General features: G+C 39.8%; 6 protein-coding genes and 1 long non-coding RNA gene across 14 annotated transcripts; 5 read left to right on the forward strand and 2 right to left on the reverse strand.

Moving 5' to 3' along the window:
- Nucleotides 1-42760: 42760 nt before the first annotated feature.
- LOC109143730 lies at nt 42761-53513 on the reverse strand. The gene is made up of 2 exons (XR_002044068.3): nt 44436-53513; nt 42761-43333 (listed from the first exon to the last, which is right to left on the reverse strand). It is a non-coding gene; the product is annotated as an uncharacterized LOC109143730 (long non-coding RNA).
- A 655-nt stretch (nt 53514-54168) lies between these two features.
- CPSF2 (cleavage and polyadenylation specific factor 2) lies at nt 54169-70370 on the reverse strand. Its single transcript, XM_039552534.1, has 15 exons — nt 70268-70370; nt 69537-69722; nt 67921-68080; nt 67732-67837; nt 66092-66221; nt 65648-65763; nt 64906-65093; nt 64203-64493; nt 63009-63109; nt 62484-62684; nt 61734-61886; nt 60954-61179; nt 59066-59365; nt 57962-58096; nt 54169-57822 (listed from the first exon to the last, which is right to left on the reverse strand). Exons 2-15 carry the CDS (start codon nt 69683-69685, stop codon nt 57730-57732), a joined length of 2349 nt encoding a protein of 782 aa, XP_039408468.1. The 5' UTR covers nt 69686-69722; nt 70268-70370; the 3' UTR covers nt 54169-57729.
- A 14-nt stretch (nt 70371-70384) lies between these two features.
- On the forward strand, nt 70385-73322 carry NDUFB1 (NADH:ubiquinone oxidoreductase subunit B1). Of its 4 annotated transcripts, XM_039552535.1 has the most exons (4): nt 70464-70491; nt 71534-71590; nt 71748-71892; nt 73006-73322. In XM_039552535.1, the coding sequence occupies exons 3-4, from the start codon at nt 71753-71755 to the stop codon at nt 73040-73042; spliced, it is 177 nt and encodes a 58-aa protein (XP_039408469.1). In that variant the 5' UTR covers nt 70464-70491; nt 71534-71590; nt 71748-71752; the 3' UTR covers nt 73043-73322. The 4 variants fall into 4 exon arrangements, with proteins under 4 accessions (XP_039408471.1, XP_039408470.1, XP_039408469.1 ...); XM_039552537.1 differs by lacking the exon at nt 71534-71590 and having other exon boundaries at nt 70385-70491; XM_039552536.1 differs by lacking the exon at nt 71534-71590 and having other exon boundaries at nt 70415-70491; nt 71751-71892.
- Nucleotides 73323-73750: 428 nt separating this feature from the next.
- Nucleotides 73751-90924, forward strand: ATXN3 (ataxin 3). Its single transcript, XM_039552807.1, has 11 exons — nt 73751-73847; nt 77315-77479; nt 77991-78035; nt 79327-79412; nt 79793-79859; nt 82242-82329; nt 82579-82711; nt 83769-83944; nt 84366-84489; nt 85193-85281; nt 85912-90924. Exons 1-11 carry the CDS (start codon nt 73824-73826, stop codon nt 86004-86006), a joined length of 1092 nt encoding a protein of 363 aa, XP_039408741.1. The 5' UTR covers nt 73751-73823; the 3' UTR covers nt 86007-90924.
- A 2147-nt stretch (nt 90925-93071) lies between these two features.
- Nucleotides 93072-122433, forward strand: TRIP11 (thyroid hormone receptor interactor 11). The gene is made up of 20 exons (XM_010394265.3): nt 93072-93532; nt 95944-96020; nt 96996-97106; nt 98195-98470; nt 99303-99371; nt 100071-100236; nt 102079-102441; nt 103111-103151; nt 104096-104299; nt 105247-108276; nt 108486-108626; nt 108857-109050; nt 110393-110556; nt 110882-110985; nt 111224-111323; nt 115861-115942; nt 116741-116855; nt 117448-117570; nt 118850-118997; nt 120345-122433. The coding sequence occupies exons 1-20, from the start codon at nt 93394-93396 to the stop codon at nt 120551-120553; spliced, it is 5856 nt and encodes a 1951-aa protein (XP_010392567.2). The 5' UTR covers nt 93072-93393; the 3' UTR covers nt 120554-122433.
- Nucleotides 122434-134642: 12209 nt separating this feature from the next.
- Nucleotides 134643-183224, forward strand: FBLN5 (fibulin 5). 2 transcript variants are annotated; one of them, XM_019294017.3, is made up of 11 exons: nt 134643-135109; nt 137221-137275; nt 139691-139739; nt 140887-141129; nt 166307-166429; nt 169195-169311; nt 170241-170360; nt 173129-173251; nt 173795-173921; nt 176749-176944; nt 178805-183224. In XM_019294017.3, the coding sequence occupies exons 1-11, from the start codon at nt 135018-135020 to the stop codon at nt 178964-178966; spliced, it is 1407 nt and encodes a 468-aa protein (XP_019149562.1). In that variant the 5' UTR covers nt 134643-135017; the 3' UTR covers nt 178967-183224. The 2 variants fall into 2 exon arrangements, with proteins under 2 accessions (XP_019149562.1, XP_010392561.1); XM_010394259.4 differs by having other exon boundaries at nt 134645-135109; nt 139688-139739.
- Nucleotides 183225-194262: 11038 nt separating this feature from the next.
- On the forward strand, nt 194263-229228 carry TC2N (tandem C2 domains, nuclear). Of its 4 annotated transcripts, XM_010394247.4 has the most exons (14): nt 194263-194361; nt 195469-195591; nt 196552-196657; nt 210191-210308; nt 211004-211237; nt 214570-214734; nt 216503-216594; nt 217198-217273; nt 218435-218535; nt 219194-219310; nt 220167-220358; nt 222230-222344; nt 222815-223014; nt 225335-229228. In XM_010394247.4, exons 4-14 carry the CDS (start codon nt 210251-210253, stop codon nt 225443-225445), a joined length of 1461 nt encoding a protein of 486 aa, XP_010392549.1. In that variant the 5' UTR covers nt 194263-194361; nt 195469-195591; nt 196552-196657; nt 210191-210250; the 3' UTR covers nt 225446-229228. The 4 variants fall into 4 exon arrangements, with proteins under 4 accessions (XP_010392549.1, XP_019149546.1, XP_019149548.1 ...); XM_019294001.3 differs by lacking the exons at nt 194263-194361; nt 195469-195591; nt 196552-196657 and adding an exon at nt 196809-196933; XM_019294003.3 differs by lacking the exons at nt 194263-194361; nt 195469-195591; nt 196552-196657 and adding an exon at nt 196809-196929.
- Nucleotides 229229-243793: the final 14565 nt, after the last annotated feature.

Raw genomic sequence — 243793 nt, forward strand, 5'->3', positions numbered from 1 at the left:
CCTGAAGAGCAGATCCTACCTATACCCAGCTGGCTTGGGAGCACATGGAAGTGAACAGCCAGGCCAATTCACAACTGGCTGGCAGAGCACTGTGGCATCAGACAGGTTGTAATGATCATCATAAAGTATATTCACTCCACAGCTTTTGAGGAAAGGTAATTTATACAATTCTTTCTATGCACACACATCTTCAATTATAGCATAAAAATACAGCTAAATAAATGTTTATGTGGAGAAAACTGATCTGCTGTCCCTTTCACAGTCATTTTAAAAAGTTGAACTTAGCCTTGGGACTGATGGAGTCTCACAGAATTGGTTATGCTGTTGGCATTGACTGTGAAAAAGAAGAGAGGTGGGGCTGTGTTTTATGCAGTATTTTGTTCTTGCTGTTGGAAATGTATTGTAATTTTCCTGCCCAAGCTATCAAGATGGTTGATAAGCTGGAAATAGATCATGGAGGTAAATGTTTCATAGCAAGCTATTGTGTAACTGAACTGTTTCCTATGTTAGCCTTACAAACGCTAACAAATCAATTTAAAAAGAAAGGCAAGAATTCTGGGAGATTTAACTACCCTTAAAATTTGTTTTCAGTTTTTAAATTAACCCTAATTAATGAATTTTTAATTATATGCAAAGCAAACCCACAAAATCTCCAGAGGCTTAGCTGTGCCATTGCCAAGAAAACCAAGTGAAAGGGCACAGCTTTGTTTTAGTTGTTTTTGTCCCCCCAGAACATATCAGAAGCTTCAAGAGCGAGGCTGCCTCCTGCTTTCTCTTTGCTCTGTGCCTGGCACAGCCTACTCTGCCGTGTGCCATGGCTGTGTTAGCTGCCATGGCAGACATCCTGTAACACCACTTGTTAGAGGTGGGAATGCAGCAAGGTCCAGCTTTTGGGATTTGCCCTGCTGCACGGTTTGTGGTGGTTAGGAAGCTAATGTGAAAAACGAGGTTCTAATAAGCACAAATATCACTCTTTTCCTAGTGATGGACCCTGGACTAAGTCCTAAGATAAGAAAACTCTTCCAGCTGATTGTCAAGACTCTGAGTAAGCCAGTCACCCACAAAAAAATACTTTAAAAGTCACACACACAAAATAATAATCGTGTCCAGGGCCTGATACTTTTTCCACATTTGAACAGGCGGGTGAACCAATTCATGTGAGTAGAGTTACATAAAATCCAGACCATTTTGCTGTCCCTGAGACAGTGCACCTGACTCAGAGCATTGTGGAGGGCATTACACTGAGTTACTTGTGACCAACAGACACCAAGCACTGGCATGCTCACCAGTGATGTTCAAGTGCTAACTTACAACAGGTAAGTATCCTAACTGCTATTTTTCTTACTTTTAGGCTGTTGGAAAAGCCTCAACCAGAAATCATTGCAACAGAATCCAAAATGCTGAACACCTTTTCCTTGCCTTGATAAAATATCTGTCTAGAATGAATACTCATGATTTCTCTGTTGAACTCAGGTACTAAGATACATCACACTTTTAAAAATTTAATGCTATTTAGCAAGTAAAATATTTTACAGTCTCAGACTTCACTGAGAAGCAGACTTTGAGGGAGGGAGAGAAAATGTTTTAGCTCTAGCTCAGCAGTACTTTTAAACTTCTCATTCATATCTCTTGCTACCTGAGGAATTTTAAAGAAGTGGAATCAAATCTGTCTGATTTTAGGTGATGTGCAATATTTATTCTGTAGGCTCATGCAGCTTCTTTCACTCTTGAATTATTTACAACATGCACACAGTGTCATGTCATTATAGATCACTCTGTAACTCCATTAAGTAAAATGAAAGCAATTGCACATTTTATATGTATGTGTATGTGTGTGTGTATGTAGAGGCTTAGTAAGAATCACTATTAATGATCATCCGTACACACAAAGGATTAAATAATTTATTGAAGATAGAGAGAGGCTTTACTGATGAAAATTAATATAAAAGCCAGCTAGTCCACCATGTATCTTGAGCACCAATTAGTACTGGAGGTTGCAAAACAAGGTTGAAGAAATTGAGTCTCAACAAAAAGACTTGTTTTCAATGCCAGATAGCTGGTGACTAGTTTAAATGCTGATACTTGGAGGAGTTTGATCCTTCAGTAGGATGTTTCAGTGTTTGTTTATGAAAAAGAAAGTATAAAGAAACCATTTGCCTTTTCTATAGTTGTATTTTCTTTTGATGGGCTAGGCTGGCTGTGCTAAAAAAAAAAGAAAAACAAAGAATAGCCTCAAGGCAGATGTGTTAGTGTCTGCATCAGTATCGGTTTCTCTGTTTCTCCAAAAGTGATTTCACAGTAGGAATTCCAAGAGGAATTAAAACACTTTCCTGCAAAAGAAATATAGAGAATGATAGCTGTGTGCTGCAGAATACAGATGGGACTCAGAGTCCCTAACAAGGCTGATAATTTTCTTTGGCCCATACCATTATGTATACGCAACCATAAAACCATAAAAAGCTCTCATTAACAGCAAAACACTGAAACTTTGAATGGCTCCCAGCCCTATAGTACAGAATTTTTGAAGAACATAAAAACTGAGGATTCACTTGTTAGTTAATCAACTATTACAACTCTCAGCATTCAAACTGGTTTTGTATTGTATAATGCACTAATTGTTGTGATCAGGACCCTAACAAGGTTATGACTAAAATGGGGCACAGAACCTGAATAAGAGGCTAGAGAAATCAATGTGATTTTTTCTTTCTTTTTTTAATAGGAAACAGATCTTTTCCTTACACCATAGTGAGCCATAGAAAAGAGATGACCATGCAGAAAAGAATAAGAATAATAAATGAATTCTGCCCAATCATCATTATTCAACTATTCCTTATAGTCATTCCAGCAATAGCTGCTTTGGATCAATTTGGAAACTGCTGTCTCAGGACAAGCTAAGAGAGATGAAAGGAAAGACTGCAAACCTCAGTTGATGTTAACAACTGTGATGGATCCAGGCTTCTGCAATCACCATCTGATTAGATAAACTTGTGTGCAGGGCAACAGAAAAAATCAAAGATAATATGCCTCACTAAGGCTTCCCAGAGCATTTTTTAGGCTTGTATAACAAGATTATTTCAGAGAAGTAGGAATTAAGGAAAACCTTTACATAGAGCCCTGGGAACATATTTCTGGGTAATAACCCAGTAATGTAATTTGATTTTTTATTTGGAGAAACCCCAGCAAAACCAATAGAGTGTGCATGGAGAGAAATTGCAGAGTTTTGTTCTCTTTGTATATCTGAAGAATCCCCAGACAAAGAGTTTTTTCATATCTGCATAAGAAGATACTGCTTGTTTATACAATGGGTTTCCCTATGTACCTCTCCAATGCTTGTTTCATACTTTATCTAAGAAAACAAAAGTTTAATGAAGGTAGTATTTCAGAAACAAAGAAATAGAAATCACATTGAGATAAGCTTAGCTACACAGGGACCAAAACAACTGCTACAGAGCTTACACAGTAGGGATAGAAAGTCATTTAACCCTGGCAAAGTTAAATGGAAAAAGGTGCTTAAACCAAACAGCGATATCACTGCAGCCACTATTGTGAATGATTTACAAAATGAATTGAATTTTTTAATGCAAAAAGAAAAGAGTAATAAAGAACAAGCTAGGACACTTACAACATGAGTGTGTGTTAGAAGGAGCCTCAAAGGAAATGTAGCAATTCCCCTGATAACTGGACCTCTTTTATAGGATATGCCACTGTGTCAGCAATTACGATGCATGAGGAGAACGTTACTTTGCCAGTTGTGTGTATATAAACAGTAAGAGATAAGGAATTCTCTTTGGAAGGCACATCAGTTTCTGTTTCTCCATTCCAGCAAGAGTTATTAAAAGTAAGAGAAGGATATATTTTAAAACCCTAGGAAATAATCACCATGCACCAGCGTGCTCAGCAGTGCAGAAAACACTTGACAATTCTCCAATTATCAGGGCAGGCCTAACAAGTTAACCTTTTGTATTCACATGCTGACTACCAGGCAGTAGGTAGGTCCATGGAAATATGGGTTGTATGATTACAAAGTGAGAACAGTGTACCATCTGTCTATCTAATACTATCCATGTGGCAAGCACATCACTATTTTAAGCCTCAAACTTCTCAGTACCGGGGAGGCAAAAGACAAGTGTTGCCATTACACTGTAGTTATATTTCTGATGTGTGTACATTTTGCCTGGGACTGAAAATCCAAGACTAGCAACCAAAAATATTTGGAGAGTTATCACAGTACCAGTGCATTTGACTTCTCTACACCAGATGATACTTCATTGTCCCAGAAAGAGCTAAATTGTTACCTAAAGCTGGCATATTTACAAGACGTAAAATGCAGAAAAATTCTTTTCTGTGTCTATGAAGACTGAGTTAAAGAAGAAACATCAGTAAGAACAGCCCAGTGGCTAAATATCATCTGCACAAGAAGCCAGAAAGCAATCCCTATCAGCTGTCACCAAACTGTCTGCTGGCTTGCTAAGAGTATCCAGTGCTCAAAGGTAGAGAAGGAACATCTCCACACACTGTAATCAAGAATGGCAGTTACTAGAATGTAAATAGCAAAACTAAATCTGAGGATCATGTCTATGAAAGGAGTTAATCAATTCACATAGCGATCATTCCATGAATGTGCATCATGAGGCATATTCTGTACTCATATATATGTGTATCTGCTATGAAAAAGGTGATGAATTAACTAAGCCCTGGCTTCCCTTAGCAACAGAAAATGTTTCCTTCTTAGTTTAGAACAGTAGCTCTTTCATGCTTTATTACCGTGTAGTTTTCCAGAGAAGGTAAGAGTGCAAGTTGTTGCAAGAGTGCATGTCTCCAGGAAATGCAGGACATCCCTGGCAGCTGGTCCTGCTGCTGCAGTTCAGGTTTGAGTGCTCTCTCCAACAGCTGTTCTTAGATCTATGTCTTTTCTAAGAGCTGATGCTCAAATCTCAAGATTTGAATATTTCACCATCTTTCATCATTGTGATTTTGCCTCATGTTTGCACTGACTGTACATATTCATGTACCCATGAAATAGAAGTCTGCCCTTTTTGCCCCAAAACAGTTAGATCCTTATATGGCCCCGCAGTACTCAGAGTTCTTGAGTTTGCTGGTTGGCAAGTGTCTCTCTTCCATTTTTGTGAGCTGGAGTAGTGCTGGTACTGCAAAGCCAGCTACAGTATCAGACGTTGTGACAGGTTACTTTTACCAAGAACTATTCAAAATATTTTATCTGGGAACAACTAATTGCCATTTTCTTTGCTTTTTGCAGACCTCTTTTTAAATCTTAGCAATTTTATCTGTCTGTTCAGCTTTCCCCATTCTTGTAAGGTGGGGGTTTTTTTCTGATTCATCCTTTGCAATTAAAGGTCCTTAATATTGTGTCAGATATCCATAACTAGCTTGTTATATCTCTGCTGTGGGGCTGTGCTCATCTTGTTTCAGTTAAGAACTTCCCTCTTTTTCTGGGTACTGTTGTACCAATGTACCTGGAAAACTGATAATCTTATTTTCTAAGTATCAATGTTTGAGTGATTTGGAGGTGTATTTGAAAGAATGACCTGGGTGTGAATAGTCAGCTGTATTTGTACAGATGTGTTGCTTGTCTGACTGCTTCATTTATGTTTCACAAAAAAGTGGTGTCTGTATTGTTTGCATAGTTTATTTTCTGTTGCTGCCTTTTTATACTAGAAGGCTGCTTCTAGATAAGGCAAGAGTTGTATGTCTGCCCCGTCATTCCCTTTCTTGTAATGCAGAGCAGATTTGCAGTTTACCAAAACTATTTTGGGTTCCCTGTGGCAACATTGAAGGGCTTTGAATTGCTCCCCATCCTTAGATTTTTGAATCGAAGTCCTTCCATGTCCTTACAGTCCTTACGTTGAGGACACCCTCCATTGTGTCAAGGGTGTTTTTTTTCTGTTGGCAATACAGAAGCTGATGTCTATATCTTTCTGCTGAGATCACACAAGATTCTGAGCATTCCTAAGAGATTGCTTTTACTTGAATTTAATGAGAATGCTGCCCGTCTCTATTGTGGTTCAAAATCTATCACACTCGGTTCTCTGTATTACGTGACTCATTTTTGCTGGATGACAGCTCCAGTTTCTCCTCTTGATCATAAAGGAGCTGTTCACTCTCTTTTGATGTTACATTACTTTTACTTACGTGTCACAGTCTGACCTCTGCAGTTAAGGCCAGTCATATGTTTGAAAACGATTTATCTTCTATCATGTCATACACATATCGAATCTCACATTTGAAGTTGCTGCTTTTTGTTTTAGTATAGCGCTATTTATTTTTCATTTTATTTATTTGTAAACTCTGCAACAATTGTTGCATGTGAACAAACACACAAAATGTTTTCCACTCTCCATCACTCTCCATCACTCTCCATCATATCTTCATGTTTTCCTTTATATTCATTTTGTTGCCTCTGCCATTTTCATTGGCACAAGTATTGGTGTATTTTGCATGCTTTTCATGAGCAATTAATTATATCAGTCTCTTCACCACTTATGTCCTGTATTTGCAGATTGATGTGTTCACATGTGCATGTCTATGGCTGTTAGTAGTTAATGTGAGCTCCCTGAACAGTGTTAGTAAAGCACATTTGTCTTGTTCCCATAATTTCTTACACTTTCACCTCTTTAGAAATGACAATGCAGGAGCTGACTGTTTTGTGATATGCTGGTTTATTGTTTTTCCAGAGCTTTTCTCACAAAGAAACCTTTTATTTATGACGTCTTTTTGAAGATTAAATGACTTTTAAAGCATCACTGGGATTTTACAGTTTGTCTTGTTTTGATGTTCCTGCTAACATATGTAGCTGTTTTTACCAGTTGCGGCTGCTGGTGTGGCTGAGTTTACTCTGATTTGCATCACGTCTATAGACAAGTGCTACTAAACTGATCCTCCCTTAAGTCCAGCACTGCAAGGGTAGAGAATGAACAGTGTTGCTATAAATACGTTTCTTTGATTTTATTTTTTTCTTATTTTCCTGTATGCTATTTAGTGTTATGAAAGACAGACATCCCACACCATGCAACAGACAAGTCCTTTCTCCGCTTACTCTGTCCACACTTCTAGCACTTCCAGAAAGTAGAATTCCTTGAACTTTGAGGTATAATCATTCGACAGCTTCACCTATGTGGAATAATGTCTACTGCAAACCACTGGTCAGTACCCTGCTCAGTTCTACACTTCCTGCATGACCTTTGAGGGTTCACTCATCTTGTCTGTCCAATATGACTAAATATTTAACTGCTGTATTTATGTCAAACAGGGCTGGTCTGTAGCAATACAAATGCACAGGGACCATTATAAGACTAATAAAGTTTGCAGCAGAGAAGTCATCAGTATCTTGCTCCTCAAGCTGAAATAGATCTATTGCAGGACTGTGGATACAAAAATGCTGCTAGCAAGAATTTTCTTGCTTCTTTCTAAGCCCGTGGGATACTTTTCTCTCTCACGAAGAGATTAGCAGAAGTTCTATAAACTATGAACACCTGCGACCTTGCAGAGCTTTGTTTATGGTACCGTAGAAAAATATTTTGACAATGGATGTTTAGGATTTCTAACCAATCCACCCAGGGGGTGGCTGATCCTTTGTCCAATTAGACTATGAAGAAAAAAGTCTATAAAAGAGTTTGTAAAATAGTTACATAAATCAATCTTGCTGCACAATTCCTGCCTGCTGGATATCTCTCCTCCTCCATACGGCTGTGGGATACGGTAATATTTACTACAGTAATACAGGACAGAAAAAAATCTTCCCATTTTTTCCCCTTCTTGCTCCTCAAGGTTGCACAGAGATCAAGCCAGTTTTGCTCTCTATTATGTTAAAGATATTTTCAAAAGAATTGTAATAAAACTCTAGTCATGCTAGGATGCAATCCCTGCGTGGATATATGTAAGAATGCTCCATACATATGGGATTGTGTTGGCACATTGTGTGCTCTTACCTGGCTGAAGATGCCAACATTAGCATTGCAGCCCTTCCCTTCCTCTTCAGTAAAAACACTTCTTCCTTGAACTGTAACCACCCTGAAGTAATGGCATGAAAATAACCTCTCTGCAAACAAGGTATGGGCTCCTGTCTTAGCAAGATCAGTGGAGAATGACCAAGAGAGGTGACACTGTAAAGGTTTGGTTCAGAATCCAGGTCTACACATGAACTGCCACCCCAAAACAGAATGAGGAGGATATAGGGTCACCTGTAGCTTCAAGTATCAGACTGGCTTTTGTGGGATGAGCTGCTTTTCTCTATTGGAAGCTTAGTTTTATATGAAAAAGCTTGATTGGCCATATTCAAGGAATTTTCCCCTGGCCAGTATGCATTTTCAGGGTTTAACCCTAAGCAATGCACAGACATCTTGAGCAAAACCATGCACCAATTTGTCCTTGCAAGTCTTTTCAAGTACTTGCAGGGATAAAGTACAAGAACTTTCCAAGCAGCCAAATACACAAGGAGTTCTCTTTTCCCCGGCAGCTTTACAAACCTAAGCTAAATTAAATCTAGTGGAAAACCTGACAGTTTTTAGGCACTTTTGCGAGATTTGTAGAAATCTCAGAAGAATCACAGCCTGATGGGATAAGGATCAACTCATACCCAGTCAGCCAGATAATCGTGACCCACATGGAAAGTCATTTCATTAATCAGCCAAGTAGAACTCAGAAGAATTTTTTTTAAAGGAAAAGCAATTCTGTTTTATATATCATTTTCTTAAACATGTTAAGAGAAGTTGAAAGGCACTGAAAATGTAGGTTTTGGTGACGTCTAGCTTGTATGTCACCTTTAATTTTAAAGTGAGTAGCAAACACAATCCTATCTGCAGATGATGTTAACAGTGTGAACCAGACCTACAATTCTCTATCCTGTTACCTTTAGATTACCTAAATTCAATCAGGATTTGTGCTCTAATGCACACTCTCATCCAGCTGATTTACTAGATATGAGTTAAATTACGTCCAAGTTTGTATCCAAAGATTTGCTGGCCCTTAGCCATTAGAGAGAGAAAGCTACCACCTGAATGAAAGCTCAAGTTAGCAGCACTGTACAGAAGCACGTTGCACAGGGGAAGGGTGTGTGACATTTGTTCAGTGACACAACAATGACATCAATATTGCTTAAAATGCTGCCTCTGCATCTGGGTATTTGGCTCAGGGATCACAAAAGACAGTTAAATTGGACTGAGAAGAGATGAGGCGTTTTTAGACAGAAGAACAGGTCTCAGGTGGCAGGTAAATGGGACTCTGTCAGAACTGCAGAATGATGGGACTTTCAACTGTACAGACACCCACCAAGAAGCCAAATGGGTGCATCAGAGAGATAGTGCACATGGACAGTAGGGTCACTGTTGGAATAAGAGCCACAAAATAAAGAGCATGTCACCTTTCCTGAGAGATTTATATTCATGTGGCTCTCTGTAATGGTAATTTGTTACTGACAATAGCTCTTTCATATGTTCCAGACAGTTGTTTCACTGACACCATCAGCAGTAAAGAATCTTTGTCCTTCATTAACTTCTCATGCAAGCATTAATTATCCCACAGATTCTAGTAATAATAGGCTTATGAAACTCATGTTTGAATGTACCAATAACCTCTGCAGTGAGCTGTCCCATCCATCAGATGGGACATCCATCCAGGAAAGTAACTGGGAAGGGAATATATTCTTTGAGAGTTTCTGCAAAGATCCCTTTTCCTCCTTTCAGGGCAGTTGAAAAATGGAAAGAGGAAGCCTGCTGTCATTTTCCAAGATCGTCTTTTCATTCAGTAGCTTCTAATCACTATGAAACTTAGTTGTTAATTTCTCTGAAGTCAGACACTTCAGACATATACTTCAGACTCTAGATATTTGGTGTATATTGCTATGCAGTTCTTTTGAAACAGCACCAAGCACAGAAGGTACACTGTTCCCTCCTGCCTGTTTCTGTTGCTTCTGTTAATCTGTGGTAAGACTGTGCTGGAGTCTGTGGTGTTGGGCACTATTAAACACTGACCATCAAAGCTGCATGCCCCTAGGAGCCAGAACAAGACAGCTGGAGAGACACCCCCAGGGAGCAGAGCACAGGGACCACTGAAGCAGCAGGAGTTAGTATGACAAGCGCTGATTCTAGCAGATGAGCAGTCCCAGCTCCTAGTCTGATTGCTGATGGCCCTGGTCCTCGGAAAATGCTCTGCATGTCTGGAATGCTGCATGTACAAGGTGGCCACTGATCCTGCTGGAGCTCTGTGCAGACTCTGTGGTTTTCCCGCAGGGAGCACCTTTCAAGGTCAGGTCCTGTGAATGCATAAAAATGCAGAAAATCTCCCCAGTCTCCGCATGACCTTGAAGTAGCACATTTTCACGTAGCTAAAGGAGATATTTCCTTGGAGTAGGGTTGGGAGAGTGCTAAGGGTGCTTATTTTCTGTGATTGCATCCTTGGGTAGGTGTCTTAGCCTGCAGTGCCTGTTTTCCAGCAGTCCCTCAGGCCTCAAGCCATCCCCCCCGTAGCTGGAAAACTTGCCAGCATGCATGTTCTAGAAGGAGAAGTCCAGCAGAATGTTCAGCAAATCAATCCTCCCCACATGTGGGTATTTATTACAGTGGCTGTTAGATGCCATAAGCTTGAAAGAGCAGCACCTTACGCTGTGAACTGTGGATTTACGTGCAGTCCTTTATGCCAGCTCTCCTATTTCTAAAACTCCCATCATAACACGAGTTAAAAATACCTGAAGTACCAGGGCCTGTCTAGTATTCTGTATGAGAAGCGAGTTCTCTGTCAGCACCATGCAACAATGAGACCTGCATTGTACTTACTTTAGTGTTCTTCCTGGTCTGCTGTGATACAGACACTAATGAACTGTAACCTGGGAAACCACTGCAAGTCTCTTGGCTTAATGCATGTGAGATGTTTGGCTAGATTAAGGTGTCTTTCAGAATGGAAACTGAAGAGACCTTCAGCCCCCACAACTTCATGGTCTTCAAGGCTGCTCCTTTAGATTAACAAAGTTTCTTGAAACTCATGGACCTAGTTTTGGTGGGGTTTTTCTTCTACCTGCAATGAAGCTAGTGCAGGTGTCTGGAAGTCACCTAAGCAACTTATGAAAGAAAGAATGTATTTTCTAGATTGGGGTAAATAATATTTTGCACTTTGATAACAGAGTCATGCAGAGGTTTCTAAGCACTGTACCTGTTTCTGTTAAATCTCATACCATCCAATTAACACTACCCTTACCTTATACAGGTAGCTGAATGACAGGGAGTGTAGAGGAGGGTAAGACATTTACTCAAACTCACTATGAACTGCATTTGGACTAAAACTAAGAGTCCCCAACCTCTTCTGGCCTTTTGTCCATAAAAATGCTGCCCTCCCTCACCTGGGCCTGTCTTCCACTTGCGTGCAAATCTGTCTGTCTGATAGCTCCTTATACATGTGTGATCTCTAACACAGAGTCAACAGGGCTACCATCTGTCCCACCATCTCTCCTTTCTTTTCTCCAGCTCACTTGGGAAACACTGCCATCCTTTCACCCCTGCCATTCTGTGTCTCATCCTCTGTCTCCATGGCCAGGCCAGGTCGTTTTTACCAGTATCCCTGCTATCTATTTGTCTCCTTCAAAATTCTTCTAGAAAATAATTTTCCTGTGCTGCTATTTGGATCCTTCACTTTATCCTCTCCTTGAATTGCATTAATGTCTTTTTTTTCTCATCTTTTCACTCCCAGCTCTTCAAACCTCTACCCCTGTCTAGTTCTTGTCTTCTAGCCATTCTCACAGGGATTAAAATACGCTTCTAAACAGACTGTGGCAGGACCCACTTATTTGGAGTCCTAAAACATGTCATCTTACTTTATCTTGCCCTTGCACAACACAAGTGGTCAATGAAGTTCCACAGACGTGCTTATGTGTACCCTCAAACATTTCTTAAAGTCTCTTTAGCCAGGATGTCACCAAAATGTCACCAGCTAGCCAGGCTGCTGGTAGCTGGAGCAACTTGCCTCTGACAGTGAGCATAATGTCTCCACTGGATCCTCCGTACTCGTACTAAGCTGTCTGCATTCTGCTGCGTTGAATCTTATTCTTAGATGGCAGGCTTGGGGTTAGAGGCAGAAATTGCCTTTTTGTTCTGTGTTTGCAGAGCACCTACCACACTGGGAACTGACTCCATCATTGCTGAGTCTTTGAGATTAAGGTGATAAATAAGAAATCAGTCACAGAATTGTCACAGGGAGCAAGTGACAGCACTGACAACAGAGCAACAGTATCCTGTCTCCCCTTCTTGCTGTTCATGCCTCACTATTCATTGCAGTAGCTCTGTGATTCTACACCTGCACACGTGCAGCCACTGGAGCAGTAGGATTTGTCACTATCTAGAAGTCTCCTGCGAATTAGATGAGTAAGATCACATGGCTTTCTGCCAGCCAAATAGTTGTAAGCTCTTCATTTACAAGAAGCTTTCACTTAAACTTAGCCACCACAATCCAATTTGCTCAATTTCAATGCGGTTTAAATTGTTCTCCCTGCTCTTTCTACACTAGCAGCCCCAGAACAGTATGTTAAGAAGATATAGATAACATGTCTGGGAGAGATTTTCAATTGGATGTGTTAAAATCTTCTATTTTTGCCCCTAAAAATGTCCTAGCAAGAGAAAATTACTAGTTGCAGACACGTGTTTCTGTCATATTTATCAGCAACCAAGCTAAGCTGATTTGCAGCCTTGGACACTAACCATCACTCTACTTTCAGGTTGCTGAGGACTTGATTTATAAACATGCCAAAAAGCTAAGATGCTTCCAAAATAGAATATGCTTTAGGATTCAGCATAGTTAAAGCAGAACATTAAGGTGAAAAAGCAAAGAGTTGATCACATTTAGAGTGGAGCATAACAGCACACTCGAAAGAAAGTAAGTCACCTAAATGTTGTATAAGAGGAGATCACTTGGATTTAGTGAAGATGAGGGGCAGAGAGAGAGGCAGAACTGAGAGTTAACTGGTTGTGTACAGGATAGGAAAACAAAGTGCGCTTTTCCCAGCTTGAAGGCTGTGCCATAGGTGTTAAATGGCCTCTTGAGCCTAAGTAGACTTTATGTATAATGAATATTTCCTTTTGATGTTTCTTCATGTAGTGCGCTGGCCATCATAAACCTGTTAAATTTCAAGTGCTATTTTTATGGCCTCTGTATGATTGGAGTAACCTCACTTAAAGGATTACAGGGGTTACTTCATGTCTTTGTAGCCAAATGCATTCTGGTAAAGATCAGATTGATCTGAAGTCAGCTGTTATCTTTAGCTTTGATTGTTAATCATACCCAAGACCTTTTTTCTTTGATTGTCACTAGGGAATCCTAAGTGCAGGGTATGTTAATTAGTACCTGCCTTATCAGCAAATGTGCATCATCAAATACAAGAAATATATCCCTGATATTATTAGGAAAAGTACCTGAAAGTAAATTTAAAATAATATTATTCACCTGATGATTCCCACAATATTTTGCTGGTTTGACTTTAGTGTTTGCAACTGTTTTATAGCTGAGGTATTTAAAAGGGAAGGCAAGCAGTGTGCTCTATTTTGAAAGGGATGAATGCTCTCTAAGTAAAAGAATTCACAACCTCGATTGAAGCATTTAGACAAACTAAAGTCAAATTAACAGTTTAATATATTTGTGAGGTTATTCAGTGCCAATCTGCAGTAGAAATTATGCATACACTGCTTTCATATTAAATAGCATGTTCCAGCTGATCCTCACAAGCATCAGAAAACACAGTAGTGATTGATTACAGTCTTGTTGTAAAGCTTAATAGAGCTTTTCAATGAAAAATACAGCTATGCAGAGTGTACTTTGAAAAGCACAGTCCAAGTACTGTGTGATGGGACCTTTCATAGTGTAAAGAGCTACTTCATGTCTGTGTACAGCTCTGCTCTCTGTGACACTGCCTCTCAGCACCCTGTTGTACCTGGGCCTGCCTGCTCACCAGCTGCCTAAGAGTCACCTTTTGCTGAATTGCTTCACACCTTTTACTTTTGAAGAAGGATGCAAGATCCCCAGTGCTGTTTTCATGTTGCCCAAGCCAAAAGGTGTATCCAGAGGAAGTTGTGGGTGGCAAAGGAGGACCATGAATGACATGTAATTTGGCATCCAGATATGCTCAGTTTCACCTGTCACATCAATTTTTAGAAATTCTTCCTGTGGGTCCTTCCTTTAATCCCAAAGGTCTCAGGGGAACGATCCCTTTAATACACTCTAGCTCAAGCTATTTGATTTCAGAAAAGAATTGCACCAAGAAATTGTTCTAATACATTACATTAGCTAGAGCAAAGACACTCAGTATTAAATTTGAGTGACAAGGTCATCCTCTGCCTTACAGTCTGTAACCAGAAAAGATCACTGAATCACAGAGTGATTGAGGTTGGAAGGGACCCCTGGAGGTCCTCTAGTCCAACCCTCTGCTCAAGCAAGGTCACCTAGAGCAAGTTCCTGAGGACTGTATCCAGACAACTCTTGAATATCTCCAAGGAGGGAGACTGCATGGTATCTCTGGGCAACCTGTGCCAGTGCTCAGTCATCCTCATATGGAAAAGTGTCTTCTGACGTTCAGAGGGAACCTTCTGTGTTTCAGTTTGTGCCCATCTGCCTCTGTGGACTGGACACAGTGCTCCAGGTATGGCCTCACCAGTGCTGAGCAGAGGACCAGGATCAACTTCCTCAACCTGCTGGCAAGGCTTTGCCTAATGGGTCCCAGGATATCATTAGCCCTTCTTTCCAAGGGCACATTGCTGACTCCTGTTCAACTTAGCATCCATCAGGATGCCGAGGTCCTTTTCTTACAAGTTGCTTTCTTTCCATCTGGGGGGTCCCCAGTATACACTGGTTCCTTCTCAGGTGCAGGACTTTGCTCTTCTTGTTGAACTTGATGATGTTCCTGTCAGCCTATTTTTCCAGCTTGTCAAGGGCCCTTTGGATGACAGCATAACCCTCTGTTATATCAGCCACTCTTCCCAGTTTGCTGAGGGTACACTCTGCCCTACCATCTATTAATAAAAAAGTCAAATGGGAATGGATGAATACTGCTTTCCATCTTGAGGCTAATGCTAATGCCAGTGCCAGCCATTGCCTTCTTCCCTGGCATTCCAGATCAGTGGTGCAATTTGAAAAGTAAATTAACTCGTTAACACCAGGAGCTTGGATATAACTGGAGCTTTATGTTTTAAAGAATAGAGAGGAATTCCAGAAATGTAGCCCTGGTATGTGAAAGCCCTAGGAAGTAAATGGCCTGAGCACATGCATCAACTTACTGCTTCATTTTGGACTGGGCAGTGGTAAGTGAAAAAAGTAAGAAACTGAAATGTTCCACACTGGATACCAAGAGCTGAGTAAGTTCTGCTTGGAAGTGAATAAAATTCTGCTTCCCTGCTGTTTACACTCAGCTCCAGGAAAGTCTCCAAGGTGTAATTATTCAGGCCTTTCTCATGTGAGCTGAACAGACTAAAGCTGCTCAAGCTCCCAGAGTGGGAAAAGTAGGCACATACCCACAACACGACGAGACAGGACAGGGACTGGATGGGGCAGGGACCAAGGGAGGCTGAGACATGAAGCACAGAGCAGTGCCAGCAGGCACGGGCTCATAGCACAGAGGTCTGGCTACAACCCCTTCATTTATTCAAAGCAATTACTTTGCTGCTTATTAAACTGATGTCCTGGGTTGCAGTGTATTCTATTACCATCCTCAGGAGCCGTTGAAACCAGGTGGGGCAGTGTTTTCCTTGCCTCCTCCCCCCAGACTATCTTTCTGTTAATTGCCCATCATTGTCCTGCCACCTGACTCAGAGATAACTCCCTCCGGACTATCTTCTGTTAATGAGCCTAATCAACACTTGGCCTCATGACTCATTACCCCATTGTGAGATGCTCCACCCAGAGGGAGGAACCAAGCATCCCATCGTGGATATAATCTGAGGCTGAACATCAGAGACACTGGCTTCCCACTGGATTTCCAGAGGACAGGAGCTACACAGCCACCACTGGACTTCCTGAGGAAGAGCAGACTGTTTTACTACAGGATCACTGCTTCAGAGGACTGCAGCCACCATTCTACCAGACTGCTACCACCACCCTGCCTAACAGGGTGTCAGGTTGTACCTTGACTCTGTCAGTTTGACAGTGTTTTCTTTTACCTTTTTTTTCCCCTTTTCTTTAATTTCCATTAAATTGTTATTCTGACTTGGTGCCTCCCACTGGTTTGTCTTCAAACTAGTACAACTGATTAGAATTGATTGCTTTTTAACAAAGTTATTGCTTTGATCTTAGGCTCAATCCAAAGGAAATAAAATAGAAAAATAATTATTATGAGATAAAATAGAAGATTGGTTGGAGCTCAATGAAAATGTAAAGGCTTCTTTCTCCTGGTGTTTAATTAGGGGTTGTTTCAAATGGAGGTTCCTACATAAACAGTACATTGAGAGTTAATAAGATAGTCAGTGTATCTATTTAAATAATGAATTTAAATCATCCTAATTCTTCACTCTCCAGGTCCTCAAGCTGTGTTTACAAGGTGTCACTGAGGAGCACAGAATGAGGACTCCTGGTTTCCTGTTGTAAGCAGTATGAGTACCAACAACCCCCAGCCTCAGGTCAAACCCATTAGCTCTGCTTGGTTAGACAGGACTTGGGCACAGCTGTGCACCCTCATGGCCCTTCTCTGCCTCTTATTCACCACTCCCTCTCTATGGCAGCTACACTGGAGTTCTCCACTGCAGGTTTGCCATTGGTTATTTGGGGTAAAAGCATTTCCTTGAGTGGTGAGAACTAAATCTCTGACATCCAAGAACAGCATCTAAGAACTAATGCTTAAATCTGAACAAGATTTAATGCAGTCTTTTTAAGATAGAAGTAAAATTGGGAAGAAGTTTATGCACACATATGTAAGGTGTATGTGGTTAGATGAGGTGGACAACATTGTCACAGGCTTAATGTTTTAGAGGAAATGCCAATCTCTAGAGGCTTCACTCCGCCATTTGATATATAATTACTGTTACAGCCTAAGGAACAGTAAACAACATCCACAAGCTTCATGTGGATGTGCCAAAGAAATTTTCAATCATCTACTGAAACTTGCAGACCAATAATAGAAGTTTTCAACAAAGCCAGAGATGGAGAGGATGGAAGAGAAATATTACTATCATTTGAATCAAATCTGTGTTTCCACAAGATAGCTGTAAGTCTTACTTTCTCAGTATCAACTGAAGATGCAGTGGGTCTAAGTTACCTTCAAGGAAGGTACAGCCAAACAAAATAAATATAAGCAAAGTATTTCAGCTGTGAAGTTTCAATTCCAGCTTATTTCTGTCTCTCAAGACAATTCAACTCAAACAAAAGTTTAATTCACCAAGTTAATGCCACAGAGGATTTGGTTTTCTCTGAAATTAGAAGAGAACAGAACTTTGAGCTAACCGTCCGAATGGGGGGTGTTTGCTTATGTAGGAGCACATGTGCCTGATCAGAGTCAAGCAAAAGAGTACAATGACCTCAGAACAGGTATACAGACCATCAGGACAGTTTAGGATGTAGGAAAGATGACTAGATTCATTGGGAAAAATTAGCTGCATTGCTCAACACTGTGCATTCCCAGCGAGACAGACTGAAGCCATACTCAAAACCTGAGAACAAAGTTTTCAGTAAGATGTAGTACTGCTGAGAAAGAACAACCACAGAGATGGACCAGCTGCTTGGGCCTATCTGATCTGTCACCAGTGACTGAAAAGTAATGTTTTTTGCACTGGTTTTCACACAGTCTTTCTAGGTTTATAGGTACAGAGAGCCGTGGATGCTGAAAGAACAGAGAACTCAAAACTTTAAAATATATTTTATGACAGTTTTCGTATCTGAATAATTTATAATTTCTAAAAAGACAATTTGAAAAATTAATCTGAAGAGGCTGTAAGTAGCACCTGGAACTCTGATTATTTTTTCTAGCAGCATTTCCAGCAGTGCTAGCTGCTCTTGTCTCCAACACTTCATGACTCAGAGGAGAGTCACACAAAATAGACACTTATTACTCTAGCTAATGGTCTACAATTAACAACTAAACCAGACTAAGGAACTTGGAACCAAGGCAGGAAGAAGGTAAAAAAAATCACCTGAAAAACCCAAACAAGCCTTTCAGGTAGAACATGACCACATCCTTGCCAGACTTGGGTTCACATCTGATCAAAGACGAAACCAGGACCATAACAGCCCACACTGTAGAGCTTCACAGAAACTCATGATTTATATCCTCGAAGGGCTACTGCTGGGCTTGTCTGTCTGGAGAGGAAAACAGCCACATATGGCTGCTCTGCAGGAAGAACTTATCCAGTTTAACCCTTCCACATACAATACAGCCTTTTCCCAAACCAAGTGCTTCTCTATATGCGATTGTGAGTAAATGCTATAGCCCACTGAGCTAATTAAGTAGAGGTATTTCCCATTATAGACATGACAAAAGTAGTTTATTAGCATACTTTGTTTCCAGGGGAGGTTTAGACTCAACATTCAGAAGCATTTCTTTACAAGAGGGTGGTCAAACATTGAAACAGACTTCCTAGAGGGGGGTCGATGCCTCCAGTCAGTGTTTAAGAAGCATTCGGACAGTTCCCTTATTAACATGCCATGAAGTGGTCAAACAGTTGGACTAGATGATCATTGGCATTCCCTTTCAATTGAAATAATTTTATTCTATGTTCTATTTTCCAGGAGTGATGGTAATAAAAGAAAAATCTGCCTTTTCTCCATGAGAAAACAATTGATCAGATAGTGCCCAGAGTATTGAAATGCAGCAGAGTTAGCAGTGTCTTTTTGGGATTATGAAGAGTAAAAGCCTCTTGACTTTTTAAAAGAGGGTGTTTGGATTAACACAGGAAGAGAGGACTCAAGGGAATGCTAAGAATGTTGGGTCTTAGAAGAAGTTTGTCTCAGATTTGTTTAGCTCTGACATGCAGTCTCCAACCTGTCCCTATGTGGTGTGCAAAGTTAGAGGATACAACACACTAATGTTTCAGCTTTCTAAAGGCCTTCTTTAAAAATTAGGATCAATCACAAAGTAGAGAAATTCAATACTTTCACCTGAGATCTCAGTCCAAAGGGGACCCGAATTTGTCAGAACCTGAGAGAGCTCACAGATCTGGGTAGGGTGTTTGGGGCTCCCCAGGGAATGCTACGGGGCAGTAGAAAGCGGAGCTGGCTTCACTGTGAATGGGCACACCAAGCAAAGGGCTGCCTGAGCCAAGCCAACAGGGAAGGCCACCAAGGAGAACATGCAGTTGTGTCTGCTTAGAAATGTCAGCTGTGAGCCCATTTCTGAAACTGACTGTTTAAAGCCAGAGAGAAACAGGTCCAGCTAACGGTTAGATAATTCCAGATCCTCACTTTTGGCTGGTTTGGAGAAAGGAATTGAACTCTGTGATGCAAGCCTTCATGATCCATTTGAGCTCTGGAGACCTGCTGCATGCCAAAGATACTTTGGGAAATTCTAGTCCCTAGAAGAGAGTCCTTTTTCACCAAATAATTTCCCTGCACTATTCGCTCTCAAACTAAAGACTGACATCCTTGGATCCCCCAGAGACAAAAAGAGAGTCCAACTGTTTGATGCCCCAGATCCTGATTCCTGCTCCGTGGGCTGTTTTTACGTTTCCAATAACATATGCACATTAAACAGTTGGTCAGGACAGTAGCCAGTGCCAGCCTGTCAAGTCAGTGCACCACTTACTCTTCCCTTCTATCTCTGTTCCAGCCAACACTTAATCTTTTTTTTCCGAATCACAGCTATAATAGGGAAGGAAGAAAGCCAGAGTAGTACACAGCCAACAGGGCAGGGTGGTAAAATTTGACTCCTTTTAAGCAGAGAAAGGGGCTGGAAGTGGGTAATAGGCAAACACTCCACACAAGAACAGTCATTTTGGAAGAAACATGTTCTATATTTGTATTTTAAATGTGCTTCAAGGATGCTAACTCGGGTGGGTTAGCTTTGGCTGACAGTCAAACTCCCACCCAGCTGCTCACTCTCCACTCTCACACACCCAAAAGGATGGGGTAGAAAAAGAAAAAAACCCCAGGAACAAGAAAGCTCATGTATTGAGATAAAGACAGGGAGATCACTTAGCAATTCCTGTATTTGGCAAAACAGATTCCACTCGGGGTAAGAAATGGAAAATGGGCAAAAAACTGTCAGGGGGCTGAGAGTTGGGGTTGTTCAACCTGGAGAGACCTCATTGCAGCTTTTTATTAAGGAGGCTTATACAAGAGATGGAGAAATGTTTTTTTTATCAGACCCTGTAGTGACAGGATGAGAGGCAACAGTTTGAAAGTAGAAGAGGTTAGATTTAGATTAGCTATACGAAAAAAATTATTTATGATGAGGGTGATGAGACACTGGAACAAGTAGCCTGGAGAACTTGTGGATGTCCATTCCTGGAGGTGTTCAAGGCCAGATTGGAAATGGCTATAAGCAAACTGACCTAGTGCAAAGAAGTCCCTGCCCCACATGACTCTGTAGACAGAGTGCTTTGTCATCAGTGAATGTTTGTCTAAATGCAATAAAACTTCAGGCTGTGGCATTTGCTATCCCAGCAAAGGTTAGGGCAGAAGTTCTTGCAGGTGAGGCTCAAAAATGGTGGCAGAACTGAGGGGGGAAGAGTAGCTGAGTTTTTCTTGGCCTCATGAAGTGCATCCTGCACTGGTGGAAGGGAACCAGAGCACCCATCAAACTCCCTGCTCTTGCCCGGGGCCTCCACACTGGGAAGCTGCAGGGCTGGACCCGGAGGCTTTGGTACAATGTTTGAGCTACAGAAGGACCATGTCTGCATTCCATGCATAACCCTAGTGTCCTATGGAAACCTCTGCTTCTTACAGTCCTTTCTGAGAGCTTGGAAAGCTTTGTGGCTGTTAGTAAAACCTAGAAAGAAAGGTTGGAAATGTGCAAAAGTCAAACTAAAAATGAAACTTCATCCCTCTTGGTGGGTGAAATGGAAAGCTATTACTTTTTGTGCTCCTGGAGGATGCATTTCAGAAAAGATCTTCATTGTCTTAAAGGGTTGCAAATAGATTGCTCCATTTCAGGTTTTATTATAGTCCTGAGGGTCAGTAGGAAGCTACTAAAATATTTGAGTAATGCTGATTAAACCTAGTGAGTGAACCTAGAGGAATTCAGAGTCCAGATGAACGTCACATAAATATTACTTTCAGTTTCATAAAACAAGCAAAAGAAGGGCACTGGCTTCTGCTTGGCCATTATGGCCCATATTCAGAGGGAATGGACTGCTGCTGTACATAGACAGTGACGAATGCAGGGCACACCAGAGTCCTCTGCTGAGCCTGCCACTGGGCTGACTGTAAACCCTTGCAGAATCAGCTAACAGAGGATACTCAGCACAGGAATACAGGTGTCATTGAGGTTATCTCCTACAGCCCTTCCCACTTGGATCCCTTTAGAGGAATGCCACACTCAAGGAAAAGGGGAGGACAAGCAAAAGGCCATTGCAAAACAAGAACAAAGAAGAGGCTTGCTCAGCCTGTGGGCAAACAACCATATCTCCAAGTTATAATCTCCTCATCAGTGGATCTTTTCTGCAAACATGATTACCCACTGTCCTGTTTTGGAGACAAGGAAATGGAGTTCGAAAAGTTATAGTAGTTACAGAAGGACCTTTATGACTGCACAGCATTGCAGTGTTAGCTTTCAGTGAGCTGCTAACTCTGCATTCATTAGTTGATAACACTCTTCATAATTTCCAGCTGTTAGAGCCTACAGATAGTGGCTTACTGAAAATTCCAGACTCATGCCTCCTAGTGAGCCTTAGGAAATGCAGCCACTGGGTTTTGGTACAGGTTGTGATCTACAGATGTCATGTCTGGCTTACTTGTAAAACCTGTCACCTCAGATTTGCTGTTAACACACTGCAGACACAAACACCCAGCTCTTGACAGCATTACCAGGTACACCACAGCTTAGTGCATGAGCCTGACTTCAGCAGCTGTTTTCAAAACACTGAAAGTTTGAAGCACTACACTATTTTGTCCCTTCTGCTTTTATTGCACCATTTATATCTTAAGTTCTAAAAATAACAATAGAAAACAGTAATCACTTGTTGCTAGTCAGCAACTGCAGTTATAAGGAGCACAAACCACAGAATTTAGAGGACATCTGACCAAAAAGTACTTCCCATTTTCTATTTCTAAGGGAAAAAAGCCTTGCAGACTTACATGAAGGAAATTATCAGAAATAACTATCTCTTTTTTGTGATTCTGAAGGACTCTGATATCTGATAGGTAAATTCACATCTGTTATCTATTTCATTCACCCTACCTTTGTTCTAATAGTCAGTGCCAAACCTCAGTAAGGTGTCAAATGTGCAGAAGTTCCCAGTGGGCACAACTTCTGCTGCATTTAACTTGGGTATCAAATAGCATTTCAGGGAAAAAAGTAAAAAAAAAAAAAAAAAAGAAAAAAAACCCAAATCAAAACAAAACAGGCTTAGTCTGTCAACTTTCCCCAGAAGCCCCAGCCCAAAGGGGAGAGTCATTCATGCATGTGTAGCTATCTACCTGATTTCAGGGTGTGCTTTATTTACTATGATTTAAAGATCTTTTAGAAACCTAAAATGGGACACATAAATAATTTTAGACTTTTGCCCTAGACTACTGGCTGGAGACCTGGACAAACAGCACAGATAAATCCCAACAGACAGAGGCTGTTTCAACCTTCTTTTCAGGGCAATGTTTTTTGGCTGCACTATCAGCTTTCATAAATCCCAAAATGACATTACTTTTGGCCCAAAAAAGAGCCTTTTGCCAGTGCCTCTGTGTTGCAGATGTCTCTTCCCCATTTTTCCTAAACACCAGGAGTTTCCTCAGATCCAGGCCTTGCAGTCAGCACCCCTGTCATTTGCCCTTCCCACACAGAGGTACCTGGCTCCAGACCTCCAGCCTCTCTGCCTATGGCTGTGCTGCTAAATAGCAACAGGACCGAGACTGGGGCCAAGTGAACCACAGTGAGTCATAGAATCATAGAATGGTTTGGGTTGGAAGGGACCTTAAAAATGACCTCATTCCATCTCTCCTGCCGTGGGCCACACCTTCCACTAGACCAGGTTGCTCAAAGCTCCACCCAACCTGGCCTTGAACACTTTCAGGAATGGGGCATCCACAATTTCTCCTGACAACCTGCGCCAGTGCCTCATCATCCTCACAATAAAGAATATCTTCCTAATATCTAGTCCAAACCTGCCCCCCTTCAGTTTGAAGCCATTCCCCCTGTCCTGCCACTACATGCCCTTGTAAAAATTCCCTTTCCACCATTCTTGAGCCCCATTAGGTACTGGAAGGTGCCTTCTCTTCTTCAGGCTGAACCACTTCAATTCTCTCAGCCTATCTGCATAGGTGTTTCAGCCTTCTGCTCATCTTCACATCCACACAGCATAGACCTGGCTGTAAATGTCCTCTGCAGCCTTTGTAATGCTTTGTATCCTTAAGAATTGGGACAGGGGATGGTGTTTAATTCAAAATGCCTGAAATAACATGACTTAAACACATTATGTGATTTCAGCAGAGTGATGATTTTATAGCAAGTGCAGAGAAATACCTGTGCCATGCCTCAGGGCATAAGGGCATGCAGGAGTGCTGGAGGAAGCAAGGCTTGCTGGAGCCTGCCAGGGGACAGAGGAGGGGTCAGACACTGCACAGTATTTTCCATCCTGACTGTGAGGGGTGGTCTCCGGAGCATCATCTTCCCTTAGCCATGCCAACTGCCAACTGGCATAGCCCAGCCACATAAGGCAGTAACCTGCCAAATAAGTGACATGGATAATTACTGTCCAGTGCTTAAGCTCACTAGCAGGTGTTGGTTTATTTAGCTATATGGACACACAGTCTTATACCCAAACACCCTCCCAGAAAAGGACTGTATGTCAGCAAAAGAGGGACCAACTCTAAAAGCGCAGATAACCTTTTAACCCCAAGAGCCCAAATCTTACAGATATTTTTGCCCTTTCTCGCTCCCTCAACTTCCTATCGGCAAAAAGCGAATAATAGCAAATCAGGGATGAAGCAATCAATTCACTGCAGTCCACAGAGCACGGAGAGGGCAATAAGCACTAGGACAAAGCCCGTCCAGAAAACACCAGTTCTGCTTTCAGAGAGGACTCAAAGAGCACACAGGAAATCCTGCTGCAAACCCTACTGTGAATAACAAGAGCAGCCTCCAACACACGAGACTGGGTCCTGTGCTCTGTGATGCTGTTTTTAACTCCACTACAGATGGACAAAGGGCAAGGGGCAATAACCTGGATTCATCCCACCACACTTCTGTATTCAGACATGTAACTTTAGTCAAACAAGTTAGAAGCTCTGCCACCCCTGAATTCTACTGCTAACAGAGAGAAATGAGATACAATTTTGTAAGATCCCCCTAAAACCTCAGTTAGGTTAGTTATCTACAGTGGAGAAGGATGAATCTACAAGTGAGTGGTTGATTTTGCAGTGGAAATTATCCCTTCAGGATGTTTTCTGAGATGGGCCATTGCTGAGCTATGCAGAGCCAGCAGCGTGCTGTACATAAAGGCACCAGTGTATATGGCCCTATAAAGAAATGAGGCTTCAGAGAGGCTGTTTCAAAAAAAATTTTAATTGATCAGATTTTTTTCCAGGCAAAATTTAAAAGATAATCAGAGAAAAGGAAGTGAAAGTTTCTTACACAGTCACATTTTTTGTAATTTGAAGAACTATTAGCAATTGTAGGCAAGTAAGGCATTTACAAAACCCAACACTGCCTCTTTGATAAAAAAAAAAAAAAAAGTTACTGAATTTTGCAAAAAGTTTTGAGCAGTCCTTTACTTAGGACCACAAAGCAGAGCTAAGTAGGTTGCTCTGTTGCAGGTCGGCACAGATTCCTTCACCTGGTGTCGTTTATAAAAAGACCAAAAGAGAGTATTGGTATTAACAGCGAATAATACATGTGGATGTTCCCTGCCATCTTTTTGATACTGTTCATACAAAAAGGTTTCTAGAAAACAACAGAAATCTTTTCAGATGCCATCTCCACTGAACTGGGGCACTGAGGAGCTAATGGCTGTGAGAATGATCAGGGAGGCAGAGCAGCGCTTTGGGTGTGAAGGCTTTTTACATTTTTCTTTTTCTCCAAATGTTCTCAACAGCTTTGTGATAGATTAAAGAAATTATTTACCACAAGATGATACAGGAGGAAGAATAAAACAATTACTTCAATTATCATAAACAAGCCATCATTTGTTAGGAAAAATATCTAGCTACTAAATTTGTTTCAAAACATATGTAAATGTCTTCAGGGTGGTGTTAGAGGATCTGTTCATCTATTCAAAGATCAGCTGCAGAAAATGCCCTTTTTGAGATCAGCAATGCAAGACCTTCATCACCAGAGACATCACAGCTCAACAAAGACAGGATTGTTTGTTGAGATTCCATAAGCTAAATGTGCCCTTTCACTCTAAGTCACATAACACAAACATTAAACAGCTCACTAAAGAGAGAAGCTGACCTCATGACTCTCTTACTGACTTCCTCTAGACTAGATTGACAGCATCTAGGCTGTCAAAACAGTGCCCATGCACAGCTCCAGGAACACAAAGACACCACAAAAGTGTTCCAAGAAGCAGGTACACGTTGTCTCTGCATGGAGACATAAATCTTCAGGTAGTGTTGAGAAGACAAGACAAACTCTGTGAGCTGTTAATGCCCAGAGTACAAGCCCTGCAGAGAGAAATTGCCTGCAGAAGGGCCCCAGGGAAATCTAACCAGGGTAAACGTGCTGCCAAGCCAAGCTGGGGGCTGCTTTAACACTTGCCAGGAGAACATCAGTACCCTGGGAATCACAAAGCTGTGCTGGGCTCTCTTTATGCGTGTTAGATCCCTGAACTGAGTACAACGCAGCCTGATGCCCGGGCTTTAGGTTTTCATCCTCCCAGGCAGCCTGCTTCCCTTTGGAGAAGCAGCACTTGCAGCACCAGCTATATACAGCACAGGAGAAGTGCATGCAAAGCTGCCACACGCCAGGAACTACCAAGTCAAAAATATTCCGTCAAAAAGGAGCAACTTTCAGAAACGTTGGAGGAAGGTCATTTGCAGCATGATTACAATCTACATTCCACTTGATTTGAGGCTGCAGACCAGCTGCAGTGCTGAGTACAAAGACTGAGGCTGGCCAGAAATTTTATTCCAAAACTTATTCAACAGAGAGAGAATATACACTATATATGAAAGATTTATATGATCTGAAGAGAAGCTAGAGTATGTTTCAGCCAAATATTTTTCTGAGTAAAACTCTTCTAAAAAAAAAAACGTTTTTCTTTTGGAAAGCAAAAATATAGATAAACTTGGCTAAGGTGAAAAACTGAGTTTTCTGGAGTTCATTTGCTGAGAATGGAAAAAAAACCAACACTGATGTTTATGAATTTTATTTTTAATTAGCATTTTCCATGTAGAGAAAAGAAGATTTCACCACGTCTGAGTAGGCATTTGCTTACCCAGCAGTGTTCTTGTCCTGTTCTCCCCAGTATAGCCCCTCTTTCTCTTTGCCTTCCACAGCTCAAGTTGTCACATAAACTTGTAGAGAGTAGAGACCAGTAAGAGACTTAAGTGGGGGCTTTCCTCTGAGAAGCCATGTGTGACCAAAAGTAATACTGAAAATAGTAAGAATAATGGGAAAAGAAGGAAAAGTACTTGCTTTGGTCCACATTTCTTACATGCCTCTGTTATCAAGGATCACCACGCTAAACTTTCCTAGGTCATGTAACTATTTGCAGCTAGAAACATTGCAGGTTCCTGGTGAATACATCTAACTTCCATTTCTATAATTACCATTTTCAGGATCTGTGAAGGCATTCTGGCACAGCTTCAGCTCTCAAAAGTGTAAGTACAGGGAACACTTCAAGTTTTTTTTTCAAAGATTCAAACAGTGAAAGCTATATTAAATAGGAAGGATTTAAAATTCTGCAGCAGTTGAAAATATGCAGAAAGTTAAAAAGTGCCAATGGGGCTAAATATTGTTCAGATGACAAAACACATTTAGAGCAGTTTACCTAGTTTGAAAAAATATACTCTGATTTTGTAAGAACAACATAATAACATACAGCATGATGTCTTTTCCTATGTTTATGGGGGTAAGCAAGCAGATAGCTTTTGAAACACTACACAAATCTCATGATCTTTCAGTGGCCATTCTTTCAGCAGCATCTGCAGTACCACATCCTGACCAAGGTCAGGTCCCTAGGTACATGCTCTTCCTTGCCCTTTCTTCAGAAAAGCATCTTCCATCTGATACTAAACTGTAAAAGAAAAAGTGAGCACTTTCTCAGTGGCACTAGTGAAGAGGAAGAACATTTGCTCATGACCTGGCTCTTGAAAAATTAAACCAGATGAATCCTACAAGACAAGTCCTCTCCCTTGGGAGCAGGGTGAAGCACATGCAGGGTTAAAGGCTGTTCCTGCTGCAGGCAGCTTGGGTTAGACCCATGGTATTGTAGATTACCCTTGGGCAGCAATATTGAGGAGGGATAAAGCTCTAAAGCACAGCATCAGAGTGGTAACATTTGGTACTACCTTCCCCACAGAATTTATTACACAACGTCCAAGACAAATCTCAGCCTTGAACATATTAATGATCATTTTTTCAACAAGATTTTATTATCCTGATTTTCCAAAGTCTGCATTTTTTTCAGTTGTGTCTCTCTGTATCATGGAGCGGAGTGAAAAGCAAGACTGTCTTTTTCCATCACTTAGAAGATACCTGTATCTTTGAATGTGCTTTCATTTAATTCTCATACATAGCACTACTAGAACAATTACCTAGCTTAGTATTAGGAAGGCACTGTATCAGACTGCAAGGTGTTATTAAATACACACAATATCAACAGTGGGATGAAACTCATCAGTTCCCAATTCGCAGCAGCAGAACATCAAATGGAAACCAGCCAGCAAAGATGAAAGCCCATTTAGGGTGATGAGGTTCCAGTTAAAGGATGTCAAGCCTCAGCAATGATACAACCTGAAAAGATTTATGCAGCCTCTCAGCACATAACTGAAAAAGGTACATAGCATGCAGGGATTAGCAGGAGCTTTGGGGCACTAAAATAAATTTCCTTTACTTGATCATGTGAGAATCCAGAGACCATCCTGTGACTTACAAGCTATGACACAGCATTCATCACTGAAAAACAGCAAAAAATAACTCAAAGCAACAAAAATCTGACTGAATCTGTACGTTTGAAAGTAATTGCGCATACAGAGCACAGACTTGGAATAGCAAAGGTGAAAAACAAAATCGCAAACAGCTATTTAACCCCTAGATTACAGTTTCTCAGTTACAAATATTATTGATAAATATTTTGACAGCTCATAAGTATAATAGATTTCAAAGGGGAGACAGCAAGTGCCTGTCATAAATATCAGATCAGCCAGAGCTCGCAAACAAGGCAGCAGAGTCAGCAAGTGATACCATAGGAAGCTCATGGGCCAACTTTGGCACTTTATGACAGCGGTGGCAGTGCTAAGAGATTCCAGCAATTGATTTCCACAGCCACAAGACAAGAAGTCCCTTGGAAGATCTGTACTGGGAACACTGCTCTAACCTTCCTTCCCCTTCTCTCTTTTTCTGATGGAGAAGAAAAGAATGAAAAGAGTTAAAAAAAGAAATTCAAGCAGATATAACTAGATCCAGGGTGGAGGCTGGTGATGAGAACCTGCCGACAGTGAAGAGATTTAAGACATCTATTAAACAGAAGAGGAAGATAACAGAGAAGTAAAAAGAAGTTTGAGGTGTGAAAATCCGCACGTCTCTATATTTATATAGATGATATTAGTAAGATCTAAAAGGAAAGAGCGGAAGCTGGAAAATCCTGCACACATTTCAGAATATGGCACGTTCCCAAACATTATACTATGTGTGAGGTTTTGACACCTTTAGCATTTTCAGCAGGACAGAAATTTGCCATAAGTGTTGGAATCTGCTGAAGATCTAGTCAACTGACTAAGAGCAAATGACAGCTGGTTTTCTTATCAAACATTATGTAAAACATTAACACATAGGTCTGCCGTGTTAAATCCTCCCTTGGGGTTCTCGGCCACACATGTATAAGCCTAAAGCAGCTTTTGCTGGAAGCAAATGAAGCTAGCAAATTTATCCCACAACTACATCCAAAAGCTAAAACACTAATGAAGCTCCAGCAGATGCTGCAATCAGCTACAGCAATCATCTGGCTGCTTGGCCCCTCTTCCACTCAGGATATGTTTTAGATGTAATGAATTTATGTGACTGGGAAAAGGTGGCAGGAAAAGCTCAGGGCACTTGTCTGCAGCAGCTCAAGTTTTCTGAAGGAAGAGTCCTGCTGCACTGGGGATTCAGCAAGGGGGGCAGTATTGGGATGCCTCCCATCCTGCACAGGTCTGGAGCTGACAGAGGGGGAAGAACGAAAAAGGGTAGCAATCTCAGGTGCTCAGGAGGTGAGAACAGTGCTAGGAGATTCACTGCAGTGAAAGGGAAGAAGGTGAGAGGAATATTCCAGCTCATTTATTGAAATAGAAGGAAAATAGGTTAAAGCCAGGTGTTGAGGGAGGGAGCAGCAATGTGCTTTCCACACATTCATAGCAAAACTGTGATCCCAATCACCTCTGGAGGTACTGGGGAAGAGGGTACAGGTCCCTTCTGGGAAACACCTATGAAGAGTCAAGATAACCTGCACCAGACAACTCACCAGAAGACTGTGGGGTCTCCAGTCATTCCTTTGAGAATTAAGGGGGTCTTACCCTTATTCCTCCTTTGTTACAACGGTGTTTATGCAAGGCCACAAACACCAGCAGCAGAGATAGAACAGAGCCTCACTCTCTCATTTGAATTTCCCATATTAAACCATAACAGTCAGATTATTAACTTGCATATTTTTCATCAACAAATCCCAAACCATCTATTCTCAGTTCACAGGTACAACCATGAATTGTTAAGAGACTTTCCTAAAGCCAGAGGGGAAGTGAGGAGACTGTGGATGAGCCCTATTTGGGGACTGCCAGGCTCCTTCCTCTTCAGCTGGGGAGGAGGCCACAACTCCAGGGGGGCCAGAACCCCCCCCTCTTCCACTTCTGTTTTCAGGCCAGTTTGCACATCAGAAGTGACCAAATGTGGCAAGAGGAAGCCAAATTAAGCCTAAATTGGTTTCGATATCAATGATACACCTTCTGCAGTGAACTCATGCTACTTCTTTGCTGATTAAATATTTGAATGGAGATGAACCAACTGGCAAGTGTCATATGTTATTTGCAAGTGAATACACCAGATCTTATACTGCACTGAGAAAACAAATAATCAGACCCCCAAATTCATGTACCTTCCCTTTAGCAAGAGTCACACTGTGTTGTTACATCAGCAATTGAAATATGACAGAGTGCTTGTGTTTATACTCAGAGAAGTCATATACAGATTCCATCTGTTCAACATTTGGAGCAAATTTGCAGTGATTACTCAGGCTGAAAATTGCTTTGGAGTTTTGTCTGTTGTTGCTTGATTTGAAATAAATCAGGGTGTGGTGCCTCACTTCTGAACACAGACACATGTCAAAGTGACAAGACAGCAGATGAACTTTGGCTGTTCTGATTTGCAAGACATTCAGGTGCTGTTGACTCACACAGTGGTTTTCTCAAACATAGGCTTTGGGGAAATCCAAGAACTAAAGCTGCTGCTGAGGTGAGGCATTAATATTCTGGATCTTTGCCTCTGCAAACTAAGAGTCATTCCCCCTTGGACAAAGTCCATCCCGTGTCATGGGTTCTGGGACAGAGCCATCAATAGCCAATGTCACATTCCAGAGCTGCAGCTGCACTGCTAAAAGCAGTTGCCCAGGAGTCTGGTAGAGCTATCAGTTAAACTGCGGCACAGATGATTCGCAGCTGTTTGAAGTCATCAGGTCCAGACTTAGATCCAAGCTTTGAAGCAGCAGTCTCTTGCTGAACAGGACAGCCAAGACTGTGGATCTCAACAATATCAAGAAGAATTAAGAAACTTTGGAGTTTCCTACAGCTTTGCTGATTGGGCTCTAAGTCAGAGCACTAGAGAGATGAATTTCAAACTCAGTCCTTGATATGACCAAAGAGGAAACCACAAAAGAGAGAAATTAATTTCAGTCATTCAAATGTAGTTGAATATGCTCAGCTGCAACTTCAGGGAGAAATCAGAGAGGAAGAATTTAGCTGATTGGATTTTGAACCAGAAACAACTCCCACTAAAGTGCCAGATGTTCAACAGTAGTCACAAATAATAAGGGTTAAGCCCTACATCATCATTATCCAATCCTTAAAAATCCTTGACTGATGGGAGGCTTTTTACATGAAGGTAGGCTATTCTTCCAGCCCTGCCTAGCTTGTGAGATCAAGTGGAGTAAAGCAAAAGGACTGGTTACCCCAGCTAACAAATTAGTGGGATGAGAGAGTGAAAGCATGTGCTGCTCAGAGAATCAGGCTAACTATGTGGGTGGCAAAGAGATGGGAAATGGGTTGGAGGGAGTCAGTATGCATTACCAGCCCCTGATCCTCTGAAAAACTTGTTGACAATGGTGCTGCAGCCAGGGAGCTTTGGAAGATGAACAGCTTGGCTGGTGGAAAAACCTGTTCTCTGGCCACCCACGCCATGGAAACCAGCAAGCAGTTGGCTTCAGAGGGATAAAAGGTTATTTCTGTGGATGAAACACACTCAACAATTAAGGGTAAAGTGGCAAAGTTAGGCATCGAGTGAGCCCTAGCTAACACCCGGTGACTGCAGCATGACTTGTGAGACACTGACACCATGACACCATCTGTTTATGATTTATGCTGAACAGACTGCATATAGAAACAGATGGGAGGTGTCAGCTCTGATCAGAATTGTTATGCTGGTGATTCCACAGCACATTATATAGCCGACAGCCTTACTTTCCCACATACTTCTATAAAGAGCAAAGTGTTTATATTCATGTTAGTCAGGGAATCATCCTTGCTGAATCCCCCACTGGACAGAATCCTAAAGTTATACAGCTGGGACAGATCTTTATTATTGTATTGGATGTCACTTTGTCTTTTCAATATTCCTAAATTAAGGTCCCAAAGTATCTTTTTCAGGCTAGTTCTCAAGGTTAAGCCAGAAACTTGCTGAAACTGCCTTCAAGTTTGTTATGAAGGCACTCTCAGGCCCTGATGTTCTTTAACACTGCCATCCCTGCCATTCCAAGTCTCAGCTTTAGAAGGTTTCCTTTATGACTTCATGTAGTTGTAAAAGTTGAGTTTTCATGACTGTGCAAAAAGATGATAAATGTAATTCAGATTCAAAATAACAGAAATCTCCATTGGGAGGAGACTCCTGGGCTGTCTAATCTCTCCCTTGAAGGAGAATCGTTTCCAACACTGGAACAGGTCAACCATGGCTTTGTTGAGCTGGAGCTTGAAAACCTCCAGATTAAAAGACTGTATAACCTCCCTGGGCAGCATGTTCAGAAGTCAAAATCCAGATATAAAAAAACTAAACCCTGTGTTCTCCAAGACTGATGTATGATTTTTAACACAAACACCTGGCATGAATACCTTCAAGATGATTTGTCTAATATAAATAATAGACCATAAGGCACATTTTCTGCATTATCACTGTCTATGGACTTCCCTTCATTATTAGGAGATTCGAATCAATAAATATTAGCTCAAAATAGCAAAAAAGAATAGTACAGGTGAAGGCAACTGTTAAAAACTAAACTGTTTCAAAACTTAAATTTTGTCGGAGTGCAGAGGCTTTCTAATATTTTCAGTTAGCTAAACTGGAAAGATATGGTTATGAAAGACTTTCCATCAGTGCTCAGAAGATTTTTTTACCTGATTATCCACAGGTGTTCTCTAAGCAACAGTGCATTCACAACTAATTTCAAATAATAGCAATAGCAATAATACTAATACTACTACTAATAATAATTAACTATGTCCTGAAATGACCAGGCCACAAAACTACTGTGAGAAACCACACCAATGGGCAGTGTGATGCCATGCATGGTCTGCCATTGCCTTCCCAGTTTCTGATCTGGGTACAAATGTCACTGAGTGATGTGGTGCAGAGCATAAGTCCCCATGTCCACTCACACACAAATCTGGGATAGTCCTACCACAACCAGAGGCACTGAATTTATGTAACATGGGTGCAAGAGTGAGACCAGCCCTCTCATCTCACTTCCACTGATCTCTGAGAATGTAAAATGTCTGTCTGTGGCTATCAACATCTTAAACTATATGCATCTTTTTGCCAGTCAGAATAAAACAGCTTTCACTGATTCCAAGGGACTTGAGCCGGTTGATATCAGCAGGGTGCTGTTCACTATATTTTTAAGCACGAATGTATGTACCAGACCCTCAAAGTACAGGTAAGTAAAATGACACAGATATGGATTGTGTAGCACAGAGAAATCTGGCCACCTTTCCCTGGAAGCAAGGGGATTCTGCCAGTGCTGCTCCAGGGCACAGGACCACTGGTGTTTAGCTGCAGGTCCCACTGCTACTGCGAAAGCAGGCACCTGAGCTGCTGGCTAGCTGAGTGGCACCCAAGAATAAAAAGCAGCAGATGGAACAGCAAGTCATTATAGAAACAAACCAAAAAACTTTTTTACTTGTTCCTTAAACTAATCAGGTTTTCAAAACTACAGCAAAATGGAGCATTGTACCACTCTGAGCTGCCACATCCTTCTTGGGTATTGTGCCCTGGGGCAGTGCTGCAGTGGGATTCACCAGTGCTGCACATACCAGCCACTGCACTTCCAGGACACCAGCAGACACAGAGATTGTTTGTAATTATATAGATAAGAAAGAGCAGATTAAGAAGCAGCCACGTTTAGGCTGAAGGAGTTTTCCACAATTTTCCTCAGGCCCTGGAGAAAAGAAGCACTGTAATTCCCACATATGTGGCTTCTCACAGCCTGTCCTGCGTTACCTGCCCAGCATTATCAGAACTGATCCTGGAAATCACCTGCCAGATCAATCGCATTAACTTCCCAGGGCAAGATCCAATTTTGCTCAGTAAAGATGCAGAACCCAGCTGGCCTGAAGGCAAACAGGTACAGTGGAAGCACAGGGTCTGGCGAGGAGGACACTCAGTAAACTCTCTAGGAGATGCTGCTTCCTCATTAGTCAGCACAGTGAATGGCTTGCAGCTAGGGACAGAGCCATGGGAAGAAGCTACTGGCAGAGAAAGTTTCCCCATGTGTTTAGGGCAGAGGAGGGAGGCTGTGACCTTTGGAAAGATGCCCTCCCTGTGTCCTGCTTCTGTGCTTGGTGCTGCTGCTAGATTGATTCCCCTCTGCTCAGCCACAAGACTCCTTGTGCTGGTGGGCTTGGAAAAGAGAGACGTTCAGTGCTCTCACTGGACAGAGCTGGGGTGTGGGGTTATGGTAGCACACCCAGTTTTTGGTTCAGGGAACAAAGCAAGCTGCCTTTTCTCCGGCATCATCCAGTTCCCTCTGCAGTTTTATGGGGCTTATACACAGGCATAGAGGTACAGCACACTCCCTGGACACCTAACACAAGGACAGCCAACATTACACTGCAAGAACTTTTCCCAGCCTCATCTACACCTGTCAGGCATCTTGCAGGCAGGTCAGCAGAGCGGGAACCCAACTAGGAAGGATTTCAGACTTGGCCAAGTGTTCGAGTAGAGGGGAAATGCTTTCATTTCTTAACTTTCCCTTAAAATAATGTGCACGATCTGTTCTGGGAACACCCACCCAGTGAAAATCCCTCGGGAGACTGCCTGCCAAAGCCTGTGAAAATCCCTTCTGGGAGCCGTGGCCGCTATTTCAGACACAGCCTGTTCATAGGAACATAAATCTGCTGTCCTCACTGATGAAGATTATTCGAGCTGGATTTAATGTGCCTAGGCACATCTTTCTTAACTTAGCTCAGATAACCACCTGCTACTTCACATGCATTTGTTGCTCAGTACAGATCTCTAACAGAGTCCCCACTGCTGCCCACAGCACTCGCCTTTTCCCCGCTACCTGGCACAGTCTAAGCAGAACTGGCGCTAGGGAGGAAGCCACTGATCTCTGCTCTGCCCAAATACTTTACCTTGGGATTCTCTTCTATTGCAGCATTTTGCCAACATGTCAAATCTGGAGAAGAGAATACCTGGTGTTTAGGAAAGAAACAGAGTGTAGCACAACTCCCTAAAAACATAATAGAGATGACACTTATGGAAACTTAACAACATCTGTAAAAAGTTCCCTATCTATATGATTTAAAAAAGAATGGGTTTCTTTGCTGAACCTCTGACTGGAAGACCATATGGGAGATGTTCTGCCACTAAAATTTAATTTGGGGGTCAAAACCACTGAAGGAGGATTCTGAATTCTATAGGTGATCTCTCTCCATTACAGTAATTCCTATAGTAAAGAAGGGAGGTGGGGAGAGCAGGAATAAACCACATATTTCAGCACTTCTACGGGCAGCTTGTTGAATTGTTTAAAATCAAAGGAATCCCCACATTTTTTTGGAATGTCAGAACACTGGCACACAGAGACCTTTGTAAGATTTGGCATAAGACAACGCTTTCTTACCCACGAGCAGTTCGTACTGCCAGCCACTCCAAGCACACTTCCATCTCAACATGCTGCTGGCACCAGCTCCACCCGCTGGAAACAACCTCACGTCCCAGCTGGATTCATGTTCTCAGAACGCGATTGTTATATTTGAGAATTTGACTCTGCTAACATCCGTGGTGATTTCTCAGTATTAAAACCTTCAGAATCAACAAGTGCTTGGTGCTTTCATACCTTTCTGAATTAACTGATCAGAAGTCAATCCTCATTCTAATGCAAAGGTTTAACTCTGTCTATGTTCTTTGTAATTCACCCCTTTATCCATGTATATCAGAAAATTAAATGTAAGAAACAAAGTTTATCCTGTGCTTTCATTTTTTAGATAATTTACATACAAATCAAGTCGAGCTGATTTAGTTTATCTAGTTTGATAAAAAGTAGATGAAATAATCGCAGTGAAAAATTATTTTTGTCTCTTAGCCAAGGCTCCTAGAACATACTACAAGCATTAGGCATCAGACTTCATGTTCACAGATCCCTCCTCAGGGATGATCAGATACCCACCATTATCTTATGTACACGTACTCAGAGGATTTCACATGGCTGGTCCAGTTCTGAAGCCACTATTTATAAGGCTCAGAACTTTGAGTTGAAACAAGACTTTCACCTTCAATCTTCATAAGACTTCCACCTTCAATTTAAAATTCTGCCCAGTGGGGAAACTACCCTGTCAGCTGCTGTTGCACTCAGTTGCTAATTACCCTCACTCTTAACACTTTGCTTCTTACCTCCAATGTAATTTCATTTCCCAGAGATGATGGGCTTTTATCATCCCTTTGGCTGCCAAGCAAAGCATGCTCTATTAGTATAAGTGTCACAATGTGGATGTTTATCAGCTGAATAAATTATTGCTCAACCTTTCTTTTAAGCCAGCCATATTTTTATTACTCTTGCATTCCTATTTTCCAATCGATAAAGAGGAAAGAGGAATATAGCTAATACCTACACAAGGCAATAAAGTCAAGCATACCTTGCAGGATCTTGATACTCAAACCTCTGTCCCTGATGCTTTCCTCTAACTGACATTACTTTTTCTCTCCTAATACTATTTAACAGCAGCACAAGCTGGCATGTGCTGTAAAATCCAAGCATACAGATTGCAAGGTGGTAGAATACATGTATTATAAAACCAGTATTTTAAGGAGCTAGACATCTGTTCACTCAGATGATTCAAGGGATAGGAAATTGTCATTATGAGTTTTACTGAATATTATAGTCACATCAAAATTAATTATTTGCAAAAAAGTTTGATTCATTTAATCTGGGAATCAGAAGTTACATCAGGATTTTGTTTTTAATCACCCTGTGTAGTAAATCCACAATTTTCTAGGTTTCTTACACATTTGTGAAACCAAACACATTCAATTCTTGGAAATATCTGGAAAATACCTAACTTTATTTTTTTGTTCAGAACTTTCCAAAATAATCTAAATGAACAGTCAATGCTCAGATATGCCCAGATATAAACAGTCACAGGAAAGTTCATGTAATGCTGTGTTACTGAGTTCACAATACCGCTGGCATTTTTCCCAGTCAGTGATTTTATTATGCTAGTACACTTTTTTGCAACAGGCAGATTAAACTCATTCTTTCTGAAGATACATCAAAACACTTTCATTAGAATTCTGTATGATTAAAAGTTTTTCTCATTAGTATATATCACTAGAGTAGCTATGATGGTCTAATAACACCAGAGATAAAATTTGTTGGCAAAACCAGAACCTGTTACTAGAAAAAAAAGTGATATTATGAAAATATTTGTATTTTCAAAACATATCACCTAATCTAATAAAAGAGTTGCTTTCTTTCTACCAAATTTTGAAAATGTCTTGAGTCAATTTTGGATCATTCAAATATCACAGATTTGTTTTGTTGTAGCAAAACAAAAAGGTAGTTGCAAACATAGTCCTCACAACATTTTACTTCTATTGGCATCAAACATTGCCTTCAAAATTATATGGAAGTTCCTCTAATCTTATACTACTCTCAGTGTAATTTCTCCTAGAAGACAGAGGCTGTAAATTTGACTCAACACTAGGACTGATTATCTACAGTTGTAGTGCTCTTTCATCAACAGTCAAGATGCCATCCACTTACTATGTGAGTAGAACAACTAGCTTTTTTTATTAAAAAAACTCAAAAAAACCCCCCAAAAACTAGAAATCTTCCAAGAAGAGCTTTAAAAAATAAATTTCCTTTTGATTAGTCTGTCACTTCTGGAAAGGCATTTAATCATTATCAAAGTGTGTCAAGTGATAATCTCAGATGTGGGAATCAAGGGCAGGCACAACTTTGATGCAACACCTCATATGCACAGCAAACCGTCTTTCTGGAGTTTTTTCCAACAATTAAAATCTTCAGCCTTTTGCAGGAGCTGAACTGCTGTGTAAGCTCAGAAGGACACAAAAACTCAGCTGAAAATGCACTTGAGATCTTCAGTGAGCTTCCTCAGGTTTTACGTCAAGTCAGGACTGTCCAGCCTATGGTTTTGTTGAGAGCACTGTACCAACACTTGCCATAGCAGAGTCTCTATTACTGCTTCTCTCTCAGAGTGGGCATGAAATAATGCTTCAGACACTGCTGGGACTTCTCCCATCTCTGGAGTCTTATCAATAGTGAGAAAATGTTGACAATTTGATAATGAACCATTATCATTTGAGAAAAAGAGAGAAATTAAAAGCAAACATCTGGTAAATAGAATTAAACATACTCTCTCATCACACATTAGACGTGCTCAAATCTCAGAGTATCTGCTGCAGGTCTGCTGCTCAGCATACACCTTTACACCACGGATTACAAAACTTTTTTCTCCTTTTAGATCAGCATTTATTCTGATGCAACTCTCATAACTGCTCCAAAATTACTTGCTTACTAGCCACTGCAATACTGCATCACGAGCATGTAAAAATCCTAACATCCTGTGGCACTGGATGCCTTCATATTTTTTAACCTCAAAATCCTTTCCCTTCCCTGCAGTGCTCACCTAGTGACTTTTGTTTACAACTCCAGCACCAACCCCTCCCCCTAACTAGGCCAAGATCTTGAGCATAATGATCCATACTTCATGACTGTGGAAATTCTGTCATCTTATTCATACCACACCTACTAAAATCAGTCTGCACCAATGTATGAGGACACAAGAATAGGCATTTGTTGAAAAGACTTTAAAGTATCTATTTTTGCACCCGACCATCACATCAAATTCTTTCATACCAAAAGGATTAGTTTTTGTAATCCTAAATTATGTTATCAACCTTACCTGCTAGGTAAGTAGAAAAGGGCTATGTAATTTTTCAAACAGCTGGTTTTTGCCAAGCAATGTACTTGGTGAGTTTTAAGTTAGTTTATTTATGGAACTATCATGAAGTACCCACTCACTTCTTAAAGAAGTCCTTAAAAATCCCTCAAACAAACAACAAATAACAGAAAGCAGAAAATTTACATTTTTTTGCCTTCCTTTTATTCCAGAGGTAACCTACCTGATAATAAGCTTCCATTAAATGTTAATAAAACAAAGGTTACATAATTCACTATCCAGCAAGGACTAAGCAGGATAAATCCAGATACTAATGATGGTTTGTTTGGGATTAATGGTAAGCATTGGATTAGTTGAGAGCTTCTTGGTATCTGCATTTCCCAGCTCACAACAAAAACTCCAACAGCAAAAGGCTAGTGCCACCTTTGGATGAAAATTCGTATTAGATCCCTCAGTCAATCTGATTTTCTAATCTGCTATTTGATTAGATACTTTGTCGTGCTTTCAGAAAGTTAAGTAAGATTTAATCAGAAAGTTGTTTTTTCCTTCTCTCTCACCTCCCTTTTTCCTACTTTCTCCCACTCAACTTTAATTTTTAAGCAATAGAGAAAGAGTTCTTCCCTCTTCTTAGTGCTCATATGATAGCTCTTCGGAGTGTATTCTTGGAAATGTATCAGAATGTCTATTAATTGTCATGGTACTTGATTAAAGTCTATTTGTAAGATATTTCCACAAAACTGTTAAGCATTTGAGGGAGAAGAAAAAAAATCAGTGAAACTTTTAACCTAAGTTTAGGTAAAGGTTTACATAACTTTGATTCTTATTTTGGTACTTTACCCATTTCCAGACTTATCCTTATTTTACCTTGCTTCAGATAGCCAGAAATATCCTCATCAGTCATCAGACCTGCAGCACCTCATTCATCTAAGAAAGAAAGGACTGCTTCATTTTGAAAGGCTGTATCCAAATGTGTTATACAGGCTCTGGCTGAAATGGAATTCACTTTCTTCACAGGGGACCACGTCCTGCTGTGTTGGAGTTTGTGACTAGAACAGCGTTGCTTAACACCCCAGTGGTTTTGTCTACTGCTGAACAGTGCTTGCACAACATCAAAGCCTTCTTGTTAGTCTCTCTGGGAGTGGGCAAGGATTTGGGAGGGAACAGAGGTGGGACAGCTGACACAGACCGGCCGAAGGGATATTCCATACTGTGTATCTTCATGCTCAGAGATGAGAATCTTGGGGTAGGGGATAGAACATCTTCCAGCACAGCCATTGCTCAGAGTCTAGCAGGACATCAGTCTGATCGTGAAAGATGGCAAGTACAGCACTCTCTCTCTACCCTCCTTCCTTCACTTTTGAACTTTCCTTTGATCCAGGCATTTTCTTGCTTTTGTTCTTCCCGTTGTGTGCCCAGCCCACCGCAGGAGGCGTGAGCAAGCAGCTATGTGGGTGCTTAACTGCTGGGTCCACCTAGCACACCAGGGTTTTCAAAACTTGTGTCTCCGCAATAGGCACATGGCAGCATCTTATTCCTTAAGGCAAAATAGTATAGCATTACTGACAATCAAATCTACAGTCGTGGTTGGTATCAACAAAAAGTGGAGACTGTAAGCAAAAAATCCCAGAGAGGCAAATGATACCATTTGCTAATTGGCTTTGGCTTTTCATCTCTGAGTGGGTTTTATAATTACATGTGAGCTTTATTTGATTTCAAGGGCTCTTCATTTATTTCTAATCGTAGTACTTTCCAGTTTTTATTGGATGATCCCCTGGAGACCTTGTACTAGGGAAAAAATGTGATCAACCAAAAACTTTACTTCCTATGTTCAGGCATACTTCTACAGCAATGTGAAACATATGCCATTTAACCTACCCCACACACAGGCAAGTAACAACTTGAGAAAGACTGTCTGGAGTGAATCAAATCAAAAGAAGGGACTTTTCTTGATGATTTCCCAGTGCAACCAATTAAGTCCACTCCCTGCACACTATGTGGCCTTGTTTTTCAATTTTTTATGATTCCTTTTCCTTAACAATTCCCTTTGTCCCCTTAGGGATGAAAGGACAAGTGTTTGCTTTCAACTGAGGAAATGCTCTGACATCAATGCCCCTCTACGGCCATTCTATTTCTAAAGCTTCTGTTTGCAAAGCTGAGCAAAGTTTGGCCGGCTGACTTCTTTTGCTCTCTGCAAGTACCTCCTATACTTGAGGAGAAAATTCAGGATCATCTGAAAAAAAGTTACACGCATCACACATCAACATGTAGCTGAAGTGATACCACTATTACCATGTGAGTCATTACACAACCATTTACTGGAGAAAAGGCTCATGTTTCCAGTTTTTTCTTATGCCCCTACCACTAATGCCTGAGTGTCTGTACCTCACTTACCACTTGAGTCAAGGTCAGGTGAATATAAGAATGGCGTAAGTCAGAAGATTCCTGAACTCCTGACATGCTGGGAAGATTTAAAGAGTACCTAAAATCATATCTCATATGACAGCATTTCTTATTCATGTTTTATTGAAGCGAAAGTCAGTCAATGAAGTAAAGTGCACATGCAACTCTACTACTATCTCTTACTTTCTACCATTTTTATCCAATGAATTTAGTACATATCCTAAAGGGAACCCTGGAGCTGCCAGCATGTCTGTGTACATTTAATAAAATGAAAGTAAACCAAAGTAGATAAAACCTAGAAAAACAAAGAGCAAATGCTGCTCTATTCTCAGTTCAATCCACGTTTCTCGGCCCATCTGGCACTTAAAGCCACCTTTATGCTTCCACAAACCGAAGGCCATATGAACAAGATTATATCCCAAGATAAAAATGCACATCTCCAGAGTGTGAGACCTAGATTAAACCATTCAACAGGTATTCATCCCTGTCCTGCCAACATAAAATGCAGCAGCAAGCAGGCACTTTCTGCCAGTATAACCCATTTATTCTATCACTAACCCACCACATGTCTGCAGTCCCTGTCCAGGTTGCTTACATTGGGGCTGACATTCACTCAGACCTTGACCATACCCAGCTTTAACACCATGGTGGGACACACCCAGTGACCGAGAGCTGACCACTTTAGTATTCACGGAGTGCGGACCATCACTAGGTTTTACTTTTATGACTGCAGCCAACTAGTTTTAAAAGTAGTTACCTGGTACCCAAGTCAGGATTTTAATACAGAACATAAATCCCAGCAGATGCTGGAAAAATGCACCCAAAAAGCTGGATAAATATTTGGCCAGAGGATCCAACCTCCCAGGCTGGCTACTTTAAAACATCAGCTGCAGCAAGACAAAAACAATTTGCAGATTCTCATGAAGTAATTCATCAGAGTATGTAGCTCACAACTAATAAGCAACACTCTGCTAGACTTAGCATACCTCAAGCCTAAGCACACATGATTTCAAAACAATGAGCTTGTGACCATATCAGGGTATCTAAATTTCTGTACTACCCTGCCTACAAAGGCATCCATCCCTCCCAGCCAAGATGCTAACATTGGCAGAAGCCAATAGGCTGACAGTGAGTCTTGCCACTCTTTTCATTCCCTGACCCGGTGGGAGCCTTCCCTTTCTTCAGCAAGCAGCAAGAACTGATGTGACTACTCAGATCTGAGAAAAAGTAAAGAAAGAATTCTGTTCAGAGCAGGGGTGTGGTTGGTGTCACAGCCAGCACCATCTCACCTTGCAGTCTCCCTAGGGCAGACTCTGGCTTTCCAGCAGCCAGATTAATACCTCCTAACCCACATTAACCTATACATTCCCTCATCCATCACCCCAGGAAACTATGAGGCCCTTGTCCAACACATTTAAAAGTGGCACAGCTGCAAAGGGTACAACAATACCAAAGAGCAACATCAGAATTGTGAAAGATACAAGTGATCGTAGATAAATGTATTCCAAAGTTTAATAACATGGCAGGCAGTACAACTCTAAATAGTCAGTTAGGCCCACTGTAATAAAAAGTTAGGGACACAGAAATGCAAGTTGACTCCTCATGTGTGAGGCTGTAAATACCACCTGAAACAAAAAAAGACCTTTCTCTCACAATGCTATCAGAAATCCCGTGTTACCCAAAACTTCAGCATTAACCTAACGCAGGGTTTGGACGCTCGAGGCACGAGCTCTGGCGTGCCCCAGGTCAGAGTCAGTCCAGCTGCGTTACCTCCACGCGTCGCTGAAGCGGCTTCGGCATCAGGAAAAGGGCTGCTTGCCGGGCTAGCTAGCTGGCTTCTCGGCAGAGGAAACACAGCATGAGCCGGTGGTATCAGCTCACTTAGCTCGGAGACAAAGGAAGAGAGAGGCTGTTCAGGTCTGACTCCTAACAGGTTTATTGTTGGAAGTTTCGCAACCCAAACGAGCTCGGAAGGCTGGAATGTGATGTGATGGGAATGATGGGATTATGACGGGATCCTCCCTTGAGGCTCATCCTCAGTTTTATAGGGAATTTGAAAACCCTGGTGAAAGGGGAAAACAACCAATGAGTTACAAGCCAGGGGGAGGATACAATGTAACAAGAACCACTGTGGGGGGGGGGGGAACCGAGAGGCGAGAGTTACAACAGAACCAATGAACAACCGAGTAACTGAGAATTTTCCAGAACCGGGGGAGGTGGCACCGCCCAGGCGGGGTGCAGCTTAGGCTTCTGAGCCGCCCTTCGACCCACCCTCTGAGTCTGCCTCTTCGGGAAACTCAATCCAGGGGAGGGGCTGGGATTGATTGGCATCACGCAGCCCCAGCCCCGCAGCGAGCTGGGTTGCACCAACGCTAACCCCCGATTTCCAGTGCTGTGTTGTAACAGCTTACCCAGCCAGGCCCTTCCTATGTGCCTCCTCCAGAGCAGACAGTGCCTCACAGTGCTCAGCTCAACAAGAGCAACCAGAAAGTCACGACTGACACCATAAAGATGTTTGTTCTACATATGGTTGCAGCTCACACTTCATTAGTGCCTGTTCCTAAAGGACAAATTTATCTGCTGCTCTGACGCTCTGCTGCTCATGCCTGCCTAACCATATTGCAGGCAACACGACTAACCCAACAGCACTTTGGTTCCAAGAAATTCCATGCTCCATGTAATTTACTTATCTGGTGAAAAATCATACGCTGGCAAAACCCTTTCAAAGGCATTCATAGCAAATGGGAGGTCTCATGAGGTCTGTAATATTGCTAAGCACTAGTGGCTGACACCATCGGATGTCTACACAAGCCTGGAAGTCGCCCTCCCACTTGCCAGGTCCGTGGGCCCAAAGGGACACTCTCAGGGTGGGCAGTCACAGGCCTCTCACAGGCAGAACACCCTGAGAACTTGGGTATTTTTTTCCTACTGTAATTTATTGCCAGTTAACATCAACTTCTGATTACTCATCTGAGTGCTGGGGGGTGGGTGGGAAAGCATAAACACCTCCTTGAACAGCTCTCCTCCCCCTTTCTAATTTCAGCTTCTCATGGGTCACAGACCAGCTACAGTCAGCCCGTGCCACTGCCCTGCCGAGCCAGTGGATGAGGCAGGGGCTTGGGGTTGCATGGTAATGATCCCACCTCCTGCTCTTTCCTTCTTACTGTTTTTCCATTGCCTCTCCGTGTCTTCATGTTTCCAGCTCAGTGTGCCCACAGTCACTGTTCCTCAGATGGGTCCTCACCCTGGTGTGAGATGCCCACAGCCATCTTCCCGCAAAGGATCCCTCCTTTGGCGTGGGTCACCTTCCAAGAGCAGCAGCCCTCACAGCATGGTGCCTCTGGTCCCCCGCAGCTGCCATTCCTGCTCAAAGGCATCAGTGCTGATGGCCACAGGCTGCCCACGCCACGGGCTGCCCATTCCAGTCAGCAACACCACAGGGCTGGCGATGGCCACCTGCCGGGCAGGGCAGCCCACAGCCCCCACTGCCCACACACAGCACATGGCCATGCAGCGCCCAGCTGTTCTGCACCACACAGCTTCAAAGTTAGAGACAAACTATTAAGAAAAAAAAAAAAAGAAAAAGAAACAAAAAGCAATCTCAGTCTACCCTTGCTCTTACACCACTAGATAAGTCAAAAAATTGAATACTAAAGTAGAACAGCACTAATACTTTAGCAGTCTTTGACATGAAATTGTGGAAAATCCTCTCATGATTTACTTTGGATTTGTTTATCTGTTCTAGATTTATTCTAGATTTCTCCCCCTGTAGATTTCCATTTGTTTTAACACATATACTAAAACTGGGCTGCTATTGCTATGCAAATTGTTTAATTCAGATTTCTTTTTATAGTAGCTTTTGTTTCAAAGGCTTGCATAACTTGCTAAGGAACTCATGCTTTAAAAAGATACATACTGAAAACAAATTAACATTTTCTGCAGGAGGTTTCAAATAACTGTACAGAGGGGAACTAAAAAGGAAAAAATCAATTATTCTTTTAAGTGGGGTATCAGAAGTGAGACTTTTTAAGTTACTTGAAGGTTATAATGGATGAGTTTGTTCAGACACAGAATGCAATTTCAAACACAATGCAATTTCAGAAGCAAAAGTTTCCTTGGTTCCAATAATGTACTTTCCTGAAAAGAGACTTTATTTGGACCAGAGACACACAAACATCCCACGTTTCCAAAGAAGCTTCCTTAATGTCTACAGTGAACTACATCATCAATGTTGTTTGGCTTTCAAAGCCCCAGCCTCAGACCATCCTGAGACATAACACGTGCCCTGCGGCCACAAGTGCAGACTTTGAGTCTTCATGGTGCTCTATGTTCTAGAGCACAGAACCTGGAACTAGGCAGGCAAGTGAACGTGGCAGGCAAGACATCACACAAACACATGGCATAAACATGAGTTGGGTTTGTAGGACAAAGAATTGGTCTTCACTAATACTAGCCATACCAATTCTGATTTCTGGCCAACTTGTATCCCAAACTCTGCCTTTTCTTCTTTTTTTATTTGCTTTTTTGTCTAATCAAAATGGCTTGCACTTGCATTTATATTGGGAATTCTTTTCAAGCACATAACAGGCACAGAGGAAGTGTTTGCACTGAAATTCATTGCTTACTTTCATCTGACCATTGCAGGAGAATGTACTTTTCATCTCCAAACTACAATGTGTTCTACCACGTTCTTTTAATGATGTAGCTAGTAGTAACTAGCCAAGAGGATTCTGAAATTAGTTATTTCTGCAGTTTCTGGATATGATGAAAAGCACTCAAAAATATGTAGAACCTCCTTGATATTTTACCATTCAAGACAGCATTATCATCTTCAGGAATGCAATATTCTGAAAAGACAGTTCTGCCCATCAAATTTCACCAAAAGTCATGGAAAATTAGACATGTTTTTTATTCCTAGAAGACTAGAACCAAGGAAAAAACTTCATGCTTCAAACAGTGACTGACAGTCTTTGTAGCTTCCACACATTTTGTGACTGTATTATTGAGATGTTTATTCCATGAATTGCAGAAGTTTAATCAGACAGTAAAGTTAAAGAACAAGCAGCAATGCAGGGGCAGACAATTTCTATTAGGCTAATATCCCATTTCTTGACTGAAGCATTGAAATCAAGGACAGCCTTGCCTCATATGGGCATCCACACATCCCCAAAGAACAGCAACTCCTCTCTCAATAAACAGTCAATACACCACAAGTGTTACGAGATAACCCCCAAGCTTTCTGAGCTACTGAGACTCTACATCCTAATTTTGGCTTCATTTCAGAACTGCCACTGGCACAAACTGAAAAGACTAGAAAAGAAAAACAACAAAGCATTGAGTTGACTAAAAGAGCTCACAAAAAAACCCCCAAAAAGCAGAGCTTCTGAGTGTCCCAAGAGAACCAAGGTGTCTGAAAGAACCAGAATGTATGGAACTGTAAACTGGAGCAAGAAATTCAAGGATGCTGCTTTAATGTACTCTTCTCTCGAGCTTAGTCTCCCTAAATAAAAAAATAAATAAAAAAGGGCATTTGAGACAACCACCCATCCACTGTATCCATGAATAAACAGAGACTTCTAAGGGGAAGAAATGCACGGAGAACTCTGGAGATATGGTGCAGAAATCCAGAAGATACCAAGGGAAAATCTCAACTTCTCATGTTCTGGATCACATCCTCCACTTTCCATAGGCAGCAAAGGAGCACTAGGCTTCTATTCACCTGCATGATATACCTGGTGTTAGTAAAAGCGTAAGTGCTCTTCTATCCACACACTGCAGCAGATGATAGAGTAGAAGACTTCTACCCATCCAACTAAGAGAAAAAAGCCCAGAGGAGGTAGTTAGGCTAAAGCAGAGTATTATAAAAATACATCACAAATAGGCTGAAGCTGACAATCCAGAAAGTAATTCTTAAGTATATGCCACAGCAGTATAATCAGACAGCCAAGCAGGAATCTGCCTGTCTTCACCCCTTCCATCTTTCCCCCTCATCTTCCCTGAAGCATACCATTTATCAGCATACAGAGATACCCAATCAGACTAGATATTAGAGGTGTCTTGCTACTAAATTTCAGCTGCTTGCATAGTGACAAAAGCTACTTACCAACTCCAGGGCAACAAATTTGCTAGACAATCAAAAAAAGAAAACTTGGAGTCAAAACCAAGCAGTTGACTTGACAGTTTTCAAAATAATGTAAACAACGCTATATTTCAGCTGTTCTCATCAGTCACACAAAAGAAGCCAAAGCTCTGTGCAATAAACAGTGTGTGGCACTATTAGGAGAGAGATCTTACACTTGTACATACATCAGTAGACAGCAGACTTTCAAAGTGTAATACCCTATTCAGAGATTTCCCTGCATCTGCCCTCTTAGAACCACAATACATAGAAGATGTGGCAGAGCATTTGCAATCAGAAATCAAGGCTTACAGAAGTACACACTTAGGAAATTAGTACTGTTTTAAACACTGTTTCAGAAAGCTCACGGAATTTAAAAAAAGGCAATACCATAATGAAAATCCATTTAACACTAAAAACATTTTTCAGTATTGAGCAGCCCAACTATAAAAATTCTCTCTAGTTCTGGATTTCATAGAATTACATATGATTGAACTATCTAATGAATAATTAAGTGAAAGAATGGTATGATCAATATAATGAAATAAAAAGCAGAAGTAAATATCTGTTAGTCCAACAAGTTACACAAAGCTGTGTATTCAAAACCACACAGACTAACACTTTGACCAGTGACAGTGGAGCGCTGCATTTGCTAGAACTTTATGAATAGACAAGAAACAAAGAGTCTTGTAACTTCTTGTTGTTGGTGTCAACCCAGTATCAGTTGATAAAGTGGAAGTTTCCAAGAATAGCCATGATTTGCCTTTAGTGCTCTTCTCTGTATCGATACCAAGCCTCATTTTTGCTTCTCTCACCATGAGACCGTACAAAATTTCCATTTGCAACCTGGTGTCCCTAGCCCTGCCCTTAGCCATAACCTGAACTATGAATCAAATAAATCACCCGGCACAGAACACTTCATAAACAACTTGCAGCCATCAAACCTAGACCTGCAGACTCTGCTGTGTGATCAATGAATTTAATTCTTTATGATGCTGTTCATAATCCTAACCTAATCTCATCCTGGAAAAAAAACATACACCATTATCTTCTGACATGACAGGCCTGAAGAAGCTGAAAAATTAGCCACTAAAACTTTCCAATGCTTAAACTCATGCTTAGTTCTATGGGGAATAATTGACAAGACATCAGTAACTCTCTCAAGCAAAGCAGAACACCATGTCCCTAGAAAAGTCATCACAGTTTTGGTTATTTCTCCTTCCTTCCATGTTGCCTAAAGCTCTTTCTTCACTCCATCCATACTGTATTTCCAAACCAAGAACACCAAGGCAGATATCCTTTCCCAGTCTCAAAGAAATGCTCAATTTCAAAGAAAACATATTGCCCCCTGACTAGATGAATTGTTTTAGAACCACTTCAGCATTGTAAGAGCCTATGTTCTGACAAGCAAAGGAAAATTCCATTCACAGATCAAAAAATAACTGTATAATTTGGAAGCTATTTATTTCTTAGAAAACAATCAATGGAACAGTCCTGCCAATGTAGGAGTAAAATTACCAGAAGCACTCAAGTGCTGTACTCCTAGGTATGTAACTATTGACTTGTATATACGGCTCACACAATGCAGTCTCTAGCTGTTTCTGAGATCATGCACACATGCATTAGAAATACGATCTTCGATTTTGTGTTCTATAAAAACATAATGTAATTACCCATTTCCATACATGAGCTTAAAGGCACTCATTTTTGTATGTAAATAGCAGGAAGGCTACTACTCATGTTCAAAATGTTCAATCTTTCCAACAGGCTCCTTGAACACAGAGCTATGATTTCCTTCATTGGATATTCTCATACCTCCAACACCAGTAGTCTTTTTTTTTTTAAAGTGACTTTTTGCATCAAGCTGTCATCTATGACATAAAACTTGTGTGCGTGTGAAATTAAGACCACACATTGTCACTGGCCAAAGGCAATGCACAATATTGCAGGAAATAAAATCTGTGATGTGATGTGATGCCATGTGATGGCATGACTTTATTGCTTTTTCATAACTGGGTTCTTAAAACAGTTAGACCAGACTACACAGAATGGACAATTAAGTGTGGTTTTGCAGGATGAGACTGTCATGCAGGCATTTTACAGCTATTCAGCTTGGAAGGTATGGGCTACATACATGCTATCTAACATTTTCCAGTTTAACACTTCCTTTTCTTTTTGTCTCTCCATACAAGAACCAGAATAATTTTACCTGAGGAAAAATATTAACAGTCCTGTCCTTCCAACCAATGGAGCAGTAACCTATGGGCTACTCAAATAACTTTTTAAAAATTCAAGAATTAAATAAAAACCAATTTTTTATTTACAGAAGTAAATAAAATCATATTTCATACAACAACACAAGTAGTATTTTGACACTCCTGGAAGAGAAATCAGAACTATGGGAAGTCACTACTGAACTTCTACAATAAACACAATGTTAACTATTCAAGTCATTAGTACACAGAAACACAAAAGCTGTGCTGAAAAACTGTTACCATCAACTCCAAAAGGAAGCACATTATGTTTGCAATATCAGAGTGTTTTTGGACTGCAACAGAAACTAAATTTAGACCCAGTTACATAAAAAATACTAATAGCCTTAACACTTTTAATCAGCATAAGAGGTTTAGAGATACACAAATGATTTAAAGTCTGATGACTAGTTTTATACTGCTTTTGCAATATTGTGCATTAGTAAAGTCAGGGAGATTATGAAAGAAATACTAAAGCATAATAAAATTACATAAAACATGAAAAGCAGGCTATACAGAGCGACTCCAAACATTGATGCTAAGAGAAATTTTACCAGAGTATTTCAAAAACATAACTTCTCTATAGATTCTTGCAGCATAAAGATTAATCTAACCAGGTAATGCAAACCAAGTACTGGTAGGTTCAGAAAATAGGTTGGACGCTTTATAAATGCAGTATTAACTTGTGTGATCCTCCAAAGAGCAAAGAATAAAACACTTACTATCTTCATACTGTTGCAAACTGCTGATCCATGACAAGCACAACAGCACAAAGCAATCTGGCAGCCTTTCAAATGCCGAGTCTGGCATGGTGACGGGCAATATGTTCCGCCAGCTGTGCAACTCCTTCAGGAGCTGCAAAACAGCAGAAGAAGTAATTCCCTGATGATTTGTCAGAGCAGTTCATTACCATGTCTTGCAGAGCACCTGCCAATAATTTATGAAGTATTGATTACATCACACTCAGGGGTTTTTGCTCCATGAAAGTTAAACAAGTTCTCTGAAAACAACCAAAGATACAATAATAGTGCACTAACAGAAATAATTACTTGGATATGGTATATCTGTTGCCCCAGACACATGGTAAAATTACAAAATGATTGGCAATGTTATCGCACCCAATCTCACACTTTTTGATATGTAATCCACACCATGAAAACATTTTCAGGTTCACATCATGAAGCATATGCAACAGGCTAGTTAGGTAATTGTGGGTAACATTGGTTTTTTTTTTGCTGACCATTTTTTCTTTATTTGACCAGTTCATTGCAGTGGCATCAGAAAACATTCCTTAGAAGGCTGTTCCTGTCGCTGTGTCCTAGGCAGATACAGAAATTAAACAGTGATGATTAAGTTCTAACTACATCCTTTCCTTTCAAGGATCTTTCAAAATCCTCTTGTACAATTTTACTGCAAAATTTGAGTGTTACCACTGATAACAACGTATTACCTACCTTCTTCAGAATTATTGCTGAAAAACTTTGGCAATAACAGCTGAGATGAGCACACTATAAAACTTATACAGATGGATTTAAAAGATTAAACACCCACAATTTGACACAACTACTGTAAAATAAGGTATACTGGAAAACAACGTATGATACTTGTGTGGTCAGTCACATTTTTGCTCTTTCTACAAAAATATAAAGAGCTGGAGAAGAAGTAGTTCTCTGGATTAGATTAACTGCAACGGTTTTACATAAAACTGCAACCTTCAACCCCAATAAAACCTTATCTTTCAACCTCTAGACTATTACTGATTTTTTTTTTTCTTTGCTAGAACTCAGTGATCCAAACTGCCTCACTCCAAATTAAGAGTTCTTGTTCTGATTTACAGAGCTGGAAAGCAGTTGAGTAAATGACTGTGTATCACAACGTAGTTCAGAACTGGTGAGACAACTAAACAAGACTTCTTGCAGACAAGGTAACTGAGTTAAGTGACAGCTTTAAGAAGGTACCAATGAAACCACCGCTTGAGAAATCGATCACTCCAAGAGCTGTTGCTTAACAGCTGTGTTGTTAAGAGTTCATTCTTCACACCTATATATTCCTATAAACTAATTAGCCACAAACAAAGGAAAAAATAATTTGTTACATCTAAAAATAAAAACCTTCAACATTTTGAAGATGGAATTTTTATTTACTTGCAAAAGTTCTGACATTGTTCTTGACATTAAATGTTATGCTTTATTTTCTACATCTTAAATACCAGCAAGGGCATAGCAGCCACCACTACACAACATGATTAATTCTCTCCATTAGTTTACCATGTAATTTTCCAGAGTCAGTTTTACAAAAACGGTATCAGCCTTGGGCCAAGTTCAACAGCAAGCTTGTGGTTTGGGTTGTATTATTTTTTAACTGAAATGACCACCATTGCAAATTTCTTTAGACTCATTTGTCAAAAGTAGCTTGAGAAGTTTTCATCACTTCCAAAAAGCTGCACTGAAAATGAAAAATATTTAAGAAAAGCCTGCACAACCAAAATAATGTATTTTCTCATTACCAAAATTGGTGACTGCCAGATTGCAGTTACAAACTACACTTTTTTGCAGATGTTTAGCTCATTATCATTCAGCTGTTGAATCACAGATGCAGCTTGCATCACCTAAGAGGATTATGCAACAACAGGCAGGTTTTTACTGCTTAAAGCTCATACAGCAAACTTGCTTCTTCTAACCTTTAGAGTTTGTATGGATCCTTCTCTTCCAGGAAAACAGTTAGAGAGTTTACTGGAAGTTCTACTAAATAATGCAGGAGGTGAGGTTGTTTTTTGGATTTTTTACTTTTTGTCACAGTGGTAATACATAACCTATCAAAAACAGTAAAATTTGAAGTTCACTGCACGAAACAATCTTGTTTTCCCACATACTCATAACTAATTCCTCTTCTACCACTGTGAGGAAGTGTTATTGAGCTGAAAGGAATGATCCATTCCCTTACCATGGAACTGCAACCACTCCTCAGAGTTCCTCTGCCAGAAAACTCTAAGACAGAATTAAGAATTTAATTAATGTAATGAATGTAGTTGATCTGAAACAACATGCTCTTTCATCCCTTGGTTAATACTGGTCCAGCAGTGTGATGTACATTAACAGTTCACAACATATACTGTTTATTATGCCATTTTATATCATCCAAACCATTCAATGAAGTATTTGTCCTTCCAGTACCCTTCATGGAAATGAGTTTCTACAAAAACTTGTGTTGTTATACTGGAAGCTTTCAACTTCATTAGAAATAAAAAAAGTACTCTTAAAAAGATGATTAGTGCTCACTTCAACTTTGGCTAACCACCCTGGTCTGTACTTGAAGGAAACAAGCCATGCAACAAGACTCCCAAAATAAATGCTGGTGATGTAGGATAGACATGATCTGGCAATGTGCTCTTGCAACCCAAAGAGCCAATTGTATCCTGGACTGCATACAAAGCAGCGTGGGCAGCAGAGTGAGGGAGGGGATTCTGCCCTCTCCTCCACTCTGGTGAGACCCCACCTGAAACACTGCATCCAGCTCTGGGGTCCGCAGCACAGGAAGGACATGGACCTGATGGAGCAACTGCAGAAGAGGGCCACGAAGATGATCAGGGGGCTGGAGCACCTCTCCCATGAAGGCAGGCTCAGAGAGCTGGGGTGGTCTAGACTGGGAAAGAGAAACCTCTGGGGAAACCTTAGAGCACCTTCCAGTATTTAAAGGGGTCCTACAGAAGAGCTGGAGAGAAGACTTTTTACAAGGGCATGAAGTGAAAGGACAACAGGGAATGGCTTTAAACCAAAAGAGAGTACATTTAGATTAGGTACTAGGAAGAAATTCTTCAGAGTGGGGGTGACGTACTGGCACAGGTTGCCCAGAGAAGTTGTGGATGGCTCATCTCTGGAAGTGTTCAAGGCCAGGTTGGATGGTGCTTTGAGCAACCTGGTTAGTGGAAGGTGTCCCTGCCCGTGGCAGGGCGCTGAAACAAGATGATCTTTAAGGCCCTTTCCAAACCAAACCATTCTATGATTCTATGAAATTTTGATCTTTGTATTGTATCTCTTATCCAATCAAAAAGAGTCTTAAGAGAAGGTAACACTTAATACTGTTTAAAATATTTTTAAAAATGAATGTCAACAGGCAATTTTATAGATTCTTTTGATCTAGTTTCATTATCCCAGTTTGAACTACCACTGGTTTCTTACAGAGTTTTCAGACCAAGTGCTAAAATTCTGTTTACTAGATACATTTCTTTATCAGATTTGACTATGAGATCATCTTCCCCAGCACTTCCTTTTCAAAACTATGAAAACAGCTCTAAAAACCATGAAACAGAATATCATGCAACATTCAGACCCTTACAGTAAGATTACTTTTGACAAAGACTCAAAAAATGTTAGTAGTTTTCGTGGTTTAGGAATGGTATTCTCCCATTTAGCGTTCCCACCAAAACGCTCCAAACCATGTGCCACTTGTTTGCTCCTCCCTTCCCCTCTCCCTCCCCTGTTGGGGTTGAAGAAAAGAACTGGAGTCACAAAATGTGAAGATCATGGGTTAAGATAAGAACAATTTACCAGAAACAGCAATGAAATAAGAAAATGAACAGTAATAGCAACAACACCAGTAACAAAAGTGTATGAGGGAAGCGAACGATTCCCATGCAAATGCTCACCCCTACACCAAAGGGAGCCCAACAATACCCGAGCAGGAAGCGACCCCTTCCCCATTCTTGGAAAATGACCTGAGGTGGCACAGAATAACCTCTGGGTCCTGGCCACGCCCCTCCTGGCTGCTGCAAAAAATTAACCCTGTCCTGCCCAGAACCATGTTTAAGTGTTTACCCCAGGCAAAACACTCCCCCTTCCTACCTGTAGTATTAATACATGTCATGCCTTATCAAAGAAATCTTGATTCTGTACAAAACAAGTGGTTTAGGGTATGACCATCTATAATAATTATTTAGATTGGAGGGTGGGGAGGAAGGCTGTCTCTGCTTGTTAATTCCTAATGAATAGCATTTGACCCCAATTAAAAGCAAGCAGAGATATGGGAAAATCCCTACATTTCCAAGCAAGTTGTAGCAGCAAGCAGATCTCAAATGCTGTCACAAGACTGTTAACTCTGACAGAATGCTGGGCATCCTACCTTTCCATTTAGAGCATATTTTAAGAAGTGGATCTGGTTAAGTCTAAATATTGTTGAAGGATGGAGAAGATTTTCAGCTTCACTTCATATTGTCGAAGTAAAATGATTAAAAATTAAACTGTCACAAACAATGTTATTTAACTCAGGGTTATAAATTAAGCTATGTTTTGATAATAGGAACAGCATAATAATTAATGCTAGAATTATTTTTTTATCATTAGAATTCTGCTTCTGCATTCCCTTAATCTTTTAAAACATGTCTTCACATTCTACTACAGAGGTACAGGAAGAAGAGACTACAAGAGCTAGGATTTACCCACAAGTACTACAGACTTTGGGGATGGAAGGCGGCAAGTTTCCACCTTTCCTGTGTCTCCACATACCCTTGGCTCTTCTTATCTGAGGAATTTGAACTATCCAGGAGCCTTGGAAGGAAATATTTTTAACTGGTGAACACCAAAACTAGGTTTGACGGTAATGTTCTTACCCTCAAGGGCAACAGATTAGCGAATAAGAAATGGTACTCCTAGTCACGTTTTTACTGTTAATGAAGAAAACACAGAAGTCAGAAAATACAACTTACAGATCGTGGCAGCACTGACATTTTGTGAAGGTAAGCAGAAATTAATCTTTTAGTTCAAATACAAACAAGAACCTGACTAGTAACTCTGAAAATTATACAGAGAAGTTCAATTACTGTCTAAAGCAAATCATAGTTAAGAACGTATCAGGGAACTGACAGCAGAATAGGCAAAATTAATGGGCATTGGCTTCAGCTGCACACTGCTTACAAGCACTGCATGCACAGCTGAGGAGCACACCTGCCCCACAGCACCAGTACAGCCTGTGATACATTTTCTACAGATGTCCAGAACTCCAGTCCCAGCACTCAGCTGACTACTGTCACCTTGCATGCCAGCTTCCTAGGTGTGATTTCACACTTCAGCCACCCTTATGCTGAATAGACTAAAATAAGCAGTTAGCTGTTTTGCTTATACTTGAGACTTTTCCTCAGTGATAGCACTAATTTGGGGGTCTCTGTCAGCACACACTAGAATTTAGTGACTGATAACACTAAAATTTTGTTGACCGTAGCTGGATTTGTATCAGTAGGTTAGAAAAACAAACAAAACTGATAGAAAGGTTTATGATCACACTGTGTTGTCTTTATCTTTTTCTTAAAAACAGCACTATTTTTTACTTCCTAAGGGGTTTTTTCTTTATTAGTATATTCCATGCAGGTGTATGTAATCCCATCCTAAGCCCTCAAGGTAAAAGTCCTAGGCCAATATGATTATGTACAAAGTAACTCACTTTATAAAAGTTCACTAGTATCAGCAACAATAGTAATACAATAGTATTCAGCAACAAGTGTTCAGCATCATATAGATTTACATAGCATTGCTACAAAACGAGAGCATTTCTAAGAGGTTCTGGTTACCAATATAAGGGAAATACACATTTTTCTAGACTGTTAAGAAAAAAACCCAGAAAACTGAGCCATCTAGTTATCCTTAGCTTTTCTTTGTGTAAGAAAATACATTCTCACTCCACATTACATTTTCAAGTTTTTTACATTTCTAGTATATAGTTCTACCAGATGTTTAACACAGTCTTCACTTTTAAGTTACTATTTTAAACAGAATAGTCTGTAGATCAGATAGAAAATTTTTGTTGAGAATGAATGACAAAGTAAATTAGCTTTCCATTGATAGCCCACAGGGCTATTTTTTGCCACTTTTTCAAAAGGTTTTATTTAAGCATACACACAAAGAGCATATATTACATTGCTGTTTGATATAAAAAAGCAAACAACCCTCCACTGCCAAAGCTGGTGTTTCACACATGGACAGGGAAGAAAAGGATTAAACAAACTCAAGAGGCCATTTGTTTTCATAAGTTAATTTCTGAGAAATTAATGAACTCAAAACTGTGCTTATCCTCACCTAAAAAGGAAGGTCAATTCCTAGCATCAGCAGCTACAATAAGTCTCACTGTCAACTAGAACAGAACATGGCACAAAATTATTAAATACATCACATGAATGCAGATTTCAAGAGAAAAGATCTTCTTGAACTTGGGTCATGGGACTCTGAACAAACAGCAGTGCATGGATAAAGGCTTTAGACTTTGAAAAGTATTAAAATCAGAACTTGGAAAATGTTTTACAATTGGCATAATTTTGCAAGAGCTAGGAGTTACAAATTCTGTAAGTTTGTGCAGAAGTTACTTTGAAGCACAATTACTGCACTTTAAACTGCCTGAAAATATCATCCAATCTTCCTAGAGTAATTGCCCAAGTAATTTTTTTATCTTGCAGATTAATACTTTCATATAGAATATGAAATGCTGTTTCAGAACAAATCAGTAAGATGGAACAGATACAGCATTAAGATGCAGCCAGATTAACACTGGGGAAACTTTAGGTACTCTAGCTTTAAGTGTGCTGTTAATAATGTACTTCAACTAACCTCAAATTAAAAACAGAAGATGAAAATATTTGAGACTGTTACCCAAATCAAACTTACTAAAAAAACCCCCAAACAACCGAAACCAAAAACAACCACACAGAAACCAAAATGAAGAAAACCAAAGAAACCAAAGTTCTTTATCCCATCTTATTTTAGAACAGAAAAAATGACTTTTACATATTTTGTACTCTTTGGCAGGAAATCTGTGAAACCAAAACATGCCCTCACAAATTGAACCTTTCCTGAGAAGTGTTCATAGATTCATTTAAAATGTGTTATGTGGGAGATGCCAAGTTGTAACAGTTTAAGAGTCAACTACATGGAATGTACCAATAGATTTATGAACAACAATAGCAGTTACTTACATGTTCATGGCAGCTAATTTTTCTTTATGAATTAGATTTCCCTGTATAAATTAGAAAACTACAAAAAGTCAGAACTGGGAGAAACCTCCATTGTCTGTAAAAGTTCAAGTGAAAACACCTTTGCAGCACTTTCCTTAGACAATAGCGTATTGTTCATATAAAAGGTCTCTTATCCTATAGAAGTCCTGGCAGAGGCAGCCTTCCAATCCAATGCGCCCTGTTTCAGTCTGAAACAAAAGACATGTTTCAATTTATTATCTTTACACTAATGAGGAACTTATTATTAAAATAATATTTTAATTTATTACTAAAATAATACATATTATAATATTATTTGCCGAAGAGATTAAGATAGAGAAGACCTACCCTGCGGACAGCCACCAGGTTGTTGCACACAAGCACTCCTCCTACAAATTCAGCTTGTATACCTTCTCGCAAGAGAACCTGCTTGAAGTCAGACAGTCTTGGCTCATTCATAAACACAGACTGATGTCCAAGAACCTTCAAAACAACACACACAATTTTACTACTTCTATTTAACACCTTACATTTTGCCAAAGATCTCATTATTGCATAGGCAGCAGTGCGGCCTCAACTAAAGGACTCTAAATTAGAAGATTGGCTCTATTTCTGTTCACCTGCAGCAATACATCTTCAGGATTGAAAGGCCTTAGAAGTTACCCATCAGGCAAAGCAAAAGTTTTTTCTTTGCGCACATATTGAAGACAAATGGAAAGCTGACAATGAAGATCCCTCTTCCAAGCCATGCTATGTCAGGGACTGAGCTGCAGTGAGCTGTACTGCTGATCAGTACAGGGTGCTATGATGGTTGTCATTAATCTGAACAGGCTTTAGAGTTGTCTCCATAGTTGTCCAGCTCCCAGAACAGACTACATTTAGGACTGTGAAACAGAGAATCTTAAAAAGCAACTCTAGGATTAAAAAGTACTGGAATCATGCAAGAGAAAGATAAAACAATATTTCCTAAAATGCAAAATATTTTAAGAGTAAAGGTAAATTTGTAGAAAAGATAAATGTAATGAACTCTCAAATCACTACTATAGAAGCAGACATATGAATGTCAAAGATCTGTATCTCAAGTATATGAAATATTTTCCATAGCATTAACAAAACATTATAAAATCCAAAAGCGACTAACACCAACTAATTTCTCTGTCTGCAAGTACTAATTACAGATATGACACGCTAATTAAAATCTTATCTTCATAAATATATGATACTGTATGCTAGGCACTGTTAATGCATGCAAAAGATCATCCTCACTGAAAAGCATAAAAGCTGAACAAAGAACAGCAGTGGGTTAACAAAGAGAAACCCAAACATGAAAACCCAGTTTCAGTTAGGCTTTCATTTGAGTAAGATCACAGTATCAGCTTCTAAGCACTAGCAAAAGACAAATGAATACAGAGGTCTTTGTAAAAGAAATCCAGACCAGCATCATTTCTGTACCTCATGAGGTGGCAGAGGTTCCAAAGTAGGAATGATCTCACTCTCCTCACACATCTCCTTGTCATCATCACCAAAGAGGCTTTTCATGGCCTTCTGTTGTGCAATCACACTCGAGTCTGAAGAAGGCACGTCCACTTGCATCTCTAAGTCTTCGTCTTCCCTCAACTCTCCCTCTTCCAGAATAACTCCAGTATCCACTTTTGAAACCCTCATGTCCAGAACACCATCTATCCAAGCCAACTCAGCATCCTTGGCTTTACAGAACTGAAGAGAGCTGACAAGAGAATCTTTCAACCTGACCTGGGTTGCACAAAAATAAAAGTACTATTAGTTTCATGAAAAATACAGAGTTCTTACTTCAAGCATTAAAGATTAGCAAGTTTCTCTTCACTGTCTCTCCAATGGGTTTGGTTCATGCACTCTTGTGGAGAGAAAGGAAGGAACTGGTATCACCGAGGCAAGATACTTTAAAATTTAATATGTGTAACACTCGTATCACAACTTAAAAAGCAGCAGAGATCAACACCTCTCTCATCTTGGCTAAAATAACAAAAGAACCTACAGAACTGCAAACCTGAGTCAAATTTACAGCAAGAGCAATCATTTCCTTTTAAAAACCAGGAACCTTTTTTCCAGCCAAGCTGTCCCTCGGTTGGCCTTAGCAAATTCAGAGAAAGTTTCTATAGCTACAATTAGGTTATTGATGAATAGTTCCAAATTTCAACCCTTAAAAAAAATTATCATTCATATTTTATTGTAAGAGAAGATGTTGTAAATATGAGACTTTTAAGTGTCCGTACCCTGATTCCTCTGGTGGACTCTAGGACTTTAATCCTTTAAATAAAGCTCTACTCTTAGAGATTGTTATGCACATTAGAAGGTCCATGATTCCCACAGTGCAATCAAGGCTGCAACTGTGTGAAAGACACAACTACCAACGACCCACCCATCTACAGCACAGCCCACTCTCTTACAGTTTTAAAAAGCAAAAAAACCCCAACAACCAACAAACCAAACGCAGAAAACATGCTGTTTTAAGGCTCTCATAACTAGATGATTTTTAATATTGATTTTTTTTACTTCCTAGAGAGTAACACTTTTCTCTGGAAAGAAACAGAAGTACCTCTTTCAACAATTCTACCAATGTTCTTCTACTAACTTTAAAAGAACAAAGGAATAAATGACTACTGCAAAAGTGCTTGTGAAAGACTTCCCTCTGAACAACTTCAAAAATTTAATTGGGACCATACACAATTTTCACACAATTCACACAAGTTATTTCTTATTCATAACTTAATATATTGCATTTAATTTTCATGGCAAATACAGAGCAATACATCATCATAACCTCACTTTCCAAGAATCATCACATTAAGTTTTTGGGGGTATGCGTGTCTTGTTTTTATCATTAACTTGCTCCTAACTTTACATGTTCAGTCTTAGGTACTATTTAAGTATCAAGAATTTTTATTTTCTAGCTCTTTAAGGCTCCATTTCAGATTCCAAAGAGAATCCTGAATTGCAGCTAGTATACAATGGTATTCTAAATTTAGGTATTATAAATTTATAAATCCTTCAACAAAGCAAACTGATGTCCCTGTGGACATGAACACTGCCTTCTGCACTACACACTGATCTCACATTCAAGCTTTCAAATGAATAATAAGCATCAGGAGAATGAATATGAATAATAAGCATCAGGAGAATGCTTGTCTAGAAGACAGAAAAACACTACCAATGCCTTGATCACACAAAACTAACTGTACACACAGGTAGTACAGCTAGTACCACCTCTCCCCTCCCAAAGAGCAGAGGGCAAATTACATTCTGCCCATACAGCTCTACTACAGTCCACAGTAGTTACACAACTAAAATTCCAGCACCTTACCTGGTAAATATGAGTTTCACTTGTAGCATCTACAGTTTCATGAAGTTTGGGCATGTAAACTTTAATATCTTTTCCACCAAAAGCTCTGCAACATTCTGCAAGGTCCTGACTGGCCTCAGGCGGTCCATGGACAATGACCAGTTGTCTTGGTTTCATTTGGTTAATAATTTTTTTAATTGAGTCCCCATCTGAACGTCCTTCATAGTCAATGTATGTAACTCTGGCTCTAGTTTGAATTGAGAAATCCAAGAATAATATGTTTTAGTTTAAAAGATTAAACCTCTTAGTGCTCCAAAATACTTCATTAAGACATTTTTTAATTATTCTACATCAACAAAAGCTGTCAGTACAAGGTATATTACGGATCTGTAAAATACAGCTGTCAAATATTAGTGTGCGTGTATTTAACACTATACATTCACAAAATTCACTTACACAGTTTTCAAAAAAATAAGTTATCCATGAAAGAAGCATATTTGAATATGTTATCCTTTTAACAAAACATATGTATCTATGCTAACACACTATTGTATTATTTCTTCTACTTCTTCCAGTTGTCTCCACAAGACAGGGAACAAACCACATTTCTTAAGAGTGGGGAACCATAAGACTGTTGTGTGCTCCCAGAAAGACTAGTAAAATTCAGCTTAGCTTGGGGAAAAAAAATAAACAAAAATCAAGACCTTTCCCACTTTCTTAAATCCAAGCTAGCCTTTTACCCAATTTGCACTGTAACCATGACACCATTCTAGGAGAACTGACGAGAACAAAGTCACTCACTTAATTTCCATAGATTCTGTTGCAGAAATACATTTGGTAGGAACGTCTGATAAATCCTGGTCCATAGGCTCCTCTCCATTTGTCAAACCAGACTCTAATTTGCTTTTTTCTTCTTCTGTTGCTTGAAGTTCTGGAACTAGAAAATCCTCAGGTCTAAAGAATGAAAGGCATTTTGCTTTTTAGAGTAAAACTGAAGCACTACCTAATATAAAAACAAACAGTGCTGACTATTACTACTAAGATCCTTTTGTAACAACAATGTTACTACATCTGCCTTCAGTATTTCCATACTTGAACACAGCTGATTTGGAAAATATGACTCTCCTATCTTAAAAAAAAACTTGAATAACTTATGAAATACTAGCAAATCAAGCATTTCTAGCAAGTATTCCTTATGCAAAGGAATATCACTAGATTTTGCTAGGATGAACAGTGTTTTTTCACCTCACAAATTTAACATTAAGTGTAATTTAAAGCACAAAAAAGTCAGGTTAAAAGAATTTTAAATCTTCTATCTCATACGATTTAAAAAAAAAAAAAGCCTGGAGTAAAAATGCATCCTAAGAGGTGTGAACACAACAGTGGGGATCAGCACTCTGCAGCTTCAATTCTATCATAAGCTTCCTGTAAGACTTAGCAGTTTGAAGAGCATATAACAATGCTGCAAAAGAGACAAAACGTTGATTTTAATTCCTTCTAGTTTTTGGTTATTTCAGAGATACTACATTAGTATACATTACCACCACGTACTTGATAATTTCACCATATTCATCCCATTTAATTCTTTCTTCAGGAGCTGGAAACATTGGGTAAGATTTTTTTGCCTGTTTGAAGAAACTTCCTTTCCGGCTACCTTCACCTTTCATCATCAAATCATGTTTGGTCTTATGTAAAGTTGGCTGATCAATATCCTCTTCAGCATCACTCTCATCACTGGAATCGATATCTGCCCTGAAATGACATTCCAAAAAAACCTAGCACTTCTTCTTTTTTTTCAAGTTTCACATTACATAAACACACTGACCTGAAAGTAACAGCTGACATAACACTAACCAAGGCCAAGGGCAGTTTATGTGTCTGAAAAAGAGCTCACAGACAAAAGGCAGATGAAACTGGGTCTATCAGAACAACAGATTAAAAACAACCACTCCTGATTCCTTAGTGCCCTCAGAAAAGTCTACTGAAACTATAATTTTCATTTATCCCTGTAAAGAGTTGAAGGAGCAGAATAATCTCAACTCTGATCATAACAGCCGAATGAGCAAACACACTTACTCTTTAGACTGCTCTAACTTCTTAGCTGCTTCTTTCTTTAGTTTCTCCTTTTCTAGGTATTCTTCAAGTTCTTTTCCTTCCAACTTGACACGTTTTCTCAACTGCAGATAGAATTAAAATTAATTTTATTGTGAGTAGCTGACACAACTTTAATACTTCTCTGACATGCTGTTGACAAGAATGTACTTTGGTATCAAGGGCAAGTATAAATTGTATGTCACATACAAGACAAGACTATGACAAACATGCGGCACCTTGGCATGGCAACATCATGATAGTGTTAATTAGTATAGTCTACTTTAAAAGGAAAGCATTTCTAAAAATACTAAAATCAACTAAACTTCCCAGAAATTTCTGAAAATGTCTTCGGGAAATATCTCTTCAGTAAGTGAAGGCAAATACTCTTAGATGAGCAGCGGTTTTTAGTTTTTCTATCATTAACATCAACCCAAAAGAAGCTGGAAAAGTCATCCTAGCTGGCAAAACAATAGTAGATTTTGTCTCTTGTTTTCTGAGTACAGGTCACTCTGAATAAACTGAATTCTAGTGATAATCTAACACTGTAATTCAATGCTTTCAATCCAATCTAAAACTAAAATAAAGCTGCGTCATCAGTATTGAAATAATCACTGCAATCACAGGGACTCCCATATATTAACAGTGCGTACCAGAAAGAAGTAGATACAGGTGTAGAGATTATTAAAAACAATTTGAAAGCATGAATAGCAATTCATTGTCTCCTAATTTCCAGCATTTACTTATCTTTCTAATCCTGGTGGCATGTATTATACTAACTTGACTTGCTTCTCCCCTGACCCAAACCTGGAGTATTTTCCAGCAAGACTAACCCATCATATGTGGTGATCCGTACATCAACTGCAAGCAGATTTTTTTCTATTATAATAAAAACACAAAGGTAAGGGTTGTCTAAATATTTAAAAGGAGCTTCATGCTCAGGTCTATGGAGTATTAATTTTGCCACACTATGAAAAAGCATCTTACAGTTCTCACTAAGAGACCTATTTTTATGTAAATTTATCCGCAATTTAATAAATATGCCATACACTGATTTCAGGTTTCTCTCCACCACTAGAAGAATTTTCAGAAGATCAAAACGGAAACTATGTTCAGTTTTGCCCATATGACCCCAGATGGCCCACAACAAAAACTTAGAGCTATAGAGACAACTCTTACCTCAATATCTATAACTTTTTCAGAAGGATTATCAATCAGGAATCGTGCTAACGTTCCAGGTGTAGTGCGGTAAGTTAAAATTATAGAGTTTTTGGAATCCTGGCACCATTGAATGAAAAGATCTCTAGAAAACCCACACTCCAAGTCAGGCTGACTGGCAAGAACAACTTTTGGACTAGGCACTCGAGCGAGATCAGACAGACTGTGACATAAGGAGAGATGGCGGAACTGAAAAGGGTTATTTCTTTTGTCTTCAAAGCACCTCATCAACTTGTCACTCATCCATTCAACCTAAAACATGTATTAGAGAAAGTTACCTATATGAATACAAGTTCTTCAACAGTACAAGCCTGATATGAAGTACAAGATGCAATATGCCCATGATTACTTCAGTATTTCTCAGCAGGTGTAGAAATAACATTGAGCATAACCAACACCAAAACAAGTACTTTAAGTTCTCATTTTTAACAACTAAAAACTATGCTAACAAGTCTTATCATAAAACCAAAAATCAGTGTCAAGAAACATGCCCACTATCAGAACTGGACTCTGTGTTACTTGATCAAAAGAGCTGAGACACAAACATGCACTACAGAATAAGGACACTCCCCCAGCACTTTGCCATTTTTTACCATTAAAACGAAATGCTTTTGCATAAATGTTTCATTACACTTCATAATTGGATTTTAAAATCAAAACAAACCTGAGATTTAGAGAACTCCACCACATTGTAGCTGACGTTATTCAAAAGAGCAAGAGAGTAGACTCCTAATCCTGCATCTTTTGTTCTCCAGATCTGATCAAGAAGCTGAGCAAGCTCCAGAACTCTGCCCGCTGTATCCACTGCTATTAATACATTTCCATCACCTCGTAATGTCTCCAAAACATTAGCTAAGAAGAATTAAGAACAAAACAAAAACCTACTTATACTTTGAACCAAAGTTAGGTTTGTGGTGTGGCTTGGGGCTTTTGTTTGTTATATGACACTAGCAATCATATTCAAAAGCATACTGAATACCGAAACAAATGAAACTTCAAAGGAGATCCAAATCCACACTTCCACCAAAATTAAAGGGAGCTGGAGTTTCCTCAGTAGCTCTGAAGATCTCTCTGCCTTGGTACTTATTTCTTTTGTCTTTTTTTAATTAAAAAAAAAAAAGTAAAATGGAGTTTTAAAAAAGAAAGTGCTGCGGAGAGTAATTTAAAAATCCCTGAAGAGATTTACGGATACTGGGTAAAATATCCTGTTTTCAAATACAGTTCACTGTTGTTAGGAAAACATTTAACTCACAGGATCAGGATCATCAGAAAAGAGTAATTCAAAACTTGTTACATTTTAATAAGGGTTCTTAAGTTTAAATGCTGATGAATTTCTCATAGAAAAATCATTTATAGTGGCTAATAAACCACATTACTGATATTTTTGAAGCCCAAACAATACATACTCAGCAGCTGTTCATCCCTTTGCTTCCTCCTGGGTTGTACATAAGTAGCATTAAATGAATCTGTAATAAGCAATGAAGGCCTGCTCAACATTTCCAAGGAACATCCATTCAGATGGCTGTGGAAAAAAGGCAAAATCTCAGTTTTTTGCATTTCTATTTTAAAAGAAAAAATAAGGCAGCTAGCTTCCAGATATTTGCATGTACAGAAATCAAATTACTCAGCTACTGAAAGCTTCCTGCTTCAAATTTACAAATAAATAAAAATGAATGGAATAAAGAAACCCAGAGCTAATGCTTGCTTCAAACTGATTAATCTAGATGCACATGAAATTAGTGGTCTTATTAGAACTGGAAATGCACTTCTGCTTCCACACCTCTTTATCACCCACTAAATGATACACACCTAACACAGCTAAGAACTATACATTGCTATGTTGAACTTACATCTCCCTCTTGTGGTTGAAATCAACGGCATAAACAATTTCTTCCTCCCCATCCTTGACAATCTTCCAAATTGTGCCTCCTATCATGTGACCAGCTGGCAATGGTGTGATTGACAAACCATGTCCTTTGCCTACAAAGGTTTTCAGTATTTTAGGTAGATTACACATATTATAATCCATTACTCTGAACAAGAGATAGTAACTTTAAACAACTGAATGCCTAAATTACTGCTGAGAAAAAAAAGTCAAATGAAGTATGAAAAAGCAGTAATATCTGTCCTTCTCATCTAACCAGTAACGTCAAAACAATTTGCAATTCACTTTTATATTTCCTCCAGAATAAAGAAACTAAAGCAAAGATCACTTCTTCCCTCCATCTCACACTGATACTCAGAGGCACTGTAAAGTAACACAACAACACTGTAACGTAAACAATAAATTATATAAAAAACACATCACAAGAAAGCAAGCACGCTGATGAAAGCCAGGACCCTCTCTGGGCCAACTCTAAATGTTTATTGTATCATTCACTTTTGAGGTACTTAGAAAAACTTATATAAATTACACAACCCGGAAGCTTTACTGAATGACAAACACAAGCCAAACCATAGCAGGAAAGGTGTTCATGTGCTGCAGTCAGGGATAACAGAACTTTTCAGCACCTGATGCACTTTTAAAATGCACTGTTGCTCCCTGTCACTGATACCAGCCTGTATCTTTGTCAGATTAAAATGAGACCACCCAAGACAATTACTCACTGACTCTGCTGCATGAAGTGCACAGTAATAATTAATAATTCAACATACATTATCTTCTTAAATGCCTCCATCGAGTCTTTTCAAATCACCTCCATTAAATATAAAAGAAGTAGGTTGTTTTAAAAAAGTTGTACACTAAAATGACTCTTTAGATGTAAAAATTGCCAGCACAAACATAGCCTTGCTACAACTATCTTGAAAAGGGGCCTACAGTCTTTCAAGGGTAACATCCTCTTTCTATTTTACAAATAAGAAGGTAAGTATTTTGGCAGCACTATTCATGAACCTGTGAAATACTTCAGAGACAAACTGCTGGTGGTCAGCTTGTATCTGTCTCTGTTCAAGAAGAGAGTTTTTATTTCATTCTGATCTTTACATTCAACACGAGTGGAAAGCTGCTGATTGTCTGGTTGCTACAGGTCCCAGCAATAAGCTATACTGAATATGATCTGAGTCAGTGAAGATCTCCCCATTAAATCCCCATTACATGCTGTAACTTCATCTCTGCAACCTGCTCTAGAAAGTTTTCCCTTGTGTTACTGCTTACGAACAGTTCTGAGGTATCTACCACTAGACATAAGTAAATGCTTTTAACAGACATGAGTAAATTTCAAGAAAAGCTACAAAAACACATAAGAGAAACAAACATCTAAACATTCTTTGGCATTACCTCCTCCGCATTAAGTGAATATTCTATCCATTTCTAGATACAATTGCTGAGGCAAACAATTCAGCTGATACAGGCTGATATGGGCTAATGAATTCAGCACTGCAAAACACAGTATTTCAGAACACACTCCCTTTAAAAAAGTTACTTTAACTCTTAACTACTCTATTGCCTTTCACTAGAAGTAATTTCTTGAGGCTTTGGTGACAACTTTACCTTTCAAGTTCACAATCTGAGAAAACTTCAGCTGTTGTATCTTATCAAAGGCCGCATCTACATCATCCAATGTAAAGAGTGTAAAATCTTCAGTATTATGACGGGACTAAAACAACAAAGAGGTACAGAGCATTCAAACACTCCACCATAACAAAGATGTTGTGTATGAAAATATCAACTTAAACATACCTGGTAGAGATCATACATAAACATCTGTCCCATTTTATATACAGGAATAGTTGCATAAATGGCACAGTTCAATCCCATTTTTCCAACTGCATAAGGAAGTGCACCAAGGTGTAGAGGATCCGGGTGGGAAAGAAGAACAGCATCAACCTGGTGTACATGCCTGTAAAAAGAGGGCAAACAAAAGCCATTGAAAGGAGTTCTGTATGGTTTTGCGTATCTCCTGTTAGGGCTATTTTGAGAATACATACACAGTCTGAATGCCAAACAATGAAACTTCAACGTTTCAAGGTTTGGAACAGTTTTAAAAATCATAATTAAAAGTTACAGGTGTTTCCTAATGTTCAAGTACTTAAAAACACAAGTGATTTCAGAAAGCATAATTTTAAGATCTGGAAGACGTTAAGTTTCACATCAAACTCCTAATGAAGAAGACCTTAGCAAGTATGTGGACACCAGAAAGTCACTGAGGGACCAAAAATCCTATCAGCACAAATGTGCTACAAATTGTTTATAATACTGAAAACAGACTACAACTTTTTCTTCTCATGAGAAAGAACCAAGTAACAGGACCAAATACACGATAATCCTCAGACTAATAAACATCAAATCAAAATATATTTCTTTAAACATAGAAAAGATCAAACATATTGTTTAAGAAAAGTAGCATATCCATTTGGGGGATTTTATTACTTTTGAAAACAATTTTTTTTCTTGCAAAGTGTTGCATAAAATTAGAACTCAGACTAAAACCTTTCTATGTATCATAATTGAAAAACTTGAGGGCATAAACCATATGTATTTCACCAATGAAAATACAAGTTGGTCTGACAGCTTTTTGTTCCCTTGCACAGGAAGTGGGGCACACACATTCTTCTCAATGGCTGTTATGAAAAAGGGAATTTTATCTAATTGCTTCTCAGATAAGACACTTGAAAAATTTTATAAATTATCCTTACTACCTAACAATCCTCAGTTAAAAGATTCCAAACACTGCAAGTGTGTCAGTGCTATAAAACTAGTATCAAAAAGCTTAGTTTCTTTCCCAAATTTCTGTGTATCGGTTCTAACCGAAACACAGCTCCTTGCTGTACACCTGCAGACATCCAATATAAAAGTCTAGAGAGATTTTGGTTTATAGGGTTTTTTCACTTTGCAGGGCTGGTGAACTGACAGAAGGCATTTTCCTGACAGTCCATTCAACTTGAAACAGGAGGCAAGAGTTGAACCGCTTTGCATTCAGCCTACATACACTAAGGCTTCCTCTCCCATTTTAAACTTAGTTAACTGTTCTAAATTAGTTGAGAGCCAGTCTCCCACAAACTGTGTCACATTTACGACGGTAAAAACCAAACAAACTATCCAAGCCAAAACAAACATGGAACAGTTTGAGAATTACAGTTAAGAGACACAACTCACTGGACCGACAAGAAAAAAACCCCAAGTTTTTGCGGGAAATGTTTCAGCAGTGTGATTCCCTTCAGGTAAAACACACACAAAACAAAGAACAATTCTGGATTTAGCAACACCATACATTATACCACTGCATGGAATTTCTACAACTTTCAAGACAGGCCAAGACCTATTTTAAAAAAAGGTGCACGAACTGAACTACTTACTTCCTCAGAGAATCAATAATATCCATAGAAAAGTTTTCATCCCAGCCACAGTCCAAAAGAAAACGAAACTCATCTACTTGCAACAGATAGCAAAGGGCAGATTCCTCCTGCACCCCCGAGAGCGTAGTCAACTTGATAATCGATGTCATTTTCCTCTCCAAGTGCTTACTCTCCAAAAGAACTAATCTGTATGGGGGACAAAATGTTTCATTGACTAACACAAAGAAAAAGTCCATTTACTTAGATCTAGCTTTACATATTCCTGAAAATACGCAGGCTAACGGTATTAGTACTGCTCAATAGAGCTGCTGGATACCAAGTAAGTCCCAGATGTTAACATTCGACCGTTGCAGGTCTTCTGTTTTAGGAAGTGGTGGGGTTGTTTTTTACAATATACATTAAGAATAATTAAAAAGAGGATCCCTAGGAGCAGCACAGTTAACAGCAGCTTCACAGAGCTGGATGGGGACACCCAGAGATGGCACATCCAGGGCCGCGACTCTCAAACCCAGGGCCTGCCCGACCAGGGGCACAGCGCGGGGCGGGCCGGGGCCTCCGCGCGGGGGCTCCGGGGCTCCAGCGTCCCACCGGGCCCCGGCGCCCAGGCCTGGCCTGACGGGGCGAGCCTCGCCGGGCGGGGACAGCGTCACGGGGGGCGAGCCCTGCACCCACTCCAGTCCGAGACGAGGAAAACAACGGGGAAGAGGAGAATGGTGTGAAAGAGCGGATACCTGCTGCCCTCAACCACCCCCAGCCCGTGCCGCGCTCGCCGCCATTTTGCGGGAGGCGGGAAGGAGGGGCAGCAGGCGGAAGGGTAGCGGGAGGCACCACAGCGAGCCCGCCGGGGGGAGGGCCTTCCTCCCCCGCCCTTGTGCAGCCCGTGGTCTCTCCCGGCCCGCCCGTTCTGGTGCCCTTGGCGCGGCCGCTGCGGGTCCCGGCGGCGGCGCGAGCAGCGGTAATGGCGGGGTCGCGCGTGGGGCGGGAGCGGCGTGGAGGGCGGAACTGCTGTCAGACCTCCCTGGGAGCGCCTTGCCCTCTCCCCTACCCCTCCGACCGGGACGCGGCAGCGGGCGGAAGCGGCCCTCAGCCGTGGGGCTTTATGGCGCTATTGCCCCTGGAGGGGCGGTCGGGGTCCCGGGCAGGCCGGAGGCGGCTGAGCCGGGCGGTGGCGGGGCCGTGTCGCCGGTCAGCGCCCGGGCCCGGGCAGCTCCTCCCGCCGCTCCCGCAGGGAGGGCTGTGTGGCCGCCCCACAGCGGCCGCGGCGGCAGCGGCGGCGGTGTCCGCCCTCGGGGCTCCGAGCCCGCAGCAGTGTGTGACGGACGTCTTTGGTGTCGCGTGTAATTCCCTAATCTAGAAGGCTTTGGTTGGGTTGGAAAGGTTTGCTGGGCCTCTTTAGTCTGGAGAAGAGAAGGCTGAGAGGGGATCTCATTAACGCATGTAGATATCTCAAAGGCGGGTGCCAAGAGGATGGTGCCAGAGTCTTTTCAGTGGTGCCCAGCGACAGGACAAGGCGCAATGGCCATAAACTAAAACACAAGAAGTTCCGCCTCAAGACGAGGAAGAATTTCTATAAATTAAGGGTGGCTGGGACAGGCTGCCCAGGGAGGTCGTGAAGTCTCCTTCTCTGGAGACATTCAAAAGCCACCTGGACGCATTCCTGTGTCACCTGCTCCAGGTTACCCTGCCTTGGCAGAGAGGTTGGACTGGATGACCTCCAGAAGTCCATTTCAACCCTAAAGATTCTGTCATTCCGTGATTTTAGAAATGTTTTCCTTATTTTAGAAACGTTCTTCCTTATTTTAGAAACGTCCTTTCTTATCTCTCAGCTTCCCACTAAACATACAACTTGTCTCTGACACTTGAGGCAGGTAATAAACTGTCCATCTACAGGAGTTCAGGTTATAGAAGTGTTTTTAATGTTTTACAGAACAGCAGACTTCTGTAGAGTTGCTTTAATGGGTAAGTTAAAGAGATGTTCTATTTCTCTCCTGTTTTAGGATGAAAGACTTTTCCCAGGGCCAAGAGCTGGTTAGGATTATTCCTAAGAAACCCAGGTATGGGTTTGAGAACAGTATGTGTCTCCTAGGAAGTGTTAGATAGCCCTCGTGTATTATGTCGTAGAATCCTAGTAAGTGAGAGTAAAGGTGCTAAGCATGCAACAGTTTCCAAGTGCAGATTTATTAGTAACACCTGGTATGCTTTCCTTTCTAGCAGTCATGGTGAATTTCGCCCAAGCTGTGCGTGACCACTGGGTTCACATCCTTGTTCCCTTAGGATTTGTGATTGGATGCTATTTGGACAGATGGAATGATGAAAAATTGTCTGCCTTCAGAAACAAGAGCTTATTATATAAAAGGTCTGCTTTATGATGCCTCTTATATACACGTATAGTTATTTTTCAAAGTGCTTCTTGGTTCTTTTCTACAAAAAAGTTATAAGTATAGCCAAAAAAAGGGAAGAAAGCCCTAAAAATATCAAGCATTCATGAAATATTTGAGGTCAGTAATAACCTCTGAAAATTGAGTCTTTAGGAGCTATCTTCATGAAGGAAAGGATCATTAGCTGCTGTCAAGTTCTTGGTCATGAAATGTGGAAACCATTATTTTGACTAAAACTTCAGCAGGAAACACCGTGCTTGAGTTTTAATTTTCTCTCTTAAATTTAAAATGATCACAGCACTTTTTAACAAAATCTTTTTTATGAATGTGTGTTACTTAGAAATAATAACTGAGTTCTTGAAAATTAACATACATACTGGCAGCTCTTCACTGAATTATGTGATTATACGCACTGATCAGTTTGGGTTTTCTGGCTGTGACTTCTCAGGGAGAATTTACATCAGAGGACTTCAGGCATGGACTCATCTGTGTCAGTCCTAATTCTGTATTAGATTGTCAGATTAATAAAAGAAGAGGGGGGAAATCGTGTTGCATAGACGGATGATAGGACTGTTACTATCAGTTTGCCGGTGGATTTTTTTTTCTGCTCTAGCCTCATCTAAATAATTTTGAGTAAGAAAGAAAGCTTTTGACATAATCCACCTCACTGGTACATTAGCACTTTTCTTAATACATTTGTTAGTGACGCTGGGCTGCTATGTCAGCATCTTGTAAAAATCCTTTCTGCTTTCACACCTCTCTTTCCACTGAAGGTACTGAATTATGTTTAAAAGAACTAGAATTTTTCATTTTGGATCCAATTAAAAGTCTATTAACTCCTTAGAAGTCAGCTGTTCTGTCTTCCATTTAAATGAATGGAAATTAAGAGGACTCAATCCACTGAAGCTTTTGAAAGAAAAGAGCAAAATACTGAAAGATTTTTAAGTGACAGCAATTGCACAGAGAGTTAAATTTTTACATAAATCTCAAAATTAAGGTATTGTTGAATAAATGCATTTATTAGTAGTTATTCTAAAGAGAAAGATACTAATTTTAGTATCTTCTCTCTTGTTTTTTTTTTTTCTACACAGGGAGTTGAAGCCTGGTGAAGAAGTGACGTGGAAATAAAAGCTGATGATGAAATGGAAGACATTTTTGTTTGATTCATCATCTTATCTCAGCTATTGAAAGAACAGGAATATGGTTTTTACCCTGAGAGGATATTACAGTAAAGGATATCTGCAATTCATCAGTGCTAGTTTAATTTCCAGTGTTACTTTTTGAAGTTGATTTAATTACATGACTGATATGTGTTCAGGAATTCCATTAGTCCTTAAGTGTTGAGAAAATTTTGTCCCCTACTCTGGAAAGGAGAGGAAGAATTATAGAATAAACTATGCAAAAATCATTTGTGTTGTTATTGATGTGTATGGTGTGGAATCCATGTGTTGATAGCTAATTCATTAACTCGCCTTCAGAGGAATACTTGCATAGACTCAGAAGGTGATTGACAGTTGTTTCGGTTTTTTTATTGAAACTGGATAAGTTTCTTTTTGTATTTCCTCTGTAGGCTTGGTACTGTGGCTTTGTGAGCAGAGCAGGAAGGTGTAAGGGACAGGCGGCCGGTGAGCCCACGGCAGGAGCGGGCGCTGCCGGGCGCTGCTCAGCGCGGTGCCGGAGAGCCGGGCCTGGGGCCGCTGCGGAGCAGGCGGCGCGTGCGCTCCCTGCGGGCACGGCCGCCGCCGCGCGGGGGCGCTCGCGGCCAGCGGCGGGTCAGCGCGCCGGCCTCCTCCCCAGCAGGGGGCGCCAGCGCGGCAGCGGGGCCTGCCCTGAGCCGCGGGGGGGCGACGGGCGCTGCGATTGGCCGGACCGGTCACGTGGGGCGGGGGCTGCGGCCGCCACAGTAAACATGGAGTCGATCTTCCACGAGCGGGTGAGTGAGGGAGCGAGTGAGGGCTGGCCGGGTCCCGCCGCCCGCCCTGCTGCCCGCCCCGCCTTCGGTACAGCGCTGTCGGTTGTGGCCGTCCGGGCCGCTGAGACGGGGGAGGCGTGCGAGCTTTATCTGAGGAGCTGCCAGGGCGGTGGCTGGGCCTCCCGTCCCCGCGCTGACCGTGGGGCAGCCCCCGGGGTGCGCTCGGGCTGTGTCGGACCGGGCCGCGCGGCCCCTCCCGGGCATCCGTCCAGCCTGAGGGAGAGCCAGGGCCCTCGCGCGACGGTGCCGGTGCTTATGGCCCGTCCCAGCTGGATTGTGCCAGCCTTGCAGGAAAAGGAGAGTCAGGGCTGAGCCTCGGTGTCCGCTTCGGCATGGGGACTGTGTTCTGGGGACTGCAGAAACAGATTCCACGTGTGGGGAGGTGTAGGCTGCAGCTACTTACGTTTTTTAAGAGGGAGCACGCATAGCTGAGAAATGAGTTTGAGGATAAGCAGCGGCAGGCAGGGCTGGTCCTGTGCTCTCAGACCTATCTCTTCACCGAGCTTGGTTGGGCTCGTGTAATGAGTAGGGAGTGGGAGACCTGCCAAAGAAATCTCAGTTCATAAACTATGCTTCTGTGTGCCGAGCAGTATTTCCTGGTTTGGAGGACAAATGCTTCTGTGAACTGCTGTGATTTATCCAGGTTCCCAAATACGACATACTTCTGTTTCAATGTCGTTCAAATTATAATTGGCTTTTTTTCTTGTACTTTGCCAACGTCTCTTCAACTTTATTGTGTTAACTAGTTCTGTTACTTTGTTTTGATGTGTGGGATTGGTTTCCTTAAGAAATCAAGTAAGATAGCTGTGTACCGTCCTTAAAAAACATTATAAAAATTGTTCTGAAATCCATAAAATCTGGGGAGTGTTCTTTCTGAGTAGGTTTGGGTTACAAAATTTGGCAAGTGTTGCGGTGTTAAGTAGCTGCTGTTCAGAGGGTGAGTGTTGGATTTCAGTCATGATGGCCTCTGTTTCAGTGACCTTTGGTCTAGGTTTGAATATAGTTTAACAAAATGTAGTCTTTTCGTACGTGGCCTAGCCTATTGCAGTATGAAATAACGTCTTTATTACTAAGTTGCTTTCTAGTTTAATAACAAAACTGCTGAAATTGAAGTGACAAAGCATAATACATTCAAAGATACGAGGTGATGGTAATTTGTAGTTGCTACGCATTCTGGGGAAGGGGGAGTTGGTAGTCTCTCATGTGAAACATACGTGCTCCCTGGTGAGTTAGTTACACAGTTAAAAAGTTGCACCTGAATGTATTTTAAGTTGGAAGACCAAATATTTTTATTCTGTTATTATTTTAAGGAAAATCTAACTGAATCTCTGTCTTTTTGTCTTAAGGAGTATTTTTTCCCCCATCAAGTGCTGTCAAAATATTTTGAAGTGCTGCATGTTGCTGTGTCTGCACACCCCAGTTGTTTTGATAAAAAAACATGAGAAACATGGTATTTATAAAGAAAATTTAATAAAACCAAGCAATTTTTAGAGAGAAATGACAGTTGCAGAAAGTAGGATTTAAGGATGGATGGGGCTTCAGGAGTCCCTGTCTTAGAAGTTTGTCCTTTCCTTGATAAGATACAGATGAGTGAAAACACTGAAAGCAGGGCAGCAGTTTATGTCAGGAGAGGTTTTAATGAGGGGATTTCAGGTTATGGAAAAGAGGCAATATTCTCTGCAGAAAACAATGGAAGTTCATGTCAGTTAAAAACTGTAGGATCTGTTTTCTGCATTTGGCACTTAATGTGTATAGCTTTTACATATGAAAATTAAGATTTATTAATTTCAGATAATACTGTACAGATACAGAAAGGTCCTTTTCGTGAAATTAAGATGTAACCCTGTAATACAACTAATTTTCAGAAGTATTTTAGTATCCCTCTGTTTCTAAACCGGTTTCATATAATTCTGATGGGGAAACTTGTGATTGTTGAGCAGGTTCTTCTGTTACAGTTTTGTCATATGACCAGCAGTAAGGATGTGGTCCCAGAGGGACAGAAGCTGGTGTCTAGTCTTGAGTTTCTTGTTGCAGGAAGGGCGTGAGCTGGAGGAGGTTTCTGGATTCCATTGAAGCCTGGCTGTACAGCCAGTGGAGCTTTAATAACTCTTTGATCAGCTGAGTGATGAAACCATAGGAACGTTCTGGAGTAAAGGGAACTTTGGAGGTTTCTGCTGTGGGGAGATCATGGGAGAGTTCTACATATGATTTGTATGATGCTTTTATGGAATTTTAAAGAATATTGCTCAAAGGCATACTCTTGTATTCTTAGTTTCTGTGGGTCTGGTACAAGGGAGGGATGTTCTGTATTGTTCTTGAGGGGTTTTGTTTTTAACGAAGAGCATGTATAGTAGAGTTCTTAGTGTAAATAAAAATGAAGACTGATTAAAACAAAAGAGAAAAGCAAGATTTTAAAATTTATGTTGCTTGTCTTGCACCTGGAGTTATTTGTTTAAAAAGGATTGCTTTTCATAGGAAACTGCTTTGGTTGGTTTATGTTGTGAGGTTTATTTAATGAGGCGGTATTTTATCTCTCATATGAAAATTACAGAGCCTGACATGCATTCATTCAGATTAGAGATTTTTTAAATTTGCACTCCAAAATCATGACTGACATCGTTATTTAGCTCTTTTAAAATTTGTGCTGGTGTTCTAAAAATGTTACACTATACTTCTATTATCTGTAGTATGCTGGACATGTAACAAATTATCTGAAATGGTTTTTATTTAAATGGTCTATCAATAAAAAAATATTTTCATTGTTTAATATGCTGAATTTAATTATTTTTTTCTTGTTTCCCCATCATTGTTTTCAAGATTTTCAAACTAGTGGTATGAGCTTATTTTATCTACTTCCTATATGTAAATTTCATGTGGAAAAGGAGCTTTACTGCTCCTTCAGCTGCTAATCACTTTGCCAACAATAAGATGGAGAGCGGATTGTCAATAGCCACATCCAGAAGGGAAGAAAAGTTAAAAAATAATGAGAGTGTCTGTTACAGAACATGCTTGCTGCTAGGAAATAGATATCTAAACTGTTTGATTTTCATGTATTGATGATTTGAAGAAGATAGAATCCATTGTTCTGATGGTTGCAGAATCTCTGTGTGATTTTTTTGGGTCATTGGCAATTTTTATGGTGTTTTCAAAAACAATTTTTACATGAAATTTATTTCCTTTGAGGAAATAAAGTAGTATGCATGTTAGGTTTTTTCCCTTCAAGTGGATGGGAGGGTTGTATTCTATAGCTTGCAGTGTAATGCATTGAAAGAATATATGGTATTCTGCATGAGTGGGGGGGGGCAGGAAATTTGCCAGAATGAAATGGCTGAGTCATTTTACAGAGTTTACATTAACCTGATTTTCTTCTCTTTTTTCCCCCTTTTTTTTTTTCTTATCATTGATATTTTTTTCTCTTTCACAATTAGCAAGAGGGCTCATTGTGTGCTCAACATTGTCTGAATAATTTGCTGCAAGGAGAATACTTTAGTCCTGTTGAGTTATCCTCTATTGCACAGCAGTTGGATGAGGAAGAAAGGATGAGAATGGCAGAGGGAGGAGTATCTAGTGAAGAATACAGAACATTTTTACAGGTAAAATCATCTTCATTTGAGGTTGCTTGATATTTGCCTGAAATGTAATATTGTCTGGCACAGACCTGCTAGTCTTGTGTAGCTAGACAAGGTTAATTTTCTAGTGCTAAAGCTTTTTAGATTTATAGGCCTTTTCATTCATGCATCTTGGATGTGTCATTTTCAAGTGTTACTAGTACAGCTTTACAATAATTCATCAAAAAGCTACATTACCTTCGTCTTACAAGTAGGAAGATCAGGCATGATCAGGAGGATCAGTATCAGTAAGCCACTGTCAGACAGGAACAGAAATTCCCATGTCTGTCTGCCCTTTAAGCACTGAACATCTCTAAAGGTTTGAGTTTTAAATTAACATGCCTATTTTGGGCATTGTAATCAGCCTTACAGACAAGGACATAAGTTGTTGCTTTAAGAATCTGCAGTTACATTTATTTTCAAAATTCAATTATTTTTGACCTTTTATGCTTACACCATTTTTCCCTTTTCTCCCTCCCAACCTCACTTCAAGCAGCAGCCTTCTGTAAACATGGATGATAGTGGATTCTTCTCAATTCAAGTAAGCACAGCTCTCCTCTGACACCATTTCCTGTTTATGCAATATATGTTCTCCTCTATAATTTAAATGGCATTGAGCTTTTTCATCTAGTTACCAGTTTATGGGCTTAATGGGATTAAGTGCTGGACTTCCAAGTGTTCAGTGTTTTCCATTAAGAGCAGTGACTTGCAGTTCTTCAGTTCATGGGCCCTCAAACACATAGGAGAAGCATGGATTCCAGAACTGTGAAATGACATCTGCTGGCAATAAGCTTGACTTCTAAGCTGTTTCTTATGGGCATTTCAGGTGTAGACCTTGGTTCCTACAGACTGCAGTTTAAAAAGCAGAATTCAGATTGCTTTCTCAAGTTAAGAGACTGGAAGGCCCTTGGCAATGCTTACAGGGTTATTACAGTGATCTGCAGATTTTTCTTGGGTTTTTTGATTTTGTTTTTTTAGGGCTGTAGGGGTAAAGTAATTAATAATAAATACTTAAACCAAAACAACAACAAAAAAAGCTTTGAACACCAAATTGGGGCTTGTGTCTAGATTAGAGCTCTAGGCATCTTTGGCTGTCTCCCAAGCTTTCAGTGGTGCTTGCCAATGCTCCAGACTTCTTCAAGAGCCTCTCTTCATTATGGCAGACTAGGCTGTTTTTCTATTTAGCAAGAAACCATTAACAGTTTGGCTTTCTTTCTATCACTGATTGGGCTGCTTCAGTAGCTGAAAAAATGCTTCCTTGTTCTACTTCTTTGTCCTGTCATTGCTTTGCCATTTGCTGCACAGTTGGCATGCTGAAAGGAAGTTGAATTGTTAACTTAAAAATTCTTACAGTGTTATTTTGTGTAGCTTTAAACAGTTTTTGTAAAAGAGTTGGTGCTCAGATCAATAAACTGATCCTGTGATAATCCAGTGGTACAAAATTTCCAATAGTTACTGTGAAGAAAGATTGAGATTGTATGGGGCGGAAGGAAAGTAAGGGCAGAGCAGTGCATTGCAAGTAGAGAGATGACAACTTAGGAAGTGTCTATGGAAGGTGAAATTACACCTTTGTTTGGGGGAGTAAACTCATTAACAAGGCTGAGTTAAATCTTAGTTTTGTTACTTCTCCTTAGGTAAGATGAGAGTGTTACGTTGCATGTAGATTCATGACAGCTGCATTTTGAGTAATGTGATTCCTAGGTTTCCTGGCAATGTTTTGAAATCTAAGTTTTATGAAAACAGTATAATTGTTTAGTGTAGCTAAGATGGTTGCATTGCTTGAATTTAGATTTGAACTAGTTTGACTCACGAAAAGTGTTATTTTTTGACAGGTTATAAGCAATGCCTTGAAAGTGTGGGGTTTAGAACTAATCCTCTTCAACAGCCCAGAATATCAGAGACTTGGGATCGATCCTATGTAAGACTTTTAATCTATGATTTAAATAATGTTTCTTTAAAATTGCTGTTTCAAGCTGTGCTGCATTTTGATGTTTGTATTATCCCCTGACTTGGACTTTTTGTTTTGTTGTGGGGGTGCATGAGAACATCTGTCCTCTTTGCCTTCATGATATTTTAGTATCTGTGGCATCACAGGTATATGGAAATTTCAGTGATATTGACAACTTCCTAAATATTATAAAAGCAGTATGAGTATTCGGTAATGTAACATAAATGGTTGTATTACTGAAACTTTATTATTATATAAGTTCGAATTAGTGATAACATCTTAAACATTATTATGTACTCTGATTTTAGAGTATTTAATTTTATTTATACCTCTTGTTTTTCTTTTTACAGAAATGAAAAATCATTTATTTGTAATTATAAGGAACACTGGTTTACAGTTCGAAAGTTAGGAAAACAGGTGACACTGTCTTTTTTTATTTTAAAATTTACTTCAGAAATCGGTGTGGAAAAGTGGTTGCAAGTAGATTGTGCTTCCCTTTTGAAGCTTTTGCTGCAGTTTGGTTTAATAGTATCCCATGTTTTTTAAAAAAAGTAAATGTTTGTTTTATTACAAAAATGCCAGGCAGGTCATTGTTAATGTTAGCCTGGGGAAAGATGGTAGTATCAATTCCCTTGTGAATCTGTCCTGTAGAGAGCTGCAGCTCTGGTAGAGTCTTATGTGACTTCTTAGACTACTTTCTTTTTTTTTTTCTGCATGAAGTACTGAAGAAAAATTGTTTGAGGGGTGGGAGGGAGTAGGGAATCCTGAACAAGGATTGGGATCCCTACAGAATGCAAACTTATTATAATGCAATAAGTTACTGACATGGTAAAATAATTTTGTTTGTTTAAATAGGCAGTAGATATAAGGAAAAGTTCAAAGTTTTGATGGATAATAATGGATACTCAGAAGACTATCCGTTAGAATGAGGGTTGGGAAAGTAGAATCACAACTTTGTAGTATTATATAAAACTTTGAAACAATTGTATTCTGAGCAGGAAATAGTTATTAAAGGTAAGGGATGGCCATGTTAGTATGTGGTACCTATGTACCAACTCAGTTCATATCCATGTCCCTTACAGCACCAATGCAGTGTTTTATTTCAATAGCCAGTCATTGTTCTGGATCATCCTTCATAAGCTTTTATACAACATGAGCTGATTTGGTGTTTGGCTTTTTTTAGGGCTTTTTTTCATAGAAAACATTCATGGAAAACAGCTTTTAGATTCTGTAATAGTGGGACAGGGGTCTCTTTGCCCATTCGGTTCATTTTTGTAAGTTCTGGCTATTTATGTTGTCATCCAGATTTAAAAAAATAAAGAAAAATCACCCATGAATGAGAAAACTAAACTCTACTGTTCTGCTTTAGTTTAAAAGTATGGGTAATGTTTACAGACAATTTTTGTTTATTTGATATCAAAAAGGCTGGATTTTTTTTTTAAATTATGGAAGTGCTCCTTATTATACAATGCAACCGTGTTGGGTGGAATTTTATGAGAGAGCATTCTAACCCAAAGCATTCTAAGTTGGAGGGGAGATGTCTTTTGTCTTTTTGTATGTGTGGCCTGTAACCACATGAAGACAATACTAAGTTTCTGTTATCTAGAGGGTAATGAGAAGACTTTACAAAATAGGTGGACTTAGATTTATTTGACCTGCTTCTCTTCTGTTACAGTTAAAGCAAAATTAGTTTCACAAAACTTTCTCCTCCATAATGCCTTTTAAAAGTTGCCATAGTCTGTCCATCATATTTTTTACCCAACTTTTTATTTCTGTGTTTTTCTACACTGTTGGTCTTCTTACCCATTCCTAGTGGCAAAGAGTGTTTTTGGCAAACTGATTGCATGACAGGGTGGTAGATAGTAATTTATATTATTGTATGGGCCTGGCTGCAAGTGTATGGGTGCATATATGGAGGTTTGGGTAGATTAGGGCATTTCTGTGAGGATGGAGATAGAATTCTCCTTCTTCTATCTCAAATGGTGCTTCCTGGTTAAAAATGGATAATATTGAATGAGGAGGTCTAAAAAAAAGTTCTTCAGCTTCATTGATATATATGGGGGTTTAAGGGTGGAATATTTTGTTTCACATTGAATGTATTTTCTCTCTAGAAGTTTTATGTAAGTATAATACGGTTTCTCTCTTAGAAGTATTATAAATTACTAGTTATGGTCTTTGGGGAACTAGAAATGAGTTGTGTATGTTTATATGAAGTGTCCCTTCTTGTAATACAGTGCTGTACTCTCAGCGTATTAAATTTGAGTAAATTTTTCTTCATTTTTAAGTTTAAAAATTATCTGAGAGAAGGGTAAACACTAGTTTTCAGCTTCACCCGCTATTAAAGGTGGAATGTTCAATGAAAGTATTTAATGGAAGTAATGTCTATTTCCTGTATCTATTAATTTCTTAACACACAGCATTAACTGATGATGGGTTTCTTGCTTCATTAGTTTCAGGTTTAAAACTAGGATTAATCAGAATTTTAGAATGATGTCTGAAGTAAATCAAAATACAATGGTTAAGGATTATCTGTTTTACTGTGTTTCCCTGGTACCAGTATTCAGTAATGGGAGAGAGCATGTGGTAATTTCCACACTTCAGATGTCCTGTTAGAGTATTTGAAGGGTAACCTTTACCAGTATAGGTATTATGCTTCAAAAAACTTTTATTTGGTAATTTATTTTAATAGATTTATTTGGATATTCCATAATAGAAAATTACCACAATGTACAGGAATGGATTACCGAGTAATCTTCATGCTAATTTGTTCTCTCAACCTTCTTTTTTTCTTAATTACAGTGGTTTAACTTGAACTCTCTCTTGATGGGTCCAGAACTAATATCAGATACATATCTTGCACTTTTCTTGGCTCAATTACAACAGGAAGGTAATAGTAACTTGCAGATGTTAAATCTCATTAATTAAAAGTAGGTAATAACCATTATTTCTTAGAACTTACGTATTCAGTTAACTACCCTTAGTTTTATGATTGAAATAGTGAAATAACCCAACTCCTTATAATGAAAGGTGGAGTCTTACATCTTAAGTTGCACATGATTGTATTCCATATAGTGTGCATTTTAGAGTGTTTATATCTGCACTTTAGTGCTGTAGACTTATGATTTCTTTTTCTCAGGTTATTCCATATTTGTAGTAAAAGGTGACCTGCCAGACTGTGAGGCTGATCAGCTACTGCAGATGATTCGGGTACAGCAGATGCAGCGACCAAAACTGATTGGAGAAGAGGCAGCACAGTCAAGAGATCAGAGGTAAGGTAAATAAAGATTTTATTTTGATAATGTTCCGTATGATTGATTTGCAATTTGGAAGTAATAAGAAGTACATTTAGTTCAATGTTTACTGCTGTTGCACACAGTAAAAGCAAGCTGATTGGCAACAAATGGTGTATTTTTAAGTGGGTAAAAGCTGCCTTAATAAGGATTCCAGTCTTTCCATTGAGTCTAATGTGCATAAGCATATTATACTGTAGATTTTTGACTTGGGGAGGAAAATGGGTTAGCATATCTGATAAACTACTGTTAATAGTAATTATTCTATAATTCAGACTGGTTTGTGCATTCCGTCATAAGTAGAAAAGAATGAGAAACTGATCTCTGATTTCCACATCATATGAATCATTCAGCCTTCCCTTTTGGAATAATTTTGCTGTAACATTGTGGTGCTGCTCATTTTTGGTGCCTTCTGCTAATACAAAACATCGTTGAAAGCATAGAAAGTACTACTTCTGCAATGATTTCATTGAAGTTGCATAGCGAACAAATTGCATACTGATAAAAAGGCTTAAGGCTTCTCAGAGGAATTCATTATTTTTCCGCTTTGTAAAGTTAAACTGATGTTGTAAATCGGTGGAATGATTGGCAGTAACATAGAAAGTGTGTACAGTTTACATGGGTTGCTTTAGTGTGGTCTTCCAGGCCTCCTGAGAAGGAGACCATATGCGCCATTTTCTGCTGGTATAACTGTTTCAATAGCAGTAGGTTTGAATAACATGTATCATGGCTTTTTGTGGGCTTATAATTTTTGACGATTTACTATCTAACAGCTTCTTGTCACCATGTGCGTTGTTTTAGAGTGCAGTATGTGGCAGATATATGTTAAGGTTGCACTGCAGTTGCTTGCAGCCCTTTTTGTGCTTTTTCATTTTTCAGGAAAATATTTGTTTATATAACAGACTTTCACAGGAGAAATATTTTTTCCAAACTTAAACCTAGAGTTAAATCAGCAGAACATACTAATTTTAAACCTCATGATAAAACCTAATGTGATTTCTGTCTGAATTTTGCGATGAATGTATGGATTTCACAGGCTACCCAGAAGTGATGTGGACCAAGGAATAGAAGTTAACCATCCCTTTGATGGAACAGGCATGTTAGACGAAGATGAAGAGAATTTTCAGAGAGCCCTAGCTCTAAGTAGGCAGGAAATTGATATGGAGGATGAAGAAGCTGATCTTCGCAGAGCCATTCAGCTCAGCATGCAAGGTGCAGTGCTCATCTAAATTTCTTACAGTTGCTTGTGTTGCTTATGCTTTAAGCAACTACTGGAATCAGTTTGTCAGGCACTCTTTCCAGCATGCGTCAAGCTCTCTGGAAAGACTGGTTTTAGGCATGGAAGGACAATCCAGAATTGCCTGTAGCCATCTCCCTTCTCCCTTGAAAAGTTGTAACTTACATGCTGGCATTGATTATTAGGAAAGAAGAATGAATTGGCAAAGGGTGGCAGGAGGAAACAGTTCTAAGGTGAGAAGGAAAGAGAGTATCAGGCAAAGTTACTCTAGGTGCTTAGCTCTCCAACAAGTCTCTTTCTTCTTCTCCTCAAGTTTGAAGACATTTTTTAAGCTGTATTTAATTTACTAACTTCATTTTACTATAATTAGTAGGTTATGGCATGTTCTGGTTTTAGGTAGCCGTCGAAGTGAGCTCTCAGGCTCATTACCACAGAATGTTCCTCAGTCGTCGCACAGCAGTCAGACAGACTCCCTTTCCTCAGAAGAACTGCGAAGGAGAAGACAAGCATATTTTGAAAAGTAAAGTAGCTGATAGAAAACTGCATGTGGAAGTACATGTTGTATTTTTCAGTGCTTTTTGGGGTGTGAATGGGTTTCTTACTAAGGTCCAGCACACCTTTTCTGTCTTAACATGATTTCCTAACATAATAATGCAGTAGTCTTGCTGCTACTGGAAGTCTTGTGAGGAAAGAAAACAAAACATACATTATAGAAGTATTTTAAATGAAATCCTGTAAATTTCTGCAATTACCTTCCCAACAAGAAGTATTATTTCTCTAAGACTTTGCTTCTGGTAGTGATGCTTCTCATGTGCATCACACAAAAGCATTGTACGTATTTTATGTTGCTGTTCTGGTGTACCTTCTTAATACATAGCTGGGTTATTGTAGTTTTTCCTGATCTCGGTCTTACAGTAATGGAGGAAATAAAGACCAGGGAGAAATGGTATGGATGGGAGGAGTTAGACCTGGCATGATAGGATAAGAATGCAGAGCTTCCAAATCCTGGGAAAATAGTCATGTGGCTTGGAATGTAATACTGGGAAGATAGGTGTCTGAAGGTTAGCAGGGTGAAATGATGAAAGAGATTTTGGGCACAGGGGTGTTACTGTACCAAACAGCTTCTACTTCTGACTCTTGGCCTTCCTTGCAATGAAATGAACTTGATTGAGGTCTCATACTGATGTTAATCTTATTCTCTTATAAATTTATAACACTTTCAGACAGCAACAACAGCTACAGCGGCAAGATCAGACCCCAAACCTACAGGATAAGGCAACTGTCAGCTCAAGCACTCCAGAAGCTGGCCCAGGTATTGTTTTTTAAACTTGCATCCAACGCTGAAATGTGTCCTTTTTATCTTTGTATTGTTTCTTAATTTTCCTTGTCTGCCTACTTTGTCACTTCAGCAGCCATTCCGACTGCATATCACAGCTGTTACTGTACTGGCAGTGAAGGAAAGGATCACTTTCCTGAAAAGCCTGTTTCCCTTTGAATGGCAATATTCTGTTTCAAAGTGAAGAGCATTGCTAGCAGACCACTTAAGTTCTAGCTTTGCTTTTTGTTGTTTTGTTTGTCTTGAGCATTACAAATTGGAATCTTTGATGGTATTTGTGCCAACTATGTGTTTTCTAAATTACTTTTAAAGTTGTATGACAACTTGGAGTAATATCTGACAAAATTATTGGAACCAGTTTTCAGAAGAACATGTGTAGACCTTACCAGTGTTAGGTATTGATGATCCAAAATTGGTGTGTATGGTTGCAAACTGCCTTTTGTCAGTAAAAAACTATTTGCAAAATGTTCAGTGATTATAATAACAAAGCCAGTTTTGTGGGTGGGGTGGGAAAAGGGGGGTGTGGACAAAAGAAACAACAAAAACATTTAACTGAGATTAAGAACTGTGAATTTATTACAGCTTGTATGCATTTATTGTCTTTAGGAGGTGATATGAGCGAAGAAGACATGCTTCAAGCAGCCATGAATATGTCTCTGGAGTCTGTTAGAAACCACTTGAATTCAGAAGAGGAGAAATAACATCATTATTCCCCTTGTATTGTCAAAATGCTAAGTCTCCATTAAAATTCTACTGTGTGAATGTTGCACAAACAGGGTTCATTTCAGAGTTCTGGAAGCAGGAATAAAAGGGGGCCTGCTGGAGGTCAGTTTAGAGAGGGTCTGCAAATACAAAAAAGATTGCACTAATTTAGAGAACTGTAGCACTCCTACTACAAAACATCTGCTCACAAGAGTAGTGTTGTTAAAATTAATAGAACTGTTCACACAAACAAAATTAGACAAGGGTAGCAGCTGTAACTTGCATTTAAAAAACAAGTTTAAATTGTTTTGAAGAATTCTATAGAAGATACAAATGATGCTGAAAACAGCATCAACTGATTTTCTTCAGTACTAATGGAAAAACAGATACGAGTAGTAAGTTATGCTCATAAATTCTTTTTAATAGATCACTCTAAATTGGGGAGAGTAATTAAGTTCCATTCATCTTAAATAATTTATCTTGTGATTGTTTATTATTAATGACTTAATGTCAACTTTTTGATCCTGCTGTCCACTTCTGAAATGATCCATTCTGCAGGAGAAACAAGAATCCCTAAATTTAATGCTTTTCAATTCAAGACAAAATTTTCAGTGTATTGTTGATTATCATGTTATTCCTGAGTCTTTCAGTGATTTCTGACTTTTTAACAGTTTTTGGTTTTAATTCCAATTGTAAAATTTTAGGTTCATCTTTAACATACTGTCTTTTAGCAGATAACTTGCCTTATTTGGCTTGGGGTTTTTTGTAGTTCTTGTTTGTTTTTAATTATTGTATTCTTATGTTCTTTCTTGTTAAGCCACTGTATTTTTACTACAAAAGCAGCATATACTCAATTGGGTTGAACAGGTTTTCTTTTCTACCTCTTCCAGAGTCTTTTCCTCTTCAAGCTCAACCCTTCATTCTGGCCTTTCAGTATGAAAGAGCTGTAACGGAGTCTAGGAGAAAGTAGGAGGGGATTTAGGTGCCATAAAGTCAGTGCCACACACGAGGTGCATTCCTGCAGTCTGAAATGACCCCTGTGCAAGTAGCTCTTTTAAGAATGAATATTTATGCCTGTGTGGATGTTCTTTCTGAAATGCTTTCTATGAGTGTCTGTCAGAATGTTGCAGTTTTTTCAGGAATGGCCTTTATTCACGCACCTTAAAATTTTTTATCATGCTGTTTCTGATCCTGAGAAAAATTGGGAAGTGCAAAGTATGTGAGAGAGCTTATGGTATGTATTGTAAGACATTTGCTTTGATATCCAGGATGAATGTGTAACAGGGTGACCAAACCTGACTTTGAACTTCAGTGCAACAAAAGAGAGATGTTTCATTTTCCTAAATGGTGCTTGAAATACAAATTCTGTTTACATATAAATTATATGGAAATATGTTGTAGATAGAGTATATAAGCTGTAGTCCAGTTAAAGCATTAACAGTTAGCACAGGCATTCTAAGAATCTTTCAAAAATAACCCCAAATTTCTTTATCAAAATACTTCGAAGTTACATCTTTGCACAACAGTAACATTTAATTAAAATTAGTAGGAAATTAATGGTAGTTAGATGGAAATACACATTCAGCATAAAGTAGTACTGTACATGAAAGGGCTCTTACCTCTCAGTAAAGATTTGTTTACAGCAATGGTTTCCTGATCGCTTAGGATATTATTATATCATACATAATTGGGCTAAATTTTGGTTTTCTTATCTGTGTGCTGGATTTTCACCAATGTCACCAGAACCACTGGTTTGTGTTACACAATATGGATTATGACAAGAGACAGCACTACTTTTTAAAAACTGCATTTTGTCTTTTTCAAATAATAGTCATGCACATTATAATTATTTGTAATGTGTTAAATTAATATAGCTGAAAAGTGACTTTAAAAGTCCATCTGTGTGTATGCCATTTTGAAATGCTATACTTTTCAGGATGTGATTTTCTGCTTTCAGTTTGAAATTTCTATGAAACTGAAATGAAGAAAGGTGTCTAAAGCACTAAATTTTTTTTTTCTCATCTGTCAGTTAACCACAGCTTAATTTTCCTTTTTTGGTTGTGCCATAAACTAATTCTGAAATAAGAGTCATTTTTATAAATAGGTGTAGACTGGCAATCTGATGCCAGTACTTGGAACTCAGACCTTTTATCCTCTATTATGAAAATATAATCAAAATGTATTATTTCTATAGCTCTAGCAGCCCTATATAAAAAAAAAAAAAATCTCAGCCCCTTAAATCTCATTGACTAACCCAGGCCAGCTACATGATTTTATAATCACTAAAACATGCAGGCTTGCTGTTGAACTTTCATGTCACATCAAAAGACACTTACCATTAACCCAGCCAAGTCCACCACTAAATGTAATGGTCCTAAGCACCACAGCTACACCTCTTTTAAATAGCTCCAGGGAGGGAGGACTCAACCACTTGCCTGGGCAGCCTGTTCCAATGGTGGACAACCCTTTCAGTGAAGAAATACTTCCTGATGCCCAACCTCAACCTCCCCTGGTGCAAATTGAGGCCATTTCCTCTCATCTTGTCACTTGCTACCTGGGAGATGAGGCTGACACCCACCTCACTACAACCTCCTTTCAGGACTTGTAGGGAGTGACAGGGTCTCTATTTGAACTGTACCTAAGGAAAAGACTAATACTAGTTACTGACAGTACATATTTTATAACCCAGGTCCCAGGTTCAAAATGTCTGGACCTGCCAAGACACTGTCAATAAAACACTGATGTCATTTTTTGGTGTGCATTCTTTCAGTGGTAAACAGTTCTCAATGTGGCTTAACTACGCTTCTAAGGTGTTTACTAATTTAGAGCATCCTCCTGGTGTTATCTACCCTGTCAAGCTGAAGGGTTGGGTTTTTTTCCATGTTACAGCTTTAGGCCAAAGTCCATTGTAAGGGAGCAGACATTGATTTTTTTTTTTTTGATTTTTAAAAATTTTTTTTAATTACAAAATTATATTCGAGGGAATTTCAGACTTCATTCATTCAACAGATTTTTACTGTTTTCCAGTGAATGGTCCATGTGACATAATTTATGGTTTTCTGCCAGTAGAAATCAAAGGAGCAGGGGGAGTGAGCGATACAAGAAATATCTTCCAAAATTGCTGCTCTAAGTATAATTCTGCAAACTCCTTTCATGGTCTTACAGTGAGGGCAGGAGGAACAAGAGTTGTAATGCAGTCGTGCTTGTATGCAGTTCTTGTTAGGCGCAGCAGGTACAAATATGAGCTGTTTAAATGCTTACATTTTTCTAGACTTGAAACTAATCTGTTACAATTCTGGCGTACTTTAACATTTGGTCTTCCTGTGCCCTTCAAAAAACTGCAGCAAATTTAAGTGTAATTTTCAGCTAAGGTACTCTTCTTACTTGTCATACTTTATTCCTTTGCAGACTACTTGAAAATAACCAGTACAAATTTAAATCTATGATGTGTTTTAATGTTGGACTATTGCTTCTATTACAAACTTACAGAATGGTAGGGGGGTTAAAATGGTTTCTGCGGGTATCTAGTAGACAAATATCATTTGCAAGCTGCTCTGTCTTTTACAAAATCGACAGATTTTAAAGATGAACAAGAACATGTTACAGTTCTAAAATGTGAAATTTTCTAGAATTAATTATTGGTTCAAATAATGATGAAAACATAAAAATGGTGGCCTTTATACTGAAAAATACAGTATAGGGGAATGGGATCAGAGAACTAGAACTCTAGTTACAATACTTATAATACTTACAAAGAAGTATTATTTTGCAATTCGTGTTACCAGCACATCACTTTTAAAGGATTGAAATAAGAATCCAAGGAGAAGAAAAATTGATGTGGAAACTTTTTTTAAGGGCTTAGATAGAAAATGATGTTGTTCGGTTGGTAAGCCATTACTGTCTTGCATAAAACAAACTTAAGTCCTGGAAAATCTTTTATTCACAAATCATTACAAAAAAGAAGGAAAAGAAGTCTAACAGGTAATATGTACATATCTATTCTATACACACAGAATCATTTGTTCAAGTGAGAATAATACTTACTACATTCAAACTGGCTTGGTCCAAATACTCAATTCTTCAATGTAGAATTAGTAGCTTTGTCTCGTATCCAGGTTTTCATCTTAAAAGCAGGAGTTCTTTTGCAATAAACTTTTCTAATCTTCATACACACATTTTGCCTTATTTACATTTCAGAGATGGAGGGAATGGTGTAGTATTTAACTTGCCGTAGTCACCTCCTTCCCCAGTTACAGTTCTTCAGACAGTTAGTATGTGTGACTTTTCAACTGCTTTTACCAAATCAAAATATTTATACATTATTTTCTTTGTTAAGAAAAATAATTATAACTACACTTTTCTTTTAATCTCCCCCCATCCTCAGTACAGGCACTGTGTGAATTCAGGACGGGACTTTTATAAGAGTTTGAACAAAGGGATGTAATATTTAAATGCCATTGTCCAAAAGCAAAATGAAAAAAAAACAAGGTAAAAACCTTGATCTTGTCTTTAAAGCATGTAAGCATTGATAAAATTTTATTTTTTGCTACATGAAACCCCCTGTGTACAAATCAGGGTAGAGTTAGGATTTTGTAAGGGAATAATTTTTTTCATCTCTTGCCTAATAGTTGTGTATTTTAGAAATCATTTTCAGTAATAGATTTTTTTGTCAAGACTGTTTTCATATCACATCTTTGGCTCTGGATTCCTGTGTAATTTTTGTCTATTTTGTGTATATAAAGCATAGAATACTGAAAAGATTTTAAAAGGGAAAGCTGAAATGCTTTGTCATTGTTTTGACTGGAAAATGGCAGCACTGTTCGGTATTTTGAAAATGCTCTCCAAATAGGCATGAATATATATGGTTGTATTTGATATCACTTTTTTAAATAAATATGATTATAGCTTCTAATGTTTCTCTTGTGTTTGCACATGTGCTTTCCTGTATGTGCAGATTGGGCACAGACTCATCAAACATTGAAATCTCATCCCTGGTATCAGTGGGCTTTGCACCAGAGGTGTGTAGACATCAGCAGTGGGGTAGTTTTCCATTGCTGACATTTCATCATCTGATGTCTTTGCATCTGTTGATACTCCAAAAGTTGTGTAAAGAGGCTCCTGTTAAGGAAGGAAGTTGGTGCCAATTATAGTTATGTTACATCTTTAAAAATTGTATGCTTTGTAATTTTTAAAGTAAGATACAGTTTCCTCCCTTGCTGCCAGGATACTCACTCTTTTTGTGCATTGCTTTTGTAGCTTAGTCAAAACAGAGTATACTGGATGATTTGTGTGCCCTTATTAACAGTGGATGAAGTCAGACAGCTAAAAAAATTACTTGCAATGCTAAATAGTCAGTTTCTAGTTTTGCAGGAGTAGTAATTAAAAAGAGTGGACAAGAAGCCTTCTGTGCTACTTTATTGACTACATGCCTTACTTGGCATTATAAAATTACCTACAATAGAAGACATTTTTATCATCCCTAAATATTTTAAACATCTGCAGGATGTCCCTGGTCTTTGTTGAAAAAATGCTAGGAGAGTTTCCCATAAAGATTATTTAGCCCAACACTAAATGACACATCTTTACTGTCATGAGGACCCATATGGGTTTTGTTAAACCAATGATAAGGGGTCTTTTGAGCATTGTAAACTTTTCATCTCCATTAAACCCAATATTGCAAATTAATAATACTGATAAAGATTTATCTACATTCCATGCTATGTCACAGCACTAGTACTTCCTACAATTTTAATGCCTCTTTTTTTCAGCCAGAAATGAATTTGAAGTGGTGTATGATTGGTTTTATTATGGATAATTGTAAGGGTGGCAAGTATGCCATTAAATCAATATACTAGTAAAATCAGGTATAAACCTGATAGAAGAATTGTTCAGTGAAGAAGAGTGAGAACAATCTTTATTGGAGAACTTTTAACTTCAAAACTCCTGGACCATACACCATGGCCAGCCTTAGGGTTGCCTGTGAGTGACAGAGGACAGTAAAGCTAAAAGGTAATACAGTATTGCAGGCCAGCGATCAACCCTTCACCAAGGCTCTGCAAGATACTGTTTGGGAAGCAACAAGCAGATTGTTCCCCATCTGGCTCGTTATGTTTGCCAGCTTGTAACTCTAGAGCATGTGTTCTGTGCCTGCTGCATTCTCAGACCTCTAAAAATCTAAGATTTCACCTGTGAAATGCTCTCCTCAGCTTCATTTTGCCGTTGATGTGGTGCTTTAATTACGCATCTTTTTATGTAGTTGTCAATTTGAAACGGGCAATGAGCCAACTGCCCTGTATTTTATTCCCGGTATGCACATTTTTTTATAGCAGTATCATTCTGACTGATACAAAACTGCTTTTTTTCTGCACAGTGCAGTACTCCTTGTAGTCCCAAATAATTTTAAATACCTCGCTTGATCAAAAAGAATTTTGAATTGGACCAGTGTTGGAGTTCTGGCTGGAAATCCAATCAAGAATCACAGAAGAGACCACAGTAGGTCATCTGGTCCAACCTCCCTGCTCAAGCAGGGTGATCCCAGAGCACATTGCACAGAATTCAGATGATTCCTGGATACCTCCAGTGAGGGAGACTGCACAGCCTCTCTGGGCAATCTGTTCCAGTGTGCAGTCACTGCACAGTAAACAAGTTCTTCCTGATATTCAGGTGGATCTTCCTGTGCAGCACTTTCTGCCCGTTGCAGAAACGTTGTCCTGTTGCTGGGAACCACCGAGAAGAGCCTGATCCAGCCTCTTGGCACCTCTCCTTGAGACGCTGATAGACATCGACTAGGTCCCCTCTCAGTCGCCTCTTCCCTATCCACTCCATTTACATCCAAAGCAGCCGGAGTTTCAGGTCTTGTGTGTTTTGTGAGAACACATTCGAACACAAATCGTGTCTGTTCCCGTGCGCAGCACACTGCTTTGCTCACGGCCCGGCTCCCTCCCGCCGGGCGCGTGCCCGTTGATCACACAGCGCTCCACGCCGCCGCGCCCCGCCCGCGGCTCCGCCACAATCCCGGCATCCTCTGCTTCCGCGGACACGCCATGTCCGCCTCCGAGGGGGCGCTCTAGCCCGGGCTGCCGCTCTCGATGGTGTTTGGGAGGGGTGTCATGGCTGCCGTTGAGGTGGCAGCGGCCGAAGCCGCCGGGAGGAGTCGCTGAGCCGGGACGAGACAAGACAAAACAAGCCGGGAGGAGCAGCTGAGCCGGGAGGATGCGCGCGGCGCTGGCGGAGGAGTTGCCGAGCCCGGTGTGCTGAGTCCGCAGCAGGAGCCGCGACCCGCTGTAGCAAGGAGAAGGGAAGCGGAGGCGGCCCCTTGGCCCGCAGGAGCCGGCTGCAGGGGCCGCCCGGCGGGGCCGAGCGAGGCCCGGAGCCCTCCGAGCCGCGATGGCGTCGTGGCTGGGCGGGCTGGGCTCGGGGCTGGGCCAGTCCCTGGGGCAAGTGGGCGACAGCCTGTCCTCGCTCACCGGGCAGATCTCCAGCTTCACCAAGGACATCCTTCTGGAAGGAGCGGAGGAAGTGGGCGGTAAGAGGGGCTGGGGACGGGCCTGGTTCCGCGAAGGAGCTCTTCCTCCGGCCGCCGGTCCCCTCCGGACCGACAGCGGCGGGGCTTGCGCTGCCCGCACTGGCCGGGAGGGAGCTGATCCCGGCCTGGTGCTTTTCTCGAATGCTGCTGGCTTTGCTGCCTTTGTTTTTATTCTGCTCTTGTGATCTCAGGATCTGGAGAATACACAAATATATTCCCGGGCTCTAATAGCAAATGTGAACCTATTTTAGGCTTATTATTCAGAAGTTTCTGAATTGCGTGAAGTGTTATGTTGCTCCGGAATGACAGCACTCAAACAACACTCTTTCTCCTTTCTGTTTGCTTAGTTTATCTAAACTCTCAGTTAATTAGCTGCTTTTACACTGGTTCCATAAAACTGCAGAGTTGTAGTACAGAGGTTGTTTTGCTGCTGGTGTGATCTAAGTCTGACGTGTCACACAGGCAAAGGTTCAGTGTTTGTCATGTTTTTGTTTATATTTCCGTTGGGCCCAGAGAAACCTGTCGAGTTCTACAATTCCCTTACAGCCAAGTAGGAAAATATGGCCCTTGCTTTATAAGGATTAGAGGCTAGAACGATTTATCTTTAAAACAGAAAGTTAGAACAAAAAAGTCAGAGACATCAGAGTAAGATTTTCTATAAACCAATAGTAAATCTATTCTAGAATATAGTATTTTCTTCATATTTTTAATAATGACTTCTTGTTACAAATTTTTGAAAAAACTTTAGTAAAGCAGTTGTATAATGTGATAATAAGTATCAATAGATTAATATCCCTAGTATTGTTTACGATCTTGTAACTACAGATTATTTTAAAAGTTAGCTTTCTCAAAACAATGTTAAGAATAGGAACCACAAAGAACAGCTAAGACTTCTGAATAGTCATCTTAAATGTGAAATTAAGCAGTTCTACTTCATTTACAACCTGTCATCTATTGTGAAAGAATATTACAGAAACATATGTTGTAGAAACCTTGTTGGCAAGCTGATACAATGGGTTTCATATGGATGGCCTTTCTGGTACACAGGTAGAATGCTCAGAAGAGAGAAATTCTGACAACTGTGAAGTAATTTTTTTTCACTTTTCTGGAAGACTTTCTTAGAATGGTTTTAAATTTCAAAATCTGTAGTAGTTTAATTTGGAAAGCTATTTTATGCTCCTGAGCTGTGCAGTCATCAAGGGTGTTTGTTTTGCTTTTTAAAAGATAATTTGTAAACTCACACATTTGTGCATGAGTTTGTGCAAGAGAGATGTACTGATGTTCAGTAGGTATTTCCAGGTGTACTTCACTGCTAGATACTGCTGTCAACATCTTAATTTTCCTAAAAATTTCAGAGTAGTGTATTTGTATGGGTTACTAGACTCCAGGGTGTAAAAAATGTAGTGTCATCCAAGTATTCTTCTATAAAGACCTTTAAATACTGTGTGGCCTAAACAAAACTTTTCAAGTACTTCCTTACAGTTTGGGTTTTTTAAATTTCCTAGTTGGTAAAAGTTTCCTAGTTTTTAGTATTACCCTTGCATTCAGTGTTTTGACTGCCATCAGTTGTTTGTGGATTATGGACCTGCACATCTTCTGTTTCGCAGTTTTCATGTGTAAATTGTTGCCTCTGCAGTGCTTGAGCTGTCTCAGTTTTAAACAGCACGTAGGAAATTATGAAATACAGTATTTACTTGGAAATTGTACTTATTTCAAATTTTGAAATATTGTCAAGGTTGCTTTATAGTCAGTTCGGGATATTTCTCATTGATAAAAGGAAATGTGGTGTTTCTGTCCGTTAAAGGTGGGACATAGGAGAAATAAACATAGTCAATTTGAGGAAGATTGGTCATTAAAGTATATCTGGAATTATGTGCTTTTTCTATTGCATTAACTGGGATAGTAGATGTATCACCTTTTTAAGAGACAATGAGTCTTACAGGGTTGATGTTTTGTTGTGTGGGTTTTGTTGGGTGTGGGTGGTTCATTTTTTATTCTGAAAATTCAGTCACTGTTATGTGTATTTAATGGAATTAATACTTGTTTTGAAACTTCACACGGCATTACAGAGAAACACACAACTCTCAGGTCAGGAGCAAGTCTGAAATGAGAAACAGATTCAGGGACACGAAATAGTCAAGTAAAACATTTTTATCTCCCTTACTTTAAAGCTTAAATCCATACTAATCTGTTAGGGTTTTGATTTGGTTTAAAGCCTAAATATGAGTGAACTAAATTACATTCAGAAAGATTGTCTGAAAAATAATTCTTACAGTGTTCTGATGAAAACAACTTTTGATATTTACCTAGGAATGAACATTAAAGCAGTCTGAAGTAAGATATGTATTAATAACTGCTCTTAATAGATTGAAAGGATTGTAATTAAAATGAAAATTTTCACTTTCTTTCAGATGCAGCAACAGAACTCCATGTGTCCAATTCTAGACTCAGAGAAATAGAAAGTATTAATGCAGCACAGAAGTTTGAAGTAAGACATTTTGAAACACTATTGTAATTAAGAGCAATGCATAGAATTTGTTTTGTATAAAGTTGAAATATTGCACTGAAGTTGCTTGTCCCTGGGTAAATCCAGAAACAACGGTGACAGTGGCATTAGAATGTGACTTTTTGTGACAAACTGCCATCACAGTTAGGGAGGCACATTGGTTTATTGGTGTATGCATGTGGTGCAAGTTTTCATGTTTTGCTAACTGCTGCATGCTGTGACTGTTCCTGCCTATCGGGTGGACTAGGACTGCAGCAGTAGGCTTAGCTCTGAAAAGAGTGGGCGTTTTCCCTGCTTCTGTTCTCTCTCTGTTGTCCTACCGTATGATCATTTTTGACATAGCTATGCCTGCTCATGCTCCTCCAAAACCACTTATAAATCTCATGTGTCCTCATGGAAAGTAGCTTTGTGTGCTCTTATAAGAGACTTGTTGGTCTTGAGACTTTATTTATGTCTCTAAACAAACAACTTTCATGTATGTCTTCAGCCCTTAAGAGCATTGTGAAGTTAAGATACTATTTTGGGGCCGTAACTGTTCCTGCTTGTCCTCTTTCTAGTTTTTTGCCATCTGCTATTGGCTAAGGTCAGAGAGAGAACACTGGGTATTAGCTCCAATTTGTGCTTTGTGGCTTAAATTCTTAAATTCTACCTGTGGATCTTGCTAAGATCCAAGTGATTCAGCCGTGAGTTTTTTAAACCTTGGCATTTATCTCTGGTCATCACAAAACTTTTTCTGAGAATGAGTTGGAGTCCATGCTATGTAAAAATGGAAAGCTTGGATGTGACCATGATTTTGGGCCCACGCTTGAACATTGCTGTTACTGTGTGTTTTGAATTAAATAGCATGAGAAACCTGTACAATTTAACTTACTTCTTTTCTGTTCAGTAGCCTTTTGCTTTTCTGATTCTTTAAGGAGTGCTCTGAGTTTACCAACATTCATTTCTCATTTTTGATAGAATGATAGACTGAAAAAAGTCTGTACTGACTTAGAAGAAAAGCATGAAGCAGCAGAGCTGCAAATAAAGCAGTTGTCTATTGAGTACCGCAATCAGCTTCAACAGAAAGAGGTAGGATACAGAGTAAAATTTCTCAGTATGTTTGTCAAATAAACTTGCCTGTTGTCCTGTTTAATTCCTTTGTTGCAGTGTCTGTTCTCTTCCAGTGGAAATACTGGTCATAGCTATGGTTTCTTGGTTTGTTAATGTAGGCTAAGATATATTTCACTGAATCATGTGATGCAAGCCAAGCTTCCAGGGGATAGTTGAGGCAAGAGAAAATGCTCTGGGAATGTCATGCAGCTGTCGGAATTTCTGTTGTTTCTGGGATCACTGTGAGAAAAGACACTATATACTGCTTTGTATTTCTGATTCAGTTACTTCTAAGGAAGGCAACAGGAACAAATTCCCATTTGAAGCAATTATTTTGTCTTTAGATATCATTATTTATCTTAACATATACAATTAAAGAGAACAGAGCTGCCTTTCAAAATTTGTGAAATGTCTCTTTGTGGTGGAAGCATCAGCTTTATAGCCTACTGTATAACATGAGATTTCATAGACCTAAATGAAGAAAGTTGCCAGCATGCCAAGAGTTACACAAAAGGGAGTTTTATTTCTGCTTTATTCACAAATTCATGTGGGAACTAGAGGAAGCAGAACTATGAGATGTATAAAATTCTGCTTGTTAAATACAGTAACAGAGTTGTTAAAAGAAAATTACATGTAGCTAATTTCACCTTATTGTAAATGAGTAAATTTTCAATACATTGAGTTGTTAAACATGAAAGAAATCAAATGTAATAAAAATAAGTGGAAAAGCATAATATATTGCTTAACTTTCATATCTGAATACCCTCTTTATATATTTAAATTTTTTGTATAATCAGTTAGCCTGGATAGTGCTATACTATTTGTGTACCTTGGCTGCTAAAAAAAACGTGTCTCTGTGTGAGGTACTTTATAACACTTGAGCTAAGGATGTTTTTCTCCATTATGAGAATGTTTAGGGTTGTTTTTCTTTTTCTAGTGAAAGTGATCCGTTATTTGTGCTGGGGGGAAATTGCTTGGTTCACATTTCATAAGGCCACAAAGGGTAAAGTAGAGTGTATTTTGATATTCTTCTTATTCAAACAATGCATTTTATTTTGTATATTCAGGTGGAAATCAGCCATCTAAAAGCCAGACAGAATGCACTACAGGAACAACTGCAGAAAGTACAGACAGCTGCTCAGACTGCCCAGTTGGGAGCTGGTGTTTTGCCAGCAGCCACTGCATCAGCCTCCTATGTTCCAGTGGTCAGACATTCCTCAGGTTTTGAAGGAGATGACATGGATTTTGGAGATATAATCTGGTCACAACAGGAAATAAACAGATTGTCCAATGAAGTTTCCAGGCTCGAATCGGAGGTTGACCACTGGAAGCAGATTGCAGTGGTGAGTGGTTTCTCTTCTACCCTGCTTTTCCCTCTCCCCTCCAAATTACTGCTCTCATTGCATTTTGTGGATTAGGAGTGGATCTTTTGGAAGTTCATGCTAAAAAATGTCCAGAAGCAACATGTTTTGATGGAAAAGCTGAAACCTTTCTTGCTGTCACATGATTAAGGACACATTCAGTGACCAACTTCCAAATGCTTTTTTGTGATGGTTTTATGCATGATTTGTCAAGTTAGATAAGGGGTTTTGTGAACATTCACCTAGAATGCTACTTTAGGGTTTCACTTTTGTTCAGCTTTTCAAAAAAATACTTCCTTTCCTCCTGGCTATGATAATGATTTTTATTGATAGCACAGTACTGTTCAAAGTAATAGCTGGATACTTGCATATTCTTTATACTTTCTCTTCTCTGAGTCCTTGATATGTCAGTTATAATTCATGGTCTGTTGAGACAAAAAAGTACAATCTTTCAAGCTGCTGCTGATGTGAGTTATAATTTTTCAAGTAATAGCCTGATTTCAGAGGTATGCTTTTCCCATATGAAAAAACTCAAAACTAAGCAACCCTGTTGTCTTACTATGAGCAATAACACCCCCCACTCCAAACTTTTTACCCATTTATATGTAGCAATGTAATAATAAAAATCCATGGAAAATTAAAATGTTTCTATTAAAATGTATTTTTTTAAAAATCAAAATTACAGTGGATTTTTATTTTGTTTCATGATAGCTTTGTTGTTTTTACTTTTGAGTATCAGTAGAGGAAGCATTTACATAAAAAATACATGTATTTATCACAATTTTCATAGGGATATGGTTTGGGTTTTTTTCAGTCTTCCAGAGTGCAAGGCACAAATGATGCTGAACAAAGTGAAATATGCAAACTACAAAATGTTGTTAAGGTAAGATGACAAACTAGTCTCCTTCTGCTTTACTCTTCGTGGTTTTGCATATGGTCACATGACTTGTAAATATTTTAACTAGCATTGTTACAGTATTATTAAAAATGCACAGGGGCATGTCATAGCACAGCAATATTTCAGTCAGCAGTACAATATTTTAAAATGGTTACTCTGAGAAAGGGTATTTGTATAATTTGATAATTACAGTATGTTAGCTTGGAACAATGATGTTAGTACTTATTGGGGCAAATCACTTTGTGAAGCTGTTGATGACTTATGAGACTGTATTTTAGATACACAGAATAATTTCTCCCTTCTCAGAAACATCTGGCCTTTCTTTGTTGAAGATGCAAAATACCGATTTTACATGTCATCCTAGAAAGTCACTAAAAATGCATCCTAGTGTATCCACTTTGTATGTAACACTTGTAACTGCTTTACGTTGGTTTAATATTTGCTGTTGTGTAGGGCATACTATGTGTGTAAGCATATGTTTTAAAGGAATTTCTTTCAACACGTTTAAAAACTCCAAATCAACAAATGTCAAGAAACTTGACTTCTGCTGTGAGAAATCCTTTAATAAATCCTTTAATTAGACTGGGGAAAACTTTCTTTCTTTCTTTTGTATTGTGTTATTTCTTTCATAAGAAGACATTGTGCTGTATTTTGCTATTTTGTTTCTCTAATGATATTTTTTAGGAGCTCAAGCAGAATTTAAGTCAAGAAATAGATGAACATCAGCATGAGCTGTCAGTGTTGCAGGATGCACACAGACAGAAGTTGGTAGAGATAGGTCGCCGACACCGAGAAGAACTGCGTGAATATGAAGAGCGAATTGAAGAACTCGAGAATCAGTTACAGCAAGGTCTTTGTTACCACATGCTTTCTATTTTAGTTTATGTAGAGTGAATTTTGGTTAAAGTGTTGAATATGCACGTGGCAGTACAATAGGTATCAAATATATGATGTTTAGAATTTGAATTTCAATTTCAGTTCAGCTTCATGCTTAAGATGTGTCCTGTATCTTTTATTCACTCTGATTGGCTTGAACACTGGAATGATAGTGTTTCATCTGTGACATGTATTAGTCTGGAGGGTCATTTTCTATACATACCAATTGTTGTGCTCTGAATTTTACACTTTCTGGGTTGGTTTTTTTAACTTACACTGAATATAGGTGTGGATGAGACGTACCGAATTGAAGATACGAAAGTAACAGCACAAAAATATCTTTTATGAGAAGTAATATGTGCCAGTTGAATTACTTGACAAAAGCTCAAAGATTGGGTAGTGGGACACTGGAACAAGTTGCTCAGAGAAGTTGTGGATGCCCAGTTTCTGGAAATGTTCATGGCCAGGTTGGATAGGACCCTGAGCAACCTGATCTAGTGGGTGGCACCCCTGTCCATGATGCAGGTGTTAAAACTAGATGATCTTAAGGTCCCTTCCAACCCAAACCATGCTGTGATCCTGTGATTGCCGTAAGAACCACACCTAAGAATGTGGCCTGACTACAATATAGAAGCTCAGTAGTTCCCACAAGGAGCTTTTTGTTGCCTTTTAAGTATTTCATATTCCCTAAAAATAGTCGTGTCAGTTAGGTTTCCTCTAGAGGCTTCTTTGCACAAATACATCAGCTTTGCCTGTAAACCTCTATTTACCTGGTAAAGCTTTGACTTCTGAAGAGTATATATTCTCTGTTTGCAATGAGAAATCTGTTCCCTTCTTGGAAAGAAGGGAAGTATTTTCACAGCTTCTCTAACTTGTAAGGTAGTACTGATAGGGAATTTATTTCTTAAAATCAGATGCCTGTTAAGATGTAATATGTTTTTTCCCTTCATGTATGTACACCAGCAGGACAAATTTAAGGAAGTCAAAGGTAGAAGCCCCTTATCTTTTACCTTACGAGTTATCTGCAAAATAAATACCATTAGTGACTTTTTAAGAACTGGAGTATTTTATATTTTTATTTTGTTCATTCTGTCTGACAACATGATAGGGACTAGGGCAGGGGCAAGTGTTTGAGCTGACACCGAGGTGAATTCACAAGTAGTGTGCTTTCATTTTTTTCTGTACTCTCCTGATGATGATTTTTGGATTCTCTAACTTACCTGGAAATTATAGGAGATTGTACAGAAATATAAATGTCAGTATAGTATGATGGATCTGTAAAAAGATTAATTCTGAAAAATGTTTTTCTTCAGCTGAAAAGCTTAGTGCATCATTTAACCAATTATTTGTAGCAAATTGTTTCCTGTAACAACCATTTGGCAAACCTTTGAAATATAATTAATTAAATTATAAATGGATTTTGCATCAATCTGAATTAGATGGGATTTGATAAATTATTCTTAGAAAATTGAGAGATTCCAAATCCTGATAAATTAGATTGTCATCTCCTCACCAAGAGAGGTGGGGATCAAGTCTATTCTAATTAAATTGCAAACAAATGATGTCTTGCAACACTTAGCATTTAAAGTTATTTTGAGCCAAGCATGTGAAAGTATTCAAAAAGATACTTATCAAATGAGTAATGTGTATAGCACAGCTTCAAATGTTAAACCTATTTAACTAAACTTTCTGTTGATGACGACCATGTTTTTGTTTTAGGCTATCTCCCTCTGTCAGAAGAGGTGAAAGAAGAGAAATAAAACATCTAGAGTGATGGTTTTGGTTAATATTGCAAATAATCTGTTTTGTCTTTTAGATGGTGTGAGCACAGATGCCGTGGATGACTCTAAAATTACTGAACAGAAAAAAAAACCTCAAAGTCTAGATGGAGGAAAAGTAGAAGAGTTGCAGATTGTAAAGAACCTAGAGGATGAAATAAGAAAATTAAATCACAAATTGTCTTCTGCCAAAGCAGAAAACAGAAATCTTCTGAAAGAGCAAGAATTTGCAAAGCTAGAAAAAATTCAAATAGCACAAGATTATGAAAAGCTTAAATCTGACTTTAGTGTGCTTCAAAGATCTGTGGCAGAGCAAGATGCTCTCCTGAAAGAACAGAAGCAGCTCCAATCAAAGACATCACAACCACAAGATGTTGTCAGACTACAGCAAGCATTGTTAGGTACTAAGATTATTATTTTTTTATTATTTTTTAATAGTTTGTTTTCGCAGGTTTTTACTTTTAAAACTCAAAATTTATTTTATGAATTTGAAACTGAATATGAGAATATGTACCTTTTAAGTGTTGCTGCTTTAGAAAAGCATTGTCCATTGAAGTACGGTGAAGCAGAAAAGAGAACGTTGTTAGGACTAGCGTGGTTATCGTAGGGGTTTCTCATTAGGGAAGTAATCATGTCTGCCAACTGTTTGGTAGGGGTTTTTTTCTTTAAAAGTGAGTAAGCCTCAATAGAAGTTGTTTGTTTAAATTCAAAAAGTACATTCTTGTGTATGTGTGTATGTATGCTAATATCTTCCTGAGGAAACACTAACATACCTGTTTAAGGAATATATCTGAAGGTAGAAAATATTTTAATATTGCATAACTGATAAACTGTAGTACCAAAGTCCTCCTAATGTGGGATCAGTTGTGAAAGTAATGCTCTGCTTTGTGGTAGTGACTGATGGTATGTTTGAATCTTTCATGGCCCTGGTGCTTGTCATCACAAAATGCTGTGAAACTATTCTCTTTTGAGCAGCAGCGTTCTGTTTGGGAAAGGTGGGAGAATGATTTTGTTTTATTATTGTTTGAAAGGTAGTAAAATTATCTATTTTATTTCATTTTCCTTTATAGAAGCAGAAAATGAAATAGCAAGACTTTCCAGTTTAAATCAGGTAAAGCAATTTCTAAATTAAGCCAACAAAAAAACTCATAACAATAGTAACTGGTAGAAAACACACGTTTTGGTAATTTTGGGGGTTTTTTTGAACATTCACACTTCTACATAAATAACATTGTAATGTAAAAGGAAATAATTGTAGTTTAATTCTATAATTACATGTGGAATTTATAGAAACAATACATTTTTACTTGTGAAACTCCAGTGTATTCTATTAAGGAAAACCATTCAAGTTCCACATATCTTATTGTTACCTAGAAAGCTATAACATACATTTTTAAAGTACTAATAGTACATTTTGTAGAATACATCATTTTTCACTTCTGCTTTAGCATATTTCAGTTTCAGCACTTACCAGTTGGGAAATACTTCTCTTCTATGTAGTACTTGTAATAATAGTGCATTCCATCTTACTGATGAAGTGAAGCAGTGGAACATAACACACCTTTAGTTTTTGGTGTGGTTGACTTGGTCCTTTATAAACTCTCCAACTCGAGAGATTTGGTTTATTTTACTTTGCATCCAGTAGTATTTTTCAATTGAGGATTTCTGTGTTTCGCTTTCATTCAAGGGTTCCCATAGCATTTTTCAGAATGATGTTATTTAGATGTGCTTGATTAAAACTTCCTGTCTCACCATGCAGCCTGCTGTGTTTAGGGTGGCTCTTGCAGTTATAATAGTTTATCCCAGCTGTCAATCCATACCTCACAGGCGGATGTAACTTCTTACCATACCATGGCTTTTTGTGCAGAAGTTTATAAACTGCACTCCTAAACCAAGCGATGAGGAAATAAATGTGTATGTATGAATAGTGGAGACAAATACTTCACACTAAAGAATTTTTAACTGGGGAAGTATTCCTGTAGGCTTAGAGATTCCAACATAATTTCAGCAAGATAAAGTCTGATATTTACAATTTTATTTTTTTTTTATTTTGAGGGACTTGAGAAGGAACTGACAAGTGCACAACATAAACATGAGAATATTCTTTCTTCGAATACAGAGGATCAGAATTCAGAAATAAATCAATTAAGACAAGATTTGGAAAGGAAAGAACATGAATTAGATGAAAGTGTTGCTGAAAGGGAAACATTAATAGCAGAGTTGGAAGAACTAGACAAGCAGAATCAAGAAGCTACTCAGGTAATAAATACTTCAACTAATTATTGAACTGCTGAATAAATGTTTAGAGTTGATCTTTGAACATAGATAGCAGGGAAATACAAGTTATCCTCTGAGGTCTAAAAAGAAAACTGGGGCCAGTATTTCTCCATATCTACCATCTCAATGAGAAATTCTGAAGTGCAAGTAAAACCCACTTGTTACAGACAAAGGAATAATACAGTGTGTCAGCTATCCATAAGGGATGTTACTTTACGAAGTCCAGTTAAATAGTCCCTGATTTTTCATTGCAGCATTTCTGATTAAATTTATCCTGGTAGTATTCTGACTGTTTTATGACAGTAAAATCAATCATAATTTGAAACTTTTTTCCTTTTAAAATTTTTAATTATGTTGAATATTTAAGTTACTTTATTGCAAGTTCTGTATAATATGAGCATTTGTGGAGTAAAAAAAGTCACCAACTACATATAATCAGAAACTTAAGAGTTGCAAGCCATGTGTTTTCAATTATTGTTTTACCAATGAATCACCTATGAAATGAATCCAAACAGGTATGTTGAAACAAGAAGTTGAAAATAGAATATACAGATAATTTAAATGTAGTGCCGCCCTTTTTTTAAGCAATTTTGTTTGCTGAATTCCAACTGTCTTGAGAAATTCTGACAGTTCTTTTTTTTTAAGCAATTTGGTTTTTATTTCTTGATTTAGGTAGTTTTAAGGTTCTTTTAGGGGGGGATGGTGTTCTTTTTTTTTTTTTTTTTTTGGTAGTGAAATGTCATCTGTCCCTGTTTGATATTTGGTTTTAATTAATTTGACTAGGTGATACAACTTGATAACTTACGTTGGCAACTAAGAAACATTTTTTCCTCTGAATTTTTTTATTGTTTAGAGGATAAAAGTGAATGAAATGCATAGTTCAGCTGGTTCTCCTACCCTAATGAATTCTGTTTTGTGTTCATTTCCAGCATATGATTACACTGAAAGAGCAGCTGTCAAAGCAACGCACAGAAACTGATAGTATCATCAAACAGCTGAAACTTGACATAGATTGTGAAAGAAACAAAGTATCAGAATTAGAAACTGAGAAGATGAAAACTATTAAAGAGTTGGATAGTCAGAAAGAAAAACTAAACCAATGTTCATATGCACTTAATGATTTGCATATAATTAAGCAGCAGCTACAAGATAATATTAAAGATCTTCAGGAACAATTAAGGAAAGCCCAGGACTGTAATTTGCATAGTAAAAAAGAAATTGGAGAATTGCAGCAGAAACTAAAAGAAAGAGAGGAGGAACTTTGTGTATCCTTGAGCCAGTTAACAGAAAAAAGTAATGAGGAATCTAACAACACTTGTCAAGATCTGATTCTGAAAGAAAGAGAAGTTGAAATTACAAAACTACAGAATGATGTTTCAGAAAATAAACAACTCAATGAAGATTTACAGAAATCTCTGTCTAATCTTAGAACAGAAAATGCAGAGCTGATAGTAGCCATTGAAGACCTAAAACAGGAGTTAAGTGATGCCATTTCAGAGAAAAAGAAAGTTTATTTGGAAAAAGACACTGTTGTGGAGGCTTTGAAAATGGAAAAAAGACAGTTAGAGAGTGAATTAAATGAGACAGAGAAGAGGCTTTTGGAACAAGCACATAATTATAAGCAAACTATCCAGGAGTTATCAAATGCCCGTAGTATGGATACCACTGCACTGCAGCTTGAACATGAGCGCCTGGTTAAGCTCCATCAAGAGAAAGACTTTAAGATTGCTGAGCTTAAAAGGAGCATTGAGCAGATGGAAATTGACCATCAAGAAACAAAAGAGATGTTAACTACTAGCTTAGGAGGACAAAAGCAGTTGACAGATCTCATAAAAGAGAAAGAGTTATTCATTGAAAAATACAAAAATCAAGCCTTACAGGTGAAGCAGGAACTTGAGGAATATATGAAAGTTTCAAAAAAGCAGGATGTCTTAAAACAGAACTTGGAGGAGAAAGACAGAAGTCTTGCAGTCATGAAGGAAGAAAATAATCATTTGAAAGAAGAAATTGAACGCCTTAAAGATCAGCAAAGTAGATCTACACCTGTGGTTGAGCCTAAAACTTTGGATATTATTATTGAACTTGAAAGTGAGGTAACACAGTTAAAAGTGATAAAGACTAATCTTGAAGAAGAAATAAAAGTTCACAAAAAAACAATAGAAGATCAGAATCAAACAACAGTGAAACTTCAGCAGTCACTGCAGGAGCAGCGAAAGGAAATAGATGAGTCCAAATTTCAGTGTGAGCAAATGAATGTCACACATGAAAGACTCTTTTTAGAGAAAGATGAGGAAATCAAAAACTTGCAGAAAACAATAGAACAAATTAAAACTCAGTTGCACAAAGAGAGACAGATTATTCAGACTGATTCTTCTGATCTTTTTCAGGAAACCAAAGTTCAAACCCTTAATGGAGAAAATGGAAATGAAAAACATGACTTATCTAAAGCTGAAATTGAAAGACTAGTGAAAGGTATCAAGGAAAGGGAGATGGAGATTAAGCTCTTAAATGAAAAGAATGTTTCTCTAAGTCAGCAAATTGATCAGTTGTCTAAGGATGAAGTTGGTAAACTTACTCGGATCATTCAAGAGAAGGATTTAGAAATACAAGCTCTTAATGCCAGAGTTTCCTCAGCTTCCTACAGGCAGGATGTTCTGACCCTTCAGCAGCAACTGCAAGCTTATGTTATGGAAAGAGAACAAGTACTAGCAGTTCTAAGTGAAAAGACAAGGGAAAACAGTCAGTTAAAAACAGAGTATCGTAATATCATGGACATGGTCGCTGCTAAAGAAGCAGCTTTGGTGAGGTTGCAAGAGGAGAACCGAAAATTATCTAATAGATCCGAAAACAGCAGTCAAGACATGTCTAGAGAAACTATTCAGAATTTGTCCCGTATCATTCGAGAAAAAGATATTGAAATAGATGCCCTAAGTCAAAAATGCCAAACCTTATTGACTGTCTTGCAGACATCCAGTACAGGTGCTGGTAATGGGGCAGGAGGTGTGAATAGTAACCAGTTTGAGGAACTTCTGCAAGAACGTGATAAACTAAAACAGCAAGTAAAGAAAATGGAAGAGTGGAAACAACAGGTAATAACCACGGTTCAGAACATGCAGCATGAGTCGGCTCACCTCCAAGAAGAGTTACACAAGCTGCAAGCACAAATTTCAGTTGAAAGCGATAGTACTTCAAGACTGCAGGTAGATTATAATGGCTTGATTCAGAGTTATGAACAGAATGAGAAAAAGCTGAAAAGTTTTAGTCAGGAATTAGCACAGGTTCAACACAGCATAGGACAGCTTTGTAACACTAAGGATCTTCTCCTGAGTAAACTGGATTTGGTAACACCGTCTGTGGCAGCAGCTCCCACTGTTTCACAGCTTTCAGATGTTCAATGCAGTCCTCCTGAAGCACTCAGTGAGGAGTATAAACTCCTTCAAATTGAGTTGGAACAACTGAAAAAAAAGTTACAAGAAAAAGATTCAACTATTAGGACTCTTCAGGAAAACAATCAGCGATTATCTGATTCTGTTGCTGCAGCATCAGAGATTGAAAGAAAGAGTCAAGAAGAGACCGAATCAGAGATGAGGCAGATCAAAGAAAAACATGATGTGTTACAGAAATCACTTAGGGAAAAAGATATATTAATTAAATCTAAAAGTGATCAGTTACTTTCTGTGAGTGAAAATCTTAGTAACAAAGAAAATGAAAATGAGCTTTTGAAGCAAGCTGTAACTAATCTAAAAGAAAGAAATTTGATTTTAGAAATGGATATTCGAAAACTGAAAGAAGAAAATGAAAAAATAGTTACAAGGTGCAGGGAAAAAGAAACAGAATTCCGTGCACTTCAGGAGACTAATATGCAATTTTCAATGATGCTGAAAGAGAAAGAGTTTGAGTCTCACTCAATGAAGGAAAAAGCTCTTGCTTTTGAGAAGCTGTTGAAAGACAAAGAACAGGTACGTAAGTTCATACTTAGGACTATCTCTTAAAACTAGACAACTTCAAAATAATACTCTTCCTGGATATTTTTCTGTGTTGCAAAGCCATAGATGTGCTAGCCTTTTCCTTGTTAGATCAATAGTATCTTTACATTCTTCCTGGCAAAGACTATGCCTCTGGTAAAACCGTTGGCCATGTTTGAAATACTTGTCTGTGTCTTCAACAGGGCAAGACAGGAGAATTGAATCAGCTGTTAAATGAAGTTAAATCAATGCAGGAGAAGGCTGTTACTTTTCAGCAAGAGAGAGACCAAGTCATGGTAGCACTCAAACAAAAGCAAATGGAGAGCAGTGCCCTGCAGAGTGAGGTACCAACAAATAATTTATAGTTGCAAGAAATAAATGAAAAAAGAATAACAAATTGCATCCATAATATTTTTTGGATTATCTTAGTAGCAATCACTTGTTAAAAGCACTTAAAATCAATACACTTGCAATGTGCTTGAATGGGCATGTGTTACGTTTGCTTAATTTTTTTTTATGAGAAGTAACAGATTTTTTTTTTATGTCCAAGTAACTCAAGGTATGTTCTACACAGGTACAGCATTTGCATGAGAAGGAGCAGCGCCTAAATCAGGAACTGGAGAGGTTGCGGAATCACCTTTTAGAAATGGAAGACTCCTACACCAGAGAAGCTTTAGCTGCAGAAGACAGAGAGGTCAAGCTAAGAAAAAAGGTTTTGATTTTGGAAGAAAAACTTGCATCCTCATCTACTGCAGTAGAGAATGCCAGGTAGTCTTTTAAATACCACAGTTAACTAGACTGGTGCTGATGGTTCTATTATACTGAATTGCCATCCTGTAACTTACTAAGCACTTGAGAAAACAAAAAGATACAAACTTTTGTTACTCAGAATCAAGAGGGTGATTTGAAATATACTTGGCTACTGTTGAGAATTTAATACATTTCTCCTTTTAATAGCAACTATTGAAATCTTATATGGTTAACAGTGCTTAGAACTAGGAAAAAAATCCTCAACCCATCAGTTTAGTTGTGTGTTAAATCAAAAAATAAAGTGACTTAACTTACTTTGAAGTCAAGGCTTCATTCAGTTTGAAAGAGTCTTATTTTATACACTTCAGTGCACAGATGTGACTGTCATGCTTTGTGAATTGCTTTCGAGACACATGCACATTCTTACTTTGTCCCTGATGCCATGGAAAGTATACACTGCTGAGAACTTCCTTCTTCTTAGTGTAAACATATAGATAGAGCAAGATGCATTGAATTTCTCATGGATAGCAGACTCTGGGACGCTAGAACCAGTTGTTGGGTTTTTATTTATTTGCCATAAACAGTTTTTTCAGCCAGAACAATGAAAGCCCAAGTATTAAAATTACTTACTGCTTATCTTGACTGCTTTAGTATCTTATTTAAGCAAATTTTGGTTGCTTCAAGCAAAATAATTCTTCTTTTCATGTTATTACAGTTGTCCAAATGAAGAAGTATTTTAATTAAAAATATGTATATAGCTGCAGTCTTGGGTTTTGAGGTTTTCTAAGCACTAAAGATGGATTCTGCTCTTAACTTTCTCAGGAGATCTCCAAGTTGAGCAGAATTTTTTGTGAAAAATTCTGGAGAAAGTGTAAGTGTTGGGAGAAGGTTTTGTGAAATCTGAGTGTTTCTTAATTCTACATCAAACTTTTCAAATACCTTTCAAGAAATACTGCCTGTTTCCCAGCCAAGTAAATCAGGTTCAGAATATTTTTGCATAATGGGAAAGTAAATGGAGCATTCCATTGTTAGTATGTAGCAAGCTATATGGAGTTCTTGGAGACCAGGTTAGAAAGTAAGAACTGGTAGAAAGACCTATTGATTCATAGTCATTGAAGTAGACAATTAGCAAGATATGGATTCTTCTTTTTTTTTTTTATTGTCAAGATTTTGTTGCCAGACTTCATTAAAATATCTTTTTAGGTTGGTTTTGTTTGTTTGTTTTTGAAGAGGAATTGGGGACAAAAATGCCATAATTTTTTTAAGTTGAGCTGAAAAATTCTAAGCTATTGTTTGCTGGGATTTGATTTTCTCTGTGATAATTTCTGTTATTTAAGTAATGTATCTTGTTTTCATTAAGTCATCAGGCTAGTCTGCAAGTTGAATCTTTGCAAGAACAGTTAAACCTGGTTACCAAGCAGAGAGATGAAACTGTTCTGCAGCTGACCATCTCCCAGGACCAAGTGAAGCAGTATGCACTGTCTCTGGCCAACCTGCAGATGGTACTAGAGCAGTTCCAACAGGGTAAGGTTTGTCAAGAAATAGCAAAGATTGCAACAAGTATTTTTTAGCTGGGATAGTTATCATATATTGATGCTTTTGAAATATTATTTACCTGGTTAACTTTTTGATAGCCTGAATTTAAGAATCTGTTGTCCGTTTAAAAACTTAAAAAACAAATTCTGTGAAAACTGTTGATCCATATCACATTTAAGAAACTTGAATTCCACCTCTACCTCATGAAGACCAGATATGATAATGCTGAGGTTTTGCAATTGCATATCTCAAGAAGAGTTACATGTTGCAAATTAAGATTTTTTTGTTTTGTCTCTTATTTTTTATCGTTTAGAAGAAAAAGCTATGTATTCAGCAGAACTGGAAAGACACCAGAAACAGAGTGCAGAATGGAAGAAGAAAGCAGAAAACCTAGAAGAAAAAGTTGTGTCACTGCAGGTGGGCCGAATAATGAAATTGAACCTTGTCAAACTACTTTTTAATTCTTGACTGAGTAAGCAAAGCAGCATTCTTCTGCTGACCCTCCATTTTCTGAGGGTGTTTACAATCCAGTTATTTGAAAGAACAAGTGATTGGAGTCTCTTCATATGTTATGTCTGATGTGTGTTGTGTTAGTGTCATTGTGATAGCGATCTCCCTTGCTTCTCTTTTTGTCCCTTTCCAACCCTCTATTTAGGAGAGTTTAGAAGAGGCAAATGCTGCCCTGGATGCAGCATCCAGGCTTACTGAGCAGCTTGACATCAAAGAGGAGCAGATTGAAGAACTTAAGAAAGAAGGTAACAACATTTTCTTCATTTCTGCTTAAAATATTTCAAGCAGCTGAGGAGACTATGTAGTATTCCTAGAAACTTATTAAAATTCATATCCTATGAGAGAGAGACTAATTCTGTGCCACATTCTGAGGACTTCCTTGTTTATAAAGCAAATATGAAAAAGTATGTTTACCTTCTGTTAGGGATCTTTCTCAAAAAAAAGTCCTGTAGACGTTTTCTGGGTTTTGGGGGTTTTTTCCCTGTAAATACCAGGACACTTGATTTAGCTCTGTAAATGTCTTTTTTAAAAGTTGGAGAAATACCAAATGTTGTCAGATTTTCCAAAGTAACTACCATATTTGACATAGATATAGGAATACAGTGAGGTAGAGATAAAGGGTGTGCAGTGGGTCAGAGATGTAGAGGCAGCAGCTCTTGCACAGATGTGACTGCCCTCTCTGCTGGATATAGTGATAACTCATGCTTTGAACGTATGCAATTAATTATTGCTATTCCTTTTTAAGTGATAATTAGTCTTACTCTTGAAATAAATGATGTTTTCTTGAAGCATACTTGCTTATGATCAGAGAGATGGTGTGAAATGTCATTTGAAAGTCTTCAAGATTCCAGCAAGAACTTTACAAAAAAGTTATTCCTTTTCTGCTACATATTTGAATGCGTACTTACTTAAATTTAGTTCTCTCTAAGTGCAGTTTGGCATCCAGGTGGGCATCACAGGAGTTCACATACAAATTTTACAAGCTAAATTAAATTTCAAACTGCTACAATATACAACTCATGATCTGTTTTTGAATTGACTGATCTGTATATCTATTTCTCACTACAGACATTCACAGCAAAAGTTCACAAACACCCTGGATTGAAATTAGTTTTGACATAGGCAAATACTGCACTCTTAAATGGGAAGTTCTTCATTACTGTTTAATTTTGATGTCAAACCCTTGCATAAGAAAGCAGGAGGGGTTTGAACTTGGAGAGAAAACTAAATCTCAGTATCAAGCAGTGTTGTATTGGCAAGCAATTTACTTGATAAAAAAATTGAAATGGAATTGTTGCATAAAGGAAACAGCATTTTAACGTTGTTGTAAAGTAAATAATGATTTTTATAAAAAAAAAATATCACTTCATATTCTCTATTTATACAAGAAAACATATAATGTCTTATTGAAAATTGGCCAAATACATTCCCAGACACAGTTTTGTTAGCCAAATCTTTTGAAGGATTTCTTTATGGATTTTTTTGGCAGGAGAGGTGATTTTAATAGAAAAGTATAAGATGTACCAGATGCAGTTTTCTGGATTGCCATAAATGGTTAATAAATTATTGGAGACTGTAAATGTCTGGTTTACAGCAGTCCATGCTGAATTTTGGCTCAGGACTTTTTTGTTACTTAGTCTTTTCATACAGCCGAAGTATGTGTTTAAGTCCTTTTCAGCTGTAAGATTCTATTTTAGAAGGAAATGTTCCATTTAAAAAATATGTTTAATGGTAAATTGCATAGTCACTGTGGATGGAATATAGCAAAGTAGTGGTCCTGAAAAGTTGATCCACTTTGTTATAGAACCTTTTTTTCATTTAAATTATTAATACTTTTGGTTTAAAATTCATCATAAAGGGATAAATTAAGTGAATAAAAATGGAAAAAGCAACTCATACTGTCTTGCTTTGTAGAGAAATAGCAACAGTGTAAGATTTAATTGAAATTTGTTTTCAAATGCTGTTTATCTTTTTGTGGTGTTAGTAGTTTATTTCCCTTTTTATTCCCTTTTGTTCTGTGGACATCCAAATAACAAGTCACCTATGTTTGCTCCTGCAACTGTATCACTGTGTAATTATACTGCCAATGTTTTCCTTCAAGTATTGATGTCCTATTTAACCGTATTTACAAAGTAGCATAATTTTAAGTAAATGTAAAACTTGAAACCACAGATCAGTTCTCCTGTGCCTCACCCTGATGTGTTGAGAGAGGAGTGTTGAAGAGCAGTCACATTATTGGAATGGATTTCGATGCATATGGATGTAGTTGTTACAAGATAGTGTTGTATAATACATGTTTTGCTTTGGTTAACTTGCTTTGAATGAGGAGTTTACTCTGTGTGTTCCTTGAATAAGAACTTTCCCAGCATGACATTAGTTAGTTTGTTCTATTCTGTACTCCTTAAAATTCATATTTGTGAAGTAAAATGTTTGTATAAAGATGTGGAGTATTTGAACAGGGCATATTAGGTTGTATCCATTTCACAGACTGGCTCTTTGATGTGTGTATATACAAAATCTCTGTGTGGATTCTCAGGGAGTTATTGGTGTTAATTGAGAACCATGTTTTGTCAACACAGTTGTGGCATGCACTTATTAAAGATTGAAAGTTGTGGAAACAAGAGTGGAATGCTTTCCATGCATCCCAGATGATTTGAAGGTTGTAAAAATTCATAAGTCACTTTTCTTACAAAGATGTTGAGGGTTTTAGAAATTAAGATAGATAAACCAAGAGTGTATATTTTGTGGGGTTTTTTTAAATGAAGCATTTTCAATTAACACGAGCCTAAAAATTGTTAAAATGATAGGAAAACTAAGGTGATCAGCGGTTTTTCCAAAGGATTTGGAGATAAGCATTAAACCTTATAGAGGGAGAGGAGCAAAAGTTCATCCTGTTATCTTATACATCTGTAGGGTAGAGGTGGTCTTCACATGGACAGTCCATGTTATAGTGTGTTTGTCAAGCTTTTGTGTATGAATAATTGTACTTTTATTAGGCTTCAAAGGCAATATCTTACAGAACCCCTTTGGTTTGAGAATTTGGTGCAATATTACACTTTGGCAGTCTTGAGGTGAAGCCATTTGAGGTTTAACTTCCAAGAATTCTTAGTACCTTGTATGTAATTACTTGCTTTCTTGTCTGAGAACAGTTTACTGCCAGTGTTCTAAAATCCTGCATTTGGGGATTTAATGAAGATAAATTTTTCTAGCAAGTTATTCTGTGGGTTTTATAGAAACTCCGCAGACCTGAACATCAGAGACTTCAATCCAGTTTTTAGTATTTCTGCATTTTTATAAAGAGAAAACTTTCTGCCTTGTTTCCTTACAATTGGAATGCTGTACGATATTTATGGCAAGTAAAACTTCTAGGAATTTTTTTTTCTTTATTATGAGCTTTATTTTTATGAGCTTTATGGGAAGTTAGAAGCAGCCTGAGTTACTGGCACAGTGTGGTTGGGGTAACTGGTGTATTTCAGTTAACAAGTAATTTGTATTATTGGAATTTTAGAATTGTAGAGAAGTTGGTGCTGTGAAATTGTTGGGCAACAGTGAATATAACAATATCATGCCATGGCTTCTTTTAAAATCATGGGTTATTACATTTGTCACCCTTGTTACACAGTCCAATGTTGTGAGACTCAAGTGTGTAGATAGTAAACAAATCGTTTATTAAGTTCAGGAATTTCAGGAAGCTGAAATGTTTACAGCACTGGTAAGTGCAGAATCTAAACTCTTCTCTTACTCTTCTAATAGTTCCTGTTTTGTGTTTATGAAGAGGAAAAATAGTGTGTTTGTGCAGGCCAGGAAGATCATTCTCAGTGTTGTGCTATCCTAGATGAACAGATTCATTGCAGCCACTACAGAACAGTATCAGAACTTGGAGTCAGCATGCAAAAGAAGGCAGAAAATGTGTGTAGTGACTCCTAGCACACTCTTAGGCTACCTCACATTCATTGACTTATAATTCTGACCTATTTATTCAGTTTGCAGGTCATGATGCCTGACTGAAGTGTTTACCATTTTTCTCTCAGTTTTGTCTTTGGTTAATAGTAGCTGTGGCATTTAATGTCTTCCATTCATATTTTTGTTCCCAAAGTATGGGTAATCTTGCATCTCTCTGCCTCTCTTGCCAGTATACTGAACTGTGAAGTTCAACACTGTTTCTGTGATGCATTAGTGTGTCCCAGTATGCCGTTTCCAGAGCTTGCATCAGTTACAGGAGTGAGAAAGGTCCTAGCAGAACAGACCCACAGCAAGCTCCTGATGTTGCTCTGCTAGCCAGTAATTCATCTGGGAAACTTGAGAACTTCTTGGTGCTTCAAAGGCTTTAGCAACCTGATAGTAGGGTGTACAGAATACCTGGGCTTGGGTAGTATTGGAGGTTAAGGGCAGAGATGAAAAAGACCTGATGCCAACATGGAGTTTGCTCATTATGAAAAAGATTGCCACCACAGAACTACAGACCTTGCTGTAGAGTTTCTTTCCAGTTCTGTATTATTTAGATGAAACAGAGCAGTTCATCAGACCTTCTGCAATGGATTTATTTAATGTGTGCTCCTGTACTTCGGTATTGAGTATCATTCCTGAAATTTAGGTTGTGGTTTCAAATAGTAATGATGTAGTAGACACCTTTTTATAAAAAAATCACATAGATTTTATGGGTTTGTTTTTTATTTAAAAGCACCATAGCAATATTTATAGAAGTGTGTATTATTGATAAATTTTGCAATAATGTTTCAAAGTTTTGATTTTTGTTAATTTTGCTGTGATATCAATTTATAGGTGAGATCAGAAGAGAAATGTTAGAAGATGTACAAAATAAACTAATGAACCTTATGAACAGCACGGAAGGAAAAGTGGACAAGTAAGTCTTTGCTGAAAGATTTGACTTAAGTTTTTGGGTTTTATTCCTCTCAGTGTACAGATGTGGCACTCACAGTTGCAAGAGTAGTGCAGGACTGTACTTCTGTATGTTATCTTGTAATTACAGTTTAATTATTTTGACATTTTTCAATTGCTTGGTGGTTGTAAATAGTCATTTTGATTACTAAAACCAACAGATTTGGATCAGTGATGTGTTTCTTAAGTAGAAAGAAGTGCACTTCTGTAGCATGAGCTGTGCAAATGGAGATAAGAGTTCTTAATGAACGTATTTTATAATGTTCAAGGTGTGAACAGCAAGCCCTTTCATGTATCTGCATCACCTGGATGTCATGTAAATCTCTTCCTTGGTCATTTTTTTCTTCTCTACCCAGCAGAACTGAAACAGGGATAGGCAAATGGGCTCCCCTGTCCCTTTCCTTACATCTTGGTTTGGGACTACACAGAGCTATCTCTTTAAATGCTCTTTTGAATCAAGATCTTAGAACAAGCATTTTCCCTGACTGTAGTATGTGCATCAAAATTTGCTCATGTACCCTTCAGTTTCACTTTACTGCATACAATATTGCTAATACTGTCCAAATTCACACTTACTATGTAAGAAATGTGATAACTTACAAAAGGAGGAAATTGGTGAGGCACCTTTTTAGTTATTTGTATTTGATGTGTTTATTTGAATTACTGTAAATTAGTCAAGAGTATGAGGAATAAATGCATCAATATTATGGTATCAGCTGTTACACAATAGCAGCTTGTATAAGTAGCTTCTTTTGTTCTGCAGACTGTTGATGAGAAATCTCTTTATTGGACATTTTCATACTCCAAAAAATAGACGTCTTGAAGTGTTAAGGTTAATGGGAAGTATCTTGGGACTAAAAAAGGATGAACTTGATCAGGTAATACTTTGCAGAAAACTAGGCTTCTTTTTTTCCTTTCTTTTTTTTTTTCTTCTTTTCTTTTTTTTTCTCTTTTTTTTCAGTATCCTTACCTGAAAATAGAATCACTTGCTGCTAAACTAAATGTGACTGTCCCTGCACATCTTGTGGGGAAAGTATGTTTTTTCTTCTTTCATCTCACTTTTTTTTTCATGTGGGACATGCTGATCTTAATCTTTCGATAACGTTGTTTTAATAGAGTAGATTTCATTTTATTGATGAATGCTAATGCATAAAGGAAAGGATTTAACTTAGTGCTGTTGTGTATAGTAGCTGTAATATATCAGTTACAGAAAAGTAAATCTGTTATATATGTGCCAGTAGTATTGTGAAGAATGTGAGGCTTATATTTTTAAGTAAAGAGCCAGCTTTTTAGACTGCCAGTCTAAAAGTGAGAGGCGGAGAATATGGTTTTGACAATAATAAAAAATTTTTATTTATCTCTTTGAGTGCCACATTGTTATAGTGCAGCTCATTATATTTACTCACTTTCTTTCATCTGCTGCTTTATTTTATTTTGTTTCCTAACTGTTTTCTTTAAATACTTCTCTAGTTACTATCTGAAGAGCAAAGAGGAGTTACAAGATGGGTGACTGGCTGGCTTGGTGGAGGAGCAGGGTCAAAGAGTGTTCCTAGTACACCTTTGAGACCAACTCATCAGAACATTTTTAATAGTGTAAGAATTAATCATTCATTCTCTTTGAGTGCAAAAATGGGGAAGTTGCATATTAATGCTCGTGTTTGGCTCATCAGTATATTGAGCTTCATTTACTGATGCTACTGTATCTTGCATTAATTCTTTTGTGCAACTGCATTGGCAAAAGTTTTTTTCCTGCACTAAGGAAATATGTAGACATTGAAAATTATACAATACTAAATCTTGTGCTAATACAGAAGGCAATTACTGTTTCACTGGTTCCTGGCATCACTCTTTTCTTACACTATGGACTTCATCTTGCAAACTATGAGTACTGGAAGTTAAATATATGTGAGAGTATGGAATTCTGCAATACTCAACAGTATGGAAGACCATGACATTGTATTTTGATGGCTCTGTTCCCATATGTCCTTTAAATTTAAATTGAAAAGCTTTTTCAGCTGCTGCAGCTAGTGCCTCTTCTGTGCAGCATATAAAACTGGTATTTTAAGTTTTCAAATGCTGTAAAGCAACAGATCTCATAGCATGATCCATGGGAGCAGTTTATCTATGGAACTTTTCATTTTGCAGGCCAGTAAATAATGTACTCAAGGACCAAGTATGAGGGGTTGGGGTTTTTGGATTGACTTTAGGTTTTTGCTCAGTTATGCTAGAAATGTTGAGAATGGATTCCTGTAAATCATCTTGAAGTGTAGGGATTAGTTTTTCCCCCTAAAATAGTGCAGGCACATAAGCCACTAAAGGACTGTGGCCTATGTGGTTTATAGATGTAAAAGAGAAAAATTAATCCTTTTGTGTGAATAGTACAGGCTTTACTAAGTCAAATTTTATCTTGTGATGCTACCGACACCTTAATCATTCCATGCTTCCTTTATTTGAGATTCTTTGTGAAATAAAGCATACATGGGCTTTAAGAGAAAAGATTGGGGTCTATGTTTTTCTGGAGGAGAGATTGGTTGAGCAAAAGACAAAGGAAATTACTGTGATGTCAGTACTAGCATGGGATTCTTGAAACAGCTGGCTTAAATCAATAATGGAACCATGGTAGAAGTAAGTGTGTTATCTTTAGAGTTTATCAATTTTACATAAATGCTTCTTAGTGAGACAGCAACAAAGAATGTATTTTGAAAATAAATTTCATTGTCACTCACTGAGGACTGCTTAGTACTAAGTACAAGTACAAAATTGATTGCAGGCTGTTGACAACTTTTTGTTTTATGTATGTATGTATGTATTTTTGGCTTAGTGCTTTTCACCAGAGCATCAGTGAAATATAATAACTAGTAGCCTCTTACAGTCTTTTTCAGAACTGTTTGTGAAATTCCTTGAAACGGAATCTCGCCCAAGCCTTCCCCCACCCAAGCTCTCTGTTCATGGCATGAAACCTTTGGGAGCAGCAGGAACTGGTAAAACTAACAGTACTCCATCCAATAGTCAAATGCAAGGTAATATTTGAATCTTTACATAGAATATAAATAACTAAAGGTAGAATTTTCAAGAGGACTTTAATGATTCTGTGCTTCCTCACTTGTGAATTATGAATTTGATTTCTTCTGCCCCAACCATTTCCTACTTTTCTCTTTTTATTTTTTTTAATTCTCCTATCTCTCCTTCCCACTGCATCTATACCTCACTTTCTAAACTCTCAGAAGATTAGAGAAACCAAATTCCCTTTGATATGGAAAGGATTTAACAGCACCTGTTAAAGCCAAATGGATGCTGTGCAGACAACTTCATATGGTGTAGTAGTGAGCACTGTCCTGATTTTCAGCATCCCTGTTGATCAGCTTGTGTTGAAGTGAGTGAAGAATGCAAGTAATACAACTTTGCAGTGTCTTTCTGGTGTGGAGAACTGGTTGCTCAGAGAGGACCAAAATGAAATCAGTTAAGTGTATGGCCTGGTATGAAATCTCTGTAAGCTGTGCAAGAGTGTTTGATTTTTCTAAGGCAGAGAACAATTAGGCTTGTTAAATTAATGTACTTTTGTCTTAAGTAATTTAAGGTTCAAATCTTCAGTTTAACTGGTCCAGTTTGTTCTTAATTTTTTGTGTTTAAGACTTCACCTTAATATAAGCCTGCTGATTTGCAAAAGCTTGTTTTGTTTGAAACTTAGCTGTAAACTCAAAAGAAAATAAAAACAAAAACCCCGAACACCAAACCCCGACATATTATACATGTGTACAGAGAGAGAGAGAAATGCTAAAAAACCCTCTTTCAATTCACCTAAAGTAGTTGGATGTTACAAAGTGCTGTTTATTTATGGGGGTTTTCTTGGGGCTGACTCTGGGGAATCTGTGCTATGTGCTGGGAAACTTTCCTGTGGTCTGCATTGTAGTGCATGTGCCAGGGCCCTTACACCTCTGCACAGTGCTGGAGTCAGTGTGACAGATATGTCATGCCTGGCATTGCAAAGGTGAAGTGAACTGCAGAGGGGGTTCACGTTGCCTGTCAGATGTGCACGGTTTTTTGGGTAGCTTGAGCTGTTACAGAATTTTGGTGGTGGACTTGGCAGTGCTGGGTTAATAGTTGCACTTGACTTTAAGGGTCTTTTCCAAACTAAATGATTCTATGGTTCTATGAGAGAAGTCAGAGACAATAAAAGTCTTTGAGGGTGTCTACTGTCCATGGCAAGGAGATTTTCAAGGACTTACATGTTGCAGAAGTGATAGGCAATTTTAGAACGTCTCTGTGAACAAATGCTGTAAAATTGGATAGATTTAGGAATGCTTTTTAACAAAGTGTTTTCATTGTTGGTTTAGGTTTTTGGGGTTTGTTTTTTTCTTATATTCCAGATTCTGCAGTCTCGGGAATGGGTAGAAGACCAGATGCAAATCCATTTATAGCACCTCGATCTGCAGCAGTGCCTCTCATAACACCAGCTACTAGTTCTGGACATCTGCTTATGAAACCTATTTCTGATGCATTGCCTACTTTTACACCACTGCCAGTGTCCCCTGATGCCAGTGCTGGTGCTGTATTAAAAGACCTCCTAAAACAATAGATCATCTTGTATCAGTATGATGAGCACTTTAAGGAAAATGAGAACACTATGTTGTATATAATTTATCACGATGAGGCCTTCTGTAAAAAGTCATGTATTTGACTTCAATTGTACTTTGCTTTTCTTGTACTTACAAACTTATCAGTGCTTCAGAAATTCTAATGGTGGAATGAATAACTGCGTTCTGTATAGCAGGCATTCATTTTGGGCGTGGGTTAAATATTTAACTGAGGAAAAAATCTATCTTGTTGCTAGATTGTCACAAGACAAATTAAAGGATTTTTAAACCTTATGTATACTGGGTTGTTTCAGATATGCATAAGACAGCATTAACTCTTTGGTGTTGAGATCTGTTTTTCCATTAAAATGATCTGCCATCTACCTTACAGAACCAGAACTGAAAGAAATACATAAACCACCCAATTAATGTTGTTTACTTAATGTACTTTTGGACTTATATCTCTTATTTACAAGTTTGATTCTATTTGGGGGGCAATTTGAGGCACATTAATCTCTTTGCACAATGATTTGATATACCCCCCCAGACTAATAGGTGTTTTCAGCAGTCTAATCCATCAGCACTAAGGAGTTAACTAGGGAAGTGAGGCTAGAGATATTCATGTGAAGAGTGGGTAATTTAGCAAATGATACATTCATATATATAAAGACATTGTGCTTTAATGGTCCAAGGTGTATATTTGAGAGACTTTTTATCTTGCAAGATTTTGTAGATCCAAATATAGACTTAAAGCTTGAACACATGTATAGAATTAAAAGGGAGGAAGGTGTTTGCTTATCTCAAATGTGTAAATAGGTCTTTGTAAAGCCAAGGCCAAAGTCAGTTACTGTGTAAATTTTGTTGTGATAACTTGTACGCTTTGTTTGGCAGGTAAAGAATGAAGTTGCATACTAAAGGATAGGAGTCATCCTCATAGTGAATCTGAGATAAAACATCTTCAGTTTAAAATGTGTAATTTCTTAATCTTTTTATATGCCTCTCCTTGTTAAGTCAGTGTTAAGATAACTGTTGTGCAAGTTCTATATTAGAACTGTCAACCTCCTTCATTTTCATTAAGGTCCTGGATGAAAGAGTTATATTTAAATAAAATAATTACTGAAACTTGTACAGAACCAACCAAAATAATGCAAGAAATCTTTGCATTTATTTATATAGAGGTCAAATAGTGAATTTCTTTTGTTGCCTTGAAACCTTGCAAAGGTTTTTTTAATTGCTGTACTTAATTTAAGAGCTGTTTGAATCCTTTGTCTCCAGTATATTAATGTTTCATGGAAGACTTAGCAAACTTGTAAGTGGATTGACCATATTGGGGTTTGATTTTAAATTTTTTACCCCATTATGGACAGTTTGGCAGATTGATTTCTAAAAAGATAGCAGCCACATATTTACCAAAATAAATTCTGTGTTTTGTAATAAATGTATTGAGAATCTCAAATTACCTCAGCTGAGAATATCGCAGTTAGGTACTTCAAATGTAGATCTTCATTTAAACTGGACTGGAACAGCTACCTTTTTTTTTCCATAGCAATTATAAAGTAAAGTGAAATCAGATGGCTTCTGTGCAATCTCCCTTGGTCTTGTAGTCATGGCTGTTCAATGATAAATAGCTGCTTCGCAATAAAATTACCTTTTGGTGAGCCAGAGCAGAAGGAAATGTTTAGTTTTTAAAAATTATGTGACTTACATGTTGTAAATTACAAATGGAGTCATGCTGCTCACTATTCTCTGAAGATACTAATGGAGCAGTTCTTAACTTTTTTTTATGCATTTTTTTCTTCTTCAACTGCAGAGAACTTAATATGTACACATTTCTCTTTCAGGAAGCTTTCTAAATGCCAATAAAGAAAACATAGTAAGACCATTTGTTTCTGCATGCTGTAAATCAGTTCCATTTGTACAATAAGCTGTGAGTTTGAGGAGGGAAGTCTAATACCAAGCAAAGGTACTGAAGAACTTCAGAGTTCCTCATTAAGCTCCTTGAGGGAGAAGAAAATCTATAGCAGAGATACAAAAGGCTTCAGTCCTTAAGTCCTAGGAGGTGGGCTCTGTTGAACTATGGAGAAAATTCTTATGCCTTAGAGGTTTCTGTTGTAAGGCTTGTTCCACAGGTACATTGGTGGGGTTTGATGCTTTGTTAGAAATCAGCTGGGCTTTGTGTTCCAGGCAGTACTTTTGTGCAGAGAAGTGTAGAACAACTTCATTACTTTGTTTCTTTCTTCCTTCTTTGAATGTTTCACAGACCATTACAAACATTCAAGCTTTGTTTTCATTGAATGATTAGTAGATATATTTTTTCCTCTAATTTTTCTTCTATGTTTACTTTGTTCTTGATAACTGTTCCATATATAGTTGCCTTACCAGTTTCCCACGTGTACATACGTGACTCATGTAGTCTGTCCTGTTAATTGTGTGGGTCTTTCACATAGCAGCATGAGGAAAAAAAATCTCTGGAATTTATTAACAAGGTGCAGTAGTTGAAAATTTTCATTCTATCATTTAATGTAATTGTTTTCTTTTCTGTGGCTTTTGCAAGGAAAAAATGGTGTCTGGTCCTCCTAGTTTTGGTCTAACAAGTTATCAGTTATCTTTAGTGGTAAGGTCACAGAATTCTATTAACAGATTCATTTTGCAAACTTGATATAAGGGGGGGGGAAACAAAGGTTAATATTTTCCATTGTTCTCTTTAGACTTTCTCTCTTTTTTTTTTTTTTCCCTGTTCTTTGCTTATCCTGCATTCCATGCAGAGAAGGAAGTAACTGGTTGATCTTTCTAATTGTGAATGTGGTTTGGGGTTTTTTATTGGGGCAGGGCAATGTTGGGGGGTTTTTTTGTTTGTTTTTTTTTTTTTTTAATTAAACTTTCCTGCATTACACCAGTTAGTCACAGCAATATAATTTCACACATTATAGTGACCAGTGTAGAAATAACTTTTTTTTTTTTTAACCAAATGTCAATCCCCTGCATTTTAGTATTTTTTCTTCCTGTCATTCTTGACCATTTTGCGTAAGTTGTTACCAATAAGGCAGGTGATCTGGACTATGTATAGGAGTGACTGACGGCTAAAGTAGAAGAGACAGAATGGAAGATACTTGCCTTGTAAGTATTTCACATTGTCACATACCTCATGAAAGCTTTGCAGTTAATTAATGTCTTCTTACTGCTGATGTCAATATTGATACACTGCTGGGTTTTTGGTATTTTCATAGAATCATGAAACTGCCTTGTTTGGAAAGGGCCTTCAAGATCATCCAGTTCCAATCCCCCTGCCACAGGCAGGGACACCTTTCACTAGACCAGGTTGTTCAAAGTCCCGTCCAACCTGGCCTTGAACACTTCAGCAGATGGGGATCGACAACTTCTCTGTGCAACCTATTCCAATGTCTCACCACCCTCACAGTCAAGAATTTCTTTCTAATATCTAATCAAACCCTACCCTCTTTTAATCTGTAGTCTGTGGAAAAAGTGAAAAAATATTACAATATTTGAGTTATGGTCAACTATTATTAGAGGGTTTTGCCAGTTATTGATAGAAGAGAGTTTAGAAGCGCTGTCACATGTGGTGTTGTAACAAGCACTGACAGACTACAGACCAATGGTATCAGGGAAACAAACTACTTATACCTGTTTTGTGTGTTTGTTAACAAAGGGAGCAAGCTGACCCTTGTACCAGCAACCAAGAATGTTCTATCTCCCTTAGTGTAAAGGACATCTAACTCTTCAGAGAGCTGCCTGGATACTGTTTGAATATTAGCCAGTATCACAAAGGTAAAGGGAATCTTGGCAGTACTGAGTAGTTAGCCGCAAGGTTTTCTTTTTGACATTAGATGCTGCCTGCTTTTCCTCCCAGTGAATTTCCAGATGGTGATGCAAGGTGGATTGAATTGCAGCATGATCAGGTGTGGGAGCACAGACCAAGGAGATTTTACAGATTTGAGGCAGCTAGGAACTATTTATTTCATGTCACTTATGAAATAGTAGCTCTTAGCCAGCACTCTAGTACAGCCACTTAGTAACTAATGTTTGTTGATGGAATAGTCCAAGGGGTTAGGAAAAAAAAGGTGTGTAACACACTCCAAGTGGTGCCTATTTTGTCATTTGGCAGCTTTCTGCCAGGGCTCTCCTACGAGGTGAGCAAAGTCAGATGGTTGATTTTGAGCTAGTGAAAACCGACCAGTGGTATCTCCTGACTCCCTAGAATGGGAAGCACTGTTAAACACAACCCTCTGAGAACAGAAAGCCAAGAGTTATAATGCTTCAAATGTAACTTTTTGTAAATTGGGGGTAGGGAACTAAGGACATTCTAAGGTTTTGAAAATTATTTTGACCTTTTCAGGGCTGCAGAGAAAGACAGCAGCCCACATTAAGCTGGATGTTTAGAACTAAATAAAGCTACACTCATTTGTACAACTTAGCCTGAATCCATGAGTTTCCTGAACAGTTAATATAGTATTACCAACAAAATATACTTACTCTAAGCAACAAAGTTGCAACTGGATGTAAATAGAGCAACAGTAAGAGGTAGTAGCAGTTTTGAGTAAATAGGGATAAAAAGTTCCTAAATGGGAACAAGTATAAGAAATGTAAGCTGCAAACATTATTTCACAGAATCCATTAGAAAAGACTTCTGAGATCATTGAGTCCAAGCTTTGACCAAACATACCTTGTCAACGAGACCATGGCACTGAGTGCCACATCCAGTCATCGCTCAACAACCCTTTCTGTGAAGAAATTTCTCCTGATGTCCGACCTGAACCTTCCCTGGGGCAGCTTGAGGCTGCTGTCTTCTCATCTGGTTGCTTGGAAGAAGAGACCGACTCCTGCCTGGCTACATCCTCCTTTCAGGTAGTTGAAGAGAGCGGTATGGTCACTTTCTCAGGAGAATAAATAGAGATAATGAGAGTGATTCCAGACACTGTTTGGGTGCAGGTGTCTAAGAAGCTGCATAGGGAAAAGGAAATAAGGAATTCAGGTTTCAGCTCATCATGAGGAAAGCCAACCACATGGTGATTGTAAATTTAACCTTTATGTAAAACTGTTTCCTTATCTCCTGCAGTAGTTTTCTTTATTGTTATAAGGTATTAAAGTATTTGAGTGATGCTTTTGTGTGTAATAAAAGGGTATTTTCAGAATTACAAGCAAATTACCAAGTTGATTCTGGTTCACCTGTGTGTTTTGGTTTACATGCTGTACCATGGATACAACACTAAATTGTAGCAGGAGTAAAATTGTAGTAAAGAAAGTGGTTTAAATGGTAGACTGGAGCATTGAAAAATAGTAATCAAAATTGAAACTTTTTCTGGAAATAGATTCGGAAAATATTTAGACTGCACTTTGCTCTATGTTTAAGTAGTAGCTGCCAATAAAAATGAAGACAAACAGAACACTACCTTATTTTTGACAATAGGAGCAGTAACAGATGTATTCAACAGTTTTCAGCTAACATAGAGAAGGCTTATTATGAAACTACAAAAATTTGAGGAGTACAGGATTCTAAAGAAAATGAATGAGTCATAACTAGGGTTGCCAGATCTGTCTGGCCGCAAATGCAGACTGAATAGCACATTGTCTGCAGAGTGCTCTGGATGAAGGACCTGCAGAGTGCCACTGCAGGCAGAGGGGTTGCAGGTGCTACCTCTGTCCTTACTGGACTCTGAACAGAACAGCAACTATGGTGTGCTTCCCAGAACCTGCCAAGTCGGCGGGGCTGGGGATCCAGGGAGCCTGCTGCACTCTGGCTCTGATGTTCTTCTCCTGAACTCAATCAGTGGTTCCAACTGCCTTGTACAGGCACTTAAATAGCCTGATGCTTTGCTGGCAACCTGAAGCCTGCACTGCCCTGGCCAAATGGGACTGGGCAATCTAGTTCATGAAGAAGATTTTCATTAGAAACTAAAATGGAATAGGGAAACATCAGAAATTACTGCAATTGATCGAAGCTGGAGGGCCAACCCTCCTGTTGCAAAAATATGAAGGAAACTCTGGCAAGACACCAAACTACAACTTAATTGAGCCTGTGACTCATAGGGGGAAGGCTACGTGTACTCTGCCACAGCGATGTGGTCTTGACATTGTGCTTGGCACTGAGTCCCCGCATTGCCCAGGGTACTGATGCATCTCTCACTGTTGCCACAGTGCAGAGAGGCAATGTGCTTAATACTGAGAAGTTCCACTTCAAAGAGCAGTTGGACTTACCTTCTTGTGTCCTTCACTCTTTGATCCCCCATCCCTGGTCTCTTTGTAAGTATCTTGGCAGACCTCCTAATGTTCCATGCCCCTGTGCCAAGTCCCCTGGGAGTCTCAGCCACACCTAACTAAGCTTCAGTGCCCATTCCATGGTCCTTTTCTGGGTTGGCCCAGGGTGGCTAAAAAGGCTATAGATGAAGTTAAAAACTTTGAAATGGCAGCTGTTATACAAAAATTCCCAAGTTTTGCTGAAAAAAAAAAATCACATTTGCTATTTACAGGTGCCAGTTAGGAGTTGGCTGGAGCCGGTTTCAATTGCGCAGAGCTAGAGTAAATTTAAAAATAAACTTCTATACCGTGGAGCAGAGCTATTTTTCTGAGGTACGTAGTTCTTAAGGATAGTCTCCAAGAAAACCTATGCCTAAAAGATCACAGAATCATTAAGGTTGGAAAAGACCCTTAAGACCATAAAGGCCAACCTTTGATGGATCATCACCACATCAACTAGACCATGGCACTAAGTGGCATGTCCAGTCATTTCTTGAACACCTCCAGGGATGGTGACTCTACCATCTCCCTGGGCAGTCCATTCCAATGTTTAACAACCCTTTCCATGATGAACTTCTTCCTGAATTTCACTAAATCTCCTGTGCTGTACTACTGATTTCCAGATATTTTGGATTTACTGTTCCATATTTTATTAACAATTATATAGAAACCTATGAAATATAGGATTGTATTTGGTAGTTTTCTTCTAGCACCAGGGCAATTTTGTGAGAGATTGCACTTCAGATAAACAATTCAGCTGTTGCTAACAGTCATATTTAATTCAGTTAACAATTTCTAAATGTCAAGTGAGTTCTGATTAATGGTTTTTCTTCATTTTCTTGATTTTTTATGCAGCCTCTCCTGCTGACATTTCAATTTAGACATATCATTCCAAACAGGATTTTTTTGTTTGTTTTTACTTACTTCTTTTTCTTTTTTTTCTTTTTTATTTTTTTTTTTTTATTCCACCATGGTAATCTCTTGAAGTTTCTCTAGCAAAAACAGATGAAGAAGAAACACTTCACCTTCTACAGTGGTTTTAAATTTTCTAAGCACTATTTTTATACCTTGTTCATCTGTTGGCTTTGCAGACTGGCAGATTTCCTGCTTGTGGTGTGTCTGAAAAAGAATTTATTATTAGCTTTTATGCTTCTTATGATTTGTTTCTCAAACCTTCTTGGCCTGACTTTCTGTTTTTCACATTTAACCTGTCAGAGTTTTTGTTCTTTTCTATTTTCTTTATCTGGCACAACTTCAGCTTCTTGAATTTTGTTATGGAACTGTAGACAAAATGGGGACTGATTGATTTGTCAGGCTCTGGCTATGGACTCTGTTACCTGTACAAGTGCCTCCATTGGAAGAAGGGTCCAGTTCCACTGACCTTTCACATGGCTGCTTGAGGTTCTGGTACCCCACAATTCCCAAATGGATGGGAGCCCTGGGCATGGCTGGGCTGCTTCTGAACGGGGAACTCCTCGTACTGCTCAGCTTCTTCTGCAGTGGCAACCAGTGCAACTCAAAGCAAAGGCCAGCAGATTTAAAACAAAAAAAAGAAACACTCTGTGTTAGAAAATGCATCCTGTTGGAAGATTTTGTATGCTCTGCAGCACACACAGCACGACTAGGAGATGGGAGTACAGCCTGCTCAGTGGAGTTTCTACATTTAGCACACTAAATCACTGCCTTACAGCAGCACTTGTTGCTGCAGACCAGTGAATAATGAGTCTGAAAACAAACAGACAACACACATCATGTTTATCACCCAGTTTCATAGCCAGTTCTTATGAAGCATGGTTAGGTCACAAAAGTAAACAGGTAATTTGTGAAACGGTGTAATCCCTGCTGTGGGAATAAGTAAATTAAGTGTAGTAGTTCTTAAACCGACAAAAAGTTTATAAATGTCTTCTGGGGTTAGGAAGCAGTTGAGAAAGTACAGAACAGTCAAAATTATCTCTCTCCTCATAGGGAAACTTTCTGCCACTCCTATATTTGACTAACATATAGCCCCAAAAATCTTAAGGAAAAGACCCAAAAATGTGCCGAGTGTTTTACTGGAAAAAGAAACCAGAAGTCTTTGCTTACATTGTATTCATTCACCTATGAGAGTGAAACATGTTTTTAAAAAGGGAATGTTTTCCACCACTTGGAAGAAGAGAAGCTCTGGAAAAGAGGGTTGATGTCAAATATTGTCTACTCTGGATTCACCACCAGGGTTCTGGCAGGTGCCCTTACAGAAATAGTGCACATACTTGTGAACATTCAAACACCCCTGTTGAGAGATGGCATTTCCACAGACTTGTTTTGGTTTATTCAGAACCTGAAGTGTTTTAATGGAAAACAGAGAATATGCTCAATGCTATGGTGGCTAATCTTTTGGATAAAAACAAAGTGAGTTGCCAAAGCAGACTAAAAAGGAGAAAGGATGCTCAACTAAATCTGAAAATAAAAACCAAAATCAAACCAACCCAGAACACAAAACCCACCTAAAATATAAGTTCTGTGTGATGGAATTGAAGTACCTGGGAGCCGAGGAAGCACAGGCGAAGCTGGTGTTTTACTGGCACTGATGCCCAGCAGCCAGGGAGAGCTGCCAGGGTAACCAGTAAAGGTGAACCACTGTCTCCAGTCAGCTGCTCTGAGGTGCCACCCAATCCTGCTGTGCCAGATGTGCCCAGTGTGGTGCTTGAGTTAGTAAAGGGCTTGGGAAACTGTGAAAGACACAGCAGTCTTGAGGCATTTTAGCAAAAAATAAATCTGTCCTGAATATTTCTAAGGGAGGTTTTAGTACATACTTCTAACTGTCTGGTCGTAATTGGAGACCAATGGTTTATGTATCCCAGGCACTTGAGAAGACTGAATGTTGGCTTGCTCCAACAGTGAAACAGACTTTAGTCTTGGTCCAGGAGTATGAAGAGTTTTAGGTCTTTATTTATGGAAGGTCATTATTAGCTGAAATTGGCCATAAAGAATTTATGCTTGCTATTAAAAGGGGCTGGTAAACATTTTGTCACAAGATTAAAGAGCATTGTTTTCAACCACATTGTCTAGACCATTTGACAAAAATGCAGGGAAGGCTGCAGCCCAGTTTATGTACATGTCAATCTTATAAAATAAACAAAAACAAACTAAAATATCTGTCTAGTTTCAGGCAAAATGTGAACTGCAGTTACCAGAGCTATGCTGAGTGTCAACAGAAAAACAAGTATAAGTATGAACAGTGGGCTGGGGCACCTTGTTCTTGGATACTCAGAGCAACCAAGGGCGAGAAGGGAGTTCTCAAGTCTATCTTTTGTCTTTAGGTACAGGATTATGTTCCATACACTTTTTACAGGAAAATATTTTAAAAGTACAAATGTCAGTCATCTAAGGATTGAAAACCCAAGAAGAATGTTGCAGGCTGTTGCAAACTAATGCTAATTATAATTATTACTCTCTGCTGGGTGTTGTCACATACACCAAAAATGCTGTGAAAGGCTTTCCTGAGGAAGTTACACTAATCATTTAGTTTGCTTGTTTACCTTACTTTTATTGGGTTAAAAAAAACCCTGAACAATACTGAAGAATTCTTCCGAGAATATTACTCTTTTTTGCCTCAGGCGTCTTCCTAGACTATCCTAGAAAGTACTACGGCTCGACAGGTGATCATGAACATCACATCTGATCTCACTAAAGGGAATATTCCTGAAATAGTTCTGTCTTACAGTAGATGCAGTTCACTGGGCTATTTAAAACTGTTTCGGTTTTGGTATGTACCTGCTAGATTCTAGCACTGCTCATCTAAAGGGACAATTAACGTGTTTTCAAAGCAATAAAGTGGAGTCAGATACTAGTCCTTGTTTAGAGTTGTTGCATTTCAGAATGGATCCAGTGGTGCCTGGGCTTTCCACTGGTGCCTGGGCTTTCCACTGGTAATTTCTATCCTAAAAGAAGTTGTGCTATTAGAAGCTGGTATCAGAGTGACCACTGACCTGTAAAGAGAGTAATAGCTATGAGGTGTTTAACCTCAGCTGAAACCAGGACAAAGATGAAGAGCTGGAGTACACCAAGGACTTCAAGTGTTTATTCCATGTGGTTGGGCACTGTGAGTCCACCTGGTACAACACTGAATGGGGCTCAGCGCGTGGCTCTTTGGAAGCAATATCAGCAGTATCCTCTTCCCAACGGAGCCCGTGCCTCAGACAGACAGGTGATACCCTTGTACAGGAGGAGGAATGGGTGCTGTATTGGATCTGTTTTGCATGGATATCCCATGCCGGTGGTAACTGTACCACATTGAGGCAACTGAGCCCCAAGAGATGGCAGCACAACAGGAACTATTACATTTTCTCCTTCCTAAAAATGATATTGTGAGCTGCAGATCAACACACCACAACATCTCAGGGACCCTACATTCCCAGTACCTTTTAGTTAGCACTACTGATGTCTTTACAATTACATATTGTGTTAATTTTCACTGTTAATTCTAGCTTGTGTTACGTTTGGCTAGGAAAGGAAAATATATGTAGGGCTGTGCTTTTGAGCTACTGGCCTGAGCCATCTGGAACAGGTTATTGCATCATTCATGTTATGAGATGGCAATTATAATTCAGACACTGAATAATCAGCTGATAATCTAAGGTAGTCTTTGAAAAATTATAGGGAACCCTCCCCAAACACCAGGAATTTGCAACTGAGATTCTTTCCTGGGAGGTGGAAGAAATGAGCCCTACTCTTTCTCAGGTGGAATTAGGGTTTGAGACCACATTTCCCGTGTGCTTGGTGTTTGGCAGTAGGATGAGATGTGTGTATGTCAAATCACTGCCTGTCATGTTATATCAGCATGTGACAATATCAAAAGCTTGCTTATTTGGCAGTCTTCAAGAACACTTAGATCAATCTCCACAGTCAGGCAAAAGCTCAACTTGTGAATCTCATGGAGCTTAGATGCTATCAAGACACAGTTGTTTCTGCAAGTGCCCAGCAGTTTTGCTCTGAGTGTTCTACCATTTTTGCTGGTAAAAATATTTGGTTCCATAAAATTTGGTAGGAGCAATATGAAACTTGGACATGTGAGGCCTTAAAGGGCCAGTTATTGACAGATTCTTTTAATGAATTTAAACCAGTCTGTGTGGCTGGGTAAAAGATGTCTAAGACCTGGCATGTAGAATGACTTTGGGCTCACAGACCTACCACCATACAGACTTGTGTGGTTCGACTCTTCTCACAGTCTGACAGTTGTTGAAGATGTTCAGAGTGGGGGAAATTTAAAAATGACAGGAACATCCAAGAAGGGTGTTTGACTGATGTGGTTCTGGAGAAATGTAAGAACAATATCAGAGTTTAAAAAGGAGATCAAATGTTGTAAAACTTAGAGGATGAGGACTTGTTTCTGTGAGGAAGATTTTCTGTTCAGGTGTGCTGAGTGTAATTAACTCTTCTTAAGTTCCCTGACCTATTTACAACTTTTTTCTTAGCATTTAAAATCTGTCAGATTATGTTCTCCAGTGCTGAGGGCTCCTGTTCATCCAATCCTGTGCTTTATCTGCAGGAGCATGGCTCAGTTCATATGTGCAGCTGTCTCATCCAAGGAGAGTAAAGTTATGCAACACTGTTTATGTCCCCCTTATGATTATATATTACACAATTTTCAAAATCCAAGTCTTAATTGGAGATATAGTTTCAACCCTAGCTATACACAAAGCAAACTTTGAAGAACATGATTATTTAACAGAGTCCCATTTTATACTGGGGACTGTTCCACACCTTCTCACAAAGACAAAGGAAATGTCAAGCTAATCTAAATGAAGTAATGGATTTTATAACACAGAGGGATATTTGAGACTACTGAAGTGAGAGCACTGCTAGAGAGGAAATTTAGCCACCATCATAAGCATAGATGCTGAAGGTGTCAGCACAGGGTGTTGAAAGATGCTTTGAATTGTCCACTTTTATAGGTATCGTGAACAAAAGGGGGTTTATGCCCTACAAATTCCTTCCTTTATGCAACTCTTCATACCAAAGGGAGTTGTGAGAAGGCTGTGGCTGCATCTCATTGTTTTGTGACTGATGGTAGTTACAGAAAGGTACTGCAGAAATTCCATTTAGCTGCAACATCAAATCCTTTTATTTTGGAAAAAAACAGTCACCATGCTGTAAATGAGCCCAGGTTGTGGTTTGGTACACTTCTTATACTCTGGTTTTTATCCACTTCAGCTGTCAGATGGAGACAGGCAAAATCAAAACATTTGTACAGTATTTCGTCTTAAAGGAGCCCCTTAGGTGGTGAGATTTGGATTCACCTCCTGTCTCTGGGGCTGGAGCACCTCTGCCAGTTGGCTGATTGGATCAGAACTCTGAGGCAATTATTTGGGAGCAGACTGGTGCTGCACTCATACAGTGATTCTGGCATGTGTGCAATGATTTTACCATGTGATTGTAGAAAAATTCAGTGGATTAGCAAGTGAAGTATCATCAGATGAAGCAAGCTCTTCATCCACACAGCTGGATGCACAGACCGTTTGCTTTCCTGTAAAGCTGTTTCTCATTGTGTCGGTAGATTTTCACTCTTCTAACATACAGTAAGCACTGCTACTCTTAGGTCTGTTAGCTCTCCAGGTTATTGAGTGTATTGAGAAACTCTGGTGGTATGGAGCAATGAGAATACTCACTGTTAACCATTTGCCACAATGAAAATTTCCCTGGTCTTTGCTTGCTATCCTCTCTTGCCTGTTTTCTGACCCATGGCAAAACTCCTTCCATGCCCAGCAGCTTCTTCAGAAGTCCCTTGTGCAAGTATTTGTTAGGCTTTTGGGAACTTTATTTAAAATAATTAAATTGGTTCTTGTTTGTCTGCAAATGTATAGACACTCTTTGAATAATTCTAGGTGAGTGTTTAATTTTTCATGCAGTGCAAGCGATGCAAGCAAGCCAGAGAGACAAACTGTCAGGAATGGCCCAAAGCCTCTGGTGCTGTCATTTTTGAAAGGTAATGTGGACAATTACAGCCAGTTAACAAGGTACAGAGCTCTTGAGCTTCCCATTGGCTCCAATACAACTTGTGGGGGCTCAGCACCCCTAAAGCAGCTCAGTCTGTGTATCTCAAGCTGGATGTCGATGCTTAGGGGCTAGTTTTATTAATATCTGTTATATCAACTGTACTTCTGTTTCTCAATCTGTTACACAGAGATGTATGATAATAATTTCAGGTTCCTTAGAAATAAAGGGTTTTCTCAAATGGGACACTCAACAGAAATTCAAAGTTAGTTGTTTAATGTCCATGTCTGTGTTTAATTTCAGTGTTCATCTTTGGATCTACTATAATCTTTGCTGCATCTGATTGCTTACCTTTCACATCTCATAAATGTTCTGCTTGACCTACTAAAGCTCTGCCTGTGGCAGAGTTGCAAAACACCTGAAAAAGTACTTTATTTCCTTCCTCTTCAGTCATAACTGGAGATCTGCAAGTTATGCTTTTCCTAAGAAATACTTCATATCATAAACTGCTCCCTTAAGCATGGGATCAGTTTAAAAAGGGCCAGTGTTTGCAGACAAGCCATTTGTTTTCCTTTGAATGTTTAATTTGTTTATTCCTGTTTTCAAATAATCCCCAAGCAATATAGTTCCTGTAGCTGTGATCATCGTGAATTTGAGTTATTCACCTCCCAGAGGGTCAGACCTTTCATCAGTATGCCATTGGCACAGAGCAGCGAGTGTTGCATATTCATTGTCCAGGACACCAGCTAGAGGGCCTCCAAAAAAGCCTGACTTTTTTTTGTTCTCAGAGCAAGGAAAACAATCCCTTCCCTTCTCCAGTCCCTTGATAAGGGTTTCTGTCCAATAACGGTGCTCTCTGCTCTGAGGCACATTTAACTGTGAAGTTTGCAGCGGGAGAGGCTTTCCTTCAAGCTGTTAGTGTTTTATCCTGGCAGGCTCCTCGAGGTTGTTGTGAGGAGTCTAGCCAGTTGGTGAGCTTTGTAATCTAAACCAGCTGTCCCAGGCTGAGGCCCCCATTTGCATTGTTTAACATACTTAGAAAATGAAGTGTTCATTTTTAACATTCCTCCTCCAATTGGTTTAATGCTGAATTACAGAAGAGAACTAAGCAAAACCAGGTGCTTTCTCTGTATTCTCTCCAGTGTCTGAGGAGGTACAGACGGCTCCCGATCTTCTCCATTACTTGCCATTTCATTCTTTGGACTATAAATGACGGAGGAACTGAAGTGCTAGCAGAGGGTAATGTTTGGAAAACTTTCTAGTTATTCATCAGCACAGACTCTGGGTTTTTTCCACCTTTCCCCAACGGTTTTGGACATGCAAGGATTAAGAAGGTAAGTGGTATGCATGAAACTTCTTTACTTACTGACGGGAAACCTACTTGTGGAAAATAGCTGTGGCAGGGACACATTATGCCAATCCACTTGCTAAAGCCATTTGCAAAGAGACAGGATCTCAATGGTCAGAGGTGGGGAAAGACGATCTGCCTGTTATTAAAGCTGTGCTGTCTCTGACGAGTTCCTTCTTGATCTGTGCTTATACTCTGCGCATCTGCGGGAGTGCTGAACTGCAGCAGCAACGATCCCACTGGCTACAGTGATTGATTGAAGTTAATTAGTTACTATTGCAGAGGTTAATTACTAGTTTAAAATATTTTGCCTGCTGGGCAAGGTACTGTGACCAGCTGCATATAGTGTTGATAGGTTATGCTGCATGTCTGTTATTAATTCTTGAGGGGATTTTAGATCTAAAGTAAATTGAGATCTAAAGCAAATTGAGATCGTGGGTGCAGACAGAACATGTACGAGGCAGTAAGGTCACCCCCCCACCAAGAGGAAAGAATATATCATCTTGTAACAATGGAAACTAAAGACTGTCTAAAAACATTTGAGTTTTGTCTGACTGTTTTGTAGGGGATTTCATTATTGTGCACTGTCCTGCAGCAATGTGCAGCATTGCCCAGTTGCTGGGTATGTCAGCCTTCTGCTATAACCTGTTGTATTCCCTCCCAGTGCTGTTCTTGCTATAGGCAAAGAACAGTCTTTATAGCACACTTTAAAATCTCTTCAAAAAGGTTTGAGGAATCACTAAATTAAGTGCAAGCCTGGGATAAAATTGTAGTTTGAATGCTATACATCAGACTCTGAGGAAAACTCTGTGCAGAATTTGCCTTTCCTTGTCACTCAAAAGTTGCCAACAAGCACAATCTGTCTCCACAGCACTATGAACAACCATTTTAGGGTTTGTGTTTACTTTTCAGAGCTTGTCTCCATCTCCTCATTTAAAACAAATCTGTTCTAATGTGTCAGTCATTGTGTGTGGTTTTGTCTGATGCATTTGTAGGTCTTGCTCAGCAGCTCAGTTTGCACTGGAAATCAGAGACAGCTCTAAGAGAGAAAGCTGGCAGCTCACATGAGTAGCAGAAGTAAGGCTACCTCAAATATCTGCTGCTTCCTGTACTGGTTTTGTGGGAATGTATTGTATCCAATTGCCATTCAGAATTACAATCCAAGATAAGCAAGGTGTGGGTCTAGTGGTATTGGGAAGTTTTATATAAAGCAGCAGCAAAACACTGAAATCCACAGTACTTAGAAAAAAATAACTTCTGACTGTGCTTTCATGGTTTTCTATCTGTTAGTAAGTATTTGGAGGTGGGAGGTTACTTGACCATAACTTTTATGCTCCGGGTAAGGAGCTCCAAAAATAGCTGTAGGGCTCTGTCAGTGAAGGATCCTCTTCTTTCAGCTGCAGTGGAGAGAGACCCAGTAGGGACCACTAGATGTAAAGATGATACACCTAGGGAAGGCTCCATTGAAGATAACAGCTTCTAGTAGTGGGTGACCTGGCACAGTGTGTCTCCTTCCAGAGCAATTACTCAAGACTGAGTAAAGGTACAGAATCTGGCCCCAAGAAAATGGATTCATCTCAGATAGTCTCCTGGGGATGAAACGCGGTTTAGCGGTTGGAGCAACTGGCTTGGATTCAGGACCTCCTGCAGCCCTGCCAACATGTCACACTGTGAGCTTAGGCAGGGCCTTGCTCTGGTTTACCCATCTGTAAAACGTGCACAGTGTGCAAGAAAAGCTTTCATTTTTGCAAAAGAAAGGTGTCAGAGAGGGGCAAAACCTCTTTATTGAATATTGCACACTTGTTCATTTAACAGCTGCTGTTTGGGGTGTCATAAAAATTAGATTAGTCCATAGACATGTACAGTCTGGTTTCAATCCCAGTTGCATAAAACCATAGCACCATCAGAGTCACTGACTCTGAGACCTGAATCTGGCCCACAGTTGTATTACTCCTTCTCCAGAGGCCAAATTCATGTTAGCAAAACTGTGGAATACACTGAAGTGTCACTAGAAATTAATTTGTCCATGTATATTTAATTCTATGTAATGAGCCTGGATATCAGAAGATTTTCAGCCATTTTTTATGTACATTACAGGATACTGACTGCTTTCACACTGGCTGTCTGCCTTTCAAGCCTTGGAAAAGCACAGGTGAGAGGTGCACACAGAGATGTATGTACTGTTTTGTACTGAATTGCTATATGGCATGCAACTTAACTGGCTAGTAGGTGGTAGGAAGCTCTGTGGTCTGGGGTTTACATGAAAAGGAAGTTGTGTGGTCTAGGGGTTTAGAGGGGAGAACTTGGAGCCAGCAGGATTCTGGAGTTGAACATGGATTGAGCTTACTGACTCGTCCTTGCCAGCTCAGCAAAATATCCCTGCAGAAACCTGGACCTCACCAAAAACCTGATTCTGCCTCTAAACTGAACACTTCTGGAACAGAAAATAAGAAAAACTATCCCATGAGACCAGAGACCACTCAGTTCTATTGTGAGAAACATCCACACTTGGAAAATTCATTCATATAAATACACATTTTCTGTGTACAGCAGGTTCATGTCTTAAGACCATTTAATTTTGGACTGTGATCCTGAATGACTGTATCCCAGTTTTCATTTTCACTTATGCCCAAACCCATTTATGTTCAAGAGGGGGGTTGGAAATAAAGCACTCCAGTTCTTGAAACAGCAGAATCATTAGTTCTTTGTGTGCTTGGGCTCCAAGTAACTTTAAATCAGGAAAAACTGTTCCTAAAGGCATGCTGTTTAGATTTCTAGTTGATAGTCCAGATATATTCAGTCTCCAGAGCTGTGTTTCTAAATGCCTTCACCAAAAGTCCCTGAAATGTAGTGGTTTTTCTTCTATTACATTGAAAATTTCCTGCACATGGCATGCTTATCGATATTTTTGTGAATATTGGATCTGTATGGGAAATGCTTTTCATGCCCCTGGAGAATTTTTGAGATATCTTTAAGGGTTTGTTTTTATAATTTAAAAAATATTGTTTACATTATAATTTTTATAAAAACATCTTGTAACATAAATTGATTTTTGAAGTTGCTTTGAAAAAACAACTTGAAGTTGAAATTAAAGCAATGAGTTATTTCTGAAAATACTGAAACTGGTACTTTTGACAATACTGGAATCTTTTCTAGAATAAAGTTCTAGAAAGTTGTTGAAACCAGTTCTACGGTAGTTCAGTGTTTCTGAATCATCATTTATTGTCTGGAACAAAATAATTTTGTTAAAAACTATCTCAGCTTTTCTGGCTAACCTAGGTGTAGTGTATGTACCACACTCAAAAAGGGGAACAAAAGGTAGAGTACACACATTCTTTAAAACATGAGGGTGATTATACATTCTCCCATTAGAATATCTTGGTTTTCCACAACATGATACCAAAACGTCTTGGATTGCCAAAATAAATAAAGGCAGAATTTCTCCGTATTTGTCTGACACTTCTAGCAGTGGTTTTGTGCATTCATATGTGCAAGTGGCAGGTGCAGTCCAAACAGTGCCATGTGTTTCACTTCATGTCCTGTCTCTAGGTCCTGCAATGACCCACTTCCACTGACTCACCCCTCTAACCCTTTGTCCCCCATCTACAACTTACTACTTTTCCAAACATCAACTAAGTACTTTATTCCTCCACTCATTTCTTCCATAAAGTCCAAGAATAAGTGTCTTTATCATTAAGAAACAACAAAAAAGGAAGAATCTTGAACACACTCCATCCCTCTACCCTCTGGTTGTTTCAGTGGTTCCTGTTTCCTGGATATTTCTTGTTTACACTCCTTAGTACAACCTATTTACTGGAAGATCCTGTGCTTGTGTCAATTGCTGAATAGCTGGAGGCCCATTCAAAATCTAGGAAGAGCAGGGAATAATTTTAACAGGCTTTGAAACCATCATCACCAGGACTTTCACCGGTTTAGAAATGCTGAGGTCACTGAGGAGGTGCTGAAGACTCAAGGCTGCAGCCCTAATAATGACCAGGACCACAGAATAGGAAGGGACAAGGCTTCCAGTAACAGTGAATGCCTAGAATGTCTTGTCTACAGATTTATCCTCTAAAAATTACAAGGTTTGGTAGAAAGGAAGAGCCTTATTTTTATTTGTTACATTTCAACTGTGGCTACAGATCAGTCAATGGCTAACGTGTCGTGTGCTGAATGGGCTGTCTGGGGAGCTTTAGAGCCTGTGAGAGACGTAGCAAGTACCTTTGAGATGAACCCCCCTGCTCTGGCAAAAACAAGACCCCAAACTAGAAGACTGCAATTCTGTGCTAACAACTCATAACACATTGCGCATTGGTGAGCCTTGGGCAGAGGAACAGCCTGACACTGCCACCACCTAAAGGTGCCACTCCTGGGCTAAGGGGCTGGAACACATGCTGAGGCCTCAGGTTCATGCTTTGCTGCCTGTCCTCTGGGGAAGGGACTTTATTTTGATGTACAGCATCATGCTGAACAATTGTACTAATTATAATAATCCAGATGAGCATTTGATTCTGCAAACCTCTCATTTCACAGTCACTGAGTGTCCTTTTTTCTCTCATTTTAGCAGCAATGCACTAATGGGTTTGACCTGGACCGTGCCTCTGGGCAATGCTTAGGTAGGACTTTCATTAAATCAATACATTTAAATTTGGGTTCAGAAATTCTGAATTTATTGAGTTAACATTGTGCTGCTCTTACTATGTTTTAGTTGAAAAGTTCTTACTGTGTGACAAATATGTGTGTTTGTATACATGTACATACAACAAATATGTGTATATATAAATATGCGTGTGTGTGTCTTTACATATCACTGATCTTTGACATTGTTGAGATACTAACAGGCTGTCAGGGCTACTCAAACAACAGTGATGCATTCTGATAAAGAGCTCAGTCTAGTTGCCAAAGGACGAGGATACTCTCCTTCTCTTTCTCCTTCAAAGTCAGGATTTATTGTCTTTGGTGCCTGTCTCCACCTGCAGGCTCAGAGAAGTCTTCCATTCTCAGCACTGAAACCAAGTAAACTGAGTTGAGGTAGTGTAAGGAAATCTGCTCTTTGCCCAATAGCATCTTTTTATCAATGGCGTTCAGTCTCCTGGCCAGCATCTTCTACATGCAATAAAGTCATTCAAACAGAAAGGGAAAAAACTGCAGCAGATTGTTTGCCCTGCCATAGCCTACTGCTTCTGTGGCCCAAGAACCAGGGGAATGCTCAGTTTGGCTAAACCAGTTGTATCTTTCTAAATTTAATTCAGCAACATTCTCAGCCAAAGCAAGAAAGAGGCCTGAACTTTGTCCCCAGATCTGAACATCCCTAACTTTTTCTGTGGGAGGGAAGTCGAGACTTCTAAAGCAGCATCCAAATTTCACAGCTGGGCAGACAAACCACCAGTTTCTGAAATCCTGATCTGCATGTTGTGGTTTGGACAGACTCTCTAGCAGGAAGAGGCAGTAGCATGCTGCAGCCATGTGTAAATCAGTGTTCAAACCAAACTTCTATGGAATAGCAAAGCAGTCCTTGTCCTCTCCCTTTATCCTCTAATAGTGAAATAAAACAAGTAGATCACAGGATATGTTGAATATATGGGATGCTTCCTGTTTTAGTACAATCTAACTTCAAAGTGAGGCTCCACAAAGAAGGATTAGCCTTTTTGATGGAGAATATAAATTTTTTTTGCACCGTTTTGCAAAAAACACGTTAACTATTTTTTTAACGGGTCCCATTAAGGAGCAATCACTCTTTTAACTTTTGCAATTTCGTTCCAGATATTGATGAATGTCGGACTATTCCTGAGGCCTGCAGAGGAGACATGGTGTGTGTCAACCAGAATGGTGGCTATTTATGTGTCCCCCGAACAAACCCAGTGTATCGATCACCGTATCTGAGTCCTTATTCCAATGTTTATCCACCGCCCCCAGCACCAGGCCCTGTTCCTAACTACCCTACAGTTACAAGACCTCTGATTTGCCGATTTGGTTTCCAGTTGGATGAAAACAATCAGTGTGCTGGTAAGTAGTAGAAATCTTCCTTCTATATTTTCATTTATATTAAAGCTTGTCTGCCATTGCAGAAACAATTGTCTTGCAGTTGTCCTTCAGTTATTGCAGCAGTCAAGCCCAGCATTTTGAAGTACAATTTTTTTTTTAGGATATGAGCTGTATATTTCATATCAGCATTATTCAATGCAAACTAAGATATAATTCAATCCTATTATTTAATCAGGAAAGCCACTTTCATGAAAGAAGTAATGGTTTTATGAAATAAACAACCACCTGATGGCAGGTGATTTGTCAGTACATCAAAAGCATGCCTTTTATGCTTATGATTCTGCCCATGAGAGAGAAAGTGGCCTTTCATTTGAAGTGTTAGGTGGGGCCTGGGGAAACTTGGCTGTATGTGAGCTGGTCTTTGACAAGAAAAAAAAGCCCAAACCAGAGATTTTTTTCTCTTTCAACAGAGATTTTTGCCTCTTTAGACTAAGAAACAGCACTTACTTCAAAACTGCTGCAGAAAAACACAAGAGCTAAAACTAACTTGTCTTTTGGGCTTATTCTGCCCTATTGTCTGAAATTTCTGGCAGGGCTTGGTCGCAGATGATGTACTTTGTTTGTTTCCCTACTGAAGAGACCACAAGAGCTTCCCCCACAGGACCACAGGAGCTCTGAAAGTCTAGAGTTAAATTCAGCTACACTGGGACACATTTTGAATCACTGTCCTTTCCAAAGTGGGAAAAATGTATTTTCTAACCAGCACTCATAGTAATCCTGACTGGAAAAATTAAAAATAAAATTAAAAAAAAAAAAAGAAAAGAAGAAATTATAAAACTGGGGGGGGGGGGGGGGTGGTGTTTGAGGAGTTTTTAAATCCTGGGATAACTGGAGAGTTTGCTGTAAAAATAAGCATTTTTAATATCTGGTCCTTTGAAAATTGCCTCTAGTCTTTTTCATCTTAGCAAATTGATCAACCTGTTACTTTATCTACTGCTTTGTAGATTTCCAGGAGTGTTTTCATTTTGCTCACTTTGCTCTAGATGATTCAGGAAATGGGGTCGTTAGTAGAGAAGAAGTGCTGAAATGAAAGTGGAAATGAAACCTCTGAATTATATGGTCTGGTCTGCTCCATGCAAACCAGAATAATCAAAACAGGTAGATTTAGGAAACTTTTACAGTGAACTTTCCAGCCTCCAAAGGGCACATTTGTTCCTATCCATGCTGGCGGAAATGGGAGGACTAATACTTTTTTCAGTCAGGGCCGTTCGCTTCTGTCATTTTACTTTTCAAATATGTGGGATTTAATTGTAAAGAAAGTTTGGTGATGAGAAACATTAATAAGAATGCATGGGAAAGGACAGGCTGCCATTTGAGTACCACAGCAAGCTGGGAGCAGTTTTTGAAAGTCCGCATCAGATTTGAATTTGGGCAGATGATGTGCTAAAGGAAGAAAAACAAAACTAAAAGAAAACAAGACCTGTCAGGGGTCTCTGCTGGGGTTAGATTTCATTCTTTACTTAGTGAAATTCTCTGAAGACATTCACTGTCTTGATGCAGTATTTATTGTTGTATCTGTGTGCCTTTTGTACCTGTGTGCCCAGGATGGAAAGTGTGGTCACCAAAGGGAGTGATTCGGTCCATGTCTCACTGTGGTGATGGTAGAAAGGCCTGATCCCATTTCCAGGATTCCTGGAGCAGTTATCAGGGTTATGTGCAGTTCCATGCTTGAAGTCCTTGGAGGCAAAACACCAGGGAACCTTGACAGGGTCCTCAGGAACAACCAAAATTTTACCTAGGTTATTCAAGAAAGTCTGAACCAAGGAATCATGGCATCTATAAGCCAAATATAAGCATCACTCATGTTAATGGTTTTTCAGTTGCTCTATGCTTACCTCCTTGTCCATCTTCAGCATGCTCTTAGGATACAAAGCACTTCAAGGGCTAATTTTGTGGTGGAATGGTAGAAAAGAGTGAACTAGAAGTTATTTTGCCTAGTAGCTGAGCCACTATGTAACTTACAGGTTTGCTATGTTGGTGTTCAGACACTACCCTCCAGCACCTTCTTTCCAAATGAAATTAGTCACAGGTATTTCCATTAGAGATGATGAGATTTTCTGCTACTGACTGCAGGGGAACCAGAGTTATTCTCATGAAATTGTGTCTGAGCAATCTGCAGATTTTAACAGAGTACACATTTTTGTCTGGTCAGATATCAGGTTATAGATCATAGTCACATTTTACTGCTAGGACAACAGAAATCTTTACTTTTGCCTTGAATTTCAGTCAAAACAGCTTATTAAATACAGGAACCTTTTCTGGGAGATTGGGAGATTTGCAGCCTCCACTTTGAAGCACTGAGGTTGTTCAAGAGACTTCCAAAGTGAAACAGGACAAGAATTTGATCTGAAAGCTGTGTGAGTTTGTACTAGTTTGAAAACAAACCAGTGGGAGGCACCAAGTCAGAATAACAAGTTAATGGGAATTAAAGAAAAGGAAAAAAAGTAAAAGAAAACACTGGTTCAAACTGACAGAGTCAAGGTACAACCTGACACCCTGTTAGGCAGGGTGGTGGTAGCAGTCTGGTAGAATGGTGGCTGCAGTCCTCTGAAGCAGTGATCCTGTAGTAAAAAGGTCTGCTCTTCCTCAGAAAGTCCAGTGGTGGCTGTGTAGCTCCTGTCCTCTGGAAATCCAGTGGAAAGGGTTGTCTCTGGTGTTCAGAGTCCCAGATTATATCCATGATGGGATGCTTAGTTCCTCCCTCTGGGTGGAGCATCTCACAATGGGGTAATGAGTCATGAGGCCAAGTGTTGATTAGGCTCATTAACAGAAGATAGTCCGGAGGGAGTTATCTCTGAGTCAGGTGGCAGGACAATGATGGGCAATTAACAGAAAGATAGTCTGGGGGGAGGAGGCAAGGAAACACTGCCCCACCTGATTTCAACAGCTCATGAGGATGGTAATAGAATACACTGCAACCCAGGACAGAGTTCTAACAAGATCCTTCTTTTGCTTTTTTCTACCTCTCCACAAAATGCAGGGAGGCTGCAAGAAGGTCGCTCTGTCCCCATCTGGCACCTGGCCTGCTTGCCGAGGCCCCACATTCCTTGGCTCTCAAGGGAACGTGCACCCCTGGTTGTTCACATAACATTTCCTCTCATGGGGCTGCTATGTTTCAACGCAGCAAAAAAAATAATCCATTCTTCTCCCTTACAAGCTTTTTGGCCTCATCCTTTCTGGCCTGGTCATAGGCAGTGGTTAGGTGTCCACAATCCTTCCCTATCCTGGTCACCACTCAGTCTTGCCAAGACTCTTTCATCTCCAGATTTTGTCCTTTGTGAAAGGACTTTCCTGGCTCAAGTGCCTGTCAAAGACACCTGTCAGTGACGACTCTGCCCACTCCAGTGTCCTCTGTGGGCTGCAGAAGTACCCATAGCCATTTGTGGTAGCAGACAGAGAAAGCGTTTAATGATAATTACTTCTCAAGTCTTCTGTGGGTTTAATTCCTAATACATGGTATTTCTTACCCCTGGAGTTGTTGAGTGCTTTGTATTTTGTATGTGTAAGTGTTCTGTGTTTTCAACAGCACGAAGTTTTTGTAAATCATTCCAAAGCAGGTTGGGAATGATTTATAACCACAATTAATGCTGGAATAAAAGACCACATACAGAAAAAAAGCAAAGAACATCTAGTGCAAGAGCACTGTTTGAACTGTTAGTCTTCTAACATTACTTCTCTATAAATACAGAAGGGGTTAGTCATAATAATGACTTTTTGCCCAAGGAACTTGGTCTAGTAACTGTTGGCTCCAGTTTACTGGAGTGAGGGCCTGTGTTCTTGCATTATACATTCATAAGCTGAGAGCTCTTTCCAGTTTCCTTTCACTCCACCTTGCTGTTTCCTGATTTACAATGATCTTCAAAACATGCCTCAAACACAGATCCTTCTGGGCATTGTGGAAAGAACAGTAGTGGGTTGGCTCTTATTATTGCTTTCCCTCCAATTAATGCAAACTCACAATGTGGGGAGATGATGGGGTTGGAGAGGGTTGAATAGAGATCAGAGAAAGCAGACCTCAAAGACAGAGAGGTAGATGTTAGGAAAAGTACAAGCATAAGGCAAGATGAGTATGACCTAGAGACAAAGAGAAGGGAGGAGGACAGAGGAGGTGATTATAAAAAATACCCAGCATAATTGTTATTTTTAAAGCAAAAATTAAAAAGAAAAAGGGAATGGAAGGATGCTTTCTCCAAGTATAAGAGAGAGTTGTTTTTCATGCCCCATTTGTGCAGTAGTCATTGCTTCAGCTTTCCTCATTTCTCAAAGATTGTCAGGACCTCCTACATTCCCCACCTATGGGTCCCCAGTCCTACATTTGTGGAGTGAAACTCCTTCCTTCAAAAGATTACCTTTGCACAGATGGGTTTTAGATCTTTTATATTACAAGCATACCTAAAACCCACATCCAAGCCTGCAATTGTACTGCCCTGCCTTGTGCACAACCTCATTAAGAGCAGCCTATGTCTAGATGAGTTTTCAAGCAAAATGAAGGAACCAGATGTGCCTGTGTGGGGAAAGGAGAGGGAAATTAAGAGACAGAGAAATGAAAGGAAGTGCCCAGGTCTTGCATCAGGCTCATGGCTGTGCTGGGATAGAGCCCAGAGTTCCTTATCCAATGGCTTAGCCACCAAGCCAGGCTGCCTCCTCCTAATGACTTTCCTAGTGACCTCTCTGGGCATATAGAAACAGGAGGAAGAAAAGTAGGGAAATGCAGCAAGGATATTATGCCTTAGAGTTTGTACAAAGGAAAAACAAATGAAGTCCACTCCTGCCATTGCCTTTTTTAACCCTATTTTGTTCAGCTCTCTGTCTTTCCCTTTTCCTCTTGTCTGTCAGACAATCTCTTTTGCTGTTCCAGAGGGCCAGTTCCTGAAGGCTATGCATGATCCCCATTAGGGAATGACTGCCATCATGTCCAAATTAACCAGAAAAAGAACTAAAGATTGCATGAGAACAGGTTCTGCAAGAGGCTGAGCTCAGACTTCTGAAAGTATATGTAAATGTTGACAGCTCCTGATTAAATTAAGGGCCATGATATGTAACCTTTACTCGTAGTATGGTTTTCCTGATGGGCTTTGTATGAGGAAACATGAATTGAGACCTCATCCTGCCATAGCAACAGAAAAGTTGCCTCTGAAGCATCTCAAGAGGTTATCGTTGGTGGCTAAGGCTTGGTTTGGAGGAGTTTGTGTTCAGTTCCTGGCTTTGCCATAGATAAGTGTGCCATTCCTGGAGTCACCATCACTGGAAGTGTTCGAGAAACACCTGGACATAGTCTAGGGGACAATGTAGTCAAAGGTTGGACTTGATGGTCTCAGAGATCTTTTCCAGCCCAAGTGATTCTATGATTCTGTGCTGGGTATTTTGGGGCTAAAATGAAATAATAATTCATTCTCAGGATTATACCAAGGAAAATTTCACAAGGGGATGACAGGTGTTGAGGTGACTTCCAGACAAGTATCATGTAAAGATACACAGACAGGATAGAAAGGTTCAGTTTAATAATCCTACAACAGTGAAGCTCAAGGTGACACATGTGGAACTCAGTTATTTCCCCAGTTGTCCTGATTCCAGCCAGGATGGGGTTCATTTTTTGCAGTAGCCAGGAGGGAGTATGGCCAGGACCTGGAGGTTATTCTGTAGCCCCTCATGTCGTTGCCAGGGGCAGGCAGAGGGATTCGGTCTTCCAGGGAGAAGGAGTTCCTTCCACCTGAGAAAATTCATCCAGGGTGGTTTATTGCTGAAGGCTGCAGTGAGCATTTTTGCATGTGAATCACTCTCTCTTTTGTACACTTTTATCATTAATATTGTTGTTGTTACTGTTCATTTCTTATCTCATTGCTGTTTCCAGTAAATTTTTCTTATCTCAACCTATGATGCCTTTCGTGCCTCCAGTAGGAGTGGGGGAGGAGGAGCAGCTTGTGGGTTTTTTTGTGGGAGAACTAAATTGGAGAGTACCATTCCTAAGCCACAACAGCAGTGCACTAGCCTGGCTGGAATTCAGGGACCACTTTTGTCTATATTTCTGCATGGATCGGAGGAGAGGGGAAGTCCAAGGCCTTTACCCATATCTCCAACGTGCTTCAGGAATATCTGTGCTACAAAAGCTTTCAGCAGCTATTCAATCCTGCAGTTTTTCAATTATCTTCTACTTATGCTGTACCTGTTTCATGTTTTAGCACAATTCAAGATGGTTTATCCTTGATTATTTAACGTAATGAGACTAGACAAGCCAGCTAAAATAAACATGTGGAAAATACAAACTATATACATTAAGGTACAAGACCATATGTCAGGAGAGTAATGAAAGAAGGATCATTAACATCCTGGAGTACAGGCATACTTAACATAGTCCTGTTCCATTGGATAAACCCCCATTGTACAGCTCCAGACAAACATAATTAAAATCTTCTAGATCTAGCCTCTGTGCTTCTGATCGGATGGCCTGTTCTATTCACAATCCCATATAAGCAATCTTCATAAAGGTAATCACAAGTTGACTATAAAATAATCATGGGTTAAAAGGTACATCTGAAAACACTCAGAGCTCCTTCCTGCCTCAGGAAACCATTGCACCAGCACAGAGGATGGGCTGGGGCTGAGGAAAGGCAAGACTCATCCAGCCGCTAGAGTAGGGTTCATCAGTAGAGTCATTCCTACAGAAATTTGACCATCAGTAAAGGTATCCTATCCCGCTTACCATGGGAAATGAGGGTGGAAATGCTGTTTTTCACTAAAGTTAATCTATTTGTGGTAGAGAAGTCAGCTTGATAGAAAAAGCTGCTGTATGTATCAATCTGTAGCAAGGTAAACTGAGCTTTCTGTGGCTTGGCTTGTTCCTGCTTTCATTCCTCCGTAAGTGCAGTGTGGGAGGAGTACAGTCTGGTGGTTAAAGCACAGGCGAGTGCTTCATTTATTTGTGAAACTTCTACTACTAACAAAGTAATTGATAGAATCGAACCAAGAAATATAACATGCAAGCCAAGAATGCTGACATGTTATTAAGAAAATGGGCACTCTGTGCACTGGAATGAAAAATAGCAGGCTTCTGAGTATGGCAAAGTGTAACAGTAGGTGCCCATCATTCTGCGTGTCAGTGCCTTTCAAGCACCACTCACTGACTGTATTTATGTGTCATGGTGTGAGAAGTGAAAACAGAATAAATACAACTACAGTATAGCCACAACTGAACTTGAATGAACTACAGTCATACTGGGTAGGTAGCTGGGCAACAGCTGGAGACAAAAACACTTAGACCCATGATTACAGTCCGTACTGACTTTGGTGAAGATCTTAAAGCAGAAGTTCTTGCAGTGAATTTATTAGGTTTAAGTTAAGCTGTCTTAAACCTAACCATAAGTATCTTATGGTCAGAGAGTCAGGTAACATTTTTCTCCTGCTAAAATACTGATACCACAATAAGGATTTCCTAGATTTTGTGACATTCCTTGACATTTTGAGGTCAGAATAGACAGATGGTCAGATCATCATCTTATGATTAAAAACTGTGACCACCGGGAGTGTTTGAATTTGCTTTCAACTTTACCTTGAGCTAAACTGATTCTGTGGAAGTTTGCATCTGCTGTGATGGGAGTGATTAAGAGTTTTCTAGTTTCTTTTTTACTGAGCTGTGAGCCAGGAGGGAAGCACAGTGGCATACTGAGGGGGACAGCTGAATGAGAACGGGTCATGTTACAAAACATAATGGGTTTGTGCACAGAGAAGGGGCATAAGCACAGAAGGGACAGTGTCCATGTCTTGTTAGATGTGTAGGCTACAGTACAGACACAGGAAGGTTAAAATCTCTCTAGACTTGGACCTCTCTATTTCATGATGTGTTTCAATTTTCCCTCTTTCTTGGAAATGTATGATACTTTGGTATACAAGGTGGCAAGAACCAAAGAATCCCATCTCCCTTGAGATTTGTAGACTACAGAGGGAAAGGGTATGCAAGGAAAAGAGGCTTAACTGATACTCTGGTTTAATGGCCTCAGTTATGTTTGGTCTCTGAACTGGGGGTTATTGGTCACTGGGCTCTGAGCCAGACAATACACAGACTTCAGCTGTCACCAAGAGTTAGTTGGCAGGAGGTTATATCTGACTCAATTCAGAGGAGCAGTAATCGTGCCCAGCCTGCCATATCCTCTGGCATGTGCTGGCCAGGGCAGGGCTTGCACCCCTGCCATTAATCTCTGAATGATTCCTTGGACTCCCTGCTAACAGTGGTTTGATACGTGGGGCTTTGTTGCTGCCTTGCCTTTATTATGTCTTACTTCCAGGGATTTCAGCAGTGCCAAATCAGTTAAAGCCACTATGTACTGATTAGCTCTGTCTGCTTTGGAGTAGATTTCATGAGCTTTCCCTTATGGAATAGCTGTCATGCAAGACAGTCCCACCAACTAGACAATTCCAAGGCTTAAAAGAAAATGAAGTCCCTTAATAGTGCTGGAAAATTGACAGGTGTCATGAGTACCCTTCCCCAATCTGTCAGGCTTGTTTTTCTCTCATTTTCATGTGAGTGACACTTTCTCTACCTTTCTGTGCCATAACGTGCAGAGTTTAGTACGTGATAGTCTCTCCTCACCTGGAAGGCTGATTTATTTTCAGTGCCCTTCATAGCACCAGCACTCTGCTCAGGCCTATGTTAATTTTTACATGTATTTGCATCACCCACAATGCCTAGAGATGGCAGTGTTCTCAATGACTTAAAACTCACTGTTTTTCTTGGCCTCTCCCTTATATTTTTTGGGTCAGTCTTGTTTCTTTTCATTGGGTTCCAGCCTTAAATTGGCCATGGTTATATGTCACAATATAGATGTTAAGCCAAAATATATAGAAAATATGAATTCTCTTCTTTGCCAGTATAAATCAGCCAAATGGACCATATGTTTTGCCAGACTCTATAGGCAGTGATAACATGCTGGCAATGCTCCTTTGTCTTGTCCCTAAAACACCAGACCCATGACAGACCTGCCACACAGAAATAGAAGAGCCACCTGATGCTGTGTGGAGTTTAACATGCTCTGACCCCTTCATCTGCTAGTACCCTGCCTTCCCATTTTACTACTTCAGTGACATTAGAGAATTTTTCAGAGAAAATAAAGCTACTAGAAGATAAATGTGAGTTACAACCAGCTCTTTTCAGGGCAGTTGTTTCAGCATTCTGCTTCTTAGCTGGGACGTGCTGCCCATTGGGGATGACAAGATGTGCTGAAATCCATCTTCAGTTTTAACACCAGCGAAACCTTCTCTTCTTTGAACTGTAACTCATGGTTGCAGGTGCTCTTGAGCATCTGCAAGTTTGAACATACAAACTCATAAGTCTGTCTGGAAAATTTTTCTTGTTTTTTCTGTGGATTAGCTCTACATCAGTAACAGGCCACTACAGTGAGAATAAATCTGTTTGTATTCATGAAGCATTCAGATACTGAAAATAAAAGAAGCGCTTCAGCTAAACAGGGAGAGCCTAGGAGGAGAGGGAGAGGAATACACCATAAATTTGCAGGGTCTGAAAGAATCCACAATCTACTGCTTGGTTTGAGACTGTGTTGTTTGGTTTGGGTTTCCTTTTGTTTTTTCCACAAAATAATTTTAATGTCTGCTTCGTTATAATATTTTGAGCTTGTTTTTATTTTCTAATTTTCTTTTCCTTTTTTTTTTTTTTTTTTTTTTTTTTTTTTTGTGGTACGACAAACATGTCTGCAGGTAACACTGAAGGGGAAGATTGTATAAACAGTAATACAGAAGTCTAGGAAAGCTACAATTGTGGTCAGGAAATTAAGGGACTGGAACCCAGCAGTAGGTGAAAAGATAACCTAATACATGGTCATCTGGTGGAAGATGATCAATAGAAGGCAGTGATGTCAAAAGCAATGTAGCTTTAGGCAGCTTCTGGCAGTGTTACTAAGACGTCTCATTCCAGAACAGAGAGCAAATAGTACTTCAGCGTGTCCTGTTGAGAATGGCTCCAACCTACTGACATTAAGTGTAAGTACTTTACTACCAGATAAATGTAGATAAGTTTATGGAAATCTCAGTATAGAGCAGCAGCAAGTTGGGGGCATTATTGAGGCTGACTTTGATTAAAAGAGTGAAGTGTATTTTAAAACCTAGGGTAAGATGACAGTAATTGGAACTGTAAATAACAGAGAAGCAGAAGTTTGTATGGTGGGTGGTACAAAAGAATGATTATTGCTGAATAGGGTATAATTTGCTGAAAGGAAGGAAAATTACTTTTAGACTGAACATAGTAAAGCCCTTTATGGCACTGCAGTGTATCAGGTTATACAAGAACACACTAGGTATGTTGTAGTGGAGGAATAGTACAAAATGTAACAGTAGAATCATTTAAAAGCTGCCTGGAACAATTTTTAGCAAGAAAGAGTCTCACACAAGTTGGGGGTGGGATAGATGTTGTCAGGTGTAAGTTGCTGTACTTTTGAGTCCTTTGATATATTTCCAGCTTCCAGTGTGCACAGAGGCACAAAATAAAACAGCATGCTTTATCTAACACTGCAGAGAAAAGTTCATAGCATGGGTAAGAGCCTCCACCCTTTAAATAACATTTATTGTCACTGTGGCTGAGCAACACAAAGCTGAGATAGCTTAAACGGGTAGCCTGACATCCCCTTTCCGAAGGAGGAATCTTGGAGCAGTGCAGAGTCCGTTTGCCAGACTGCCACTCCTTAATCCTGGAGCAGGAACCAGGCCAGGGAGAGGAGATGCGATCTGAAAGCTATAGCATGCTGCTAATTTCCTGCTATTGCAAACCCTGTGGGGAATCCCAAACCTGGCACAGGCTGGACCAGCCTTGGACCATGCTCATGTTCTCCAGAGGTAGACTGCAGCAATATATACAACACTCATTGCCAGCAAATCACTAAGCACTGCATCTGGAGCTTTATTTCAGAAGCAGATTGAAATTATTTTAATTAAAAGCACACTGACTTTGTGATGGAGTAGCCCAGAACTGTGCATTTACAACTATCAGTTGATTTCATGCACTCATCCCAAAAGACTGTAGCATGCCAGCTTTAGAAAGGAGGTGCTCTCCCCCACTAAATCAGTGCTGTTTGAAGATACAGTTCTGTAAAACCTGTATTATGTTTTTCAGGTGGTACATTGCATTTTGGGACAAAATTTGTTCTCATTAACATTTTCAAGAGGTTTAACTAGTCCTAGATGAAAGTGGTATAAGAGAACTTTACAGGGCTATACATAAGACTTCAAACATTGCCCATGAATTTAATTGAAAGAAGTAAAAAGTTTATCTCCATGTTCCTCAGGCAGTAAGCCCAAATACAGATTTAAGTCCAGAGAACTATGGCACAGGTGTGTCCTACACAGACTAGAGAATACCTCTAAAGGTAATGAGCAGCTGACAATTTGCAGTATATCCATTAATGGCCCAGCTGGTCACATGCATTCTGGAGCTGGTAAGTGACATATATCATCTAAAGATACAAAATACCATCACATGCTGCTCTACAAAAACCTCAAGCTGACATGTAGAAGCTTGGGACATGAAACTATTTCAGAAATACGTGATCCGTCCATGGTTCATTCCCTTTGACCAGGGAGGGACATGAAATGCTGAACTAAGCACTGTCTGCAGTATCTGATTGGAGATGACTAGAAAGACTGTGAATTGTAGAATGCTAATCATGCTAAGAATTTTCTAGGCCTGCTCCTGTCCTGGAGACTGTGCCTTCTAAAATGGTCCCTTGTGTGACTCAGTATGACCCGAGACCTTGTGGCAATAAGGGGCTAATAAAAGAAAGTACTATGATAAAGAAAAAAAAGTAAATTAACTTTCCACTACAGCAGGCCCACATGATGGAAAATTCACTGGGATGTGCCTTCTAGAGAGCAAAAGCAGGAGTTTGCTCCAGGAATAATCACAGAGATTAAATGTTCCTGCTGGTTGGGAACATTGTCTCTTCTGTTTATTTATTTACTTTTCTTTTTTTAATTACCTAAAGAGAACGTGGGGTTTTTTTCAGGCCAGGCTACTTGGAAATGAACCATTTGGCTTGGGAATGCTCAGTGTGACAATGTGTCTTTCTGAGCTTTCATGGATAATGCGAGAGCTGGTGGGACTGCCTGTGACACTGGTCCTATGGCCAGCCGGGTTTTCAGCTTGTAGCGCTAGTCAGGAATTTCTGAGTTCTGGTATAAGAAAGGTAGGCTTACCTTAACGATCTGGGGACAAAAGTGTGAGTGTAGGTGTGAGTAGTGCAATCTGGTTCTGGGTTTGTACAGCATCCAGTGAAATAGTTCACTCACCTCAAGAGTTGCTACTAAAGTAAGCAGAGATTCACATTTTAAGTACTTTCTCTTAAATACCTCCAAGGGAGAATTCAAAGTGCAGTCAATTTCTGTTGCCTTCACAGGCACCCAATTCTCCCAGTCCTTCTGGTTTCCTGGCATAAAAAAGACCTGGGCACACTGAAGGATATGCAGCAAAGGACTGCTGTGGTGGTTAGAGGGTGGCAGCACATGTCATACAAGGAGAGGTTGAGAGAAGTGGATTTACCCTGCCTTAAGAACATGAGGTTTATGAGGAAACTGTACTGCTTGCTGCCTTCCACTGTCTAATGTGAGTGTGTAGAGCAGATGAAGCCAGATCCATCTCAAAATGCATGTGGACAGGAACAGGTAAAAGTTGCAACACGGGAAATTCTTATTAGTTATAAGGAGAAATGTTATCACAGTGAAGGTGGTCAAACACTGGAACAGAGGTTCAAAAACTTTGTTGCTAAAGGTTGTACCCTTGGAGAAATTCAAACCTCAACTGGAAAAGGCCCTGAGCAGCCGGACTGAATTGTCCCTGCTTTGAGTGGAGGCTGGGACCAGATGACTTACAGAAGTCAACTTTAACATGCCTTGTGCAATGGTTCTGAAACTGCAGTGCCTGAAGTGCAGTAGCCTGTGTCTGATACTGCTCTAGCCTTTGATATATTGAAGGCCCCCATGAAATGAGATATTCTCTTTTTCACATAGACTATGAGTTTTAGCACTGATTTTAAAGTGCTGTAAGATCTTTGAATGGAGTGGGGTGCTTTTATATTTGCTTTGGAGGCTCTGTTACCAGTTACATGTGACTCAAAACTCACATCACAACCCCAGGGTCTGCAGGCAGTGAGAATTAGAAGGCCTTTATAAGAAGGGAACCTTCAGATCTCTGCCCATGGCTGCAACTCTTGCCAACTGCTCCAGGAGCTGTCATGATTGACTAAAGAGATTGTTATGCTTGGCACTAAGGGCATTGGGGACCTTATCAGGCGAGAAAATTGTTTTTCATATTTCATCGAAGTTTCAAATCCGTCCATGTGTCAGCATGCTTTATAACAATCTCAAAAGCGCCACAAAGCCAAGGTAATTCTTGTATAAATGTTAGGACCTTTTGGGCTCTTTTATAAGCAAAGAATGGGTAGTGGAAGAAAGCCAGTGGAGAAGAAAAATCTCTGCAAATACTGGCTTCCAGGCTCAGACAGCTGTGTCCTCATTACTGTTAATAGCAAAGAGCTATGAATGTTGGGCAACATTCCCCTCTGAGTGTATATACATAGCAAGCCATCTATTTATTTATTTCAGTGGTGGTGATCATAGGAAAATGCCTATAATCCCTGCTCAAATAACTGGCTTTAACTCAGATCTGGCATTCACTGCTTTATAATGCTTGAACCACATTTTCTTGCAATGTTCCAAAAATTGCCGCCAGCCAAGTGGGTTGCAAACTATCCTGGATAAATGAAAACTGCGTGGTTATGGGAGGTTTACTTTGTTCCAATTAGTGTGTGATGTGGATGTCTACTGGCAGTTTTTCCTGCTCTCCTTACTCTCAGTTCATGGCTCCCTGAAAAAAGAGGTGTTTCAACTCAAAGGGCTTTTCCCTCTTTCTCTCCCTAACCCCATTCAGTTACCTGTAGGGCCTAAATGAACACAGGAGATTTCCAGATTTGTGACATTCTGATATAGCAAGATCTCAAAGGAGATACGCTGAGCCTATAGAGGCAGAAAGTTATGTTTTGTTTAGCCCCAAGAACTTCCAGTTTTGAGCAGGACCATGACAGGTTCTAGATGGTTGCAAAACTCCCAGGCAGGACAAGATGTGAGGCTGAAACTGCATTAAAGAAAATTTCTAATAAAAGTTACATAACATTTGCAGGAGTCCTGGCCCCCACCTGTAAATCAATAAATCAATTGAGATAAGGGCAGATCTTCTTCCTCTGTATTGATCCTGGCATAAAACAGAAGTATTGATCTGGATGTCTTGACTGAATTTTCTCTCCATGAAACAGAAGATTCATTTCACTGAAAAACTGATTAAAAATCCTACATTTGATAATCGTTTCTACTTCACTATATGAGCTTCCAGACACACATTCTGCAAGACAGGCTCTTTTCCCTGGTTTTAATGCTAGGTTGAGGGATTTACGTGTTAGCCTCCTGGAGAAAGTCAAAGTGCCCATTGTATGTGTGTTTGACTCACGCAGTTTCAAGTGACATGAGGCAATCTACAGCCATGCCACCTCCAGCTGGTGCCTCCTTGTATGCTCAAGCCAAGCTTCTTTGGATACTTTAGATTCTTTGAATCCGGTCCTTTACTGAATGAGATGCTGGTGATTATTGCTGAAGCTTTTGTGAGAGATCAGTTAGTGACAAATCTCATATTGCTATTCCAGTTTCCCATGATAGAGATCTCTTGTTGTCTTTTTTTCATGTATATTGAAGATTTCAAGTTACCCTGTGAGAGTGACTACAGCATTCATACTGAATTATCTCTATGGGTATGTACATATTGCTCACCTAGAATCTCTCTTGTATTTTCAGTTGTTTGCACAACATGCTTGATGCTGCATATCCAAAGTGGCTGCATTTTAATGGAAGAAGCAGCCCTTCCAATAAAAGTTTCTGTTATAACCTGCAGGTGGATATTTGTATCCCTTTGTTTTCACTTTCTGGATCCATTTGGATCAATTTCTTCTGCCGTATTAAAAGTCGGACTGTTCTCTTCTTTACTAGTTATTGTGGTTTATTCACAGTCCCAGACCTCTCTAGCCTGCCAAAACACTTGGAAAAGGAGCTCTTAATGACTCAGTTAAAATGTACGGTCAAGAAGTTCACTTATTAGAGGAAATGTAAACTGACCACCAATTGGCTAAACCAGCTGGCTGGACTATTTGTGCTTGAGATTTCTCAAAGCTCCCCAGGGAACAAAAGTGGGAATAGCAGCTCTCTGCTTTTAGTTCTCTCATGTTCTGTACCCTAACAGAAAAGTCTTTGAAAAAATTTGTTGGAGGAGAAGCCAATAGCATTTCACTGACATGTTCAAAAGCTTTATAAATAATGCTTTAAATGCCTATATTTTTGATATATTCTTTCTTTCAGGGTCTTTTTTAACTAACCCATAGATTTGTAGAAAAATACAATTCAGCCATAGAAAATTCTGTTCATCACTGTTAATGCTTCTACTCCTCTTCTGTAAAATTTTATAAGCCTTCTCTACAGATTCTTGCAGGAGACTATTTCATATCATGCAGCAAAGGGATGATTGTAAGGATCTTTTTTCTTATTTCTGAGTGTGCATTTCCTGGCTCTGACTGCATATTTTTTGTTTCCATTACAATAGAAAGTGCTACTTAGATAACCTCCCATCAGCTGGGAGTATTCTCAATAAAAGCTCACTGGCTCCTCTTACCACCCTACCAGCAGATCACAGTGTAGCATGTGGTCATATAAAATAGATAATTTTGAGAAACCACAATAACACTTCATTTATTCAGCTGAAAAATATGCTTCCTGATGATGAAGATAAAACCATGTTGAGCAAAAATTTCTTTGTATCTCCTAATTCAGCAGGTTCAGTGTCATCAGTGGAATAGTAACACATCTACCTCACTTCAGCAGGGTACTTGGGTCACTCCCGTTCTGCTATACTGCAGCTACTTGAAATAGAATAAGTGCAGCAGGGAAATAGCTGAGATTCCCAAATCCCATGCACTGATCATGTACTTCATAAGATGTGCAGAACCTGCAGCAGGAAATCATGAATCCAGAGAATACAGTTATGTTCCAGTCCATGGAGTTTCTATGTTTAACCAAAGCTCTTAGTTGAAATTAGTAGGGTGTCTTATTTTTGATCTCAGAATTAGCATACTGACTAATGTGCATTTGTGCAAAAGCTCTCATGGGACACCAGGAACAGTCCACACAAGTGGCTGGGATCTTGTACCAACAGGGAACCCTGTGAATGTGTGGGAGTGAGGATCTGTGGTCTGCAGGTGATGCCAAGTGTGTGAACCACACACAGGTCTGTTCTGAGCAGAGAGGGGAGAGGCTGCTGGCCCTTTAGTCCTCTTGCTGTGCACTTCTCTACATGGCTGTCCTGTAAATCTCAGCCACAAAAGCAGCACTAGAGCTGCACTCAAAGAGCAAAGTCCTTCACAGTTTAGCTGTTGTTTATCATCTTTGAGTAATGTGAAAACTGTGCTTGCTAAGGAAAGGCTCAGATAGCTGGCAGGAGACATAGAACCTGTGACACATGTTGAGCAATTTTCATACCAGGCAGAGGGAGCAGAATTACAGATTCATGCCTCACACTTATTTAGTGTCCATTTCCAGACTGACCCTTTGTGTGAAAAAAACCACTTTAATCCTTGGTTAGCCATCAATCAGTAACCTAATGCATATGGGATGTAGATAGAGAATTAATTCAGCAATCAATGGCCAGTCCTCAGAGAGTGAAATATGCAATTAAACAGGTGTTTAGGGAGTTGATCTTGGACGGTGTCCAAGCTCAGCAGGGTCAGTTGTCCTTGGAAAAAACACTGACCCCACACAGCAGCAGTTTGAATTTGGCTTCAGTCTGCACTTTAGGAATGTGGCATTGTTATTTCTTCCCTTTTCTTATCAAATGTAATTATATTGAGAAAAAAAAAGTTTTGAGAAAACATGTGATTTCACTGAGTAAAAATCTACTACTGAGGAAATTACTTTTCAGTGTCCAAATAAGGAGTGGGGGAGAAATTTGGGGAAAGTGCTCTGTTCCAAGTAATCTTGGAACTGATAACCATGTTACTGAGCTCGGATGTTTAGTCCTGGCCTGCAATTATGCCTATAAAAAACAGACATCCAATCTTTGTATTATTTTAAAATGGAGCCCTGAGGGTTATAAATGACTGAACGAGCTTTAGTGTTTGAGCAGACAGAGATTCTGGAACAAGCTGTCAGCTTTGAGCCTCTCTTCCAGAATGTTGCATCTTAAGAGCAGGATTAGCTCCTGGGGTTGTGACAGTAAAACAGTGGGACTAAAACACAGACAGAATAAAATAAAGATGTAGGGCCCCAAAATCACACACATCTCCTTGTAAAAGAGGGAAGAAGATTTTCCATGGCAAACATTTTCCAATCTGCACGACCTGTGCTCTCACAACTGTCAAATTAATCTTCAGTATTACTGTGTTGAACCCCATGGTGCTACTGGCTCTCAAATAATCACGATGGCAAAAAATACCTACTTTTGTCAATGGCTGATCAAAAGAAGGAAACACAGCCATAGCTACTACTGTGACCCACAGAAATTTGTAGCATGATTATCAGCATTCATTACTTAAGAAAGGAAGTCATGCATGCTAAATATGTTCCAAAGAGAACAAAATGTAACAGTCCATCTGTGAAACAGCACACATTGCCAAAAGCATATTGTCTTGGAAATCTGCTGTCCACATTGGCTTCCCTCTTCATTACAGAGTCCAAGCAAAGTTTCACTTCTAATTGTCAAAGTCTCCAAGAGCATGGTTCTAGCTCAGAGATGATAAGCCCACATCCTTCCATGACAGCTCTCTACTAATGCTGTTATTCTGTTGTCAGCCAGCCAGGAAATCTGCCATGGAGGGAGTGGAACGGTCACAGTGCCCTGAGCACAGACCATGCCTGTGGAGGGATAAGCACAGTCACACATCCCACCACTTTCAACACCAGTGGCTGGACTGAACAAGGACAATAGTGCCCCTGTTCCTGTTGTGGCAGGTGCAAATCATTTTGGGATGGAACATCTTTGGTAAACTTTCCACTCTATGCATTTACTCTGTCATTTGGTATGTAACCACATGCTCATAAGGACCAAGACTTTTTTTTCCTTTAAAAGTAGCTTTTTGTCAAGAAAATCTTTTCCTGCCTGAAGGGCTCAGAAAAGTCTCTGAACTGATGAGGTGATGTTAAGGACTTGGTTTCTGCCTGTATGCTTTAATGCACAAAGTCCTGTTTATGCACAATCCTTTTTTTTCTGAGGAGAAGAAAGGCAGTGTCTTTGCTTACAGTTTTTGAACCACACCTTCCAGAAGGCAGGTGATTCCAGATCCTAAACACCTCTGCTCCGTCTCCTGTTGCCTGCTGGCTTCTTCCCCTGGTTATCCACCTCACAAAGTTACTTAGAAAACTCTACTACTTCCTGCATGACCACATCCTCTAACCTACAGTTTAGTCCTCTTGAGGCTCTTTGATTCAACAAATTGTCTGTGGTAATAACTTGGATTCTTCCTCTTTTACTTGATTCATCCTCCATAAAGTAGCAATCACTCTGTGTGTACTGAAAGGAAGGTGGTTGGCATGCTCAACATATTTAGGCTGATGACTTAACATCTTCTAGCAGGGAAATGTTATTAACGTTTTCTGTGTTTTCCACATATTTCAGAAGTTACTACAAACATTAGGGGTACAATTTCTCTCACTAAAAATCAGTTTTCAGATGCTTAATCAGTAGCACTACTAAAGTGTGTGTCTTATTTTTATTTTGAATTTGTCTTCTAGACACTGAATTTCATTTCTTTAGTTTTAGTGACCATCTCTAGATAAGAACACAGTTTCCATGAAGAGGTTTACAAATCACAGGCAAATATACCTTGAACCTTATCTGAAACAGATTACTAAATGGAGTATTATCTTGCTCAAAGATAAATTTTCATGGCTTGGAATAACTCTTTGGAATCTCTTGGTATCTCTTTGCATATCAGTTTTTGAAGGTTGACACTAGAAATGTATTTCAGTAATTATCGCATTGATGCAATATACAGTGGTAAGAACAATTTCCTGTGTCTACTCAGTGTTCTCATGTTTATGCTTGTCTTTTCAGCAACATGATGACAAGAAAAGTTCATTTTCAAGTGATTATCTGTAACAACCCCAGAGTTATTTTTTTGACCTACATTTTTTACTCTTGATATATGACCTTGCATTTGTCTGTCTTGAAAAGCACTTTCAAATGTGCCCACCATACCTAGCAAAATATTTTCATATCAGACTTCATTTGACATTTTAGTTCTTAACTCCACCAGCTTGTGATCCTGTGGATTTTACCACAAATGTGGAAAACAGTGGGCCAAAACCAGATCCTCAGAATTCCACATTTATGATTCTCTCTTGATATTTTTGAACTCCTAGTTTTAGCCTCTTTGGTTTGAGAAGTACTGAATATGTCTGGTCTTAATTCAATGGATTAGAGTGTTGGTTTTCTTTTTATGCTGTGATTTCTCACAGTATTATTGATACAAATAAGAGTGGTCTCAGTCCTGCATTCTTGGTGGACGTGAGTCAGTACAAAAAAAGATCTCCTGATAAGAATTAGCCTCCCCAGTGAGATGTGGTGTTCTGCTGCAGTTTCACATCTAGCTTTCCTTTCTGACTATATTAATATCCTGACCCACTTTTGTGTATGCATGGCTTTTAAATTTTTTTTTTCTTTAATTTATGAGCAGTGAATTAAAAATTTCATTCATTGTTCTATGATGTGGCTAAATTCTAAGGAATCCACTAATGTCCATTAATACTAGCTTTTACAGATAATAAAACACAAAGCCAGTAATTTGCATGCTAAACACAATTAGTTCATTTATTTATTTTGACATTGTAAATGATATCTATCCAGTCACCAGGCATCCTGCCATCAATTAAAAATACAATATGTACCAATAAAAACAAAGCATCAGCACATCACATCCTACAAAAGGCAGTCAGCCAGAAATACAAAAAACCCCAACTTTCTCCACCCTTGCAATCCCCAAATGAAATTCCATTGCCCCAGCCACCTCACCTCTTGTTTAAATGTTGAGTAAAGACAACATCACACCCCAGAGTTGCTAAACCAACCCACCACAGCCATAATTTTTTTAAGGCAAACATGGTGATCTACGAGAGAGGATGTGGTTAATTTTGAAGTATTCAGGCTTAGGCTCTTGCAGCACGTTTCCTTACAAACAGATATGGAGATGCCATCTACCTATTCTCCCATGCTGTCAGTAACCCAGAGATCTTTAAAACTTATGGCTTGGAGCCATGAGGCTCTGTTCATTGTAGGTGGTATTTCTTAGGAGGCAGAGAGCAGTGGTCTGGATGGGCCATGTTGTTGCTCTCGGTATTCATCTGGGAAGTAACACAGTGAATCGTTCCCACTTCAAGTCAGATTTTAATTTGTCTGGACTCCTGCCCTAACTTCTGCCTTTGGAACTAGCTGTGGGAGCAGTAATGTAGACACAGCAACTGGAAAGATGGATAAGAGAAGCGAATACAACAACTGGAAGGACGGGTGAGAGAATGTACATGACCACTAATTTAATAGCGTACAGCGGGATAATCAAGAGCTGAAACAACTAGAGCCAGCTCTGGCCAAGCACTCCTTGGCAAGAGAAGTTTTGAACAGTGATCCATCCTACCCTGCCTTGGTTCTCTAGTGTGCTTATAAAGTGCTGAACAACTGGTCCCTCAAAGGAGTCACACAGAGTGAGTAGTAATTTGAGAAAATGTGAATTTGTTCAAAATTTTTAGGTATGACAACCTTTAACATCTTCATTTTTTTCATATGCAATTTCACAGCAACACTCGCGGTCCTGTCTGTAAGGGTAAGAAGAGGTGTGAAAGCCAGATGACTCTTAATTTGCTACTGACTACATCAATAGTTCTCTTTCTGCTGCAGTAACTGCTGGAATCTCTGAGGTTCCATGCACCGTTAGGGTAGAGCAGCAACATTCTGAGTACCATAGAATTTAGCTGAAAGAGCCTCTGATGCTTCCAAGGCCCTCTAGTAGAACATAATGCTTTCAGAAGATGGTTAATCTTTTATTTTAGATCTCACTAGCCAATGTTGAGTCTGCACAAAATTTCTGAAAAAGTGGGGCAGGTTGTACATGAAAGACTACAAGACAGAAAGGTCTGTGACCTGCTCTTGGTTTTGTTTTGTTAAGTGGTCATAGGCTTGTCCTTTAATTCCTTAATCTTGAATTTCCTCATTAAAATCCAGGTGCACTGGTATTTATCACCAAGTGGGATATTGCAGGGTTTTGTAGTCCAGTTTGATTTGTATTAGGATTGGAAGGCATTAAATAAAAATGGACTCACTGTGAACAGGTTTTGTACCTAAACCCTGTTCTGAAGAGTTTTAGATGTTAGACAGTGAGGGAGGCTGGACTATGGCAGAGATCTGTGCTGGCTCCTTGACCTGCACAGTAACCACCACATACTTTAGTCTGTCTTCACTGAGGACAGATCTAATTTGTATTTCCTTCCTAGTCCACCTCACAGCAATTCTTCTTTGTTGCCACATTCTGAGTCATCGAGCCAAAATCACATGAGGCATCCAGTAACAGTAGCTGTTATTAAAGACTAGACTTGTTTGGATGTAGGCAATATTTTCTAGGGATCTTGGTGATGAAAGGTACTAAAAGTAGGTTCAAGTATAATGAAAACCATCCTTGAATTATCAGTGATGGGTGACAGCATCTGATGCTTTCATGGCACTGATGCTGAGATCATCGACTATCACAACATCTTGGACAGTAGAGTTTCTAGGATTTCTTACTAGCATGCTCCCCTTTAATAACTCTTCTGCTCTCCAGCTGATTAGATGTTACTTTGGGGCTCAGATGACAACTCATTGCAGTATTTCTGTCCATGGTGAAGACTGTGACACCAGTTATGCTGGGTCAGACACACTCTTTCAGGCTTCAGAAAAATGTACCTCAGGGACTTCTTAGCCACATCTGCTATCTTTGCATTGAGTAGGCATTACAGTTTTTTATTCTCTGAATTTGTTGTATCTGCTTTGAACCTACAAAGCTATTGAAAACCTATTACCATGTACAATTAGCATCACACTTTTGCTCTAGTATTGTGTATGACCCATCACAGAGGCAGAAGTAGTACAAATGGGCTTTGAAGTCCCAGAGCATGAAGACACCTAAGATTTGTGCTTGAATGGGACAGAAATAAGATGTGCAACCAGAAAAATAAATTATTCACACCTTATTGATGGATTGTCATGTTCTGCTTGCAATCTCTTGCAATTTTCCATTCAAACAAAAGTGTCCTGGAAGTGTTTTGATATAGCTTCTGTGCCTATCCATTACAGGCAATCTCTTGAAGTTCTATGGCTAGTTTTCTCCCCAGTGGAAATAATCTGAAATTGTTTTGGGGTTTTTTTCATTTCCCTGCCAAATGTCTAGTTTTGACTTTAGCAACCACACCTGTTCTCACTGTATGCTGCACTGTGTAAATCGGCTGGGCAAGGCACCTTCTGTCTCCCAGGTCTGATATCCTTCAAGAAGACACCTAATGGCTGGCCACTTGTTGCACCAATAGTTTTTTCAGTGCACAAATATCTGTTGTCACTTAGTGAGCCCATATAATGTAATATAATATATAATGTAATATAATATAATGGGGCAGACAGGCTGGGATTATACTACCTGTTTCAACTATGAAGGCTGCTTCCCAAAAATAATTTATTTGATTGTATTGGCTGGGTCAGACTGTAATGGCACCTCATGGTAAGGGGCAATCTGAGAGAATGCCAGACATGGAATACAGAACTGGGTGTGCACCCTCAGGCCCAAGCAAAAAGATTTGCTGCTACCAGTAAAGCTGTTTATACCTGTTGGTTGCATAAAACTTCTTTAGTGAAGTCACCAAGGTACTGTTCAGTGCAAAATGTGAGGACTGAAGGTGTCCTGCGGAGACAACTTCAGGTTTATCAGGTTTTCTGGCAGAAATTCCACAGGAGGCCTCCATTGTAAAAATGTTGCATTCAAATGGAAATATGCTTCCAATACCACCACAAAAGGTAAAGAAGACTGGGAGTAAGCAAATAAATCTGCTTGGTATATAGCAAATGGAAGAGGTTCAACATCTTACTTCTCTGGAGTGGAGCTCATGCAACTGCTACAAAGATGACTTGGGAACAAAACCAATCCCATAGCCACCTGTTGCTTTAAGTGAGACACATCATACCCCTGCAAGAAAAATGCACCACAAAGAGTGGAGGATCTGTAGTCTTCAAACAGCCTTGCTACCATATGTGGTGAGATCATAACCCTCATTTTGTTTTCACTTCGCTTCACCTATTAATATTACTGGAAGCAGGGAACGTGGAAAATGAAAATCTCTTTTCTAAGCTTAGTGCAGACTAGAAAAAGCAGAATTGGCCAGATCCCAAGGTACCATTCCTAAAACAATAAGCAAGCATGATAAATAGAAAGCTTTTTCATTTAGAAAACATTAATGTCATTGTTATTAAATTTATGGTTAGATAAAATCTCTGTTCAGATACTACCAATTATGTGTGATATGCTATGAAGGGAGGATCCAGATTTTTTAGCCCAATCGTAGAAGCAATAGCTGAACTGAACAACATATTTATGGACCTATATAGTCTAGACTTGTTATCTTACCCCTTTCCCACTTCCCCCACCATTTTGCCAGCCTTCATCTGGCCAATAAATACATGAGAACCAATTTCTGGCAGAGTTAATTACCTCTAATTGTGACCCTCTTGTTATCTTACCAGCTTTGACTCACCATAAATTGCTCCAGTACAGATGTTGGCAAGATAAGAACTCTAGACTCCCTCCATATGTATAATATACATGTATTTATTTATATATCTGAACATGTTAGATATGCTGCTGTGGTAGACTGGATCAGTTAATTCATGACTGCTAGGATTGTACAGCTGACTGGCTATGCTTGCTGCCTTGGGGACAAATACAAAGATGTAATTCCTGCCCTCTGCTGCCTGCTCCAGCCCAGGGCATCAGCAAGATACTTTCAGTCGTGACCTAACAAAGTCTGGATTAATAAGAATCAGGGGAGGATCAAGGGAGTAGCATTGCTTAGATGACACAGTGCTTCAGCAAAGGCCAGTGCATAGTATGCTGGAATAAAAAATAGTTTAGGTATCAACAAATAAAACATAGAAATCTGGTTTGGCTGAAAAAATGACACAATTTATCTTTTGGTATTTCCATTTCTGACATGTAGAGGCAAACCTGATGCCTGAATCATCAGGAAAGATATTGAGCAAGGCGTGATTCAAATTGAACTTCTGACTCTGAAAGGCATTTTTAATCAGTTAGGTTCCAGGGCCCTGGCTTATGTAAAAGTAGGAATGCTATTCACCTCCTTTGTAAAAAAAAAAACCAAACAAAAAACCCCCAAAAAAACCAAAAAACCCACAACAAAAACACCCTAAGGGTTTGTAATAAAAACCCAAATACATTAAAACCAATAAAGATTGGGGGGGGTTGGGGGGTGGAAATTAAAAGAAAATAGTATTATTGTCAGGAAATTGATTCCAGGGTAGTATACATTTTTTGGTCAGGTAAAAGTTGACTTCGTGTCTGAAAAATTATGGTGAGATGGTCTGCATTGGTGGGGGTAGGAAGTAATATTTTTTATGTCTCTGAATTGTGTTTGTACACCTCTCAAACTCCCCTTCATCTCTTAGTCTTCAGTGGGGTTGCACAGCCTCTCCCTAGGGCTGAACACTGTCCTGTAGCATGGAAATCCCAGCTCAGTGACATAGCAAATGTGGAAGTAACAAAAATTTTGAGATAATGAGAGACTTTCCTTGAGGAAAAACACTGAGAAACACTGGGTCACCTGCAAAACTGAGAGATTTGATGTGCACCCTCAGTTCTCACTGCTCTCAGATGTTTATTATTGTGAATTTTCCTTCAGGTTATGCTCATTCTCTCTACTCCTCCAAACTTGAGTTCCTTGCCCAGAGGTGGTGTACACACTGTACAGCATGAAAAATCTTTTGTTGTTGCTATTTCTAACATTTTCCTTCTGTATTTCTGTGTTGCAGATGTGGATGAATGCGCTTCAGATTCTCACCAGTGTAACCCCACCCAGATCTGCATAAATACTGAGGGGGGCTATACCTGTTCCTGCACTGAAGGCTACTGGCTGTTAGAAGGCCAGTGTTTAGGTAAAATCCTCATGGGATATGGTATCTGGGTATCTGTATATGTGTACCTGTGACTCCCTGAAATAATGTCACTAAGCACTTTTGTCAAGTACACATTTAAACCTTCAGCTCTGTGAAAAGTGTCTTTTGTCTCTGTAAGTGCCATTGGGATGCTTGGCAGAGAGACTCCCTCATGGAACAGAAATGTAGATGTAAATGCCATATGACTAGCATCATAATAGTGTAATAACTGGGCTTTTCATATTCCCAGTCTGAAGGATTCCCTTTCATATAAGGTCAATTGTCAGCGTGTATGCATAAGGATTTTTGCCCCAGCAGACCTGTCCTTTCCTTACTGTGACAGTGTGGACCTGAAGGGATCTGTATTTGATACCAAGAAATGGGACAGACAGTAAATCCTTAAAGACAACCAATTCTTTTGTTTGGGGATGAGAAAAAATTACCTCTGAACTGGGTGCCATTTCAGTATCTTCCAAGCAGTTTTATTTCAATTGTATTATTTTCCTTGCAGCAATGTCCTGTTCATCCTTTTAGCTCAGTCCTGTTGAAAAAACATCGCTCAACAAACAGCACAGGAAAACCTTTCATTACTCCTCTCCTCCAGCCCTTTCCCCTCACTTGACATGCTCATGGGATGATGATCTAGATGTTAATTTTAGGTACACAGGTAGGACCTAGGAATCAGCATACAACTGTTTTTAAGAAAAAGTTTGCCCATTATTAGTTTTTTCCCTGCAGTGCAGGCTGTTTGGTGCCAGCTCTGCAGAGCTGGACCATCCTGTCACACCTCCACTGGAAGGAGAATGGGCTTTCCCTGCCCATTCGTCCCTGGAGCATCCCCAGTTACTTTCCAGCTTTCTCCTCTCCTCTCAAATACCAATTCCACGAAGGACTCACTCATGGCTGCTTTCCTCACTACTGCAAGCAGCTGCTGTGTAATCACCTGGCAGGAACCAGGCTGAGCCCTGTCCAAGCTGGGGTCCGTGCAGCCACAGCCACTTCAGGGAGTCACTGTCTCGTAGTTCCCTGGGATAAGAAGTCTCCAAGGCTCCTGCTCCTTAATCTATGAAAAATCAACTTCTCTTGGGAAAAAAAAAGCTTGTGCTGGGGAATATACAGGCATATGTGGTAGGGTGGGGATGAGGAAGGGCAGGAAGGCAGATTCTGCTCTGCATCACCTGTTCTGTTACCCATTTACTTCTCCCAGTCACAGGCCAAATGAAAGGGTTGTGTGCAGCATTCAAGATTTGAACACAGATCTAAAATATTCTTCTGCTTGATGGTTATAGCAGAGAACTGAAATGGCTGCATTGCTGAATTGATTTGAGTACCTGCTTATGCTATTTAAAATAGGCAATAATATCCCAGTATTGCTCTATTTAAGTAATCATGGGGTGGATTATTGCAAGGCAAAGGAAAAACAAATTGTGTTTAGAGTTGCTATATTTTTCCCTAAATTTCAAAGAAGTCTCAGTTTTCCATACTTTACACTGGCTTTGGAGAAGTGATTTTTGCTGCCATAAGGCAGTAAAGGAATATTTACTGTAATCAGGGGCCCAAGTTGGGTTTAGAGACAGATTTTTTGGTGCACTGTTAGTAAATCACCGTTACAAAAACCTACACTTCTATCTGTTGGAATTATCCCCGTAAAGTTTACACAGAGGAGCCAGTGCAGCAGTATCCACATAGCCCACTCACAAGAAGCAGCCCTGTCGAAGTCCTTATCCTCAAAATGTAGCACTCTTGAGATAACAGTGCTGCAAAAGACAAAGCATGTATTTAAAATAATGCATTGTGTCAGTGCAATGAGGTATTAATTCACTTAAAATCCATGTTATTTTTGCAGGATTTGGTGAAGCCTACTGCTGGTGTACACACCACCACTGACCTGGCCTTTAGGTTATCTTGCTAACTGACTGCAGAAAATACACGGGGTTTTCTATTGCAGAAATTTAGCTTCAAAGATTTGAGAGCAGCCATTAAAAAAAAATCTCCATAAATCAAAAGCCAGTTGATACCAAAGGAAATGTTAAGCCTTTGAAAGAACAACTATTCCAGGTGCTTCATTTCAGTTCTTAGTTCTGGGGCAAAAATCTTCTAGCACTTACATATCTTAGAGCATTTTCTTGTGCTCATAGCACTCAGTTGCATGCATTGCTAATGCTGCAATTCAGCCCAAACTGCTATTTTGGCATTAAATTAACTGTTTTTACAGTCTGTAATTTGTCTTAAAAATTCATATAAAAAGAGAATGTGACTATTTAGAAAAAAAGTCTTTCAAAAATATCCTCACTAAATAAAGAAGCCTTTAGTAAAACATAGTGTTGTTCCAGCGAGTAGCTTTGGTATATGTGGAGGCAAAGAAGGTTTCTATTTTGATTCTGCCAAAATTTCGCTGCAATGTTGGCTGTGGTTGTGCTGGCGGGCTGTGCCAGCTGTCAGGTATCCTTTGAGGGAGCTGCTTAAAAGAACAGACTGGGCTGCCTGATTTACACTACACTGAACATTACAGCAATGACAATCAATTCATCAGACACACTGGTAGATGTCAGACATTAATAAAACCACATTACCACATTCTACTGGGGAGAGGTATATTTTAACTATAACTCCATATCTGAACGCCTGGAAGTTTGACTCTTACATCCATAACCAGTGTGCTGGGCTATTTCTGTGTTATCAGTACTGTTGGCTCAGTGTGCTTGCTGCTTTGTATCTCATGTGAACATGCAGACCACTGTACTTTCCATCCTTCCCACCCACAGATATCGATGAATGTCGCTACGGCTACTGCCAGCAGCTGTGCGCCAACGTGCCCGGTTCCTACTCCTGTACGTGCAACCCAGGCTTTACCCTTAATGACGACGGGAGATCGTGCCAAGGTATGAGTATGGTAAACCATGGCTGAAATCCTTTGTCCCCACTCAGTAACACCCTTAAAGCTTGCTTGGTTTTTAGAATACTAGTAACCTTCCCAGCACTGCTTTTGAAAATGTTCACAGGTTTGTTAGACAGGTATTTCATAGTTTCCCAGTACCTCAAAGGGGTTTGGGTGCAACATGACCAGTGTACCAGGAGAAATATGCACAGAGGTCCAAACCTCAATTCACTCAATTCAGTGGAATTACCAAGAGTTCAGGCACTAAATTTACTATTAAAATCTGAGGCTATGTGACCCACCTGAGACAGGAAACCTTTGTCAGTTCATTAAATCAGAGTGTCCCAAGATCCAGACTGGAGTCCTGAGATTAGACTACCTTTTGCTGTGATGTGCTACCTCAAAGTCAACACGACCTCTTCACAGCCTCCCTAGCAAAGCAGCGAGCATCTTCCCACATGCTGCAGGAAAAGGTCTGTGCTAATGATGCCCAGAAGCTGCTAATGTCCTACCAGGAAAAAAATACTGGTTTTGCCTTAGCCCGAGGTTTCCATAAGGACCCCTTGCATTATCTTTCTCAGGAAAATCCTGCTGCATTTTTTCTCAGGTCTGTTATGACAATATTGGTTCAATGGTTTTCAAATTGGGTAAGGAGAGAAATATTTATAATAAAAATTTCATCCCCATCTTCCATGGTATTTTTTTTATTGAAGACATTCCCAAAATACTTTACTTCCATACATGCTGCGTTTCCAACATGCTATTCCCAGGCATCAGCCTGAATCCAAATAAACAACACTGACTTGGTTATATTTTCTCAGAACAAATCATTCTGACTGTACAGCTAATGTCTTTGAAATGCCATGCAGTAAAAAAAAAGAAAATGGAGTTTGGGGAGAAGTCACTGATGAATTTGGCATTGGTTTCCCATAGATGTGAATGAATGTACAAGTGAAAACCCTTGCACTCAGACCTGCGTCAACACCTACGGCTCTTTTCTCTGCCGCTGTGAACCTGGCTATGAACTGGAAGCTGATGGAGTTAACTGCAGTGGTAACTGTCTTTATTTATTGTTTTGGTTTCTTTAATTCTATTATGTTTACTTTTTCAAAGGTATTGTTTTGTACATACTTTTAAAAAATTTTTTTGCCTTGGTCCATGGTAGCAGCAGGAAAGCTGAAATTCATATGATCCTCTTTCCAGCTAGAGCACACAGCAAATACCCAGAAAAGCTCAGTGGAGGAGGGCTGCAAATGGTTTTAAAGAAATAAGCTAAATATTCAAAAGCTCCAAGGTAACAGCAAAACATAAGAAAGCACTTTGTAATGCTGAACAGGAAGCTTTGTTAGAGCAAGTAGAGATAGTCCTAGAACATTCTTCCATGATTAAAGAAATACTTTCTGTTAAGCACTTTTCCATTTGTCTGTTGAATGCATGTATTCCTCTTGCTCTTAACCACTGCTCACTTCTGCCTGAAACCTTCCCCAGTTTCCCCTGTATGGCTCTGGCTTCACTTTAGTAACAATATATGATTTCTTAGTACAGTTATTGCTGATCTGTTCAGCACACAGCAGAATAAATTGTGCTTATGTCACTGTACTTTTTCCTCTCTGCTTTTTAAAAAATTTTATTATTTTAATTGAAGGCAAAACTTATTTCTTTGCTTATTGTCCCCTCAGCCTGATAAAATTAGAGAATTCGGCCAATATTTCTTGGAAGGAAAAATGCACTGGAAAATACTTGAGTTTTAATTTACAGTAAACAGATGTAACATGCTGTTTCTGAGAGAGAAGATATGTGAGATGCAGTGTACATGATTAGTGTTTCCCAAGATATTTTTCCTGCAAACTTCCTTGTTATAAGGGAAAGAATAAATATTAAATATCTAAAGGTTCTTAAGCATTAAACATTTAGACTGCAACATCTAACTTAGTGTTCTGTTTTCTAATGGAATTTGTTCTTCTAAGTTAGACTCCTGAATGTTTTTTATGTGCTGACCTCCTGAGCTACCTGGGGATCTGAACCAGATAAGTTCATTGCAATGCCCAATAAGGTGGTGCTTGAGCCTCATCCATGTCAGACAGTTAAGCCAGAAAAAGGGACATTCCACCACCCAGATAGAGAGCAGAAAATCTTTTCCTGACAATCTTGTGCAAGCAAATGTTTGACAAAGCAGGTCAAGCTTCTCTGGATGAGCTGCTTCCACTTCACAGGCAATCACTAGACATCTGAGGCTCACAAAAGGAATGCCTGGTTAGGAGGACACTCTTATGAGACACTCAGGACTCAGATTTACTTCAACAGGAGCAGGGTTAGTCCATGGACTAGCAGCCAACTTACCTTGAAGTTGGGAGGCTTCTTGCCCCAATTCAAGGAGAGAGGGAGAGATTTCAACCTGGCTTTCCCAACATCATCATTATTTTCTAATCACAGAGGTCTTCCAAGTGCATTAGATGTGCTCTGAAATGACAACCATCTTGTTGTCTGCACATAGTCAGCAGAATGCCAGGAGCATTTAGGAACACTGTGGGCTCAGCAGCAGAAATGTAGGACCCTCGGGGCTCTAAGTCCCTCAGCACTTGACAGCAGCCAAGCACCAGTTATATGAATCCAATATGCTGGAGGTCGGGGCTAGGATGCCAGAGGGTGGTTGATATCTCAGTCACATTACGGAGTCAGCCCTCAGTCCATGTGTTTTCAGGAAGGTGTTTATTTCAGTGAACTCACTGGGGAAACTCACACAATAACAGGATTATGTAGGTGTAGAGTTCCTTTCATCTCCCTTTTGATAATCTGATTTCAGCCCTAAAGCCACTTGGATATATTTGGACTCCAAATACTTTCCAATCCATCTGCACTAAACACCAGAAGTGGATAAATGGACTGAGCCCAACTTAGAAGAAAGGGAAATTCATTCTGAAGAGTAAAAGTGATTTGCCTGGGAGAGTCAACATGTCAAAGCTGGGAATAAGAACTTGGGAGTTCCTGGCTGGAACTCTGGCCTTTGTTTCTTTCTTCCCCTGAATGGGGAAATAAGGAAATGATTAGTGGCAGCCTCCCTCAGCCTAGTGCCTTTGCATGTGTTTTCCCCTCGGTCAGCCATGCCTCCATGTGCAGCTCTGAAGTTCGTCTTTCTCACTTGAGCACAGCTCTGCAGAACACAATGACTGGTCAATCCATGAGTGCAAGGGGAAAGAGCACAGTTTCTGCTTTCAGTCAGATATTTTGACAGACTGCCTAGCTTCCTGGGTATCTGAGAGAGGGCTGGGCCTTCCAGTATGTCTGACCCAGGGTGGGATGAGCTCTTGTAGTCTTGCTGGAATGACTTGGAAATAACTGACTAGAGGCTAAGAAACATAAAAGAGACAGGGCTGGCTGCAGGAGTTCTGCTGGAACCCATGTGGCCCTGGGAAAGTGAAGCTTACTCTCCAAAAAAGAGGAAAAAAAACCAAAAAAAAAAAGAAAAGAAAACTACTGCCAAGTCTTTCCTTTTAAATTACAGTTGCAGTTTTGTTGTCAGAGTATCTCTGACGTAAAACAGAAATGAAAACATGGCCAACTGGTGACAGGTATTAGAAAAGAAAAATAAATAAATAAAAGACATACATTGTGTTCAGCAGCAGCTTTGGTTTCCTTAGGAAAAAAGTGTTTAACCAAGAACTTGTATAGCATTTTGTCAGGTTGCTGCAGAGTTCTAGGGAGCTGGACAGTGCCAGCCTCCAGCTGAGGTGATGGGCAGGTAGTCTGGATGGCTACCTGCCCACAGGACTGCTCTTTTGACAGTAAAGCCAAAGACACTAAACTTTGTTTTACCACTGCAGACATGGACGAATGCAGCTTCTCAGAGTTCCTCTGCCAGCACGAATGTGTGAACGGGCCTGGTTCCTACTACTGTACCTGTCCTTCAGGGTATAACTTGCTTGACGATAGTAGAAGCTGCCAAGGTAAGAACATTCCTGCACTGAGTAAAACCTGAGGGGACCAGAAAATAGATCCTGTGTCTAGAAAGAGGTTTTCAAGAATTGAGATGCTTGGTCCTGGAATTGCACAGTGAAGTACTTGTAGGGGCCAATTATGCAATTCTGGTAAGAATGTCATCACGTGAATATTCCAGCTGAGGTGAATTGGTGTGTTGTTTTAAGTAAGACTTTATTGACTAGGAAACAGCTACACAGGAAAGACCTCAAATGCTCTCCCCTCTGCTGCACATCTCTACTTTTCCCATTCTCTAGGGTCAGAGCATTTGAGCAGCCAATTCCTTTCCGGTTTTTTTGCAGCATTTAGCATGTGGGAGCACTCTAATAAGCAGAAATGAATGAAGTAAAAACTGTTCTTAGAAGAGGGATCAGTTATAAAAAGGCCACCTCTTGTGGTGCAAGAGTTTTATGAATTTTGGGCTAATTCCCTAAGATGCAAACTGGTTTGTAGGATTGGTATCTTGTACATATTTCCCTGCTTTAGCCTTTCTCTCATTCCTTGTGTTTTAGATATCAATGAATGTGAAATAAGAAACTTCACCTGCACTTCACAGCAAACATGTTTCAATATCCCAGGAGAATATAAATGTTTAGACCCAGTACGATGCGAGGAGCCTTATCTCCAAATTAATGAGAAGTGAGTAACATACCCACAGCCACAAAAGCAAATTCTATCTGTGAGAGTTGTATCCAAATAAGCTGCAATTTTACAACACAGCCATGAAGTCTGTCTAAAGAGCTATACATACATGCTGCTGCTGCATTTACCACTGGTAAGCTTTTATAAAAATAAATTGCAATTCCTTACCAGGTCACCAGGTGTGACATGATATGGTATCATGCTCAGATGTATGTGAAGTTAGACTGGAAAAACAGGTATCAGTTAGTTGAGAAAACAGCAAGGCTTGTGATGTAATAAGAGACGTTTACTTACATTACTCACTGACTTCACATATACTCAAATGCAGCCTGTTTATCAGTAGGAATATTTCCTGCAAATGGTAACTAGCTTATGCCTGGGAAGTACCTTAACACATTAGATGATAGTTAGAGCAGGATACAAATAGTTTCTTACTGCTTAAAGGTTAAAAGTTCTGAATAGTTCACAGACTGATCCGCTTTGCCCAGAAATCGTGTATGTCTGGATGGGGCTGTTAGCACTGTTACTGTCTCAATTGGGAATCATTTGAACAAGCAAAAAAAAAAAATCCTACATTTCTAAAAATTGCCCATTTCTTTTACATTTTTGTATGTATTTTCTGGGGCTCAAAATATTTCAATTCCAAACTGATCTTGATATATTGCAGTCCCTATTATTTCATCCACAGTGTTTGCACTAACCCAATTACCTGGAATTGCCTGGTAGCCCCATGTATTTTATAGAAAGGCAAGAGATGAATAATTAGCTTCTTTCCTTTATACTTTATTCATGTCTTTACATTGCTTTCTCAACTAGGGCAGCTGAAGAGTGGACACATAGTGTTTGTCTAGTTCTGGGTTTACCTACCTTCAGAGGTGGTAGTCTTAAACTGGAATTTGAAATAACTGAATCCTCTGTATCTAAATTCCCCAGAGCCCAACTACAGAGACCTTGCAGAGCAGCTTGCACCAGAACTCTTGACCTCTGAGCTTTGTGTTTGGTGGCTTTGGCTCACGTCTAGATGGGACTGCACTTAATTTGTGACATATGTCTAGAAGTGGTCAGTATAAAAGCCAAGTGAATTCCTTGCATCTGTGTTTTCTGTGGAAGGAATTGGGTGTTCATAATGCCAGGAGCCTCTTGATGGGGGCCATGCCAGAGGCACTGTCTGAAATTGATGTCAGTAGTGGAGGTTATAGAAAAAATAGTCAAAAAGACCCATGCCCCAACATGTCAATTCCCCCAACATGGCTTTTATAAAGGGATATCCTGCCTCACAACTTTATTAGAGTTCTCTGAAGAAATCAGCAGCATGTGGGGCACATGGACTGATGCAGTCTCTTTGCATTTCCAAAGGCTTCTGAAAAGACCCTCACATAGTTACTATGGAAGTTAAGCAGTCCTAAGTAACAGAGAAAAGTCCCTGAAACAGAAGAATAAGAGGCTGAAAGACAAAAATTAAACAGAGGATAGTATTAAATTGTCAAGTTTCACACGGAAGTTCTGCAGAGGTCTGAGCTGGACCTACTTGGTCCATCATAAGCAACCTGGGAGAAAGAATAAACCATGATACAGGCAAAGTCTGCAACCATATCTGAAGACAGTAGATAAAAGACTGGGTAGAAAAATATTGCAAAATAAACCTCAATGACTGTGCAATAAAAATGGCAGATAAAATTCAGTGTAGATTAATTTAAAGTAAAAAGACAATACCAGATTAACAAATTAAATAAGGAGCACTTATCTGATCATAATCCATCCAAACTGAGATTTGAGAGTTGTTCTAGTTCCATGAACTGCTGTACTCACTAGAGATCAGAAAAGCAATCTGAATTTCAAGTGTAAATAGGTAGAGAATATCCTTGGAGTACATGCTATTGTGTACCACATCTTTAAGACTGTGCAGTTCCTTCCCCTTCTGTCAAAAGAAATATAACTGGATAAAGGTTCATAAGAAGCAATGAGGATGATCAAAAGTATGGAATAGCTTCCTTGTGATGAACTAAGCTCTAAGTTAGAACCCTTCAGCCATGAACAGGGTCAAATACAAAGCCCTGAGATGTCTGAGGAGGATGAGCAGGGATTGACTGGCTGCTCTCCTTTCAGCTGGGAGCATCAGATGAAGTCAGAAAGAGGCCATGCAGATAGGGATGAAGGGGGCTGTGGAGCTCCTGGCCACAGCGGGCTGTTGATGCCGAATATTCATGTGGGTGTAAGGGGAAGCTGGAACAGCTGATGGCTAAGAAACGCATTAATAGCTGATGAATACAAAGAAAATATTTTGTCTCAAGGATTCCCTGAGTCACAAACAATTGGAGACTGTTGATGGAAGTGTCGTATGCTTGGCTTGCTGTCCTCTTCTTTCTTAAGGCTCTGCATTTGATGTTAGAGCTTTGGTTTGATCCAGGATGTCTACTGTATGTTTTCATGTAGTATACAAAAAAAGATCACTACATTTATGCAGCACTATCAGTGAAGTGAATTATTAATATTATTTTGGGGACAGTTCAGTTTAAATTACTATCAGAACAAATATGTACCAAGTATTCTGCACCTGCAGAGCTGCTTCAAAGAAAGTTCACATTTTTGAGTGATCTAAGGAAAATGCCAAGGTATTTTGGCCTAGAAGAAAAAGGAGGCAGGATATAGGCCAGAGTAGCAAAACAGAGAATACTAAAAGTGAGAAAATTCATTACAAGTTTCATGGATTCTTTTAGCTGCTCAACAACATTCTTTATTTATTTATGCACCTGTCTTAGCATATAAAGAATCAAATATTACAGCAGTTTTAACCCCTGATGACAATTCTATCTCTGACAATCAGCCGCTGCATGTGTCCAGCTGAAAACCCCGGATGCAGAGATCAGCCGTTCACCATCCTGTACAGAGTGATGGATATGGTGTCTGGGAGGTCTGTGCCTTCAGACATTTTTCAGATGCAAGCAACAACTCGCTACCCTGGAGCCTATTACATCTTCCAAATCAAATCAGGGAACGAGGGCAGGGAATTCTACATGCGGGTAAGTCTAGCGCTCACTGGGGGAAAACATTAGTTAGCTGTATATCCTGATAGCAGAACTAAGCTTTTCATGACTATCATTTAAAGCTTCAGTATGAGGCATTTTTTACACACAGACATGCAGAGCAGTGTGCTGATCTGCAGGAACTGCTGGATCTCTCAGGAGAGTAACCTACCCAAAGTAAACATGCTTCTCCTAAGAGACAGTAGGTTTAGGAAAGCCCAGAGCTATACCTATGTCTAAGAATAGCTCAGGTCTCCCAAGCTCAAGAGAAACTATTGTGCCAAGCTGTTTTTTATTTGATGGACAACCAGCAATTGTCACTGAAAGATTCAGTGTTTCTTGTCTGTTTTATTAAACTCTTCATTGGAAATTGAAACATGTGAAAAGCAAAAAAGTAAGCAAAAACCCCACCCCTTTATGTCAACAATTGACTTTCTGGGTTCTTTGCTTTCATTTGTTATGAATTTTTTCACTGAGAACACACATTTTATGTAGATACTGTTAGAGAAAATGTAATTACCTGGGCTTTTTTAATCTGTTTTCCTCAGAAGATCTCTCTGTTCCCCAGTCATCTTTGCCACACCACTGACATGCAGAGATTTCAGAAGTGTCAGGAGAGAATGGGGTACATCCACAAGGGACGGTGACGCTCAGGAGGTTGATTTTCAGCTCTAGGCAAAACCTGGCTCAGACACTCACATTAAGTCTTGTTCTGTGGCTACTGAAGGTTCCCATCCCTCACGGACATGGGTAGTGGGATAGATTCCAGGACATATTTCTCTCAAGAACCTCAGATTCCCACTGTAAGAAAAGGAAAATATTTCAAAATCCTGAATGGACAAGTGGTCCCATTACGTTACAATAATTTACATCTCACAAGAGCTTTCCTGTTGCAAAGTCATTACCGATCCCACTGACCTTTTCCCCTCATCTGGGCCGATCCAGCAGGTGCTGAAGCCCCAGCTCCCATCCCCATTGCCCAAGCCTGCTGGTTCCATTGATTTACCACGTCATTCCCTGGGCAGTAGGTGGGCAGGGTCACATGGGAGGGACACTGTGACCTTGCTGAGGCACCAGGACCCAGTCTGGCACGGACCAGGCAACACACCCAGCACCTCCTCATGGCTATGTTGGCTTTGCCTGATCAAAGGTAACAAACACCCAGTTTTGGGGTAAAACAGGACCCACTGTGTCTACGTAAGTTCCCGATGCAAAACAAACTGCAGTTGGTTTTAACATCAGCAGGTCTGATTTTTAAATGCACATAATCCACTGTTCTGGTCAGATATTGCAAAGCTTCCATTTATTGAAGGACTGGTTTTCTGAAGTGCTATCGCATATTCAAAGCTCTCTTTGGAGGGTGAGGTTTGTGCCTCTAACATACACAATGTACCACAAACCTGGACCCCATCCACATGAGAACACCTGTTCTCCAAGTTCTGTTAACATAACCCTTTCTGGGTGTTCGCTGCTTCACAGTAACACTGTCCTTTACATCAAACTAAAGAGTACCTCAAACAAACAAACAAACAAACAAACAGGTATCATTACTTGTTTATACCCTAAATCCATGTTTTCATCTTTTTTCTTTCTTGGGCAATAGCAAGTGTCTATGTTCAATAGCCACTTTAATGTGCAGGGCTCCCAAAGGCTTTACAAACTGTAGAAGGTGATAGTTCATGCAAAACACTGAAAAGAAGCCAAATGCTGAAATGAAATTCTGTCCCATCAATTGCAGTGGTTTCAAACAATGCAACAGAAAACACCTATTTTGGCTGCTTGAAGACTGTAGTGAGACAGTAGGTTTGAAGAACCAGTTTTGGCAATCTCACTTGCTTTCTCTTGTTTTGTGCACAGCAAACGGGACCTATCAGTGCTACTCTGGTGATGACCCGCCCTGTGAAGGGGCCCCGTACTATTGAGTTGGACTTGGAAATGATCACTGTTAACACTGTCATCAACTTCAGAGGAAGCTCTGTCATCCGGCTGAGGATATTCGTATCACAGTACTCCTTCTAAACCTCGAGTTTGTGCCCTGGAAACACTAAGCCAAAAGAGACAGTTCCTCCTCTGCAGAACTCTCTCCTCAAAAGCCAGTACATATAGCAGCTCCAGACCAAATCACTATTTCCACAGACCCGGTCACCTATGCCTGTCTGAGCAGGGAGGCCTCTTCATGCACAGTCCCTACCAGGATGCAGACATCTGAAGATGTATTGTCAGCAGATCCCATATGATTCTCTATGTGGTCATGTATTTTAAGGACTCTTCTTCTCACTGTAAACACTTCTAGGGCATGAGTCTATGTGAAAGACTGTGAACCTTTGTAGCTCCAAGGCTGCTTAGCAGAAAGCACCAAAGAAACTGAGGGAAAAGCTGGCTTTTGCAATCTTGCCTTTTTTTAACCTTTTTTTTCGTTATAAATGAAAAGCAGACAAACAAGCAGAAACAGAAACAAAAAACTCACCTATTGAAACTAGGGACCTCAGAAGTCCTAATTTGCATTCCCAGTTATCTCTGGAATTATCAGTCAAGCACTTTGTTTCAATTCACCCTGCATTTGTCTTAGTTTCACCTGTTTTTTCTTTCATTCTATTTTATAGTTAAAATTCATTGTAAATTCATTCCAAAAAACCATGTTGTACTATGTAATCTTTTGCTTTCTGACAAAGTGTCACATGTTTGGGTTCCTTTCTGTATTAAATCTTTCCATATAACAGAGTTCACAGAAATCTATCACTGGATGGTGTGTTTTACAACATTTAGGATTTTATGCTTATTTACACTCAAGATCTTTGACAGAGGCCTCCACTACCAAAATAGTGTCCAGCGTAAGTAGGGACTTGAGAGCAGATTAAGAATCAGAATTTTATTTTTCCCTGTTTTCTTGAGTGTGATAGTTGCAAACAGTTTGTAATGGCTACAAAGTAGTAATACTAACTCTGTAGTTATGGCTGCAATTAATCTCCTGTTCAAAGACCACTCAGGTTAGACCTGTCCAAATTCCTTCAAAAAATACAAATTGTTCTTTTCACTTGCAGTCTCTCTCCTACACTTCTAACATGAGGGGAAATAGCTGAAAAGGACCAGGACCAGTCTTATTCATGCTTCTACCACAAAGCAGACCAGACTATACCAGTACCTCAATCTCAAACAATGGGATCCCACAGTTTCCATGGGCATTGTCTTCTCAGGTATAACTGCTGTAACCAATAGAAAGTTTCTTCTAAAGTCTAATCTGCATCTCCATTGTAATCTGTTGCTTTTTAGCCTACTTCCAGTAGAAACTGAGAACCGTTTATCTACCCCTCTGCAGCAGTCTAACGTGTCTGAAGACTGTTGTCATGTCTCCCCTCAGACTGTTCTTCTCTAGTCTAAACAAACCCAATTCTTTTGGTCTTTCCTCATGTATCACATTTTCTGGACCTTTGATCATTCTCGTTGCTCTCATCTGGATTCTCTCCAGTTGGTTCACATCTTTTTTGAAGTGCAGTGCCCAAAACTGTGAAAAGTATTCCAGCTGAGGCTTCTCAGTGCTAAGCTAAATCTATATATATGTTTAACAGTTTGAAAAAAAATTTAAAATTGTATAGTTGGAAGGTATAATGTGTGTTGAAGCCACTGGCACTTTGGTCTTTTATTATAATAAGGTGAGGGTTTATATGCCTTGTTCTTAAATTTGTCTGAAACAAGCTCTTTTGCTTTGTTTTTTCCTTACTGGCTTATTTGCTCTCTAGCACTGCTAGGACAGGAAGGATAATCTTCGCGTTGTCTTTTGAGAACTGGAAGTGCTTAGTGCTACCTGGGAGAAGGAGTTTACAAAGACTATCATGTGAGCAACTAGGAGCCGAGTAGCAGCATTATGTGAAGTCTTCATTGAAGTGGAGTATTAAATGAGAGAATAAAGACTTAGAAAGTTACTACAACACAGACTGCATGACACAGTCAGAAAACAGACTCTTGTTCCTAGTAAGCTATGTGAATCAGTAGAGACTCTGCTCTTTTTCCCTGTACTCAGCTTGAAGGAAGCCCTGATGCTCTCAGCAATGAAACACTGAGTTTAGCAGCTTCCATTTCTTAATGATTTAAAGGTTTTCTCTCTGCTGCCACAACATCCTGGGATGCTGTGGCTCAGAGCTCTGTCCTGTATTGTAAAAACAAAAAGGCTGAAGACTGACTCCAGGGTTTAGTGGGCCAAGCTGAAGGCAGAAAGCCAGTGAGTTTTATGAGCAGCCGACTGGAGGAGATAAATGCAGAGGAAATGGGCAGAGAAATATCAGAAACAAGAATTTGTTTCCTGAGTGTATCATGGCTCATCAAATACCACAGTCTTGGAGGGAAAAATAGAGATGATCAGGAAGGAGGAATGGTAGTTTATAACCATGGGACTAAAAGTGCTCCTGTTCCAGATGATGGAAATAAAGCATGGGAAACATGCAGGCTCTGGTGGACCAGAGAGCAGCCGAGGGACAGGCAAGGTCTTGCACTGAAGATGTCCAACTCTTAAAATGCTGACAGCTTTTCCAGTGCTTAAAATCCCCTCTTCTTCTCTTAAAATCCCCTTTTTGTGCCCCTATGTTATGGCTTCTTCATGTCTAGCTGAGGAGTCCTCTCTTCTTACCACCACATCACCTCCTGGAGTGGAAGCACACCCTGTTAGACACCAGACAGTTTGTCACTTCTGGCCTGTTCTCCCACAGCCCCCACATACCAACCTGATTTAACCCTAATTCAGAAACATCAAAACCCAGAGGAATTTCATAACAAAACACTTTGTTAAAAGAGTAAAGCTTGAATGCTTGGTTTTAGCAGGGTCCAGCAAATACTCATAAAACAGTATTACACTTTCTATATAAACATTCTGCGCCTTAAAAAAAAAGTGGAAAGTCTGGAAACAAAGGAATTCAGCCACTTCTCAACCGCCATAACATCTTTCATCACTCACTATCACTCCAGCCAACTTAAACTTTGCCAAAATATATGCCAGTCTCAAAATAATAAATTACTAGCAGTTTATAACATCTAAACTCTCTGTTTCCTAGTCAGGGGTCTGTTTTCAATAGACTATCGCAGACTCAAGTATTACAGCAATTCTCACCAAATTAAAAAAGATGACTATGCATGTCAGAGTTTTACAGCATGAAAGTTAAAAATGCAAACTTGCAACTGCTGCTTATATTCATGTTCTTCTTTGAGGCCAGGACTCCTCAAAAGCAGACAGAATTCCAGGTCTGCTCAGAAAATGATTCTTTATTCTAACCCACTGCTGAGGATTTTCTAACATGAAGAGTTTTACCATATGGTTAATGGCCAGTATTCTGACCAGCACCAGAGCAGGGCACAGACCCTGGTCTGGGTGTGTGTGACTTCCCTCTGGCTCTGCTTGCTCAGGCTGGCAGAGCTGTTCCCTTGCCAAGCAGGGAAGGGACAGCTCTTTGCCTCTCCTGCCTGTCAGCTGTGATGTCTGTTTGAACATAGGTCCTCAGCAGAAAGACTGCCCTCCACTATGTGTTTGAACAGCACCTATTGCCAGTGCAATAACTGGAATAAAGGTAAAAGAAAGCAGATATGGCAGTAATCTTTGATACAGATCACAATGATTGGGAAGGAGAAGCTATTCTGATAAATGAACAAAGTGATTCATGCTAGTTGGGTTAGGTGCCAGAGGGAGTAGAATGGGTCCTATCATCTGGCTTATTTGAGATATTTTTAGGGAATTGACTTTTTTGACACAGACAACAAAATGTTATTTCACCCAAGAGTTTCCTGGATCCCACAGAACTGCTTTTCAACTGGTGATTCTCTCTGACTACAATAACTTTGTTAAAAATAACTAAACTTCTTTTGAGAACCTGGTCACCCACAATCACTGAGTGTAGTGTCCAGGGCCATTCATACAGAGCTCTCTCCTCTTCAGTTGGGGGCCTGTATTCATATTTACATTTTTTTTGACTTAGCCTTCAGAAGAGACAGCTTTTATTGTCTCGTAAACATGGTATCAGCATCAGCAGAACTTGCATATTAATTTTTCTCTGTCTAGAGCAGAACAATACAATCAGTACAGTTTGTGGTCATGCAAGTTCTCCAGTCTGGCTTATTCACAAAATATGCTACTGAATATCCTCCGCAGCATGTAGCTGTATTAGAACACAATGAAAATGTCATAGCATAAAGATGTTTAAAAAAAGAAAGGAATAAAAGTATGCCCTAATGTTATTCAATCCTGACAGGCATTATTGTCAAAATAAATCTCTATCCTGGATGGACAAAACCCTCATCTGGTGTTAATCTGCATGACTGATGCTTTTCAATGAAAAGATAACAAGTGTCCTTAGAATCTTCCCTGTGTATGTGTAAAGCACTGCACACATATCTGTATACAAGAGAATTTACAGAAGCTACAGAAGTGGTAGTGTGGCTCTGCATTTGGAAGTCAAAGAGCTGTAAGACAACATGGCACAAGCAAATTCTGTTTCCTCATCTGACCCAAGTCCAGACAAGTGATTTACACTCGTTACCTTTTGCTGCTCTAAGTCTTTGAACCAATTTTGAATAGCTTAACCGCAAAGCAGGTGCCATGCATGAAGACTGAGGATGATGGCCATAACTAGACTTTTGGAGATTCTGCAGAAAGCCTGCCCCAGAAAGGTGACACGTGCTGAAGGGTCAGTGCAACAGGGAGTGTAATGGTCCAGAGGTATTTGTGTGGGGATGTCAGGGATAGCTGACTGCTATCTGCACCTGCCTCTTTCCTCACCTGTTTCAGTGCAGAGTGTAACTGAAGATTTTAACTGTGCACATCAGATGTGGAAATCTCACCTATTCCCATTCTTAGCTCAAACTTCGGAGATCCCTCTAGTGGTTTGCAAGCTGATCCCCCTGGGTAACTCAACTAATACTGGTGAAGCCACACGAGGGAGAGTTTGGGTACAACTTCTACACCAGGAAGTAAATAATGATGCAGTAACCTCAGTGTAAGAATTGAGGAATGTATATGAGTAGCAAAGGGATCTATAGGAAACACTTCAGCAATGAAGAACTCCTGAAATATTCAGTCTCAATTCCCTTTTCCTTATCCCAGAGGTCACTCATTTTCCCTTTGGGGTTTGTCCTGGACAAATGATCTAATTATGGTCATGCACTGCAAGCACATGCTGAGTGAGCTCCACTTCTTCTCTGGCACTACTTAACACTTTTTATTTTGCTTTTTGGAGATCACTTGTAGGCTATTCATCTTTTCTAGGGCCTGATTGACCTCAATTGCTCGTCTCATATCCAAGGCAGAGTCATTATTTCCCCATCAGGTACTTATGCATCTACCACCTGTGCAAGCTTTCAATGTGTTTCACTGGAAATTGCACTGCCATGTTTGTAAGCACCCTTACAGCAAAGTATTAGGTGTGAATGGCTGAAGGGGTTGCCCAGCCTGCTGGTAGAGCCTGGCTTCATAAACAGGATTTCAAAAACCCCACAATTCCTTCGTTTTGAAGGTGAAAGATGCTCTTCTAAGTCCCTATTTTCTCCGGAAATGGCATCTGTTATGTTGTCTTGATCGTCTCAAGGCTTTTTAAGAAGTCTGATAAGGACATGCTTATGCAATACATCCTTAGGCTTTACAAACCTTGGATGAGGTTTTTCCAATTTGCAAACAGAGTATGTGGCCCTAGTCAGAGAGAGTTCATTGTGATCATCATCATGCTGAAGTCAGTGACCATTAAACACCTCACCTCAGGTCTAGATTTAGCCCAGTTTTATTTTAAGTCTCAAATCTCAGTGTCAGTGGTATAAATGTAAGCAGATATGTATTATTTTTAGAGTAGAGCTGAAAGCTTCTCTTCTGTAAATAAATAACAGTATGATTGCAATATCTCTTTCTTTGTAGGCCCTATCCTTGGGTTCTTTGAGATTTCCTGAGATAACCTTTAACATTTCAAAATTTCTTCTGGTATTTCAAGACATTCACTGATGTGTTTCCATGAATGATTCCTCACTCCTGCTCTTCAAAGGCCAGCCCAGGCACTTGATTCTGTTTTGTTAAAACATGAAGCTACACCCAAGCCTTTGCATAGTCACATCATTCATGGGACTTGTTCCTGTCTGTAACCTATGAGGGACTGTGTTGATTTCCTTAAGATTCTGCAGTGTTCTGAGTAATGCATGTGCATGTGTTTGTTCAGACTGGGACCTTAGTCTGGAGATTGTTCATCAGCAACTTGCTGCACATGTTCTCCAACCAAGATGTGAAACATGCTACAAAGGTTAGTTTTTGACAAAAATCTTCAGAGCATGGGGTTTCTTGGCTGCCTACACAAAATGCAAACACAATTCAAAAATCCAGGACGAGATTTCCCTAGTCTTCATGAGAAATTCCTGTTTTTCAGAAACATTTTGGTTAGTAAACTTGCTTTGTAGATTATGTGACATACAAACAAAAAGGAAGAAGGCCCGCCAAGATTACACGGATTTGTTATTAAAATCAGTATCCCCAAGAATACTGGAATATAATTCATCATTTAAAAATAATCCTTTGGACCATGACATCTGATGCCATTCAAGTAGGGCAGGGGGACAGAAAACCTGACTGCTTCCAAAACAACAGCAGCTGCTCAACAGAGATCCCTGGGCTCCTGCAGTGACCAGAAAGATCTGCTAGCCCAAGTCTACACCCCAGGTCAGTGAAGAAACAAAACTCATAGAGACATAGAGCTGAAGGAGAGGTAATTTCACTGACTTCTGAATGATACCAAGTGGAGGTTTACATCATAATGTCTGCAAAATTTCTCACTGCATTTATACATCTGTATAAATGGAAAATTTAAAATTACCAAAATTAAAAGGACCAAGCTGTTACCTACTGCTCACATACTACCTGCAGGAAGGTTTAGTGTATCCCTTTGCCTTTCCTCAGGGTTGTGCTCACTTGGAATTACCCAGTCCAATTTGGTGTGAGTTAACAATGGTGTAAGTGACAGCATTCGGTTCACAGCAGTGTAGTCATACCCATGGATGCAAGAGAATTACAGAGAGATAAAATTACAATTGAACCAGAAGGTCAATAAAAAAGAACTTTCTGATTAGTTAACCTTCAGTGCTTTGGTTATGATGTCATTGACATGGACAAAAATAATCAACTAGAAACACAAAATATTAAAAAGGAGATTATCTCCTTAGAAAGATAACTGCCCAAGTAGCCTATAAATAGCTCTGAAATTAAGACATCCCACACAACATCTGGAAAAGGAAGAATTCACTCCCTGACCTCTTGCACCCTTGTCTCCCACAGCAGGATTAAGCACAGTTGATCCTTATCAGGATATAGACACAATGGCTGTTTGATGGTCGAGCCAAGAAAGAATCAAGCATGGCCAGAGGCAAGGGGAGGACACACCAAGATAATGTAGAAGTCCTAAAGAATGCTCTCTGTGTGCAGGATCTCTGAGACAGATCTCTTGCTGTATGAAGCATTTTAGCTCTGCTTGGGAAATACTAACAGTCACTTCAATAAAAATGGGGGGGGGAGGGGCAACATTCATGTGTTTGAACGCAGAATCATTTTTCCAAAAAATGATGCCCTAGCCAATCTGTCACCTAATGAGATGCACTAGATACCAGAAACCTCTTAGTACAATGTTAGGTATAGCACATATAGTATCACCTTATACCAAGAGTTTATCCTGCAGCCAGTACAGGTGGAAGGAGGAGGACTCACTGCCCAGCTCGAAGGATGCTGCATAGTGTTGCTGCTTAAACAGTCATTTTCCTAACTCTTACTTGCAGCCTGTCTAGGTTATTAAACATGTTATATTTTGAAGCCTTCTTTTTTTTTTTTTAAGAATAATTTTGTACTATAATTTTAAATGGATAGTTTCAATGTCCCTCATCCTGTCCCTTTAGCCTATAAACATTACTTCATTTCTAGCAGGAAATGAGCTTTTAAGTCTTGCATTGTTCTACAGCTCGTGAACAATTTGCATTGAATACACCAATTGAATACACCAATAGGGACTATTCTAAAGTTTTTTTAAAAATAAATACGTTTCTAACAAAAATTATAATTGAATTCTAGCTTATTTTGATCATTAACTGGTTTAGTGGTGTTCATATAGGATCACTGCAAGTATTCATGACAGAATTATGTAACCTCTTTGGAAAGCAAGGTGAATGAGGATCAGTGACACTGGCACATCTACTGGTCATAAACACTAGTGACATACAGGCAGTAGCAGAGAAAACTTCAAAGCAAAATGTAATTAATTTCCAAGAGGCTAATTTTCTTTCCCAGTTTCTATGTTGTACAGTTGCCCATACTTGGAGGTACATGTGTGTATTTTACCTTCATTTCCTGGGGAGTTTATGTGTGATAAGGCTCACATTAACATTTTGTGTAATACTAGTTTATCTATACTAGGAGCTTGACCTATCTGAGGCATTTCTTTCCCCTGCAAGTCCAGTGAAGGTTGGAGCAGGTCACTGCTTCTGAGGGTGGGGATGGCTCCCTTGCCCAGCTCCCCCTTGAGCACCAGACATGCTTTATCCAGCACGTTTGGAGGGTGCATGGGAGGGTGTACAGGCTGCATGCCTTGGAAGTGCTCGCAGACCATCCCAGGAGATGAGCTCTCCTCCCAGCCTGACATGGTGCCATACTCCTCTCCCAGTTGTCTTGGGTCTTTGGAGTCAGTGAAGGCAGGGGTTTGTAAAGTGACCATGAGGCTACGGCCAGAATTTGGCTTTCAACTGGAAGAATAAACTTGTCTCCATAACAAGTAGTGATAATTCAGGCTGAGCTGGTTTCCTCATATATAAATCATTAACCAGTGGCCAGTTCTCACTCCTGCCTGCACTACATATCTTATGACTTCAGTACAACAAAGGCTTTTCCACCCACATGATACTCAATGACCCATGCCTAATGAGGTTTGAGTTTGTTGGTTGGGTTTGTGTTTTGCAGGTGGAATGTTCTTATTTCAGCAATTTGCAAGGACAGCCAAAACTGGCTCTGGTTTGCTTTGTGGAAAGGGAAGGAACTTATGTCACACAGTTGCTCCCTCACATTCTTATCGCTCAAGTAACTCGCTGCAAAGTGAGGTAGGTAATACGCCATTCGCCGGGCTTGTGATGATTTACAGGCCACTCAGAAAGCTGATATGCACTCAAAGGAAGTGCCGCCACTCATTCCCAGTATCACGAGTACGTGTCATTTCCCTTCACTACACTACAAACACATTAATTCTGAATCACATGCTCAAGAAAAATTACACTGAAATGAGAACACATGCAAAATGAAAGAGTAGTGGCCAAGTGCAGGAATGCTGAGCTGCAAAATTTCAGGAGAAGAAAGCAACTCTCTAGAACTACCCAAAGAAAATGAGAAAGCAGGTGTGACCCTTGATCAAAGACTTACGGTTCTACAGTCCACTCTGGGGTGCCCTGGTAGAAGTGGCCTTATGAGTGAAAGTAACAAGGAGCTGGTTTTCCACTCAATGGGGTAGAGAATGGACACCTCAGAAAACACAGCTGCTCTGACTTTACTGTTGGCATACAGCTGAAGTAGCCCAATACGAGGTTTCCACACCTGAGTCACTTTATCCTTCTTTCTCTAGTTGTTTAGAATTTGCTTTTTAGGTTGTTGTTATTACACATGCTGCCATGTTTGTCTTACATGGGGTTGCACATGGGACTGAATAGTGTGATCCCCTCCCCTCTACTGCTCTTTTCACAATGCAAGACCAATCTGTTCTGACAGTGTCCTCCCAGCCAAGGGACTAGAGCTCTGTGGATAAGGAAACGATCTCTCCAAAGCTGACTCACAAATGTGGACAAACCTGAAGTAGGTTGCACTTAGTCTCCTGTCAGTGCTACCCAGCCAGCTGGTAAAGGACACTCCACTGCTGGAGAGATGGGGTTTTGCTGGGCTATAAAACTTACACCCTGCAGGGATTTAACCTCCTGCTGCACTTCCTTAAGGGTAAGCTATGAATTGTATTTCCTTGAGAAGTCCCATGGGCTGTACTCTGTGTACCAGAACGCCTGCTTTCTCCTCCCTCTCTGTTTTTGGTGGCACCAGTTCCTCCTTAGGCCTGCAAGTACTGCTGAATGCTGTTAAACTGTCCTCAGTGTCAGCCTGCACATATCCAAATCAGTGACGGAAAAAATGAGCCCTACGTGTTTTTTCCAGGAAGTCAGACAGCAGTTCCCTGTCTCATACAGGTGAACACTTTCTCACGCCGGTAACTCATTAGGACAGCATGTGTGATCTCAGCTCTTTCACAATGATGTTTATAGCCTGTGCCACAGTTTGTAAGGACTGGTCTGAACGGCGGCTGGTTGCTGATCTTTAACAGCATTTCTGCATTCCTATTTCTTCTCTTTCTAGCCTGTTTTATTCCTCCTTTCTTGGCCTCTGACACAGTTCACTCACCATACCATTCCAAAATCATCATCGAGGCCCCCTAAAATCCAGTACTGAAACACATCCTCCATCTGCCTGCTAATGAAAATCCTTGTCACTCATGGGATCACCAAGTCAGTTTTAGCAAAGGAACAGCCACAGCTTTGGCTGAGAAGTGTTTGCTTAGGTTTTCTAAGATCTTGAAAAAACAATTTAATAAACCCTTGTTTGTTTGGATGACTGCACCTTCCATCTTCCACCACACTTTTCATTATGTCACTTGGATACAAATGCATGTGGTTTTAAAGTTAAATCCTTGATCTGCAGTGAAATAATTAACCTTTCACACTTGAATTCCTTGCTACCATACAATCTAGTTTTTATAGAACTAAGGGTTAAAGCAATAGTGACAACTGAAAGTACTTGAGGCAAGTAGGTATTTGTTCACCATGGAAGGCAAGCCTTCATCATACATATATAAACTTTTGGGCTTGGGGAGTATAGGTAAATAGCATAATAAAGATACTGTGTCCTGCAAATAAGTATTTGTACCTACAGTTACTAGTGCTTACTCAGGATTCTTGAAAATAATCTCTCAAGAAAATACTGTCAAGAATAAATAACCTGCAGTTTTCAGCTGTTAAACTTCCTGGTAAAACACTGGTCTGTGATGGCTGCACCCATCCACACAGATATATCATTGAGTTTTACCAAGTTGTAACCCATTTCAGTCTGTTTGGCAGAGCAGTCTCTGCAGGGCTGCATGTTCTCTCCTCTCTGAATACTTTTGTATGTAACTAAACAGAGGTTAAATATGCAAATCCTCAGCTTTGGGGTGAGAGTGCATCCTTGCTCCTATCCTACAATCCCTAGTAATATCAGCAAGGGTTGTGGCTATAGCACATTCACCTCCCAGTGATTCTGGGTGCAAGGCTGAGGAGCAACCAGTGCTGCTAGCAGTTCTGCACAGGGAAGGCTGGGAGTGTGGGCAGCAGGTTGGCTTTCCCTTATTTCCTGTACCTTAAGAGTGCTTTATACTGGTGTGTTTACCTGGGAACAGAGCAAAACAACCCGCAGCTGGGTTAAAGTGTTAAAATTAGGGCAGAGAGGGCTGGTAGCTTCTGTTTCTAGTTATGTCATTTCTTAAATGGCTTTAAGTACCTTGCCTTTTCCTGAGGGATGTGCCCAAAACTCTAGCTTGGAGGTTAGTGTTTGTCTCCTTTTGAACCAAGCAATTTTAGCTGGAAGAACAGCATGCCAGCTTCTGTGAAGGACCAGTCATGGGCCTCCATGGATCTTCTTCCCAGCTCCCTCACTTCCATGGGGCCAGCAGGCTTTAAACTGCAGTGATTTCTGTAATGGCTTTTTGTCATCACCCTCTTTCAGCAAGGTAAATGAGGTTTGCTTTCACCTGAAAATAGAAGACAAAAAAAAAAGCTTTTTACAACTGGAAACAATAAATTATTTTTGTGGTTTTGGGCCTTTTTCTTGACTTGGTCCCTTTCAGACCAAGGAAAAGGACCTTTTGTGTGCTGCCCTTGCTCTGTGTGCGGGTGACACCTGGCTGGCCTCTTCTTCCCGGGGATAGGAACATCTGCTCGTCCTTGGGCAGGCCTGTGTCTGCTTTTGGGAGACAGGCCAGCCCTGAGGCTGTGAGCAGACTCTAGAGAGATGATGGTGTGAAAATACAGGGCAGGGCAGCAGCACCTGGCCTTGAGGTCCCAAAAAGAGAGAAGGGAGGAAAGGGGCTAGGCAGGTGTTTGACCTTGGCTTGGACAGGCAGGGTCCCAGGCCCCGAGGAAACTGGGAGGACATGGAGAGCTGCTTCCTATCCCCTCTTCCACATTGAAAGAGGCATTTCTGGGCAATATCACAGGCAAGTGGGACTGTAACAGTGTTTGGGGAGACAGCCCAGAAGTACCCCACAGGGTTGCATGATCCCAGCCTAGTGGGAGATCATATCCTTGGGAGACTGGGCTGCACAAACAGCCCAGGAAACATTCCCCAGGTAGGGAAAGGGCTGTGCCTGTAAGGTTTTCACTGGCATGGGTAAGAGAGGGGAGAGAGGATAAAGTGTAGGAGTGACAGTTTCCAGCTCCCCACAGGCCTAGTGTCCCCCCCAGCCCCAGCCCAGCCTGAGCCCCACGAAGGTGTCTGATGCCTGGGGCTGGGGATGCCGCCCTGCTCACTGGATGGGGGTGCACAGGGGTGCCCTGGCTTCCCACGCAGCCCTCAGCTTCCCCAACTACTGAGGCTCCCTGCCAATTCCCTCCTCACTCCCTTCATAGAGCAGGGGAATACGAAAATACAGACATATGTTTAAGCCATTGCCTGCATTTGGACTTCTCCTTTCAGTCAATTTCTAACTGCAGCATTTAAGCCCCACAGATTTTCACTGCTAACTGGTCACAGCTAGCATTCCTTGATGTGCTTTTGAATCAGATGAACTGAAATAGTTCTGTAAGATCTATCATGTCTCTGGCTTGTAAAATACAATTATTTCTTACTAGGTTACACTAATATTTTGTAATTCATTCTTAATATTATTCTTCAATAAAGCTCTGCGCAAACAATCTATCCCACAGGAGGAACTTCTGCCAGATCCCAGATGTCAAACACATTTCCTTCAAATACAGGAGTTTGTGACCTTTTATGTTTGTTAATGTGACGCCATGGAAATTATTTATAATAAATAAGCATATTTCAGACTCAGGTGCTCCATGGGCCCTTTTTCAGTGATACAACAGCCTTTCCTGATACAGGTCTTTCCTGTTTTGTTGTGGGGTTTTTTCCCCCTAACAATGAAGGTTTGGGAATAATTTGAAACCCTGTTATTGAACCAAGTCCAACTACTGCACTAAAAGGTAGACTGAACCTTTTGAGATAACACATCTTTCATATCTTTCCTGAAATCAGCAACAGATAAGGTTCTAACTTTCTCTTTTATCCTTAACCCTGAAAATGCAATTTTTAAACTGCAGACTGTATAAATAAATTGTCTTACAGCACTGAATCAAAGAGGAAACTATTGGAATTGTTTGGATCTAAATGACATTTAGATCATTTGATATACCCACTGATTTTTGCATGCAGCAAGCTCATTTTAAAGCTGGGCTAGCACCACCTACCCACAGTCTTCCAGGTATAAGAGCTCTAGAAAACGTCTGAAGGTGTCAATATGTTGATAACATTTAATCTTATCTTTTTTCAGTAGGTGTGACAATGACCTCCCAAACCTGTGCCAGATTAAGAGCATCTGGCTCTTAATGAAGTCAGGCAAGAAAAGGATGCAATTAGAAAACAGTGCAAGGAGCATGCCTTGGCTCTGTTTCATGCTTTTCTCAACTACACATAAAGGTTTATAATGCCTCCTGAGTTTACTGGATTAATCATCTTGGATTCCTACATCAGCCGCAGCAACAAATGCCTCCTGAGGAGGAAACAGAACCGTTTGCTCCTGCACCCACAGTTACTCCTGTTCATTACTCCAGGCTGAAACTGATGGCCTGTCCAGAGCAGCACCCTTGTGCCTCAGTGGTTATCCACCCTGGAACCTCTCCTTGCCTTTGGATAGTTTGGGGCTGGCAGCCATGGCCCAGAAGCAACTGCTGCAGCTCACACAGATGTGGGACTGCTGTGGAGAGACAGGACCAAAGTGTTCTGCTGCATGAAGGATGAGCCCTACTTGGATTTATTATCAGAATGTATTAATGATGTGTGTGTGCAAAGAAAATCTGCCTTACAGCATAAGGCAAAACATAACAAGCCAGCAAAACTGTTTTCAAATTCACAGTACATCAAATCTGAATGAGGTAAAGAGAATGTCTAATTTGAACAGCAAAGTACCTCCATGTAATTGCTTGTCTAGGCATTGTAGCAATATTTTCAAATGGTACTGGACATTATGCAATAAAGCTGTCCTTCTGCAGATCTGTGGGAGGAGGCAACTGGCTGCAGTCTCAGATGGTGGACAGAATTACAACAGGTAATGTCAAGAAAGTGCGACGTTAAACATGCATTTGATAAAAGGAGAAAATAAAAAATAATAGTCATGGACTGAATTATAGCAGCTTTCTATAATGAAGTGTGTGGACCCCACCCAGCATCTGTGGCAGAGGAGGGAAGGTGTCAGCTAAACCCAAAGGTTATGATGGGAATGGAAAAAAAAAACAGGCTCCAGCTGAGAGCAGGACAAGGAGGATGAGGAAACAGTTTCATGTTTCTCTCAAAAAAACCTCAGGGGACAAAGATTACTGCTGCAAAAACTTTAATGGTAGTAAAATCCTCTGGCTGCAGAACTTGTTTGTAACGAAGGTGTATTAACTGCGTAGGGACTTCAGCTGAAAAGTACTCTGCTATTTCACTGAAATCTAAGTTGCGAAATCCTTTTTTCCTCTCAAAAATCTCTGCCTCAGAAAACTTAATTTAGTGGTTACACATGGAGTTTGGCTATAAGACATTGTAGGCTGTGTGCTGGACTTGTCCTGATAACGCCCTGCTTTTAGGTCCTGACGGCTGAGCTCATCACTTGGCTATTGCAATATATACTGGAATTTAACTCTGATCATAAGTACATCACTTGATGCTAGTTTCTGAAACTAAAGTATTTCATAAGCAGTAGTGTTAGATGCTTGCTTGCTCCAAAGGATTCTCAGCTGGGAGAGAGCTGGGAAAGCTATTTGGAATCATCAGCTGCTTAATTTCATGTAATTCTTCATAAACTAGGCAAGAAGTTCTATGCAATTATGTTTTCCACTTTTGTGCTTAAAAGATTTCAGTGTGCTCTGTGCAAACATTGATTCAACCTCTGAACCTATTGATTTTTAACATGGAAGTTGGCATGTCTGTAAGTGTGCACAGGTGGTGGGATCAGGTTTCTGATGCAAAGGATCACAGGGGAGAATTCACTCCAGATTTATACAAAGCTGCAGCCTCTATCAGCATTCCTGCTGAAAACTTTGTTCACTGGAGCATTTGCACAGAGTGAAGAAAAAGGGTCTTAATCTGTTTGAAAGTGTTTGCAGATGTAAGTAATTACTCGAGATTTGTGTCAGTATTTATACGTGGGGTTTTTATTATTCCAGGTCCAGTTCCTAAAGGTTTGAGGCCCAGAGATGATAATACAGACTTCTGCTTGTAGCTACTTTCTATAGTCTTCTGGCTACTCCTCTTTCAACAAGAAAAACACTGGGAAGTTGTAATCCAATAGCATAAACAGGCTCAGCAACAAGTGAAAAAGTCTGCTGTGCAGAGGTTCAAAACAGATGAGACAGGCCTCACTGGGGAATATGAGAGGTGAAGCATAGCCCAGACTAATAAATTCTCCTCTATTGGCCCTGCGTGGGTCTGCTCAAGTATTTCAGCCCTGCATTTCTGGAGCTGAGAGTGCTGTGGTTTGGCAGAGCCAGCCAAAAGCAGCCCAGTTTATTAGCTTGGTCTTAGTACCAGTGGTGCCCAGAGTGGAAGCAACATAAGGATCAAGAGCAGCTGCAGAGAACCAGGAATTAGTGAGGATGTGTGGTTGCAGTGACGGTCTGGAATGATCACCAGAGGAGAGGGGGGCCGACAGCAGGAGTCAGTGAGGCAGGGGAATATCACCAGGTTTCTCAAGCGAGGTTTAGTTACAGAAAGATACAGCAGAGCATGGGGCACTCTGGATGCTGCCCGGAGGCTGGCAGGGAAGCAAGAACATATTTGCAGCTGACTGAGGAGCAGGTTGGAGGAGCAAAGAAAAGATGTAAACTGGTTTCACTGCTGATCTTCAGACTAGATTTGTTTGGAACAAAAATCTTTTAAGGAAGGGGGGAAGTTTGTTTCCCATCCCAACTAAAAAAATCACAGGACAGTAATGGTCTCCCTATCCATATAAGATCAGGTTGTCCACATCCCTTACCATGCGGAGCTGAATTTTGTGCTTATTGAAACAAAATTCCCAATTTTCAAACAGCTGAAAGAAGACTGAAAGGTGTCCAAGCCATCAAAAGCGCCACTGGGATGTGTTAATGGGCCCCCTCAAATTACAGGACACAGTCTTGCCTTGATGAAAGAAGGAAGGTCATATTGCAAAGTGATTTTTTTTCCTTTAACTGCCTTGTCTAAAATACTGTTTTTAATGTATTTTCCTTCACCACAGAGGCGACGTGCAGTCTCAAAGGATGGCTGCTACTGCACTGCAACTCCAGCAGCTGGAGAGCCATTCAGACAGGACTGGAAGTCGTTGAGAGCCCGAAAAACCCTTGAGCATGACAATGCCAAGGTAACTTGATAGCAGCAAGCTGCATACAGGGCCTTATCAGTAGTTAAACACACTTCTGTGAACAGTGAAAATAAAGCTGTTCGGTCATGTAAATTAATTCAGTTAGATGCCTTGAAATGTGTGTTTAATGTGCAGCTTAGGAGGACTCAAATAATTCTGGAAGCATATCAGGTTACTGGTATTTCTTTAAAACAGTGACCACGCATAATCTCATGAGTTCCATTAGCAGGAGTCAGAGCCTCTCTGCTATGTGATAACCCAGTATTTGCAACAGGCTCTGTGCAGAGATGAACAGAGATGCTTTGTTAGCTCAAAATTTATGAGTCTGTGCTTTTGGCAGAGGGTCTCTCTGCCCTTACAGCTCTGGAGCTTGAAGTAGCTGTGTTACACTGCATGATGACAGGCATGAAATTCTTACTTAGCAGCAGAGCTGTGGTGCTATTTAATTTAAAATTTAAAACATCGTAACAGAAAAACTACAGTCTCAGTGGATGGGGAATCCACCAAAGACTGCAAATCAAGAGCTATTAGGGCAACTGTAGTGCAAAACTTCAGTGATTAGAAATTTTAATGCTCTCAGACTGTAAAGAACATTTATTTGGGGAAATACACCCTTTTTCCTACTAATCCAGCCCCCACTTTTACTCATATTTGCCTCTTGGGATATTTTAGCACTTCCAGTTATCAAAAACTAGAATCAAGGAGAGACCACCTTGAGACTCACAGAACTTTTCCTTCCTGCAAGGAAATTTCCAAACCAGAATTTCCTGCTGAAAGTTCTGAACCAATCATCTGTGTGTTATCGCTAAATTACCCTACAAACTGGGCACTCTCGTGGCAGGGGCTTTCTCACGTGTCCGTGTAAAGCTTAACTTAACACGGACCCATATTCCAACTGGACATGCAATTTTCTGAGAACATTGTAAACCATGAAAAAATCGCTTTTTCTCTCTAAAACAGAAGCCTGGTTGTGCTTCTAGCAAAGCGAGGCGCAGCTCCGGCACCGACTTTGCAGGTGTCATGGTCCAGCAAGCGCCAAAGAAGAGTTACGGGCAGCCATTGAGAGGTAAGTCTGCCCTAGCGAGTAGCTCTGGTGAGGAGGGAGAGTCCCAGGCGGCCGAGGAAACTCCCCCTCCGCGATAGGGCGCGGTGCGTAAGCGCGGCGGGGGCGCACCTGGCGGGCCGAGCGGGCGGCGGGGCGGCAGTGCCCGGCTGTGAGGGCAGGCGGGGCCGGCCGGCACGGGAGGAGCGGCACGGAAGGAGCGGGGAGAGCGCCGGGCGACAGCTCCGTCCCGGAGCAGCTCCGGCGGGCAGAGGGGCGGCGGCGGCGCCCTCCAGGCAGGTACCGGGCCGGGCAGCGGCAGCGGGGGGCCAGGGCGGGACCGGGGGCCGCGGGGAGGGCAGCGCGGGTGCGGGCAGGGCAGGTGCGGGCAGCAGGAGCTGCCCCGGCGGAGGCGGCCGTGTGCGGCCGGGCGTCTCTGCTTCCTATCGAGCGGCAGGCTTTGGGAAATCTAGGCAGGTAGAAAAGTAGTAACTGTGTTGAAGTACTGGGGCATTAAATCTTCATATAAATTAGGTCCGAGGTTCAGTTGTACCTAGAACAGTTTTTGCCGTGTGAAAATGGCCTTGTAAAATTTAAATGTTCTGTGTGAATTAACAGCTAAGTGTTGTCACAGGCCAGCAGTAGCTAATTAGATCATCTTCTTTAGGAGCACTTCAAGTAATTAGAGATATGGTTTAGCCAAAACTCCAAAGGAAGTTGTGAATATAGCTAGACAGTTTCCCTCTGTATGGGATGAAATTAGCATCTGAAAACACATTATATTTACTGAAGTTGTATCCTGCTGTATCCAAGAGCACTGCTAAAGCAGCAGGTATAACTGTAAGCCGTTTCAAGCTGTTCTGTTCACTGTTGTTGAATGCATACCATGAAGCTGGATTCCTGGCTGTTTCACATCACTCTGGTTATTAAACAGCAGTCTGAAATAAATGCCATCTTTAATTAAGCTGTCTTGCAACTCTCCTTTGATGTGGAAACATGCACGATGTCTCATGTGATGCATTTCTCTAGATAAGAGTGAAAAGGTCGATATTATGACCATTCCTACAATGCACACTTCCAGTCAGTGCTGCTGTAATTGTGCAGGAGAAGAAAAAGATCTCGGGACGTCCATTGGGCCACAGCTGTCAAGTGCCTTCCCATCTAAATGATCCTGTGAGCACCCGCACCTTGGAGCTGGACCCTTGCAGTCCTAACCCTCAGTTTCTGATCTCAGCAGGCTCAGGTTTTTCCCAGTGATACTTGCTGAATGCATTGAGTTTTGCTGCTTTATGTGCCTTTAGTTTTTACAGTGTTGCTTAGTTGGGTGTCCAAGCTGTCCCGGCATCCAGAAGCGAGGTGTACCTTGATAAGTTATTCTTGGAGAGCCCAAGTGTCTTTAGATTACATATCAGGGGATCAGGACTACTTAAAAACCATGCAGGGGAATACATTGCCATGCTTTTTTCCCCCCTGTTCCTGTTCTTTTCAGGTTTTGTGTATAGCTCTTAGACAGATGTGAAGAATTAAATACTGAATTTGCATCTTTCGTTTCTCAAGAGAGTGCTAGACCCATAAACCTTTGTGCTGTTCTGGGCTGGTGGTCTCTGGCTTCTTACTTATGAAACTGTTTCACCTTGCTTTCATTATGTTCATTAGGTGAGCTGTAATCTTACAACTCGGTGGCTAGGGCATGAATCCAGGAGTGGGGAAGTTTAATTTCTAGTCTTTTTTCCAACTGTATGCTAAAGATTAAAATATATATTTGCAGAATACATGTGGTTAAGCAATATTTAATTTCAAGAGAATATATTTATTACTAAAGTGTCCCTTGATTCTTGCCAATACTTATAAAATGACACCTACATAAAAATGCTGCACCCAGAGGGTATGTTGGACTCCACAAATGTCACATGAATTCCACTGCCCTCCCCTGCATTTAATTGAGATGATGGATCCCCAGGTGATTCATTCCTCTTTATTCTTATGCTGTGGAAAGAATGAATGTGGGCAGGATTGTTCAGTCAGTCATGTGTGTAGGCTGTTAATTTACAATGTTGGAAAAAAAGTTTAGGCACTGGTCTCTTTTTCTTTGTCCTAAACCTCAGACTTAGTTGTTTTGCTTGTTTGTTTTGTCACTTGTTTAGTATCTGCTGGTTTGCTTTTCACTCAGCCTCCGTTGATCGTGTTCGTGGGTGGGTTTCAGTTGTAAGTTACTCTAAGTGCACTCCCCAGAATTGGGACTTGGCTGTGAAACGGGCAGTCCTGCTCTGTCCCCCATTTTCCCCACTGCATTCTGACCCCACCTTGTGCAGTCTACCACAGGAGAGTTGGAAAACTACTTTTTTTTTTTTTAAGGAAAAAAAAAGGTTTGTTTATTTTGGTCATTTAATTTTGTATCTAATCAGTGAGCTGGGCCAACTCACTGTGCAGCTGCATGTTTACTGGGCCCTACAGGAATGGCTATTGGCAAGGCAGAGTTGAACAGCCCCTCCAGTAGCAGCCAGCCCTTTAAGCAAGTTTGGGACAGGCAGATGCAGCATGTGTGGTGGGCAGAGCCAGAGGACCTGCCTTATCAGGACAGCCTCAACTAGGAAGTCAGGCTTTGGCTAGCTTAGGCCATCTGTCTTCATGTCTATCCTACCTGCTGTGGCTTATACCAGAAGTACACTTTGGTGGAACACTGAAGTTTTTTGCTTGGTTAAGATGCTACTTACTTCATTTGGTGAATTTTATGTGATGCATATCCTGACGTATTGCTCCCCTCTCTGGACTCTTGTTTAATTTTATGAAAGAATGGCTTTGTTTACTCCGATTTGTTATCTCCCAAGATACCTTAAATCTGGTAAATATTCTCTCTCATCTAAGTAGGACAACATCCAATCTCTGTCAGCAGAGAACTTAAGATCTCGTCTCTTTAAAGTGAAAGGCAGAGCAAGCTCTGACTTGAAGCAGAACAGTCTCTGAGTTAAGCCATGTTGTCATTCTATTTAGTAATGCTGCTCAGGCTCCATCAGAAAGATTGCTTATGCAGAGAGAAGTTAGGTTGATAGCGTTTTGCAGCCAGGATGGATCTTCACATCTAAACTGAGAAGCCTTGTGGGAAGAGGTTCAGAACCTGGGTTTTCTTGAGCTTCTCTGTGTTCCATTAAATTTTTTTGATGATCTGAATCCATCAAACCATGCAGAATTAGTGAGGATACTTGTCTTAAGCTTAGTATTTGTTTGCCTGTCATTGTAGCTGAAGTTGGCACTAATTCACTGCCAAAAGAAAATTATGTCGTCAATCTGATGCTTATCTTTCCTGTAAATTGTACTCTGGTGATTTTGTTTTGAATCTTTGTTTTCCAGTGATCTAATAGCCAGACTTAAATGTGAGAAAACAGATAATTAGGTCGCAAATTAAGGCTATTGATGGTCTTGAAGGCTAATGGAGGCCTTGTGGTCACTGCAATGGCCTGAAGAGTGAGTTCTGGAGATGCTCCTTTGGTGATTAAAGCAGCTTTGAAATCCAAAAAAAGCAGTCTAGAAGGACCGTGTCCCAATGACTGAAACCTCCATGGCACTCCATTAATTTAGCACCTATGCTTTGGAGCCTGGAAGCTGGAGGTGGACTGGTGCGGGGTGCTGCAGCCTGGGCGGGGGGGCCTGGCTCCCGGCGCAGCTCCCCTGGGCACCGCGCTGGGCCCCGGAGCCCCTGCGGCCTCATCCACAGAGTGTGCTGGGGGTACAGGGATGCACACGTGTAGTGCCTCAGCTTTGGCTGAAGCATGGAGAGCCGAAGGCTGCCTGGCTTTTGTGGGACAGCCTCATCATCAGAGGTGTGGGAGGGCCCCTTCTTCCCACAGGAATGCAACCCCTCTCTCCCGCAGAGCGCTCATGCCTCTGGGCATGTGGCTTTGCCCACCCTGCTTGTTGACGCTGGGTCAGGTGGTTCATGTGGCCAGAGATGGCCCAGCCCTTGACCAGGGCTTGACAGGGGCTGGAGAGGGCAGAGAAATGGGGAGGCTGTGGCAGAATTCTCTTCATAAAGTTCAGGCCTGCAGTCAGTCCGCTGTGCGTGTACGTCTTCCAATACGTAAAGTGCCTGCCATGCAGAGAGGAGGGTTAGTCAGGACAAGGGTTGAAAGTCACTTGAGCAGTGCCTTTGTGCTTAGTGGTCAACTGATACAAAAGCAAGTTGTGTCTCCTGTTTCTGAAAGAAATTCTGTTGTTTAGCACTCCTAAGTGACAACAAAACATTATCAAGACCAGTTTCATTTTGCAATAGGGGGAAATTCTAAAACCTTTAATTCTGTGTTGGGTTTGTTGGGGTTTTTTCTCCATGATTTACTTTTGCAGAAGGGAGTTCTTGGCCTCTAGATTGGGAACTATCTGATTTTCCCATTCAGGTTCTCTGTCTTCTCAGTAGTGACCAGAGTTGCAAAAAAATTTCTTCCATGAAGTCTTAATAAAACACAGAACATCTGCCTAAATTACTCTGGCTTTCATTCTGTTCAGTGGTACACGTACTTCCAGATCTAGTTTCACCAATGTGTGAAATCATGGGCCCAAAATCTCTTTGGAAGAGTGTTGATTTAAACTCAGTAAGATTTTTAAAAACTCCATACATTTATGGTGTAGCTATAGTTCACTGTGTTGTTAAACAATTCTGTCCTAAGGGAAAACAGGGAATGGTAGCTTCATGCTGCCAACTTCTGCTCTCAGGACCTCTGCCTTCTCAGAAGGGAGCAGAGCCCCAACACCATGTCCCAGAGTTGTAGCAGCATTTGGCCAATAATGACTGGAATCTTAGATACTGCCATTAAATTGAGACAGTTTTGATTTCTGCTGTTTTCTCCCAGTGTCTGAGCAAACTCCTTGAAAAATGCCTCTGTTACACAGTGCCTGGTTACCACTCATCTGCCTGGGCAGCTGCCAACAGCTCCAGCCAGTACAGCTCTCCAGGAGGCACTGCTGGGGCTGTTAAAGCAGTTCTGGGTCCCTGGTCTGGGTGGATTTAATGCAAAAAGTAATGAATAGTTGTACTTTATAAAGGCAGTATCCTTCTGGACTTTTATTTCAGTGTGTGTTTAGGCAGCTTCCTGAGCTCAGTACACATGCCCTGCAGAGCCATACTCCCACTCTGGTTTGGATTTGAATTAATTAAGATCAGTTCCCATTTCCTGTTCTTGATTCATTCATTTAACCTGTTTTCATATATGAAGTGTACTTGAATCACCTTTCCTTTCTTAGTCTCAGACATAGTTTTTTAACTTTCATTTATACAGCTTATATGTTTGCTTCCTCTCACCACTGTGTAACTGGTTTGACAGTGACAGTATGGAGCAGAGCTGCTGAACAGGGAATCCTCACCCACTGGAAACTCCAAAATTGACAGGCTTTTTGTTTTCATCATGAAACAGGATAATAATTATGTGCAAAATAACTATTAAAAAACTGCTTCACCTAAAACAATGCAACAGATGTGTACGTGCATGTATATGTAAAGAAATAGTCCATCTTTGCTCTTGTGAAACTATTTTTCCATGCAAAACTGCTTGGGTTTCCTTCTTTTCTTTTTTTTTTCCCCCCCCAAATATACAGGAAAAGCCATTTGCATTAGCTGTCTGGATGTTATATGTGTACCCATGTGTTTTCTGTATGGCTCTGTGGTCATGGCAGTGGCTGAGAAGTCCTGAATGCCATTTAATGCTCTTTTTCAGTGTTGCATTGAGCTGGTTTCCAAGGGCCATCTTTTCAAAACTAGACACATTTAGCCATGTTAGGGAACTCCACAGGCAGATGCTCTTGCCTAAAATACCTTCTTCTTGGCTGTCCTGTTGAAAAATGAATCCAGATGTTTCCAGTTTTCTTTGGTATCAGAGCTATAGAAGGACTGCTGACAGTTCTATTTTCGTGGCTTCTTGGCATTAACGGCAGAAAGAGAAAAAAATTTGATTAAAACCTGACACAGAATACATAAAGAAAGTCTTAAGTTTTAAGTTAGATTGTAAAGTAACAATTGGTGATGTGATTTGTTCCTAATCTGCTTAGAGCAAAGGACTTATCTTATGTTGAATTCTTTCCATGTTCTCATCAAAAGCCAAGTTCTTTTAACAGATATTTTAGTCTCTTCAGCTTTCTTTTCTGGTGTCCTGACTTCAACTCTTGCTTTGCTGTTTTCCATCTGAATCCAGAAAGGTCTGCAGTCCAACATAATGGATTTATTCTTTTGTGTTTACTGCCCCAATACATACAATATTGTACATTCTTGTCCAAGTCAGTGAATTTATCTTCAGTTCACAGGAACAGTGTTGTCAGATCAGTAATTGGATGAATTGGTTACTTGCCTAATGCAGCATTAGGAAGAAACATGATATCAACTTTTACAGCCCAGAGCACAGGGGATTCAGCACATTAAAATCCCAAGTTTTAAGCTTTATCATGGGATAGATTTATAATGTTTCTTTCTTAATTCAAATATAAATCTCACACAAGAAAAACTGGATCAGATTTATGGAAATTTTTCTTTTGGCCCTTGTAAATTATATTATTAATGTTTTGTATACTGGGGTAGGATGGGATTAAATCTGTATTTAAGGGCTGCAGGTGCAAGGCTATCATGCTGAAGCAGAGTCAGGGTGTCCCTGGGGTCCGTGTCAGAAGGACAACTTTGGATCCTGTACTCATGCCAGGGTTTGTTCCCCTTCTCCAAGGGGTGCCTGAAAAGCAGAAGCAGTTGTTCCTGTAGCACAATAGCTCAAGCACACACACCTGCTCAGCTTTATTTTTCTTCGGGGAAGTAGGCAGGAGCAGTTAGTTCTTCTTTGTGATGTACTGTGGTGCTCTGTGCCTGGGCTGCGTGTGCAGATGTGCTGAAAGCCATTTGGCCTCCTCCGGGCTGGAGCCCTGGGAAGAAGCAGCTGCTGAGCTGAATGAGACCACAGCTAGATTGCACAAGTGATCTTTAGGGTTCAGCTCAGGGCCTGCATGAGGAGAGACATAAATTAGATCATCTTTGTCTGGGCAGAGAAGCTGGAGGGAGGAGGGAAAGCTGGAGTGGGACATGGCATGTTCTCTCAAAACTGCATGTGGGAAGATGTGGCTGCTCCAGGAGAAGTTTCTGCCTTGGTACAGTTAGAGCTAGACCTCATTGGCAGGAGAACATGCGGAGCAGCTCTTGGGCTCACAGTGAGTTCTGCTGTTACTGCTATGAGAACACCCAAGCTAAGAACTGGTCTCTGAGGTGCTTTCCTTTCCCTCAAAAGAAGCTTGCTGAAGTTAAATAATATTTTTGTATAGTTGTCACATCCTGACTGACAGCAGTGACATATTAAGCACTCCTGCTGATTACAAGAGTTTTAAACTTTACCTGCAACTGTTACCTGTAGGAGAGCCCAGCAAACAGTATCTTACCTGAATGCTATGGCAGTCACCAAAGGGAGTGCGGAGATGCTGTCTGCAGGCTCCCACCTTCCTCCTTCACTTGCTCAAAATACAGTCAGAAGAATGCAGAGCCAGGGGTGGACTGGTAACAATTTGGAATGTCAATACAATGCTCTGAGAGCAAGAGCAGTCTTGCCCTTTCAAGTGTTAATTAATGAAATATTTTCTCACCTTAGATTATCCTGTGATATTGTTGAGTCTGAGGTGGATAGTTCCTGGAGATAAAGTATTGGTAGTGAAGGAATAGCTGTTGGAGTATTTTCTGAAATAAAAACATGTCTTTCTGCTGAAGTTGCTTAGTGTAGTGCAAGCGTAACTGGTTGAAATCCAGTGGTGTCAGAAGCTGAGGGGAGTGGGACAAGGGCTCATAATGGGTCTTCTGGCCTTCTAAAGAAAAATTCTGCTTTGGCAAACTGTGAATGAGAGGAGGTTGCAGCATAGGACTATGACAGTTCAGACCCATGATCTATTCCATTCAGTTTCCTGTTTTTGTGATCAGTGAGAGGAACCCATAAAACTTTCCCTGGTGGGCTGCTGTGTCATCATTTACCAGCATGGGAAGGTGCTTCCTGTGCCTGGGCAGTTGGTGGTTTGTTTGCATCATGGAGTGTCACTTTACCATCTATTTCTGTTACCCGATTCAACTGCATAACTGCTTAAGCAACGCTGGGAGCCTCTGTGCCCCAGGAAAGCTGTGCAGTGGTCTGTCATAAAATCCCCATCAGCTGAACTAGGTTAACGATGAATGGTCTTCTCTTCAGCTTTAAATATGTAATTGCACTCTTTGTTTCATTTGCTGTACTGGGAGAGTTTTGCATTTCTTCACTATGTTTCTGTTGAACTGTTTGTAAGGTATCTCTCATAGGAATGCCCTTCTGGTTGTGTCCTTCAAAAGCGTTCTCATAACTTCTCTTTTTCTGTTGTGTTATTTCAGCATCTTCTTTGTGATCCACTGCTTTCAGGGTGAAATCCCTTTTTCTTTCCAGTAACAAAAAAGAGAAGCTTCACATTATTTTAATTTTCTTGGAAGGCAGAAGTGGAATAATATCTGCATGCAAATTTCCAGAGTTTTCATGCTCTTCCAAGAGTTGTGGCTCTAAACAGAGGAGGGTGTATGTACACACACCCCCACCCACAAGTTACTGCAAATATCACTGTTGTGGGGTTCTTCCAGAAACAGATATAGAAAGGAGCTTCTTATCATGCACCTGGTAGGTGTGTGTTGGCATGACATTTTTTGTTTCCTTTTTTTTATTCCTGCAGACAACCTGCTACTGCTTAAGTTTATAATGAATGGGAACAAAAGCTATGTCCTCTCTTTCCACATGCTCAGATCCACTTGAAGTACCTGTCTCTCCTGTGTGGGTGGTACAAGTCAGACCTGCCTACAGTCCCCAAAAAAATAGTTGGTTTTTTTTAAACCGTGGGCTTTATGTCTTTGGTGAGTGTATGTAGGTACGTGTGCTCTCCTTGCTGCTATAGTAGCAAAATACCTGGCGGCAAATGTCTCAAAACCATTTAGCTGTTTTACTAGTGTTGGCCAGTTTTGAGGTATGGTGGTCACCAGCCATCCCTCTTCAGCTGAAGAGCTGTGCTGAGAGGGGTGCACAGCTCCCAGATGCTCTCCCCTAGAAGCAAAACCACAAAACAGCTGGCTGTGGAAGTTAAGCCTTCGGCAGCATCTGCACCATCAAAAGATAATCCATCTGACCTGCACCAGAAGCAGCTTTTGCTGCGCTGTGCTTCTGTTAAACATCTGGAGACCTGAGCTGGTGCTGTTCTGCTCTCTGAAGGATTTATATGACTGAGATTGACTGCATCTTCTGGATCCAAAAGGCAGAAAGTCATAGGGTGGCATAACAGGTAGCATAAGAGGTATCATAAATGGGGTGTTTGGCTGAGGTGTGAACTAGCAAGCTTGAGCTCACTTTCTCCAGAGTGCAGATCCTCAGATGTTGCGAAGTGTCCTGGCTCTGCTGGGGCTCCTGGAGTTGTAGACGCTTATGTCATTCGAAGATCTGGCCCAAATGCTTTATAACAACTGATGCTCCCTATTTCCGGATATTTTGTTTTACACATCCTGCTGTGTGAGAACTTACTGTTACTAGAATTTTGCTGTGGTACGTTTCTAAAATGCAGATCTGAGAATGCGTTGTATACATTTATGACTGGCAATAAATCTCAAAATGTTTGAAGCCACTGGTTTAGCCAGCTTTCCCTGTTTGAGAACAGCTATTTCACCTTTGTTTCTATTGTGTGGTTATAAATGTGTTACCTGTTCAACTCCTATGGAGCAGTGCTGTGACTAAATGCAGTAAAATTCATTGGCAGCCTGCAGTCTTGTTGCAAAACACACCCTTTCGTCCTAAGGCAGTAAAGACCTGACATTTCTTTTCAGACTACTTTCAGCTTTTAATATTTAACATTGCAATCATCCGTTTTCTATCATGTTCTTTTTATTTAATGAGTTGTTGAAAATATTTACTTTCTTCTCCAAACATCTCTGTCTTGAAATGGTTCTGGAGGCATCTGGAACTAGAGTCTTTGATACTCTGTTTATCTGATTTTAGCTCGGTCAGAATTTCTATCAGAGAAATCTGGAAATCATTAAGATAATTTATGTTTTCCATCTAAACCCATTAAAATAATAGTGATTATAATTCTCTAGGCTCAGTGTATGTGTGTGGTTAGGTTTTAAACTGTCATTTCCAGGATGTTCTAATAAGGTTGGCTCTCTTTTTGCCTTAGTGTGGAAGTCCTTTGGCTGAGTTACATTTGCTTATCTTACTTTGGCTTTATACTGGGAAGAGAGGAATGAAATGGCTTACTGAATTTGGTGAAAAACACCAAGAAAGATAGAATTCTACGCGAGAGTGACAAGATCTGTGTTCAGTTCCCTCTTCTTCAACTTCAGTCTTCAAACTGATTTCTCTATCTCTGTTTTTTGTCTGAAAATGAGGGATAATTCTCTTTCTCCCTTTCCTTTTGTCAGTTTAGAATCTCAGAAATGGAGGATGTCCTTGTTATGTGCATATTGCCTAACAAAAACTGACCCCAAAAAGTAGAGATAGTGTCAAGGAGTCTTAACTTCTTGTTAAAATGGATGACATTGCTGGGAAGTCAGTATTTCTTTGTGATTTGGTGGTGCACCTAACGAATGTCTCTATAGTTCTGGTTTATTTTATGAATATAGTCCCAGATAAATTCATGTTAGTACAACCTTTTAACAACTGTTAAATTACATACTGAGGATTTTTGGGTAGCCAGCACCAGCAAAAGGATCTGGCATGTGGGATAAGTTTAACCTTTGATAGAAATGTCAGCTTCTGTCAAGGTCATGAAATACTTGCTTAGTCTTGTACAATGTTTTTCTTCATTTTCAGTTAATAAAATATACAACAGAACCTGCTAAATTTCTTTCTCTCCCACATGGTTAAGAGAAAACTTTTGCATGCAGTGAAAGTTGTATAAATAACTGTAGGCAGCTTGGAAAGTACAGATACAAGAAAATATATTAACTGGGAGTCAAGCCATCTAATTTACTGCCAGGATTGCTCAAACAAACAAACAAAAAAACCCAGTATTTATCACTGTAGCTTAATTAAGTGAATTTAAACTTTTAAAAGTAATTGAGGCCATCCACGTTGGGATTCCATGAACAAAGCAAAGTGCTCTAAGCAGAACAGGGGAGCACTGTGTCCACATGGCCTGTCTCTCAGCAAATGCTGTCATTTTTTTAATGATGTGGCTGTGGTGTAAGTCGAGGGACCCAAGGGCAAGTTTTGTCACTGAAACCATTACATTTCTAAGCTTAAAGAAAGGGTAAATAGTATTCTAGTCTCTTACTCATGGAACTTTCTTCTCAAACTCATATAATTAAGCTAAAACTGAAATGGAGGCTCTAAGATATGTGTCTATATACTTTGGCATTCACTATTGATATTGCCTTGCTAAAGAACAATCTGTAATCCTTACTCTTCTTTACAGTAGGCAGTGATGAATTGCATTATATTTGTCTTCAGATAGAAGAACAATGTATGAACATTTGCATACTGATAAATGGGGAAGAAAGATAATGGTTAAAGAGTATCACAGCTGACTTGGCATTACTGTGAAAAACATGGTCTTTTTAATGATAGAAGAACAGAAGGTGTAGAACTGCATTATTACTGTTTTCCTCATTACCCGTATGAAGCCCTTTCTTTCTAGGTAAGGCACTCACCCCCTGTGAAGGAAAGGCAGCTGCTTGTGACAGATGATTTCCATTTGTTTATTTGCTCACATTAATGGTTCCAGCTAAACAATTCACTACCATTAACTGAATTTTCTCTGATGCAGAAAAACAAATTTTTCCACTTTATGTAGCTAGAAAGTAGGGCAGTACTAGCATTTTGGTTTCTTCACCAGCAGTAGCGAATAAATTCAATCTGGACATTTTGAGATAAAAGTCTGTTTTGCCTGTGCAAACTGCCACTGAGGCTTAGATACCATTGTTGCAAAGCTTAGAGCAAACAGAGCAGCTGTTTCAGTCCAGTTTAAACATGGTGAACAAGAGTGAAGCATATTAACTCCAGCTGTGTACTGATAACAGCTGGGAAGGAAAATCACTGCAAGGGAACCCAAAGTAAATTAGCAGCCTTAGCTATCATGAGTGTGCCTCCAAGGGAGGAGCAGCAGTGAAAATCTGGTCCTTAGAACCATGGAGAATTTAATGAGAAATTCCCATGCCTCCTTTTGTGCTTCTGTGAAAATGCAGAGCAGGTTCTGGAGCTGGTGGCATTGCCACTGAAGATTTTTGATGCAGATCTCATGTTGTACTTACGCTCATGGGCAATTTTAAGATGAAGGCAAGTACTGAGAGGGATTCTGCACAGAGTAATGGTGTCTGAGTTAGGTGAATGTCCATGGTGTAGTATCTCCACCTGACGTCTGCAAAATTTTGAGGAGCTTTTAATGAAAGAAAGATTTGGGGGACATTATAGTTATTTCCATAGAATTTGTGTGTTTCTCTAGCTGTCTTTTAATATACAAAGAAAATTACAGCGCTGTTCAAGCTGCAGGTGGGAATGGCTTCTGTGTTGGAGCACAGATGCTTTCAGAAATTTCTTGCATTTGAAGTAACTCATAACAAACATGTCCATTTTTCATTTTTTGGTAAAATTGCATATTTTCTCTGTGCTTTCCCCCCCTATCCTAGTTGTTGTCTTCCCCATCCCTTCAACCTATGTTCACGTTCTGTTTGGCATCTTCTAACCTTCGTGGAGTTAGAATTGTGTCCTGGATGTGTTCTACCTTGTGTATTTTAAGCAGATGTAAAAGGACTAGACTTAGCTAAAGTTTTGGACAGGAGGCAACACAGCTGTCTGTGTCCCTCTGAAAAGAGAACATAAGGATATGAATAAAGACATTTAAATGAGGCCAGTTACCATTGTCATAAAGTTCTTAAAACGTTAACCAGCTGTTAGAGACTTGTTCTCATTCTTTTGTAGATTACATGCCTCTTATTTTGCTGAAAGTCAGCATGCTCTATTTCTGTGTGCACAGCAAACAATTATATAATAAACCAGGTCTTGAGTTTCATGTGTGTACAATTATGAGATAGCAGTAGTTTCTCAAAGAAGGCAGTTTTGGCATCATTCATAAAGCCTGTTTTCAAGTTAAAAGTATGGAGTATGTCAAGTGAAAAATGTAAACACATATAGATGTATGTGAAAATAGTAGGGGGGGTGAAAGAGGATAGGAGAAACATGAACAAGGGAAACAGAATTAAAAACACATCTTGCAAATGACTTGACAATACCATGTCAAAACAGCTGTAAAGCTGAGCAAACTCTAAAGCCCAGTGGCACACACAAGTATGAGAATTTTAGGGTTTCCAAAAGACAGGGATCTGTCTGAGTGGATCACTGAAAGTATTTGAATGCCATATGTTAAAATTATCTCTTTCCTTGTGCTTTTATATAAAAATGATCAGTCTCAGTGAGAGAAATCTGATGGCTCTAATACTTTTATGAAGTAACTTTCTGACTGATCCTGTGTCCAAAAAGCAATTGCATATTAAATAGCTGATAATACTGCATTCTGATTTCGGTTACTCCCATCTACTGTGGTTTGTTTTATTGTGTTTTTCAGGTATGATAGCTGCACTGGATCACTGATTGAGGTCCCCTCTAAATTATAACACTGACAACAATGGCAACAGAATGTATAAAAACCTGCTGTAAATGGTGTTTCTGCATGAACAAGGAAAGTAAGTGAGTTCTGACATAATGAGGATTTAAGAAAAGTTTCGCTGTTTTCTTAGATTTCCCATTAATAAAGTGACCGTGTTAACCCTGATAAACTTGATTTCTCTTACAACATCCAAAATTCTTTCCGTACCTCCACTTGGAGATTGAACACATGCTTGTTAGTGTTATGAATTGGAACTGAGAAATAACACTTCTCTGAAGTCTGCTCTTTGCAGTCTAGAATACTGTCCAAAAAAGCCAGCTTTTTTACCCAAGGCTGTGTAAAGGTCTTATATCTTTCAGACTCTCAGAAATTCAACGCGTTTTTTTTTTCCTTTTTTTTTTTTCTTTTTTTCTTTTTTCTTTTTTTTTTTTCTCTGTGGATATTTTAAACTCTGTTAGGATTTTCTTGGGTGTCTTATTTGTTCAAAGAACTCTTCTATGATACAAGTGTAGCTCTTGTGAAAATTCACTTAAAAGGAAGGTAGCTATAAATAAAGAAGCTTGGGCAACAAAGAGTTTGGATCAGGACAGGTGTCAGGAGGATGAGTATCTTTTCCTGGTGCTAGTCCTGAATGCTGTAAAACTGAATGCTAGCAGCTGTTAAATAATGTATCGAGCAGAGATATTATTAAATAAAAGAGATCTGTTCATAGTATTGTTCAAAAATTAATGCACATGTGTGCTGTCTGTTTTTCTTGCTCTTTATTTTTAGCAGTTTCCATGGTGCAGGAATCTGAAGCAGTAGCTGCAAGCAAGCCAACTATTGTAGAGAAGCCTCCATTGTCTTCTGTGTCAGTGAAGCGTCAAGTTGGCTGTTCAGAGGATTATTTGCTTTCTAAACTGCCCCTGGATGGTCAGGAGGTACCATTTGTGGTCCCTCCATTCAAATTGGCTTATATACAGCCAAAGAACCTTCCTAGTATCTCACATACTGGAGGGATTAAAGGTAAAATACAGATGGTATTGCTGAAATAGTTGTTTAACTTTTGCTACTCCTTGAAAGTTGTCAAGTATTCCTACTGAAAACATATGTTTGCAGAACTTTTCTAGAAGCCTGGTCTTGTTTCAAAGAATCATAGATTATGCTGAGTTGGGACACACAAGGATCATCAAGTCCAACTCCTGGCCCTGAAAAGGACACCCCAAGAGTCACCATGTGCTTGAGAGCATTGTCCAAACACTTTTTGAACTCTGTCAGGCTGCTGCTGTGACCACTTCCCTGGGGAGCCTGGGAAGCTTGTTTCTTTTCTCTCTGGACACACAGAGAAGTTTTGGGAACTATGTCATCCCACTGTGAATCTCTGTGATGCTGCATGAATAAACTGAATGGGAGGATTGCACACCAGTGCTCATACTCAAAAGTAATGGAAGACACTTAAAGGAAATGGAATCTTTAGAAAGAATTTATTGGAGACAAGGAAAGTCCTAACTTATCCCCAGCTTCCAGATCATTCAAGTAAAAGGAGGAGGGTGTTCTGGTTTTCATGGTTAATATTCTGGTATGTTTTAACATACTAACACATCTTGCTTTTCAAATTTTGCCAATAGATGGCTTGTGCTACTACTTGGCTGAATTTTTTGTCCCTACTATTTCCTGCTCTTTTTGCTGCTTTTTGGAGGCCAGGGGGCACAGATCCCCGGATATGAGGTTTCATATGATACTATTAATTTTTTGCTTTACAGCAGTCTTGTGCTTCAACCTCTGTTACTGCCATACTCAAACTGCCAAAATGAGGTATGTGCAATTTAGACAGGGTAGCGTTTTAAAAGAATAGGATCCTGTCCCACTAACGTGAGTTACAGAGCATATGCTATTGTTAGGCTCTTAGTCCTGCCAGGAGATGCATACAATTTGGTAAGGGAAAATTCTGGCACAGGGACATACCTTAACAGTTGTTTCCTCTAGAATTGCTTTGCCTCAAGGATATGATAAGCTGGTAGTACTTTCTTAGTCCCATGTAACTGTATTTCCTTTCTGAAGGTGAAAACCCTAATAACTGAAAGAAGTCAACCATATGTTGCATAATAACTAATGCAGTACTACCTAACTAACTTTTTTGCCTTTGTGTGGTTTTATTCCCACCCTTCCCTCTTCTCACTAGGTCCCTGCTGTTGCTTCTTTCCTGCTCCTGCAGGCCTATTACCAGACTTCCTCCCTACCCACTGTTGCATGTACCACTGGCACCATAGCCAAGCTAAGCAGCCTAGCAGAGCTGTTCAGTACAGATGGGCCATTCTGTGCCCCAACTTCTAGTGGGCTTTATTTGGGATGTCTCACCAGCCATTAACAGCAACTAAAGAGCTGGAGGTGGAACATGTGATGCCCCCTCATCTCTCAGCCTCAGCCCCCCACTTGCCTGCTATTTCAGGAGCTAGTTCTTGTAAATCCACAGTTGGATATGCTATGGAAAAGCAGGACATGCTCCTGATAATCCCCTTCCTTACTGGGTCTAGGTTTAGGCTCTGCCTTATCTCGTCGTATCTTGTCCTCAAGATACTGTACAGAGAAGTTCAAGATATTGTACAGAGAAGTTCATCAAGGACTCTGAGGCATGGATGTTCTCCAGAGAGAAGGAAGATGTGTCTTTAGATGAATGTTTTCCTTGTTCATGCTGTTAACAGTCAGTGACTTGTCTACACTGAGAATTCTGCTTCCTGATCATTTCTGAGGGACCTGGTATACAGAGTGGCCCTTAGGGTACAAGCTGGTAGATCTTCTGGCAGGATGACCTGACTATTCATAATTGTCTCTCTTGAGCAAATATTTTAAATGTTTGAACAGATATTTGAAAAGTGACTCTTATGTCAAGTAGGAAACTTTCATTTCTCTTTCCAAATATAAATGCTAATTTTTTAAAGTACAGCTTTTTAAGCTGCATTAGTTATGTTTAAAAATGCAGTGTTTACTTTTTAGGGAGATTTACTAGGTACAGTGAAGTGTGCTGTCGTTCTTTCTTCACATTAGTCAAAGCACCAGCATACTCAAAAAATGCCTTTAAAATACTTTTTTCTTAGACTGTTGTTAAATATCTGTAGAAGTCCAAGTTCTGCTCTCAGTTCCTCACCATTTTCTGTGCACATCTGGCCATTTTCCTTTAGTGAAACAGGACATGCTCAGTTTAAGCTCTTGGCAACCCTTCTGAAAGCAATTAAGTTCTGGCAGCCTTTCTCTTCAGTGCTCACTGCAGTGTGTCTCATGCTCTCACAGAAGTAAGCTAGCAGGAAGAAGTGTGCTCCTGGTCTGGAACACTGGATTTTCCATCATCTGCTGTGTAGCAATTCTTTGTGGCCTGACTTTCAGTGTTCATCCCGATTTACGTCATGCTCAAGCTCATTGCACTTGAGTTCTTGCTTTATCACTGCCCATGTTCCGTCTCAGTGTTTTAGTTTTTTACTTTACTACTAGAACATGCAGGAGAGGACTCTTGAGCAGTGATATTTTGCCTCTTACGGTGCAACACACTTGCGGAACCGAAGGCCCTTTATTGCGGGGTAAAGAACTTTTTAAGAGATAGGTTGAAGTCCAGGGAGGTGAAGTGAAGGAAGCAAGTATCAGAGTTTGGCAGAATCCAGGTCGCCCCATTCTCTAATGTGCTGTTACACATGGCTACTTTTCACTCCAGGCAGTAAAGAACACTACAGCAGTGTTCTTCACCATTTTGCTGACCAAGGCATACGTGTTTTTTCTGAAATGATTAGGGGCGGAGTAAGGGGCTGGGATTCAAGCATTCTCAGATATGTCTACTTACGCCTCAGCCAACAATTCAAGTAATTTTGGACCAGTGACTTTACCAAGGACAGACTTCCCATGGAAAGCAGATAAGGAGACTGCAGTCATAAGCTGCATTATCTTTCTGTACGAGATCTTCCTCAAGGTCTGGAGATCCATTAGTTCAGTAAGAATATGCTGGGGGTGGGGAACTAAATAAATTGGAGGTTTTCTGTACCCATGGTGCTACTTTTCCTGTTAACTTCTGTCTTGCTGTCTGTCTTTGGAGCCTTCTGTATTTAACTACTTGGGCTTTTATTGCAAAGCCCCAAGACAGGGTATGCATAGTTTTTTACAGCCAATTTAATTCCAGTGTTTGCTCACACACTGTGGAAACCTGACATAACGTGAATGTGTGTTTTCTTTTTCTTTTTTTTCCCTTTACCCGAAGTAGATAATATTGAAATATTTTGTCCTTTGCCCTGAAGGCACTCTGCCTGCCTTATGAAGTCAGGCAGCATGCGTTATGTCTGGAACTCTTGCATTTGATGTTTACTTGTGCTCCACAGAGTCAGCCAGAACCTCGCTTGGTGAGCGGAAGGCAGAACTGCACGGCGTGTACCAGTGGCCCCGCTATGACGTGTACAACCCCTTCTATCTGGAGCATCGGGTTTCGCCAGACCTCATCAGGCGCTTCCAAGCAAAATCAGATAGTAGGAAATTATATGGGTCAGGTGAGAAGGCCCACACCCTTGCTTTTCTGTCTTCCTCCCTTTTTCAGGGTTTATAGGTAAGAGGAATAAAAGCCATTAGTCTACAGGAGACTTGTTTGGTTATAGCAGTTCCCAAGCCGGTCTGTGTGCTACAGACACTTCTTGGTTGGTGAACCAATCTGCAGAATTGCTTAGTTTTCAGCTCTGCTCTGCTTAGTTTTCAGCTGCACTGTTACTTTCTGTCTTTTGGGGGCTTAACGTGATGATTGCATGCATCACACAAAGGTAGACAAATTGGCAAAACGAGATACCATAGCTGCCTCCAGTCCAAACCAGGATGCAGTACTGGAGATTTCAGCTACCAGTAAGAGTGAGGGAGATGGAAAAAGGAAGCCAGGCAGTATGCTGAGTAGGAGGCGTGCCTGAGGAGTACATATATGGGGAGAGGAACAAGCACCAAAAAACATTCAGAAGCAGATGACAAGCACAGGTGCAAAATGGGGCATGATGCTATATGCCAGATTTTTTTGTAGTTCGCTTTTGAAGCTACAGCAATGTCCCCACTTCTGTGTGTAAGAATGAGGGAGGGCTGTGAGATAGTAAAAGTTTAGATAGAAGGTGTTTGGCTATCTAGGTAAATACTGTCCTCTGTGCTGTTCATTGGTGTATGTATCCTATAAAGAACGCTGTTCAGACTGAAGTAGATGAGTAGTTGTTGCTTGTGATTGCTATGGCAAATGCATTCAGAAAACTCCAAACACTCCAAGAAATGTACACCCTCTCCATGAAATCAGAAGCTGGCAACAGCTCGCATTTTTAAAGATGTTTTATTTAGAATGGCATATCGTGCTTATTTTCAGCTGGGGAAAAATGTCTTAGTCTGTGTCCTGTTTTAAAATAATTCTGAATCACCATAGAGACTACATGAGAAGGCTATTCTGTATCTTTTTTTAAGAGAACAAAACACAAATAGAATTTTAGCAGCCTTTAACACATATGGTTTTACTAGGCTTTGTAAGCACCTGTGGTGGGAGCCAAATGGGTTTTATTAAACTGTCTTGAACATCTTCCTTTCAGTTCATCATCTCTTTTTCCATTTCTCTTCAAACTAAGTAAACACTTTACTAGTTTTGTCTTAGTAAGTTTAAACACAAGAAAGGTTATTCTAGAGTGTCTAGAGTACAGTTCTAAAACACCTTTTTCCTCCAGAGTTTTTTGACAGCTGTTTCAGAACTTAGAATTTCATGTGCACGTATAGACTATTAAAGCAAAACTCTAAGCCTAGTTTGTTGCAGTGAGTGCTATGATATTTTTCATGTGTGTGGGTTTAGAACTACAGAATGTGTTTATTTGGAAGATACGAAATTAAAGTCTTGAATTGTAATGTGAAGCCCCTTCTCTTCATCTTTAAAAAAAAACTCTACACAAACAGAAAAATAAATTCATAAATGTTTTTCTGAAATTCTGATTATTATTGGTAAACAACATATTTTTATGGTTAAAATCTTTCTGCTCTTTTATCAACAACTTCCCACATAAAAATTGACTTTTTTTTCCATTAAAAATTTAATTTTTTGAAAAAGCCTCTCTTCCTCCCTGCCCCATCCCCATGTTCCTGGAAAATGTTACTAGAAACAGCAGATTATACTGTCTTTAAAGCATTTTGGTCATTTGTAACCTGTAGGCTTGAGCAGATATTTTCCAATAGTTTGTGAAAGTTGTTCTTAGTTGAGTTTTCTTTCTAGCAATTAAGCTAACGTGATTTTTATTGTTCTCTTTGTCTTATTAGTTAGTGATTTAAGACCCAGTGCTTTGCCTGGCTCACTTGATGTAAGCCGTTCGATGTTTGATCTCAGGAGCCCACCTCACCGATTCATGAAGGTGAGTTCCCTTGTAACCAAGATTATACTGAAAACTCAGCTTACTCCGTGTATCTGTTCCCGTTGCATTGTGTTTGCAAAGTAAATACTGGAGGGCATTGCACTGTGCACTGGGAGGACTAAAAGGAAAAGTTCAACATCTTGACCAACTTGAAGAGGCTTTTTCCTGGTGTCTCCTCTGACATTTGCTGTTCTGGCCCAGCAGGGCTGTTGAGAAACCCAAGTAGGCTGTTAGGCAGGACAGGAGAGACAGCATGTCATGGTTCATCATCTTGTGGTTTCTTCCATCAGTTGAAATGTGGAACACTGGAAGTTTCCATTGACACAAAACACTGTGTTTATTTATTTCTTCTTTAGTAATCATGTCTTACATAGCAATGAAGTTGTGTATATTCCATGAGCAGAAAAAATCTCTGCTGGTCAAATGGGTCCTCTAATGCATCAAAATAGTAATTGCATGCTGCTGGATCAAGAAACTAGCAGGGAATGAGGCAATTATTTGAAATTGAGTATTTTGTTTTCATCATATCTTGTCTGATGGTATAGTTTCTGGGTTTTGCATCTGTTGCTCTGAATTTAGTGACTCTTTTTTTCCTGTCCCCAGAGATATGATTCAGTCTCCAGTGTACCTAGCAGTACCTCTTCCAGGAAGGATTCACAAGGCAGTAACAGGAGTCTGGGTAATGTTTTGTTTGTTTACCTTGTAATGAAATATTTCCCTTTGCACATGAAACATTAAGCTGCTTCTACTCTACTGTTGATGTTTTTGTTTGGATTTTGGTTTTTTGGGGGGTTTTTTTGAGATGAATCTGAGTAGCAGGTCAGCTGGAGATGACTTGGCAATTTGAAATTAAGAGTTTTGGGCTTGCACTGTCCTGTTGTCTGGAGATTGAGCAAATGAGACTTTGAGAAGTTCTCATGCTTTTGAGAAATTCATACCTCGATTTACTATGCAAGTGAACTAAGAAATTACAGACCCTCTGTTAGGATAGGATGCAGCACTAGGTCCCCGGTCTAGTCCTTTTTCATGTATCAGTATTTTTCTCTGTGAAGTGCCTGAAATCCAATACCCATATTACAGTGGTAGTTAGACAAGAATATTGCATACAAACCCAGTATCCTTATTTATGAAAGAATGCTGAAGGAGTGGAGATACTGCAAAATAAACCCTCAAAAATTAATCAAGTCCCCACAAAAGTCACCCTGCTAGAAGTCAGTTTGACCCAGTCTCCTCAAAAAGAAGTCTGAGGCAATGACCTGGTTCCAGTCATGACAGAGAAATGCTGGGTACTAAATGGCTCTTCTGACTTGGAGACAGCATAATAGTAAAATGTTTACTAGAAGTTTGAGAAAGATAAAGAGGAGGCCAATTTATAAACTTAACAGTGAAAGAGATTAAGGGAAGTGATAGGATATAAATGTGTTCTGGGTGTCTCAGGAACATGCCTTTTTTCTTTCTAAAAGTTGTTTGAGTATAACACAAGTTATTAAATTCAGTTGAGATAACCCAGACACATGGTGTGATTCTTGGCGTAGTCTCCTGTTCAGGGCCAGAAGCTGGACTTCTATGATCCTTAAGGGTCCCTTCCAACTCAGGATATTCTATGATTACATGATTCTATTCTATGAAATGTGAAGGCTTTTAGCTATGCAGAAGGTCAGGGTACTGGACTTGGTGGATATTTTGTCCTTAAAGTGTAGGTGTTAAAATATTTCAAATTTATTTTGGGAGATGTTTGCAGAGATAAGCAGCCCACCTACTATTGAGTTCCCTTATTTCTGGAATGAACTTTTAAGATACTGCATTACTTCTAAAAATATTAATTGGCTTTCTTCCATAGATACTATTACATTATCAGGTGATGAACGAGACTTTGGAAGACTGAATGTGAAGTTGTGTTATGTTTCCTCTGTAGAACAGATTTGGATCACAGTTTTACATGTAAGCAAATATAAATAAGTTGGTTACTTACTCAAATGACTATTCTACTGTGCTAAGTGGTAATTGTCATAAAATTTGTCTCTCTGTTACTTTAATGAATACTTTAAAAAAAATAAAATTAATTGTGTTAATATAAACGAAGTTCAGTCAAATGTAATACTAGGCTTCAAAGCATCTTCCTCTCCTTCAATTTTTTTTTCTGTTGCAGTCTCTGTTCTGCTGCAGTCAGTAAGAAGAAGTAGTAGATATCTCCTTGTGTTACTATACATATGTTAATATGCACTCTGGTTGTGAAGAGAGGAACTGTTCAGCACAGACTAGAAAGCTGAGCTGGTCATAGGCTCGTCCTGCTGTGCACATTTTCCTGTGGAAATCTGAAGGCAGTAAATGGGAGCAACTGTGGAGGCAGCAATTAAGTGGCTTCTGTGATTCTATGACTTTAACAGTTCCTTCAGGGCAGAACCCTAACACAACTTTGAGAACACCTAGCTTCCTGTGGCTTTTTTGTTAGCAAATGTGATACGGTTATGCTGGTTGTTTTATATACTTCTTAGAACTGTGAATAACTTTCAGGCAATGGAACTTTAAGTAGACCCTGTAACTACATCAAATGGTAAAAGTCTTGCATTGTCTAAACGGACTGTTTTCAATGTTGCAGTGCAAAGACCTGAGCTGGCCTTCTAGCTGTGGGGAAAATCCTCCTATCTGTGTCAAGGGAATTCTCACACTGCCCAAGCCAGTGCATTTCAAATCTTCTGCCAAGGAGGGCTGCAGTGTAAGTAGAGGCATGAAAAACACTGAGAAATACTTTTCCCCACAAAAACTAAATATGACATGTAAATGGATTTTTAAAATGGACCAAACATCCACTCCTATGCCATATTTGCCTTGGTAGCTGCCCAGGTGTGTTGTACTTTCCCCAACTTCTCAAAATCCTATTAAAAGCCTTATTCCACTTCCTCCTCCTATATCCTCTCTTGCATTGTACTCTTGCCCTCCTTCTCTCACAAGCTGGCAGGATAGATATGCTCATAGGGGACTGAGCCATGAGCTGCTGGCCTCAGCACCTCCGTGGTGCGGGACCAGAGGAAGACAGGGCATACCTGTAGGTACACACTCATCCAGGGAAGGTAGCTGATGTACTGCCTCTGATTTGTCAGGAGACAATATTCACACTTTGGTCGCTACAGAAAATAGTAAAAATTGGTCACATGGGACAAGATTCCAGATGGTGGCGGTAAAGGAATTTTAAGGGGGTAGAAGGTAAAGCAACATAAATCTCCCATAATATGAACCAAAGGTGAAAGAAAATAAAATTAGCTGGAGAGACTGTAGCAAAAGGCTAGAGAATCTGTTATGACAATATGTGTGTGCTGTTGTAAAGCTCCAGAAGAGATGGCCACAACTCATTGTGGTAATGAAAAATAATCCAAAACTTTACCCCTGTCAGGGTGTGACAATGAGGGGGTGAATGTGTGTGGACTTTGCACTATAAAAGCACACTTTCCATGGCAACCTAAAATGGTAGTCGGGAGCAGTGGCTATAGAACCAGGATGCCTTGGTTTCTAGGTTTTGGGCTCAGTGGGATTCTCTTAAAATGATGATGTTACTCCTCTGTTTTTCTTTCTAGGACATTGAATTTATGGAAACTTTTGTTTTTGCTATTAAACTGCAAAGCCTGCAGGCCGTCAGACTGGTATTTAAAATCCAGACACAGACTCCCAGGAAAAAAACTATTGGAGAATGTTCCTTGGCACTGCGGGAGCTGAGCTCACAGGAGTCGAGTCATTGGCTGGATATATCTCCTCCTTCCAAAGCACCTGTAAGTGCCAATACTGTGGAAGTATGTTCTTATCTCACCTAGAAAGAGTTGCTGGAAATGAAAGTAAAATAATTCAGGAGTAAAAACTAGAGGGGTTCTTTTTTTTTATTCCCTTTACCCTACTTCCTTGGAGAAAGGCATTTTGATGGGGAAAAAATGCAGACTTTTGAACTCTGCACATAACTGTTCTGGTCATAAACTGCAGATGTTTCTAGGAAAAGAGCTGGAGCAAGCTCCTCCACACCATGGCTCACAGCTTGAGGGAGGGGCATTCTGGGGAAATGTTCAGCAAAGAACACCGGGTAATTGTCTTTTCTGACCAAAAAAGCATCAGAAGATCCTTAGGACTCACAGCAAGAGCTCAGAGCAAATGGCATCTGCTTTTTTTATGGAAGAAAAGTGCTAAGATCTCCAGTGGCCTGAAACTGCAAAGACAGCCATATATTTAATGTTCAGATTGCATGCTGTGAAGTAATAATTCAGACAGTTCATTTCCATTAATGTAATAAGAAGCAGGTGGTTCTCACAGTGGGATTTCCTTTCCCCCTACCCTCACTTTGTTTATTTCTTTTATAGATTGTGTCTAGACATTTGTATTTTCAACAAATTAAACTTGAATTAGCAATTCAAAAGCAAATTTTATTTAAGTGTGTCTGAGTAATATGAATGATACTCTTGGTTTCTAACATAAGTTACGCTTGACATTTTTTAGTTCTAATGTGAAAAACCATATTGCTTCAAAAGCAGTAAGATAAAGTGACAGAGGAAGGTGGTTTATAAAGCATTTCATCTCAGTGTAAATTTCTGAATCATCTCATAGTTTCTCAGTCTGTGTTGGCTTTCCTCACCATTATATCCAAGAGCCCTCCAGACACTCTGGGATTCATCCCCTACTACCCTGTGAGGCAGCAAACTACCCTCTCTGCCAGTAGAAAGCCAAAGCTCAGAGTTGACACAGAAGTTTTGTGGCTGAGCTAGAAAGAGAATTTGGGTCTCTTTGATGAATTGGAGCCTGACTTTTCTTTATCTGACCTGTTGCTCTCTTGCTTAGTGCATTTTGGTTCATTGAAGTGCATTAAAACTTGAAGGCAACAAAGACTAGCAGACTCCATTTAAATGAAGGTTGTCAGGAAAGGTGGGTCTCTATTGGCTGTTTCCTGCTGCTCTTACAGTGTTCTGAGGACATTAGAGTCTGACAGGAGAGCAATGAGGATGACTCAGTGCAACTTTGCCCCTGGCAAAAATTCTAAAAAAATCCCCCAAGAATCAGACTGGAGATCTCGATACATATACTATGTGTGTGCGCCTGTAAAACACGAGTACTTTCATAACACAGGAAACTACACAGTATGCAGTCGCCCTAAGCAATCATGACATTAAGTGACAGTATCTATGGAAAACATTTCTTATATCTCCATATTGCGAAATTCAGAAGTGTGGAAGGGGGAACTCTGAAGGTTTTTGTGTGAGTGGAGCATTCACAGTCTCTCACTTCCACACCCAGATTTAGTAAAGTTGCAATGGCATGTCTGGTTTCCCCTGTGAGTACCTGCTCTTACCACTGCAGAATCTGTACCAGGTGAAAACCAAGGACTAGTTTCTTTGCCCAGTATCCCTGGCCACAGCCCACGAGGGCCGTATGTGCACCACACACAAGCAGCTCATCAGTGGAGCACATGTACTGCATCTATGACAAGTGCAAGATGCATTTACTGTGCATCTGCAGGTTCTGTATACAACACATGCTTACATTTCTCTCCAGGAAATCCCAGACAGAAATGTGGGAGCCCAACATATGACAAAATTCCTGTGTTTCCTGAGTTTATAAGCAACTTAATCCAGATGTTATGGCAACATTCTTCTGCTTGTAGGTGTGCCGTCCAGAACTTCAAATAGGAACTTGTTTTCAAGCAATAAACAGGAGGATACAGTTACAGATTCTTGAAGCACAAAACCTTCCTGTTTCATCTACGCCGCTGTCATCAAGTAAGTTACATCAGCTGTTTCATGCCTCCTGTCTAAAAGCATTTGTAACAGGTAAATTGCTGCGCAAATGGGTTGGCAATTCATAACATTCCTTACAAGCCTCAGACTAACATATTGTGTGGTAGATTTCCATTGCCAAGGCTTGTTTCCCCAGATGTCTTACTTGATTATATTTTGTTTGGTTTGAAGATACGTGTTTATGTATTTTGGAAGATTTTTATCCCAGTATTAATCTTGACATACAAGAGCATTAGCTTGCACTTGCTGTTTGGATACTGTGTTTATCAGTTCAACATTACCGAACATACTCTGTGTGACTAGTCAGGAAAGCTGTTGTACGGTTCTTTTGGCCAGACTTTTGAGAAATTGATGCAATTTGAACCATACGTATGGATCTTGCTGGTTCCCTTTTGGGTGTGTTGTCAGTAATCCTTTGTGTGCTATGCCTTTTTCCTTCCCTGTTGTGCTAGATTTCTTTGTGAAAATCGGAATGTTCAGTACAGAGGGGATCATCTATAAGAAGAAGACTCGCCTTCTGAAGTCCACTAATGGCCAAGTGAAGTGGGGAGAAATGATGGTTTTTCCAGTTAGCCAAGCAGAACAAGGAATTAGCTTTCTCATCAAGCTCTACAGCAGAAGCTCGATGAGAAGAAAACACTTCTTAGGACAGGTTGGTTTCTGCTAAATAGCCTGATATTAAAAATCCAGTTCCATAGGTTTCTTGGTATGAATTTTAAAATACTTTAAATGAGGCAACATATAACAAAATAGTAAATTCTACTAAACTCTTCTGGATGTAATCCAAGCAGGAATGGTACTGAGCTCTTAAACATGCACCAGCATCAGAATGGGAGTTGACATTTGATTTTTCTTTCAAAAAGAAATCCTAATGTCAGTTTTATGTGGAGTATTACTATGTGACAGATTCCTTCCAAGAGAAATAGGATCTCCTCTTTGCCTTTAGCTTTCTAAAGCTAAAGAAAACAAACGTAGCACCCACAGGAGTTCCATAACCTACAGTGTCCTGTACAGCAAGGGGGTGTTGGCTCGCCATAACAATACACTCACAACAGGGATGTGTACAATGGTACAGTGTGTACACAGCTACAATGAGACTGCTTTCCTGGGTAAAACAATGCTAAAGTCAGTGCAATAATCTATCTATATATGATCAAGTAATAGTATAAGTGTCCAAACACAAAATATTTTTCGCTTTTTTTAAAGTTTTTTTTTAACAGACACAACTTCAGTAGTATCTCTTTGAAAGCATTTCTGTGATCATATTTATTTAACCATCATAAAACTTAGTAGTCTGGTCTCATTATTCTCTCCATCCTTTTCCCCTGCCTGTTCTAATTTACCATCATCCTGTCCTTTCTGTCTCTCCTCTTCTTCTTGGTATAGTGAGCCATTGCTGTTCTTAATGCTCTGTGCTTTTCCTGACCCAGTTAGATGCAGTAACAGAATTTTAATATATGCATAAATTAATAATGTAGACTTGATTTGGAGACCCCAACTGTAACGTCTCATGTCAAATGGAGGACTGTGCTGTCCTTAGGTACAAAAAATTACACTGTCTCATTCTGGTGATGGTTTTTTGCCTGCTGAAGACATGCAGCTACAGAAGATGCCTTTGTGCTATAAGCTATAGAAATGATGTGCCAGCAAGAGTTATGTGAAGTTCCTCCATTTTTTGTAGCCTCATGTTGCACCTGTCCCATCTTGCTGTTGGTAGAATTAGATTTGAAATCAGAAAAGAAAAAAAAATTGTTCTTTTTACTTGTAATACCTTGGGGGCAAAATAACTGGTTATGATTTTGCAGTCACTTAGCAATATGTGAGATAATCTGATGAGTTACATTTAATCGTGGATATTATTTTTCAGGGGAGGAAAACTAGTGCTCCTCAGAGGTTATTTGGAAAAGGTTGTTTTAGCTCATGAAGGCAGACATTGCCACATAACACATGAAGACATAAAATATGGCTCAGGGAAAAATGTACTTTGAGCAATTGGCTGGGTAGCTGGAAAAAAAAAGGATATAGCTGGATCCATTAACTTTGTTCTTCAGAGAATGATGTTTAATTGGATGCTGTTCTAAGCAGACAATACTTAGATTAGGCTGCTTTTACAGGCATGTCTTTAATCATGAGCAAGATGTACATTGAATCTCTATGGATGAAACATCAGCTGTCTGTGGTATTCTGGAAGACATTATTCTCACTTCTGGAGGACTCATGCCCCAGCAGTATAGGCTAAATGTACTTCATGGTCAAGGTTTCTGAGAAGTCTTAAAAGGACTCATTCTTGGAAGACTTGAGGAAAGAGAGTCCTGTAAATAATGCTACCTACTTACATAAGCAGAATTCTTCTGGCAATGGAGGCTGGTGATAATGTTAAGGGGGAAAATTTCCTAGTTGTACTTCATTTCCTTCTTTAATGGCCACTATCCACTAACTGAATACTGAGAAGAAACGGACTCTTACTACGTGACTATGTGTGGTATGGGCATGTTAGTAACCTCTGTGGAATGCAGGTTTGGCCCTGGCTGTGGGAGTGTGCAATTTTAAATGCTCATGGAAAGGCTGGACAGCTCGTGCCGGATGCTGGATGGCTTGGAGCCAACTGTATCCAGACACACAGAGCCACCACTGGCCTGGTGAGCCCCTGACCCCAGCACGTGCATTTGAATACAGCAAGGAATGCTTTACTTAAAACATCTTATTAAGTACAGAAACATTATTATGTAGTGGGTTCTCTAAACTATTTGAGAGGCTAAATTTAAACACAGACTCCTTGTGTTCCCAGCTGAAAGCCAAGATGTGTTAGGACTAGCAGAACTGTATTTGTTGCTGTTATGCTTTGGTCACAATCTATACGTTGTATCTTGTTCTACACTTTATTTATTTGGAATCAGTAAAGGCTGGGCTTTTGTTATATCAGGTAAACTCTAATTTTTTTTTTTTTTTTTTTTTTTTTTTCCTTAATGCAGATCTGGTTAAGTCCCAATAGCAGCAACAATGAAGCAGTAGAGCAGTGGAAAGATACCATTGCAAATCCTGAAAAAGTTGTTGTTAAATGGTACAGCATTGGTCCATCTTGAAGACTGGAGATGAAATTCAGAACTGATTTTTCTACGAAAATCCATATGCTGTCTAAAATAGTATAAATAAAAAGAAAGATATTGTCTATGCAAGTTCTTCAGAAGTCCTCCACTGCATTATGCCTCTGTGGAAACAGGGAAGATTCAGTTTCACCAAGAGAAATACCAGCTAAATATTATTACAAAGAAGACTTAGGAACCAGAGGAAGTGCTCATTTGATTTCACAAAATCCATCTTGAAAAAAAGATGCTTGCCCCGTTTGGGCTTCACAAAAGCACAGAAATTCAATTTTGGAGAGAAGCAGCTTGAATCAACTCTGTTTCACACTAGTCACTGACATCATGCTCATCTGCAGTCTTGTCTTTGGCAGACTCCAAAGTCCAGGGTATGGGTCAGGTCAGTGGCTCGATTCTGGGTACCTGTGAGCCTCTGGGGTTGTTGACACCATTTGATCACAGTAACACATGTCCAAGCAAGTGGGAAAGCTGCGGCAGTAGGAGAAGGCGTAAAAGGAAGTACACAGTAAGGCAGTACCCACAGGCTTTTCTGATCTCCATTTTGGATGAAGGGTTGTTCAGAAGCCTGTAGCTTGAGCTTGCCCCCATCCTTTTCTCAAAACAGAGAGATGGAAAGATAAAAGTTTCTCTGACTTAGTGATCTTTAAAAGAGGGGCCCTCCAGACTTACTCTGTTTGGGTAAATTCTGGCTGGAATCAATGGAATAGTACAAAGAGGCAATGACCCTGCCTAGGATCAGAGCCAATATTTTTAGATTAGTTTCTTACATAGAAAACTTATATGTAAACCACTTCCTATCTAATCAACATGCTCTAGCATTTGCTTACATTGCCAAAACACAGGCTAATATGTACAAAGGAGTAAGCAAAGATTTACTCACGTAAGTGCTTTTTTATATTAATTAAAATGCAGCACTGTAAGGGATTCAGACTGTGGTTAAAGGATGGGCTGCTACTGCAGAAGTATTTGTTACATGTCTAGGATGCTAAAAAAATTACGTGTGGGAGTACATTTTCATTACTTGTTTCTACTAAGAAGAAATGACTATATTTTTTATTGCAAATGGTATTTTTCAAACAAAATCCTAATACTATATTTTCTGTTAGTTCCAATATTTTCAGGTGTTTATTCACAGTTATTTTTAAGGGGGGAAAAGACCAAGTATATAATTGATAATGTATAAATCTAAAAGCACAGACCTCTGCACTATTTCAACTACCTGATTAAAAAATTGAATAATTGATAATTGAAACTTTTTAAACTTCAACCATCCAGATTGTTGTTGTTGAAATTTGGTATTTTGAAAACAGAAGGATTTTTACAGACTCAGACATATTCTGCTTTTCGACCAGTCATTTTAAAAGAACTGAAAAAAGGTTTTGCATATCACTTGGAGAACAAACATCACTTCTAGCTCTTACTCTTTGCAAAGCTCCTAGTAGGCCCAGAAGATCTTGACTGACACTGATAATTTTCAGCCAGTTACAACAGTCAGGAGGAGCTTGGCCTGCTGGGTAAAATGAAAAAAGGAAGTGGGCTGACCTGATATTTTTGGAGTATCTTTATTTGAATACATGGATCTTTTTTTTTCATTGTGGCTGAACATTTTATTATTCATTGTGTCAGTAAAAAAGCTGTGCAAACTAACTCTTTCCTGATGCAGAATGCCATTCTGTTTAAAAGAGAGGACAGGGAATATCCCAGTGTTTTGCAGACTTTAATTACTACAGCAGTGGTTCTACAGTTTCCAACTCAGTGGATACTGTGTAAAATGGATTTCTGGGGCTGTTTTAGGACACCTACCCTTCTAAAGGCCTAACTAGTCTCTTTTTTTTCTATGTTAATATTTAATCTGTTTATAATAAAAGCTATGAACAGAAAACATTCCTCTTTTTTTCCCAATTGTTTATACCAATGTAAAGTAGGAATTGAACTTCACTTTGAGATGCTGCTAAACTCCGATCTTCTGCTAAAAATGTAAGAAGATTGTGACTTGCTATTCATCTCTTGGAAAGCTTCAGTAGGGTGCATCAGGGTCTCAGAAGCAAGTGTTCAAGGCTGGAAATTTTTCAGCATCTCACATGAAAATGGGAAAAACAACCTTCACCTATAGTCTGGACTGATGCAGAGTTACTCTAGAGATCCATGATTTATGTTCCCAGTTTTAGTGCTTCCTGATTGAAATACAGCTTCATGATCAACAAGCCTTGTCCATTTGTATCTGTCTTATTAAATAGGATTTCTTGATATGGCAGGGAAGAAGGAGGTGGAAGGGAGGAATATTTACTGTGATCCTTGTCAACACTCCTACAAGATGCTTGAGTATTTCTGTGGACTAGTTTTCTGAGCTGCAAGTGGGAAGCTACATTTTTTCTGTGAGAAAACGCCAGCTAACAAACTCTGTTTCATGTAATGCTGCCTGTAGGGGAGTTAACTGCTGCCACAGGGAGGAGATACATAAGGCTTCTCCATGCATGATGCACACAGGTACTGCAGCACTCTGAAGAGCTGCTTTGAGGCGCTGCTTCATCCTGTGCTCATTCCCTGGCTTCAGCATGTTCTGCATTTGTGTGCATTCATGTAAGAATTCAATGAGTTCTTAATAGTTGACTGTTGTCAACAGTTGTGCTTTTTGTCACATAAAGCATTTTTTGTTGGTGATTCATTGAGTCTAGAGCTTATTGGTATGGTTGGTCTGTTAGACAACAGTCCTGAAAAACCATGAGACGTGGGGAGACACGCATGTTCCTAGCACCAGTCCCAGGTAAAACTGCCTGTAAAATGGGCTGTTCAGCAGGTGTTATTTCCATTTTGACTGTCTTAAAATGCCAGCTAGAAATCACCCAGGACATCTTGCTTTTTAAATGCAGAATATTTTGCTTTACTTCTTAGTGACTGCCTCACTAAAATGCATGTGAGACTTTAGCTCCTTCAAATCCAGCTCCTGGCTTATTTGAGACTAAGGCAGTTTTCCAGGAAAGGAAAATAATGCATCGTTTGAAGACCAATCCATGATACAAATTACCAAGGAACTTCATGTACTCCAGGATACATGCAAGAAAAAAGAAAGAGGTGTCCTGGGGCACTCTTCTAATGGTCACAGCTGTATGTTGTCCCTCTAAAGCATCCTCAGTCACTATTTCGGTTGTTACATCCAAGTTTACTGTCATTTACATTACTGTTAAAGCTGTTTTGTCAGTTCACTTTATTTGTAGATAAAAGGTACACGTGGTTTATAGTTGGATTTGTTCTTGCGTCTACTTAGTGACTCACCCAGCTTCCTAACCAAAAACAATTCTGATGAAAGCAGCAGAGGTTCAGAGCTGCACCAGTTTTATTTTTGTCAGCTCCCAAATGGATGTGGATGAACTGGAGGAACAGTTATGATCTTATATTAAATGTTATTCATACAGAGATCTGTGCCTGCATAGTTAGAAACCAATCATAGACTAAACTTGATCAGATTTTCCAAAAAGTGTGTGTATAATTTCACTGGTTAATTAAACAATCCTGGTTTTTTTATTTATGGCTAATAGCATTCCATATGTAAACGAGGTCAACAAACTTCTTTTTCAAGTTTTTACGTCTCAGTGACATGCCATGGCATTTTTTTAAGGAAAAAAAAGTGATATTCTACTGCAGAAGATGAGTGGGCGTAACAGTTTGTAAACCGCATTATCATACAACATTACTTGGAAAATAATTGTATTTCAGCATCCGATCTTATGTGATCACAACATAAATAGAGCCATGTTGTTAAATCTATTAGGCATCTCTGGTTTTTCCTTTTGTTGGCAGAACATCTGTATAAAACAAAAGGTGATTTTGTAAGCATTCAATTAAGTACATATGCTGTTTGACTTGAAAATTGTTTGCCTGATGAAAGTTCCTTTTAGAGTTACGAGTCGATTTTGCAGCCAGAACATAAGCTTGTCTAGAAGTTTGGGGCAGGGTTGTCCCACGTCTTATTTTCATCCTGCCAACATATATATGACATGGCTGCATAGTTGTGGAAAGCTTGGCATACATCACCCTGGACATGATATGCCCTCCTTGTTTTTCCAGCTTCTGCTGCAAAAATTACATCACCATGTAAATACAGCCCTGTACATGATCTCATGCTTGCTGCATAGAAAAAGCCATCAGTAAAATCAGCACCATGTTCCACAAACACTGCTCCAGCACATGTACATTCTTTTCTCTAGCTTGCGGTCAGGAACAGGCCATTGTCTCTCAGTCCATGGCAGAACTCCCACTGTGTTCAGCAGAAGCAACCAGTCTTCAAAGCTGGTTTAGTGATGGTATGATTTATCTAACAAAAGGTTACACACAGCTCTTTTTTGTATCTATTTTTAAAATAGATTAAAATGTCTTCACAGTGATGTTTCTGTAGAAACTGAATAGCATGGAAGTGGATCTGCATATCTTAATGTAATGCAGTTCTTCCCATAGGTTTCAGAGTCTTTAAAATAAATCCTCTGTGCTTATTTTTCCCCCATATTCAAGTGTGCAGTTTTTTCATTCCTTTGATTTGACTGTAGACTACTCTTGTCCCTCAGCATAAAGAAGTCTGTAAAGAGTGTCTGGTTTTTGCAGTTAGCTTTCTGCATTTCTAGTAATGTTTCCCCATTCTTTACCTAGTATTGGGATTAGCATTATACATGTGTAATTTGTTGTTTAAAGAACTAGCAACAGAAGAAGGCTTTCATTCCAGGCCTTGGCTTGTGTCTGATGCTCTACATTTCTGAGCTACTTTTGTTCACAGCTTCAATGGTGTGGTTCTTTTGGTGCTCCCCAAATTTCTGTGTTATCTATCACCATTGAATACAACAATGGGACAAATTAGTTGGAATTTTTTATGTGTACCTGGGTATCTTTATTTACCTTTCTCCTCCTCCAAAAATTACCTTAGGAAATCATTTTATGTGATGAGAAGGAGCAAACTGTTTTTGCTTCTGACCTTTGAGGACAGTAGTGTTGTTTGACTGGCACCATAGTCCTTTGAGACAGAGGAAGGCTCAAGGAAGAGTCATAAAAAGGTGCACCTCCAGGTGGAGGGAGGCCTGTACCTCCTCCATGTATGATCTGGGAAACACTCGTTAGCCTGGGGACTGGGATCCCTTGTCAGATGCACATTGTATTTTTATCCTTATCTTGCAAAACTTTCTGGAGCTATGGAGTGGCTCAGTAGAGAAATTTTCCAGAGGAGGAATGATATGGTTCACATATTTCTGTGAAGCAGAGAACTGACTAAAAGATCTTGAAGGTCTTTGAAAAAAACAGTCATAGGAATGTACTTTGTAGTTTTAAATATAGCCAAGCTTTGTCACTTGTCATGGGAGAGGAGTGGGTTCTTACTTTGTGATACACAGCAGAAGAAAAGGGCATGTACACCGTGAAAGAGGGCTGGCTTTCCTCTGCAGTGGAATCATTAGTCCTTTCAATACTGAGGTGGAACTATGCATGCTTAGCTTCCTCTTTTCCTGCAGTAAGGGCAAGTTGGGTGGTGAATTGTTAAAAGGGAGGTAGTGAAGGAGGTATAATAAAAGCAGTGCTTTTGTTTTGAAAAACATTGCTTTTCAAAGCAATGTAACATGCCCGTAACTATTGACAAAGCTTTTATTTGACATGACTAAGGATAGATGATTACGCATTTAAGTATTTGCTTAAGTTCTACCAACACTTCCTGGCATGAGACTGGATTCTCTCTGTATTTATATGGTGCTTCATTCTGTTGTGTTCATTGACCTTTGAGCTCTAGACCTAATTATGCCTGATTTCCTATGGATTCATCCCTTGTGGCTGATTGACTTTGGTGTGCAAATCAGGGTAGACTTCTGCCATCTTTTTGCTGCACATCACACAATTACAGTTTCTGTCTGTGATGGATTCTCTCATTTCTAGAACGAGATGAGCTTATGGCAGCTATTCTTTCACCTAGGAAACTGGGAACTGGCTCTCCCTTTCCTACCTGAATGTTCTTGGGTTTTCTTAGAACCTTTGGAGACAGAATTATCTGTGACATCTCTGCCATCAGTCAAATTTGGCTGTAATGACTAATGGGCTCAAAAATTATTGTGAACCTTGGAAGATAAATGAGTGAAAGCAAGCTCTGCTGCTTCTGGACCCTGGGGCTCAGCTGTTTTTTCCTCTGCTCTGCCACAGGCCAGAGAATCTTTTCAGGTCAGTGCTGATCATGATTCCAGCAATACCAGTTCTCAAGACAGTCTCTCTAAAGACACATTTCTCAAAGCATGGACATTTTCTTTAAGCATGTCCCTCTGTATGAAAAGATCAAAGCACTAGTAAATGCATATGAGCCATGCCAACTGCATCAACACTTCAGAATTTTGGCAGTACAAGCCATGAATCCAGTATTCAGGTGTAGATCCTCAGCTGGTGCAATGGAAACTGGACTATCCCAGGTAAAACTGCCTGTAAAATGGGCTGTTCAGCAGGTGTTATTTCCATTTTGACTGTCTTACAATGCCAGCTAGAAATCACCCAGGACATCTTGCTTTTTAAATGCAGAATATTTTGCTTTACTTCTTAGTGACTGCCTCACTAAAATGCATGTGAGACTTCAGCTCCTTCAAATCCAGCTCCTGGCTTATTTGAGACTAAGGCAGTTTTCCAGGAAAGGAAAATGATGCATCATTTGAAGACCAATCCATGATACAAATTACCAAGGAACTTCATGTACTCCAGGATACATTTTCAGAGGGTGAACCCGGTATTTTGTGCTTCGGAATAAAGATTCTTGAACTGGCAATATATTACTGATGCCAAAAAAAAAAAAAAAAAAAAAAAAAAAAAAAAAAAAAAAAAAAAGGGAGGTACCATCCTGAGACCATAATTAAGAGTTTTGCACAGATGACAGTTATGCATTGCTTCACTTTCTACTGGGAAAGCCCCACCTGCAGAATAGTGTTGAGCTGTAGTCATCACCTTTCAAGACAGATACAGAACAAAATGGAGAGAGTTTAAAGGAAATTATGATACCAAGAACAAGAAAATCTGACCTGTGAGTAAGGAGTAAGGTACTGGGTGATTGAAGATGGAAAAGAGTAAGTATTGAGATAAAATTCTAATATTCTAATATGCAAATGTTTTTGGAAAAGGAAGACAAGGATTGACTGTTCTCCATGTCACTAGGGATGAACGGAATACTCATGTCATCACAGATTACCAGGAAGTTTCAGCTAGAAAATACCTGCTTTGATTTTTTTTAAATGGCTCAGCAATATTTTACCATCTCTATAAAATACTGAAGAAAAAGCATGTTCTCAGATACAACCTGAGTATCTTAAAAGTTTGACCATTACTGAAGATAAATGAGAAGGTGGTTTTCTTTACTTCTTTATTCTGCTGTCCTGCAGAAGAGTCTTTAAAAAACAGTTACCAGCAGTTCAAAAATTATATATGGGAAGTTTTTAGTGACATCAAAATTGTATCTCTTTTTGACTGGCTTTTTAATCCTTTCATGAAAGTTTGGCAGTTCTCAGAAGTAAGACTGACCAAAAGTTAATTTTGCAAAGGGAATGTGATGCACTGCCCTCACTGCTGATGAGGAAATAACCTTGAGCAATTCACCCATTGGGTAGATACTTATTTCTGATACAGTAATGGTCTACATGGTAAATATAATGTTGGTATGACCATAAAGCACAACTTTCAGCAAACACAGCACCTCCACCTTTTGTTTAATCCACTAATTCCTTACTGTCCGTTCTGTCCCACAAACTTTGCCCTGTAAAAGCTTTCCATTACATCAGGTATGAACAAAAAACTAAAACAAAGATTCATTGACTTCCTCAGTCAGGGGCCTCATCACGCCTTCCTTGGGCACCTTTCATTTCAAGGGGTGTGTCAAGTATGCACGGGGTTCCTTATCAGGCCACCAGCCAGAAATACGAGTTTATGAAGTACTATTGAAAAAGGTTAGCAAGTGTTGTTTTCTAATCTCATTTTGGAAGCTCTTTGAGTGAATTTCACTGCCCAAGCCCACTTTCATCAGTGTAGTTATTAACAGTGACTTTTAATGAAACAAGATGAAGATGCCTGCAATAAAACCATGATGGTATACAACCAGGGTTGAATTTGTTCCAGTTCCCTCTCCTGAAGCAAATGGGACCATACTGAAATCAGTAAAAATGCTTTAAATTTGAGGGTTTTTTTCTTTTTAAGTCTCATCCCATGGTACCATTAGGTTTTTTTTCACTCAGAAGCTGGAATCTGATATTTCTGTCTATGGGGATGGCAAGGACTTCGTCAGAGAGAACAGCTATGCTAATAATGTAGAACAGAACACTGGCAGCAAGAAAATATAGCCTGTTACTGGATTTAAGCTGAATTTGCCTTAACTTGGTGAACAGTTGGTTGCTTTGAACTTGAACATGTTTTGACTTGGTAACAAGTAAAAGGTAATTTAAAAACCCCCACATTCTATATTAATGGGACACATGGGGTAAAGTTTAAGAAGGTAGCTTTTGCTTATGTATCTGTAATACATAGTTGGAAACTCAAGCAGCACCACTGGAGACTTTTAAAATTAACTTATTTGCATTTCAGTCCCAACCTATCCACATTTATAGTATAGTCTGTAGTATAGTCCAGATGAAATTGATTAAGCACATCCTGAATTTCAAAGCGGTTTAGTCATATTTGTTAAGAGTTTGACGCGCAAGCAGCTTTGCTGATTCCCAAACAAGTTCAGGTATAACAGGACTGGGCCTACCATGTCTAATGTTGATTTTCTGATTATGATATTTTATTACACTTCATTTATACATTGAAACCATTTCTTTTTTTCTACAGTGCTTCCTGTTGGCAATGTGCCACTGTGTGAATGGCATATAGTCTTGACTCCTTTTGCAGTAATGTGTGGTCTAATGCCAACTTTTTGTTTAAAAAGGGTGTGAAAGGATTTGGTCTATGAGAAGATGATGCTAAGCATTAGCTCTGACATCATTTGAGCACCTGCCTCACGAATAACCCCGGATACTCTCAGAGATACAGAGCAGAATAGAAATTTTTTTAATCAATTTCAGCAAGAATTCTGCTATAAAATCCCAAATGTCCTTTCTGTCTTTAGCTTAAATAAAAGTTTTGTTCTTGTTCATAAACAAATTTTATGGTTCATAAATGAAATACCTAACTACTATAAATATATGCTCTGGACAAAGGCCAATTATGATAACCATACTTAGTCTTAGTAAGCATCAAATTAATTTCCAAAGCTGTTTAATGTGGTCAGCAATTTCCCATCTCCATTTGTTGTGCAGTGTTGCTAGGTGCTCTTATAGCACCTGTGATACAACCTCTGCTCAGCTGATTTTGTGAGTTTTCCTCTGGGCACAGAAAGCTTTTAAAATGCATAGGTTGTGTTACAGCAATAAAAACATCAAAACAGAAGTCATGAATAGATATTTTTATAGATGAAAATGAATATGCGGATGATCTAGTTTATTTTCTAATTACTTAGACCTTCCGCCTTGGTATGAGTATTAATTTAAATAAAAAGAACAGTGGCCATAAATGGTTCCAAGATTTGTATGTGAAGCTCTGCATGAAAAATGGAACAGAATTAAGTGACTTAACTGAGTACTTATTGTCATGTTCTCTTCATAAGATGTTATCTTGTGGAATAGACAAAACAAAATATTATTATTATTTAGTTCCAGTTCTAATTTTTTGTAAAACGTTTGGGTCTCAAGGTAAGGTCTTAGGCCCTTAGAAACCAATGGAGTTACTTCTGAAAGGTCATTTCCAATGCTGTTCTTTTCCTAGGAGAATATGTCTGTTACGAAGAAATTACAGAATCATCATTGATTTTATTGATTTTCTTGATAACCTATTCATTTAGGTAATATTCCTAATATTCCTCTACCTATATATTCCTATATAGATTATATTTAGGTATATTCCACAAAGACGGAATAAGAAAAAAGCAGAAGACGTAAGAATAAGCCATGCCCAAATGAGTATGGGGTAGTAGAAAGATGATGCGTGCTTCTCTGTGTGAGTTCGTGCATCTGGTTTGTGTGTATCTACAGAGGAATCTGCAGAAGGAAGTGTAGAAGAAACTGGCAGAAGGACCACAAGATAGTTGTGTGCAGAGTAAGGCCCCCAGAAGAACAGAGAAGCCTGAAAGGTAGCAGGCAGCTGACACACGAGCAATAGAGCTGAGCTTGGCTCAACACTTGTGCTACTCTGGCAATACCAATGATTTCTGAAGACTATTTGATTATTCAGTGTGCTCTGGCTGCTTTAAGATGCTTTGGAGTAAATCAAACCAAATAAACCTTTTTTCATAACTATCAAGTTAAAGCATGAAAAAGCAGAGATCAAAGTAATTTTCATGCTCAAATGAGGTCTTTTTCATATCTTTAATGTGCTACTTTTTCATTAATCTTAATTACAAGTTGCCTTGGTTTATCATTTTTAGTTTAGGAGTAATAACAACATCACTCTAAAGTCATCTGGAAAAAATTGTCTGGATTTTACTCTACATTATGAAATCCATTTTCTAGTAGTTTTGTCAGGAACTAATTCCCAGCATTGGTTGAAACAGCTTTTGCGGAAAATTAGATCTTTATTAAATGCACATTTTTAAACAAAAAAGACTGATTTCTGGCGAAAATCTTGTTTTCTTTTAAATTAACTAATTAAATACTCAGAAACAGTCTTTTAGCCAAAAACTGAAAAGCCTCACTTTGGAAATACTCTCATATCTTCCTATGGGAGCTGTAGCTCAAATGACTCATTGTCCTCTATTAGGAGTTGCTCCCTGCAAGGAGACTGCAACTCCAAGGAAGCACTGCAGGCAATCGACAGGACAGAAGACTGACAGACATAGTCACAAGCCAAACCTGAAACCTCGGGTACGGCTCCAAGGAACCAGCAGGATGACATTTTCTAGACTCTAGCTTTTGGAACTCTTAAAGAATAGCTGGGAATGTGGCTTCCTCTTGTATTCCAAGATTCTATACCTTTTCCTGCAACGTAAAATTTCCAAGAGCAATTAAATAAAAATTACTATCAACTTGTCTTTCTCCTTGCTCCTTTGAAACTAGTATTATTCATACACCGGAACATGGGAATTATACAAGGTTTTGATATTGTGGGAGTTTGGCACTGGTAGTACTGGTCCCACTATCTTCCAGAACTGTCATCTGACAGCTAACTTAAATCATGTTATAGCCAGTGTCTGCACATTTGTTTGCATATACCAATTACAATTTATATAACCCTAAACTATATTGTAAAGAAAGTTCATCCACAAAATATCCATCAGCATAGCTTAATAAACAGTCTTATCTTACATTAGGCTTCCACTCTTTCCCATTCAACATATGGTTTCACTTTGAAAGAACAGACTTACAATAAACTGTATCATCAGTAGGCTGATAAATGCTGTAATTCATAACAGGACATATGTTTGAGGGAGATTTCCCATGCCTACTCAATGCTTGATTGCTTTCTAAAATACTAACTTTTGCTATATATTTAGATACTGAGTACTGTATATAGGAAAAGATATTATGGTTCTTGCCCATCTCTCCAACAATTTCAGTTTTTCATTTATTTTACATGTACATGCTGGTGTTTGGATACTTAACAGAGATACTAACCTCAAGATCATTTGTACTTAAGAGACAAATGGGATCTTAACTCTACCTCAGTGGCCCTGGGTTTGCTGCTCTTGTAATCTGGCACGTCAGAAGTTCTCAACAGTAATTTACATTTCACAGTGCAAATGTAGTGGAATCACCAGGTCCCACACTGGGTGCTGGAAGGTTCCTGAAAACCTTCTGACCCAGCTGAAGACATGGGCCTGCCTGTATGAAACATTTTGCTTGGAGATCAGATGAGGTGCAGAGGTGACAAAGATCCTTGAGGTTTCTGAGGTTCCTTGTGACTTTTTTTTAGTCTTTCTTCTATTTGTGACATCACCGGAATATATACAGTTTCCACTTGAGCCATCAATCAGTGCCTTTTGCCTAGGCAGTGAAACAAGTCACTGCAGTGCAACTATTTCTCTGTATGTGGTAATTATGGATGTATCTACACAGCTCCCAAAAAAGACAAACCACATGTATCTTCAAAATAACAAGGCTACTGTGGGTCAATGCTCAGTGCTTTTTCTTATAAACATGAGTCTGCAAAGAAATGCTCCCAGGAGAGTACTCAGGTAAGACATATATAGAGTGGTATGAAGATTGAGCACTTTAGAGGGCTTGGAGCCTGCCTGGTGATGTACTGTCATGACCTGTAAACATGCAAAAGGATTAAAGTTCTATCAACATGCTGACGTGGGAGGTTAATGACTAAGTCAATCATCCTGTTTAAAATGCAAACTTGTGCTCATCAGAAAAACATACAAAGGGGCCACTAGTAGTGCCCAGAGCCAGAAATTTCCAGGTTCTGCTCTCACAGGGTAGCTGGCAAAGACAGATTCTGAAGATGAAACAGAGGCAAGGCAGGACATGATGGAACTAGAAAACCAGGCACCCCTTCCCCAAGTGGTACAGAATGCTAAGTCTAGCAGAAATCATTAGCCCACCCTTGGCATTGGATGCAAATCTATGCCTCAGATAGCAAGTCCTGGATCATTTGGCAGATGAAAGAGCCAAAGCCTAACCAAGCTTTTCATCAATCTTATCACTTTATTAAATATAATAACACAAAGATAATGCAATAAAATAAATCTATAATTCATATCATATCATATATAATCTCATATCACCTCATATCATATCCATATAATATATAATGAATATAATAAATATATAATAAATATAATAACACTAAAATACATTTTGTAACACCCTTAGGTGAATGAGGTCACAAACCAAATGCTGATCCTGAAGGTATATGCCAAATAAATTACATTTGGGGTTGTTCCAGCCTCTTGGGAAAGAAACAATTCCCCATGTAATTGTCACTCTTGCACATTTTTTGGCACAGGAGCATACGAGCACTGAAAGTTTTTTTCTTCTATGTCCCCAAACCAAAGCTTTACCAGCTAATAGTGGAGGCATTTGGATATCCAGATACGATGGAATGAACAGTTTCTCCTTCAACTTCTTGACATGTGAATAGTATACCGAGTTGGTATCATGCTTTAGGCTGATGAACTGCTCCATAGGCTAGGGAAGGTAGGGTAGCTGGAAAAAACTAGATTCACTGTCAAATTCTACAGCTTCAAAATTGGGCTGTAACTGAACAGATGAGCAGAAATTGGGTATAGGCCGATGCCTGTTTATTAAGTGCTTCTCTGTTTTTCACTTTGCAGTGCACAATGAAAACCAATCTCAAAAGACTACCAGTTTAAGAGGCCTATGCACAAAGATCACATGAATGAATAGCTCATTGTGAATTCAGTAAATTTGCATCACTTTTAGGGTTTTTTCCTTATTCTAGGATCTTCTGTTTGTTCCATTTGGCCATTTCTGACACGGATTTTGCTTCCTCATTCCATGTACACCCAAAGCTCTCTCTTCAAGTTTAGCCAGAGAATCAGGTGTCCAAGAAGTAGGATCAGTCTCATCATAACAATCTCTTGCAGCAACAATGTGTTCAGTTGATCAACATTAAACTTTATTACAGTCCTTTCCTGTTTAGTTGCAAACCTGTTTAACCTGTAACAAGTGCAAAGGTGTTGCTTGTGGAAGTGAGGGACTTAAGAGTCTTATGCAGGCCAGCTCAAAGTTTTTAGCAAATAGCCCCACCGAGACTAATGCCCACATTCATGGAAATACAGTCTACATGTTTTATAAAGCCAAGCAATATGCATATTGCCTTTCAGAACTAATATCACAGTTCTGTAAGACTGCCAGGAGAAATGGGAGATTGAAATGGCCATTGAAACGTTGCACAGGTTTGCAAGACATGTCCTCTCAAGACAAGGTATAAACCACAGATCCATTACAGAATTCCTAAACATTTCCCGCATGAGCAAATAAGGAGTGAATAGTTGTATTTGCATTCCTTAAATTTTTCATTTTCATGAGTTTATATCAAAAAACAATTGCTTACCATTCGGATCATGTTTCTTGAAACTTTTGCAAATCCATATGGATGTTTTTGTGCTTTTGCTTTTTTGTAGTCTTGGATTTCAACATCAATTGTTCCCATGGTAATGTTCAACACCGTTGTCTAAACACAGTCTGGTATCGCCTCAAGTGTGTTTTGGCACAATGACTTCTTTTAAGTGATGTAGGTTTGGGTTGTTTTGGTATGGTTTTGTCTTTCAGTATGTCAATACTTAAGCAAATGGCTGAGACTGTAGCTTATTACACACTCTACATCATAAACAATCATATTTCTCTTTTATTTTGTATTACCCAACTCTATGTTTACATCTGTTGTCTAGAAGCACACTCGGCCGATGCCATCTTTCCTCTATATGTGTGGGATTAATTCAAAGAGGCCCTGACTCACTCCTGAAGCTTTTAGTATCTAATTCAAAATTAACATTAAAAAACCTAGCATTTTTTATTTAAACACCTGGCCAGGACATACATATTGTGACTGTAATTCCTTTCAGCATCAATCTTAAATACTGAAGTGCAGCTAATTAAAATCCTATTTGTCCTTCAGATGTCTTTCCTGCTGTTGTGTGTGGATAGTGACATACTAGCTTCTCACTTCAGTGGCCAAACTAAACAAATGGAAAATAATTCTGGTTTGGGTAGAATGGAAAACATTTTAGTCAATCCAAAACAAAACAGTTTATTTCTTTTTATGCATCACCTGGAAAATCAAATTTTAAATGAAACATAACTTGTCTCAATTTTGCAGCAATAACACATATAGTCCTTTTCTGTATTGTTTTTGGGTCTCAAAAAAACCCACTTTTTATTAAGTGGCGTGTGATTTTGTTAATAATTGCTATGTTCTGAGAGAATGTTTTTCAGAAAATCTAGTATCTGCTACTAATACAGCTCCCTAGTCTACTGGATTGTAGGAGGGGGAAAGCCATTTAATTTTTCTCACTGTGCCAAAGAGGAACTCCCGGGACTTTTATTTATTATCTTCTGTTGAGGGGATTAATTTTATATTCAGCTGTCCCGCGCAACCCGGCAGCTCCTTCTCAGAACCAGCTTCGCCCGGGCCCGCATCCGCGTCCCGCATCCGCCACGGCGGAGCTGCCCCGGGCACGATTCTCCCGCCACCCCGCTCTGTGCGGGGCGGGCAGCGAGGCCGGAGCCACCGCCCTCGGCAGTGCCAGCCTGTGCCTCTGCCCGTCCCCTTCGAGCTGCCTGTCCCCGGGTCCTTTCGCCCCGCTAATGTTAACCACCAGCAGCCAGCGGCACACCCGGCCCGCGGGCCGTGGCTCTCTCCCCGCCGGCGCCGGTGCCCGGCCCCCGAGTGCCCACAAGGCGCCAGCAGGGAGACAAGATGGCGCCCGTCCCACACCGGCGGCCGCGCTCTGCGCTCCTCCCGGGCCGCCCGCAGAAAAATAAACCATCCTCTTGATCTCTCCTGCCACGCAGTGGCTGCTGTGGAGAACTGTCAGAAACCATGTCTCGGGGCTCGGATAAATCGGGAGGCTTGAGGGCAGATTTAATTCCCCCGCCCCGTTGTGGTCAGTTCGAAAGTACAACTACCCGCCCCCTTCCTCAGCACCGGCTCCATCCAGGCTCGTACATCAACACACTCCCAAGCCAGCTCACAGGTTGTTCTCACGCTCCTCGACTGTTCTTTTCTTTTTGGGGGGGAAATAAACACTAAGAGTGATAAGTTTAATGTATTCTAATACCGTTATTATCTGTTAAACTAAGCATGGGGCCAGAGCCGCACTGGAAGCCAGCAGCGGCTGGTGCTGGTCTGAGGCGGCAGGACCAGGTGTGGCCCACAAAACACTGGAGATATCAGGGCTGCCAAACCCACCCGCGCTCCTTCAGGGGCTGCGTGTGCCCCCTCGCAGTGGTGCTGAGCAGCACTGGGCTCTGTGGGCTTAGCAAACTGCTTGTTAGCTCCAGTCTTAAATGGGGAATGGCATGATACCAGCACCACTCTAGGGACTGCCAAAGTTGAAAGCAGAAACAACCACTATTAGGCAGTTGCCGACCAAGAAAAGCAATTCCTATAGGTAAATAAGTAGCCCTGTATCCTCTTATAAATGATTCAAAGGGAATTAGGCCTTCTCAAATTGGTTTGGCAATTTCAGCACATGTTGCTGCCTTCAGTCAGGTGAGAGAACCTGCTGCTTCCCTCGTTGCAGAGGGTATGAATAAGGAGTCTCTTTTGATTTGCAATTCACAGAACTGGATTATGATGTCCACAGAGTTTTTGGTAAGGAGCCATATGATGCATTTGTCTGATGAGCTGGAAATACACAGATTTAATCACTATTCTGACCTACCTCAGAACAGACATGAATTGGGAAATATTTCTCTTTACCAGCCCAGTCTTTGTCTTACGTCAAGGAGATACACAACTACATTAGGCTAGTTCAAATTTACCCCATTGTCCAGGAAGGCTTTTAAGCCTTCCATCCCTTTTTTTTTCTTGCCTTCCATCCCATTTTTAATACTACTTGGCAGAATGAATTCCTGATCTTCCTTGAAAAGGAATTCCCTCCATTTAAGGTCACAAAATGTACTGTCAGGATGGTATTAATTTTAATGTCCAAGGAAAGTACAATTTAAAAATAAGGCTTCGTTATGCCATTTCATTTGCTGAAAAAAATGAGTTTCCATGCTGCTTGAAAAGGAAGACTGATGGCCCTGTGCTTCCAACAATTCACATACACATGTGCAAAACAGATAGTTTCTGGGTTGGCTCATTGACTTCTCCATCTTTCTAGCACCCAGATTGACAAGAGAGACACTTTCGATCATTCCTGGAAATAAACATTTAGAACCTATCGAGACCCTCTTTTCAGGTATTACTCCTTAAGGATCATATTCTCTCTTACTGAGGAGTCTCATTTATGGCCCATTGAAGCCAATGACAAATTGTCCCTTGACTGACCTAAAGGTCACAGATGAGGGCCAGGCAGGGAGCAGGCCTCTGTTCTGCCAAGTTTCAGCTAAAGACACACAATAAAGAGGCAATGCCTCTCCTACAGAACTTAGAATCTGAGATAAGAAATAATAGTAATATGCCATTTCCTAATGTTCCCAAGAAACAGTTTGAAGGTTCATAAATTTCAAAGACTTCATTGCAAAAAAATTCTTTCCATTTTAACATAGAATTATAGAATGGTTAGAACATAACTGGGCTGATGAAGTTCACCTAGGACATTCTGAAAGTTTTCTCTCCCCCATCTAATGATGATTCCAGCATTAGCTGAGAAACACTTATTAGCACTAGAATGAACTTTGAAAAAAATTCCTTTTTAAATGGATGCACTAAGCCAAGCACTTCCTGTGTTGCTTCTGCTAATTCTGGAGCTAAGTGTATTTGAAGAGAAATGTATCTCCTTAACCTTTGTTTTCTCATTTGGCTGAGTCTACAGTGATCCTGAGTTCCATGTTTGCAAAATGAGGTTTGCTGCTATAGTTTTACTGCAGGGTCAAGTATGATGAAAAAGTATGTTGAGAGAAAGCCAAATTCTTCTTAAAACACAGATGTCTTAAATTTTCCAGATGTCATCCATGTTTAGCCAATAGGGTGGGGGGCTGGATGCTGATGGATTGACAATGAGTTAGACTGTTAGACCACCAGTTCTAAAGAAGCATAGAACAGTGAGAATTACCAATTACAGGTTTGTATTTGATTCTATGAAATATGCTTGCTGGCCATGACCCATTTCACAGTGAACAAATCTGCACTTCTTAAAAACTTACAGCAATGTAAGGACTCATTATCACAAATATCAACTTATACAAACTCTTTTTTCTTTCAGCATCAGATCTTTTAGATTAGGTTGGGGGGGGAAGCATATATTATTCTGAAGCTGCACTTCTGCTGCTGCTAAGCAGTTCAGGCCTCAGGAATGCAAAGAGAGCACCCAGTAGTAGCAAGGAATTTAGAAAATAAAAAGTCAGCCGGGCTTTTATGGAAACTTATGGAGATTAGACCTGGGGACACCACTGACCTTTAGATTTCTGTGATAGGAAAGGAGCATGCTATTTACAGTAAGTATTTGGAAAGCTCTCACAGCTTCCTTGAGACTAAGAAATTGGTTTGGCAGTATGGACTGTGCTATGACCTTCTTTATGCTTCCCAGTGATTGCTGGGTTTTTTCATTATTAACTTTCTGGTGAGAACTAAACTTAGAAGATAATTCTTATTATAATAACTAGTGATTTCTTTCATTTGAATTAAAGTTCTCTTTAATATAAAAGCTTCCTTTATTTCTATTTTTTCTCTTCA

Source organism: Corvus cornix, chromosome 5, assembly GCF_000738735.6.
Source record: "Corvus cornix cornix isolate S_Up_H32 chromosome 5, ASM73873v5, whole genome shotgun sequence".
Classification (NCBI taxonomy): domain Eukaryota; kingdom Metazoa; phylum Chordata; class Aves; order Passeriformes; family Corvidae; genus Corvus; species Corvus cornix.

Excerpts from the sequence above, each read along its gene's own strand:
- FBLN5 (XM_010394259.4), top strand. The coding sequence starts at position 135,018 with ATGTTTGGAAAACTTTCTAGTTATTCATCAGCACAGACTCTGGGTTTT. Across the intron at positions 139,740-140,886 it reads TGCCTCTGGGCAATGCTTAG|ATATTGATGAATGTCGGACT; the intron begins GTAGGACTTTCA and ends ATTTCGTTCCAG. Across the intron at positions 166,430-169,194 it reads GTTAGAAGGCCAGTGTTTAG|ATATCGATGAATGTCGCTAC; the intron begins GTAAAATCCTCA and ends TCCCACCCACAG.
- NDUFB1 (XM_039552537.1), top strand. The coding sequence starts at position 71,753 with ATGGTGAATTTCGCCCAAGCTGTGCGTGACCACTGGGTTCACATCCTT. Across the intron at positions 71,893-73,005 it reads AAGAGCTTATTATATAAAAG|GGAGTTGAAGCCTGGTGAAG; the intron begins GTCTGCTTTATG and ends TTTTCTACACAG.
- TC2N (XM_010394247.4), top strand. The coding sequence starts at position 210,251 with ATGGCAACAGAATGTATAAAAACCTGCTGTAAATGGTGTTTCTGCATG. Across the intron at positions 218,536-219,193 it reads TTTGGATCACAGTTTTACAT|TGCAAAGACCTGAGCTGGCC; the intron begins GTAAGCAAATAT and ends TCAATGTTGCAG. Across the intron at positions 220,359-222,229 it reads CTCCTCCTTCCAAAGCACCT|GTGTGCCGTCCAGAACTTCA; the intron begins GTAAGTGCCAAT and ends TTCTGCTTGTAG.
- TRIP11 (XM_010394265.3), top strand. The coding sequence starts at position 93,394 with ATGGCGTCGTGGCTGGGCGGGCTGGGCTCGGGGCTGGGCCAGTCCCTG. Across the intron at positions 98,471-99,302 it reads ACTGGAAGCAGATTGCAGTG|TCTTCCAGAGTGCAAGGCAC; the intron begins GTGAGTGGTTTC and ends GGTTTTTTTCAG. Across the intron at positions 103,152-104,095 it reads GACTTTCCAGTTTAAATCAG|GGACTTGAGAAGGAACTGAC; the intron begins GTAAAGCAATTT and ends TTTTATTTTGAG.
- ATXN3 (XM_039552807.1), top strand. The coding sequence starts at position 73,824 with ATGGAGTCGATCTTCCACGAGCGG. Across the intron at positions 73,848-77,314 it reads AGTCGATCTTCCACGAGCGG|CAAGAGGGCTCATTGTGTGC; the intron begins GTGAGTGAGGGA and ends TTTCACAATTAG. Across the intron at positions 82,712-83,768 it reads GCACAGTCAAGAGATCAGAG|GCTACCCAGAAGTGATGTGG; the intron begins GTAAGGTAAATA and ends TGGATTTCACAG.
- CPSF2 (XM_039552534.1), bottom strand. The coding sequence starts at position 69,685 with ATGACATCGATTATCAAGTTGACTACGCTCTCGGGGGTGCAGGAGGAA. Across the intron at positions 68,081-69,536 it reads ATTATTGATTCTCTGAGGAA|GCATGTACACCAGGTTGATG; the intron begins GTAAGTAGTTCA and ends CTCTTTTTACAG. Across the intron at positions 58,097-59,065 it reads AACCTCTGCCACCTCATGAG|GTTCTTGGACATCAGTCTGT; the intron begins GTACAGAAATGA and ends GTTGTTTTGAAG.